The sequence below is a fragment of the Nipponia nippon genome, unplaced genomic scaffold (genome assembly GCF_047370975.1).
Source record: "Nipponia nippon isolate SJK-2023a ecotype South Korea unplaced genomic scaffold, ASM4737097v1 scaffold_6, whole genome shotgun sequence".
In the NCBI taxonomy this organism is placed as follows: Eukaryota; Metazoa; Chordata; class Aves; order Pelecaniformes; family Threskiornithidae; genus Nipponia; species Nipponia nippon.
Genome location: NW_028262380.1, coordinates 2600155 through 2826863, shown reverse-complemented (window position 1 = coordinate 2826863; position 226709 = coordinate 2600155). Strand labels below are relative to the sequence as shown.

At 44.6% G+C, this 226709-nt stretch overlaps 1 protein-coding gene and 1 long non-coding RNA gene across 5 annotated transcripts; both read left to right on the top strand.

Moving 5' to 3' along the window:
• The first annotated feature begins 59460 nt into the window (after positions 1-59460).
• On the top strand, positions 59461-60848 carry LOC148051321 (uncharacterized). Its single transcript, XR_015700081.1, has 3 exons — positions 59461-59659; positions 59743-59866; positions 60131-60848. It is a non-coding gene; the product is annotated as an uncharacterized LOC148051321 (long non-coding RNA).
• A 3185-nt stretch (positions 60849-64033) lies between these two features.
• Positions 64034-222183, top strand: ATRN (attractin). Of its 4 annotated transcripts, XM_087735760.1 has the most exons (29): positions 64034-64529; positions 98386-98469; positions 102425-102538; positions 111965-112093; positions 113878-114083; positions 115954-116122; positions 117458-117548; positions 119697-119940; positions 121450-121633; positions 123943-124097; positions 128632-128716; positions 130320-130540; positions 131691-131812; positions 132335-132473; positions 133893-134074; positions 136329-136545; positions 137813-137998; positions 139790-140023; positions 140759-140896; positions 146349-146442; positions 147343-147395; positions 149030-149124; positions 149654-149732; positions 150127-150284; positions 178030-178091; positions 189343-189421; positions 201658-201765; positions 215465-215579; positions 216665-222183. In XM_087735760.1, exons 1-29 carry the CDS (start codon positions 64159-64161, stop codon positions 216787-216789), a joined length of 4239 nt encoding a protein of 1412 aa, XP_087591886.1. In that variant the 5' UTR covers positions 64034-64158; the 3' UTR covers positions 216790-222183. The 4 variants fall into 4 exon arrangements, with proteins under 4 accessions (XP_087591886.1, XP_087591889.1, XP_087591888.1 ...); XM_087735763.1 differs by lacking the exons at positions 178030-178091; positions 189343-189421; positions 201658-201765; positions 215465-215579; positions 216665-222183 and adding an exon at positions 168510-172301; XM_087735762.1 differs by lacking the exons at positions 178030-178091; positions 189343-189421; positions 201658-201765; positions 215465-215579; positions 216665-222183 and adding an exon at positions 150769-154900.
• The last annotated feature ends 4526 nt before the right edge of the window (positions 222184-226709 follow it).

Here is a 226709-nt window from a genome sequence, read left to right as displayed (position 1 = left end):
CTCCTGCCTTCGCGCACACACCCCCGGCGCGGCCTTCGTTCTACCCCCCCCCCTCCGGCCGCTCATGGGCGCGTCCGACACCCACCACAGCCCCCCCCCCCCCCCCCGCCGTGGCGTGGGCTCGTCCGGAGCCCCGGGGGACGGGGGGACACGGAGCGACGCGGAGCCCCGGGGAATGGGGTGACACGGAGCCCGCGGAGCCCCTGGGCGCAGGGGGACACGGAGACCCACGGAGCCCCAGGGAATGGGGTGACACAGAGCCCACGGAGCCCCTGGGGACAGGGGGACACGGAGCCCCACAGAGTCCCGCGGGACGGGGGGACACAGAGCCCACGGAGCCCCATGGAGCCCTGGGGAATGGGATGACACGGAGCCCATGGAGCCCCATGGAGCCCCAGGGAATGGGGGACACGGAGCCCCTGGGGACAGGGTGCCACAGAGCCCCACGGAGCCCCGGGGAATGGGGTGACACAGAGCCCCTGGACCACCCTTCTGGAGCCCCGGGGAACGGGGTGACACGGACCCCCCTGGAGCCCTGTGAGGGCGATGTGCCCTGGCCTCCCCCGAAGCATTGCCTCCCCCAAATGCCATCCAGCACACGGAGATGCCCCAGCCCCCCATGCCCCCCCAGCATTGCATCCCCCCATGTAAACCCCAATTACCATTCCCCACACCGCCATGCCCCAAAACCACGGCAGCCCCGTCCGGGCACCCCTTCGGGGCGAGTCACCAGCACCCCCACTATCTCCCATGGTCTCTTGTTACGCCCCCCCAAAATACCCCCCCTTTCCAACCAGCACCCCTCCGCACATCACCCCGCTCTGTGCTGGCCGTGTCCTGGTAGCACAACCGCCCTCAGGGCCACCATTTATTTGCTTTGCACCAGAAATTCGGGGTGCGAGGAGAGTGGAGCCCCCAGCCCCTCCTGCAAACATGAGCCGAGCTTCGCCTCCTCCGTCCTGCCCTGTCCTGCTCAGCTCGGAGGTGCCAGCCTCGCCACGGGCTCTGGACTTCGACCCTTCCTTCCCCAGTCTTTCCCATTTTACTGTTACTGCGTCTTTCCGCCGTCCCCTTGGGCCTGTGTGTTGCATCATTGCAAAAAAAAGAAAAAAGAGCCAGCACACCCAGGTTCCAGCACGGTGATGCCGGAGCAGGGATTTTAGGTCCTGCACACAAACACCCCCAAGCACCCATAATTAAAGGAGAGGGGTCAACATGATGCGGGGAAGGATCTGAAGCCAGGGTTTAATAAACCGTGCAGGGGCGCATGGTTTGAAACCTATTAATCAGGTGTCCCCCGGCTGCGGAGAACACATCCTTCTCCTCTGGCATCCTCCTGCCTTGTCATCGTAGCCTGGCGGAAAGGAAGGCTGCCCCGGGCCATGACAAGCCGTTGAGTAAGCATTAAGGAAAAACCAAATTTGCCGTCACCGCTCTCATCCCGCCGTGTGGTGCTCTCCCCCCCCCCAGAAAGCCCAGCGTTAATCTGCGACTGCCGAGCTCTCCGCACTCCTCGCTGTCCCCGTTAATCACCCTGGCTCCTCATCTCTGGTGGAGAGCGAGATAAGACCACTTGTCTGCATCTGATTTTAATTACGCTAGTGTTTGCCGAGAGCAGCGTAAAGCCCTAAATCTGCAGCCTTTGGGTGCGATGGAGAAATGGGCTGCTAAGAGCAAACTCCTTTTTGCTTTGCAATGGACCCCGGTGCAAACGGGGGGCACGCAGGGAGGGATCAAGGGCTCTCACCCACACCTCGCTTTTAACTCGGTGCAGGCGAGAACACGTTCCAAAGTGTTATTTCCTTTTTTTCCCCCAAAACCAAACTGGACTTTGCTCACTGCTGCAGAGCAGAGAAGACAAGATAAATACGCTGGGCCATGACCCAGCTGCCCTGGGGCAACTGGGAAGCGTTTTAGCTGGCCTCACCGATAAACCTCAGATGGGTTCGATGTACAGATGTCCCTAAGCCATGGGTCACACCACCCAGCCCCGTCTCATGTGCTGACAGGGAGATGGCACCATCTCAATCCCAAGCTCTCCCTATTTTTTGAGCCCCTGGACATGCTTTGAAATGAGCTCGCTAAGGCAACATCAGCGGTGGGACCTGAAGCACCGAAAGGAAAAGCAGACACCTCTGGTATTCGTCAGCATGGCTAAAAACCCTTGGCTTCCCTCCACAAAGCCCCTGAAACGTGTCCCTCCTGCCTCTCTTGTTGTATGCTGAGCTCCTGCTGGTTGTCCCTGTCCTAGCCCATGGACCTCCAGCCTCCAAAAGCTTTTCCCAGGCTCCCTCTGCATCCAGCACTCATGTAGGGAAGGGGACACGTCCTAACAGTGTGTCCCTGCTGTCCTTTCCCTGCAACGAGCCCCGTTCTTAACATTTGGGTGCCGTGTTGGCTCCTTCCATCTTCTTAGCATGCAACCAAGACCCTGATGGCCATCATCCATCACCAGAGGGGTGTTCACATGCCTGCCCAGGGGTGTACAGAGCTCCAGAGCCCCAGAAACACAGCAAGACCATGGTGAGAAAGGAGAGGAGAGGGGACAGGGATCTTCTCAGGACAGGGGTTAGTGCAATTTTGCTCCCAAGGCTCTTCTTTCATCCAATGAGGGAAGACATTTTGCATTGCCCCAGGCTGCTATCTGCAGCCTCGCATTTCCCTGGGGTGCATGGCGATGCAAAAGCAGATCAACACCCTGGAAAACACCCAAGAGAGAGGTCAGAATTCCTGAAGGAGTGAAGGGAAAGGGAAGGGGTGTCTGGGAAGAAGGGGTGTCTGGCAGCACGGCTGGGAAAGGACACAACGTCAACCGTTGTTCCTGCTCCCGGCTTCCTGAGCTTCTCCGTCCCACTATTGTTCCACGTTTTGAAGGCTGCAAAAACCGAATGAAATCTGTAACAATTGCCAAAGAAAGAAAGAGGAAAGCAGAGTGCTTTGGAAAAGGGGGGAAGCTGCTGCTGGTGTTCTTTGGTGGGTCCTTCTGACCTAGATCTTGTCCAACAGTAAACCACCAAATCTGGGTTAAGTCTCTGTTCGCTTGACCTGACAGGGCTCTCTCTTGCTGTGCTTTCAGCCTGGGTACCTCAGCATTGGCATCTGCCTATGGAAACAGCTGCCTTCGCACCCTCTCCCGTGAATACCTTTTTATTTTTAGTAAATCCCTGCTGCACCGATGGAGAAAACAATAGTGGATACACAGAGGCCAAAAATAGCCATCGTTCGCCCCGAGACATGCACCTGGAGAGGTCTTCTGTTCCCCCTGCCATGAGGGACACCTAAACTTCTCACCCTGGGCTGACAACCGCTCGGGAGGCTGGAGGCTGCATTTTATTTCAAAATTAACCCATACAGCCCATGCTACTGGCACGTGCGCGACACTTCCCTGTGGAAGGCGTGGGCTGCTGGGTCTGTCGGCTGCGGGAAGGCTTTAATGTCCTGGTGCCTGCCAAGGAGCCATCCACAAACCATCTTGGAGGACTTTCCAGGATGGTCGAACCTCAGTTTACCAGCAGGAAGACCTGTCTCCATCCCTTGTGTTTGACCAGGCGGAGGCAAGCCCAGAAATAAAAGCAGAGGTCAGAGCTCCAGCTCGGGCTCTCCTGATGGTGCCAGGCACAGCCGAGAAGCAGCTGGTAACTGGGAAAAGTGACAGCACAAGAGCTACAAATAAAAATGAACAGAAAAGCTTTATGGCTTACAGAAATCTCGCTGTCAGCTTCCAGCTTCCTATGAACCAAAGATTCATCTTTTGGGGCTTTCAATTTTTTTTTTTTCTTATCCCTATATAGCATCAAGAATACAATGAGCTATTTTCCCACCATAACCGCACTTTTAAGGAAATAATTCAGACTTCTCAGAGAGAAAAAACGAAGCATGCCGTGCTTACATGGTAAACAAACCAGGTAGTCCCCTGCTGTGTTTCATAAGAATTGTTTTTCCTCCCTTCTGTTCAGATTTACGGGATCCCATTGCATTTATGGGATCCCATAAATGTGTCGGCAGAGTCCACCCTCCAGGCAGCGTCCTGAGAGCGGTGGATGTTTGTACTGAGAACAAACCTGCTGCCTACAGAGCTCTTCATGAAAAATTTATGAATAGCACCAGACAGGGATAAAACAAGACTGTTAACAAAAGTTTCCCACTTTTTACCTCAGGAGGGAAAAATGAATAATAAACTAGGATGGTGATAAAAACCTCCTACTCCATTTATCCAAGTTCTTCAGGCTAAAAGATCTTAGTTCTTCTCAAGCGCTATTTTGAGAGGAGAGAGATTAAAATTTCCTCTACCCTTATATTATTGTTGTATTCTCATTGCAAAAGGCAGCCCCCAAGTCAAAGAAAATAAAAAGGCGAGTTAGTTCTCCAGCAAGCTGAGGTCTGCATGTTTATACCACCGTGAATCTGGCACCGTGCGCCCACGAAAGACAGGGTGGAGATGCAGGAGATGATGGAGACATCAGAGACCGAGATCCTGCAAGCACAGGAAACGTATCACAAAAATAGCAGCGCTGACCCAGAGTTACCCGGACTTTTTTTCTTAAGGCCACTGCTCTTTTTAAATGAAGAGTTTGGCTAAGACAGAGATGCGGCTGAGGATGACTATGAAGTGGAAGGGGTTTATTAGATGTTCTCTTTGCAATAACCAACTCCGTGCAAGTAGGGAATTTGGTGCTGTTGGTGGTCATTGCTGAAGTTGCCTTTGACTTCTTCAGAGGTGGTTGGAGCAGAGAGGTGTTTGCTGCCCGATGGGGGAACCGCCGTCCCTGAGAATACTTTAGTGCCATGGCTTCTTAATCCCAACATGGCCTGGGACATCTCCAGGTGCTACGGTATGACACTCCCTGATGAAAAAAGAAATATTATTATTTTCTAAATTTCTGCCCAGCATCATTTCCACGCTGTTGCTCTGTCTGGCTCCATGCAGTAAAACGCAGATCTCATCTACCCACTCACCGTGTGACCCTGGAGGTTAAAGGCAGCATTTTCTCAAGTTGTTTGGCAATGTCAGATTTGCCAGTGTGATGTGCTGGGCATGTCCTCTCTCCTAACACCCTGGATGCACTGGAAAGGCTCTGCAAAGGTGGAACAGTCTGGATATGTCTTAGGATCATAGGATCACAGGGAAATTCAGGTTGGAAGGGACCTCAGGAGGTCTCTACTCCAACCTCCTGCTCAAAGCAGGGTCAGCCATGAGGTCAGGCCAGGTTGCTCAGGGCTGTATTCAGTCTGCTCTTGAAAACCTCCAAGGATGGAGACAGTGCAACCTCCCTGGGCCCCGTAGCCCAAACCTCGCAGATTGCCCTGGGACCTGCTCCTCTTCAAGTGCTTGCCCACAGCCACCACCTACCCACCCTCAGCACTACAGCTGTCCTCCCGTTGGGTGGCTACCAGCTCTTGGAGGCAACCAGCCCTACACCCATCTTTTTTCCCTCCCTTTGATATAGTCATTTCAGCCTCAGATGAACAGAGGAAGCCAAGACCTACAGCGCTTGCTGTGTGGCCTCCCCTGCGTCTCGTTATCTCCAGGAACAGCTTCCCACCTCTCCCATCCCGCTTCCTCCGGGGCTCAAATCCCTCCTCTCAGTGTGCTTCACCCTTCCAGGAGCCTCCTCTCAACGCTGCCTGGGGATACACTTCTTAAAACATGATTTAAGCCAACAGCATCTGATTTTACAACTTTCCAGCTCGCTCTCAAGTCTCTACCTGTTGGCCTCGACCATCAGGCTGGGGAAAGGCTGCAACTTCAGGCAATGCAACGTCTTCAAAGGCTGGATGTGTAAGCAAAGAGCATCCCTGAGCCTCTCCACGTTCAGCAGAGCCCGTCAGCCGGTGGTCCTGGAGAGCTCTGGGCTCCTCCTAAGGGGCCCACAGAAGAAAGCAAATTTGCCAGCATGCGTATATTCACTTTAACTCCATTGCATCGTACTGGAACATTTTTAGGGGCTCTATGAAGATATGAATGAGCCATGCTGCATTGGTGCACCTCTCCTCTCCGTTTTCCTCTCCTAAACAGGCACTCAGAAGCTGTTGCTCCCTCCCTGAGATCATTTCCCTCCATCTTTCGCCCAACACTTTTCCCAGAAAAGAGCCAGAATTTCTCCTTATCGGGAGTTTCGCACTCTGGGACTCCCTGTTTCCAGCTTGCAATGGTTTCTTGGTCAGAAAGGTTGTGAGCTGACAAGGCCAGGGATGTCAGGAAGGGAAAATCCACCTAAGCGTTTCATCTCCTTTTGCCAACGTTTCATTTAAGTGAGATATTCATGCCGCCAATGCCAACATCTTCAACGGCTTCCACCCACCTCCATGTTCAGTCCGGTGCTGCCCATCTCCTTTGCAAGAGGAGGGAACCACCAACGGTGCAGTGGGAATTGGGATCTACCTCCTCTGAACCCCTTTCTCTCCTTTTTCTCTGAAGAAGGACGTTTATATCCTCAGACTCCATCACTAATTTCCATCCCACAGAGTCACCGCTACCTTTCCATCTCCTTTTGAACCTCTTTTCTGGCAAAACGCAGCTCCTGACCAGGACCTCCTGCAGAGCCTCCCGGCTCTCCGGTGAAGCAGTACCTTGCTGACCACTTCGCCGTGCGCTCTGCTTCTTGGATCCAGGGGAAGGAAACAGCAATGAGATCATTTGGAAAGCTATTTTTTTTCTGATTTGGCTTGCCCAGCGGAAAGCCAGGAGTCTGATCAGCAAACAGCGAACGACAACGGCCTTCACTCTCTGTGATAAATTAAAGTTATTTTTGCTCATCTGTGAAAATTAAGATGATAATTAAAACCAGCAGCACTCCATCCTCCTCTTCCATCCTGCCTCGGTCATAGGGAGGAAGGCTGAGCTTGCGGCCGGTGGAGGGGCCGTGGGAACCGGCGGGGACCCGCGAGTGGGACAAAGCCAGCAGCCAAACCACCGCTCCGGGCTCAGCTCCCAGGTTTTGTTCAGTGATGGATGGGGACGAACGCATTGTCTCCCCCGAGCCGTTTATTCACGGATTTGATGTTCAGCACGGATCCTGGTGATCCACCGGGCGCGCGCCGCAGGCAGGCTGGGATGCGCTCAGCAAGCATCTCTGCGTGGCGGCATTCAGGGCTCACGAGCCGCCGCGTCCCTCTGTTACCAAGACAAATTAGAAGAATACGGTTTCATTTTATGGCTTGCTTTAACCGGGTCAGCTTTGAAGCCGCTAGCAAAAGGATCCTTTGCAAATCAAATACACAATTACGGGATTTGGAAGGGGACACGCAGGGAAAAATGTTGTATTTGGTCAATTCATTGCCCTTCGGCGTGAGGCATTTTCGCATCTGCAAGCGAGAAAAACAAAACTGCTCATTTACGAAACAAAAAACAGAGCCTAAAACCCAGCCTTGGGAAGGAAAACTGCTGAGAGCTTCCCCGTTCCCAATTATTCTTGTGAAATGCACAGCTTGGGAAAGCACACAGGCAGAACCAGCCGTAAATCTTGGTTTACCAATAAACGCTTCTCTCCCTACCTCTAGGACAGTTACGGCTGGAAAGTGAAATGCTACAGCCTGTTGCTTAACAGCTGGGGAAATCTCCACCGAAAATCAGAGCTGGCAGGCAGGCTTCAGAGAAACTCTATTCCAACGCCAGTGAGCAACCTTTATTGTGTTTCATGAGCTAAAGAGTCTTAAGAGACTTAAAGGAAAGCATCTAGAAGTCAGACCCAGCTGCAAAGAGCTTACGGGGAAGACACAGCATTGACGGTGCGCACAGCCAGCTGCTGAGGCTCCCTGTAAGCTGTGCTTTGGCCCCACGTCTTAAGAAATAACGGCCCCAAATCTGCTTTTTGGCTGGTCTCTGCTGCAGGGCTGAACGCCGAGTGCTGGAGAGGTTGGGCTTTGCTGGAGCTGACTTCTTCATGACTCAAGAAACTCCAGGTCTTGCATCACCCCAGCCTTGTTCAGCAGCTCCCATCGGTTTTCTTCCCAATTTACTGCAGGACAAGCGTGAAGCACTTGGGTGGAGGATTATTTCAGATTATTTCCCCTTTGCCAACATCACCGTGTTGTCACACACACCATGGGCCGAGGGAGATCAAAGATCAAACCTGCGTCTTTTACAAGAGAAAAATCCCGATTCGATAGGGACAGCAGCCCCGATTCCTCATCCCTGGGCACGGGCAGGAATTGTGTCGCTCCAACCCGGAGCACAAAAGCCTTTGTGGGCTCTTTATCCCTTGCTCTAAGCCCGCACCAGCCTCTACAAGACCATGATTTACAACTTTCTATCTACCCCGAGGGCTGTCCCAGCCAGCACGACAGCCATTTCAGCAGGAATGGCTTTCTCAGCAGGTATTTGTAAAGCGCTAGCTGCAACGGAGCAATATCTCAGTGGGGAATCCCATAGGCCTTAATTTATTGATTATCATTAGTAGCAATAATACTAATACAGCAGCAGAGAGCTTAAAATACCCGGTGCGCAGGCACAGAAACCTTCCCAGAGCTCGGTCAGCTGGCAACTGGCTAATGGGCTTGCTGGGAAGTGGTGCCACCAGTTCTTTAACCACACGGTGATGTCTTTTTGTATTTCACCCCGAAGACGGCATCCATCTCATCGCCCACATGCGATCCGAGAGGGGCGGTTAAATCCCACGGAGCACATACGCTCGTCGCTGTCACCTAAGGTCACTCGATTTGACGGGCGGCGTGGAAAGGAGGCGGCTGGTTTTCCCGTTCCCCGAGAAACGCAGCGCCGAGCCAGCTGGGCAGCCTCTTCCCAAGGGGTTTTCCCACCGCTTCGGTTCACACTTGCCAGCTTTCCTTCGGGAAGGGGCATTGTCAGCCCTTTCCTGGAAGTCATGCGTGACACCCGGTGGCAGCAGCTGGGTTATTTATGTAGCCCTGCTTGTCGGCTGGAAATACAATACACAAAATGGTCTCTAGTAGCTACTCGCACAGGGATGCAGGGCACACAAACAAAACTGAAATCGCAGCTCTCATTTAAGCAAAGGCTCTGCATTCCTCCAAATACCGGGAGAGAAAAAAAAAACTCTTTAAAAAAACACATGCTTTTCTTCCCAGCATCTTATGAGCCTCCTTCAATGGGAGAGTGCAGTGAGGCAACTGCAGCTATTATAATCTTTCCCCGTGTGGAAGCTTTCATGCCTGCAGATATTTTAAATGAAACTGCAAAATTAATCTACCGATCTTTTCCCCCGCCACCATCTGATGCAGCTGCAGCTGAGATGTAACACCAGCGTGTGTCCACCAGCTAAAAGTCCCCCAAAACACAGAATACAGCCTTTATTAGCTATTTCTGGCTTGGGGCTGCCTTTGCAAGTACTGAACATGTAGGGGAGATTTGTGGTGTCAAAGTACCTATTGAGCTCACCCTGCACCGACCCCGGGGGCAAAACCTGGCCAAGATTACGCGGACACATTAAAGTTGGGCTGGGAGGAGGCAGCCTGGGTGCCAGCTCGCAGATGCACCTCCAGGTAGGTCAGGAAGCAACAGCCGTCACCACAGGCTCAGGAGAGCACAGCGGGGCCGTGAGAGTCCCAATGCTCCTGTGCAAAAAGCTCTGGATGCTCAAGCAGAGGGGCTGGTAACAGATTTTAGGTGGAAAACAGCACTCTATATGCTACGTTACCCCACTGGACCTCTGTGGTTTGCTCCCATGAACCAAAATCCTCGAGTACCGTGTTCAGTGTTGGGCCCCTCACTACAAGAAGGACATCGAGGTGCTGGAGCATGTCCAGAGGAGGGGAACGAAGTTGGTGAAGGGTCTGGAGCACAAGTCTTATAAGGAGCGGCTGGGGGAGCTGGGGGTGCTCAGCCTGGAGAAGAGGAGGCTGAGGGGAGCCCTCATCGCTCTCTGCAACTGCCTGAAAGGAGGCTGGAGCCGGGGGGGTCGGTCTCTGCTCCCCAGGAACAAGCGATGGGATGAGAGGGAACGGCCTCAAGCTGCGCCAGGGCAGGTTTAGGTTGGATATTGGGAAAAACTTCTTCACCGAAAGGGTGGTCAAGCATTGGAACAGGCTGCCCAGGGAAGTGGTTGAGTCTCCATCCCTGGAGGTATTTAAAGAACGGATAGACATGGTGCTTGAGGACATGGTATAGATGGACTCGGCAGCGCTAGGTTAATGGTTGGACTCGATGATCTTAAGGGTCTTTTCCAACCTTGATGATTCTATGATTCTATGATAAAATTCGCAGCTCCCATCTTTCCAGGGGCAGTTCTGCTGCCAGTTCCTCCAGCAATGAAGCTTCCTGCCGATAGCCCTCAGCAGGCAGCGCAGAAGGGGTGTTTAGTCCACAATCCTGTTAAACATGTAATGAAATTTCTTAGTCTTACTGTTTTTCTCCTCTTTCACTCACAAGGGGTAGAGGACGAGCCCTTTGCGAATGTCTGTTGGCTCCCAGACCCACGGGGAGGTTGGCCAGCATCCGTAAGCCAACGCACAGAGCTATTAGCAAACGATGTCTCCGTTCCCTCCTCATCCTAAACTGGACTTCTTTGTTTTGACACTCACCACAAGACATGAATCACAGCCATGCAAACTGGCTGAGTCCCAGAGTTTTCGGAAGAGACGATAACCAAAGCAGCAGGCTCAGCCCCCTGCTCTACAAACAGCAACAGGGGAAATGTCCCGTGTTTGGCTTCCCCAAGAAACCAATTGCCCATCTTGGCTGTTACGGGCACCGTGGTGGCACCTAGAAGCCACAAGAGAGATGTGAGCCCCCGATGGATGGATAAATATCCGTGCACATCGCAGTCGGTGTGATGCTGCTGCTCCCCGTCTCCCCAGCAATGAGCACAACGATGGGGCTCAGCCAGGCTGGGATCTCCATTTTAAAGGCAGGAGCTGGGGGCCGCCCAGGAGAGCTGAGATGGAGCTGCAGCAGATGCCTGAAAAAGCAGCCAATTTTTGCACAAACTGACGTCCCAGGTCCCCGTCTCGCTTTATGTGAACCCCCCGTGCTTTGCTGTGAGCCACAGGCTGCGCAAAACATATGGGGACAGAAAGACAACCTCAAGTGTCATTAACTGGGAAAATAAATACACGCTAGGTGTCTCGCCACCGTTGTCCGGTTTTATATCTGGAACTAATTTTGTCGTCATTCTGATGAGTGACGAGATAATTGCTGCAGCTGGGCTATTCAGCCTACTCCAAAGAAACCCTTTTTTCATTAATTCAGGCAGTGATTACACACTCCCAGCCAAATTGCTTCTGCATGTAACCCCATTAAGGCAGCGCCTTTACCCTGGGGATGGGCTTAGCCCTCACTGTTTAAATAGCGCGTTCGCATTTCTTTGTTCTATGGGAGACAAAGGAAAAGCTTTTTTTCCTAAACAGAAAAAATTTAAGGAAATCTGATGTCTTCCTGCGCAAAACGGGACACTTAAGATGCAATCACAGATAATTAGAAATGATCCATTTTTGCCCCAGAGTCAGCGAAATGGCCAAAATACTGTCTTCAGAATACCTTCGAAATACTCTCTGTTTTCTAGAGAGCACTGAGCGAGGTTGAAGGAGGAGCGTGCCGCTCGCCTGGCACAGCAGAGATGCTGCGTTTGCGTGACAGATCTGGGGACAACGATCAGAAACTATTCCCCGACCAGCTGGGAGAGGTTTCGAGTCAAGGAACGCTTTATGCAGAGGAGGGGACTGCATAAAAGACAGATGAGAGCTAAAAAGGGAGGAGGGGGGAAAACCATCCGGGATAATCACTGCGATAGCATCTGTGGAAATGTCCACAAAACCCTTCGTGTTGATGCTCTGTGCTTTTATTCCACGCTCGGGAGCAAATAGCACGACGCTCCTCCATGCTGCGCTGGTAATATAATAAAAGGTCTGAGGTCCGGTGATATAAAATGAGATTATATTATTATATTATATAAAAAGAAATTTATTGCTGCACGTTTTCTTAACTGTAAATTAATAACGTGAGGAAACAGGGTTGGGTATTGAATAGGAAGTATCTGCAAAATGCAAGTGGGGTTTGTGTGAGTATAATCCCTATTTAGCCAGCACAATAACGTTCCCTGTTTACTAGCTAAAAGGAAGCTAAAATTAGGATATAAAACAGTGTCCTCCATGGAGAGCACAGAAATAAGCTTGTCCTATTGTCAAGAGAAGGGCGTGAGGAATCTCCCGTCTTTGACCTTGACTTTGACCTTGTCTGCCTTCTGTCTTGTGTTATCCTGAGCTTTTCATCTAGCCGGTTACCTTGCTTGATCTTTAAAAAGGGAACAATGGGAATCGAGCTGTCAAGTTAAATGGCAATTTATAGCTGTCGCCCACATCGGAAACAAAGGAGTTGGGCTTTTACACGCCGGCCTCCTGGCAACACTAATTTCAAGCGCAGCCCTTCAGCAAAGTGCTCTCTTGCAGCCCGTTAAATCACACCGTACCACTGATCTCATTAGCAAGGCACAGCCCTTCGCCTGCCGCCAGCTTTGGGCTGCTCTGAAGGCAAATGATACCAAATCTTCCAAAGGCCAAATAATACCATTATTTTTTTGTCAAAAGGGGTGTTTTTACAATCAGATGACTCATTGGAGATAGCTTTTATCATCACAGAGCTGTGTGGGGCGAGGAAGGGCAATGTTCACCCCACACTGATATTGCGTGCAGAGGTACCTGCCTCTGCCCTCTCTCTGTTGGGACCTCATGTCTGCTTTCGGTGCAAATCACAGCATTATCTTCCCTTCCATTAAAACCATGACAACTTCTTGGAAATCTGTGTTGAAATTCTAGCTCAGTACAAAACCCCAACAGCTCAAAACTTGCTATGAAACCGAAAGCCTGCAAAATGTACCTTCAGATAAGAGCTTGAGAAAAAGGACGTTTGTGGTGAAACTCATTTCATTTTTAACACATACCTTACATTTAGCCCTGCAGCATCTCCATGGCAGTAGGAGTGATCTATGTGTCATCCCAAGTCTCCTTGTGACAACTAGAGACAAGCAGGCTTTACTTCGACCGCATTGTAACTGACCTTCTCCATGAAGGAGAAGGCACAGTGTCCATGTCTCCATGAGAGCTTTAGGATGAACTAGTTATAGCAAGTCGGGTCACTTGGTGTAAAAACATCCACTGACTTAGAAAACCCTTCGAGTTTTTTAAAGCCTGGAGCTTTGCCTTTGCTGTGACATCCTGGAAGAAGCCTTTACCAGAGGTGGCCAAGATAACTTTGCTGTCATGGGTTTAAGAGATGAACCAGAAATATAAAATGAATGGTTTCATAGACTCATAGAATGGTTTGGGTTGGAAGGGACCTTCAAAGACCATCTAGTCCAACCCCCCTGCCATGAGCAGGGACATCTTCATTAGATCAGGTTGCTCAGAGCCCCATCCAACCTGACCTTGAATATTTCCAGGGATGGGGCATCCACCACCTCTCTGGGCAACCTGTGCCAGTGTTTTACCACCCTCATCGTAGAAGAATTCTTCCTTATATCTAGTCTTTCTGGTTTCATATTGGAAGATCTCACTGCTGTCGCTGAGCTCAGGCAGAAGAGCAGGGCCAAGGGGATGGGATTTAACTCCTAACATCTCGTTTCAGGGAAAAAAATCATGAAATCACCACACTTCGCTTATCCCATCAGAAAACGCAAAGAAGACACGTCAGCCTTTGTAAAGCTTTTGATGCAGATGAGTTAAAACTATCCAAGGGCACGTTGCTAGCACTGCAATTGCATTGTAAATCTTCCTGCAATCAAACAGCCACAAACAACATCCCCTAGTTCCGCCTGGTATTCAAAAGCAGTTAGAAAACTCTCCTTTAAAAAAAAAAGGAGGAAAAAATACGTAACACGTGTAAGAATTTTCTTAGGAAGAAGTCCCAAGAGAAAACCATGAACCATCTCCCAGCCACAGAGAGGGGATTACGGCAGTGAGAGGCGAGGACAACCCGGTGGCACGATGGGGCATTCGGGAGCAGACGCAGAGGATGCGCAGCAGCTTTCAGGAGCAGAGTACAACTGGCTGGCTGCTCCTCCACTTAGAATCATAGAATCACAGAATCGTTAAGGTTGGAAAAGACCCTTAAGATCATCGAGTCCAACCATTAACCTAGCGCTGCCGAGTCCACCACTAAACCATGTCCCTAAGCACCATGTCTACCCAGCTTTTAAAGCCCTCCAGGGGTGGGAACTCAGCCCTGCCCTGGGCAGCCTGGGCCAGGGCCTGACAGCCCTTTCGGGGAAGAAGTTTTTCCTAATATCCAACCCAAACCTTCCCTGGCGCAGCTTGAGGCCGTTCCCTCTCGTCCCATCGCTTGTTCCTGGGGAGAAGAGACCAACCCCCCCCGGCTCCAGCCTCCTTTCAGGCAGTTGCCGAGAGCGATGAGGGCTCCCCTCAGCCTCCTCTTCTCCAGGCTGAGCCCCCCCAGCTCCCCCAGCCGCTCCTCCCCAGCCTTGGGCTCCAGCCCCTGCCCCAGCCTCGCTGCCCTGCTCTGGCCACGCTCCAGCCCCTCCATGGCCGCCTTGGGGTGAGGGGCCCAGCGCTGAGCACAGCACTCGAGGGGCGGCCTCACCAGTGCCCAGTACAGGGGCACCATCACCTCCCTGCTCCTGCTGGCCACACTGTTCCTGATACAGGCGAGGATGCCATTGGCCCTCTTGGCCACCTGGGCACACTGCTGGCTCATGTTCAGGCAGGTGTCAGCCAACACCCCCAGGTCCTTTTCCACCAGACAGCTCTCCAGCCACTCCTCCCCACGCCTGTAGCGTTGCCTGGGGTTGTTGTGACCCAGGTGCAGGACCCGGCCCTGAGCCTTGTTGAATCTCATACAGTTGGCCCCAGCCCATCGACGCAGCCTGGCCAGGTCCCTCTGCAGGGCCTTCCTGCCCTCCAGCAGACCAACGCTCCCACCCAACTTGGTGTCATCTGCAAACTGACTGAGGGTGCCCTCAATCCCCTCGTCCAGATCAGCAATGAAGATATTGAACAGGACCGGCCCCAACACTGAGCCCTGGGGAACACCACTCGTGACAGGCCGCCAACGGGATTTGACTCCGTTAACCACACAGAAGGCAGGATTTCTTTTCTCGCTGAATTTATATTTTCCCTTCTGCAGTGCATTAAGTTTCTCTGTTAACGCTGCTGCAACACGACCCGACGAGTCAGCACCCATCCGCAGAGCGCAGACATAAATGTCAAGCACAAAAACCACACCGCTGGGGGATATGCCTTTTAAATATCAGGAATTTTGAAGCTGGTGACCGGTCATTTCTTGACCATGTTTATGATCTGAAGAAAATTCAGCCAAAGCATAGGAAAGGACAGATGACGAGTCAGCAGGACGCGACTCAAGTCCTCACTGTATGCGCAAAACCCTCACTTGAGCTGGGTATATTTTCTCCTTAGATGGGCTACAAAAAGCTTCTGGAATTAACATTCTTATTAACTTAAATAAATCACATTGTTATTAACTTAAATAAAACCTCAGAAATATTTACACACCTGAGAAAACTTTGCTCATATAGCAGATTCTCTGCGCTGGGAAGGTTTTTACCTCCCACTATCTGAATTTATAAAAAAATCCTTTCTCTGTAGGTGCACCTATATGTGCACAGGTGGGCAAGCTCCCGGTTTCTAACAGCATCAACAATGGAGGCTGGCCCAAATTTGCTGTCAAATAGCATAAAATATTTGCAGCTGAATGTGCCTTGGGTCGTGAGCTGATGTTTCCACATCTCCGGTGGCTTCGTGCCTCTCGCCTCTGCCGCAGTGGTGCCAGAAGTGCCTGCACAGAGCAGCGCGCAGCGAACTCCTTGCTTCGCAGGCACCAGGAGGCAGCAAATACACAACAAAGGTGCAAAGCCAAAGAGAAAATACATCCTGACAGTTGCTTTGCCTCCTATCGCTGTTGCTTAGCTGAGGAAGCAGCAAAATGTACGACCACGTTCCTGTTTTTAATTGCAGCAGCTTCTTCCTTCTGGGTCTGCAGAGTTTTGCTGGCTCACGCTGTCCCTTTCCTTTACCTCCAGGCAAAACCTGACATTTGCTTCTACCTGCACCATGAGATGCAGCTGGATCCCAAAAGGAGCCCTATGCCATGGTGCCAGGGCTGGAAACTCTGCAGGAAAGGAATTGCCCTCCTGGCTTCTGCATGGACACGGAGCTTGCTCCTGGGGGTAGCAAATAGAGTGGCTGTTGTGTCAGTGCCTTAAAATCTGGTAATTTGGTGTTAACGTGGGGTCTGTGATTTACTCCTAGGAATGCAAGAATGGCTGCACTGGACCAGGGGAGATCCCGTTAGCTGGTGCCCGTCTCTGCAATGGGCACACACCAAGTGCCCTTTCTCCAAAGCCTCCAGCGAGCAGGTGCTTGGAAACTGGCTGGAGAGCCCTTTCTGGACTAAGCAGGCAAATATCAATGCCAGCCTCAAAAATACCGGAGGGGGCAATCACAGATGAGAAGCTCCCAAATTAAGCCAAGGGATAAGGAGGCTGTGCGAAGGAATCACCATGGCCAGCAAAATACAGTTGCAGCGGGTCCCTGGGGCAAAATCACCCTCCCGTGATGGTTACATCCTCAAAGCAACGCAGTCATTTCTGGAGGACAGCGACACCGGGGCCTCGCATCAAAGTGTGAGCACTCAGTGATTAATTCTCTCTGCTACACACAAAACCCACTTTTTCTTCCTCCTCCCCACGCCAAAGAATCACCCAGTTATAGTGAAAAGCCAAAAGGGGGAGTCTAACCCCGGATGGCAAAACAGGATTCTTGAGAGATTGCCACAGAGAAGAGCACGTCCATCTACAGCAGAATGAATTCACTTACACCACCAGCTTATTTTCTTCAAAGCTTCATCTGAAGCGATATAAATTTTGGTACAGCAAGCATAGTCCCTGCAGAAATGCTGCAGTGGATTAGACGTATGAATTACCTGCACAGCAGATCTTTGATATTGCATAGCTCTTCCATATGCCAGAGAAAGACATAACCAACACCCGATAGTCAGAAGTTAATGAAGCAATATTTATATGGGAAATAAAAAGGGCTTTTAACATGTTTTTTAAATGGAAAAGGAGATTCTCTATCTGAACAGGTTGCTGAGGGGTGGGTGGGGATATTGTGGCACCGGTTCTGTTCATTGAGATGCTTCCAGCCATAGGTGCTCCGGTTCCACCATCGGTCTCTGCAGGTGGTAGAGGGCTGTCACCCCTGGCTCTGGTGCAGAAGGTCACTCAGACGTGCACTGTGCTTCCAGCCTTGCAGCCTCTTCCCTTGTTGTCCAAGAAAACCCACTGTGGATATTTTGCAGCTTGGCTGGATTTGAAAGCGAGGCAGCAAACCAGCTATGCCCCCTGAAACTTCACCATAAACCAGCTTATTGTGTTTTTATTGCTTCCCCAATGTCCCTGTATTGTGTCAGCCCTCTTGGGCAGACCTCAGAGGTGTCAGGGCTGACACGGCTGAGACAGATTGTCTAGGGCACTCCTCTGGCACACAGTTAGACTAAGTCCAAAAATTTGGTACTGGAATAGATAGCTATACCTAAGCCATTCCACTTGCACAGCAAAATTCAGCATCATGACGTGGTGACCGTCCTCTCCAGAAATGGTCACGGTGGCTTGATATCAGTGAGCAGACCATCTAGAGAAATGCAGACATATGCATTTCAGCTAAATGTCTAGAAACATGGAACTGGATGGACATGATCTGATGCTTTCCATATTTCTGGGTAGGAAACAGAATATTCTTTGTCATTGGTAAGGCAAAGAAACAAATGTGAAAGCCAAGTGACTGACCTCCCTAAATTTGTAGGCAGACATCACTGTAAGTTCGGGCTTGACTTTCAAGGTTGTTTCTGAACCACTGTTGAAATCTAGGACTTACAAAAGGAGGTGGCTACACTCAGTTTGGTTCTTGTATTTATTTTGAGGTGCATATTTAAGGAGGCTTCCTCTTCTGGAAGGGCTGACCGTGCAGCAGAAGGCATACAGCGATGCCTTGTGCCACGTGTTGCCTGCAACACGAACTCTGGTGCTTCAGGTCCAGGTGCTGGGCTGGGATCCCCGGGCTGGGATCCCTGGGCTGGGATCACGACATTTGTGACGGGGGTCTCCAGCTGCATGGAGAAAAGGCATTTCCAGCCAAGACGGGGAGTCACAAACCTGGAGGAGAAGCTGCAGGTGCAGTTTCTAATGAGAAGAAACCATCGTGGCCCGTGGGACCGCTCCTTCACATGGCTCTCAGTACCAACAGGCAGGTCTAAATAAATCACTGCTGATCCAAAGGGCATCAACCTGGTGGTTTCTTTTTCCTGCAGGAGGCCCTAGCTCAGGTCCTGGGGCGCCTCTCTGAAATGTTTACAGCAAATCCACACCTGAGATCTCTGGGTATTTACAGTTCATAGCGCTGGGAGGTTCGCTATGAGCAGAGGATCAAGCTCTCTCTCCATCTCTCTCTCTCGGGAGGTACCTTAACAGCTATCGACTCAGTAAAGCACAAAATGAACTAAACGGCAGTGCTGTGACATATTGCTTATTCCTCTATTTACTGTTTGGTCTCACTGTGGACCTTGAGCGATGCCAACTGCAAACAGCAGGATTGAAATAATGCTCGCTCACTCCCCTAAGCTCCCTGCAGCATGTGCAAAAGCCCTGAGGACCCGATACCATTTTTTTCCTAATTTATATTAGGAAAAAATTATATTTCTTCCTCCTCAGGAAAATTATTATCCTTCCAGCCAAGAGCTGAGCACGGCTCTAGGGATCCCATCAGGACGGCTGAGTCCGTGGCCAGAGTTAAATGGGATGGAAATGCGCAAACTCTTTAGGATTCTGCCCAAATTCTCCCACCGTGTAATTCAGCCTGTCGGCACAGGATAATATGAGTTTCACTAACTTGATGAATGTCTTAGATCATCTGCAGACTAAACAGATGCTGTGCTGAATAAATATACCTATAACTTATTCATTTTAGTGTGCTGAATGACATCCTTAGTGCAGCTAGGGAGGAGGAAAGTGGAGACGCTTACCATAACATGCTGCTTGAAGAGGACTGCCCTAATATTGATGCTGGATATTGCATCTAGGAAAAAAAGTTAATATGCACCTAAGCTTCTAGGCCCATTACTTTTTTTGAGTATTTCAGCCTTACTTCCAAAGCACAACACCCCGCTGGAATAAATGACTGCAGGAGGCAGAACAGAAAACTAAAGGTGAAGTGAAGAGCAACTGGTATTTGTGACTCTTTCTAATATGGCTGAGGTCCTTGCAATGCTCTGGATTTGTCTTCCCAACACAGATGTGGTAGAGATGCTGTCATCCCCACCTTACAGAGTTGGCTCAAAGGTGTTTGAAACAAACACCAAATTCATTTAAGCTTCAGTCTCTTATGGATTCCCTTAGAAATTTTGCACGCAAATGCTTTAAAGGATTAGCGCTGAGTGACCCGCTACAGCTGGGTGGGAACTGAGCCTTCATTGCTAGACTACTTGGAGGCTAAAATCATCTGTGCTGGAGCCATACCTCTGTAGGAGCTTTGCAGGGATTGAAAATCCAATTTCAAGTTATTCAGCCACTGTGAAGCCTTTAATGCTTGCAAAATTCAAGGTTAAAAAAGAAAAAAAAAAGAAAGAAAAACAAGAACAGCACACCATCAGCTTCTCTACTGGCGTGACAGGATAAACAAATCCAACAAGGTAAAGTAATCGGGTATGTGTCTGGCAGGCCACAGGGCACAGCATGTCAAAAAGACTCAGAAACTCACTTTTGGCATTGATCTCCTACAATTCCCTTGGGATTAGAGAAGCTTTTCCCCATCCTTGAATCACAAGCAGTGGCATAGACATGCTTGCATGGTGCAGAGGAGGGGGGAATGCATTTTGCTCCAGGGGAGAATAGCCCATGCTGTAAGACTGGACACGGATTTCAGTTTTGATGGGTAGATTTTCAGCTGCAGGAGCAAAGCAGAGCAGCAATGACTCATCGTGCCCAACAGCCACTGCGAACACCGTGGGCTGGGCCAGAAGGGACACGACCCAGGGGAGTCAGTTTGGGCTATCCAGCCGGTACGTGCTTGGGCTGGTTGGAAATATCATGGGCTTGCTTTTGAAAAATGCTGGTTCACCTGAACATTTTGTTCAGCTTTCCATCTGACACCCAATAGTGAGTCTACCTCAAGCTAAGGACCGCGTTTCTGCACAGCAAGACAAGGCTTTTTGGGAGAATTCATGAGCAGCTGCCAAGTCTAGGGGCTTCTAGATGACCTTTAAAGGTCCCTTCCATCCCAAAGCATTCTAGCTTTCCAGGGGAGAGGAAGGGGGAAGCGGTTTCTGGTTTGGAATGAAAACTCCAAAAAAAAAAAGTTCTCCACTTCCCAAAAAACATCCACATTGCAGCCAGCCCAACTAAACAACGTCTGGATTTTGGCTCTGCATGGACCTCCTTGCATTGAAATGGCTCCTCTGTTGCTGGATGACAGGCAGAGGGCAAAACCTGACCTCTGCATCTCTCCTTCTCTCTGCCAGGTTGGACTGGACCTCTGCGGTGGCTGGTCTGAGCTATCGTGGTGACTCCCACACATCCATCTCCAGACCAAATCAAGAGGGACACCATTCTCTTGAAACAGGAGAGTCTGGGCTGCATCCCTCCATGTGTGAATGCATTTCTGACGGGTTGCGCTGTACAGCAGACGGACAGTTGTTCTCCACCTCGGTTGATTCATATAGTTTGAAGACGATTCGTTATAGCTATTCCTGCAAAACAGCATGCAGGCGCCTTGTCCGTGCCCTCAGCTACCCAGCCAGGAGGGACAACCTGGCTGTGCCTTGTCCCACAGCATCCCACAGACCGCAATGAACCCTTTCGTTCCCACCAAAACATGCAAAGGCCTTGTACAGCCTGGAAAGATGGGTAAAATTCCTTTTTACATACAGGTTAAGGAATTCAGGATTTGGTTCTGAAGCTCTGCTTTTAACGGGACATTGGATTCTTGCCTCATTTGCACTGGAGTTAGCATTAGCATGGACAATTGAGAGTCCTGCTGTGTTGGCTGGTTGTCACGTCTACACATTTCTCACAGATGCTTTAATTTCTGCTCTAGCCCATTGCACTGTCTGGCTGTGAAAGGGGATGTTGGTTTTGGGTTCAAATCACCTGATCCTAAGGACACCCCAAGAGCTTGTAGTTTGAGGTTTATTCTTTCTCCTTGAGTTCAGCTCCTTTTGGGAACATCTTTCTGCAGAGATTTGCTGGCTCTGAGCCCTAAACTACCCTACAACGATGCTCCCTGGACTGATTGCAAAGGCTGGGATAATGTGGAGTGGCTCTGCCTTGAGCGGCCAAGTTCAGACCTGAGCTTCTGAGGTCGGGATCTGCTCCTGTCCCTGCTAACTGCACTAACCGAGACTTCGTCAGGAAGCATGAGCACCCGAGCAGCAAATGATCCACCACTGCGTGGCAAAATGATCAGCTGCGATCTTCAGTCTTATTGCAGATACCTGGAGGTAGAAACCAAAAACACCCTCAGCGCAACGCAATAGCCGTCAATCCCATCTCGCACCGCCGCAAGCCGGGTCCATGTCCCAACCTGCAAGTCTTTTTAGCCTCGTCATGGTGTTAACGAAGACAACCATCTTGGCTAGATTGCCTCTTGTACACTCCTCAGGCATCTCTGATTCCTATCTTACCACCTGGGTGCTTGACAAATCCTCATGTGCTCTTTGAAGTTTGATGGTAGGCTTGTGCAGAAATCTCAGCCGTATCTTCAGCTTCTGCTGGCGATACCTGGATCCTGAAGAAAGGTTTGGTCTCTGCTGGACCTGCAGAGAAGGGATTCACTGTAACCTTTTCCTCCTGCAGGCTCAGACAGCTTTTCTGCTTGGCTTTTGTCATCTGTCCATGCATCTCCCTTCTCCTCTGCTGCCAGGATCTGCACGCCAATTACACTCAGGCTGCTGTAAGCAGTGTTCATAACTGCCAAAACCAAAGCAGGCTTCCTCTAGGAAAACAAAAGTCATTAAAATTAATAATAACCTGCCAGGAACTCATGATACAGTGAATCAGCATTTAAACTCCGATCTCGCTAGGATCTCTGCAGCCTGGCCTCGTAGGGCTTGGAAGCTGGAAGAAACAAGTTTCAAATAATTGTGTGTTCATGCTTGGATTTTAATTATATCCACATGCAAACATCATTTGACATTTTATGAGCGTTTCTCTTAAAGGCATGAGTTTGGGATAACCACAAAATCCAAGGGAGGCAGTGAGTGAATTATACACTTTGCTCCAGCGAGGCATAATTACACCTATTTATTCCACATGCACATGCGTTTAATGCTCTTTGTCTGTCCGTCCGTCCATCCATCCATCCGTCCACCCACCTACCCAAGTATAAATTATGTCTGCATGTGATTTCAAGACCCTGTCTCTCTCTTTGTTAGAGACAGCTCACCCCAGCCTAGTAAATCCTGCGTAAAGGCAATGGGAGGAAAGCCAGCCCTGAACTGCAAGGTCTGTAACAAGCTCCCAGACATCTGCTCTGGAAACCAGGGGACTTGCGTGATCCTATAAATCATGACCCCGATTAGGGTCAGAGGCTGCACGTGCTACACAAAGCAATGCCCAGGACTGCTCGGATCGCTGGGCTCCCGTGGGAAGAAAGCCAGCCTTTCTCTCCACGGCAAATTGCAAATTACTGGGCTCTGTAAAGTCCTTGGCTCAGAGGAGTCCAGCACCAAACAAAATAAATCCTGGTCTTTTAGGGGTTCTGCTCTTACCTGATCTAGACGTCTGTCTCTAAAGGAGGAAGAAAAAGAGTTGCGTTGCCAGATCTAATATCTTATAATGGCTCCACTTGGAAGCTGCTCAGAACTTTGCGATATAACAAGCAATCCTGGTGGAGACACATTAGCAGTCAGAGTGCAAGTGAAGGGGGTCATCCATGCAAAAGAAAAGTAGTTTATCCACATTTCTGAGGCCCAATAACTACACAGAGCCATAAACTAGAATAGCTTCCACCCAAGGGTCTCAGCACACTTCACACGCAGCAAGTCACCAGCCCTTGCCTGTCAGATAAAAATCACTTGGTTCATTTGAAGCCAAGGAAATAGGAATACGACAAGATTAAACCAACTTCAGTCATGCTCTCACCTGCTCAGCAAAGAAACACGGCATCGCTTTCATGCCACTGTTTCTCCGTAAGGCACCAAACGCATCTGTGAACGTCGCCCATTGAAGGCGCAGGATGGGCGCCAGACACGGCCCAGGAGGACGCAGACAAGCAGGGATGCTGCTGTTCCAGCGGAGGAGGGAATATGCAGCGGGACTTGATTTATTTGCACAAACACGGAGCAGGCACAGCTGGCGCAGGTGTGTTTCTGGTTATACTCATCTGCGGGGTTATCCTTGGGCCAGGCTTCATAGGCTATACGGGAACCAGAAACGTGCTGCCTGTTTAATATCTTTACTTTCTTGTTTGTTCAACACTCTACCAGGAAGAGCTGAAACTCCCTACATTTAATGTTGGGCAGGCTACATCCTGCAGTGTAATTTCATTAGCTTCTCTGGGTACGTGGAGCATGAATTTGATCGGCTCAAAGCTGTACTGTGTTCACCGACCACATAAACAAGGAGGGAAAAATCGATCCATAAAGGTAGCAGCGAATTTGCTGCAGCTGAATGCAAACTGACACAAACAGCCTCTTAATTAGCTAGAGAGTGAATGAAATCAGTTGGTCACGGAAGCGTGCACACGTACAGACACAGACATATACACCAGTCCTCTGGGAAGGTCTACCCAGGGCCACCAGTGAAAAACATGGGGTATCTACACATCTGCTCTATAGGGGGATAATAATTTTGGAGGAAGGAAGATCCATAGGGGCCCCAGATGGAGTTTAACCCCTTCTAGTGCTTCCTAGGAGCAGTCACTGATGCTCTGATCTTTACTGAGCACATGAGACCAAGCCGGAGATTTGCACAGGACCTGAGAGCAGCAGGAACTTAATCCAGAGTATCAGGACCTGCCTTGCTTGCCTCCTACTCTCCCTCCTCAGGCTTTCATTTTTTCTGCTTATAGTTTAGGATCTGCAGCCTCATGAGAGAGTGCCGTATCCCTGCACATCTGAGCTGTAACCCAGTCGGTCCCATCTTGCCATCTGTCTCCTCTCCACCGCTCTCTCCCAGCCATGCCCATCTGGCAGCAGTGTAAGCTGTTAGCTGGTGGAGACAGCTCTGCCCCATACCCTCTAACCACTGCCTAGCAGCTTTTATATTGACATATATGACAATATATTTACATGTCAACTCTAAAATGAAAGCCGAAATCCCCTACAACTGCGTGGGTCAATCCCACAGGTCCAGCTTGCAGCCTTTTCACGCCCGACCCTTGTAAAACACTCCGCGACCCCAGCAGCGTGGCTCAGCGCAGCAGTGCACAAACAGCGCAGACGATGACCTGAGCAGATGCTTCGCTTCAGAAAAACTTTGCAAACCCAGTAGGCATCTTACACTGCTCCCCATCCGCTGGGCTGGGCTGGGAAGGGCTGGGCTGCTCCCTCTGGGGACGGGCACATCCCGCGCCCGGTCCTGCTCGCACAGAGGTTGTCCCGTAGCGATGCACAGCTCTTGGCTCTGCGTGTTGGGGGAAGCTGTTGAACCCTGCAAATACAATCAGAGTCCTGGAGAACAAGCAGAAATTCCTGATGTTTTGCCAGAGATGATATATTAACTTTCTGATTAAGGTGCTTAACCTTTCAATGCTTAATTGAAAAAGTGGACTCCGGGATGGATGTTTGCCTGGCAGATGAGAAGGCAGAGCAGAAGCAGTGGTAGGGATGTTATTCTTAATTTAACCTGTTGCATGAAGAGTTGCCACACATGACAACATAGTGGCATCAGAGAGCAATAATCTCTTGTGACAGACATTGCAGGGTGGTATATCGTGACATTAAGAAGGGACTGGCTGACTCAAGAGAAGAGACAATGGGGCTTTCAGCTCCATTTTGCCACTTCAGAGCTTGCTGGTAAGAAAATGAGAAAAGCCATGAATGAACACAGCTTGAAAAGCAGGGAAACGTCTAGCCAAGCTCATCACACCCCATAACTCCTGGGGGGGAACTCCTATCATAGCATCAAGCTTGTCCAGTTAGTCCATCACCTCCTGCGTAGCTCACCCTGCTCTGCTCTTCCCCATTTGAACGTCCTCTATAGGGGAGTGCGGTGGTGTGCTCCCCCTGCCCCCCGACCTGACCTTTTCCCGAAACTCTATCAAACGATAACGGCCAGCGGTGCCCACCATGGGTGCACCTGGTCTTGATGGCTGCAGCCGGCTCAAGGCTCAAGGTGGATTCAGGGGAGAGAGATAACAACACAACAGTCAAGGGCTAATTTATGGCAATGTGTCCACCTAACCACAGTGCTGATCCATGCCCGACTCAAGCCAGATTTGGAAGAAACTGGCATCTGCAGTCGGTATGCAAATATGACTATAAGTCTTACGCCCATAAATAGTGAGCAGCCCAAGAGCCCTTTGAGCTCTCCCACACGGCAGCGGGCTGCACGCCGGGATCTCCCCGTGAGCAGGGACGCCTCTCAGGGTTGCTCCTTGAGGGTGAGAGATGCCTTGTCGCAACAGATCCTCAGTCAGTGACTAACAGCATGCTAAACTTTGAAATCTTAGCTAAGTGATTTAAAGGATTGATTGCACATATATAATCCTTTAGACATAAACCGTTGACCAAGTCTGGGACTAGGATTGGATCCAGCCGCTCCTAGACTCCTCTGAGAAGGAGTTTAGAAGGCAAGGGGGTCCTCTCTCAACCTCATGACTCAACAGGAGGGTCTCCCCGACAGTCTTGTCTGACCCTGTCCTCTATGCAGTAAATAAACAAGTGTACCTTGCCATCGAATCTTGTGAAACCAGTCGAATTTGCTATCAAACTTTGTTATCAATAAACTTATTGCTGCTTCTCTCTTACGAGTGAAGTGCATCACTCTATCTGCGACAGGGAGTTAATATCGTCACACTTTTAATTTTCTGCTGCCGATCTCAAGAAACTCTTGATCTGGGTGCCAGTTCTTAGAGGACAATGAAGACTCCCCATTTATGATCACAATGAGCTCAGATGTTCCCAGCTGCAAGAGGACATCTGCCTATGGCCAGAAAAAATCAAGCAGTAGAAGAGCTGCTGCACCTGCCCAGGTCCATGGCTGTCACTGCCGGTACCTCTGTCAGGTGCTTCACAAGAAGGGACAAAGTGCTTCTGCCAGAAGGTTGGTTTGGTGGTAAGCCAGGAGTTTTTACATCATCTTCCTTCTTGCTCAGCTTTGTGGAGCACCTAATCATTGGCCGTCAATGGAAGGAAGACCAGATCCTGGAAGGAGAGATCAATGGTGATGACAAGCTGAGCCTAAGCAAAGCTCACTATTAAAAGCCCTTCTTGTCTTGAGGGACTTCAGCAATGCCCCTCATGGCATTTCACCAGAAGGGAATCCCAAAGCGTGGTAGAAATGACCGCTATATTGGAACCTGCTCCATCACCAGTATTTTCAAAACTGCCTCCCTAAATCATGAAAATGCAGCCTCCTCCTGGGAAAGGCAGAATTTGATAACCAGCCAAAAAACTGTTACGCAGTCATTCATGGTCACAATGATGAGTACTGTGTCCAAATGAAGCCACAGACGCCATTTATATCAAAGGTTTTCAGAATCTCAAGTCCAAATTTAACACTTAAATCAGTAAGTTGGAGTCCCTGTGGTTTTCCAGACTGAGATCTGATATTTCTCACCAACCTCAGCCAGACTCAGGTTATTCCAACATGGACGTTGCTAATCACGAGGGCTGCGTTGCAGGGGGTGAGAGGAGGAGGAAGGATGGTGGTACACAAACTGCTTCCCAGGAGGACGATGCATCACTCATTGCAAATGCCTCACTACAAACGTCGATAGCACAGCCAAGTGGATGGGTGGTTTTATAAGACGAGAATTGCATGACAGGAAAAAACAGCATAAACGAGCAATTTTGAAGAAGGAGGCTTTTAGCAGGGTTTGTGGATGAAGCAGGAGTGGGTACATGCACAATCTATATGTCCCAAGCAGAGAAAGGACACTGTGTGGTCCAGAACCCTTGGAGGTGGCCAGCTATTAAAAACATCAGTAGTCCCCAAGGTTTCAGGCGATGGGATGCCTTCAGATCCCTCTGCTATTACTCACAGCCCAGGTTTTGGTGTTGCACAGCTACTTGCTTCTTTAGGCAGAAAAGGAGCAAACTGTGATGGGCCACACTTCATCACTGCCAGTGGGAAGAGTCGTTAGATCTGATCTAACAGGGGATGAAGGAGAAGAACAGACGAGGGAGGGATTTTTGGAGGACCTGCCTCTTTGCCAAAAGCACCACAGGACCACAGAAGAAATAAAATGAATCAAATCTCCCTGCAAGGCTGGAGAAGTTTTTAAAACTTATTGTTTGGAGAAGGGAAAAAACATATATTGTTTGGTTTGACTCATGGCAGGACCATCTGGGATCTGAGCACACCACCCTGAACCACCACGCACTTCGCATCGCCAGTGCCTACGGCTGTGCGAGATGCTCTGGTAACTTTGGAGACAGGTTGTTCCCGTGAGGCGAAAAACACTGGTAAAGTGGGACGGCAGCTGAGCAGCCTGCACCTATGCTTCAGAGCAAAAAATAATCCGAAACAGGCACAGTCCTAACAGGGGATGAGAGAGGGAAATGAAGAGGAAAAATGGCTTTTCCAGGCACAGAAAGCAAATGGAGGTGGGCAGCACACTGCTTTCCCAAAGGATGCCCAAAAAAAGGTCTTGCATACGACACCTACTCTCCTGCAGGGTTATTTCTGATAAATTTAAAAGAAAAACTCCTCCCCAACACCTTTTTTTCCCCTTTGCTTCTTCCCATCCCTCAAAGCCCCTGTGCAATTTTGCTGGATTTGCAGCAGCTTGCTCACTGCGGTCCAAGGCGGTGCAAGTGAGTGCACAGTTCCTGGGCAGATTTAGTAAGGACCAGCTATTTATCATTCTCCTTGCTCTTAGGAAATGCAGGCAAATCCACCCTCCAGTCAGCTTTATTTGTGGTCTTTTATGTTGCATTTTGGAATGTGTCATTCTGTGTATTTTTGTAGGAACAAGAGCAATCTTAAAGAAGCATTAAATAATGAATTGCCTTAAGTAATAGCCCTGCTGATACTACTAATGACTAGAAATGCTGTCGTCTTTGGTTAAAAGTACAATAATGCATGGTTTACTTGTGGATATTTTAAGCATGCATCAGCAAAGCATCTGGAAGTTTAAGTTAGTGATTAAATAAACTGCTGTGTATCTTTTAGGGTGATAGTTTTAGAGAGTTACTGTTTTGGTAAATAACCCACAGACATAAAATAATGTTACATAAATAAACATACTTAATCTTTCATCTTCTGGTTTTTATGCCTCCTCACTAGCTGGCATAAAAAAAGCAAAAGTGGATTTTTTTATTCTCCCATTAATAACAGAGCATAAAACATAAAGGAAAAATAACTCCAGCAGCAGCTGGGTAGGGAGGGACTGATGCCAGTGTGGAATCTGGGTCGATTTACGTATACTGAGATTGTCAAGTGACAGATTAATTGGCTTGATAATAATTCACAGAAAGCAGGGAGAACTGGAGGTGTCACACCCCCCATACTCCTCCCTCTACACGTGAGAGCCAAAGGCTGTTCTGCTCGCTTTGCTCAGGTGCTTTCTGGGGTTGTCCCACCAGCTTTGGAGAAATGAGGGGTTTCACATCACCTTCTGAGCACACACTGCCTGGTTTCTCCCCAAGCCAGTTAGATCCAGGAGTGCTGGTGCCTTCAACAGCAAGCCCCCTTCCGAATTGCAGAGAATAAATGCTGGTTGCAATAATAAAAAGCAAAGAGCACAGGGAACCAGTGAAGGAACTGTGAAATGAAAGTCAGTCTTATATTTTTGATTTACATTTGCACAGGCCAAAAAAAATTGTGTCTGGTTAAGAACATGTAAGCAAAGATCCATCACAGAGCCACCATCATTAACTTGTGATGTTGAAATGCAGTTTGGATGATGACAGTAGCAAGATAAGTGGAACACAAATAATGATGTGCCCTATAAATAATCAGCAGGCAGGCCTGCTTCCCCACCTCCGCGGGAGCCGCAGAGAGATCTGCGCTGTCACCATTAGTCAAACCAAAGAACCAGGGAGACTGGTCTGGCTGGTGGAGACGTTGGCTTGTGGTCCAGCAGATGCCAACCCTGGCCATTGTCCAGCGGCAGATTTGGATGCAAGGTGGATTTGGGCAAGTAGGGCACGGACAGGAGGTACGGAGGTGAGGTCTACAGCCCTGGTGGCTCCTCTTCCCCATCCTGAGTAAATCACGGGGTGTCCCATATGGACAGCCTGGAGGCTCTTATGAAAAACAAGTGTTGACAACTTCCCAACATAGTGTGACTTGCAAGCACATCGATGGGGAACCACAGGAACAATGAAACAAATCAGGAGTCTCCGGACTTCCAAGCTGGTGTCTGGGATCTTCATGTAATTCAAGTGAAATGGGGTGGGTTTTTCTTCAGGTCTCTAGGTTTTGGCTGAGTGTCTGATTTCTTTTTATGGTAGAGCTCTACCATATTTCCCTTCTGCTTCCCCAAGGGTGCTGGAGGACAAGGGTGTGAGGACTGGTCCCAGTAGAGCAAGGAGATCCAAGGTGGGGAGGTAGAAAGGTGCACACAAGACACAGGGACTTCTCCTGCAATGACTGCAGATACTAGCCCTTAGGCACCACTCAGCTGAAAATTTCCAGTCTTTATTGCATCGCCTCCAATGTATTCATTCCTTACTGCATGGGGTCTTTTTGTCCACATGGAGCAACATCTTCTTCAATTCCTTTCCTTGACGTTTAGATACCAGAGATCCCCGACCACCCCCTCAGCCCCATTTCTGAGGTGCCTCCCCACAACTGATTTTCCCATGATCATCATGATGAAAGATCCCTGGCCGCCTTCCCCATGCAATCACGCCTCCAAAAAAATCAACCCGTCTTTTTAATTTCCTTTGGTGCCAGCTCCACAGATTTCGTTTTCTCCGAGAGATCAATATCCAAATGTCTGTGTGATTATTGCAGCTTCACGAGTCTACAGCTGGAGGTCACCTCCAGGCTTGTTCATAAATAAATCATAAAATGTTATTATTTATATAGTGTCAACAGTGTGATAAGTGCAACATAAGGCAAATTCACTGTGGCAGCCAACTTCCAATCTGTTTTCTTCCTGCAGATTTCTGATCCAGCTAAATGGAGTGCTCTCTGTGCAATTGCTCAGCTCCTCCGAGAAGTGAGATTTAACCCCCTTGCAGTCAGTGAGGTCTCGCCATTGATTTACAGCCCATCCGAGATTCACCCCTTGTGTCTCATCTCTCATGTGAATGGGCTGGGAGCACCTTTGCAATCTCGTTTTCCCCCCTTCAAGCATCCCACCCGAGTACTGATGTCTACGATCGTGGTATCGGCTGATGGTCAGTCCACCTGGCTCATAGACCACCACGCCGCAGCCTTGAGGATGCGTCAGTGATGGGAATGAGCGTTAGAAATAGCTTGAGACAGGGAGAGGTTTTCCATTTCTTGCCAATCTGCTAAGAAATGAAAGCTGCAGGCAGCTTCTTGCCTCTAGCATTGTATGGGAATGCCCAAACCCTCTGAGCCTGCATAGGCAATGGAGCAACCCTGGAGAGCCAGGGTTCAAAAGAGCATTTTGCTCCCACTGCATCACAAATGTCAGGGCAAATAGAGGCTCCAATTAGGCAGAGCCTCAGCTGGCCAATTAGACAGACACTTCCAAGGATTTCTTCCCACTGAATAAGTTATTTCCACTGCTGGGACAGTCTCCTGTGAGAGAGAACGGCAGCAGATTGGTTATTTTAATTGCTTCATTTAGTCTGTGTAAATATTATCAGGAAGTGACCTTTAGCATCTACCAGCATGGTACAAAATCCTTCCCTGCCCAAAGAACTTTTCCACAGAGCCTCTGAACCATTTACCTTATATTTAAATCACTCGGGAGGTATTTCACTCCGAAAGGGCAAACTGGGCACTTTGAAATAACTTGCAAGCAAGCGCACAGCTTAGCTGGAGAGCCGGCCGCGCTTCTCCTCCATGATGGGTCTGCACCAAGAAAGGATGAACCCAAACAGCGGCTGCAGCCCGCATTTCACGACTCCAGCATCTCCCATGAGCAGACTTGTTGAATAGCCCAGTGGACCACACGCTTCAAGTCCCAGTCGACTTAATATCAAGAGCTGTTCTTCCTCTGTGGCTGGTCACATGCAGCTCTGCTTCGCCCCTGACATTTGAAGGCAGCAAGCTCTGATCTGAAGGCACCGGGACTTGCAAGCTCCAGCAAGACGAGAGCATCTCTAGAGCAGAGCTTGCTTCGGTCCTCATGGCTTTGGAGGAAGGATGGGTCTGTGCAGAGAAACTCTGCCTGCAGCGGCCTTGCCCTCAAGTTGGAGGACCAAAAAAGCAGCCTATATCTGCAGGATACAAGGCAAATCCTTCAGATCCATATTTTCTACAGCTAGCAGTTCTTATTGGACCAGGTTGAAATATTTGCCGATGCAAATCAAAGAGGTGAGGTTCCCTGAGACTGAGCATTTAATTAAAACTCAGCTTGAAAAAACTATATAAATAGCTTACAAGTGTTTTAAAGGTATCAAAACAGAACATTTTACCATTCAAGAGTGAAGCCTTTTCATTTTCATTTCAGAAGGGCTTTTTATTTCAGTGGTTTACATACTGAAAAAAAGAGTCAAAATAGAAACAGAACATTTTGATTGACCAGAAGGTTTGGGGGATTTTCAGTGGTACTCTCCAGGAGAGGTTGCAATGTTTTTTCTGACTCAGAGCAAGAACCTGATTTGGAAGTGTGGCATTTTTTCCTGCTGAAATTGTGCCCTCCCTGTAACCCACCGGTGACGAGAGATGATTTACATACTGGGCTTGGGCGAAACACAGTGGAGGAACACCACCCAGTCATTTAGGGCAGGAAACAAAGAATATTTTATCTAATCGAGACAACGATGGGCTGGGAAGTGGGCTGGAAAATTGGGCTTCTCATCTCCAGCTTTGGAAACAACACGGAGATCTCTCAGCACTGTCAAGCCATGGAGCCCTCAGCTTCATCCAGAAGCATCCCACCACTTCCCCTAATGTGACACCGAAGCGATGGTCCTGTACAGGCTCAGGGGACACAGTGCAAAAAATCTGGGATCACAGCCTGGGTTAATGGGGACACGCCTGGAGCAACCAGTTTCCTCCTCTCTTCTCTCCCCAGACCTGCTCCTGGGGCTGTTGGCAGCCACAAGATGGTCCCTATGTATTTTCTTCCTCTAAGACTAAGCTGGAAATAAAAACAACTCTACAGCCTCAACATTTTTTTTTTTTTTGACAATCTCGATGCTACCTGCATTGCAGTTCTGCAAATTAATCTTGTGGATGCTCGCACACACACAGAGTCAGTACCGGTACAGTCTGCACATGAAAACAAACCCGCCGTGCAGGCGGCCTGAGTCACTGCTGGTAGGAAGGGAGGCTTGGGGGGGGGGGAATACAGCCAGGGAGATCGATAGGCTTGAGTCAGTGTATCAAAAGCACTGGAGAGAATCCCATCAATAAGATATAAATCAACCCACGAAACACCTTTACCTCCCTCCCTCCTCAAACATTTGATCAGTGAATATAAAAGTACAGAAAGGTCACGGGAAGAAAAGGAGCTGTAAAAGGTGGTTGGCATCTCTGTGTGGTTGTTAACAGGAAAGAGGAGAAGCAGAGAAAGCAGCAATGGGGGAAGAAAACAGGGATGTCAAAAGGCCCTTGGATAAAAGAGAACCTCGTCGGCATCCTTGATAACGAAGGACTACAGTTCACACTTGCAGGGACCTATACCTATGGATGTGAGCAGGCAGCTCCATCGCTTGTGCTTCAGCTTTGTGTCTCCTGTTCACCAGGGACACGATCTTTCCAAAATATGGGATGCCACAAGGGGGCCACAAACCTGGGGGTTGAGAAATGCAAGGAGGGCAGGGAAGGAAAAAGCAAGAGGTCTGTTTTCCGGGCTAAAGTAGAGTAAGTGAGCATTTTTGCAACCTCCTCATCTCGATCACCCAAGAGAGAACGGCTGCCTGTCGAATTTGCCCTGCCTACGGAGATGATCACAGCCAATACGAATTAAAATTCAATTGCTTTCCATTGTTGATGCTGCTCATCTGCTGCTTGGCACGTCGTTCAGCAGGGACAGCAAAAAGACACAAGAGCTTTTAAGCCTCGTTGCCTCTTCATCAGTGCTACCAGAAGGCTTTCAGCCATAGACATGACTGTTTAGATTAGGTTTTACGTGGAGGAGAGCCTTTGAACATCGCAAACAATATTTACATCCGCCGAGATTGGAGGAAGAATGATCTGAGGAGTAACAGGCAGCAAAGGAGTCCTGAAAGATTCAGTCCTGAAAGATGAGGAAGAAATATCAAAAGCGATAAACAAAGAAGCAAAAAGCTGACGAGCTGGGTGACGTATTTGGGTGAAAACCACAGCAACCATCCCTGTCTCTATGTCAGGCATCAGACACTCTCTAGGTGAGAAAAAAGGGATTGAAATGACATTTGAACCAAGTAATTGCACCTTTTATCTCCTCTTTTCAGTCTTGTTAGTTCAAAAAGAAAAAAACACCAAAAAGCAACAACAACCTCCTTTGTCTTACCGTGCTAAATATTTTGCCTTCCCAAATCAATGAAAATGAAATTCCTCTTTCTCCTTCAGTCCTCTACCAGCTATTTTGTCTCCTGTGCAAGAAAGGGCTGTGAATACATTAACATATAGATGCACCTGAGCACTGCCCGAGTTAAAGACAAGGAGCTTTCTCCGGCATAGACGGCACGGTGCAGCTGGAGCAATTATCACTTCACCAATCTTGAAGACAGTAAAATTGGTCTGGGGCATAAAAAATGGAGAAAGAAAAAAAGAGATTTCATGTCTTCAATTTAACTACGTGATGGCTCTCAATTAACACAGAATAAAGGTTTCTTGCGATTTCAGCTTTATCCTTCACACCTCTCCAATCCACAGAGTGAGCAGATCAGAAAAGAGAAATTCAAGACATACACTTGTTGTTGTTCAGCTGGTTTTTGTTCCTCTTCGATGCTTGGGACTGGGGTATTTTTTTACCCAGGTAGTTAAATGAAAACATCTCAGGTTTGGTTGCATTTTATACAAAGGTATCTTGTACCCGTGGCAGCTTGCTCTTTTCCCCACTGGACTGTCATGGTAGGACCACGGTTACATCAGCATCACAGATGCTACACTAAGAGGTATCGATGCTACGACTGTTTGGGCACTGCTCCGGCAGCTGGGCCCAGGGTTGGAGCCAGTAGCCCACAGAGCAGGTTTAATGAAGATCTAATGATCTCATATGCAAGGGAATGGACTTGGGCCACAAAGTCATGCGGACAGGAACGAAACCATCTTTGGCATCACCCCCTTGTGCATCCCGCCTGGACACTGAATGAGGACATTACCAGGTGGAATAGGTCTTTTTGCAAGACCCCTGTGCATTGTCTGTTTGGGTTTTTTTGTTTCCAGTGAATACGGGGAGTTGTACCAGGCGAAAAAAAACCACTGCCTTCTTGCAGCCCTTGATGTCTGCAGGCTGCACGGTTGCTTTAGCATGGGGGCAAGGCTTACCCCAGGTCTCTGGTCCATCCGAGGTGCTCCTCCCTAAGGCAGGCACCAGCCTGGCTTATAAAGGCAGCACAGATGAAGCGCCCTCCCTTCCCCTCTTTGGGGGAATTTGGCAGCCCGGGTGGGATGCTAACGGCAGTATCTGTCACTGACTCATTGTTTATATCGCTTAAAAGCCAATAAAGCTGCTACGCGGCGGGAAAGCCACCCCACGCACTCTCAGTGCCACGTGGCTCCTGAACCGCATCCAGAGCCACAGCTGATGGTGCATCCCTGCTGCTGGGGTTGGGGCCAGAGGAGCAGGGAGGCCATGGGGACCTCGTCCTGTCCCCCTGTCCCTGCTCCACCCCTTCCCCTCCTTGGACCAGGAGGGCTTTTTCCATAGCCAGTGGCCCCGAGATGCTCCAGCATCCTCCTCATGTCTTTGCTAGATGGGGGATTCAGCTTGTAGCCCACACTAGGGGTTTTCAGGAGAGGAAGATCAGGAAAACCATGAAAAGAAGCAAGCAACGGTGTTTTTGCCCTTCCTATACCAGCACAGTTAATGCTAAGGGAGTTTGCAGATCTGGGCAAAAAGAGAGAGGTTTAAAGAAAGACTGAGCAGGAACAACCTCTGTTTTAATGAAAAGGCTTCAGAGATGCTGCAAGATCGGACTAATTAATCAAATTAATTAAATGACTGCAAGATAGACTAGCAGCGTGGTGCGATGAAAGGAAGGGGAAAAGAAGAGACTAGAAATCGTGTGTCCTCTTTCTAGAAAGATGCTGAATTTAGTTTTCCATGCCTTGGTTCAGCCAGGCAGGTTTTAAATGCAATCTGCTCAGACCCAATCAGAAATCCTTGTTGTCGTATAGACACAGCAGCCTATCTTTATTTATCCAGGAATTTCTATAATACACAAGCTCTTTGGGCAAACCCTTCTTTAGGATTTAAGCTTTATTTTTAATGGGAGTTTGAATGCAGGCTGGAGAGATATCACCCTGACTTCTCCCTTCCCTTGTGGAAACAAGCAAGGCAGTGTGCCATCAATTAGTTCATTTTCCTTCACAAAAAGGACATTTACTATTAACTGTCCCTGTTAATATCTTGCACTGCCTGGTAATGAAATATTTAATGCCAAGGTCTTTATGCCGCCCTCCGACTTGCCAAGTGATGTGAATGAGAATATTAATTGCAGCAGAAGAAAGAAAAGGCCTGGAGAGGTCAGGGAAGCATCTCAGGAGGAGCCCAGGAGCAGCAATAGCAAAATATTTGTGATGAACACGTTATTTCCATGGAAATGAGGCAGCCCACTGGAACAGCGAGCAGTTTCATAGCCCGGCTTTACTGGCAAGCACTCGCCTTGCCAGGGAGGGGGAATGTGCTGAGATGTGGGGAGCCCGTCCGTCCCTGGGGGACGTGAGGGAGACACCTCCACAATCAGCTCAATGGCGCCAGTTGATGCTCGATAGCAATTTGGCCACTTTTTTTTCTCAAAATCCCTCTATGCGGCAGTGTGAGGCTCCAAGGCACATTTTCCTGGCTCTGAAGGAAGAGCAGCTAAGGAAGGGATGACCTCTCGGTCTTGCTCTGCCCCCAGTGCTTAGAGCATCAGCTAGGACAAGGCTACACTTCAATGGGGTTGATAGGTAGGTGCAGAGTCCAAGGATTACTCTTCCTATAGGTTTCTGCCCATGGAAGGAATGCTATTAATTTTTTTCCATTGATCTAATCCATCTGGTTTTCCCCTCAGTCAGCTGAGCTCATGAGTCACTTGTAACTCAGGAAAGGCAGTCATGGCAAGTCATGCCAACCCAAGCCCAGCTTCAAAACGAAGTCGACCTGACCCTCCTCCCAGAGACTTCAACCTCCCTTCATTAAGAGAAGCCTTGCTCTTTGCCTCTTCCCCTCTCAAGTGGGATTGGGGAAAAAAATCATCTTTTTTTCTCCCTCTGTGTCCTGTCTGGTTTCAGAAATTATTTGTATAATTTCTGGCTTCTCTGAGCTGAAGCAGGCTCAATTTACAGCAGTTATTATTCTCTGTGGGCCAGATCTTCAACAGATAAAAGAATGGTTCTTGTTGGCTTTATTCACAGATTTTCAGGCTGAAAGGGATCACCGTGTTTGTGTAGTTGGACCCCCAGAATAATTCAAGCCATGGGATTTGGCTGAATTAATTTGCATTTCAAACGTGGAGGTGTCAGAATGGAAGATCCTACAAATGGCCATAGTGGATCAACCTAAAGCTTCCCTCAGCCTGGATCCTGGCTGCCCCTGGCTAATAGCAGAGTATTACACCCAGCGCAGAGCGGTCCTTCCCTGGACAACCCCAGCCTGCAGCTCTCCATGGCTCAGTGGATGCCAGGGACAAACTGGATGGTCCTGTGCTTAACAGAGTTGGCCGATTGCTTTCTGAACCCATGGAAATTATTGGCTTCCACATCAACCTACAGAAACCAGTCGCACTGGTTGACCCTCCTCTGTGCTGGTTTTGAACCAGCCAACCTATAATCTCATTTGATGCCCCTAAACTGCTGCACCACAACGGCGTGGATGGCCATTTACCTCCTCCGTGTGCCTCTTCTCAGGAGCACAGCCTTTAGGAAAAAATGCCTGTCTTGACTTTGATCTTGGAGAAGTCATCACACCTACGTTAAGATACAGCTGGTGGTGAGAGGAGACAGGTTCTTCCTCTCAAATGCAAACCTTTTCATGAACCCACCTGCAGCCCCAACCCTGGAGCAGAGGGGTCCATCCTGCCCAAGGCTTGATGTGGTCTCCTCCTCACCCCGTGACTGGTCCTGCTCTGCTGCCTCCCTGAGTAGTCACCAGCACATCCGTGGGCTCCCCACCTTCTACCCCATTGGCAGTGAGAGGGGTCCCTGGTGCACCTTGTGTGTGCCAGCTGCCATTCCCCTCCCCACTGCCTCCAGAATGTCCCTTCCACAGCCCCTCTAGGCCAGGGGACCTCTTCACCCCTCAACTTTGATCAAATGGGACAAAATGTGGTGGTGGGACCTGAGGGTCAGCATGGAAACTGCTCCCATCTCCAAGAGTGGTGCTTAGCTTGGTCTTCCTCCAGTGCATTCACCGAGCCCTTGGCCTTCACACCCCTTCCCTTCCCATTAGTTTTAATTTCATTAATTTTCTCCTAAAAAGAGAAGGACAAAAGATCTCATTTCTCTGGCCAGCCCCGCTCTGCATCTGCTTCTCCTGTGGGCAATCACAGATGTTGAACAGGACTTCACCAAGCCACTGGTGCCCCAACAAAACCCCATCTGCAGATCCCCTGTACAATGAGCGTTGTTGCAGCATCACCAGCTAAGCCAGGATGACCGCTTAGCCCAGGCACATTTGGGCCAAATTGGTTTCTTCACAGCAATATCCAGCTCTCCACTTTAGAACCAGGACAATATTTTTGAAGGAAATGCCTCCAAATATAATAAAACCCAAAATGCAAATGGAAGGTGCTCTAGGATTGCTCGTAGGACACTTCTGTTTTTCTCCCCACCTTTTCAACCCAGTATCTTCCCCTTCCACTCCTCCATCCTTCTAGGAAAGCTTTTCTTGTCTTTTATGGCTGATCACCAGGTTTATGGCTGTAAGTGAACGGGATCATATTGAAGAAACCAAACGCCCCGTTGCAGGAATTGCCTGTAAGGCACGGACATCCAAAGGGGTAACCCCAGACAGATGTCCATCCTTCTCAGTGCCAAAGAAAAGTGGGGCTCTGTAGCAAAGGAGAGTCCTGCAGCATCGCACCGTGCAGCATTTTGGGCTCTATTTCAGGAAATCACTTAGGTACATGCTTAATTTTAAATACATGCTTAACTCCTTCCCCTGAGCAGGTTTTCTTTCCCCAGCGAGAGCCGAGGCAAACACTATCTTCGATTTCCAGGGTATTCATCTGGAATTTTTCATGAGCCCTGAACTCGGTAAAAGTGCTTTTAATTTCTTACCGGCAAACAAGTTTCTTTGGTTAATAAAATATGACTCCACCTAGACTGATTCAAGGCATCCTTTGATATGCGCTCCTTGAGCAGGAATCGAGCTGCCTTGAGTCGTCCTTGAAGAGGAGCAGTGGAAGGGGACTAAATAACTTTATACAGCTGCTGGCAATAAATTATTAAAACCTTTATGAATACAACATATTATCTGTCCCAGTGCCTTCAGGCATTTTCTGTTCCTTTTGTGCTTTCAAAACAATTAATCTCGCAACTGCTCATCGCTTTCAGAGCCAGTCTTACAAGTCTGGAGAATGTGTGAAAATCGAAGAAATTGCAGACGGCAAGCGACGGATGAGCTCAGGCGGCCGCCCTGCCCACCAGTGTGGGTTTGCAGGATGGGATCATCCTCAGCAGGATGTTTGCTGGGGTTGCACCTATGGGAAATTGCAAGTTCCCCATGCTGGGACTCTCATCCCTTTCTTGGAGAGCTGCTCCTGGCTGTTAGAAAATGCATCTTCCTCACCAGCCTGTTACTCCTTCTTATATTAATCACATTACTCCCAGCTCTCTCATCTGTGCGATCCCTGAATCACTTATTTCTTGTTGGCAGTCCTTGTCTACTTCCCAAGTGCCAAATAGAAAATTACGCTGTTTTTTTATTGCTTGTCATAACCCAAAAAATCAAAATCTTCATTTATTTCCACGCTTGTCAGGAATGTTTCACTTGACGTAAAACCACATGGGCCCCTATACAGCATGCAAAGAGCTCAATTCTTCATAGCCTCCCTGCTTATGCAGCATCTCCCGGTGGGAGACATGGACCAGGGTGCTGCTCTAGAGCCCTGGCCAGGGAGATCCCAGGCTCCCAGACAGAGGTCGCAGCTGAGGGATGCTCTTCTCCATCTCTCTGCTGACACTGGGCAATTTTGTGTGAGTAATGAAAGAGAAAAGAGAAGGATGCTTCAACTGTCTCTTTCCTGGGAGAATGTCAGGCACTATCAGCTAGAGCTGTTCCCAGCATCACCTTGGTGAATACTTAAGTGCTTCACACTCAGTTGAACAGCTCGATCAGGACAGATCGCGAGAGAGCCCTGATCCATGTCAAGATTCCAGCCAGCCTTGGTGTTACAGCAATGGAGAAGTGGTTTAAATTTAAGCACTGCTGCATGGATTGTAGGGACCCTAAGACTGCCCCATTCCACTGTAGCGTGGGGTTGAAGGCATCCTACAGACCCGCAGGGTCAGTCCCGGGGCAGGTTGGTGCAGCGACCGTTGACTTTACCAGTAAAACAGGGCTTCACCAGTCACTCCAGCAACGTCTGCCCAGATTCTGCAGGGGTTTTGCCTGCCAAAAATAATCTAGCTTGAATTTGTAAATAGTCTGAGATCCTAATTTTGGCAAATTTAACCTTGCTGAGAAAGCTTCTCCTGGCTACAGTACAGCTTGTGGAAGCTGGGCTTCTCCAAACGCTGTCATGGTGGGTTGCAAAGCCTCCTCCCAGCAGCACGGGAGGAGAGCCCACAGCTCGAGCAGGGCTTCTCACCACGGGGAGGTTGGAGACGTCAGCCAAATCCCCTGGAGAGCTGAAGGTCGGCTCAGCTGGAAGGTGCTACAGATCCAACCTGATGGGTGAAGTATGGGGTGATTATATCCAGCTCCGAAAGGAAGGTCAGAAGGGGATGATGAGATGGAGCCGCTCGGTTTGCAACAGGAGCGCATCCTGGGGAAACCCCTGGCAATGGGGATGTGATTCGACAGCTCTTCAGGAAAAGGCCAGGTTGCAAAGCATGGCTGCTTGGAGAAGTGTCCGGAAGGGAGCAGGCAAGGTGGTGGTGCAGCACCTGCCCGGCTGGTGCTGTCCTTGCTGGGAGCCAGACTGTGCAGAGCAGCAGGGCTGGGGGCAGCGGGGTTTGCAGAGCAGCCAGGAGATGGAGCCCACATACAAGGCACCAGGGATGGAGCCTGATCTCACCCCCACCAGACCAGGGTGAATGGAGACCAGCAGCCTGGTGTGGGGGTGCTCTGGTGAGAGGCACCCCTGGGCATCCTCACGTAAGGGGGCTTGTAGAATGGCTCATGCCACCTCCCCATCTTCTTGAGAGTCCCCAAGGTACAAGCGAAGAGCCATCGATGGCCTCTTCTTGTTGATGGTTTCAACACATGCATCAAAGGACCCAAATGGAGGCCCCTTGCATGGTGTCACAGGCACATGCCAGGTCATGGGTGGGCTCAGCCTGCATGTCCGAGCAAAACGAGAGATGTGCAGCTCTCGTGTGAAAACGGAGAGTCCCCCATTGTGTGGCCACATCCTACTCGTCTTGTGACAAGAGGGCTGGCACTGGGGTAGACCTTGCCACTAAACCAAGGGAAGGATGAGGAACACCACTCCCCAGAGCCCCTATGGGGTTTGTGGCCTCACCCTGCAGGGTTTGTGGTCCAGCACAGCTGGAAGGTTCCCCGCTGCTGCCATCTCTATCGAATATACCCAGGGTTGGCATTGGCCTGGTTTTTCTTCCTGGTAGCTAAGTAGAAGGAGTGTCTCTGCCTCTGCGCTGAGTCTGTCTGCAGCAGCAGCAGTCCTGGCTGTGGCTGCCACGTCAACCGACCTCCTCCTCCTGAAAGGCTTGTTTGTTCACACTGCTGACAAGGTGATACGTCCTTCTGGTGTGACAAGCACACGGACAGGATTTGGGAGCTTCTACGTCATTACCTCCTGGCTTAACGAGACACCCTGAGATAGGGAGACATAAAACCAGTCCTGATTTTTAGACCATCCTTCCCGAGGAAACCTGTAGATGCCTCTTGCCGTGGCTGGGTACGCAGCTGCCCTGTGTCAGCATCTCAAGGCTGGTCCTCCAGCCAGAGAGCCAACCGTGGGAGACCCCTCCAGTGGGAGACCACGTGTATAAGTCTGGAATGAAGCAATCTTTATTTTATTGTCTATAACACACTTATGCCTCCCTCCAGAGAGCAGTACTTCTTGGCTATTAGGCTTTACTCATGCTGTCAAGTGACCAAAAATAAGGAAAATCCTTTCCAGAGCCCAAGGACCTGATTTGGGGTTGGGGTACGATCACTAATATCCCATTAAGCAACAAACACAAGGTAGCCTTTTACCATTTTCACAGGAAAGCAGGATTTTCTTGGTCTGGGACACCTGACCAGCACTGCTCAGATGTTCTGCAGCAGAGCAGCTCAGGACTCAAACTCCTTCACCCCTATTTCAGCCATTACATGGTTATACTATGGTGGGTTTCAGTGAAGCTGTTCAAGTCGGATCGCACACATCAGTTTCTCAGCTTCACAAACAGCTTCTCTATTGACCGGGAGGATGCGCTGAGCAGGGACGTGGGAGCAATGGTCCCATCCCTGGCACATGGGAGCCTGGGTCCAGACCGGCTCCAGTATAAAACATCTCCTGGAGATTCCCGCTTCCCGCATCTCCCTCCAGGGAGGACTGCCTCGGCACATCCCGCCCGCCCATGGGGCCCCCGCTCATAATGCCCTTTTATAAGGCTTCACAAAGCCCTTCTTGGTTCATATCCAGGCTGCTAAGAAAGGTTGCCAAGGGTGTCTCTGCGAACAATAAGGGGCCTCTGTTTGTAAGGCGGCTGCGGTCACAAATGCTTTTTTTGTGACCTCCAAACGAAAATAGCTTCTTCTTTCCCAGCAGATCTCCTTCTCTGTGTCTTCAAGTCACATCTGATTGCTGAAGCACACAAGGGCCTTTCTGCTGGCAGTGTGGCAGCAATGACGCTGCTCGGGGGAAGCAAGCTCTCCCCCTTTGCTAACATCGTCGCCAGCTGAGTCCTTGCTGCAAGCTTTTTCATTGCTTACGGAGTCCAAGAGCCTCAAAGCACGGTTGGCATCACCTGGCAAAGCTCTTCGCGATGTAATTCTGTCAAGCGATTCAGCAAGCTAGATGAAAATCCTGCTGGATTCCTGCTGAGGTGGGTCCTCCTCAGGCATGCCACCAGACCAGGCTGCTTGTGTGCTAGGAGAGGTCCCAGTTAAAGGCTCTCAGAGAGGATTTACTATGCAAATGAACTGTAATTATATTCAATAAATGAAAGATTTACTATGAAATTCTTCACTATGAGTGTGATGAGACACTGGACCAGGTTGTCCAGAGAATGCCCCATCCCTGGCAGTGTTCAAGGTCAGGTTGGACGGGGCTTTGAGCAACCTGGTCTAGTGGAAGGTGTCCCTGCCCGTGGTAGGGGGGTCAGACTAGATGATCTTTTGAAGGTCCCTTCAAACCCAAACCATGCTATGTTTTTATGATTTCATGAGCTCTCTCTCCCCGAGGCCAGTAGAAAAAGGGTCTTATGAAAGTCACATTTCTCCTTCCAAGTCAAGCAGTTATGTGTGGAGCAAATTCTAAAAACTCACCATCGTTTATTTTTTTATCTTAAAAAGCCCAAAGACAATTTTGGGGTGGGGTAGGAGGAGACTTGGTGTTGGACTAGAATAAAAAGCCCTCACCAACACAGGCAGGCCACCTTAAGAGCACGGAGAGCCAGGGCGAAGCCTGCACAGACAGAGATTCCTCTCTAACCACAGCCTGCATGGAGACTCCTGTGCCTCATCACTGCCCTGCTTTGAAGGTGGTTGTTAGCATCTATTAAGCACCTTCATGAAAGCAGGTAGCTGAAACAATAGCTCTCTCCAAAGCTCGAAGCACACAGGCATGTGTCCCTTCGAAGTGAAGGTCTACATGTGTAGAGAAGAATTCGCTGGAGTGGTCTGGGGCAGGGGCAGGCAGAGGTACAAGGGGTATATGGCTCCATCGAGGAGCTGAAGGACATGAGGACAGTTTGTGTACCCCAACATGGTGTCAAGGCTATGCTAATGCCTGGTGAGTGTAACCCATCTCGTGCATCCTCGGGCTGGAGGGAGAAGGGCACGGAGCGGTCCAGGCAGAGCGTAGGCAGCTCATTCACACAAAGCATGCTCTGGCTTCCCAGACTTCCAGGATCCCAAATAAACCCACAGCCTGAAGGTGACAGAGCAGAGAAATGGGACTCAATACATAAAATGAATTTAAATAAAACAGTTGCAGGATGGTTGCTATAGAATAAAACAATCCCATCAAAGGCTAAATAGATGGAGGTCTACTCAGGACAAATTTGCTCCTCTTCTGTGCTACACCAGGAGCCAGCTAAGCTCTGCTCTTTCCCCAGTCATTCCTACATGGCCAGTGTATCAATTCCTTATTTTCAGATCTCCAGATTGAAGATGGGCTTAGGATAACAGTGATAGTTAAGAGATGCCTAGAACTGGCCATATACAAACAAATTTTAAAGGGATCCTGTAAAGCCTTCTACTATCTTGGCAGTAGGAAGAATGACAGAGAAGATGGAAAGACTAAGACAGACTTCCTAGAGATGCACAGCAAGGGAACAAGATGCAAGTCGCAGGAAGAGGAAATCCAACTGGATATAAGGAAGAAAAGATGCACCATGAGGGTGACTAAGCACAGGAACAGGAGCACAGCAAGGTGCAATCACCATCTTCATGCTCAAAACCTCAACCCTGAGCAAACTCATCTGACTTGGAAGTTGGCTCTGCTTTGAGCAGGGGCTGGACTGGAGACCTCAGAAGTACCTTCCAGCCTCAGTTATTTTATGAGTCTGTGTAATGAGGTGAAACCACCCATCAGTGGTTTCAAGGTAGGTGCATTGAAGGCTTGACCCACCCTAATCAATAGCTTGTCTTTAGTTGTTATTTGTACTGCCTAGGTGACCTGAATCTGACCATATTACAACCTGTCTGATCATCAGACCAGCAGATAAAAGCTTGACCAGTCTCTTTGCAGCCCTCTTGAAGCCACCTACAGCTAATGCAGCACTCTTCTTTAATTTGCTCAATGGTTCCCCGCAACGTCTCCAGATAAGGCTGTAATTTCCTGCCTGGTTGCAGAGGACCTTCCCATCGGGGTCTCTCTTTGTTGGCCTGTGGTCCCTCAGAGGCCATTTCAGAGGACAGCACCACAACCTCTGGTTCGTGGGGAAGCGTGGAGGTGGCAGATAATCCCCCGACCCCGACAGATGAATCATGCTGTCGAAATCCCAGCCCTGCAGCAAAGATGGGTTTCCTGGGACGAGGGAAGAGTTTCACCCTTGGGCTTTGAGGGAAGGGTATCGGAGCTGCTCAGACATGGAAAAGGTACCGCTTGGAGCAGGAACATGTGCAGCTATCTGTCACTCTGCAGCATCAACTTTCTGCCAGCACACGGACTCACGCGGTGGATTTGAGATAAACTCAGGCTTTGGTTTCCTCGGTTGAACTGCTAAAGCCCGGGAGAGTTGAGAACACCACTCTGCAGACAGAGAGATCTGGGGATGTAAAATTTATGAGCACATGTTGCTGCACACTTGTCTGACTGATCCTTCTCAACACGGTATGTGTTTTCCCCGTCTCGCTCCCTGAAGAGCAACATCATCTATTAATTAACCTAAATGGCTGAACACATGCTTTCCTCTTAGTGAACGATAAACAAAACCAGATGACCCGTGAATGAAAAATAAGGTGGTGACATGCTCTGGGCAACACTGTTCCATGATAAAGAGATACCGTCACGGCAGGATGGATTGTCCTACGATAAAAAATCAGGCCCAGGAGTGATGGACTTGGCTTGCAGACCTAGCTCTTGAGCAACCGTGATATGAGCTTAAATATATCACTGCAAGAAACCATCAGGGCTGACAACGGACCAGAATCCACAATGGCTGGGCAGCAACCAAGCATCATCCCCACCAGGTGACCATTAGCTTTGTGTGAGGAGTTTAGTGGCCTCCCTAGACTGGACAGGTTGCTTCAGTGAAGCTGTCGTGCGTAATTGTCTCCTTTCCTGGTAATATCAGGAGGATCTGGTGATAAAGACTGAACGCCTCTCTCCTCATAAAGCGCAGAGCCATGTTAGAAAGGCCAGGTGTGGGATGAACTGCTCGGACAGAGACTTGTTCCGCTGGCAAGTCCTTCAGGGACTCACCTATATATAATATAAGCTCATTTATATTGGGAATATTCCCTCCTGACTCACAGCAAGGGGTGACTGGTTTTCAGCACGGAGAAGAGCGCTGAGGCACAGCAGCCCGTGGCACTCCGTGCAAACTCTGGGAGCTCAGATGTGCCATAAATTCATAACCCTCTACTTCGAGCCGGTCTGGCATGGAGAACTTGCAGAGGAATCGGAAAGATTTGTCTTCAGATCACGCTGAATCCATCATTTTACTCCTATTACTTTGTTAATTGCTGTACCTGAAGATTGTAAAGGAAAAAGGAGTACCAGCGTCAGGAATTATACTCCAGCACTGCTTGCAGACATGCGAGCCCTTTCCTCTCTGCTCTCTGTAGTTACTTGAGATAGGAATCTTTTGCTCAGGGTTCATGGTATGTCTTTGATGGATAGTCAGCAGGAGAGAGACCGGGACAATGCCACTGCTGGTCCTAAACTTTGAGCCATCTCTGACCCAGGCTGTGAGGTCGTGGCTGACCACAGTACCCCAAAATGTGTAATTTGCCTTACCAGCCTCCGTGCGACAGCCCCATAGGGGGAACTGCCCTCTTCAGAGCGGCACAGCCAGCCTGTCCTCTGTGATTGCAGCCTCGGATGCCACTGCAAAGCCAGTTAATATTATTATTAATATTACTAATAACTAATGAGAGAGATCAAGCTGCCCTCACAGAGAGAAATATCTTCTTCCAGGGTAATTCTCCTCCTCCAGGGTAAATTACAACCATTTTCTTTCATGGCGATGGTCCCCTCTGGCCACCTTGCTAGCGGGGGGTGGTTTACGAACCCCCTGAAAATCTCAGCCCCTGACTGCTGTGTTATTCTTTGCAGCCATGTCCTAAATCTGGGCTCGTCAGCTAGAGCCCCGATGCTCTGTGCAGCTCAGCTGGGAGGCAGGATAAATACCCCATCATTTCTATCACATTTCAGAGCCTCCAGGGCTGAGACAACGCTTGGAGATAGGATTCAAGAGGAAGAATTGCTGCCTCAGGGAGATACAGAGAGTAATGAGGGAAAACAGCGATATGGCTGAGGCATCTGCAACACAGGGTCCTGCTGGCATTGTCAATCTAAACGTAGGCACAGATAACAGCCCTGCACACGCTGGAGATAAATCCCCATCTGTGGGCTGTGATATGGGACATAGGTGTAAGGGCAGAAGCCAGGAACTGTATCCTCTTAGCCGTGCCAGGACATTGGGCTAAACCCAATGTGCAAGAACATTTCCAGTGAAAGGTTACAGGAGGTCCCTCATCAGGACAATCCCTGGTATCATCTACCACCATCTGCTTTCAAACCAAAAGCCTGTTTTTTGTGCTTAGAAAGGTCTATCAATATTTGTTCCCAGACACCAGGACACAGCTCAGCCAGCCATAGCTGCCATCAACACTACGTGGGTCACCATCATGGGCCACTATGCGGAATCACCTTTGGACATTTCAGGTCCCAGCCACCACTGGTGGCCCCCACCAGGGACACCTTGACACTGCTCCTTGCACGACCTCCAGAACAACTGTGGGACACCCCATGGTAACAGCTGCTGCTCCATGGAGAAGACTCTGCCTGTGCTGTCGTTGGGACAAATATCCCAGAAACCCATGACATTCCTACCAGTTTTCTTTGGCCAAATGCAGGTGAAATACACTCAACCCTGATGGTCAAGGACGCCAAGAGTAGTGTGGGTGCCAGAGATGGGGAGAAGGATGGAGTCACCAGCACTTGCAGACACTCCGGGTTGGGAGAAACACATGAAGAAGATCTCCAAGACAAGGAATTAAAAAAATAAATGCACAGGTCTTGTATTAATCCTGCAGTTAAGCTTTGGAAATTCCTGACTCCAGGGTAGGAGAGGGTTATGAGAAAGCTCTGAGCCAGGCCTGTGCTCTCTGAATACATGGGATGCTCCAAAGGACAAGATGAAATCTCCCCGAAAGGCCTCCTACCCTCTTGGTCAGGCTGAAAAGAGAATGTCTCCCATCATTAAAGTCAATTCTTCCAGCATGGCAAGGAGGGGCATTTTCATGGCTGATTAGCTTTGTAAAGCTCAAGCCAATTCAGCTGTTACGGATGATATATTGTGCTCCTGCCTTGCAACAGCCAGCCCGTTTGCCGGAGCAAGCAATCAGCAGTGCTCAGTGCGATGCATGGAGCAGCAGCCACTGCACCAAAAATACTGCACTGGGGACTGAAAAATGTAACAAAACTTCAAAGCCAGATTTGAAACCCTGAAGTTTCTTATTTGTTGTCCTGGCTGTGATTGCATGTTAGATCTCTACGTTCAACAAAAGCTGAGGCCAGAGCTGGGCAAATGCTGAGAGTCGGGCAGAGAAGTGAGGTACTAAGATGCTGATGAACTATTATTTCAATAAGCTTTTCATTTTCATTCCCTTCTTTTCCTTTTCCTTCCGGCTATGCCAGAAGGGAACCAAACCCCACACGACAAATTTCCACCGGGCCTCCCCACAGCACCTCCCGTTGAGGAGCAGCTGAACTGTGCTTTGGGGGAGACAAGGGCTCTGCCAGATGCTGGGAGGCTGCGAGGACGGTGGGAGCCGATGCCTTCTCGAGGGCGTTTCCTGCTGCAAAATGTTTTGTTCCCAGTTACTCATGCGCTTGATTTAAACGCTGCACAAAAATCCCCTCCTCCGGCTGATGCAAAGAGAAACTGCTTGAACTTGTCTACAGCTGGGGTCAGCTGGGGAAGGTTAAGTGCAAGGCACAGAGGGAGTCTCCTGGCTGCAGAATGGGGGATTTCTGGCTACCTGAGATGCTGGAGAGGAGAGGCGGTCGCTGGGGCTGTAGGCAGCTGGTGCAAGCTGGAGTGGACTTCAGCGTGCTCCCGCTGGCATCAGGGAGCTGGGATGCATCGAGAGCAATCAGGGAGAGCGCAGGGCTTTATCCCGTCTCTGCAAGACCTCTTTCATCTTAGAGTCAGACACCAGGAGCAGATTTATAAGAAAAGTCATGGGACTGCTACAGGCAGGTGAGCTGTGGCATTCCTGGAAAAGCTACTTGTGGCATTGATCCAGGCACTCGGTACAGAAACAGAGCAATGCTGGTGGGATGGACAAGTCCCCTACAGAAGATGTGAGGGACAGAGAAGATGCCAGGGGGTCGTTTGTGAATGCTGGGTGCTGGCAGAGCCACTGAGATGCTCTCATGTACCTGCTCACAGGTAGCTTCGATTAACTCAGCAGTGAGAAGCTGGAAGGTAGAGAACTTCACAGGCCCATTTCTGGCCATCTACATGTTCTTGGTCCCAATTCTGTCACCCTGTAGTGGGAACAGGGCAAAGTGACGGTGACCTGAACTCTGTCTGGACTGAACTATCCCAACTGAGTGGCCTGTGTACAACGGCTTAAGGTAGCAAACACACAAGTCAGGGCATCCCAGGCTGAGGATCTCAAGACTCACATATGAGAAACAGGTCCTCTGCTCCAGTGCTGATTTGCAGACCTTGTGAGGAAGACCACAGGTGCTGTGGAGAGCTTTTCCAGTCCATACTTTGAGCCTTCCCAACAAGTGGTTGTCAGCCCTGAGCCTGGTCATCTCCCACGACATTACTTTGGTGGCTTCTCCACCCACCTGATATCAGAGCTTCATTATCCTGACCATGCCCTCAGAAATACTTCTCCACTGACTAACTCGAATCTCATTCGTTTCAGTTTAAGTCTGCATTTGTCCTGTTGACTGGGGCATGGAGGACGGCTTCTCTCTGGGGGCAGGGGGTGACCACTGATCCATGAAATCCCATGGCTTCTCACCCCAGGGACCTTGTCCACCACTGTCTCCTAAGTGGAGTTTGGGCTCTCACAACAGAACTAAGCCCTGGATGACAGAGGTTAAAATAAGTTCATTATCTCAGTGTCTATAAAGAGAGTTAATTTCCCTGAGAGCACCTGGCCTCCTGAGTCACCCTCACCCAACCTCCGGCCTTGCCCCTTTATCAGCCATCAGCACTTTCTGGGTAGACGGGTGACTTCTACAGCGTCATCTCACACAAGGCAAATCCTCTAAAAACAGCCAGCGGAGCATTTAATCGCCGTCTCCGAAGCCATACTCATCCGAACACAAGACGAGCTCACCTCCCTAAGCCTTTTTAATCCTTATGCCGCTAACGTGAGATACCAGGCTGAGGAAAATAACATCAGCAGTCTCAATTCTTGGATTAGGTGTCCCCCAACAGCTTCTGAAACTTTCCTAACCATCAGCCAGGAGTTTGTCATGCTCTGCGGGCTTGTGCAGAAGAAGGTATTTTCACACCAGGAGAAAAATAATATAGAAATGGGAACAATATATTAACGTCCTTCACAGAACAGCTCTTGCAGAAATATCCACTCTCCGGGGCAGAGGATTCCCTAAATTGAAGTCAGATACTCATTGATCATGGCATGGCACACGTGGGCAAATTAAGGAGTTTGGGGTGTTAAAGCTAATGGAAAAAGGTGTGGGAAAGAGGTTTGCACCTGGATATTTGCTGTAAAATACCTCCCCTTCACCTCTATTCTGACATTTTTTATAAGACAATGTAAAAATTTTTATATTCGACAATGCCATTTGCTGTTTATTTAAGTAATAACAATCGAGGTCGCAGGCATTTCCTGGAGATAACCTTCTGGCGAGGAGCTTTCGTGTTTTAACTGCTCGTTAATCCCCCCGTGAGTATCCCGGTTTGACACCATTATCGAGGCTGCTATATGATCACTGTTGAGACTATAATGTGATCACTTAATGGTAGGTTGTTATTTGTCAGCACTTAATTATAGTGAGGTGCTTGTTGTGTGTCGCTAAAATTACTGCAGCGTAAAAATCCCTGTTCTTAACCCCCCGTTCCCACTCATAACTCCCCGTGTCGCCAGCTGAGTTACTTCCCCCTCGCGCTCCTCACTGCTTAGCTTGAGATCTGTGTACAGGTGAATCATCTATTTTTTTGCTATTTTTGCCCCAAAGGTAATCCATTCATTTCTGAGCAAAGGGAGAGTGAAAAAGATAATAAAAATAAAAATAATTCATGGGCCTCGTTATGAAAAAGAGCCACTTTACATGGTCATGAGGTTTCTGTGCAAGCCAAAAGGATGAGAGCCGGCCTGAGGGGTAGGGTTATTTATGGCACCTCTCCGTGAGCATGTTGGGACTCCTCCATAAAGCATCGCTGCTGGGATCGTCTTCCCATCTCATCCCTCAAACGCATTGCCCTTGTGACTCCATCCTTCCACTGCCTCACAGTCCTCCGAGGCTGCACCAAACAACAGCTCCTTCTTTTCAACTTTAATTCCTTTCTCCGGGTAGCTGCAGCCTTTTGCAACCCCCAGAGTCTGACATTTTCATCTGCTTTTTCCTTAACTCTCTCCCCAGTCTTGCCTGGGGAGCTCCCCTCCAGCGCCTGGAAGGCCACCTCTTGCTGGAGTCTGCAAAACACAGGCTGAAAGTCACAGCTCAATTTGATGCTCATCATCCTGCTGACCTCCTTGGCTTGGCTCCTTCATTTGCCGAGTCCTGCTTGCCACTCAATTATGAGCTTTCTGCAGACGAGACGTTCTGCTTTGCCTAACGTCCCATGCACCAAACCTCTAAACCTCACCCCAGGTCCTGATGACACATACGTTACTTAATAATTGACACAGGCAAATAATGGAGATTTATAATCAAAATGGAAGTGAAGAAGAAGTAGTGTGAAAATTTTGAACTACCTGTATGGAAATATGGAAAAACCACCAGAAATTCAGCACATATTGCATCCTTGGTGCAGGGCACGCTGGAGCACAGGAGCATTTTGGCCACCAGGTGTATGCATAAATCATGCTTGATAATGGAAAACTGGAACACTCTGTTTACCAATACATTCCCACTAGAAACATGTTGATCTCTTCTAAAACTAATGCAATGTACATTTTCTCATTATGCGATGTCATTCAATACTATTTTAAAGAAAACAGGTGATCACTAGTCAAAGTTACACAGGACCATACGTCAGGCTGGCAGACCCTGGCAGGACACGTTCCTGCGTGGGGGCTTCAGGCCAGTTCCAGGACTGGTTATAAGCGTACGGAGCATGTGGTAGATTATAATATTCATGTACGTAAGTCCGGAACATGCTGAAGTGTGACTGTAGGCTCCAGGCCTGAGAGACTCACTACAAGAAGGACATCGAGGTGCTGGAGTGCGTCCAGAGGAGGGCAACGAAACTGGTGAAGGGTCTGGAGCACAAGTCTTATGAGGAGCGGCTGAGGGAGCTGGGGTTGTTTAGTCTGGAGAAGAGGAGGCTGAGGGGAGACCTTATTGCTCTCTACAACTGCCTGAAAGGAGGCTGTAGCAAGGTGGGGGTCGGTCTCTTCTCCCTAGTAACGAGTGATAGGACGAGAGGAAACGGCCTCAAGCTGCGCCAGGGCAGGTTTAGGTTGGATATTAGGAAAAACTTCTTCACCGAGGGTGGTCAAGCATTGGAACAGGCTGCCCAGGGAAGTGGTTGAGTCTCCATCCCTGGAGGTATTTAAAGAACGGATAGATACGGTGCTTGAAGACATGGTATAGATGAACTTGGCAGTGATAGGTTGACGGTTGGACTCGATGATCTTAAGGGTCTTTCCCAACCTTGACGATTCTATGATTCTATGATTCTATGACCACCACCACTGCATGCTGGCATGGCAGCTGTGGGGTCTCCCAGACCTTCTTCTCAGGAGCAGCAGCTGAGCCCCCTTCCCTAGCTCCACACGGGCACGTGCAAGCTATCACGAGCTACCTCTGGCTTCTGTATCACCAGTATGGGCTCACCTCCAGCTCGCAGAGCAGGCAATGTTTGCTCTCAGCGACCAGTAACTGAGCATACTGACGTGCCCCAGGTTTGTAACAGTGCAACAGCCTTGCCATGGGACAGGGGATGGGCCAGAGACCTCCCAAGGCCCCTTACAGCCATATAGTTTTAAGATTGCAGCCTGGAATTGCTTAGGAGCATGTGTAGATCTAGAGCAGTGATCATGCTATCTACCTATAAGGTAGAAACCTGTACTGGAGACAGCATGCTCAAGAAAGTCTTCCTCAGAGTCTCCTGTTGCACAGGCAGAAGTTCCCACCGCCGCAGTGGTGGGACATGGCACCGCTAAAGCATCTGAGCAACATAAGCTGAGCCCAAACCCACTGGAGTTAGCAGCGACTGATTTGGGGACAGCACAGAGCATGGTCGTCCAGTGAGGATGACTCGTTACCAGCAGCTGGAGGCATTGCAGTGCTCAGACCTGAATGAGGAGCTCTGGAGCTCGGGCTGTGCCATGGGTTAGAGGTAACAGGTTGCCCTCACATAGGAATGAGTGTTCCTGTATGGAAGCAAAACCCTGCCATGCTTCGGTCTGTAGATGACTGTGAGTGGGATCCAGGTATCTGCTGTGTTTAGACAGCCTTTACAGTCCTGGGAGAGAGTGCATGCCACAGGGCTGCAATGTAGACATCCATGTAAAGCAGCTCAAGAAAATCCCATGCTGAAATGTTCTGTGTACAGAGAAAACCTCTGGGACTAGCTCAGATGGAGACATCTGTGCTGTCAATGTCTCAGGCCAGCTGAGATGGCTCCCACCCTTTGAGACAGAGGCAGTGCTATTAAAAAAAATCAAATAACCTGGAGCCGATGCAGCACTTCTGGGCTCGAGCAAGGACGGCATTCATGGCTTCACAAAGGCCATCACCGCCTACTCAAGCGCTGGAACACAGTTCAGCCAAGAAATGCATTTTCTTGGCTCTCCCCGACTGTACAGGGCTTAACCACAACAGCTTCTTAATGCTGATCTCTGCACGCAAACGTGCTGGTCGTATCGACTGTCCGAGTCTCAAAGCTATTCCTTTGAGATGGGTATTATTCTATGTGCTTAAATAGCATATTTATCTCCCAGTACCAAATATAAGCTGACTCACAGATCCCCAGATAATGCCTCTATCCGATGTTGTTTCTAAAACACACAATACTGCTATAAAGACACCTCTTGGGAGTGCCTTGCTGAAGAGCCCGCTCTGTTTTCCATCTGCATTCTCAAGCACAAGCGCAGCAGCAGCTACCTTTGTGTGCGCGGAGCAGATCGCTACCTTTGTGTGCGCGGAGCAGACACTTTTAGCAAACAGTTGATGCACAAGACAGTTCCACTCCTTCCAAACCAACATTTCTTGCTTTGGCAGGTGTGTCTTCACCTCCCAACAGTCTTGAACCTGCATTTGCACATCTGGGGGAACATGGTGCTGCCTTTGCCAGCAGAGCATCCCTGCAGCATCCCTGCACAGGGATGTGCAACAGGTAACCTGCTGAATGAGGGCTGTTTTTTCCCCATTCCTCTGCCGCCTCTGCTCAGACTGGACGCTCCCGCAATAACGATGCCTAGAAAAGCTCACAGCAGTGAAAGAAAAGTTGAAAAGCCTTTTTATATTTCTTTTAGAAATCACAACACATTTTATGTTTTAGTAATATTAATTTAAATTGGAAAAAAAATGAAAGCAAACCCACCCCCCCCAGACCATTTTGGATTATAATGACACACTGTTTCCTCCCAAGAAGCCCAAGGGATTACATCACAATATTTTTCTTGAGCCAAACGTTACGGGTCCTTGAACAGCTGCACAGGGCTCAAATTGCAGTGGCCATCACCCCGAACTGTGCCACAGAGCTGAACTTTTACAGCAGACCTGGGAGCCCAGAGATGTGAGACCCTCGGGTGCTGCACATGGGGTGGGAATACAATTTGCGCCCCAGGCAGGGGCAACAGGATGGAGCCAAATAACCGAGGATGCAGGAAGCCAGCCTCGATGATCTAGTGGTCCCTCCTTGCCTCCGACTCCATGAACTGTATCCCATAAATCCCACACAAAACCCTGCGGTCCCATCTGTTTCCTTTTCTTTTCGCCTTCCTTCTCCCTTCCCGCACAACCCCTCTCCCCTGGCACCCCCGATTTCACAACAACTCATCCCACTGAGCAAAGGCAGCTGCGGGTCTGTTCCCAGCAGTTTATTCCTTCTCCCCGTGCCTCCCCAAAACCATGCCCTGCTGATACTCCTTTCGATGGAATTATACCAATTTAAACACGTGAGGAGCGAGCGTTCTTCCTTCCAAGTTTCTTTCACTCCTAAAATTGGCTTAATCCTTTGTTAAGCCCTATAATATGTAGGTATCTGTGGCTGTACTGGAGTTAAGTAGCATGAAACTATTAATCTTGCTTTAGTGGTCAGAGGTGTTGACTAGCCATTTATTTTCAAGCCCCAAATATTGCTCCGAGGTGGTTTGAGCTGCTCGGAGGAAGGGGGGAGGGTTGGACCAGGTGATTTCTTCCAACCGAAATTTTTCTGCGATTCCATGTTTCTGCTTGCTCCGTCCATAAGACAACACATCCTTGTGTTCTGTGTGTGCTCTGAATGTAATCCTGCATCCTCCTTTTTCAGGCATTTCCTACTCTCTAGTGCTGTTCATGCAACCTCTAGCAAAGTACCTGCTCCGATGCTGTTATTATCCTGGGCTTTATTATCCCAATTATACTTTGCCCAACTCTTTCGCACTGGGGTGCAAGAGGCATTTGGAGAACTGGTTTCAATTTAAAATCAGTAAGTCCTTACTGGTTTGGCCTGTCACGATAGGAGGAAACAAAACGTGTTGATGTAATCAAGAAACCAAGTTCCTTATGTGCTGTTTCAACAGGACACGGGCAAGCCCAGGGGGAAGTTTCACTCTCCTTAAGCTGCAGGCACAAGTTTAACGACACGTCCAGCCACTCCCACGGAAGCCAGCCCAACCATTCACCCTCTTAATTACAAGCCCATGTGTTAAAGTTTGGACAAAGGGTAGTTTATTAAACTTTGTATAAATGCTAGGCTCCAGATCCCAGAGGACCTATGTTTGCTGAAACCAAACGAGCCTGAGGTGGCTGGACAACAGAGTTTACATCTGTTTTGCAAACACAGACCCCAGCCAATTATTAAGTTGATTTAAACCAGCATAATTTCACCCAGGGCAGCCAGTAGCCTAGCCCACGTCATACGCAGCACTGAATGCCGCAGCCCCAGTTCTCTTTTTGTTTATGCTATGAAAAAGGAGCAGCTCTCCTATAGCTGATGGTGTTAGACTGGTGTGAAACTGGAGCTACCTTCAGGCAGGCTCTTCCAAAGCTGGGCAGGCAACGCTCCGAAGCCCGCAGCCTCGCCGGTGCCTGTGTGCTGTGCAGTTCGCAAGACATCTCAAGGATGAGACCTATGAAACCCAAGAGAACATAATTTCACACATCATTTAACTCCATTCCTCAGCCATGAACATAGAGGTTCAGTGCACTTCAACAACAGCCTCCAGTGTAAATCTGGCTGAGAGTAAGCAAGGGGCAAAAAACTTCAGGGGCATTACCACTAAGGGGGTGGTATTAAAAAAAGATAATAAGGCTTTGAGAAGAAAGGTGCTACTGATGGAGAAGAGCTGAAACGCTAGACCCATCCATTTCTCTTCTTATAAAAGTCAGGATGAGGGCATTTGTGCTTTCAGAGACTATTTTTTCAATGGTCTCTCTTTTCTCCGGCACGAAGCCAAGTTCGTCATAGCTACACTAGCCCTGCACGAGAGCTAACGGAGAGCTTGTGGGCCAGCAGCCCAGCATGGCACAGAAAGGTCACCGGACCAAGTGCGACAAAGCCGGAGATGTGGAGCCCCGGGGCTGTTTTTGTCAGGAATACCGAGGAGTCAGCTGCGGAAAGGACTTTGCACTGGCTGGCTTTTTAGCAGGGTGTTTTCGCGTACAGCCACATCAGGTCTTCAGCAGGAGTGGCTCTCCTGAGAGCTACTAACGAACCTGCCGGATCGTTAGCCTCAGCCACGGGGCAGGTGCCTAAACAACCGCAGCCAGCCATGCTCCGTCACCTGGGGAGCTCTGGCAGGTAGAAGCAAGCGTGCAAGAGGTGTACGCTCCAGCTGTGATTTTTGAGATTTTGGGGTCACCCAAAGAGCTCTGAAGCCCAAGGCGGGTGTCTCCTGCCACCGCTGCTTTCCTGGTCATAGCCGGGGAAGGTGGTTAAGGCTTCAAGCACCTGAGAACATGGAGATTAGCATCTTCTCCCAGATGGTGAATAACATAACGTCATCTTTCCCAAGAGCTAGAAGGAGTCAGCTTGATGTGTGAGCCAGAGGGAGAAAGAGGGAGACCTGGTAGCAGAGCTAAGACAGAAATAAAGCTAACTGGTGTCTACAGGTATGTTTATGCTTCAGTCCCTCAGTTAATTACTGCCCGTTGGTGGAACTGCACCCAGCAGAGGTTGGGCACTGCACAGGGTCTGCCTGTGCAGCAGCCAGAAACGCACCTGCATCCCTGGAGCGGTGCCTGACCTCCCTGTAATCCCTCTGATGGGGTGACTCCAGTTCCCGGGCGGTGAAAGCTGCCACGGGGACGGCGGTGCCAGGGGCTGATTAGGGAAGGTGTTTCCATCCCGGGTACGTGAGTCAGCCAGCGCCAGGCTGCATGTCAAGGGCAGCAGTCGCGTTTCCTTGTAGCAGCATTGACGAGGGTTGGGCCGCACCGTTCCGCTCCCTCCAGAAAGGGCAACGGCAAGGAAGCGGTGTGCTTGTGAGAGCCTCTGCAAACAAACTGGGGAAGAGGAGATGATGGGGAGGCACGAATGCAAGAGCATCTCCCTCCCTCCCCTCGCCCCCTCCTCTTCCTCGCCAATCTGATCTCTCTACAGGAGGCGAGACCTCCTCGAACGCACCCAGCACCGTCTGCCTCCCTGTCTGCCGACGCACCCTTGGGATGCTGTCGCTAGCGGGGCGAGAGTCTGGCACCCATCGTGGGGCTGCCAAGGCTCTCACTTTACCAAGCCATCACAGGCACCAGCTGCTCCCCCAGCCCCGACGTCGGAGGAGAGAGTCGCCGAGGTCAGACATAGCAGAGATGCTTCTCCGCGAGAAACGCGGAGCGTCTGGCGCAGCCCCTAACAATATACAGCCTGTCTTTGCCGTTTTGTTCCGTTTTTTGTTTTGAACATACAAAACCGCCTCGCCTCCCTTTATTCCTCCCAAGAATACCCCGCATAATCATGGCAGCTCCTCTCTTTTCAGCCCCTGCCCTCCAGCTGAACGTGTGGAGGGCCACATTGTACCGGGCTTCAGCGGCGGCTCTGAATGCCTTTCGTTATCCTCTGGCTGGGCTCCGTTTCGGAAGGAAGGAGGGAAGACAGAGCATCTAGGCTCTCCCCAGACTGCATCTAACTTGCTATTGTTGATCAATGATCTTTCAATTACTTGCTACACTCGGGACTTTGCTCTATTCTTGCAAAAAAAGGGCTGATGTATTCAATACGCTCTTTCCAAAGAGCAGGCTGGAATCGGACAATTAGGCTACGCAGAAGAGTTGCTTGCAGACAAAGCCTTTCTTTTTATAAATATCAGAGTTTGAAAGTGCAGTTGGCTTTTTTTCCTGCAGCACATTTACCATTCTGTGGCAGTTTTCAAAAAATATCTGTCAGAGATGGCATGCTGAAGTGATTTTTCCGTTCCCAAGAAGCGCAAGTTACTTTCTTTTGACTTTGTTTTTTCCTTTATCCTCCTTACTCTTTATACAATACCCTGATTTTCATTATGAAGCTGGAGGTTATCTCAAAATACGCCAGAATTTTAGAGGAGTGGCTTTACAGAGATTATGGCTCCGGGCTGGGAGCCACACTTTCCAGGTTTGGACCTAACTTTAGTCTCTGGTCTATACAAATGGACATTTTCCCAAACAGACACTCTGTTTTCATAGTTACCCAAACTGAGGCAATCAGATGTTGGTCGTCAGAGCCTGCGCATCTTCCCACTAAAATCAGATGGAGATACACGGGTCAAATAGTTCCGTAAAGCTCTTTCAAGACATGACCTGAAAATAGAAAATCTACAAGAAAAACAGAAGCAGAGGAGATATACTGCAACGGCCACTGCGTTGCTTTTTGCTGAGCCTGGCTCGATCCAGCAGCCTTTGCGGTGCTACAGAATTGTACAGCATGAAATATTGTTTCTTTTGAATTAGATATAGAACCAAGGTCTTAACATTTGTAATCACTAGAGCTCTTATAGGGCTCTGCACAGCGACCGGTCTTATAACCCAGGTCCACGTGGGGTTGTTAGCGTCTCACTAACCACCACTTCCACAACAGCTTTGGAAGGGTGCAGTCTTCTTCATTTTCTCTCCTAATTTCTGCCATTTCAGTAAAGTTTTATTACTAGCTTCCCCCTACCCTAAAAATGAAAGATCTAAAGCAACTGTGCAGATACAGGTATTTTTCAGCTGTTCATCATTACCGTGCCTGCAAATCTATCAGACCTTTGCTCCCGGCAGCACTTCGGTTACTATATTTCATTCCTTATTAAGCGTATTTTCGAAGGACCTTTGGTCATTACGTCCACATCTAAATGAAGGAAAAAGAGAGGTCAAACTAGACCGCTAGCAACCTCCGAGTTTACGCCTAAATGTGCTTAATAGTTGGATGTGTGTTGTCAGACATGCTCATGGCAGCAGTTCCAGGTGGGTGGGTAGAAAATGGAGGGTTTCTGCACTTACTGCTGCTGTTCTGACACTTTTATCAGCTGGGGACCTTCCGTGGAAAAGCTCCTTATTTGCATGAGAGAAGGGGGACTTGTGCCAGCGTGAGGTCTGGGACACGATTACAGAAACCAAAAGAAAACAAGGGTGAGTTGTTTGCAGGAAGTCTGAATTCTGGAGAGGAAAAAAAAAAAAACCCGAAGCAAGCCCTTCAAACGACCCAGGGTGTTTTGAAGGAAGATCACGTGGCAGTTGTTAAGTGTAGGGTTGGCCTATGCACCTCCCCAGACAGCGACCGAGCATATCAAGTGAATATATTTTGGTCTGGGCCTGATCCTGTTCAGACTCAGACTTCACCAGCACTGCAGAGGCGAAGCATCGAGGGAAGAGGAGCTTTGGGGAAAATGGGGTTTTGTTTTGAGTCATCTCAGTTGCTTGGCTTGCATTAAATGAGAAAGGCTTTAGTGCTGCGTGAGCTGCTTTTTGCAATAGCAGGAATTTCTTTCTTGCTGTTTTCTTCAGCCTGGGAAGGTGAGGAATGTCTGGTGGGGTGCAAGGGATGATCTCCGTGCTGGACAGCAGGATATCCCCTTCCTTTCTCCCGCTGTTTGTAGAGCAAGGAGGATGTTTTGGATAGCAAGCAAGGACATGCTGCTGGAGCCAGACTACTCCGTGTCATCTGGATACACGCAGGGCAGCTGGAAGGACCTTCGACAGAAGGGACAGGGCTGGGAGATGGTGAGGATTTGGGAACGTGGGCAGAGTGGAAACTGCAGGTCGGGTGAGGAACAGAAAAACTGGCGATGCCGGGTTATGAGCTAATTGGAAATAGCTGGTTTCAGGCCCTTGGGAAGGGAGTTATTTCTGGAGTTTAGGGCTCCTGTGAAACAGCTCATCTCAATGGAAGGAAAAAAGCATGTATAATGCAGCGTTATGGTTATGGCTTCACGTGTTTTTTGACCCCAGATATCACCATGACTTGATCCATTTTGTGTCGTGCAGATAAACAGACCGAGCAACCTGCTTCCCAGGGCAGCTCCATTGCTTACGCATCCGTGATACCCAGCTCAGCCGTGACTCAGCCATCAGCAATGATGTTCTGACCTTATTAATATCAATGGGAGTCTTCTTAACAAGGACATAATTTCACCCCAGAGGCCAATTCATTAATTAGCATCTCCGGCTATCCTGTCATTGGGCATATGAAGAGGGTAGCAACTTGACTTCTATACTGAGCAAATATGTGCTGAGTAAATATACATTCAATTGCACCTGTAATGACAACATACAGGGTCGTAAAAGTTTGGCAGCAAGAGCGAGAAGAGGTGAGTGTAGCTCCTCACTGCAAACGTAATTCGGTGCTAGTGGTACTTGCTCATTGTAGAATCTTGTCTAAAATCAATGTCCAAGGAAATGCTTGCTTAATTAGTTGTTGATCTCACGTGCTGCATGAAGTTGTGCAAGAGTCACTTAAGTGCTGCTCTGATGACATTTTTTTTTAGCCGTGATATCCAGGATTCTTCCATCCCTCGATGCAATACCCTCACTATGTGTCGTTTGCAAAAACACCATTGTCCTGCTGCGCCTGCTGCCAGGAAAGGGTGTTTTAATCATTCTAGTATGCCTATTATGAAATATTTCTGTTTTCCGAAATAAAAATAGCTTAGCCTGCACTCTGGGCTAACCTAACTCCTCCCCTTCCAAACTGTATTTTCATGTCAGAAAGCTGCCTGCTAATAAAAAAAAAAAAAAAAAAAAGCATTTTTGAACATTCTTTGCATGTTAAGACTGAACAGATTAAACTTAATTTAACAACAATGATCTCCCACGGTTAATGTTTCATGCAGACAGCAACAGGGCACAGTGTGATCACTAACAAGGTCAGGAGAGGATTTCTTCTATTGTGCAACATTCACGGATGTTAATCTTCTCTGAAGGATTCGAGATTGGCCGCTGGCAGCTGATGAATGCTCTATTAGCTGGCCTGTCGGCTTGTCCTGATGTCAGAACTCTCTCTCCCTGCTCTCATTTGCTGGATGATCTTTCTTAACTCTTCATTTAAGAGACAAAGTTTCCTTGATAAAAACCAACCAACCACTGCACAGATCTGATGATTTTAGTTATTTGGTAGAAAACCTTTCAATTTACCAATTTTAAGGAAAAACTATCAGAAGAAGGGTGGGGAGAGATATAAGGAGAGGTAGCATCTGGTGTTTTTCCACCTAGCTGGAAAAAAACCCCACACATTGTTGAGCACACAAGCGGTTCTTCAAGTCTGACACTGACGCAGAGGCGTTCAACTGAAGTCCAGGATGGGACCAATTCCTCCAAGTTTTTCTGCCCATGTTAACCAATGTTTTTACTTTCAGTCTCCTGTGCAACAACCAGCTCTGTCTGGCAAGAAATCGGGAGCAGGTGTTGCGAAAATATAAGTATTCTCTCTGATAACGGCAAGTCAATACAAACAGATGTGGGGAGAGACAAAGTGGAGGATGGAGGCGGTATTTGACAGCAGATGCCAACCCCAGGCCTGAGCTGGTAATATCTAACGAACGCACGCGGTGCAGAAGCCGTGCCAGAGAAGTTTTCACTGGTGGAAGCCCTTTGGCTCGAGTTGGCGGGAGCAAGTTGTGCTGGCAGCACCTGTGTGACACAGAGAGGACAATCCAGAGAGCAGCGTCATGCGCTGGCCATATCCTGAGCTGGGCGAGTCTCCGAGCCAGACTGGCTTTTCCTGGCAGCACCGTGGATAATGGCAGTGGATGGTATCGGAATCCGCAGACTCAAGGCATGCTGGCAGTCATTTGTGTTCCAGGAACTCATATGTATAGAGAAATACCGTCTCTGTGCCTCCACCTCTGTATAACCTAGAAGGTATTCGCACCCTGTTCCTCATCTCTCGCATCTTTTTGGTGTTATGTCTCCTTCGGATTGCAGGTCAGCCCAGCACAGCATTTTTAAAGAGATTTCATTCTCCTTCTTGGGGCCTCAAGCAGAAAAGGCAAAATATATGAACGATGGTTTTGTTAGACAGATGCTTCACTGACAAGAAGACACAAACTGGTGTTTAGACTGTTTTCTTTCCTCTCTGCTCAACACCCTTCATTATCCCTGGTAACTCACTTAGAAATCACCGAGGCTCCCACTGAAGAACCTCCTTCAGCTCAGACAGGTAACTAACATTTTGATTTCTGAATACAAATGAACTATTTAAATATGGTGAGCTGGCTGTTTCCATCCAGCCTGTTGTCTGTCTTTGCATTACTGTACCTAAACCCCGGTCACCCTTTTTTATAGGGAGAACATGAATAGTACCTTTTTTGCTTTTATTTAAAAAAAAAGATATTTCTCAGCTGTTGGCATCTTTCCGCATTTGAAACAAGGTATTAAATTAACTACTTGAAAAACTCCAGATACAATCAGATTAATGGAGACAGACCAAAGGCAACATTTACCCAACAACTCGTCAACTTTCTCACTCCTTCTTCACCCCACTGAAAATGAAAGGTCTGATAATTTCAAATAGCGCCTGTGTTTCTGCTCCACCCTTCCTGCCGCAAATGGCATCCTTGCTAGTGTGTAGAGACAAAGAGTCTGCTGCTTTGCCCATGAACTCAGGAGAGGACCAGAGATTTAACTGCTTTACTTCTTCTTCCCTCAGTCCTTTGCTGTTACGAATTAAGGCCTAAAAATCCTTGGAGAGCATTAGCTTAACTTGTTTTCCAGGGTAGGAAGGTGTCCCTTCTTGCAGATCCCCGTCTTCTTGCTTACACAATTAAGTAATAAGACAGATGCATCTTCCCAATTTTAAACAGGAGACCTTTACTACCAAGCGATGACAAACGTCCCACGCTGGTGCGCTTGGTTTTTTGTGCCACTGTGATTCTTGTATGAACAGCAGACCGCTTATTTTACTTAAGCCAGACCTGATGATGGTGGATCTCAGCACTAACCAAACTGTTCCTTGGAAAACCCCAAAGCACAACCTGAACACCAGCAACTCCAGCTGTAACTGCTCCCACTTCCACCCGTGTAACGCAGCATCCCTTCCCGACTGCCTGGATCTCTGCGGCAAACCAAGCCTTGCCATCCTGTAAATCATAGAATCATAGAACTGTTAAGGATGGAAAGGACCTCTGAGATCATCGAGCCCAACCTGTCAACCTAACTGCCAGGCCCACCTCTAAACATGGCCCCAAGCACCACATCCACACGTTTTTTGAACACTTCCAGGGACTGTGATTGTACCACTGCCCTAGGCAGCCTGTGCCAGGGCCCGACCACTTTCTCCGTGAAGAAATTTTTCCTAATATCTAATCTAAATCTCCCCTGGCGCAGCTTGAGGCCGTTTCCATTTGGCAGCCCCCCTCTCCACAAGGCAATGACCGCCTCAGTCCTGCGTGGAGATGACGGTACACACCTCTCCTCACCGAGACCCTCAGTGTGAGCAGCTGGTGGTGTGTCAGAGGGTGGAAGGGTGCCACGGGTGGAAGACCCTGCAGCTAACGAAGCAAGAGTGATGACTTAAAAACCACCAAAACTCGGGGTTTTTTTCCCCTCTTTTCCATCCCTTTCGGCCTCCAGGCCTCCCACACGCCTCACTGCCACCCTCACCGGGGCCTCCCCGCTCCCCACGGCTGCTTCAGGGGCAGGTTTTTGTGAGGTGGCGGGGGAAGCAGGCCCTTGGGGGGAGCTCAGCCCCACCGTGAGAGGCCTTTCCCCGGGCCGGGGCGGCGGGGGCGCGCGGAAACACCCCCAGCGGGGGTGGGAAACACCCCGCTCTATGCTCCCGCGGCGGTAGAGCTGCCCGACGCGGGGCCGCTCTATCCACCCCCCCCCCCGCCCCGCCGACAGGAGGAGGGCTGCCAGTGGCCGGCGTGCGGGTGACGTCATCGGCCGCGGCCCGGCGGCGCCGCCTGGCTGCTGCTGCGCCGTCCGTCCCGCCGCCGGCCCCCGCCACCTCGCGGCCACCGTAGCGGGAGCGGCGGAAGCCCCCTCGCCGGCCACCGTCCCGGGAGGCGCCGCGGCGGATGGTCCGCGTTGTCCCGCCGCCGCCGCCGCCTCCGCTCGCCCGCCCCTCCCGGAGTCGGCGTCGTCGTCGTCGTCGGCGGCGACAGATGGCGCGGGAGCGCACGGCGCGGCGGGGCCCGGGCTGGCGGGGAGGGAGGCCGCCGCCGCCGCCGCCGCGGCGGTTGCTGTTGGCGTTGTTGCTGTTGTTGATGCCGGCGCTGCCGGGGTTGGGGCCCGCCGCCGCCGCTGCTACTGCCGCCGAGGAGGCGGCGGCGAAGGAATGCGACAAGCCGTGCGCCAACGGCGGGCGGTGCCAGCCGGCCAGCGGGCAGTGCGAGTGCCAGCCCGGCTGGGTGGGCGACCAGTGCCAGCACTGCGGGGGCCGCTTCAGGTGAGTCCCCGGAGGGCGGGAGGGCTGTTGTGGGTGCCCCCGGTGGGGGACGCCTAGGGACAATATGGCCGTGGGTGTGAGGGGCAGGTGGGGGGTGTCTCCGGTTGCGGGTGGGGGGATGAGGGGCCGGTGTGGGCGGGAGCGGGTCTGGGGGCACCGAGGGGCGGCGGGGGCGGGAGGACGCGGGGGTGCGAGGGGGGACAACAGGGGCTTGGTGTTCAGGACGCTCGGGAGGTCGCTGTGAGAAGGTTTTGGGGTTCAGGGTGGGTTTGGGGCTTCAAAAGGAGGGCAGCCTCCGGGGGTGAGGGCGGCAGGCAGCCGTGGGTGCGAGGGGCGGATCCAGGCGACCCTGAGGGTGCAGGTGTAAGGGGCGGGTAGGAGCGCGTTGAGGGGACAAACAGGGGTTTGGGTGTCCCCGGTTGAGTTTGCGTGGGGATGGGTCTGAGGGGAACGGGGGTGTGGGTGTAAAGGGCTGGTGGGAGCCAGGCGGGGGGGCAAGAGGGGTTTGGGGGCAGAAGGGGAGGTCTGGGGGCAGTGGGTGTGCGGCGGTGAGGGGACAGGCTTGGGGGGTGGCAGGGGGTGACAGGAGCATAGGGGTGAGAGTGCACAAGGCCGGGTCTGGGGGTGTAAGGGGTTGGGGCTGGGTGGAGGTCTGGGGGTAATGGGACGTGGGTGGCTGCCCACCAAGCAGCGGTTGGGGAGTCCGGGGTGTTCATACCACAAAGAGGCGTCTCTGAGGGGATGGTATTTTGGGTGTTGGTTGCTGGGGTTGTTTAGGGGTAACTGGGGATCTGTTGTGAGTATAAGGGGCTGTGGCTGTGTGGGTGTAGGGCAGTGGGTAGGTGTGGGTCTGGGTGTAATGGACTGCTCAGGGCTGAGCCTGGGAGATGGTGGGGTGTGAATGTGAGTAACTGGGTTTACATTGTAATAGGTCTGGAGAGAAAGTAAAGCTGGGGGGGATTGGGTAGGGGGACATACTGGGGGCAGCAGGGGTAGGTTTGGGGGCCATCTAAGTAGAATCTGAAGGGTGGTGGGTGAATGAGGGCTGGTTTTGTGCGTGGAGGTGGCTGGTGTTGGAGGCAGGTGGGAGCAGTGAGGAGCGGGTGTCGGGGCTGGAGGACAGCATGGGTGTGGGGCCAGATCCTGGGCGGGGGCAGATACGGGAGAAAGACTGACAGGCAGATGGGGCACTGGATCTGGCTGGGAGCAGGTTGGAGTGGGAGAGGAAAGGTGTGCCAAGTGGGTGTTAGGGCTGGGTGGAGGCAATAGGGGTGTTTGGGGGGGTTAAGGAAGCTCATCTTGGCAGATAGCATAAGCAGGTGTTGGTTTTGGTTAAGGGTGAATTTGGGAAAGGTATGCACAGGGGAGAGGAGGAGTCTTAAAGCGGGCAGCTGGCACCTAGGGAGGCTCAGCTCTTGGGCCAGAGGAGTGTGTGCAGGAGTGGCACTGGCTCTTGGGGAGGGACAGTGGGAATAACAGCCTGGGGGAAGGAGTCTCCAGGGTTTGCTGGGGGACAAGGCCAGAGCTGGGCAGCTGGAGGGGATCAAACAGGACACGGGGTGGTGTGGGGGTCCTGCCTCTGGGCAGGGTCTTTTATTTTTGAGAAAAAAGGCTAAAGGGTGGTTCTGGGCAGGGGGATGGAGACGCCCTGGTTCTGCGCTTGTCCAGGCTATGTGCATATGCGTGTCTGCTGGGGTGAGGGGTGTCTGCACAGGAGGAAGGTGATCTTTGGGCTGTGTGATACTGGAAAGCACATTGCCTGCAGTACCGAGGCCAGTTCTGATGGAGACAGGATACTCAGTTGGGTGGTGTATCTAAAGTCTATCTCATGGGATGAGAAATGGGAAATCTTCATGGGAATAGGCTGGAAGTGTACCCTGGCTTCTCTATATAAACTTCGGTTTTCAGTGGAAGGGGTTTCTGTAAGATGGTTACCTGCTTTGGTTTTATCAGCTATGGCAGCGAGAGAGCCAGCGTGTGTGTCTGCATGCATTAGGTGAATTCCCTGGGCAGGGCTGATTCTTGGAAAAGAAGGAAATGAAAAAAGGATGATTATTCTAGGCAGCGATTGCTTTCTCGGGAAGCTCCTTACAGAAAGTACCAGCCACCCTTCAACGATGCTACCTGTAGATTTGGGGGAAGGGGAGCTGTCTGTATAAGCCGAACTCATGGAGGAAAAACACTTTGTGTGCTTTTGGAGTTGAGGTTTCTATTTTTGTTTATTTGTATTCTTTGACAGTCTGTAGATGAGTGTATGATGCAGCTAATTTGAAAGGGGTTTTGTGTGGCAACCATGCTAGGCTGGGGAAGCCCTGGAAGTCGAAAGCTTCCTTTTTAATGTTTTTTGCCACTGTCATGATAAGAATTTTCTTCCAGTTGAGGGAGAGCATTGTGTAGCCACCTGCCTGTTACTTGAGCGGTTCAGGATATTGGTCATTTTAAAGGGACTAGATTTGATGAAAGCCAGAGGTGGCTTTTCTGAATGGCAAAACTGGTGCTCCTGAGTAGCAAAACAATCAGTATATATCCACTGCTAACAGCTTACACCCTTCCCCCTTCCTCTTGTCTGTTTTGATAAAGCTTCTTGTTTCTTTTTCACATATAATTCCGGTCTAAAATTTTGACTAAAAATATAATGCATGTTTTTCTCTTTAGGTGTTTTATTTAGATGTTTATTTATTTATTAGTGAGTTGAAGTTTCTAGTAATGTTTTTAAACTTTGAGCTCTGAGAAGTGCAAACAAGTGGTTTTAGCAACATTAGAGCTTTGCAGTCACAACTTTCACATGGCTTGAGTTTCCTCCGTCTCCTGTCAGAAGTGGCACTGCAGGGTGGTTTGGTTTTTTTTTTTGGTGCGTGGTTGTCAAGAGCTTGGCTTTAAAAGACTTGACATGTTATTAGGTGCTGTAGGTACAAATGGGAAGTAGAAGGGCAGGTGAAAAGTATTTTGTAAGTAAGTGTGGTATATTCCACATGCTTATCCGCTTGACTGAGAGATGTAATTAAATTTGGCATGTTAATCTTCCTGTCCTTATCTAGATGTATATGATGACTATATTTGTGGCCTTGACTTTTTTGTTTACGTTGAGCACTGGGGTTGTCATCATACAACTTGTGCTTCACTGACCTACTGATCACTCACATCTTCCTGTGTTAGCAGCGAAGAACGAACGTTGTAGCTTCGTGTTGCAGTCTGCTAACATTCTACTTGTCTTCTTCATTGGGAAAGTCTGTTTATTTAGACCGCAGTTAGAAATACAAGCAACAAACCTGGGGTGGACCATTTTCTTTCTTGTTTCACCCAAACCGTGGAAGGGGAGATGATACGCAGTGTGTTACTGTTCTAATGTGGATGTGTGGGGATTTTTTAAGCATGTGTGGTGTGCTGTGACTTTTTGAAAAGGGCATAGTAAAAGTATACCTGCATGTGGTTTTGTTAGCGATCGTTCTTGGTTGTAGGAATGGCTTCTGAGAAAACACTGGCCGCTGCACAGATCAGTGATGCTCTTGTGGGGGTAGAAAATTGAGTTATGAAGGACCTCAGGTGACTTTCTTTTCTTTAAGATGTGGAACCAGCCTCTTGAGTTCTTGAACTTTAAAGATCTTGGTTTTAAAGGAAGCTGAAATAGAAAATATAGGACGTGCCTGATGCGCCTGTGTTTTCTATTTCTGTACAAACCTCCAGCGGGCTTCTGTGCTGGCTGGAGTCTGCTGCAGGCCACTGGCTCTGAGCTGCCGTAATCTGGGCAGGAGAGGACTACTGCTGTGAGGCTGTCTGCTGGGAGGGATGAGAAATCTCCCAGTCGCAGAGCTGCAGAAGCACACTGGAGATAATGTTTTTGAGCCATGGGAGCTCAGGAGCACCAAACTCAAGAGTGAACTTGCCAGCGTTGGGTGTTGTACAGTCGAAAGGATGCTGCAAGCTTTGAGACCACAGACTCTTCAAAGCGCTTTCCGTAGCTCAGTGACACAACCTCTTGTCCTGCTTGAATTGAATTGTTTCAGCCGGCTGCCTGATTAGCAGACAGACAAAGGCTGCCGAGGGAGGTAAAGCACAGGTTAAGAAATGAGCGCTACTTTACATAGATTTATTGGCCAGAGATTGTAGAGGATTGGATTAACAAATTCAGGATAGTGCTTGGCTTCTGGAACAGTACTGTATGTGGATTGTGTATATAGGCACACTGATGGGCGATTTGATGAATGACTGTAGCTGAAAATATGAACAGACTATATTTTTGACTATATAATGAAACACTAAATGATTCCAGAAAACTGGTTTTTGTGTGCAAAGGCACTGGTTCTCCTTTCATGGTAATACTTTTTTTTTTTTTTGAGGTGGGAGATGGAAAATGCTAAGCAGTGCTTAGCAATGCAACATGACAGTTGGAGGGGGAAAAAAAAGATTAGAGTGTATCTTTTAAACTACCTTTTTATTAATTTAATGGAGGCAGTTATGGGCTGCTGATTGAATGTTATTAAGGAGTCGCTGGTAATACAATGTCCTTGGCCAAAGAATATTACAGTGAGGGGAATTTTATCTCTAGCAGGTTTGGGTAAATCATAACATGAGAGAGTTGCTAGCTGGCAAAGAACTATCACAGTTCCCATTCTTAAAGAAATGGGAACTTTTGGTCAAAAGCTAGTACACAAAACCGTTGTCTTTGAAAAGCTACCTGATGCAGTTTAAAGCTGTAGGAAAGTCAGGAGACTACTTAATATATCTAAGGATGTTGGCAATTTGAATCAAATCAGTTTAAGTGCTCAAATTAGATTTGGGTGCTGCATTTGTGCCTGATCCCCATTCTGTTTCTCGCTTTTCATTAGTACATTATCGTGCTTTAAAATGATTTTCTCTTCCATGTTGCTGTGTGAAAGGCTCGCTCAAATGTTGTGCACTGGTAATAAAAGAATAAGCTATTCAATTAGGAAATACTTAGGCATTATCAATTTTAAAGAGTACGCTGGGGAAAAAAGAACCTTTATATGCTTTTATTTAGCTCTTGGAGGCATTATTTCCAACTCCGGATTTATAATTTTGCTAGGAGGTGTGTGTGTGTGTATCTGTCTACACATGGATATCTATATTTCTGTCTATATGTATTTAAATGGCCTGTTCGTTGAGAGAGAAGCTCATGGCTAACATTTCATCCTAATTCTCACTGTTTTATTGTTACTCTCACTGTTTTATTGGACAGCCTGATATTTTACTAGGGCTGTTTTAAGAAGAAAAATTCATCCGTGAAATAATTCAATATTTTTGAAATATCTGAGATGTTCTACACTTTTTGCCTTGCACTGAATGGCCAGCATAAATATTTGACTTGCGTGAGGTTTTGTTAATGTTTGCAATAAGCTCACTTCTTATCTTTTCAGTCTGCTTTATAACAAGGAGTCAATAGCGGAAAATTCAGAACAGTGAGACAACGCAGTGCACGCTAGATCCTTCCTGTCATCTCTGCTTCATGCACATCAAGTGTCTTCACCGTTGGAGCATTCGTTATTGGAATTATTGAACAGCTCATGGTTTCAACCTGTGAGAGAGAGGAGTAAGCAGCGTCCGGCTGCTGTCTTCCTGCTAAGCACGTCTGAGCGTTGAGACCTCCGGGAACGGTGCAGGTAGAGGATAATGTTCCTCTACCTGCCAATTCCAGGAACGTATCACTGCCTCAGACTTGACTGCAAATTCTTTCTTTTCTGCAGTGGTCAACAAGAAAGATGTTTCTCTTATGTCTGAATATCAGGCAATGGCTGCCTGAGTCACTTCAGCAGAAGTTGTCTGACACTGTGCTGGATTTTTCCACTATTTTTCCATTATTTCACAGTCATTATTTCACAGTTGCTTCTTTCATTATGGATCCAAAATAAGCTCATGTCCAGCCGGGTGTTCGTTACCATCTTAGTCAATTTACATTTAACATAAATGGCTTCTATTGAAATATCAACAAATGACTGAGGTTAGCACTGTTTTCACAGAAACGCCTTTTTTTTTTTTTTTTTTTTTTTTAAGTTTTCAAAAGAAATTAGGACCAGGATCGCTTTTATCATGTGTCCTGATAAAGTTAAATAACATTTGGAATGCATGTGATGGATTTCACTTTCCTGGCTTGTTCCTCTGAAGCTTTTGTGAGCTTTAAAACCATGAGCTTACTGTGCCTAACGTAAGTGTCTATGAAGATCCATGCTGGAAATCCTCTACATATAGAGATAATGCTGCTGCTGACCAAACTGCTTGTATAATTGCATTACTTTATGATACCCTTGGGTGCTCTTTTCTTAAACAGCCGGTTTCCTTGAAGAATTTTTTTCCCATTTGAAGTTCCAAGGACAGCACTTGGAGTTAGCTTCTTGATCTGGTAGAGCTTTGCTTTTTCCTCTGCACTCAAAATGTTCTCAGCCAGTAGTTCTTTAGGAGCTCTTAAATCTCATCTTCTAAAGCATAGTGAAAAGATATAGTAAAAAATGCAGAAGATGGGATTGAGAATTCTGTGATTTTGTAGGTAAAGTGGTTTTGGGGGAGGAGGAGTGAGCTGCTACAAACTGGAATTCACCCTAAGAAGGACCACAACAGTTTTGTTACAGTACTTTGTTCTTGTATGGCCACATGCTAACTTCTGCCCGTGTAACCACTGCAGTGTCTTGAAAGCAGGGCTGGAAATTTGATAATCAATTTTACAGCACGGAACAGAGATGATAATTTACTTTTGTGCGTGGCTTTGAATCAAATACTCATTTAGTCACTGAAACACTGAACCAGTAAGGATGTTTGCTTTTTGTTTCCTGCTTTTGTTCCCTTGCTTTGTTTGCGGCTGATCCACATGGAGTTCCTTTAGAGTCTACTTGAGACTGTCACTAATGCTCTTCCCTCCTTTGGCTTAAAATAAATGATCATTTGATAGAGACGCAGGTTGCTGCGAGGGTTTTGGTGGGTGTGCTGCATGCATATGATTTGGGACACGGTTTTGGCTTGTAGAACCTGAAGTCCTCGGGATTCTCAAAACGGAAGGGCTCTGTCCTGATTGCAGAGTTGTGAAATCGTTAGGTTTGGTAATTAACCTTAATTGCACACGGAACAGTCTTCATGTGAAAATCTGATAAGCTAAATTTGGTACATCAGAATAGTGGGGGGATTTTTAGAACAATGTTTTAAAGTAAATGGACTCAGTGTTTTGGGCTGATAATAGCCTTGGCGCATCTCGCATGACAAAGAAGAATTTAAATGTTTTACTGATAGGCTGAGCAATATTCCTGCTAAAGAAGGGCAGCTGATCTTTAAATCAGATTGTGTGAAATACTTCTAGGACACCCCAGGATCTAGTTAACATTCCTGGTACTGGTTGTGGCTTACTTTGGTAAAACAGGTTTCCTGCAGCGTCATCAGATTCAGAATTTTCAGCCCTCTGAAAATGCAGAAGCGGAATTAAGCAGGTGTAAGGAGATCATGGTAGCGGGAGGTGGGCTGGGCATTTGAACCAAGGGTTTTCCAATGTGTAAACTACTTTTTCTTTCCCTACCATGCCTGCTGAGCTCGTAGCTGCAGAAGAAATAGTTTTCCTGTTCACAACACTCATCTCAGACGTGCTTATTGCTTGTCACAAAAATTCAAATGGGGGTTGTTACTTCGTCTAGGTACAGAGCGTTACGTGTCCTGTTATGGGGGAAAATTATCTGTAATGTCTTTTACCATTAGCCAGTGCCACTCGGCTTTCTGTAGGGACTAATGCAGGATGTACGAACGCAGCTATGAAAATCCCAGTTTTTCTATTATTTGTCTTCTGTTTCCTGTATTTCAGAAACCTTGGTTTTTTCTTTGCTAGTTTCTCTAATCTGAAAGGACACACAATAAGGAAGGCTACGTTAGGAAAACACCCCTTTGAAGACTTTCTTATTAGTCAGTGTTTGTACTGCATGAAAATTTAATACCCGTCTCCAAGGTGGTGCTTGTCTACTCAAAGTATAAGAAGCACAGATGAATTAGCATTTTTTTGTAAACTCCTTTTATGAACTCAAATACAGAAGGTGAGAGCTGTTTTTCCATTCAGAAAATTTAGGTTGGATTTGATGTTATTTCATTGTGAAGTGAAAGAGCAACTATGTCTTCAGTTACTCTGCTTTTAAAGCTGCGGTAGTTTTCATCCCTGCTGTTTTTCAGTCATTAGTATTGCTATGAAAAAAAAAATGACACCTCCGGCGCATTTAACTTTGGCGAGTTGCTGCTGGTATAAGGTATAGCTGTGTATTGAGTGGTTTTTGCCTTTTTTTGTCCTGTGTCTTTGTGCATGTGTCGATATATCCTTCCTTTCACAGTTTTGTAATGCTCTAAGTGTTGGTATTGGGGCACTGTTGCCAGATATTTTGAATGTAGTTGCCTTATCTGGAGAAAATCTATGACTGAGTTTCACCCTGTGCCCAATTTTTGGATTTCATTGCTTGTTACGATCGAGAACGTGTTTGTGTTCTTCTAAAATAAACTTTTCAAGATGGCTTTGCGAAGGTTTTTTGTAGCAATGTGCAGCATGTTTCCTGCCGAAGTTGCACACTTTCCTGTTTAATGATTAATTTACACGACTGATACCCTGTTAATGCAGAGGGGAGAGTGTCACGTGAATTTTATAGCGATTTCAGAGCTTAGTATCTCCAATGTCTGCCTTTGTTACATACTTTGATCTTGTGTGGAATCAGCAAAGGTGATGCCAAGAAAAAAAATTTCTAGCCATTGCGAGACCTGAGATGCAAAGTAGTGTGGGCTGAAACGCTAACTGTGCAAGTCTGTTACAAGAAAAAATTCAGGGAAAACTCCTCTGTTATTTCCCAGCAAGGGCTTCTGTGCTGGTAGAAAAAAATATTCTACTGTATCCGAATTGTGAGCAGACATCGAAGTTGCTGGTCCGCTGGAGGAAAAGTATGGAGTTCCAAATAATGTGCTGGCAAATAATTACTTTTGAGGTCACTGATGGTTCTGTGATTTTTATTTTTTTCAAATAGAGATTAGGAACAGGCAGAATTGTAAGGTCAGTTGCCTTTATTTTTGTTGAAAAGTTTGGAACGAAATTTATTGTTATGCAAGATGCACTCTGTTTCCAGATGCATTTATTTATAGTTGCTGCCTGCTCGCTTGACAGTATGTTCGTGCACTTTTGTTAACTGATTGATTTATTGCATTCAAACACATAACAGGCAGATCTTTAAATTTGGGTCAGTCGATGTCTGTTTCTCACAAGCACAGGTTGCAGCGATTCTTTAAAGTCAGTGTTTTTCATTTCGGGAATGGTAATGGGTGTTTAAATATGCCCTCGTTCAACTTTTGGAGTATGAATCATTTTGAGGAGGTGTTGAAATGGTTCAAAGTCAAAAACAGATCTTGACTTCCCGCCTATGCACATTTTTTCTAAAACATCCATTCTAATGTTGCTGGAAATACATATTTTTTTTTTTCTCCTAGTGGATATCACCGATATTCTATTAACTCGTTTTATTTGAATTTATATGGTGAGCCCAAAGAAAACTGGGAGCTATGTAAAACGTAATAACGTCAAAATACTAATTCTTGGATCATTTGCGGCTATTCTCAGTAACCTGAACTGCTGAAGATTTCTGGGACACCATGCAAACATTGTCTCAATACGTGCATAATTCCCTAATATGAATGGGCATAATAATAATTTCTATGCAGGTTTGGTGTTTGAATGTGAAAGGATGGGGATTCAGATTTCTGGTGGAAAACAGGGATGTGTGATGTGGAAAAGCTGTAGTGACTTTATAGCCTGTAACTTTGCTAATGGCAGCTAAGAAAGAATAGAAGGGGGGTAAAGGGACTTCAATCCTGAGAAGGCGAAGGGAATAAATAAATGAAGAACTGCCCAAGGCTGGCATGCTGTTGGTTTTATAAAATGCGCAAGTCATCTCTTCTGAAACGTGTCTGAAGTTGAGACTGAAGCGGGTCGGTTTCTGTTCTCCAGCTCTGCTTTTGAGCCCCGTCGCTGGGTGGCTGCGCGCGTCCTCGGCCGGCAGGCGCAGCAGCGTCGGGTCTTAGGGTTTGAACCAGAGCTAAATGAGAGAGGGAGAGCTGTAACGGTGTGCTTGTGGCTTCCCCTTGCTTAATGCTGGCTGGAGAGGAGGTGCAATGTGTTCGGTAGCTTGGAGGTAGAAAGCAGCTATTCTTCTTTGTCCACATTTCCTGCTAATGTCTTTTTAAGCAAAGATACTCAGGTGTTGTATTGGTGTAGGTCGTGGGAGTGTCTCCTCTGAAAGAGAAGGATGGTATCACAGCCAGCGTTGCTTCCTCCCCCACCCCTCTTCAGTTCTGCTGAAATTCTAAGTACCATTGTACCAGTTTATCGGTCTTTTACTTTGAAAAAGCGTGGGGTGTAGCCTTCTTGTTCATAGGGCGTAATTCTCTTGAGAGTAAATGACCACGCGACTTTAGGAATCATAGAAGTACGGTTCATCATCTAGTCGTCTTGTTTCATAGGGAGACTAAACCAAGGACAAGTTATTTGTATGTTTTAAAGATGTTCTGACGATGACACTATTTACATGGGAATTTGGGGGTTTGGAAGCTGTACTTTAATGGCAGTTTTATCCAACTTGTCTATTCTGAGAATAATACTGTCCTACAGAAGAAATGTGGTTAATGTTACTATAAATATGCCTAAATCATCTTCACTGAGACTTATGAAAAAGGATGTTGTGTGTTAAAAGTGATGAAGTTTAAATGTGATCTTAATTTCTCTACTCAGTGGTAGAAATTTGTCATGTGGAATCAAAAGGAAAAAAAAATCATTGTGTGAAAATCCTTTTCTCTGATCAAAGCTGGCCAAGGCATCAGAATATCTTTTGTGCCTGAGGTTTACTTGTTTTCAACACAAGATGTGTATTTCTGAGAGTACACATGAGATGAGACATTGTGCTGAAGAAGACATCCTTTGCCGTATTCCCAGCCTCCTCTTTCACCCACCGATCTTTCAGCATCTCAAAGCAGCTAGGGCAGAAATATGGTGAAATGTGAGTGCAGACAGGAAGGTATAGTGGCAAGTATAAAATTGTATACCAGGCCTCCTCAAGCAGTGAACTGTGGTGGGCGGTATTTTACCATGAGGTTCACCAAAGCGGGTGAGATCTTACAGGAGGTGGACTGCTGGTGATGCTGGCCCACAGACCTGCTGCGGTGGAGAACAAGGAGCATCCTCCAGAGCAAGTCACTATGGCTGGGCTGGAGGCTCTCTCTGGGAGGCTGGAGCGAGGTTTTCCCTTTTTTTATGGTTGATGTAACTTCGTGCATCTTGTTCTGGGGTAAAAACATAGCTACTGGGCTAAAAACATAGGCTGTGCCATGGGATGCAAGGCATGCACAACTGCCGTGACCCAAATATTTCTACTGTTCCCATCTTCTTTTAACCTTTGTGTTCCTCCTCAGTCCCTAGATCTTTCTCTACGTGTAGGCTTTATGCAGCCTTCTAGGAAGCAACTGTGTTTCTGTGATGTCTTAAAGAAGGATTTGAGAGCTGCTCTTTACACCATGTGTGAGGAGGAGGGAAGGACATTCTGCCCTGTTGCTTTGCAGACCCACTGCAGTTTGGAAATGGTTGTATGGAGTGAGCTTCCCCCCCTCCTCTGTAGACCCTGATTCTGTAGCATTACCTGAAAAAGAGATTTATTTTTTCCTCTATTGAGGCTGGAGAACAGGAGAAGGCAGCTCTAGGAAAGGGATTCCTTGGATACCTGTGGATATCTGTGGATTTGAAGAAGGTGATTCCTTGGATACCTGTGGATTTGAAGAAGAAATTCTGTAGGAGAAAACTGTGTATGTGCCCATTGATTTCTGTTTACACTTTAATTTTTTTATACATTTCCTATCGATTTAAAGTTATGATGGAGTCACGGACATCAGCACATTTGCCAAAGCCTGAGCACTGCATGGCTAGGCTTCGTGCGGTCCTCTTTGGGCATCAAGGCTGTCTCGCTTTTCTGTAGCGAGGTCAGTAAATAGGTGAACTGCTGTCAGCCACTGAAGGAAATCTTACTGTTGAGGTTTAGGAGGACTTATAGGATGCTGTAGACACGACTGGAATTGCTGATTCTTGTAGCGTCTTGTAGCATAATGGTTTTGTGAATGGTGTGGCCAGAAGCAACAAATTCACACTGAAAAATTAAGAGTAGCTGGATGAAGGCCACTATCCACCGATACTGGAGGAGATAAACCACTGTGAATGATTTCTGTGGTATCTTTGACATACCTGAAGAAAAAAAGGCACTCATTTTGAGGCCAGAAGCTATTGTGGAGACTTAAGTTCTCCTAATGTACACACGTGATATGAGGAGTACAAGGTGCTGTGCCTAATGAACAGACTGAGCGTTGGAAGCCCTTTGGGAGTCTGGGCTGTTGATGGGCTTGTGATGGGCTGAAGATTTACAGCAGGTCAGGACTGTGACTTGGCACAAGCTGCTCTCCCTTTAATCTCCAATTAAATAAAAACCCCTTGATAGCTGTAATTTTAATGGGGTTAAATATATATGCATGCACGCATATATCTCTATCTATCTACAGTGACTGTCTGGCGTTTTGACAGAGGTTCTCCTTTCTGCTAATGACTTAGAGTGGAAATCACTCTGTAGCTAAGAGTCTTTTTGTAAGCTTTTTCCCTTGGTTGTACGTGTTCGTTATTAGCTCTTGGATATATTGACAAAGTCTTCAAAAACAAACTCTGGAAAAATTTGGCCCTAATTAATCCTGCGTTACTGTAACGTCTGCGTGGAGTGAAAATATTGGGAGTGGTAAGTTTCTAAATTTTCTTGTGGGATGTTCTTTTGGCAGTTACCTCTGTGCCTCTTGTGTCAAACACTTGTAGTGTAGGTAAAGCTGTACAATTACCCAGGTGTGGAATTATAATAATTATTGTGCAGGTCACTTGATGTTCCTTAATATATGATATCCTGTTTAAGTGATGGAGCTAAGGAGGAAAGAAGACCAGGTCAACAATGTGAAATAATTTGTCCAAAGTAGTTTTGATACATAATACACTTCACATTATATGTAGCGTCTCACCCTAATCTTGTTAGCAAAGGTCTTACAGATTATATAGTGAAATATCTAAAAGACACGTTTGCTGGCACTGGTATTGTTTCAGACGTTCACTTACATGTGCTGGAAATGAACCCCAAACTTTTTATGTGTGGTATTGTGAAATTAAACCTTGCTTGGGATCTAAAAATGTAAGTGAAACGTTGTGATGAGTTGCCTTTTGAGGAACGCTACCCATGGACTGTGTGGGAGATGACCACGCTAACGTGGGCACTGAGCCCTTTAGGTGAGGGAAGTTAGATCATGTCAGTATGCCACCTTCAGCCTTATTCCAGGTCAGATTCAGAAATATTTCTGCAGGAGCTTAGCACGTGCAGGTGAAGCCAAAGAAGCTTCTCTGCTGTCTTTGCTTCCCGATGGTATCCATGGGAAGCTCACGGGAGCAAATTGCAACAGGATTGAAAAGGGGGAATCCCAAAAATGTCCATCACGTGCTCTGTTTTGGCTTTTTGTGTGTGTGTGTGTGGTGGTTTTGTTTGTTTGTTTGTTTTTGTTTTACACAGTCGTGCTTTGTACCTTGACTTCTTCCCTGTGTTTGCAGTGACGTTTTGATTCAGGAGGGCGTAGCACACTTCCCTCTCCAAGTGAATTAATGCAGGATAGAATTACAGGATTGATTTATGAACTGGTTAACTGCTTTGATGTCTAATTGATGCAGTACAAGCAGGTACTTTGCAGCTCTTGTCGACTGAGGCTGGGGTGTTGTCAGACTTCTGATGCAAATCAGAGCCTTAGCTGTCAATCTAAAGCTGGTCTTAGCGAGCTGTTTCCCACACCAGGGTTTTGGAGCATGCAGTCCTTTCCCAAGCCGACTGTTAAACTGCAGAGCTCATCCCCAGTGCTGGAGAGGAGGACATGGTACATGAGGATACATATCGTATTACTTATTTGTACTGAGGGAGTATGTAGGAGTCCCAGTCATAACATTTGGATTGTGTTCCCCCTAAAATAGGCCATGTTGTACGTTGTCTTGATTATTTGTACCGATGGGATTCATGTTCGCTGGTTCAGATCAAATTTTCTGCCTTTTTCATTGCTGCTCTTTTTATCTTAATGCTTTGGTTAGATTTTCAGGAGTTGTGTTATATCCTCTATATCCTTAATTCACTTTAAAAATCTTTTCTCCATGTAATTATAATTGAATTTTGCCCTTGGGCAGGTGTACTCGTAATCTTTTAAGAGCAGTTTTAAAAATAGTGAGGGTGAAGAGCTGGTCATAGAAAGTAACATTAGTTGAGTCTTCGGACTGTGGAATAGTGATGTGCAGTGTCTATTTAAAAAAAAAAAAAAAGGTTGTGGGAAAGATGATTTGTGTATCCATAGACCCATCAATCTGACCTTGGGAGCAAAGGGGGCTTTAGAGCACGTTAAAGGAAAGAATGATTGGAGACAGACAGACGTTGCCAGGTAGGTTTGCCATTTGTAAAGGGTGCTATTTTAAACAAAATATATCGTTGGCAGGAGTCCTAATGATATATGTGTGGGGGGGATGCTTTTTAAGCATCGTTTAGGATGAAAGCATCTGTAACAGATAAATGCTATCTGGACTTTGGAAGCCTGTTTGATTCAATGTCACCTGGAGTATTACTGAAATAGAGAAGGTGGACGATAGTACGTGATGTAAGAAGAACTTTTCACCTTTGGTGTGGTGGCCAGGAAAACTGACAACCAAGTTTATCTTCCATTTTGTCATTTCTATTGACATGAAATTAATCAGGCTCCTTCTCGAATGATAGGTATTGCAAGGCAGCAGTTGATGAGGTGGTAAACGGGTGGAGTTTAAAAGGGGAGTATAATTTTGCGAAGAAGTTGGAGCTGGAACCTGATTTAATATTTTCATTGATGACCTGGGTAGAGAGCAGAGATGTGCACTGATTGCATCACTTCTGACATCACGGGGGAGCCTGGGTACAGAGAGCACGCTACCATCCTGGAAGAGCAGGGTGAATAAAATGACAGAACAGGGATGAAGCAGCATCGTGCAATGCGGCGTTACGCTCGCAGTGATTTCCAGATAAAGCCTGTTAAGATGAAGTTATCCAAAAAAGACCCAGAAACAGTAATTGGTCTTTGAATGGTTGTTATTTGTCAGCATGATGCAGTTCAAAAAACAAAGTAAAAAGGCAGCGAGGAGGAGGGGAAGATGATATTAAGGTTCAAAGCGCTGGGAAGAGCATCTCCTGGGTAATATCATCACCCTCTGATCAGGTGTTTTTTCTTTTAATCACCTGTTAGCAAAGAGGATTCTTCTGCTCTTAATTTTAGGGGGTCTGATTTGTCATTTATGCTTACGTTCTTTATGTCTATTGATTAGCAAATGCTCTTGCCTGCAGCTATTTCTTATCAGCATAGGGAACAGGTAGTATTCATTCAACAATGCTTCACGGCTGCTAAACATAAACTATTATTTCAATTACTGAAGGTGCACTTTGCCAAGCGTGTGGCTCCTCTTGTGATTTGGAAAAATGGAACAAATAATGTTTTTTTTTTTTTTTTTTTAAATTAAAGAAGTCCGGATGTTTAATCCAGCAAGTCCTGACATTTAATCCGGAGAGTCTGATGATTCACTTCGGCACGTGTCATTCGATGATGCCGTGCACCGCGCTCTGCACAACCCGGTGACGCTGCCATCTACTCAGACGCGATGCAAACTGGAAGCCAGTAATTGCAGAACCTTTGTCACGCAGTCTTCCCTTCTAAAACCTATTCAATTGTATTAGAAGTCTTTTTTTTTTTTTTTTTTTTAACATGTTGCTCTCCAGCTCACAGCTTAGACTGGACTGGAAGCAGATACAGATATTTTGTTTCGCAATCGTTACTATGTCAGTATTTTCCCAAATGGAAAAAATATTTTTATATTAAAATTTAATCACGTGAAAAGTTATATAAAGGCCTGTAACGCTCTTAATATAGAAGAACAGCGTCGAATGGAAACAATTAAAGCAAAATGATGTGTTTATGTTATCACTCAGCATGGTGAACTTCTGGCAGCGGAGCAGGCTGGGTGTTCTCACCCCGTGCTTTCCATCCGGAGCTGAAGTTAACCCCAAAGCCACTGTTGGAGGAAGCCTGACCTCTCGGGTGCCTCACGAGAGCTCTCGGGTGCTCTGCTGTATATAAAATTAATTTGCTGGAAGTCCGTTTTTTTCGTTGCATGCAATGTGGTAATGTTTGGTTTGGGGTGTTGTGGGTTTTTTGTGGTTGGTTGGTTTGTTTGTTTTGAAATGCAAGGTTTTGTGTTTCCAGCTTTCTGGAAATTGTGTTCTCCCAGGTTTGATGGCTTGCGTGACGGACCCAACAGTACGTGTAGTCACTGTTCATGTGATAAAGTTTATGTGCTTAAGTGCTCGTAGGTTTGAAACATGAATTTTGACCATTTTAGCTTTTAGTGATTTGGAAAATTCAAATAAAATCTCACATGGGAAGTTATGTTATTGGCGAGGAACGGGTGCAACAGTGATTATATATGTTATAGTTTTTATGTAAAATTTCAGTAAGGCATATTTGAAAATTACTATTTTTTTCCCTAGATTTATTTACGTAAATGATTTTTTCATTTGTGCAACCTTCCTCTTTGAGTCAAAAAGTGATTATTTTCAATACGATTCTGAAATGATATTGTTAGTAACCTTGCGATGGTTCTGCGCTAACACGTAATTTTAATGTAACGCTTCACTACTCTGAGACTTTCATAAAACGCTCCTCTTGGCAATGCACCCGTGTTGGGTAGATGTGGAAATGTGACTGGGTTAGGCAGGATACTAAATGCTCTTCAGCAAATTAGTGGCCAGACGAGGTTTTGGAGTATCAAGGCTCATTTGGCAGAGCAATATATGCTTGTTGACAAGTCACAGCACAGCTCATGTAGAAATAATTCTGTCTCCAGAGAAAAGAGGACGAAGAGCCATGGGAAAACATCTGCTTTTCAGTTCAACGTAGAGCGGTGAAGAGCACAGGCAAAGGACAGCTCTGAACCAAACCCGTAATAAATGAATCAGCCGTGACTTTTACTCTCTCTGTGCGTGAATTACTTATTGATTATTATGCCAACCAACATTAACAATATGAAATCCTCTGTCTCGCTGAGATAGTAAACCTGCCACGCAAATAGTAACTGAATTCATTTGGGTTTGGAAGCAACAGCAAACTCGGCTACGTTTAACTCACAAATTTTGTACAAACTCTGTAAAAACGTCCTGTTTGCTTTCTGATGTTAGAAGGGGCTGTTGTGAAAGGTCCCGGCCTGCGTCGGATGGGCTGGTTTAATGATTGTCTTTGGCCAGAGCCCTGTCTGCTTTCAAGGATTTTGTATGTTTGCTGTTCATGAAAGAAAGACTTTTGGATTCTGCGTTAAAACTGTTGACCACACGTAGCAGAAAACGGTGGCTCAAGTTAAGCTTTTAAATTAATGGCCCAGCTCTTAAAAATGCTCAGCATTCAATATTTGTCAGTCCTTGCTTTTTCTGTCTTTAAAATACCTGCCCTTTCAGACAGTCATTTGGGGGGGGGTGTGGGGGTGGGAGAAAATCATAATGTAATTTTTTTATGCAGTTGATGGCAAGGGTTTAAACCCCGCTGATCCTTACTGCTTTTGTGGTGGTAGTGCCCATTAACCTCACGTGAAACGGGTGGCGGTGCTGGTCCTCGGGCAGCTGCTGCTTTCTCACCTGTAATATTTAACTAATGGTCAGCAGTTAATGTGCTTTAATTTTACAGCTAAAATTTAAAGTGATTTATTTCCTGGGGAATGCCATTTCATGGTTCGAGAGTTGTTGGGTGCTTCAAACTCTGCTTGTTAAAGTTGCTGAGATGAGAAACACACGCCCAAAGTGAAGAGTTACGCAGCTGGAGAATCTCACTGAATACTTCCACTTTCTCTAAAATAAGGATTGTAATTAGTGGAACAATTTGACTACGAGCCAGTGTGAACAGCCTGGCTTAACCTAAATAAAACCCAAATGCTTTGAGCAAGTTTTGTCTCCCTTTTCCCAAATCAGGCTTTAATAAATAAATTAAATAATGAGATGCAAAAAGCTCAAAATAGTACCGCAGAGCTCTTGGCAAGCAAGAAAGCATCTGTTTCTGCAGGCGGGATGAAGGGGAAAAACAAGTTGGGTCTCCATCCTTGTCTTGCTTGGCCTTGCGGCGGTCTGCACCACCTTTCCCTCTGCTTTCCTGTGAATCGTGTTTGCTTTTTGAGATTGCAGCTCTGTGTATTCGAGTATAAAAGGGCTCTGGCATGACCACCCAGCGCTCAGTGGTCCTGGTACCGGGGATGCTCAGAGGGGCTCTGAAATTGGACGTGTGAGTTTTAAAACTTCTGAGGAAACGTTGTGCAGCCATCATTTTTATGGTTTTTTTTTTTTTTGTCTTTGAAACGACTGCATGCGACTCTTTTGAAGCTCATAGTTAAAAGAAATCTGTAGAGTCTGCTATGAAACTTCTCCGCTGTATCAGCAGTAATTGCAAGTACCAAGTCTATGAAATATGTCCGGCTGCCTTTAAACTTAAAAAGACACCAGCTGCCTGAGTTTTTTATTTATACCTTTGCACAGATAATTTTAGCATAAGAACAAAATGGTTCTTGAAAACTGTTACGTCCAGTGACCGATACCTTTGTATCTTTCATGTGTCAAAGAGGAATTTATTACCATGATTGCTTCACTTCTTATTCCTTGTTCTATAAATTATCCCTGACAGATTAATTTAAAGCACAGGAGATGAGAGGAAGTTACTGACCTTATGACGCATTGATGCGTCTGTGGTTAGGTCTGGAAAGCATTCAGCTTGAAATTTCCTCCTTTTAATAACCTGAAGTTTGGTGTTTGTTGTGTTAAATAGCAGAAATGAGTGCTAAGACACAAGGGTTACCCTCAATACTATGCCCGTGAGCATTCATCAGCCCGACAGCAGGGCAGAGAGCTGCTTTGGGCCAGGAATAAAAGTACAGTCAGGAGGAAAACAGCCTCGTAGACGCACAAGTCCCATCAACACCTTGAAATCCTTCCCCCAAACGCAGACCGCGGCCGGGCGGACAATGCAGCAGTGTTCAAGTGTGCCGGAGGGAAGCACTCGATGTGAAGTGGGTTATTGCTTTCTGCTCCGGAGGACTCGGCATAAGTGGTTCTCCTAATCCTTCCTGATAGGGTACATTGAAGTATTACGTCTTAGTTTCAGCAGTTTTAAGGCAGGAATAAGCTTTTTCTTACAGGGTTTAAGGGTGCTTACCGTAGGTGGTCAGTGTTGTTATAAATAATGTTTTAAGACATCTTGGTTATGAATAGAGGTAACTAAATGAAACTGCAAGAAGCTAATTGGGACACTGGAACCAGGCAAAATCTTTTCCTTTCCTGTTTTTCTTAATTTAAAAGAAGTGAACAGAGCAAAATTTTTTGCAAAATTCCTTGTGAGTGCAAACATGCTTTTCCTATGGATGTTATCTGAGAGAGGAAAGAACTCGTGATGACTAAATCCTAAATGAAGAGGTGAGATTATTTTTTTTTTTTTTTTAGAGCCTGTTAGTTGAGAGGTGGCCTGTAAATCATGCTCAGCTTGGTAGTGAAGTGAGGGGTTATTTTGAAACTTTGCATAAATAGTGTTGAGCCACCGATTTTGTTTATGTTGTTACAAATCTGTTGCGAGCAGATGGAATTTCATTTTTTCCCGCTACTGTCCAAGAATAACTCCTTTCTAAGTCATTTCAGAGGCGATGGGAAAGGTGCATATGGCAGACTTGGAGATGGAAGCAATGACTTCTGCAGCTACGCCTTCCATCGGGGAGTTTGGCTCTTGGCTGGATGGCTGCAAGCTCGGCAGACCTGCCCCGACTCCTGCGCTCAAAGGACGCCCACAATTGAGTTATTTTCTAGATTGACCCCAGTGTTCATTAAATAGTTCGTCTGTTGGATTTGTTTTGTGGGGTTTTTTTTGGCAGGGGGGGAGAGTTTCTTTGCTCGGTAGTGATTATCAAGAGAGCTGTATGTTAGATGCTGCCTTACTACAAGAAAAGAGGGGGAAAAAAAATGTATGCATATCCACCTCCGCAACTGAGAAATCAGTAGGCTGGTGGTTGTGACCTTCCCTGCGCCGCCGAGCTATTTCATAGACAAGCACTCAAGAGCTACTTATCGTATATAGAAATGCTAACAGATCTTGGATTATAAAGATCTTGTAGCGAGTCTGTTGCTAAGGCTGCATTGACACTAACCATAAATTCTGCATTATGTGCCAATGAGTGCGTTGTTTCCAAATTTTCAACATTTATTCCCAAAATAAATAGTCATTGCTTGATTAAAAAGTACTTAAGTCTATTCTTTGGAAGGATTTTTTTTTTTTTTTAAAGTGAGTTTTCTTGCTGTTTCTTTCATCCTGGTAAGGAATCAAGGCTTGGTGTTCTAATAGCCAAGAATCTGTCTTCGTGGATTAGGAAATATCTGATACGGATTGTAAAATTTATTGTGCAGACGCGTTTAATAAAGCGTAGCAGTTTATAGTGGCTAAAAACACCCCTTTTCCAAAGGGTTTTATACTCGCTGGTCACAGCGAGGTTGACAAACATGCTCCGGTATTTGAAAATCACTCCAACTCTTCGCCTCCTTGAGCTCAGAGCTGTTGCGTTACTGGATGTCTTTCACCTTTGGTTTATTTTCTCAGGCTCTTAAATAAACGTTGTGGTGGTTCGAGTGGTGTGGGTTTACTTCATTCTTGCAAGAAGTTGGTGGAAAAGCTTAGGCTTGCTCGTGGAGTAAGCTGAGTGTAGTTAAACCTATCGGTGCCAGCAATAGAGAGTTTTCATTTACACGATGAAGATGATTTAACCAAACCTACGTAAAATCTGACCTTTTCCCTGTTCGCTAAGCCAGGATACTGGCTCCGGATTTGGGTGTAAACTGGAGCGGGTGGCTTCCCATCTCATAGGTGTGAATAGTATCGTATCAAAAACTGTATTTCCTTACGGCAGCAACTAATTGAGGGATTCGTAGAGCATTCGTAGAGTTGATCAAACTTGTTGCCTCTTTCAGAGGAATTTTGCCAGCTATTTTACTTCCCCTAATGAACGTCTGCGCACCAGAGGGTTTGCATAAGTGGATTTTTAGGCTCGCTGAATGTGCGGCTGTATTGCGCTGACCTTCTTAAGCATCAGCATTTCTGGTGCTGAGTCGAACGTACAGGTTGGTGTTAATACAGAGGTGTGCTAGAGTTGCGTTTTGATAGCAAATTAATTCTTGAGGAGCCTTATGTTCAATAGACTTTTTTTTTTTTCTTCCCTCCCCTTGTTTACCGTCTTAATGCCAGGTTTTTTCATGTTGGTATGTAACCCATTTTGGCGGCAGTGTGACTGTTTGGGGGCGTATCGTGTCGATGAGCCCAGCATACTGCTGCAGCAGGAGCACAAGAGGAGTGAGAACACGTAGCTGTACGAGCGCTCGGTATTTGCATTTTTAGGATGTAAATGTAGTCCTGCCTAAATTTGAGTCATCGGGATTTTTCTTTGTTTTCGAGTTTCGTTCTACTTAACAAAGGGGAACTTCTGAAGGAAGCTAACTGTGTACATCTGCCTTGATGAAATACTCGAAGTATTCAATATTTAGCTCCTTTTTTTTCCTACTTGGTGTGAAATTGCTTTCATTAAAAACGAGTCATTTGGGGAAAATACCACTCATGCTTTTCTGCAAGGGATTCCAAATCCCTCTGTTTCTTGCTGTGATTAAGAATTTAGCACAACGGTCCATGGGACAGAGGAACAGCTGGCTTGAACTGGAAAATGTAAGGGAAGGGAAGAAGGACTGATATACTGAGTGTTTGTGGAAGGCGATTACAGTTCTCTGCCAATATGTACGTGGAGATGAGAAGTCCCTGTCAAAGCAGAAATTAGAAGAGAGCGCTTTTTGTTCCCATCTTTTTCTCCTGGATATTGGCAATCTTAAGTTAAATGTTGCTGCTTTATGTTAGGGAGGTAGGTGCTCATTTCCAGTTGCTTCTACAGGTGCTGAAAGATGTTCGGTGGGAGGGGAACAGAGCTGGAAACCAAACCTGATGCTGCGGTCCGGAGTCGGTGGTGAGCTGGGCTCACCTCCACGAGCCAGCGGTCATAGTCCCCAGTTGAATGACCGTTCATAATCTTTCAGGTGTATGTGCTGGAGGGGCTATTAGGAAAGAGAGCTCGTGTAGCCGGAGAGAATATGTCTGTGAGCAGAATTCACTGAAATGAGGTACAGAATTTTAATCAGATTTTAGAAGATTGTATTGATCAAAACCGTTGGGTTATTTTTATTATTGGTGCTCTGTGGACTTCTCCATTTCCCCTCAGTTAATTTCTTCTCTGTTCCCTCCTTAAGGCTAAACAATAGTTACACACGTTTCGTTCTTTAAGGTAATACACATGAGAAGAACATTTTTGGGGCAGACAGTATATCCTCGTATGATGTGAACATATACACTTTATTTCTGGGGACCACACTTGTCTTGTTCTCTCAAGTTTAATGTTCAAGGCTTACGAGGGCTCCTGTGGGTGTCGTATTATTCATACTAGTGTCAGCCTTGAGAACAGTTTCCTTATTAGCATGTTTATCAAGGGATAATTCGATTACGGTCTTATCTGGAAATCTGTTTCGTTAATAAATATAATATTTTCTTCCATGTTTGTTTTTGGATGCTTAGTTGTCAAAGGCTACATGGGTATGTCACTGGTGTCAAGAAGCAGAATAAAAACCTGTGGCACTTGCATTTTATTGGGTGTAGGAGCTCTTGTGCATATTCAGTAAAAACTGCTGGAGGAACAAATGGATGCAAACAAGCCCAGGCTGCCCCAAACACACGTTCCAGCCCAGACTCCTCTTTGAATATTGATTCCCTGCTCTTTGCATGACCTTCTCCGTGTCGCTTCAGCCAGAAACCTGCTTTAGAGATTGTCATTCTGTAGGTTCACAAAACCCCATCTTTGATCTTGGGACATACTTTATTATTTTAATGATGTACATGTGAGGATGTGCGTCAAAATCCTTTTTTCAGGTTGGGACCAAATGGAAGTTAACCTTCACACCAAGCTGTTTTCTAACTTCTTTTTTTTTTTTTTTTAGAGAACAATTTCCCCAGCAGGTAACAGTGATGTGTAGTAGCTTAGAAATTTTTGAATGTCAGGCAGGAAATAAAAGGAATTCTTTCTATCCCTGTTAGGAAAGTGGGTCAGGCTGTGATATTTATTTATAGGATGTCACAATATTTTCATTTTCCTTTTTTTGCTGCAAAGCTGACTGATCTTGGGCTTCAGCTTTTCTGTAAATGCTGCTAGCAGGTACCGCGCTCTGCATTTGGCCTAGGAATCAGCAGTGGTGGCGGAGGCCGGGTTTGCAGCTAAAACAGCCTTTGAACATGCTTCGTGAGGTTCGCGTGGGGTCTTCTGGGGTGCACTGGTTAGGAAGAATTGGGCAGCGGTTTCACGTGTGGCCTTGGAAAGGGGAAGGGATTGCTGCTGCTGATTTTACTTTTGTTGGAGAGGCTTGGGGTTTTGCATATGTCTTAGCGAAGTGCAGCAGGACGATGGTCCTCTGCTCCCTGGGGATGGCCTTAAACTCTATTTATTTCTGATTCCTGCTGGCTGGAAAGTTAAGTTGGCGGCTCAACCCCATTTCATCCACAATCCCGTCCCACCAGTGAATGCTTTTGCCTGGGTTTAAATGTAGGACTGGTAACTTGAAAGCTTCTCAAAGTAAAGTGCTCTTCAGCTGGAGGAGAATATTGACGTGTCTGTCAATTCTGAACATGTGCTTTAAAAACTTCAATTACGATGGCTTATTTACAAGGTACGCAGGTGTAGTGTACTGCAATTTAAATGCTTGTACATCTACTTAAGATAAATTTTTTTGACTAATTGAATGTTTCTAATTTTGGGAAAGTGCTGAAAAATCATCCGACAAACCTTGTGTGCTATTTGCAACTGAGTGTGAATCACAATTAACTTTTGAAACAGAAGGGAGGGCAGAACGAGTGAAAAGATGTTGACTGCTAGAAAAATGGATTCAAATTGGTAGAATCAGAAGTGCATCTTGAAATGGTCTAAAATAGCTCATTTATATTAAAAAAAAATATGTTTTTTGTTAGATTATTAAGCCTTTGAGCTAGCAAGATCTTGAAAAAATTTGGCTAGATACATGTTGAGTTGGTTTAAGTTTCTGCATAGACCAAATATGTGTGTAGACTTTTCTGTTAAAGTTACACTGATTGTATTTTACCCTAATGAGAGTTGGAAATCTTGCACGTATGAATACAGATGATACAAGCAGAAATTATTAAACTAGAATGTTGTGTAGAATTTGTTATATTTTTAGTTTCTAACCAGAATTTAAGTGGTGCAACGCTTTATTATATTTTTTAAAAAGGGTCTCTATGGCCCTCCAGAATGGGATGATCAATTTAAATTTGAGGACACGGTTTAGTGGTGGCCTTGGCAGTGCTGGGTTAGCGGTTGGACTCAATGATCTTAAGGGTCTTTTCCAACCTTAATGATTCTGTGATTCTATAAATAACAAAGGATTCTGCCCTTGCCCCCCTCTAGAAAAGTAAACAAAAACTTAATGACTGGAGCTAAAGCTTGATAAATGCCAACTGGAACCTGGACACAGATGAAGAAAACATAGATAAATGAGATTTTTTTTTTTAATGCTTCTGAGTATATTCAGAACCATTATTTTTTCTTAGAAGATACACTATAACCTATGCTTAAATAAAGTATATGTCATGTATTACCTGAAGTCAGGCTGGATCATCTAATGCAATGAATTTTTTTTTGATCTTCTAGTGGTAGGCCTTGATGGGACCTGTCTGGCTCTGGAGATCTTTCGTCATTAACCTTTGATGATTCTCTTTGACGATCGCAATAATGTGCTTTCTCCTTACTGTTGTCTTGCAGGGTGTTGAGTTTGGGCTGATGCCGAGGCAATTCGTGTGGGGTGAGACTGTTTGCAAGGGCTCTTGGCCAAAGGTTGTAAGGATTCATTGTGTGCAGGGGAAAGAGAGGGGTTGATATATTCCTTTTTCTGCTGCAGAGTTAGATGGTTTATCACGTGTGAGCTTTATTTGCTTCTGCTCTGCACTGTTGTCTCCTCCTACCTGGTGTGAAGCAGAGAACGTACTCCTAGAAACTCCAGGAGCGTTTTGGGCCCACCAGTGAAGGATGAGAGTCGAGTTTTTCTAGGCATTGCAAACACTTGCAGCTAAATTATCTTTATTTCAAAGAACTAGGCCAAGATCCAATAAATGGATTTGTGAACAGATGGGGAAAGCATAGTGCAACTGTTAGATCAGCTTAATAGACAACTGTTGTAGCGTTCACCATCTGTGTGGCTGTTGTCTCAGGTATGGGCGTTGAGTAAAGGTGGCCTTCAAGGGGACGTCATGAAGCGGCCTTTTGTCATGGTAACGTTTCTACACATAATACAGGCACGGGGGAGAGTGTTTTGAAGGAAAAAAAAAGACGACTGATAATCAAGGTTGGAGTTGTTGCGGTATGGAGGCAGAGATCAATGATAATATAGAGATAGTAGGGCAAAGCCACAGACATCTGCACTTACAAAATACCGCTTGTGTGAAGAAGACGCTCCTGCGGCATAATGATAATAATAATATCTTTTATTCTTTGTTTTCCCCAATAAATTTGCATGGGGGGAAGACTTTGCAGTAGTCAAGGTACATGTTAGTGTTGACATATACACTTCAGCTTGGATGTTTGGTTCGACAGAGATAAAGCTGAGGTTATGCAGCGAACAATGCTGTTTCGTGGTCTCTGAGATGGGGCTGGAAATAACGAAATAGGAGGATTGACAGGGATCTAAATTTGGAATATTTTCAGTTTGAATTTAATAGCTGGAGGAACCCAGAGGCAAGAACATCAGGTGGAGCTACAGCGTTTCTGGCACGTCCAAACCCAGATGTTGTTACAAGGCAGTGTCTCTAACCGGTGGTTGTGAAAGTGGTGAAATGCCGGTGTCTTTTGGGACCCAGCACGCTCCACCACCCCCGCAGCGTTTCTGACATGAGGAAACGGGGCTGGAGGAGGGAAATCAGCTTTTCCTTCATTGTTTCTGTTGTCTGAGTGTTGAGGTTGGGTAATTTGGGGTCTTGTCAAATGATTTCTCCCTGGATATAATTCGCTTACTACTTCTTATTATAAACTTTTGGCGTTGTAGGGTAAGAGAGAAAGCAAGCTTCTTCCATAAAGATGAGCTGAAGTGCATTTTTTTTTTTTTTTTTTTTTTTTTTTAGATTAAATGCCTTTGAAATTCCTCTCGTTTCCCAGCAGGAGAGCTGGCTGGGCAAGCGAAACTTTAAAGGCATAGCTAGACAACGGGGAGGAGCTCCAGGTGTGGCTCAGTTTGTTTAAGCCGAGGAGGGGACATGTTTCAAGATCGCTGCTGCTGCTGAAAGCAGCTGGCAGCTCCAGCGGGATAATGGCAGAGGCACCCGCCAGCCCCAAAAAAGATGACTTCGGTGGCATTCATTTTCGGTGACAGCGGAAGAGCAGGAGCTGGGACAGTGTGTCAAGGTCGGGAGCCCGATGGAGATACTGGTGGCCAACTGGAGAGGGGCGATATTTGAAAATACTTGGTTTCTAGCTTGTTGACTTAATGATTTTTAAGGCTGTAGCAGCATTTGTGCCTTCTGATCTCTCTCAGGCTGTCGACGGTCGTTCAGTCTTTGGAGCGCGGCAGCTTGTCGAATCGAGGCCTATCTTTCAGGAGCAAAGAGGGATTTAGCAGGTTTGCGAGCATCGGTGCTGCAGGTTGTGACTCAGGGAGGAGAGGCTGCGGTGATATGTTTTACCTGATGCAATTTCTCTGAGCATCCTTTCTCAGACCTCGCCGGGCTTTTCAGGCTCTGCCCTTATCTCTGATCAGCAGCCAGGAAATCACTTTCCATATTTTTACATATCTCACACAGAAGGGCAAAGCTAATCTCTTCCTTTGAAGAAACAATGTTTCCCGTCAAATTAACTGTGTCAGTCATTAATTTTTATTTTTTTTTCTGAAGCAAGGCATCTCTTTAGCATCAATTCAACTGTACCATGGAAAGTGGGATGGAAACAGAAGCTATTAAGCATAGAGGGTGATTGCCACTGCTCTCTGACCTCTTTGCCATGGTGAGATTGGCAGAGCGACCTTGAAATACTTGATTCTCTTTGAGAGGAAAACCCTGATGAAGGCAATGCAGAGGATGGTTTTGCAAGCACTGGAATAGTGGCGTGTTGCTATGAGAATGGTTGAAGATGCTCTTTGCTTGCAAAGCCATCAGATTTTCCAGGGGTTTCATGGCCGTCTGCCTCCCTGGTGTGCAGCATGGCAGTAAATGGCATTATTGTGGGTATTTTGAGCTCTCGCTTTCCAAATTGAGTGTTCAGATCAGCTGGGATTGTAGCAAACTACCCGGAGGTACCTTCACCTCCACATTGTGCAGCTCGTGGCTTGATGGGAATTGCTTGAGTGCTTTTTGCTGGAACTGTTAAGGAGTGTCCCTGTTGAGGTTGGGACCTTTCTTCAGATCATGTGTCAACCCACCGCCCCCCAGGGGAGGAGGACATGAGCTGGGTTTCTTCTTGAAGAGAGGGGTAGCACCGTCCAGAAGCTCTTACCCCGGAGTTTTGGAAGTCACAGAGGAGAGCTGTCTTCAAGCCGATGCAGTAACAAGCGCGATAGCACCGCGGAGCAGTAACTGAAATAGCATCGGGATGAACAAGCGGTGACTTTGCAGCCGTAGTTGTTGAGTTAAGGTGCTCAGATATGACACTTCTGGGATTACGGTGGCAGCAGCGACTTTCGCTTGAGTTTACTCATCTTGAGGACTCTCTTATCTCGGTTGCACGGGAGGCTTTGGACGTGGGAGGAGTGTCTCTGTACACCCAGAGCAGTTCAGAGTCTTTGGTTAGGTACCTGTTGCTGCATAGGTTAAATCCTCATCAAACTTGATTTTGCAGTAATGCCATTACCTTCATCTGTGTGAGACCTGGCATGTAATTGATTCTGTCTTCCCAGCTGTACCTGTGGTGTGGCACCTAGCTGGCAGAAGAGGGGATTTAGCTGTTCTGCATTAGAAATTAATGAAATACATGCATAGATGTTGTTTATCAGCCTCTCTCCTCCCCTATGTGGCTGATCACTATTCCATGCCTATAAATTAGGGCATTTGCTGACAGCAAACCCTCGAAGGATATATCCTTTAACGTCAGTGGTTTATTGAGAAAATGAACAAAGCTAAATTGTTAATCGATTTAGGCGAGAATGCCATTGTTCTGGCAATAGGCTGTAACAGCCCTTTCTTTATTGGCTTCAACTTCAGATTTACCCGCAACAATGGCTTTTAATTGTGGTGTGCTGGAGGCAGCAGCAAGGCTTGGGAAGGAAAGGGGAGAGAGGAGGAAAACTCAGTGTTTGCATTGGTCTCTCGATTTAGCAACTTCAAAATTAGGATGAACAATTGGGTTTGGGGTTTGTTTGGGGTTTTTTCCTTTTTTTTTTTTTTTTTTTTTTTAGTGGAAAGGCTGTGCTAAAACTCTCCAGACGATATGCCGATAGGTCTTCTCTGGTGTTATAAGTGTCACTGCAGTCTTACAGCAATACAAACCAATTTTGAGATCCACTCATGACCTCTTAGAGGTGAAGGTTTAATGTATTTTATAAACCAGACCGACCTGCTTACCTTTTCTGGTGAGTAATGAAGAAAAGGCAATCTGCATTTTCCCTTTTGTACTCCTGATGAAAATAAATATATTCAACACCTCGTTGCCAGCACATAGTGTGCCTTTAATAATACGATACTTTGGAAATAAGTGCCACAAAATTATTTAGTCCTAAGTTACAAGCTGCTCTCGAGTTTGTGACTTTTTGTACTCAGCTGTTAGCAAGAGGATTGCTTCGGATTTATTAGATGGTAATTAGATAACAGCTTTGAGTCTTCGCCTAGTTGTGCAGTTCATGTCTCCGTAGGAACTTTGTCAGTGTGTACTAATTTGTATTTGAAAAATACACGCTGCTAGTATTACTTGTGTTATTATTAAAAACACATGGATTTATCTGGTGTGCTCCAATACTCAGATCTGGCTTTTTACCCAGGAGATGCCATTGCTTGCTGTCTGGTTTTTCTTGTGTTGGCGTTGTGCTTTTCGGGAGCTCCCAGAACTAGAGGGGAGTAGCTAAATACACAGAATTCTTTTACATAGAAATATTTCTCTTTGAAGCAGGCTCTCTTTTGTGAGATCTTCGTCCTTTTCATTGCTTCCCTTTTGTCTTTGTCTTACAAAAAGCTGAAATAGGCAGCACTCAAAGTTGGAGCCTTTTGAATACCTGCGTTGCAGATTCAGCTCCCTAACTCCATTTTTCCCTTTGATTCTTAAATATTGCAGTCCACTTGAAAACCCGTGAAAAATTTACACCAGCTGTGCATGATCCTTGCCACCAGGTAGTGTCTGAAACAAGCTTTAAGTAGTGTGTACATTCACATGAGTATACATATATATTTTCAAATATCAGTTTTGTAAACAGATCCTTGCAATTGTTTTTCCACCCTGGAGGTTTTAAAGTCAATATTGCAGATTTGTAGGTGCTAAAAGGGTTACCTATGCTTTGTGTATGTTTTTCCACCTGCATGTAGGTGTGTTTATGCATCGCAGAGAATACTTGAGGGACCTTGCTTTTTTGTTTTCTTAGAGTATCACAACTGCTCCTTGCAGTTGTAATACAGTAGTAGATGTGTAGTACACTAGTAGATGTGCACCCAAGTAGTACAGAAGTGCTTCTTGTAGAGTAGCATCACGTACTGCCAAGTTAGGAAAGACAGATGGGAATCGATACCTTTCCATACTTTATGGAATCTGATTTTTGTATCTGAGTGATAAAATTATAAATATGCACAAAGCATTTAGGAGGGCAAAAGACCTCGGAGCCTGGTGGCGTTGGCAGCAGGTTATGCAGGGGGTACACTGTGAGAGTAGTTCTAACGCATAGCCTAGTGCATGTCATGAAAACAGAATTATAGAGTGGTTTGGGTTGGAAGGGACCTTCAAAGGTCATCTGGTTCCAACCCCCCTGCCATGGGCAGGGACACCTTCCACCAGACCAGGTTGCTCAAAGCCCTCAAAGTCCAGCCTGGCCTTGAACACTGCCAGGGATGGGGCATCCACAGCTTCTCTGGGCAACCTGTGCCAGTGCCTCACCACCCTCACAGTAAAGAATTTCTTTCCAATATCTAATATCTACCCTCTTTCAGTTTAAAACCGTTACCCGTCGCCTTGTCACTGCACTCCCTGATAAAGCATCCCTCCCCATCTATCCTGCAGGCCCACTTTAACTACTGGAAGGCTGCTATAAGGTCTCCCCAGAGCCTTCTCTTCTCTAGGCTAAGCAACCCCAACTCTCTCAGCCTGTCCTCATAGGGGAGTTACTGCGCTCCTGGAGTGTTTTTCCTCCTTGAGTTACTCATATACTCCCTTCTTGAGCCTTTGCTCACAGAAAAAGCCAAAACATTGTGTAGGACATGTCCTGGTTATCAGTGCCCACCAGTACCGAACGAGGCACCGTCACGTATGGTGCAAACAGGACCGAGTTGGAGAGGACAAGGGGGTTGGTTTGGTTTGGGTGTGTTTTTTTTTTTTTTGTTTGTTTGTTTTTTTTTTTTTAACTAGAGCTGGGAGATCCGTTTAGCTTTCTGTATTGAATGTAAAGATAAAATTCCAGCTTCAGTTTGCTTTTAGTGCTTAGTATTTATTTCTGTCTGCCTTGCAGCATGTCTCTGCGAGAGTGTTTACAGAGTAATGTGGATCTGCTAATGCCCTGCCTGTGCCAGGCAGTACGCGGGATAAGGACACAGTTCCTATTTCTTTTGCTTCCAGAGACTTCAACTCTTGATTATTTTAATATCCTGTATTTGTTCGTAATGTCAGCAGCTTCTAAAGCTTAGTAAGGAGTCTGAGTAACTTACAGATAAGTATTTAACTAGTAGCATATCAAGGAAATTTGACATTGGTTACTTTTTAAAACGAAATCCTGTGTTTTGTTTTTACGTTGCTGAAATATGATTCAATTATGTTGATGTCGAAATACACTTCCCCCCCCCGAGATGCGACATGGCTGGGGCTACATTACTAACAGGATTATTACTTTTGTTTTTCCCCATCACTCTTGATAGTGTTTTTGTGGTGAATGTAATTGTTTCCAGAGAAAATTGTTCAAAGAGTTTTCTGAGCAGAGGCTCTTTGAGAGCTTGGCAGATTGCATAAGGTTGTTTTTAGCTTGTGAGACTTGCTCAGGTTGCCAGAGTCTGTTTACTCTTGGTTGCATGCAAAGTGCTGTCAGCATTGAAGTGTCGATATAGTTTGATTCCTAGCTTTTCCACAGATACTATTTTCAAAAGGATGCATTTTTAGACAAAAAGTCTAGAAGTTATTGCCTACAACTTGGAATTTTCATCTGTTTTTGCAAATTCCTGGTCAGTAGATAAGTAATTTGAATTTTCAAAGATGTTGAAGCCTTAAAAAGTGTATATGTATATGTGTGTGTGTGTGTGTGTTTATTTATCTACATCTGCATCTACCTGTGTCTCCGTAGAAGGTATGGATGCTTACTGTGCTCCTGAAAATTGGAGTTGTTTCTTCACTTGCTTAAAGGTAGATCTCCTGCACAACTTCAGTAACTGGCTTTTAAAAACCTTAAGCTAAATTTCTGAGGTTGAAAAGTATTATGATAACTTAACATGGAGGAAGAGGAAGGTGGTTTTTGAAATCTCTGTTTTTTGCCTTTTTAATTTGAATCAGAGCGGAACCTTGAAAGTGTTCTGTGGAAAAGATTCTGGAAAACCATTTTGACTCAGTCAAAATATTTTAAAAAGATTAGATGATAACATTAACAGATCACTAGGAAAAGACACAACAAAAAGTTCCAAGTTAGCATTTTTGGGAACTTTTGGTCTTGCTTCCTCCTCTCTTCTGCCAAATGTGATTTTGCAGAGTGTTTTTGTTTTCCTGAAACTGTGTTTTAAGTAGGACGATTTAATTTTGCTCCCGCCACGTGCTGACGATGGAGTCTGTAACCTCCCCAGGCAGGAATCCTGTTTCAGGTGCCAGTGTGTGCTCTGCCCGAACCTGGGGTTTGGGCATCTTCAGGTGCTGCTTCCATTTGATGTCATCCTTCCCTGGTAATTTATTTTCAACTGTTTCTGCTGTACTGCAGCTATTTGTTAAAACCAATCTGGAATATTTTGACTAATGCATATGAGACGAGAGTGTGTATCCGAACAGTCTGGCTCTTGGTTTTGTCTTCTGCCCATGCGTGCTCCTCCCAGTCGCTGTGCTAAGGCAGAAGATGCAGAATCTCAGTGCCTGTTTTTTGGGAGCCTAAGCGATGGATCAGATCCCCTGCTCCAAAATCCTGCTAGATCCGTCTCCCTTAGCCTTGAAGAAGTGTCATTGCCTTCTCTGTTGTCCATGGTCTCTGAAGAAAGCATACCTCTTAAATCTATGGAAGGGAGAAGTTACAGCTGCAGCCAGTAGATTGCTACCTTCATTTTCTCTTACAATGCAGATGTGTTTGGTCGTCACATTTTGAGTAGGAGCAGTGGAAACGTGAAAGCAGGTTTTGCATGGTGCTGCTCACTCTTTCCAGTACCTGTATTCGTGCTGATTACAAGTAATAAGCATTACAAGTAATGAGCATGAATATCGATTTCCTTCGTACCACAACAAAGGGTTAAGCGTAGTTCTGAAATCTGTCGCGAACTTTTCATCAAAACACCCTTCTGAGCTCCAGACTGGGTTTGCTGCTCCTCGTTTGGACATCCCTGCAAGCAGTGTCTAGACAAATGCAGTTGTCCAGAATTTGCATTCTACAGTATTTTGCAGATGTTGACAAAGCCGAGTCCTTTGCTGGCTTTGTTCCCTTCTCTCTATCAGTGGCATCTTGAATTTTTAATGGTTTTAAGTGCTGGCGTTCATTGAGTGCCCTGGGATGAATGACTCCGACTGTACTGGCTGCTTTTTCATCCTTCTCCAGAGTCTCTTGCTCCGGCTGTCACCACCTATTTAAAGGTGCAAGGAGGATGTAGGGTAGTCCTGGCACGGTCCCAGCAGCGGGGACCACTTAGCTCTTTGGCTTCGATCACTTGACATGAGATGACATGGGGATGGGAACATGCTACCGACGGTGGGGGATGCCTGGAACTGCCGTGCTCCGGAGTTGTCCAGAGTTACGCAGCCCGGGGTGCGTGAGGAATTCAGGTCTTATTTTACACTAGAGGGTTACGGGGATCAGTCCTCCCTTCAGGAGGCCGTCAAGGAGTTTGTGAGGAGTCAAATACAGAACGGGTGAGAGGTTTCACCGTCGACTTCATCTGAATTTCTTGCAAGAATTGTGTAGTTTGTATAAATAAATAGTTTAGGAGTAACTTTAGCTTTTGTGTTAGGGAACTCCTTTTGCTGGCTGTTTGGTATTAGTCTGTGTATTAGTCTTTGTTTGTGGAGGAAGGTCTCTTCTTTTCCTAGGGTGCTGATTTGAAACAATACCATCAATTTGTTAGAGAAAACATCACTCTTAACCCTCGTTCTCTCAAGACAATCATCAGAAAGCATGTACAGAGAGTTTAACAGGAGAATCCCAACTGACCGATGGCTTTGTTGGTTTGTTTGTAGTGGCTCTTGAGTAAATAAAAATCTAATGATGGATCTTCTAAATTTAGGAAATGCTTTATGAATGTTTAATACCATTGGAGACTAATGCTTGTCTGTGTTTTTTATTTACAGGCTCACTGGACCCTCAGGGTATGTCACGGATGGGCCTGGAAATTACAAATACAAAACAAAATGCACCTGGCTCATTGAAGGAAGGTGAGTGTAGTAAACATCTTGGGTTTTAGTGCTGCTTATTGTGACTTTTAAGTGAGGTTTATCTGCATTGAGTATTTTTAGATCTCGTGATTCTTTTTTTGCTCTTCTTAAGGGCAGCACGTAGGTATTCTTGGTAAATAAGGTTTTTTATGCAACTGAGCCCTCCAAACTGACTTCTGAATTTGAAGTTTCCTGTGTGAAATACCCTTTCCATTGAAACCGCACGTGAAAAATGAGAATAAATTCATCTGTGTAAATAAATAAAGTACTAAAAATTATTTCACTTTTACCATAGCGGGCCATTCAGAAGCTTGGGATTCACTATGTATGGGAGTTTTTGGCAGTATGAAAAAAATAGAGCAAACTCTGTTAAAGCTCTTGTTCGTGAAGAACCAGCTTCTGTAATGATGCAGTTCAGATACTTATTTATTCACTAGGCCGTGAGGACTTCAGAGGGACTGTTGACATTTTTGCAAAGGTCTTCTAAACTGCAAGGAGTCCCTTAGACCTCTTCCCCTCGTTTCTCTACCCTTCCTGTATTTGATCTTGATATTGCTTAGGGTGATTTCTTGCAGAGATTTTAGGAGGAGCCTGTTTAGTTCGTATCCTCTGGCTGTCATCTGATTGATGGTGCAGCAGTTCAGAGCATCTGACTTGTTGAAATATGTTTTGCATAATACCAGGCTGACACCAGGACTGTAAAATCGATTTGTATAGTCTCTAAAACTTTGCATGGTCTGTTATGATGCTGTGAGTTAACAGCTTATGCGTTAAGTCACATTCCATACTGTTCCCTGAATCTGTAAGTAGAGAGGTTTGTGAATGGGAAGAAGTCATGTGAGAGCACGAATGATTTCGCTTGCCTTGAACGCCTGGAAGCTGAAGTCTTTGGCATCTTGGAGGATCAGAACTTACTAAAAGCCCAGGGTACACTTTTTTCTTTAGTCCTCTCTCTGTGTTTGGGAGTCTGATGAGTAGGGGGGAGTTGGTATTCACTTCATCTACTTCAGACGCTTATTTTGGATGAGTAACCTAAATACCTAAGCTCCCAGGATACTCAAAGGTAAGAGCTAAGCTGTTCTGGGGAGCCACCCAGAACACTGAATTTGGGAGCCTGCCACTCACTATTAACTATATAAGGAGCCCAGCTCTTTAATGTGGTTAAGATCAAAAGTTAGATGTTATAAGTGGCAACACCTCTTAATTTTTGTAGGTAATAAAAATACAACTGCAGACAGTTTGGAATTACAAATAATTAAAAAATGTTTTGCAAGAATGTTATTACAGACAAAAGAGCTTCAGCAATTCCAGTACAGCCAGCTTAACCCTCATAACTTCTTTTTCTAAAGGATTATGTGACTCATGTTTTTATCAGAAGCGAAATGCTGCTCATGGGTCCCTGATAATGTCACCATAATAGCTCCTTCAGCCTCTGTTTGCTAGTACGGAGAGGCTTCCTAGACAACTATCACTTCGTGGGGTTTGAAGCGAGATCTTACTTGCTGTAAAGAGGTGTACAAAAATGTTCCTTCTCCTTCTGTAGCCAGGCATTTATGTCGGTGTCCTTTTTCCACTTCTGATTGTTCGTACCCTGCTGTCAGAGGATGGTGGCAAACAGAAAGGAGATAATCATGCTGATTAAAACAGCTGAAATATGCACCCTTGTGAAAAGAGCCCGAGCTCTCTGCCAAATGTGAAATTCCCAGAGAGATCTGGACTTGGAAAACAGCATCTGCAAAGCCGTTAAATTCTGCTGAGTGCCCTCACCTCATTGCTAGCGTACCCGTATGTGGAGGGCTTTTGAGGTTAGCAAGTAAAGGTACAATCCAAGTGTGCAATTGAAGACGCTAGATAAATTCAGATGTAAAATAAGCCATGTGTTCCTTACTGTACTCATTTCCTTTTTGCACTGTTCCTGACTCTTCTTGGCTGGTGTCTGTGCTGTGTCCTCATCCCGGGGATGTGCTTTTAATGTTTCCCCAGGAGCACGAAGCAAGGCAGAGAAGATCTGGCCAGCCCGAGGATCCCATCTGAGGCAGAACCTGTAGCCATGTGCCTTGCGATTCTGCAAATGAGTGCTGTCTGTTAATGAGTCGTTAGCTGTAGCAAAGATAATCTCTTTCTTTTTGTTCTTGGTCTAAAGCTTTTATTGATTAAGTATTTCTTTCTGCTCTACAGCTGTCAGACCATTAAAATAGAAACAAACCCCCTACAATTTCATAGGCTGCTCAGGTTTGAAACGATGAGTACTCTTTGTACCTTTTCTTTAAGCAAGACATTATCCTTGAGACCTGCTGCTCTTTTTCCAAAGGCCTGGAGTAGATCATTGTGCTGTCAAAAAATATTCTTTTGCAGAATAACTCCCTAAAGAATACCCCTTCTGTGGGAAGGAAGGGCTCTGTGGCAAGCTGACATTTTATTAATTTATTTGATTAGGATGAATGAGGATTTAATCTGAACCCAAGGGCAATGCTGTTGAAGAGATCCTAATCACTTGCATCTATCCTTTCAACAGCTACAGCTGCGGGTAGGAAAAAGCAGTGCTGCTATAGATTCACTCTCTCTTTATCTCAGGGTCCAAGCACAATGTTAGTGCTGTTTTCACCCTCCTAGACTTGAGCCTTAAGTTAGATATCTGCTGTAGCTTCTGTGTAATTCTCTTTAGATGTATCTTTACGTATTAGCCATGAAACTAATGGTATTTAAATGTACATTACTTGGTTATGGCTTTGTAGGCATCTTTTGTGTATGGAGTGAAAGAAATGCTGGTGTGTTTTGGTGTCTGAACTACTGTTTCCATCCCCACATCAACTAAATAAAACCTTTTTCCTGCTGATACATCTCAGAAGATCAGGCCCCTTGATGGTCTTCTCTTGACTTAATAAGTCAACAGAGCAGGCTCTTGTTGACCGGTGGTGTTAACATCAGGGTGTGCTGGGCCCGCTGCATTTAGGTGGAAGGCAGCAAGTCTCTTCCCAGGACTTCCAGCTCATTCATTCTCAACCGGTCCCATTGTTTTTTGTAACGCATCTCCAGAAGAAAGTCAGGCAACCTGGTTAACATTTGTAAGGAATAAGGGGCAGTGAGTGGTTACTGCGTCTTGACAATCCACGTAATGACCAAAGACCTTCCTTTTGGCAAAAGCTAAAGCCCCAGGGCCTCCTGTCCTGTAGAAGATGGGTCTCCTCTCCATTCTCTTGACCTGTTTTCTCCAGCTCCCAGAAGGTGGAGAGCAAGACTGAGAATTTCTTTAGTTAGCACCCACTAAGGCTTATTTCCAATTTCCAGTTTGGTGGGGCTTCCCTCAGGGGGGCCATCTTGCAGTACTGCACAAGTCGTAAAGTAACTGAAGAAGGATTTCTCCCAGCTTCTGGGCAAGTAAATAATCTCAGGCCATCATAATCATATCGATCTGCAGAAAATCCCTTGAACAAGAAAAATAGCTCTGGTTAGTTCCCTGATGGTGGCTGTGATTCTTCATAGAATCGTTGAGGTTGGAAAAGGCCTTTAAGATCATCGAGTCCAACTGTAAACCTAACGCTGCCAAGTCCACCACTAAACCATGTCTCCAAGTGCCACATCTACATGTGAATGTATTGTCCGTGCAGATTTTCCATGCTTACCCCAGCAAAGCCCTGTCATTAGGGGAGTCAGTACTGGTGAAGAGCAGAGGGCTGGCAGTGCCTGCTCTTCAATTTCTGCCGTTGGTGGTGGGGAAAGGTTTAAGGACACAGTTTTTTCTGACCATAAAGAATCTGTTGCTTAATACCAGGGGAGCGTGCACACCAAAAAAGAAAGCCACAGCATGTTTGATGCATCTACAGTTACACTAAGTCATTCAGTTTTAGTCTTGTTTAGAGAGGAGCTTCATGCCGGAGGAGTTTGTTGGAGGGACTTTGCCATGTGTGTGGAGTAGCTAATTACAAATCTTTTATTTATTATTATTTTTTTACAGGCCAAACACAATCCTCAGGCTTCGATTCAATCACTTTGCCACAGAGTGCAGTTGGGACCATTTGTATGTGTATGACGGAGATTCAATTTACGCTCCCTTACTGGCAGCCTTTAGGTAAGTTCCCCTCGGTAAGAATCTAACTGTACGCAATGATATTTCTTTCACTTGGAGCCTGAATCAAATGTGGCTTCTAGCAGTATAAATATGTTCCACTAATCTAAATATATAATACTGCAAATACAGCACATAAGCAAGTGTCCTTTTGTGCAATCGTCGTCAGCATAAACAATTAAGGAGTTGTTTCTGCTTTTACAATGAACAAATCAGGTTACTACACTGTAGCCTGTAAGTATTATGTTTTCATTTCCAAATCCTGATTATTTGAGAGACAAAAAAAATCATTGTCATCTGGTTGAGCTTGAAATGATTTGGCATGCAGGCTCCTTCTAAAGTAGAAAACTGCCCCATTTACTAGGTTTCGACGTGACTTAAGCTTAACTCATGGTATGTCAATGCTGACAGAAGGCAAAAGCCAATTAATCAATGTTGCAGATATATAGGTCTCGTAGAACTATGTATATCCTTCTGTACCTTAAACTTCAAATTTTTAAACTCTTTGGAACATGCTCAGAAACAACAACGATGGGTCAGACAGCTTTGTAAAAATGTGTAAAAATATCTGTTCTTCTGATGGATGACTGGTATTTGGCTCATCTGTGGTGAGAGACCAATTTGTGGATGCTGGCTAACAGTCGACATTTCACGAAGAGACCTAAATATAACTTGTGCATTTATGTACTTCAGTCTTGCAGCAACAAGCACCACCTTATCTTTTCTATTCTTTTAGCTGAAATTAGAAAAATAATCCCAAGTTGTGTATGGAAAAACTAATGGTTCCCTTTGGACTCTGCTTGTTCCAAGTGGCTGATCGACTGTTTCCAGAATTAACCTTCTGCTGTGCTTCCTTTCATTTGTGAAATGAAGTTCTAAAAATACTTCATGTTTGTTGTAAAAAATCCTTGTAATCTCTATGAGAGAAGATCAGCATAGGAACAAAAAGTTGATAAAAAAAATTAAAAACACCACTTTTTTTTTTTTTTTGGTCTTCAGCTGAAAATGCAGAGTTGTTTTGTAGTGAAAGAATGCTTCCTGTAAACCTTCAGACTAACCTGAGGTCGAAACAGGGGACAGAAATGAATTATTATGTTATTCTCACCGTATCTGAAGAAGAAGAAACCTTCTCTCTCCTAAAAACCTCCAAAAACCTGGAGGTGCAACCTGGAAGCCCTCTCCCGGTATCATGCACTGAATTGATATGCAGAAGGAGGAAGAAATGTCATCTTGACTCATAGTCATTTTGCTCTAATCGAGCTAATTTTTAATACGCTGTTGAAAAGGTGAAATGATCATGATTTGTGCCTCCAGTTTCTTGTGTGTTTTCCAAAAATTAATAGGGTTTTTAAATTGAGGTTATAAGTAGTTCGCAGCATTAACAATTATGGTTCAGACTTTAAAGTCATCTGTAAATCACTAGGAAGTCTGTGCCTGAGGACAAGCAAGCGTGAGCTTAATACAATAACATTTTTGAGGTAGGAAAAAAATTCAATTATTTTTTTAATTGCTTCCTCAGGTGACATTTGAGTTTTGTCTTCATTAGCAGTGAGCTGTGTTGTTCAGGAAATAGCAGATGCTTCTAATTTTGATGAAGTGCAAAAAACATCCGTTGAAAAATACCTTTCTCTGATAGAAAAACAAATGCACTAGAATTTTTCATGAGCAGTGTTCATATTTTATCTCTTTGTCTTGGCTTACGTTACATTTTAATATTAACCATAACCATATTTCACTCTTCACTATTTTTGCACCGTGCCAGGGGATTTGCAAGATTGAGCTTTGTACAGTTGAACACTGTAAACTTTCAAGTTTGTTGATAATTCCTCCCTCTCTAAAGCTCAGTTTTTGCTACCTCCCTGGCTTTTCGCAGCAGTTGTCTGAGCCCTCGCTTCCTTCACTGCTCTGATCTTGTTTTCTTGACCTTCTGATGCTCGCTTATGTTTGTTCACAATATGGTATTTACCCTGAATATCATAAGATGATCTTGGAAATCCTCGACACTGCACTATGGAGAAACTTTAAATTGGTTTTATCAATTTTTAACTGTGATAAATATTTGCATAACGCAAACATTTACACAGTGCAAGTGTCTGCGTAAACTGTTTACTAAACTCCTCGTGGGCCGAGTGCCCCCAGGGCCGCCCGGTCCAGTACATTAAGCTTTTTTTCTATTAAGCTGGGTTAAAAATATCTTTGCTGGTTTATAGTTGTGATCATAGGCAACATGAGACTGTATAAATGTGCCGCTTCAAACATGCGATGAAAGAACATGGAGGAAATAGAAATCCAGCGTTTGTCTGCACAGAATGAAGAAATCTGAAGCAGATAAACTGCACTCGCCACCCGTGAACTTTGTTGGTTGTGTTTTTAACTTTACTCCGTGTTAAACATTTACTGGAGCTGCTTTTGCACCTTTATTTTCATTTTGCGCTGGTCGGCGGGGGTGTTTTCCTCTTCAGAAACAATCGTTCTTTTGCAAGACCTTTGGCCACGGCTCTGCGCTTGGCGCTGGGGGTGAGACCACTCAGAAGGGCCTCGCGGTCGCCAGCGGGTGCCCGATGGATGGTCGTGGTGGCAGCGGCCAGCCCACGGTTGCTGGCTGAGCTGGCTGCTCTGCGGTGCCTCCACGTGAGCTCTCGGACCCTCAGCAAACAGGAGCAGCTCACCTTCCTTTCATTACTTGAAGGTGAATTATGGCACTTGCACACCCAAATTTGAGTCTAGGCACAGAACGTGGGGTGAGTTGGGTTGGAAGGGACCCTGGTCTGATCCCTCACTCAAAGCAAGGCCAGCTTCAGAGTGGGACCAGGTCCTTGCTCAAGACCTTGCCCAGTCAAATTGTGAATTTCTCTTAAGGATAGAGATCTCATTGATCCTCTGGGCCAGTGGTCCAGCGCTTGATCATGGTCATGGTTAAGAAAAAAAAAATATATTAAAAACAAACAAACAAACCAACCATCATCTACTAATATCAAATCAGAACTTCCTTTGCTGCAGCTTGTGTCTGTCGCTTCATGTCCTTTGTGTCCTTTGTGTCCTTTGATGTCTGGTGCCATCTCCTCTGTAATCTCTCCTTAGGTGGTTGAAGGCACCAATTAGATTTCTCCCCATCGTCAGCTCTCTCTCCTCCAGGCTAAACAAACCTCACTCCTTCCACCACTCCTCATGCATCGTATGGTTGTCCCCTCTCTATTTTGTACTCCCTCAGTTCTTTGCCAGAAATTGTAGCCCACATTGCTGCCTTGGGCACACGCAAAGGCTGTCTTTCTTCTGCTTAGTCTTCAGTACCCTTCCGAACTAACCTGCAAACCCTGCTTACCCTTCCCCATCGACTTGTCTTACATTGCTTAGAGCAAATGATCAGCTGATATCAGCAGGGGGGTTACTAACAGGGATTAATTACACAGGGAAAGGTACAAACCACGGTGAGTCGGTGCTATTTGTGTTACGAGAGTATCCAGAGGAGCTAATCAACTTAGTGCTGATGTTATATAGACTTCTAGGAAGAAGCGGTCCTTGCCTCCGGCACATATAGGCAGAGAACGAACTGCGGGTGTACGTGCTCTGCGTAAAGGTTGCTCAGAGAGGTGGTGGATGCCCCATCCCTGGAAACGTTCAAGGCCAGGTTGGACGCGGCTCTGAGCAACCTGATCTGGTTGAAGGTGTCCCTGCTCATGGCAGGGGGGTTGGACTGGATGGCCTTTAAAGGTCCCTTCCAACCCAAACCGTGCTGTGACTCTATAAAGAAGACGAAGGGACAGTTTAATGCTTAAGTTGTATTGCTTTGTTTGCTTCAAAGCATGCGTTGGGTGACCTTCACTCGTGTGCGTAACCAGGTTTTTGCCTATCAATGTTCTCGCCCTCCTCTGATGGAGCTGGCACTCAGCACATCATCAACCATCACCTCCCAAATCAGTTTTTATTCTGCGGCCTGGTCGGCATGCACACACGCAGCTCATGGAGCAGTCCAGTTGACTTTTTGTTCTAGTGGCCTGTTGTCCAAATATTTATTATTTTGCTCTATTTGTTTTCTTTGGATCCACAATAACTTTTAGAGTATTGATTTAAAAAAAAAAAAAAAATCAGTATAAGGTGAGGAGCAAACGTATTTGGGATTTTGCTGGAAACGTACCTGCTGAATGATGTTCCCATGTTTACGTTGACTCGTGAGGTGTCAGCGAGCCGACCGATCCTTCGAATGCGCGAGAATTGGTTAATCAAAACGGCTTTGTGGTAGAAAGTCGGATTTCTTAGAGAAATGTAAATGCATGGTATCAAAATTGCTTGTGTTCGCTAAATCTGCAGTCCCCTCCAAAAACATCAAATCAATTTGACAAGATGGACGAAGAGTGTTTCCATTTTAGAGTTTTGAAAGGATAAATCCTCCGAGTTAAATCGAGGCCTATAAAGGAGGTTTAGAGCAGAAAGTTTCTTCAGTTCTTCCCTTTCTCAGTTCTTTTCTCTTAAACTGTTTCTGATGGACTGAAGAATAAGATTTTGGTGTGGTTTTTTTTTTTTTTTTTTTCTTTTCATGAATTCAAATATCCTGTACTGAGCTTCACAGGTATTAAACAGGCGGTAGACTTTAGGTTTTAAAAAATGGAAAGGCATTGGCACCATGGCCAGTAGCATGGGCTGTCTCTTCAAGACTAGACAGTAAAATAATTTTTTAACTTTTAAAGTTGTTCTTCACTGTAATGGCAAAAAAGGTGTTATTTCTTTTGAGGCTTTTCAGTCCGTGTTCTCTTGAAATAATGGCTTTTACAATCACACCGTGTGGTATAATCATTAAAAATTACTGAATGGCTCATGGGACACATTTTAATGTTTAATGTTTTAATATGTTTAGGGTTTCCGCTGGCTCTGGAAGGAAGAGGATCGGGTACGAACCAAGGAGGTTTTTGGGGCAACCCCCTTGGTCGGAGGGCTCCGCGGGCCGGCAGCCTGCCCTGTGCTGGTGCCGCAGCAGCTGGGTCTGTCTGTGCTGCAGCGAGGGACGAGGGCTGCAAGAAAAATTCTACTTTAGGGTGTTGCCAGCTCTCAATAATGAGTCTTTTTTTATTTTATTTTTATAAGTGTAATTGCCATTGCTTTGTTTCCTTGAAAGTCTGGGTTTGGGAGTCATCTTGCTGCACAAGAATCTTAGCTTTTCCTTTAAGAAAATCAGTTTGAGATGGCTCCTTATTTGCACCCCCCCTCCTGTGTTTTTTGGCCTTGATTTATTTTTAGTCTCTTGTAATTTCTATTTTTGGTTTGGGTTTTTTTTTTTGTTTATTTTTATTCTTGTAATTTCTATTTTTGGTTTGTTTGTTTTTTTATTTTTACTCTTGTAATTGTGAGTATGGTGATGGGCGCGGACCGTTTTTTAAGAAGGGAGAAATGGTGTCATTTTGTATACATGTGTGTCCAGATGGGTCAAAGTATTTAAAAATTAGGAGAAGAGAATGGTTTCTCTTTGCATTTCGGTAGATTGAGAATCCAATGTACTACCAATGTTTTGGTATCACCTTTATCCTTTTACTTCTCTGTGATCTGTACTCTGTATTTTCCCCCTTTCTTCCCGTGGCTCCCACCTCCTTGCTTTTTGACTCTTTTCTGCTCAGTAGCGCCTTACGCTTTTGATGTCTGCCACACTGACGGGTTGTGTCTCAGGAGAAAATGATGAATACCCCACCACCGTGACGCTTGCATAGCAAATCAAGGAAAAGTAATAGAGGAGATGGCCTTCGTTTTAAATAATTCCCGTTTTTCTGTGGTGCAGGGGGGGGAGCAAGGCAGGCGGTGTGTGCAGGGCGATAGAGAAGTCGGGTCTCCTGGACGTTGTTTTTCACTCTTGCCACTGACTCTGCAAATCCAGCGCGCAGAAAAGAGAAGTTGTTTCAGGGCAAAACAGAGGTTTTGCCTTTCAACACCTAAGAAATAGTGTCGTTGGACAGCTTAGCTGAGTAGGAGTATGTATTTGCTTTGGAGTAGTGATGATTACGAAATGTTTTGAAACCTTATAAAAAGAACTAGAAGCGGTACATTGTGAAATAGGCTAATCTTGGCCAGAGTCGAGTCTCTCAGAGATTCTGGGTTGTAGTTTAAAGGAAGTTTTGCATAATGCTTTATCATTCTGATTCTGCCTATTGGATTTTTCTTTTCATGGCAGATAATGGAAATTCTGTTTGTGCTGGTTTATTCCAAATGATGCTGTGCACACACCAATTTATTCACGGTTTTCGAGGTTCGACCTTTCAAGGCCGTTATCGTTGTGTTCTCTTCATGGCTTTTTCTGAACGAAATTACAATCTATTAAGTTTCATCAGACTGTTTTAAACATGTGTAGGTGGGATAACGTCCTCTTTAGTATATTTACATACGAGTCATCAGAAAAAGATGGAAAGGAGCAAGCGGGAGCTGTGGTGAGAGCATCTGCTATGGTGGTACCTGTGTTCTTCCCAAACAAATCCCAAAATAGACATTTCTAAGAGAAAACAAATAATTGCCCTGTGCCAGTCCTTTTATTAGGAGGGGTCACTGGGGAGGATTTTGTCTTCTCTCACTACCGCTATTCACTCTGCACTTTTTATTCTTTGCTGCCGTTGTTCTCCCCGTTCCAGGGCTTTCCAGTTAGATTGCCCTGTAATATCAGGGATAAGTGCTGCAAGAATAAGACTGGAGAAAAATAAATCAGAACAAAGGAATTTTCACCTGTCCCTGAGCTGTAGTTTGCCCTACCCTGAATTATATTCAGATGTCTGTTTTCTTGTGGCAGAGACATACCATCCTACAGTTTGCATTACAAAGGGAAATTACGAACCAAATAGCAAGGAGAAGTTTATTAGGCTATTTGTTCTTTGATTTTTCAGGAGACGGTCTTTTGGGAGAGATCATCTTCAGATCAGAAGTCTCGAATTTTAGAATGAGACAGGCACCTCTGACACACAAAGAAAAAGGCAGCGAATTTTGCCTTTTAATCCCATATCCTTGAGATCTGAAAGAAGAAAAAATAATTGGCTTTCTCACAAGGAAATATTTACCGAGCTGGATATCTGCAAATGTGCTGGAGTTGTTTAGCCAAAACACGGGGTCAGGTTACTGCATTTTTATGGCATGTTGGTAAAATGAAGGATATCTTTTTGTCCTCAATAAGAGTTGTTGCGCGGGAAGGGCTGTTGTACAGTTTGTGGATTTACTCCGCCATAGGTAACACGTTCATCTGCTACTCTTGGTGCAAACACCCCCAACATCTATAGCGAAAGCTTTTGGAAAGGATCACTGGGTGTCCGCGTTATTCTTCGAGCACACCATTGTATTGTATCGCGGGGACAGAAAAATTCAGGTCACAAAAAAGCGCTTTACAGGCGATGTGAATGGGTTGCTGTGGATAGCTGTGAGTGTTTTCCTCGGGTGCAGAAACTCATTTACCCTGTCCTGGGGAACTGTCTTCAAATGCATTTGCTTTCTGTTCCGAACAGATCTGAAAAGAGGAAAAGTAAGTTCTTTTCAGGGGGAAAAATTCTTTTCGTGGTTGCTTTTTAGTCAGTGGTGCCCTTGGATATTCAGAAGTCGCAGGGCACAAAACCAGGCTGGGCTGCTTTCCCAGGAGAGCTGCTGCCTGCCTGCAGCCCCGGAGCTGCCTTCGGATCCCTGCCCGACATGCTCCGCTCGGGGGTTTGGCGTCGCTGCTCGTCAAAAAGCTTTGACCTAGCCTTTGAAAATAGGACTGAGGCTCGGGGAAAGACGGTTCTCTACAAGAAAATAACAGCTGACTATGAATAGGTGGTGGTAGACAATGTGCTTTGTTTAGATAAAGGCTTTAAAAAAAAAATTCAATAGACTTCAAATTTATGCTTCCTCTTATGTCTTCTGTATGAGGGAGGAATTGACTTCTTTGTTTTGTTGTTGTCAGCCTTCTGTTAAAGAAGAATAAACTACTTTGTGCAATAGGTAAATAGGTAGTAGTTACTCCCTTCAAGAGACATTTAGCCTCCTTTCCAGCTTACTCCAGGTATTTTGGCAGATCATTATATAAATCTGTACTGTGTCCAATCTCAAATACTGTAAATAGTCTTGCCCACCATCCACCCTTCTCTCCACCACCCCTGGAAAACTAAAAGGCTGGAGGATCTAGCAGAACCTGGAACGGTGTAGAGAAACAGCCAGAGGCGACCAGAAGCGTGAAGCAATGAATGAGGTGGGAATAGCGAGCGGGATAGCCTTTTGGGACAGAAAAGACAACAAACGTGGATGTGATGAGTCGGACAGAACTTTATGAAAGAGCGGATGGCAGGAAGATGGTGAGTAAGGGTGATTGTACTCATTTCTCATAGAGGAAAAGCCCAAGAGGCATCGGCGGATGACCGGGCAGCAGATGGAAAGTAAGCGTAGGAGGTCCGTTCTCTACCATTGCAGAGTTAAATTGACCTCCCTGCTGCAGATTTTCCAGGTGAAAAGCGTATAAGCGGTTGAGAAAGGAATTAGATAGAAGCACGGATGAATGGTTTATTTAAAATGTGCTGTCTTGGGTGCATTCTCCAGGTCAAAGCGCCTGAACTGTGGGTTTCTGGAAGCTGGATAACACATCGCCAATATGCTCCGTCCTTGCTTTATTTGTCAGAGTCTTTCCCAAGCATTTGCTGTAGCCCCTAGTCAGGAGGAAATATGGGGCTCTGCAGGCCTTTAGTTTGGCTTGGTACAGCAGGTTTTGTGCTTTTGGGACACACTAATTTCCGTTTTCAAACATGCCACCTTGTTTTAAGAATGGGTCCTGTTTAAATGACGGCAGAAAAATAAGGGAGGGAAAGTAGGCTTTCAGTAAGAATAACTAGAATTCTAGGCAGCTTCGGGTTTACTCAGGTTAAACACTTTTAATATGCATTTATCCTTCAGAAGAGCCAAGTTGATTACTTCAGGGTTTTCTGTTTGCATTCCTTTCTGCAGCCATGCCTTCTTGTAGACCAAAGTTGTGCGCGTTGAGGGCAGCAGTAATGCTACTCTCGATAGCCTCAGTATCCCAGTTTGTCTGCACTCCTTGGTCAGTAACCTGGTCACCGTATTGCAGGTAATTAAGCCAAGCAAGAGCTTTAATAAGGGTTTGATAAACTGGTCCCTGAAGAATGTGGTTTTCTCTTTCTGAGAGAATCTTGAGGGTTCTTGCGCCTTTGAGAATGGGGTTGTTTTGAGGGTTGGTTGAATATGCATACTCACAATGTCAAGACGTTTTCTTTCGAATATTTAAGGAGTTCCGTTGAAGAAAAACAATCTGATAACACTGCGCTATGAGAATGATCGTTACTTTACACAAGTTCATTATACTGCAAATAGATTCAAATAAATACCTTGAGTTTCAATCGTTTTATTAACACTGATGCATTTACTATTGTTGTTTTGCTCTCTTTTATTTAACTGCTACCATTGTTGTTTTGTTTTTTTTTTTTTCAGTGGTCTTATTGTTCCTGAGAAAGATAGCAATGAAACAGTACCAGAAGTTGTAGCTACTTCTGGATATGCTCTTCTGCATTTCTTCAGTGATGCTGCCTATAACTTAACCGGGTTTAACATCACATACAAGTAAGTAGTACCACTCCAGAGTGATGTTGCAGGTTGAGCAAAAGGAGGTTTCCTCTTTTCTCAGCTTTGTCTTGAAATAAGCATTTGCTATTGAAGCATGTAATTATGAGTAGGTACTGGAATTTAGATTTTTATCTTTATTATACCCTTGCAACGGCTAATAACTGTAATGTGCTCAGCATTAACTTCAGTTGTCAATTGTAAGCGTGGGCAAATGTTTGCTCAAAAAGACATATTATTTATTTTATGTTGTTAGACTTATTTGATCATATTCAGTCAACCGGAATTGATGCATTTTGTGCATGTGTGCGCTCTTACGCGTTCTGCAGAGCTACTTCTGCACAAATGCGCTTTTGCATAAGCAGACACGTCTCACTCGGGACACTGGACTGTACCTACTCTTGAGGATCCTCAAGCAGTTTTCTTTGCGATGCTCTTTCTTATTCAGTCCTGGGATCAAGTTGCTTAATCTGGCTCCTTTTTAGTCTGGGATGGTTTCGTTATGTTCTTTGGTTCATATTTTAAATATTATATGTGGGTGCTTTCTGTGTAACTTGCAGAAGTTCTCATCTCTCTTTCAAAAAAATCAGCTGCAAAATCCCCAGTCCTGACTGACGTTTTGCAAAACTGAAAGTTTTCCTTAAAATGATGTGCTTAGTTTTTGAATACTAGTCTTGGTGCTTTCATCCTTATTGAGCACTTAAATATACAGTGGATTCTTTGAAAAATCGGGGGCATCCAGCACCCCTTGAAAGCTCTAGAGGAAAATGAGGAGCCTTTGCAAAGTTATGTGAAACAGCAGCTGAAGCAGTAGCATTTTCAGAGCTCTGGCTGATCCCATAAACCATCACACCATCTGCTGCCAGCTGTGGGTATTGCGCTATTGCAATACCACAGAGACCTTCTCGTGAAGAATAACCTGCCTTTTTTAAGTTCCTTGAAGATATTATAGTATTTCTTTAACTCTTCACTTTCTTGATCATTTCAAACAATTTTCAAGTGCTGTTTTTGTGTTTTGTTTCTTCTGTGTGTTCTGGTTGCTAGGTTTCCTCCTAACATTTTTGCAGAGAGTCGATAAAAGGGTGTATTTATTTCTTTTCAGTTTAACAGCCTTTATAGTTGCTGCTGGGGATAGGTACTCGACAAACACTTGTGAAATTATGGTCTTGGAGCCAGTGACTCCACCTGTCGCATGACAGTGAGAATATTGGGTGGTAATCCCCATCTGCCAGTTATCCTGGTTGATACACTGGCAAAAACTGGAATTTGGAAATGCGTAGGGTCTCTGAATTTGGGTCTTCACCAAGGATGTATCTAGTTTTGCCTCCGCTACATTGCAGATGATATAAAATCAGAAATGATTCAAAACAGGCACATCTTTGGCTTGCGAATCATCTCGAGCATGTTCCCTTGGTAAGCAGATCCCAGAATAGCACTTAATTGTGAGTAGTTTAAATATAAATTGCACAGACACCACAAAAGCCTTAAGCGCTGATTAAATTCTTTGCTTGCTGTTGGGCGTTTTAAGGCAATTCATTTGCATTACAAATGGCTAAAAACCATATTGATAATTTTTCAGAGGAGTTTGTAAGTTTATCTCATTAAGTGAGAACAAATCTCTGCAGGTCCATCACGTCAGGTCCTAGGTGAGCGGCTCTCCTTGGTTTGTGTGCTAACAGCTGTATTAACTTTTGTTCAACATCACTCTTGTATTCGCTAATAAGAGGTACGGGCCTGGGAGTCTGCTTCATTACTGACAAACCTTCTTTCCCTGATGTTCGCAGTTTCAATATGTGTCCCAATAATTGCTCCGGCCGAGGAGAGTGCAAGCTCAATAACAGCAGCAATGCTCTTGAATGCGAATGTGCCAAATACTGGAAGGGAGAAGCCTGTGATATTCCCTACTGCACAGATGATTGCGGGGCGCCCGAGAGAGGGTTTTGTAACTTTAATGATACCAAGGCATGTCTGTGCTCTGCAGGCTGGCAAGGTAAGTCTCCTGATGAATATGGAGAGGCTCTTGGATGCCTTCTCTATGTATGGCTCTTGCAGTTTAATTAGGAGTATTTGAGAAGGTTCTGCTTGAAAAGTATTAGCATTTTGAGTAGGAACAGAGTATCTAACTTTTCATATCAAAAGGTCACACTTCATTTGTAACTAATGCAACTGAAAGCAACTATGCTGCCATACAAAGCAGTACCAACCTGTTGTGTGCAGGCATCGGATGAAACCTTTAAACCTCGTCCCTGTGCACGTAAAGCAAATTTGAGCCTGCTGGCAGTAGTTAACCTGTTTGAACACACAAAATGCCTTGTTCTCATGTCCACGTAAGCTTGTCAGCTGTGTCAGTCTTAGCAACAGTTTGGACCAAATGCAAACGTTTCCTTTGCAAAGATACACTCATGTGGAAGAATTAGTCTTATGTGAAATGCAACCAGCTACAGCACTGGGGGCACCTGCTACCACCACTGAGCTATGCTGGAAGATCAGGCAGTGTGTTAGGTGCTGTGGAAAGAATCTGGGTTAGTAAAATGAGCATCCTAAGGAGAATGCGTCCAGCACAGAGGCTAGCATGTCTGCCTGTCGGGTATAAAACCAGCCACAGGTCATGTACGTCAGGGCTGGAAGACCACATCCCCTTATGCAGTGCAGTGCTTCCCTGGTGCTTTTCTGGAGTCTGGTTGTGCACTGACAGCAAAGGTGGGCTTCTGTTTGCTCAGTTTTTAGCCTACACCTCTTTTTTCCCTGTCTGTCATTTCTGTAGCAGGTTAGTGTAAAGGGGAAAAAAAAAAACCTAACCAAAACAACGCACCAAAAAACCCCAAAAGCCCCAGAACAAACCATAGCAGAATGAGATGCAAGCTGCTCTCCCCTTTCTTACTCTGAAGCTTTTTTACATCTGAAAATGGTCACTACCTCAGAAACCAGGAGTTTTTCAAGGGTGATAAACCAGACTCCGGTCTGCTTTCCTGAACTGGAGATTATTGCTGGTAGGAACTCGTCAAGAACGAGCAGATGCTGTCTCTTCCAGTCAAAACCATAACTCTGTGACACAGTGATTCACTTTTATGACTGCCTAACGGCTGTCCTGATAAAACTATTCCCTTTTCGAGGCTTGAGCCTCTTCAGCAGGTTCTGTGCTCTCTGTTGTCTGTGGTAACCCTGTGCGTGTGGATGGTCGCCACTGAGAAGAAGGGAGAGCATCCATGCGGCTTTTTTACTTTGCTGAGACCTTGCCGCTTGCTGTTCCTGTTCTGCCACACCATGGGGAACTGTGAAGGGAAGCCTGGCAGTGAAAAAGTTGGTTTAAGAGCAGCAGAAATAGAGGAAAAAAATAAGAAGTGAACAATTCACAAAAATGTGTTGCTGAGAAGGAGAGGAATGAAAAGAGGGAAAGATAGCCATAGACCCTTGGGGTTTTGTAGCCTGCTGCTGAGCAGGTCTCCTGAAGCTTTCACAGGTGGTGTTGGGGCTTCTGTGGGCACGTGGCGGCTAGGTCAGTGCTGGAAGGTTCCCTCTTGGTGTGGAGTGGGAAGGGGTCTGCGCTGTGACCCCTATAACCACAGTGGGGGAGAACGGAGCAGAGTGTCTGCTCTGCTGCATCACTAATTCATCCAGTCTGGAACTACTTTTTAGTTCTGGAAACGATTTTAAATTTGAAGTACGTGGTGTTACGGTTGGGAGATCGCACACCAGGTCCATCACAGATTGCTGGTGTGGGCAAGGAAACGAGGATCACAGCTTTCACCTCTTACCTGGCCGCGCACCATCTTTGTCAGCTGTGGTGCAGGACACTGACCTCTAGCTGAAACACAGGCTTTGGAAAAAACTCACTTAATTTTTAAACCTTATTTTCCCAGGTCCTGGCTGTTCAATTCCCGTTCCTGCAAACCAGTCGTTTTGGACCCGGGAGGAATACTCTCTTCCAAAACTTCCTAGAGCATCTCACAAAACCATAATCCATGACAATAAAATGTGGATTGTTGGAGGCTATGTCTTCAATCATTCTGACTCTCAGAAGGTTTTAGCGTGAGTATAAACCTGGATAATAAAGTCTAAGTAGAGGAACTTAGATTTGAGGATTATTTTTAGAAAATGCCATCTGACATGCTGTGCTTTGGCCTACGCTCCATCTCCAGGGGAAAACAGCAGTAATAAAAACTTAGACTCACATTGCAGATGTGGGAGAAAGCTGGTAAGGCGTGCTAATTTTGGAAAAGAAAAAGCGTAAGGTTCCTGATGTTCAGTGAAATTTTGATTCATCTGCTTCTGACAGCATTGAACTATTCACTATATATTTGTAGGCTAGCTTCTAAATTATATCTGGCCTCGTATTCAGAGAGGATAGTTTTGCTTCCCTGTTACTAGCCCTTCTTTATGTTATATCTGTGTGACTTCAGACTGTTGGGCTCCGTAATGAATGATTGCTGTGCGTGTTTGTGCACAGTGGATGGGATACCAAACAGGGAGTGGCATTTAGGATGATGACATTTAGTTGAGGAGATTTAACAGTAACTAAGATATCAAATAATAATTGTGTACCTGACGGAAATTCCCCGTAGAAAACATTTCAGGCTTCCTCTTGAGCTTCATAGTATTTAGGCAAAAGCTGGATTTTTTTCCATACCTTGCTTTCATGGACCTAAGCGAGAGCTGTGTGTTCTGCCCTCATGTCCGGAGGTAATAGTTCTTGTAGGGGAAGTTAAAGAAGAGCTGAAAATGCACACTTAATCATAGAATAGTTGCTGATTACTTCCACAATTTACTCTTTCAAAGTCGTGCCTGATTTTTCAACAGATACCCTATGGCTTCATTGAACGCTTTGTGAGATGATTTTATCTTACAAGGCTGCAAGCCCGGCGAGCATAGTTCATTCTTTTATCTGAAAAGTCACAGGCTGTTTTCAGGGCAACGAGTTTATCTTCTTTCAAGTTCACAGAAAAAGTACGCTTGAATGACAAAGACGTAATTAAAAAATGCCTTTTAAACACTGGCAGTTTTTTTTTTTATCAAGTAGTTGGAACTTATCTGAGCTTAGCGTAAAGTTTTTCTGCTCTTTTGAGTGGATCATGTGGTGTAAGTTGTCCTAGCTTAATAGACAAGGCATTAGCTCTTGGTTTTGCATGGGAAAGAAAACTCAGGGTAAAGCAAATCAGTACGTGGACGTTAAGTAACAGAGCAGGCTTGACTGGATTTTTTTTAATCCATAAGTAGTCTGTGCATGCTTTGTGCATGCTGAAATCTTGGTATCTAGGACTTTTGTTAAATAAAATAATTTCCCACAAATCCTGGAAAGGACGAGCAATAATTTTCTTAACTTTGATATCGACTTCTTGGGAAATTAATTCAATTTTTATTATACAGGTATGATCTTATTTCTGAACAGTGGCTTCCACTGGACAACACTGTGAACTCAGTAGAGATGAGATATGGTCATTCGTTGGCATTACATAAGGTAAGTTCAGTGCTGCAGCCTCACCTCCCTCTTCTCCCCCTACGCCCACCCCTTTCCACAGATCAGTCTTGCTTTGAGAGAAGCATTTCTCCTTCGAAGGCTTGTCCATGGATGTCCCTCTCTGTGTAATTGTACTCCAGGGAGTCCTTGGACTGGTGCCCTGGGAAGCCTGTAGTTCCTTTGCTTGTGTGTTCCTTCTTTGCCCTTTTCTCAGAGATTTTAGAGCTGACTGAGGTCAGCGAGTCCGTTATTTCCTTCTTACTGTCTGTGCTTGCAAGACATGCCCGACGGCTAGAGTTTGTTGGAGTTCAGCTGGTTCCCCAACTGCCTTTTGTGTAGACCACATATAATATTTGTATGAGCTCCGTTGTCCAAGGCGCCATACTAGAGCTAGGTAATTAGGGATTTTTGGAGCCTGCTCTGCTTCTGCAGTAGACCCGTGAATCTGTTCTTCCAATATCTGAAATGGCAGGTGGATTTGACTGTTTCTTACCTCATTTCTCACCTGCACGCCTTGCTGTGGGTGCAGGGCACGTGAGAGCAGAATGGCAAAGTCTTTGAAAAGGAAATGAGCTAATCCTTTACTGACCGTTGGTTTTGGAATGTTAATTAGCTTGTCACAATGCAAGCCTATATAAAGCATAGTTATAAACACTGGAAAAACTCCACACAGCACTATTGACAAACAGGACACTTGAAGAACCTGAGAAGGATGGAAATCCCTGCCTGCGAGGGCTCGATGCACATTCTGCAAATCACTGTTCAAAAGTAGGGTACGATCCAAAAGAGGGATCGCATCCAAAGAAGAGCAATGAAGCTGGTGAAGGGTCTAGAGCACAGGTCTTATGAGAAGCGGCTGAGGGAACTGGGGTTGTTTAGCCTGCAGAAAAGGAGGCTGAGGGGAGACCTTATCGCTCGCTAAGTGAGGTGGGGGTCGGTCTCTTCTCCCCAGTAACAAGTGATAGGATGAGAGGAAACGGCCTCAAGCTACACCAGGGCAGGTTTAGGTTGGATATTAGGAAAAATTTCTTCGCCAAAAGGGTTGTTGAGCATTGGACCAGGCTGCCCAGGGAAGGGTTGGGTCCCCATCCCTGGAGGTATTTAAAAGCCGGGTAGACGTGGTGCTTAGGGACATGGTTTAGTGGTGGCCTTGGCAGTGCTGGGTTAACGGTTGGACTCGATGATCTTAAGGGTCTTTTCCAACCTAAACGGTTCTATGGTTCTATAAGTGGGTTTACCATCCGTGATGGGCAGTGGTTCTTGGGAATTTCCCAAGAGGCACCAGCTATGGTAGAGAATTTCCCTTTCCAAGGTTACTGCCTTGTCAGTAGGGAAACAGGGCTCCACTACACACTTTGGTGGATTCATGACTGACTCCAAGATGCCTGGAGAAACCCACAAAGGAAACTGGATAGAGTTTTGGAACTTAGCTCTTACAGGATGATTAATAAAACGCTGTCTGACTATCCTGACTCCCTTCTTTCCAAAGGGTCCTTTGTCAGTGCATTAACTTGGAAGACAAAGCTTTTAGTGTACAGACACAGAGGAGTTTCCATCATAACTTCTGCCTTTCTTCCCGGCTATCTTCTGCTGTTTGCATTTGCAAGCTATGGGAGGGATTCAGTTTGATTATTAATTCACCTGACTTCAGGTGCCTAACTTTGGGTGCCTTGGGGAGCCTCTGAGCTCCATTTATAGTGAAAATAGACCTAGTCGGTACAGGTAGTGAAATCTGGAGAGCAAGTCAGCTCACCCAAACGTAGGTGCACCTTCCCTGCCTCTGATCAGTTGAATTATTCTCTAGGCTTCACTATATTTTATATATGTATTTAGACTCTCAGGTAGCATACAGGCACCTAAATTTTGATGTCTGTCATCTGAAGGTCAATCCTGCCTCATGCACCCCTTCCCGTCCGTACCCTGACGCAGGGTGAATTGTGTGTGTTGAAGGTATTCTGACATTACAGGCTTGGGTACAAACCCTGGCAGTCGTGGTTCATATCAAATGTGACTGGTGAAGGAGATACGTTTCTCCTTGAGAGAGGAGAAGAACTTAGGCTGAGAGAAGATAAAATATAATAACGTCATTACTTACATATTAGCTGTTTCCAAACTCATTGGCCTCATTTTAAATCTAACTTCTTTCAGGATGATATATACATGTATGGTGGAAAAATAGATGCGACGGGGAACGTGACCAGCCAGCTGTGGGTGTTCCACATTCCCACCCAAACCTGGGCTCAAGTGACGCCGAAAGCCAAGGAGCAGTATGCTGTTGTTGGCCACTCGGCACACATCGTCACCCTGCAAGACGGCAGTGCGGTCATGCTCGTCATCTTTGGGCACTGCCCTCTTTACGGGTATATCAGCAACGTCCAGGAATACAACCTGGGTGAGTGGGGCCCTACCTTCCATTGCCTTCAACTGTAACGGTTTGAAAATTATTTACGTGATCCATATTCAGATAGCAAAACAAAGACAGATACCTTCTTCTCCTTCTATTTGTATGGACGAGAATTTCAACCTAACTTCCGCTGTTCGTGTAACACAAACAGTGAGCAGGCAGCCATGTGTCTCCGGCTTTATACAGCTTGTTAGGTCCCAAAGACAAAAGGGAGGGACAAAGCAGGATAACTGTGGGACAATTTAAAATCATTTTCTTCTCTCCCTCTGACAAAGCAAACACTTCTGAAATTATTTTTTATATCCTGAGAGTACAAGAACGGCTGTGACAATTCAGACCAAGTATCCACCTAACCTGATACCCCTGTCTCCAGTAGTGGTGATTAACGAATGCTTCGGGGAACAGGGAGTGACTTTCTGGACTTGCATTTGCCCCATATCTCTGGGAATAGTCCAGACTCTGACTTGAAGATCCAGAGTTTTCCAGTATCGTCAGTGTGGAAGTGTAGGAAGCTCTCCAGTTGAACTGAACTGCTGCCTAACTTAAGCTGCTCTGAAGTGGCTCTCCGGAGGCACGTCCCATCCTCCACCGACCAGGTGGAGAACATAGTTAAGCACAGGAAGTTCACGATGTGAAATGTGCTGGTTATTGCCAGAAATAGTGGCCTTATCTGCACTTTTTGACCTGTTATCCTTGTCCTTCCGTCACCCTGATCCAGAAGATCTGCTGGAGTCTGCTCTGGTTTGCTGGCGTCCACATGAGCGAGCTTTCTTTCTCTAGGAGAAAGCTAGGGAAAACCAGGATGTGTGGGGCAGTGATTTGTTCTTCTGTTCTGGTTTTCCCATGTGGATCTTGCAGACTGTTCATTTCCTTTGCCTTTTGTGTGCCTGATCTGCCCTGGAGTTAGGAAGCTTGTGTAGGGTTTCTTTCTGCTCTTGCTACAGAGATTTGGTGTGTAATTTAGCATTTTTGTAATTTAGCAATTTTGTAATTTTAGCCATTATATTATGTCTAGAGTGCTTCAAACCAATGTTATTTTAGTGAGTGAGATATAGGACCATTAATCACGTATTAGTTTTTAACTGCAGTGTTCTTCACAGTCATACTTAACTTGGCTTCAGTGCTGTCTGGCTTTATACACATATGAAATAAAAGTGCTCTTGGGTACCGTTTCAAATCAAGCCATAGTGCTGGCATTTTCATGTCATTGAAATGCAGTATACTATGTCTGTACTTTTTATCTCATTTACTTAGCTTGTCTGCCAAACGTAATAAAGGACTGTAGGAGAGATGTTTCTGGTCTAATTAAAAAGACTTGACAATGCTTCTTGACAACAAACTCCTTGAAGGAGAATATTTTTGGATATGAAGCGAGAGAGACGGTGTCTAGGTCTGACTCAAGGGAAACCCAATTTGTTTCAGCACCAGACTTGTTGATAAGTTATTAATGGAGATAAATTTAACCATGTTTTGTCACTCACATTTTTCATTTCCCAGCCACAAATACGTGGAACATTTTACAGACGAGCGGAGCTTTGGTGCAAGGAGGGTATGGTCACAGTAGCGTTTACGATCCGAATACAAGATCAATTTATATCCATGGAGGTTACAAAGCATTCAGTGCCAACAAATACAGGCTAGCAGATGACCTGTACAAATATGAAGTTGATTCCCATATGTGGTAAGTAGTTCTTCCTCCTGTATACCACCCCGTCATTTTTGTTCGTAGAGGACAAAAGGATGGGGTATTTGATAAGGGTACAATAGTATGTAGTTACCTGCATTTAGGATAGATAGTGTGCTTTTGTATCTGTTATTTTTATGTCCCTTTATGAATAGAGAATCATATAATCGCATATAATCAAGGCTGTGAACGAGCCAAGAAATCCATTTTAATCTATTGTTGTATTAAAGCTGAAAAGAAAATTATTTGATGGGATTTTCTTGCCAGCAGTACAGACTGTGCATATGCGTGCAGTTGCTGCAGTCAAGTGAGTGATAATTCATTCCGCAGTTAAGACTGCAAAAGAATTTTCTATTATAACCCCATTTTCGTCTGGCTCTGTAACTGCTTGAAACGTTCATTTCTTAAGCTGAAATCTTCTGTGATTGTTTCTGCCCAAAGGTGAGTTTTATTTAAAAGCTATAGCAAAACTTCACAACTTTGAGCTACAGAGGCGAAATAAATTTTCTTCAATTTTGTGTTTTTCTGAAAGTTGTTTTTAAAGGCTCCTGGCAAAAAGGAGACTGTCTTTTGAATTAGCACATGTAAACTTGAGTCACCATATCACCTTTTTTTGAGAGTTTAAAATAGCTTGTATTTCTGCAACAACTGTTTGTGAGTCTACTCTGATGAGTACAGTAACTAGTGACTAATTTCCAAAACCCTTCCTTCCTCCTCCGTTGTACGTGCAGTAATGACCACCCTTCCTTTCTTGGTTCATTTGAACCTCTAGTTTAGCCGTGGAGCGGGCAAATCTGGCTGAATGGGCAGAAAATGTCACAAACGTGACAATATTCCTCCGAACTGCTGCAGCACCAGCTTCCTTTCATTGCGTTTCTTTTGTCAGTCTCAAGAGGATTGTCGGAGCGGGCGAGCCGTCGCCTCGCAGTGAGGCGCGTAGGAGTGTCTGCTCATCTTTATCCGTGCTTTTTTTGGTGCCATTGACTCCTCTTTTTTTGTTCTTCAGTGATTTAGGCCCTCTCTCCCTCTTGTGATTTCGTGGCAGGGCAAAAAAAGCAGTCCCCTGATCTTTATTTTGGCAAGTGTGTTTCTCCCCGTGTTCCCCGTATTTAGGACGAGAGGGAACGGCCTCAAGCTGCGCCAGGGCAGGTTTGGGTTGGATATTGGGAAAAACTTCTTCCCCGAAAGGGCTGTCAGGCCCTAGCACAGGCTGCCCAGGGCAGCGGTGGAGTCCCCATCCCTGGAGGGATTTAAAAGCCGGGTAGACGTGGTGCTCAAGGACATGGTTTAGTGGTGGGCTTGGCAGTGCTGGGTTAACGGTTGGACTCGATGATCTTAAGGGTCTTTTCCAACCTTAACGATCCTATGATTCCCTCTGGTGTTTCAACTGGCAGCTTCACAGTCTAATGCTGTAGCCCCGGCAGGGACAAAGTAATGCTCAGAAAGCCTTTGCGTGCTTTCTGAGTCCCTGGTCCAGGTCACTGATCTACCATTTGCTGAATATTTTATGGTGAAAGCCTGGGCTTCAGTGCACGCTGCGTTTGGGATGCTGCTGTTGCGCAGACCTGCTGTGACAGCCTGCAAACAGCGACACCGCTGCCTGCGGCAGGGATGTGGCCGCGCCAGGGTTTTCCTGCCATCCCACCCTCTCAAAATTGTAGGGAAATTCTCCGAAGGGTGACCCTGCGTGTGCAGTGCCGTTAATTGTGCTGATTAAAGGTGAGGTCAGTGGCGAGTATGATTAATGCTTCCCATGCTTTAGTCATGGATGAGGCGTTGAGTTTTGCAGGTATTGAGCTGCGGGGCTCCGTTATCCGCAGCTGCATAGATTTCCTCGAAATAGGTTTGTTAGTTTTGAGCAAGAGATGATGCCCAGTTCGAAAGAATTCTTTAGGTTACTATAAAATCAGAGTTACTATAAAATATAGGAGTCCTCCCAGGCAGTGTCCATATCGGCAGGTTTAGCTGACTAGGCCCAAAAGCCCAGTTAGTGTGAAAACTTGATAATCCCTAGGGAAGGAATTGATGATTTTAAGATCCATAGCTTTGGAAAGAGGCTTTCATGGATATATTTCTCCTATAAATTGGCAAGCAGATGGGAAGATGAGAGAATGAAATTACAGGCGGAGTTGAACAGTGTGGAAAGTAAGTTGCTAAATACCTCATTAGAAAAAGTAGTTAAATAATATCCTCCCTCCCCTCGTCCCTGCACCCCCGAAACCTTCTTCAGCTTGGGTTTTTGGATTGTTTTTGTCTTTGCCAGGCACTAATCGGTTTCATTAATACATATATTTTTACTTCTGAAGGACAATTCTTAAAGACAGTAGATTTTTTCGCTATTTGCACACGGCTGTGATAATGAGCGGAACCATGCTGGTGTTTGGAGGAAACACGCACAACGACACCTCCATGAGCCACGGCGCGAAGTGCTTTTCTTCAGATTTTATGGCGTATGATATTGGTAAGTTCTTGCAGAAATAATAGTAAAAAAATTCTTGGATATTCAAAAAGAGCTGTCTTCGAGAAGACTAATTTACATGCTGGGTATATTATACCAAATGCTACTAAGCATACTGCAGAAGAATGTGTAATCAGGAGAGGCTCATTTAGCTTGCTACACATTACCAAGCAAATGAGCTGGTGCAGTGATTTCTAGGCAAATACAGCAGCAGTTATTTGGTCAACAGTTTATACAGAAACTTGGGCATTAAAAATTACTTCTTAAACGGAAAGCGTATTGTTCTACCGTCTCAGCCATAAAGCTATCCGGATGTTTTGAGTGTGTTTTAATCTATGATTTATCAAAAATGCAGGCTGTTACGACAGTCGCAAGCAGTGGACGCTGCTGAAGCTCGATTTGTACATTGCACACTCCTTTTTTAACTGCGGGCTGGCTGACTCGTTTGGCTGTGCTGTTTGTAATGTCAGTTTGTTTAAATGTACGCTTTATAAGCATAAATATCCCCATAAGCACTATTTAACAATAAAGCCAAATGATTCGATTTTATTTGGAAAGATTGAGTTTTGATGAGGTTGAATAGCCAGAAGAGGGCAGCATTTATTTGTGAATTTGAAGTCCAGTGACGCATTTAAGAAGAAAAGAAGGAGAAATTACATAAAAGAAGGTGCATGCACATCCAGATAATTCATGCTGAAGGAAAACACCGTTCTGTGCTCGTATCACATTCTACCTTCTGCTCTCAGAATTCCTTAAATGTGGGCTCTCGTGATTGATTCCCTGAAATAAACATGTAAACCTGAATTCTCGGAGTGACCGTCCGCTGAGGTGTCACTCCTGGTTTGTGAAAGGAATATGCAAGCAAATGGATTGCTTTCAGGAGCAGGGTTTGGCATCCTTGTGCCATTCTGCTGTCTGTTACAGGGATCGTTCCCTTCTGCTTCCCGTGATTTCAAGTCATATCCCTGTGGAATTTATTGTGTGTGCCTCACTAGCTTTGTTTTGAGTTTTTTCTTGAAGAAGTAAAACGAGGTGTTTTGACAGTCATGGACAGAGTAATTTTTTTAAACTTTGATAGCAAAATTTAGCAAGAAAAATCTATCACTGTTGCTATCTTCCCTGACCCATTGAACTGTTAGGTGTAAAACACAAATTGCACTAATTTGGCAAAATATGCCAATAGTGATGTCCATTTTGATTCCGTTTAGTTAACAGGCAGCTTCCTGTTACGTGAAATAAGCGTTGTAGTCAGCTTGCCCAGTCCGTACCAGTTTGACACTGAGAATTAGAGCTGGCATTGATTGCGCTTCACATGACAGGTGATGAGAGGTGCACTGGTGCTCGAGTACCCTCATTCCTTAGGGCAGAGACTCTCAGGCTGGAAAGAACAGCTTTTCTTCTTCAGAAAAAAAAAAAAAAAGACGACGATTTTTTCTTTTCTTTTCATGGCAGGGCACCTTTCTTTATGTGATTTGCCTTATCCCATATGGACCAGGAGCACTACCCGGAATATGTTAGGGTGCTGGTTGATCATTAGTGGCACAGCAGAAACACCTACGTGATGGTTCTTCATGCACGATCTCTGCAGTAATTATACTGATCATGTTCATGTTGGTCTCCATGGGAATAAGCCCGTATACCGTGGGGAAGCATTGTACATATCAAAGACCGTTGTGGCATGCCACCACAGATGGATATGGCTATCACATCTTTAATATGAACATGCTTATGTGTTTGTTATCTATCCCTTGATGCTCCCAAGGCTCAAGCTACCCAGGAGAAAACCAAGCAGCAAGGTCAATTGATACTGAGTGCCTTCGGAGGAGAGGCTTAGGAGTTGGCTGTCTGAGCATACTATAAAAGTAGGGAGTATCTGGCTAATTTGCTCGTTTTTAACATCTTGTTGATGAAGGTAATATCTAAGTGATCATAGTGATGGTTGGAAGACTGGAGAAGACTGAAATTAAAATGCAGTCTAAAATAAAGGCTTCAAAAATAGGTCTTCCCTTTAACCTTCGCCATTAAAACTTATTTCTGCAGTAACTGGTTTTATTTACCTCATAAAATTTTTGGTTTCCTCTCTTCAAATTTCTAAGGAATCAGACCACACGCATTGAGTGTTGTGAGGACATATTATCTTCTTCTTTTTTGTGTGTAGGATGCAAACAGGTATCACTGAGATGTGTGCTGAGATTCTCTGGAGGTTTAGCAGATCAGGTAGATCTGAGAATGCATTAATGCTTCTCATCCTTTTATCCTCCACTTGACCAGGTTGGGCCATATTCAATCCAAATTGTCCAGGTAACGCCCAATTTTGGAAGGTTTCAGGATAGCAATCCAGCTGTCTGTGTGCATGTGCATTTCTTGTTGCTTCTCAGGACAAGCTTTTGGGTTGTGTTGGCGTTCAGGTTGGGTGAGCACTTGGGTAGAGCAGTCTCAGTATTTTTCCTACGTTCTAGGAACGTGCCATGACTAGTTAGCACTTCCTATCCCCCAAATTGGTCTCTCTGGCCTCTATGAAAGTGTTTCCTACTCTGCAGCAGTTTTGTCTCTGGGTGGACAAATGCCTCACTTGAGCCCTCTACCTCCTCCTCTCAACAATTCATAGCAGCGCAGGAGCCACGTGTGAGCTGCCGCCCTTCCATCGCTATATGTTCATCTCCAGGAGTGAAAAGGCAAGGGTTGTGCTTTCCGAAGGGTCGCGTCCCTCGCGTATGGGGTCTGTCTAAAACAAGAATAGAAACTTCTCAGGCAGATTGTCTCAAAATGCAGTTACTGTGGGTTAAGTAACCGTTCTTTTTCATTCCTAAATAAGTTTTAACTTTATGGGTTTTTTTAAGACTCAACATGAAATACTCATGTAAAGGCTATACACATATAATGATCTTTTCTCCCTACAGGAGAGAAATTAAAACTCTTATTTACCCCATCAAAAATTCAGTTCTGATGACAAACATAGAAAGAGACTGGATGTTTTCATAGCATGTGTGTTCTATTTGTATAGTATATTTAATAAATCTTGTTCATTGTAGGTTTTAGGCTTGGCTTAACTTGTAAGTCAGGAAGGAGAGGATTCTTTGTAGTTTCAGAATCATTCACTTTTTCCAACACTTGATCTTCAGCTAAAGATGGGAAAGAAGCTTAGAAAGCAAAACATTCCAGGCCTTCTATTAATCTAGAAAAATATGTTTCTTGGCCTCACATAACTCACAACTTGCTGCATAAAAAATTGCAAATTACTGTCCAATTTTGCTGAAGTCTCCTGTTGAAGATTGGAACCGTGCATGCTTGTCTCAGGAGTGATACTGGGCTAGGTTAAATTCTTTGAAAATTGAGCAAATGACGTTTAAACCTAAATTTCAGAATAGTGATTTATCAGAGTATTAAATCCAACCAACTGGGTCCTATGTCTTTTATTTATCAGCACTCTTGAACAAAAGTTTCTGCAGGATCAGTTGTTTTACCCAACAATTCTCCAACTACATTCGGTAAAGAACTAGTAAGGTTGTTTTCTTTGCCCTCGGTTTATCTATATACTAGTTTGGGTTCGTGGACTTCTCTTTTTCAGACGCTCAGTCCATGGCACAACAGTTTTAGTTTGTATTAAAGAATCTGTGAATATTTGAGGGCTTTGTAGATCTTAACAGCGGATTGACTTTTCTGTCTTAATTGCATAAATTGCATACAACTGCCTCTGGGACGTTAGCCCCCAAGGTGATCCCATTCACTTTGCAAAGTTTAAGTGATATGAATTGGAGTGACTTTTCTTGCTTTTGTTCCTTTGATTGCTCAGTGGGTTATATATTTCTTAGGTTGTTTTTTTCATGCTGCCTAAAGGAAGAAATTACCTGAGAAACCAAGTAAAAAATGAAGCAGAACTTATAAATGTTATGCTAATAGAAAAAGATGGAATAATCTCACGTTATATTAAAAAGAGAAAAACAACTGCAAATCCTTAAGCTATGATGAGTGAAAAATATTTTTAAAAACATGGATATCTACCCTCTAGGAACATAATTGCAATGGGGGGAAAAAAAAAGGAAGATAAGTCTCTGTTCTCAGTGATACTGGTTTGGGGCAAAACTGCAAATAATTCGCATATAAACAGATAAAAACGGAACTTGTTACGCAGTGAAAAATTCCACTAGTAAAGGAGGAAAAGCAACTCAAGCCACCGCCATTTAATTACACATGATTGCCAAAAAGCTAATAACCCCTTCAGCACAATGCCCTGAAACTTTCCTTTTTCATGAACTGTTCAGATGATGGAGCAGAGCCATTGCATCCTTCCTTTCCCTTTCTGTCATACCACGGCAGCCAGGGCGAAGACTAAGTCTTAAATCTTGCAAAAGAAGATAACGCAGCGCTTTCGTGAACTGCCCTGTTTCATTCGAGATTTGCATTTTGGTGGTGGGCAGAATGGTCTCTCTGTAGTTATTAAAGTACTTTGGGATCTTTCCAGAAGCAGTGTGCTACTTAAGTCGAATCATTAATTATACCGAGGAACTTTTCTGAAGTAAGCTTTCCTTAATCCTAGCTTGCGATCAGTGGTCCGTTCTTCCTCGCCCGGGTCTCCACCATGATGTGAACAGGTTTGGACATTCTGCCGTGCTGTACAACAGGTAAGGTTACAAACAAGCTGGGGGGTGCTGGCATTTTTCATACCTCAATAAGCGTGTACATGTAGATCAGTAACACTGAGACCAGAGGGTTGAGGATCTGTTGCAAACCTCTCAAAGTTCTCAGATCTTCACTCTTGTAATGTCTTCAGTATCCACCTGTCCCTATCAGCCCTTCTTCTTCACTGGACTAAACTGTCTCAGCTCACCTAGTTCTTTCAAAAATTTGATTTTTTCATATTTCTATTCCTTTTTCTTATTTATATATGTATTTCTATTTCTTATTTATTTCATAATTTCATTTATTTCATATTTCTGTTTCTTACTTAGCTGCGCTGACAACTCTTACCTCCAAATTGTACTTTCCCTTGTAGTTTCTAAATTTCTCCAGGATTCAGTTTACATAGCTTATCCTGCGTGGCTGCTCTTTACCAGTCACATGATGTGCAGTATTTAGGTGAAATCATGGGTGAGATTTCTGCTGTTAATCATTACATCACTGTAATAAATATCCGTGCTTTCAGGTGAACATCTGTTGCTGTATTTGAGTCTGTGGAACCAAGTTTGAGAAATGATATTTCTTAGGAGTCTTTCGTTCTGGTTCCTTTATCCTTTGAGGATACTTTCTGTAAATCAGTAACATTATTTAAAGCTCAGTTTAAGCCGGGCAGATAACTGTCACTGCCTTTAAAAGGAAGGTCTGCTTCTAAATACTCTTTTTTTTGTCTCTAAAATCTCACTCACTCTCTATTTGTTTCAGTGTATATTGATTTACCAGCTGTGCATTTGCTCCCATGAAGGGCAGTTAAGCCTATGCTTTAGTTCTTTCTTAAAATAGGATGAAAATCATATTAAAAAAACTTATTATTCAACCAAAACTTTTTTTATTCAGTTGCATTGACTCTTCTTCACTGTCTTTTTAAATGTACATTTACAAGCATGGATGCACAGGGTTTTTTGGGTGATGTTTTTGTGTAGCTAATGAAATTTGATGTTTTGCCTGAAGCAGTTGGGATACTAAAGAAGGTTTAAAAAAAAACCTCTTCCCCCCCCCCCCCCCCCCCCCCAATATTATTTTGTTTTGGGCTTTTTATGTTTTTTTTTAGTTGACACAATGACTCTTTGCTCGGTTGCTAACAGCCATGAAAATAACTGTGGTTTTGTCACAGCGGTGTAGCAAGATGTGACAACACTGAATTGTTTTGTCACAGTTTCTGGATGCTGGTTTAATGGTGTGATACCGTGTCCTCAGTTTTTAGCCTTCCTTCCTCTCTTGCCACTGTTCTTTACAGCAGGATCCCACGTTTCTGCAGCATTTCATGTATAGTCACGTTGATCAGGTGTCACCCAGAGTGTTGGGTGAAGGGGAAGGTCGGTCCATGACCTCGGAATGGTTTGACTGTCTCAACGCCCATGTGTTGAGATTCTCTGGCTTCTCTGAAACAGCGGAACTCAACTGACCTTTTCTTTAGTGCCTTCCTGGATTTATACGTGCTGGAATGTGATAAAACACCTTGCTCACACCTTGAATCACATTGACTTGCAACAGGGCATGGTCGATAAACACAGGCACAAATATTTATCTCTATACTTGCATTTTGTCTAGCACCATGTATGTATTTGGAGGCTTCAATAGCCTCCTCCTGAGTGACATACTGAAGTACACGCCCGAGAGATGTGAAGCTTTTGACAACGAAACGGCCTGCTTGCGAGCAGGTCCCGGCGTCAGATGCGTGTGGGCTGCCGCCGCTCCTCGCTGCGTCCCTTGGGAAATGGCGACGATAGCGCAGAAGCAAAAAGTCTTTGAAGACTGTCCTCCCAAGCCAGGTATGTGTCACGTTCTTTCCATTTACCTTTCCAAAAGGCGCGTAGGGTCTTTTCCAAATTCTGTCTTGCGTTAGTTGTATGCCATTACCAGATCAAGTTTAAGATGGCGGGGCTGTAGTTCTGCTTCTGTAAGTGCCTTGGGAGACCTTCCTCTGACCAAGTGGCTGCAGTGGCTTGGAGATGTTTCCACCTCTCCTTCCCCCTGAAGCTGCTTGCTCATCAGACTTCTTTCCTACCGTACTGCTTGTACTTATTTTCCTATCCCAAACAGACATCACCAATCAGGAATCAGGCCTGGACCATTGCTCTGTAGATGTTTGCTCCAAGAACCAGCCAGCAATTAGCTGATGAGCACCACGGAGCATGGGAAGGGGGGTCTGGGTCCTGCGGTGCTATCCTGTGCTCTTCAAGAGAGACAGCAGGAAGAGAGTTTTAAGAAAAGTTACTTTATTTCTCCTTCTACAGTATTGTATGGATAGGGGCGTACAAAAAGAACGTTTGTTTTAAGGTCTGATTCCTGTGTTCTCCCTTATGATAATTTTTAAACAACTTTTCAACGCTTTATCCTGATGCATTCATTGCTCTGAATTGAATTATATGAACCTTGATTCTGTAATAGATGGCAGCCTTTAATTATTTAAAAGAAATTGATGTAAAGGGACATTGCTTTGATGGGCTCTCAATGTACAATAAATTTTCACAAAACACAGGCGATAAGCAATTGGCAAGATGAAGTGGAAAGTTCAAGCTTTGCATGAAAATGCTCCGTGTAATTGAAGGCCAGGCTTGCAGCAAAACGGGCCTGCGGTGGGAGGTTGTTGCTGTCCTTGTGAAATGTCCTCTGGCGTCACTTGCTTGGGCGTTGACTGAATGTGCATGCCCGGTCTTAGTTCATGCGCTTCCATGTCTTGGTGCATTTTCTGGTGTTGTGTTTTACGGATCCTCGGGCACTAAAAATGATTGGTGGTGCAAATGAGCGCAATTTTCTATCGGTTCAATCACGTGAAAGTATCTGATTTACTAAGTAGTCGATAATGGAAAATCTACAGGCACTACTGTTTGGTTATATCTTTTGCTATATATAATCAAGTTCTTAGAGCTCTGTCAGGAAATGCCTGTTTTTGGTCATGCAGGTTTTTTTCTTTAATAGTTATAGACAATGAAAAATGTGATCAGATTACAGACTGCTATAGCTGTACAGCAAATACAAACAACTGTCAATGGTGCACTGACCAGTGTATCTCAATGCATAACAACTGCACAGAGGAACAGGTAAAGTCTCTCTAATACTTCTGTAGTTTAAATTTAGCCTTTGAAATATCAAATGTCCAGATGCCTTCATCTGTCAGCGTTATGACCCCTGTTGTTTCGTTATTTCCAGTGCTTGCGTAGCTCTGAGCTGCTAAAATGCTTGAATTTTTTCAAGCTGGTCCACGGGCTTTTCATGGGACTCTCTCTTAAGTTAGGAGGACAGCTAAGGGCAGGGGAAGAGGTGGTGTGGTTATTCGGTAAGGGACGTAGCCATTTGGGTTTGCTGTCAATAGAGCCTTCCTTAGGGGAAAAAAAAAAAGAAAAACTAACCCTTTTGTAAAAGCTCTAGTAAGGAAAATGTGTCAGATGGTGGCCTGGGGAAATATCTTGAATAGACAGTACAGGCTATGTCCAGTGTCGCAGCTTTTGAATATATAGGTTGCTTTGTAGGTCTGAACTGTGAAGTTTAGTGTGGTAGTCATGGCTGTTATAAACCGACATTGGTCGGATAGGAAAAAGCCTCATCTGTGCTATTTATTTTAGGTTCCTATTACTCTATATGACAATTGTCCTAAGGATAACCCTGCCTATTACTGTAACAAAAAGACAAGTTGTAAAAGCTGTGCCACGGATCAAAACTGCCAGTGGGAACCTAGGAATCAGGAGTGCATCGCTTTACCAGGTAGGTATTGGTTGGATTTGTGTAAGAAAAAACCCCAAATTCACCCAGTCCAAAAATTGCTTTTGTTTTAACCCCATTGTCTGTGATCTTTTAGTGCTAAGCTGGAGTAAATAATGTTGTTTAATCATTCCAGCTTTGGTATGAAACTTTATTTCTAGTAAATTCAGAAAGTCTGATGGACTATTTTTCAGTCCCAGTTGTCTGAAGAGGAGTATGATCATTTGTATAATTATTAGGCTGTATTTCATCTCTCTCTTTTCATTTGATAAAAGCAGTACTGTTGATATAATAGGCCTTCTGGAAGGTATTAGATTTAATAATGCATGCTATTTAATTTTAGAAACTAAAATTGTGCAAAAGCGTAATGGCACATACTGGACGAATTAGGCAAATAACACCTAAAGTGTATAACGAAAATTCTCTTATTAGAGTGTTTCCAGTGGGAGCTCATGGGAGTTGATTATTAGTCCCCCTGTAGTAATGGTTTTTTTTTCCCAGTGACTGGGCGAGAAATATAGCATCTTCAGTGACTGACATTTGCAGTTAATAAAATACAGAGAAAGGGAAAAAACCAACACAGACAGGACCTTTTAATGAGCATGGAAAACCTTCCCCTAGTAACTCTGATAGGTCTGGACGTGTCCAGGTCTGGTGTTTGCTAGTCTGGAAGAGAGAAAAAAATGAAGAGACTTTGGAGAAGAGCCATGAGAGCGAGAAAAACATCTTTTAATGAGATAGATGAAGAGCTTGGTCTGGTTAATTTGTTGTAGAAAAGGGGGTGACTTGATCATATGTGTAAAAAGCCCATCTGAAAAACTGACACTTGAGAGCTTTTCAATCTGTTAGATAAATCTAAACCAAGACTTGGGAGCTAGACATCAGCTCTACAATTCACACTGAAAATGTCCGTCAGGTTTTTTTGTAAGGGTGGTTATGAGTGAGGGAAATAATTAACCGCAAAGTAGAAGGAGTTCTTCAGCGGTTGGCATGGCTGTGCTCAAGATGAAACAGGGATTAAGGCTGGAAATTTGGTCCTGTGGATAGGATTAGCACAACCGCCCTCTTCTGTTGAAAGGTATCCTAACAACTGTGGTTGAGTAAGTGGCTTTAAGCCATCAGCAAGATACTCATTTCCTTTCCTTTACTCTTTCTTCTACAATGATTTTACTATTCGACGTTGTAAGAAGTGCTTTGACTACCTACTGCAGAGAACTAAATGGTAACATCACACTTCAGCTCCCCCAAACAGCTTTCCTTTTCCTCCGGTATTATTATACATAGATGCTTCTGAGCGTGCCGATAAGTCGTGCTGGTTTGGGATGGGGCTGTAGGTTTTATTTTGGCGAAAGAGCTCTTTCGCTACTTTGAACATTGTGAAGGTCACTTCCATCTCTGGTTTTACTTTCTTTCCCCCCCCAGAAAATATCTGTGGAACAAACTGGCATTTGGTTGGCAACTCCTGCTTGAAAATTACAAACGCGAAGGAGAACTATGATCATGCCAAACTGTCCTGCAGATCCAACGGTGCTTTGCTGGCTTCTCTCACGACCCAGAAAAAGGTAGAATTTGTTCTAAAGGAGCTGCAGAAGATGCAGTCTTTGGTGAGTGCTTCTCTTTTATGTCCCCTGAGCAATTAAGCTCTGACTGTGGAAAAGTCCTTGCTGTAGTATTGTATGCTCTGTACAGAATAGGCATGCCTCTTAACGAGAAAGGACTGATTTTTCTTTTGAAATTCAACATACCCTATGGGTGCTTTTGAACTGAAATTGTAGAGAATGTAAATGGGAAAGATAAATATAAACATACACGGTGCCTCAAAGGTATCACTTTCTGTAATGAAATCACACGCGCATTTCTCTTGTGGGATACATGACTGCAGCAGGAGTCCTCTCGTGACTTGTACACAATATTTTATAAATAAAGGTCCCTTTGGGGCACCAGAGGTGTTTAGTGTAAAGCATTTAAAGTTATTTATTCTGCTCAGAAAAGCAGCTGTTTAAAATGTCGGCTTCTTACTCCATAGAGCTGCTTGGCTTATTTGGAGTTATTTATGTTTGATTTAGTGGCAGGTGCTTCTCTGTCGGAGATGGTGAGAAGTGAATTGGAATCTGTCCCTCTTCGTACATCAATAAAATAATTATTTTTTTTTTTTTTCCCCCCAGTCCCTGGCAGAAGCGTGGAGGTATTCAGGGCAGGTTGTGTAGGTGGTGCTAAAGCCCTAGCAAAGACCGATGCTGTGCAGCTTTGCTGAAATCCTGGTTTAGGCTGCAGAGCTGCTGCGGCTGGCGGCGCATCAGGGTAGCTCCTCTTGGTTCCCTGTGGGCAGGGCTGGCAATCGGGAAGAGTTTCATATAGGAAAAATGAGACTGGAGGCAGTAGGATTGCTGCTTTTCAGAGGAGAACATACTTCAATACTAAAGAGAAATACTCCCCTGTTGAAACGAGAACCTTCCCTGCTTTGATTCCCTTTGTAATTTTAAAGTGGCATTTCAACAATTACTAGGTTTTAGAGGGGATTGAATTTAGCCAAGAGAAGGTAAGGTGCAATTTAGACGAGATTGTTTGTTAAATCTTCTGTAAAGAGAGGAAGCCGAGCCTGGGATATTGTAAAAGTACGTGGTTCGAACAGCTCCAGGTGTTTCTGGATATCCCAGTCGTTAAGTGTAGTGTAAATTCCTAAAGACACGTGGCAACCCTTCCCTAATAGTGTTTGAACCCTTACACTGGGGAGAAAAAAATTGTTAATTTATGGTTGGTTTTGTTGGCTTTTTTAATCTACAGTATCATTTTGAAAGTGAGCCTTAGAAATCTAAAGAGCCTATTAGCCCTTTTTAGTTGATATTAGTATTGAGTGCTTGTACTGTGGGAAAATGCCTTTGCTAAAAAGCCAACCTATATCTGGTACTTGAATTTTTGCCATTCCATGGCATGCTACTGCTGGGCTGGAGGAGGCTCTACTTTGCAGTTACTCCTTTTTTAAGTAAGCTGTGTATAGATGTTTTGTAATAATAATAAGCAAACGTGTTGGTGTTGGCACACAGTGCTGTGTAACTCTGTTGCTGTTAGAAGTTGCAGCTCTAAGGTTTTAGAGTGTGTGAAATCAGTTTGAAGTAGGTGATGGTTATATACAGCAGTAAGGGAAGACGTATGGGCTAAAGCTTTCCTAGGACAGCTGTGCCACCAAAGCGGTTTGATGGAAAAAGATTTTAGCAGTAAAATAACATATTGTACCAATACAGTTAAAGTGCCTCTCCCCAAAATAAAAGTGTGCCAAAAAATAAATTGCCGGTAGAAATAGTTGTGTAATGGGTTCTTCATATTGAGAATTTTATTGCCAGCAGCAGTAATTTAGATTTGACCTGCTCTGTCTCTCTACCCCACCATATATACACACTCTTAAACAGCAGAGGTCGTCTAGCCAGACTGTAGAGTCGGCAGATTGTATCATTTAAGTCGTACAGGGAACTGCTAGTTTTCTTCCTCATGTCAAACTGTAGCTCCAGAATTTTTTTCCCCTGTGTCTAGCCATTTATAGGAGTCACAAACATATAAAGAGCAACTTCCAGCTAATTTCATACTCAGCCAGTGTTAATGTTTGACTTGCTTTCCTCCTGGTTTGGATAAGTAGAAATGCAGTTTGGAGGGGGAAAAAAAAAAGGTGTTTCCTGACAGATTTCTCTGTCTCTGTGCCATTTAATTCTGATAGCACTGAGAAACAAATATTTCCCTTATTACATTTTTGCAACACCTAACCTGGCAAAGTTGTTAGGAACATTATGTGATGACGTCTATTTTCTTTTAATACCTAAGGTAATAAAACTGGATATTAAATCTACCATTTTCCTTTATTTCTAGCCCAAAACTTTGACTCCATGGGTTGGACTGAGGAAAATCAACGTGTCGTATTGGTGCTGGGAAGACATGTCTCCCTTCACCAACACCCTGCTCCAGTGGCTCCCCGATGAACCAAGCGATGCTGGATTTTGCGGTTATTTAGCCGAGCCTTTCCAGCAGGGACTGAAGGCAGCCACGTGTATCAATGAAGTCAACGGCAGCGTCTGCGAAAGGCCAGGTAACAGTGTCGAACTTGCGTGTCTCGTGGGGAGCAGGTTGACTAATAAGTATTTATATTTCCTAGAGAGTAAAGAGGATCCCATTCATGACATTTAAAACTAGCTGCATCATGACTTTGCCAACAAAAAGTGGTTCTGACAAAGTGTCTTGTGTAGGTATTGCATACAGGAATTGGAGATTTTAAAAATAGCTCTACATTTGCGCTGTTAACTGTAGAATGCCCGAAGTACATGATAGTTTAATTATTTTTCTCTAAACTGCATACCTGAATGTGACATTTAGGTTAATTATGGTGTGGAGCAACAAAAAATAAAAAAAGCTCCTTTCCAATGGAACTCCCCTTTCCCTCCTCCCCTGCTCCATAGCCGGGGGAGGGTTTTATCAAAGTTTGAAATTAATTGGGCAAGAGACTTTGGAGATATGAGAACTTTGAAAAAGAAGCTGTTTGCTTTTGGGAAAACTCTTCTAGCTTTGTTGGACCTGCATACCTTTTAAAGTGGCTTGGTCTATTAACTCTCCATTGTAGCTGATTATTTCTGAATACCAATTAGTGCCTCTTTAAGTTTTAATAAAAGTTGCTTGATTACATAAAATTTCTGAGTAAGCTCCACCACCTTAAATCGTTCTTTGTGGAAGTGCAGGATACAGATCCTGAATGTGGAACCTGAACTCAAAATTTTGTATATTTTAACTTGCAGCGCTTTGGATTGGTTTAAGCTCTAACTTGTTTTTTATGGCCTGAGAATAGTCACTTGAAGGAGACGATAAAGCACTGGCTCACACCAGAAACTCACGAGTTAGTTCTGCTTTCAGCACTCATTTTATGTGTGGAACTGATCAAATAACTTAAAACACATCCCTGTGTGCTCACATAAAGCGTGGGGTTTCTTGCCAACGCTTCGGTTGGGAGAGTGGCTAAGGAACACACCAACAGACCTGCAGAGAGATAAAGACAACATTCATAACGCTATTTAAATCGGTTTTAAGGTGGATACCTTAAAAAAGCGTGCACACTCATGAAGGATACATAATAAGAGAAATGATTTTACGGTACTCACTGCATTTCTCGTATTCGCTGTGATGTAAGATATCTCCAGCTCCATCCAGCAACACCGCACCACAAATGAAGTGTTTCAAGTCTGTGATACTGAACTATTTTTCAGCCTGAATGACAGACAGGGCTTTTTATCTTCTGTCTTTCTATCTCGGGGCTCGTTACCTGTTTCTTTCTGGAAGAAAGCTGACTCTTGTCCTCCCGCCCGCAGCTAACCACAGCGCCAAGCAGTGCCGCACGCCCTGCGCCCTGCGGACGATGTGCGGGGAGTGCACGAGCGGCAGCTCCGAGTGCATGTGGTGCAGCAACATGAAGCAGTGCGTGGACTCCAACGCTTACGTGGCCTCTTTCCCCTACGGGCAGTGCATGGAGTGGTACACCATGAGCAGTTGTCCGCGTGAGTAATTGCTTCTGCGTCTTGCCGGGTGGGCTGGAGCCTTGTATTTGCTGACATTTGCTAGCAAAAGTCATCAAAGCCTGCATGTTGGTCGTGCGGTCCCGGGGATTTTCAAAAATAAGAAGCGCCTGACCCCAGGAGCTTAGTGTGTGCAGCTCCTTCCTGCGGTATGCTCTGCATCGTGTAAAGCGTTAAACAGAATTAGGTCCGAGTTACGGGAACTATCAATTAAACTAAGTGGCGGATAGTCAAGGCTTTCAAGTGAGATGATGAAATCTCCGCTTTTTTTTTCAGAGAGAAGCGCTTGTTTCATTATTTGAATTCCTACCCTTCAAATTAATTGTTATATAATTTTATGTGATTAACTTCTTTTTGTATCTCTTCCATATCTCTTCTATTCACATATGGAGCCATGTAATTTAATGTTAGACTATCAAATCCAAATCAGGGTTTACACCAGTGTTTTATTCGGAAGTATTGTCTACTATAGCCCACAGCAGGAATTTCTAACTTACTTTAAATAAATTATTTATTCCCCCCACCCTTTCAGGTAGATGTGAGCAAACTGCAAAAGATTTCTGGTGCTTTGGAATATTGCTTTTTGTTTTCAAGCTGGGGTGAAATGGTCTAGAAATTTAAAAAGTGGTCGAACAGTTTTAGAAATTATTTTTATTTATGTTAAATTCTTTAGGAGCTAAGTGTGGGCAGGGGAGTCAGGAAAGCCAAGGCTCTCGGGGTAGCAGAGGGAGAGGAATGCCTGTGTTCCCCAGGAGGAAAGTTGGGCAGTTTGAGTTGCTGCAGTTGCTCCAGGAACTTTTGGAAGCTGATGAGAATAAGCCTGAGTAGCTCAAAGGGTTGCAGAATAAGAGATGGAGAAAATTAGTTTCAGATAGCAGTCAAACATGAGAGTGTGAACTTCCCATATTGCCAGAGGTCCAAAGTTGGAGGAAGCAGCAGGCAGATGAGTAGCCTGAAATAATGGAAAAGTGTTTTTCTACTACTTTTTTTTTTTTTAAAGGCAAATATTGTCAATTTAAACATAAAAATAGAAAGTCTGCTCATCTTGGAACACCAAGAATCTACAAAATACTTTTTAAGATGGTATGGGGAAAGGAATAGAAAAACTTTTCTGTATGTAAAGAGTTTGTCACCCCTGCAATACAATGCCATTGGAGAAAGGAACAATTAAAGGATGGCGATGGTTTTTCCCTGGTTTAGTTGATTGCTGGACCCAAGGGATCTGCATGCGGCACTCTGAGCATGCTAAGAAGCCAAATTCTGTTCTGTATTTGTATTCTATGCTTTTTGACTCCGATAAATACTTGAAATAGTAGTGTGTGATACTGAAATGTGTGGTAAGAAGAGACTCAAAGCAAGTAAGCAAACTGGTTTTTAGCCTTTGCTTCCGGATGGCTCGCTTTATCATCCGATCCGTTGTAAATCAATCTGAGATCTTTTGTAGCTGGGAACGTTAACCTCTGGTTTTAGTGGGTGGTGTTTCATGGTTAGAAAAACCTTACGCGTGTATTGCGTTGTTTCATAACTCGCTCACTGATTAATGCAACCTTTGTTAATAGTTATCTTAGATGCTACAATAAATACTCTGATAGGAATGAATATATACATGTGTTACTGTGAATATCAGAATATATTCAGTAAATATTTACAGATGTGGGGAGATAAATGCTTAAGGTCACAAAAGACATGCAAGGGTTTCTGTGTCCGTTGCTGCCTGTGTTTTGGGACAGTGATTTATGCCACAATTTGATGTTTGTTTGGTTTTTTTTACAGCCGAAAACTGTTCAGGCTACTGCACGTGTGCTCACTGTTTGGAGCAGCCCGGCTGCGGCTGGTGCACCGATCCGAGCAACACCGGCAAGGGGAAATGCATTGAAGGCTCCTATAGAGGCCCGGTCAAGATGCCAACCCCGTCTGCAACAGGGAAACAGAGCTTGGAGCCCGTCCTTAATGTCAGCATGTGTCCTGTGGAGAACAACTACAACTGGTCCTTTATTCAGTGTCCAGGTAAATGAGCAGCGTTTAATTGTTCAACCCTTTCAGCAGTAGCAACAGTTCAATGCAAGGGAAGAGACTTTTTAAGGCTGTAGTGATGTCTGTGTTCCCTCCTGTTAATGGAGGGGTGAAATGAGCTTGGAAGAGAAACAAAAAATAAGACATTTTGAGATGGAAGGGGTTCTGCGGGTATCTGTAAGTGAGCTGCAGAGATTTGCTGCGTGAAGACTTATCTATGCATTACTCTAGAGAAATTTTTCCTTTCCCTACAAACCTTTACTGACTTTTAAACTTTTGTTTATTTACTTTTGTTTATTTATTCATTTTAGGGTTGTTTGAAAGAAAGGCAGTTCTTTCTTTGAAGGTTGATTTAACTGTTTAGGAATGCTCAGGGTGATTCTGAAATAATGTTTTTGACACCAAACATATAGAATAAAATGACCTGGACTGCTGCTAAATCCTTTCTTCCCCATTCCTCCTTGTAAATATGTCCCAGCAGCTGCTTCCAGTCCCGTCTCTCCAATATGCACGCAATGTTTTGGAGTTCAGTTTTCTGTGTGTTGCTTTAAAGTTCAGGTTTTCAGTACGCTTCTCTTTGAGTTCCTGTATCGCTAGCAAGACTGCAAGAACCTTTTTGGAAGGGGCGTGAAATGGTTTCATTCAGCCTCTGCAGATCACAGACTTCTGAGGTGCTATGTGGGGTGCTATAGTTGAGCGCAAAAACTCATTCTTTTCTGTTTTCTTCAGCCTGCCAGTGTAACGGGCACAGTAAGTGTGTAAATGAAAGCATCTGTGAGAAGTGTGAAAACCTGACGACTGGCAAACACTGTGAAACTTGTATCTCAGGCTACTACGGTGATCCTACTAATGGAGGAACATGTCAGCGTAAGTGATGCCTTAAATCTTCCTGCGCCGAAATCTTGGATGTTTTTTGCTCTATGTTCATTCCTCTATCCTAACCGAAATTATATCCCAATCATACATTTCTTCTTTTCTGCAAGCAAGGCACAATCCTTGTTTCTTCAAATCAAAGATACGGAAACTGCTTGATGAAATTCTTTGACTTTCATTGCACAAGATAAAGACGATTTCTTACCCTCCTTTGTACACTTTAAATGACCACAGTGAAAAATGCGTCCGTTTTAGTGTTTGATGATCCTGATTTGAAAAGAAACGGTGTTAATCCCAATGTCTTGAACAAATTTCTGCTTATCTAAATTCCACCCTCTATTACATTTGGTTAATGTGTGGTGCGTTTATTGTTACAATTGTCTGCTTCATGAAAGGCTTGCCATATTTCACTGAGGAGTTGGCTGGATTTCAGCTGAGGATTAGGTGATCCCCGTTAAAATTGCATTTTAAGTTTGTAAAGTGCTTTGGGACTCTTTGGCACAAAGAACATTTTTTCAGTTGTGCAAGATCCAGTTAACAAACTGGGAAAAAAAATAATCTTTCTTGAAGGACCGATACAGGCAATACTGAGAAATGAACATGTAAGATTTGAAGTTTTGACCTTGAACGTTATTCTGAATTACTGCGAATTTTGTAGTGTAGCACGGGGAGACCTGTTGTAAACCAGAATCCAGCCGTGATAGGTGAAATGCAGATGTAAGGGAAGGAGCTTTTTGCTCTGAAGAGCTTTGGTGCAATATATTTAGGTGGGGTGATATCATTAGATACCGTGATGGAAACGGTCGAACGGAAATAACATTGGTTTGGTGTCAGAGTAGTATCAGTACTTCCATGAAATGAGTGTGTGTGGTTTGTAGGCATCCCGGAAGAAATAAGTGAAGGTGATTAATGAGCGGACGTTGGAGACTTTGAGTTGCTCTTTCCAAGTATGGAGAAATATACTTGGGAATTCACTTAGTATGTTTACTGGAAGTAACATCGACCTTTTGGATGAAGATGAGAGTCAGTAGCTGGCGCATGAATGTCCTGTTCCCTAAAGCAAGAGCAAGTAGGTGATGTTTGAGGCTATGACGAACCTCCCAGCGAACAGATTCAAGGAAGGGGGTGAAGAGATCCCAGACAGGGGTGAGGCTGCCTGACGCAGGGAAAAGGGTGCTGCAGTAGCTGGGATATGAATTTATGACAGACGGCACAACGGCACAGGTACAAAGGAAAAGGTGCGTCTCTGGCGCTTTATTTCACAACATTATCTGCGAGATTAAATACCACTGATATTCTTAAACTCATTTCCTATGAAGATCATTTGAAGTGCAGGAATGAATAAATTGAGACTGAGTTGGCCTGAGAAAATATATAATTCTACTCTGAGCATTCAGGTTTAATCATTGGATCACAATGTGCCTTTTGATACTTGTTGCTTTTCTGTGCGTGTGGAAATTGAGAGTAAGTTACTTTGGACTCTTTCGCATGAGGATTGTCCAAAAATAGTTTGTTGCTGAGATAACGAATGATAGACCAAAGTCATCCAGATGCCTGAAAAAGAAATTAGAAAATGTGTTGAGAGATTGTAGAACAGCATTCATTTCTTATCTGGTGAAACTAGTAGCTCATGTCAAAAGTGCTTTGCTCTCAAGTGCTTTGGGCCCAGGTTTTTAATTTGCTGTGATTTAACGCTATTTACTGTGAAGGCGAAAGGATGAGGGAAGCAGGAAGCTGAGCAGAAAGACCGAGGTGGATCGGAAGAGGGAAAGCGAGGGGAGGTCATCCTATCTGATGCAGCCAGAGTCACTGCTGGCCATTCATAATTTTTGCTCTGTGAGAAGGTTTCCAGAGGGGAATTCTTCAGATGAGGATCAGCTGATGGGCAACAGAGCCAACTCCTGCTTTTTCCCTGCCCTGAGCCACGTTCCCTCCTTCCTTTCCCATTACCGATGTGCTGATTCCACTCTTTGTGCGTTTATGTGCAATGTTGTGTGCTGCTCCGTTTTTAGAGCCCACGGTCACATCCGTGCTGGAGGTGGTTATTGGTACAACTCCATCCTGATGCACAAGCATCCGTGTGTTTGCACACTTAGTGCCTAGTGTGAGTCCTGGTACTTTGATGTGCAGATCGGTAGTGTTAGCCCCGTGGCCCCGGCAGCATGGGAACCATAAATATCCTCAAAATGGCAAATATGCAGTGCTGGAAAAAGTGTTAGTGTTTGGTATTTTCCATTCTGCTGAGCCATCAGGAGCTTGAGCGACATTGTTGGGATAGAGTAGCCTTTCAAACAGGTAAGGCTATGCAGAGCTGGAAGTGGTAGCGATGGGGTTCAAAAGCCAGGGAGGAATAAAAAGAGCGGATGGAATAAGATGCCTTTTCCAGCTGCTCTGTGCCACCAGGGCAGCTGAACGTTGCTATATTGCTTGTGTTCAAAAATTTTTAACAAACCGCAGTTACGTCTCCGAAAGAATAGTTTGCATATCATCATAGGCATTGGAGTTTGTGGAGCTGGGCAGATAATAACTAAATGGTAGGTAAATCACTCCTCAGCGGCTGCTTTTAGGAAGTGTCCACCGTAGGGAAGTGTTAATCAGGAAGGGCAGGAAACGCAGCACATCACATGTAAAAATAGCTGCAAGGCGCTTTCTCTGCATTCAGGATTTTTTGAATTTTCTGATTAAAGTTTCACGTGAAAATATGCTAGCAGTAGATAAGAAAGCTATTTGCAAGAGAACGGACGCTGCTATTATACCTGAAATCAGATTGCTGCTGCGGCAGCGCTTCTGAACGCCTCTGTGGAGTGCTTGCTGGTGGCCCGCGACCAGCTGCTGGTGCCGAGGTCCTGCCTGCTCCCCGCTCCCAGGGCCCCACAGGGACCTTGGAGGATGGCTAAAGCGCTTGGCATGGAAAAATGGTGTTGGGCAGGTGGGTGATGCAGTTGCCGTTGGGAAGCTAGACCGTCATAAATGTAGGAAGAGGAGCAGAGAACCCCATGACCTTCTCTGAATGAGTCTGTGACCCATGGTCTGTGAAGAAGGTGGAAGGAGACTTGCTGCGAGGTGGTTCATCGTCAGACTGTTACTGTGCTTCGCAGTCAAAACGTCATTTCCAATAATTTTGGCTTTCTGCTCTAGCGTCAGACTTGGGAGGGAAATTTTCATTTTTAGACTCCAGCGAGGGTGTCTAGTACATTGTGTCAATAGTTTGTTTCCAAACTTCATACGTGTTTGAAAAGCCATGAGAAAATTTCTCTTTGTGGATATTCCAGTCCTTTAGTGAATAAACTCCAGTTACAGGGCTCATAGGAAAACAGATAAATAGACAGACTCTGTTGTTTTAAACAGAGATATTTGAGTGTTCAGTCGTCTTGATAAGCGAGTCGCTGAAGAGCAGGGAGAGGAAGCATCAACGTTAGCGCTCGAGGTACAGCGATCTGCATCTAAACAACATGAAATTTGAAATTTCTCCTGAATTTTATGTGCGGTTGTGTTGAATATTGATCGAATTTCACTTTGTTTACCTTTTGCAAAGCATGAGGAAGGCAGTACAAGGCATTCTCCATAGTATTAAGAATTATTTTTTTTAAAGTGCCACTAATGAGAAGTGTGTTTGCTTCACAGAATACAATTACTTTGTCAAATCTTCATTCAGGTTACTTGTTCCCACAACAGGCCTTTATGCTTCTTTATGTTTTGTTCCGTGTTGCTGCTAGGAAACCACTCATCCACATCTGAGATGCACAATTAAGTGTCCCCGATACAATGTAGCTTCCATTACATGCCAATATAAAGGAGACATCAAAAGGATTCATAAAGTAAGGTCCAAGGTTGGCAAGGATACTCAGGGTGGGGGCTTCATGTCTAAGAATCTGCTGGTACGTTGAGTGGCACATGTCGTCTTAACGAGGAGGCAACAGCCTTTAAAGCATACTGTTTCCAGCAAGCTCAGGGACCGCAAGTGGGGGATCTTCTCTTTGTGTACTTTTTCCCTTCTTATATTGTACGCTTTCCCATGCACAGCTCCAGAGGAATGCATCTCCCAGTTTGTTGGCAGAACAGCTTCTAAAAGGCATCTGCCTTCTGGGAAAAATTATTATATCCGTTCTGCTAGCAGCGAGGCTGGGGCAGGGGCTGGAGCACAAGTCTTTCGAGATGTGGCTGGGGGAGCTGGGGGGGCTCAGCCTGGGGAAGAGGAGGCTGAGGGGAGCCCTCATCGCTCTCTGCAACTGCCTGAAAGGAGGCTGGAGCCGGGGGGGTCGGTCTCTGCTCCCCAGGAACAAGCGATGGGACGAGAGGGAATGGCCTCAAGCTGCACCAGGGCGGTCTAGATTGGATACTGGGAAAAATTTCTTCCCCGAAAGGGCTGTCAGGCCCTGGCCCAGGCTGCCCAGGGCAGGGGCTGAGTCCCCATCCCTGGAGGTATTTAAAAGCCGGGTGGATGTGGTGCTTAGGGACATGGTTTAGTGGTGGCCTTGGCAGTGCTGGGTTAACGGTTGGACTTGATGATCTTAGAGATCTTTTTCCGAGCGATTCTTTGATTATATCAAAGACAAGTGCTTGTGTTGGTTTTGTTGTTGTTTCTTGTTTTGATTTGGGCTTTTTTTTGCATGTACCTCCTCTGCTTCTTTATGAATAAGTCTCAAAGTGTGTCAACATTAGCATTTTCATTTGAATCAGGAGCATTCTTTTGAAGCAAATCTCACATACGTCCCTGCCGTCATACCTTGGTTTGCGTCTCGAGCAGGCTCAGAGTATATGAGCTGGTCTCTTTTGAGCGTACCACAAACCTGATGTAGTCTAGGGGCATGCTGATTTGCTTCAGCCACGACTCGGTGGCATTCAGCTCCTGAGACCAGGCCAAAGGCATTCTGAAAGATATTGGGGCACGCACCCCAAACCACTTACAGCGTGGGCGTCATATTCTTAGCAGCAGCCATTTTACACTGGAGATACATTGACGTTGATAACGACATTATTTTCTCAAAGGCCTATTTATTTCTAGAAAAAGCCCTAAAAGCACCATGAGCTTTGCTTTATTTGCAAAAATAGTCTTCTTTCAGCAGTTTTGAGTTTGACTGAAATGTGTGAGCAAGCCCAAAACTATTCCAAATAGCGTCTTTTTCTTACCAGTTATTATATCCTTAGTGCTATCTGACAACAAGAGAGGAAGTTAAATAAATTTTTGAGGCGAAAAAGCACAGTCTGATCATGATTTCATACAAAACATCAGTCCTGGAGCCTGCACTCACTCCATTTTGACACACGGTTCTATTTTTGGCTGCCTTCTGTATCACAAAGAAACCAAGGAATACCAAATGGGTTTTCACGTGCACTTTAATTGTTGATGTATCTCAGTTTGGCAACTAAAGGACTTAATTGCTATCGAATCAGTTTCTCTTGCTTCATTCAACACTGCATCCTTTTTCCCCCCTCTGCTCAACAGCTTGCAAGTGCAACGGCCACGCGTCTGTCTGCAACACAAATACGGGGAAATGTTTCTGCACCACCAAGGGCATAAAAGGAGACGAGTGTCAACTGTGAGTTCATTTCACTTTGTTATTTGAAATCAAAGGGCCGTGCACATACCGGCATGGAACCCCTACGTTTCTTAATGATTGTATTTATGCTGTCTCTGCTCCTCTCTTCCTGCTGACAGTTGACTAACTTCATTGACGGTGCAGCCAGCCGTGCTTGCCCTGGGGGGATAACATGAACAAAACGGTTTCCTGAAGATTTCCATTTTTAAGAACATTTCAGCTGGGAATGTCATGCAGAAGGGACGGGGTGAAAAAATAATGCCCCCACCTCCCAAACTATACATACCACTTTGCTTTATCCCTCAATAGTTTCTTTTTAATTGGTAGATTTTTACTGTCTGTGCACTCTGATGCTGTTCTGGGGCGAGTGTAAATATATCTGAAATAAGACTTTGACATTCAAGCATTTTAATGGAGCAGTTTCAGAGCAACGAATTTGCTGGAGGTTTCTCTGTAATGTAACAGAAATGCTTTTAGCGTAATGTTAGTGGAAATAATTTCCTTCCGAATAATTTCATTGCCAGGTTTATTTTTAAAGTGTTGCTCACATGAGTAAACGTTTATAGGACTAGATCCTGGGATAGCTGTAAATGTAAATGGAAACTTTAGTTTTTGACTGTAGTAATCCAGTTCCATGCATTGCGAAGAGCTAATAAATACATTCCAAGTGGATGCAAAGGTTAATATCCAGAATTTTGTATTTCATTTTTACTGCATACTAGTTTGACTTGCAGGGATCGTGGAATTTCTTCAGCAGCCCAGTATAGCTCAGACATGCATCTTTTATTTTTGATTGTGTACCGTTACCGGCACAGGCGGTGTTTTCTGATTTTTAGTGGCTCGGAATAAGTAGAACTAAAAAAAAAATTCCATTTATTAAAAAATATGTATTCTTTTTAGGTGTGAAGTCGAAAATAGGTATCAGGGAAATCCACTTAAAGGAACGTGTTACTGTAAGTACTCTTGGGCTTTTGTTTGGAGATAAAAAATGTGTTTGAAGTTTAAAATATATTATTTAAAACTAGTTTTAGTTGCCTCAGCATCTGTTTAAAATACAGGGGATTAAGGGAAAGGCTAAAAATAGTTTTAAAAAACTTCAGTTTTCACAGAAGTATTGTTTAAAGAGAATGAAAATACTCTTCTCGATAAGGTCTGTGTGATGGTTGGATCTTTCAGAACAAACGTGAATGTTTTTTACGTGACTTTGAAATGAAATCTGGTTTTCTGGAGAATATATACCTAATAAGTCAAAATCAAAGCATGCCTTTAGAATTTTTGTAAGTGCAAAATACTATTTTTTTTTTTTAAATTCTGTTCCGTGTTAGAATGGGTAAGGTTTCAAAACTGCCACGTTTTCTCTGAAATGAACAGTTGGATTCCCGTGCAATTTGAGAAGATACTTTGCCAGGCTTCAGATTACTTAATGGAAACTCTCCAGCTTCTATTTGCAAATATTAGCAATCAGCACGCTGGCAGGCATGGATAGATGTAATCTTAAATTACATAAAGATGCAAGTCTCAAATAGTATTTCTGTGCAACAAACAGAAATTATCAGCATCCTGTATTTAGCAAATTTGAATTCTGCTTGTGTAGCCAAACAAGGGCACTGATGGCTTCTCGTGACAGTCTCTGCGAGGATCACCTAATTCATTGCTGCTAAGGGCAGGGGTGGTAAAGTGGGCAAAAAGGGGAAAAACCAGAACTTCACAACTCTTACAGGAACAGCCTTGTGCTGTCCAGATTCCATCTCACTTGGTTTTCTTCCTTGAAAGTTTCTGTCTTAGTGCTTCATAGGAGTTGTGGGTAGACATCAGAAGGTTGTCTAGCTTGTGCCTATCCAACAAGTGGTGTCCAGGAGGCAATAAGAGAAAAATAACACCTGGTGTATAGCTTTGTATTTATTATCGCTTGGAATATCTCTGCGTGGGTCCGGGAACACGTACGAGTTGTAATACTGCGTTTTAATAAAAAGATACGGAGACTGGTGGATGTATCCCCAAAACTGGCTGTGCGCTGTCGATAGCCCAGCCCTGGGCAGACACGAGCATAGGAGGGCACACAGGTAGGCCAAAAACTGGTCCTGGTGTGCCTGGACATGATGTGACCCAGAGTAGGGTGGCAGCTGGGTCCGTTAACAAGTGGCTGCTCTGTAGAATCCTCCCTGTACAGTCCACTGATGCACAGGAACTTATCAGGCACGGAGCTCAGTCCCCTCCCAAGTGGGGGTTATACGCTGTTTTATTTTGCTCGCATTCCCTTAGCACATGGAGGTATTGCAGTATGGAAAAAGTAAATGTCTTGGTGTGTTTTTTACAACTGTAGGTATGAACAGTCATTTAGATTAAGGCTGGAGACTGTTGCCTGGAAAACGTAAGCAGAATCTTTTTCCCCTCTAGACTCAACCTAAAAAGAGGTTTTTGTCCCTTTTGTGTGGGATCATACATAGGCTGGAGTCATTTGTAACAGCGTGCTGGTGCCTAGTTATGCTCTCAGTGCAAGAAACACTTCAGCAACATCATGCCTTGCTTTGCAGGAGTTTGTTTTATCCCAAGACACGGGATAACTTTCTCCATGCATTCCTCACAGATACTCTTCTCATTGACTATCAGTTCACCTTCAGCCTTTCTCAAGAGGATGATCGCTATTACACAGCAATCAACTTTGTAGCAACACCCGAAGAGGTAAATTTTCTACCTTCCCTTTCAACTTCATCCTTCGGGTATATGTTTGTGGTCTCTTGGCCATGGAGGCGATGAGCTGTTACAGTTCTGCGAGTCTCCAGATGTAGTCTCTTAACATGGCACCTATGTCCAGCTCCACAAAGCAACCAGAACTTGTTGAGCTTGGCTTGGCCGTGCAGTTTCAAATCTTCACGGTAAAATTTCATAAGGAACTACGGTTGATTCTTTACGGTTGTTTGAACAACTGCTGAGCAACTCTGGTTTTGCTTGTTGTTCACCAAATACGTCGTCTCTCTATTCTTCCTGTTTTATTCTGTGCGTGTGACTTGCTTTGCTCTTTATTATGCTTTCCTTGGGGAGGAGAGTACTGCTTTCAGAAAATGTAAATAGCTTTTTGCTTGATGTATTTGCTTTATGTAAATAACAAATTCCAAGATTTTATTTTTTTTTCAGTGAAGATTTACTAGGAAAAAGTACAGTAAAACTGTAATCCTAAAGATGGGTTTTCTCTTTTTTATTTTCCCCCAAGCAAAACAGAGACCTGGACATGTTTATCAATGCATCTAAAAACTTCAACCTCAACATTACTTGGTCCACAAGTTTTGCAGGTAAAATGAGCATGATCTAAGTTTCTTGGTAGCTTGTTTCAATTAGCGGTTTTCAACAAATGCAAATTTAATTGGGGAATTTTTTTTTTTAACCTATGAACTTGTTTTGTAATGATTTTAAATGTTAGGCCTGGGGGGCAGAAGTAAAATCTTAAAACGCACTATGTTTTTCTATCTTAATAGTGTATTTTGGAAACATCAAAGGTGCGAATTTGATTTTTAGTAATGCAGTATTTTGGCATACCGAGATTATTTTGATAATGCAATGCAGCTTGAAATAGATGAATAGTTACTTTTATAACATTAAAATTCAGGATGCTTTGCCCTTTTTGTTTGCCGCTTAAAATGTGCATTGAAACATCTTTTCTTGCTACTTTTTAACATTTGAAAACAGCTGGCACGCAGGCTGGAGAGGAAATTCCAGTTGTTTCCAGAACCAATATAAAAGAATACAAGGACAGTTTCTCTAATGAGAAATTTGATTTCCGCAACAATCCAAACATCACTTTCTTCGTTTACGTCAGCAATTTCACCTGGCCGATAAAAATACAGGTAGGAGCTGTTAACGTGTCTATAATTATTTAAAAGTACTTTTTTGTTTCTCTGAAGTGATGTGGCAGTTCAGTGTGCTTTGTGTTGTCCAAGCTGAAGCAGCTCTCGGTGTAATCCTGCAGCAGACAAAGGGTTTGATGTTCCTGATTAAGAGCACAAAGGTGCGTCATCTTCTGATGTTGCCTCAACCCAGTGGATCTAAAAATGTGCTGTGAAACAAAGTGGGATGCTTGCTTATTAACAGGGCTATGTTCTAATGAGGTCTTTGACTTTAAATGTGTAGATATTGATGTTGAAGAAAACAAAGACTCACATAGTGAAAAACCAAGCCCGGAATGAGAAAACGGAGGGAATGTTCTTAGTGTCTCTTTTTAATGTCTTGTTCTCAAAAGGCACAGCTCGAGGGCCATCCCCCTTTCTCCTCGTGCTGCCCAAGACTGGAGGTACCTGCAGAATAAGATGAAGCTCATTCTTTCCCTTTCAGTGCAGTCCGTTAAGACACACACTGCCTCAGGTGTCAGACTGACTGCGATGATAAGGCTGAAGAAGCAGTGGATGAGGCTTGGTGGATCATGAAAACACTCATAGATCACAGCCTGCAATCACAGAGAGACTGCAACTGCTGCGGCAGCTAATAATTCAGAGAAACCTTGGCCACGTTCTTGCTCTGGGCTAAGTCAAGTATCAACCTGCAGCGTACTCAGAGCAATATGGGTGCCCTTTGAAGGAAAAAAGGACTTTCAGGTCTGGAACAGAGATCTCAAATGAGGCTCTGCATATTTGAATTCTGCCTTTTTAAGCTTGGACAAATGTGGGAACCCGAATTCTTCCATCTTCACCCTTATTCAACCAATTATTATGTGAAAGCTGACAACTTCACATTAACTTACTTGATATTTCAGACATAGCAGTTACACCTCATAAACTCACCATGGCGGTCATTTCCAACAAAGACAATGCACCTGATAATATTGAGCAAGGAAATGAGGTCCACGTGGAAGAAGGGTCCTTACGCTATAGTGATTTTTTTTTTTTCAAGGTATTTCCTGAACTTTTGAAAAAATAGTAGGAATAGTTGTGAAACGTCTGCATCACCTTCTGGTATAGACTGTGGGTTTTAAGTGGAACTTTGTCTTGTTGATTGCGGACTGGTAGACTTGATAGGCTGACTTTGGGCTGCATTTTGGTTCTTTTTAATATCACCTACAATATTGGTAATCATTTTCCAGCCAGGGAGCTTTTACTTTACAAATTGGTAAAGTCTTAGTTCATTGTCAAGTCCAAATTTTTAGATATGGAGGAGTTTGCAAGAGCTGCAAGCTAAAACCTTTATGTCATTGGATAACTCAAGCAGCAAGTACTAAGCCTCATTGTTTTCATTTAAGTTAAGTACTGCTTTCAGTAGAGAAAGTAACGTCCTGCGTACAAAGGTGGGCACTTGTGTAATGATTAATTTAAATATTCAGGCTTATCTTTTATCAAATTGGTAATCACAGGAGTCAGGAAAAAAAATTGTATTTTACTTAATTTACAGGTTATGTTGGCGGATAGTTTACTTTCCGTAATCAGGGCTGGGCTGTACCTTACCCTGATTTATTTATTTGCTATTTCTTGATGCAGAACTGTGTGTTAGGGCTTTGTAGATGTTTAACAACAGTGCTGTCTCCTGTCCCTTAAGCTCTCTTGTGTTTACTCCAGTCTCTACCCTACCTGTACTTACGGTGAATTTCTGCTAGCTCTTCCTATGCCAGTGTTGTCATTGAGCTTAAATGTCTCCTCCATCTTCTTGTTTGGCAGCTGGGTCTCCCACTTTCCCCCGGATGACTTGGAACAGGTCATATTCTCTCTGAGCCTTTCGTGTTTGTTTGTTGACTTAAGCAAGACAAACCCTCATCATCTTGTCCCGTGAAACAGGTTATTCAGGTTCAGTTGCCTCATTTTTTTTTTCTCTGCGCTCGCTTGTATTAATCTCGCTTGTACGGTTTTGGTCAGCCACGTGTAAGGTCATGGAGATCAGGTCTCACCATTGCTTTGTACAGCAGTATCGCTAGGTTCTTTATGAACCTTTCTAGGTCCTTTTATGGCAGTATTTTGCTTTGTTCCTTCTCGTGGCTGCAGCAATTAATAGTCCGTATTCATTTTCATATGGACTAATACGCCCTGTTCTTTCACATCCTTGGTTTCCAACTGATGAGCTCCCAGTCTTGATAGCGAACATTCTTCTCGGTCCCTAATAGCATCCTAAAATGTTATCCCGCTGCTGTTATTGGGCAATATTGCCAGTCCTGAAGATCATCTAGCTGCCGTTCTGTGTTGTTGTTTTCCGTATTTTTATTAATGATCTCCTTCAGCTTTGTCAGCAGATTGTGCAGTTGGGACGCTTTCTTTTTGGGTCTGCGTCATTAATGAAGATATCAGTCAAAGCATGTCCAAACGCCGGCCTTGAACTAACTTCTGTCCCCCTTAACCACTATGATTCTTGAAATAATCTTCACCGTCTGTATCTCGCCCAGGAATTTCCAATGTATCGACAGCTGTAATGAAATTTGGATTAGCTCAGCTGTACTTCCAAGGTCTGTACAAGTAATTTTTTTTACAGGCAGAAAATAGTGGGCTGGCATAGCACAGTTTACCGCTGTCAGCTCTGTTGCTGGTTGAATTCAGTTTTTCATTTACTACTTCAGCTCTTTTATTCAAAACTTGTCCTGAAACTTTGCATACTGTCGAGGTCTAGGGAGCATGAGCATCTAGATTCTTCCTCCTCCTCTAAATGCAAGTTTTAAATTTTTCCTAGTGCCATGCTTGGCTGGTGGATTGCTTTAACAGCCTCGCTACCAGAGGCGCTGTTTCGTGTGCCATTTCTTGTGGAGCGCTGGGATGCGTGCCGTCTGCTTCCACTGGCTTTGAACACACCAAAACATTTGAGTTTTTTCTCGAGCTTGGTTGTGTATCTTTTTATAACCTTGTTCCCATTAGACACTTTGCCTTGCACCTAAGTGCAGTGTCCTTGTCCTTAATGAAAACTCTAATTTAGTTTTAGGGATATAGCTGTTTGGTTTTAATCTCTTGCCTATCCTTACAGCGTACCCTCTTCCATTGCCCTTTCTGGTCTCCTTTACTTGTAAGGCTGAAACATCTCTTGCTATTTTGTTTGTCATTTGCTGAGGTCTAGCACAGCTTGACATTTGGCAGTTCTTATTTTATCTCCGTACTACTTGCTGGCTTCTTGCTAATGAATCCTTTCCTTTCCATAATACGTAGACTCTTTAATTGTTCCTAATGTCCTTTTTGAGGTTAGTTCTGCGGATACAGCTTTCAAATAGTTTTGCATCTTTGACCTGAGAGAAATACTTAGATGCCTCCTATTCCTTATCTCCTTAGCCAACTTGATTTTACTGTCTTATTTAATTTCTCATAGTTAAAAGGAGTGAACTTTGATTCTCTTGTAACACTTACCTTGTTTTATCCTTAATTTAATATGGATTTGTTTGTGTGCACTCAATCCAAGGTAATTTTATATCACCAGCTCTTCTTAATGTCCTTGTTACTTGCCAAAACAAAGTCTAAAATAGCATCAACTCCTATTGGTTGAGAGACCCTTTTTGTGAAGAAATCTGGCAGCGATATCGCATCCAGAAGTATGTGGTCCTTACGATTTCTATTAGCTTGCTCTTCAGTTCATAGCCGAGAAACTTTGTTCCCCAAATTGATGTTTTTCTGTCATCTTTCTCTGAATACCTATTGGTGTTGACTGTCTCAGTCCTTTCTCATGTTTGCAATAGCAGTTCTTCGTTACTTTGCTATGGCTTTGTCGTCCTTCTCCAGGAAGCCCACCTGCACCTCCTTTCGCTGGAGATCTCATCATAGCTCAACACAGCATTCCTCCCTCCTTTCCTGCAGCAACCCAGCAGCATTGCTTGTTTGAGTGTGAGATAAAACCCATTTTCTTCTGCATCCTTGAACAACCATTTGAGACTCAAGTCTGCATTTGGCATTCCTAAATCTGACAAAGAGCACAATCTTCTTCACAGAATCCCAGAGTGGTTGAGGTGGGAAGGAACCTCTGGAGGTCATCTGGTCCAACCTCCTGCTCACACAGGGCCACCTAGGGCAAGTAGCCCAGGACCGTGTCCAGGCAGCTTTTGAGTATCTCCAAGAATGAAGATTCCACAGCCCCCCTGGGCAGCCTGTGCCAGTGCTTGGTCAACCTCACAGTCAAAAAGTGTTTCCTGACGTTCAGAGGGACCCTCCTGTGCCTCCGTTTGTGCTCACTGCCCCTTGTCCTGTCACTGGGCACCACTGGAGAGAGCCTGGCTCCGTCATCTTTGCACCCTCCCCTCAGGTATTTATAGACATTGATGAGACCCCCTGAGCCTTCTCCAGGCTGAACAGCCCCAGCTCTCTCAGCCTTTCCTCGCAGCAGAGGTGCTCCAGGCCCTTCATCATCTTCGTGGCCCTTTGTTGGACACTGGCCTGTATCTCCATGTCTCTCTTGTACTGGGGAGCCAAGAACTGGACCCAGTACTCCAGGTGTGGCCTTGCCAGTGCTGAGTAGATGGGAAGGATCCCCTCCCTCGACCTGCTGGCAATGCTCTGTCTTATGCAGCCGTTGCATGGTAAGCAAATACGGTTGGCCTTCTTTGCGGCAAGGGCGCGTTGCTCGTTCATGTTCAATTTGATGTCCCCCAGGACCCCCAGGTCCTCTCCTGCCAAGCTGCTTCCCAGCTGGGTGGCCCCCAGCACGTGCTGGTGCCTGGAGTTGTTCCTCCCCAGGGGCAGGACTTTGCACTTGTCCTTGTTGAACTTCATGAGGTCCCTGTTGGCCCATTTCTCCAGCCTGATGAGGTCCCTCTGGACGGCAGCACGACCCTCTGGACTATCAGCCACTCCTCCCAGTTTGGTGTTGCCTGCAAACTTGCTGGGGGTACACTCTGCTGCATCATCTAGATCATTAATGAAGGTGTTAAATAGGATCAGACCCAATATTGACCCCTGGGGTACACCGCTAGTTACTGGCCCCCAACTAGATGTTGTGCCACTGGTCACCACCCCCTGGGCCCAACCATTCGGCCAGTTTTCAATCCACCTCACTATCTCCTCATCTTAGCCCGTATTTGCTGGGTCTGCTCTCATGAGGGTTGTCACGTTGTCTTCACAAAGAGCCTATAGCATATAGATCTGCTTTTGGCTTTACTTTCAGTCCGTTCTCCATCTGGTGTAACTGTGCTGTCAGATTTGATGCCACGTGAAAGCTTTTCCACACTGGATGCTAAGACACTCTACACTTTGACACTACGCTTCTCACACCACCCGGGGCACTGCTTTACTCTAACTAATTTCTTTTGCCTCCTCACCGTCCTGATAATTTTTTTCAGAGCAGTTGATGGGTAGGAGATGGTATTATGAAATGTAATGGTTCCATAGAGGAAAAACTAGAGAAAAGTTAGTAAAGAAAATGTGATTTGTCTTCAGGACTCACTGTGTCCTTGCAGGTCTTGTGCAATCTTCCATGGTGGATTGAGCTGCCCTCAATTGCCCTTAATTGCAATCTGCGTTCCTGCCTGTCCTTTCTGTACCTCCTTCCTATGTGCTTTCCCTATTTTTCCCTTTTTTTGTAAAGTCTTGGCTCTCTGTAGAAGTTTATCTTCGATAAGATAAAATAGAAGATAACGCAAGGTATGGATTTTTGGGACAAAGACTTCCTAGCAGTCGATCCTTCACTGGGGTTCACTACAAGATTTAAAACAGAGCCATGGGGTGACTTCTCACTTCTTAACCTCTCTGCTTTCCTGACTGCGCCTTCAGCACTCATCCATGCTCCTTTCTTCCCAGGAATAGCTTTCACTCACACCTTTCCCATACTCCCTCTCTTATTTCTTTTTCTAAGTGGTCCTCCCTTATTTCACTGCGTAAAAGTTCCTTTGCCGTTGGGTTTAGTCCTTCAGGGCAAGCTGACTCGTTAATTAAAACTACACGTTGCGGTGTGGCCAGGATGCAAACTGTTTTTCTTATCTGAGAGACTGTCTCCTGCAGTTCTGCTCATTGCAGATATGCTATTAAACTTTTTGCAGCTACAGAACATGTTTCAATTTCCCTTTTGAAATTAGAGTGGTTTTAATATAAGAAGTATGATGAAGTCAGTGAAACTCTGCTACTGCCAGACTGCTGGAAAATATTCCCTCCTTGTGTGTGCGTCCCCTTGCAGCTTACACATGGGTTTGGTCTGTTCCTATGCAGCATGTCCAACGGGTATTTGGGGGTTTTTTATTTGTTTATTTGTTTGAATAACATAATAAATAGTCATTGTATGTACACTCTCTTATCCTGGCTTATTTTCAATTTACAGTAGATGTATCTAAACAGAACTGTTTATGTATATGCAAAATCTTGCAATGGAGAACTTCAGAGCGATTAATCTACAATCCACATTCTTTTGTTTTAAATATTAGAAACTTTATTCTGAAGTCCTTGATTGAAATCTGTCTCTCTTTCCCTCTCTTTGCCTGTTAAAATCGGGACTTGGAGAGCATAAATGCTCTTTTGTGTTAGAGATAGCTGTGTCCCTGCCAATGCTGAATTCTGGCTTTTTTTTCCTTCTTGCTCCACCTCTCTTCAAAACCACTTCAGTTCGGGGTTTTTTTTATTAAGTATATTGGTTTAGGATGTCTTTCCCTGCCTGCTTTAATGACTTGAAATGATTATTTTGTAAAAGAACTAAAGCTGCAAAATGCAGAAAGCCTTCAAAATACAGCAATCTGCTTCCTAATGCCTCCTGTCCGAGTGGTTTCCGAGCATGAAAGCTGCGTTGCGGAGTTCACTTAAAACTTTAGCTTGCCCAGCTTTCTTGAAAACCCAGGTAAGGTCTTGTCGAAAACATCTGGATATTTCCATTCTCTCTGCTTTGCAGCTCCTCTCTACTAACAAACTTTGTCTGGCACAGCCGCGGTGACTTTATAAGCGTTGTGCAAACCCCAGCTGTTCACCTTTCTCTCTTTTGCTTGGAAAACACTGCCCTAAATATTCCTTATCCTCCACCGAACTGAGAGCGCACCCTTTAGACAAAGACGGTAGTGGATGTTGTTAGGGTTGATGTTTTTCTGTAGTCGTGTAAATGTAATGTGATCTTTTTCCCCTTTACTTCTTCTGTCTTCTTAATCTTTGTCATAAGTTTGCTTTCTTATTCATTCAAAATATATCTCAGATTAGAAGAGAGCTATAGAATACATAGAATCAGTTGTACGATATTCAATAAGAAGCAAGGAAATTCAATGCAGAAACTTTCAGAGGACTTCTCTTCATGGGTTTCAATCCAGACAAAAGTCAGCTCACTCAGAGGTGAAACTTTAGTTCTGGAGCTGACAAGTAGTTAATGGTGCGAATTTGAAACTCTCTTTGATACTTGCGTAAATGTCAGCAGTTTTTAACAGCGTTTAAACTAGCATGTATTTACCTGGCGCAGGTTCCACTAAGTGAGTCTCTCGGCTGAGCGCACAGGGGGTGAAAATTAGAGTTGCTAATAGAGCTAACTTCAGCCCCTTTTTAATGGCTGTAAGCTTTCTGCTCCATTACAGTTTACTGTTGGCGGTGTTCTCTACCACTCACTAAATATAAACTTGTGTTCTTGTCTTGTTTCATACCCAAACTATTGTTTTCATTAACCTTCTGTCCCATTTGATTTCAGATTATTTTTCTCCCAGATATAGAGCCCTTGCCAAGAAGTCTTTTGCATTGATCTCTACTTTCTGAGTATATGTAAGATGCCTAGGAGCTGATTAAGGAAAAAACACAGTTTGTAATTGTATCATTAACTGGCAATTGCCTCCTCTCTTTCCCTCGTGTTGGTTGAAGTATTTTAATTTGAATGCGCTTAAACGTTAATTATGAGCCAAATGCTTCAAGGAACAAAAAGAGGCGAATGGATTTTGCAGCCTCTTGCACGCAAAAAAAAAATATACCATTTGCAAAATCTGGCTTAGATATTCACTGTATATTGTTTGCTCGGCAATTCATCGTCATGTTGGGCTTCAAGAAAGTGCCGCCGTGCCCGCGTAGCGTCCCTGCGCGTGCTGCTTGGTGGAGTGCTGCAACAGCATTAGGCGGCTTACGCTGTTGGGGGACTGGAAGTATTTGATAACCGGTAGGAAATTTTCAAGTCACTTAAATTGCTGCCTTCCACTCTGATTCCATAAAGGCTATAGTGGAAAAATAGCTACAATTGCCTCTGCTGTCTACCTTTTTTAGTTTCTCAAACTTCTGCATGGGCTGTTGCAGCTTTTTTCTGGGTTCCTCCAGTTGATTTATTTCAGGACCGTGGGTCTGGGTAGTAAAGCTTTATTCCTTCTACACAAAAAGTTAATGCAGTGTGGATAGCTTAATTTGGTGGCATAATGTGTTGTCATAATTATTCTAGATATTTCAAAAGACACTGTTTACTGTGATAAGAAAATATTTGTGAACCCACTCAAAATGTTGAATTGCTGTCTAGTTCATCTGCTGGAATTGTGAACGGTGAACCGAAAGGTGGAAACGATTCATCTCCCTTAAATTGACCGCTGCTTTCCGAGGAGCGGCCAAAAGTTCAAGCGCAGAAACTGTAACAAATGGGAGACCTGAAAATTGAGGACAGCCTCACACGTGCTGTAATTAAATCAGCCTTTCGTTTGCGGCGCTTTCTTTCGGTGATGGGCCGGGTGACTGTCGCTAACCTGTGCGTATCCACTCGCTCGTCCGTGGGTTACACGGCATGCCTGCTGCTGTCTGTACAGAAACCACGGCGTGCGCTGTCCCGGGGAATGAAATGTAAGCTGTGAGGTGCAAACCTCTTAGATGATGTACTTTTTAATGAACTAATGTCCTTTGGGGCCCTCCCGTCACTGCCGTGTGTTGCTTTTGTTAACTTACCGTCGGCGCAGACGTTGCCAGGATGACTGCGTCCAAGTTTTGAAGCAAAATACACATTTTAGTGCTCCAGAGCTGCACTGCTGCGATTGGAAGAAGGTCTCACATAGATGTGGGAGTATGATTCCGCTCTGAAAAAGCTTTCAGAAACGACGCTTTCTTGGATTCGAGTGCTTTGTATGTTAGACCTGTGACTGCTAATTTTGATACATTTTTATGACCTTTTTTCTTCCCTTAGTTGTTAGTCTAAGGGAACAGCCTAAGCTCTGTTTATTCCCATGCATCAAAAGATATCTGCTCTGTCTCTCACTGCAACCGAAGGGTTTGCTCTGGGACTGTACTATTTTCACTAATGGCCTCCTTTGACCTGTAAAACAGTTCCCACTGGTTTACAATGATATGCTGAAAACGTATGTAGGAATGCGAGAGAGCAGATTCTCTTCACATCTATTTGGCTTTGCAGAGCTGGCAATAACGTTCTAAATGTCTTTTTCTTAAGCCAGTAGATATTTCCTGTGTTGGTATGTAGGGAAAGTTCACGTGGAGCCATATGCTGCTGGTGTCAGCTGGATTTCAAAGCAGAGATGAATTATAAACTAGACTGAGATTCTCCTAAAGACTGGCGCTCTGGCTGATTAAAGCAGGCTCATTTTCTCTTACGCTGAACGTGGCTATTTAAGTGGGACGTAGTAGCCCATATTCTATAAAGCGCCAGGAATTACATTCCTAAAAAGTCTTCACAATCCTCAGACAAAGCTCTTACTCTGATCTTTATCATCATTATTTTAATGTTTCATGGGTTTTGTGTCCAGCAGCATGCAAATACTTCTTCCCAAGTTCTCATTTTTCAAAGGAAATCTCCTTCATTAAAGCGGTTTTGGATTAAATTTCTTCTTCTGATACTCTTTCCCCATCCCGCTATTTTTATTGGCAATGTTACCCATAAAACAGGTGGTCTCCATTAGCATGAATCTTAATACCATTTTCAATTAAGCTTTAATTTTACTTGCCATTCGGCGTTTAACACGGTTTGGGAAGCATTTGTTTTCTTGCAGAGCTAAGTGATGGATGACGCTTCACTGCAGCCAAGGAAAGCTTTGGGGTACCCTTAGCTCCTGCCAGGTGAAGAAGACAGTACCCCTCTGCTTAAAAACGGAGATGGAGGAATGCCAGATCCCACGTTTCCACCTTCCTTTTATTTTAGGCTTTCAACCTCTTTAAGGTGACATGAGTATTACCAGCAGTGATGCTCTCTAGGGTTACCTCTTTGAGGTTTACAGCCTAACTAAAAGGCTTTGATAACGCACGTAATAAGATAGAGCGAAGAAACCGTACCGCGGTTAAAAAGCGGGGTCTGTAACTGACTCTAATACCCTGATTTGTCTCTGGAGGCAACATTAGGCATTTGATACAGGGCATAAATATCCCTGAGGACTGGCCACGGCCCTTGGAGGTTTCCAGCTTTTCTCTAAATTAATGTCGTTCTGTAATCAAAAGCCACAGGCTAATTGAATGAAAGCTCTCAGTAAGGGTAAAGGGAAAGAAAAAATGTCTTTGTTGTTGGCTAAAGAGAATAAAATACATATAGATAGATAGTGATTGCTTTGATAAAATAATTATGTAGCCTTGAAACCGTACTGAGGGTGGTGATCTTGATCGCTTTCCTGCCAGGTCCTCAGTGTGCCTCATACACCTTTGATTAGGAATAGATGTAGGTGTGGAGATATAATCATCCTTAGCTCTCCGGGACCCTTCTGTTCCAAACCCGTGCTTTTTCTTTTGCTTCTGAAAGCACTGGAATGCCAAAGTTGTTTGCTAATGATGTCCCTTGCCTTTATTTAGATATAACTGCAGGTGCTTTTGAGCGTCTTAACTGCATCTCTCTCGCTGTGGTAAGAGGCTTGCTTTAAACCGAACAATGAAACGTAAATCAATTTGTTAATCTGATGAAATTTGCTGTTGAATGTAATTACTTTTGGAGACATGCAATTACATGCTGATTTTTCAGAACAGGCAAACTGACATCTTCTGCTGGGGACGGAAAGATTTAAAACAGAACAGTTAAATGATACTTTAAAACATGAAACAGCTGCTTCCTTTTTATCTGCTCCTGCCTTCTTATTTTTGGCATAAACCGATGACATTTTTCTCCTTTTAGAAGTCGTTCCTTTTCATATTAAGTAGTATTTTTGTTAGCAGCTTCTTAAATTCTTAAAAACTGGGGTTTCTCTCAAAGGCAGTTAACCCTTGTTAGGATATGTTGCAACTTCAGTACCTTTCTTCTGGAGGTGGTGGCTTCAGCAAGCTCGAAAATCGCTCGCGCTAAATTTTCCCTTGATTTTTATCCTTTTACCCAACCATTGAAATCTTGGGGGTTTATATCTACAACTTGAGCTGTACTTGGGATCAACTGTAGTAACTCCCATATCTTTGTTGGCGAGGTTTATTGTAATGTCTTCCTGTAGCACTGGAAGTCTGCTTGTGTGGCTGGTGCAAAACTTTAGCTGCGTAAATAACAAAAGTTATAGGAGAACGGAGAGACATAGACTGAGATTCAGATTTAATAATACCAGGAGGATTTCTTAGGATGAGGGGTTTTTCGGATATGAGAGTAAGATATGTATGGATTGCCTTACTTTTAAGGAAGCTGGTCTTTTTTTTTTTTTTTTTTTTTTTTTTTTTTCCTTTTAAGATGCAGGGCTGGAAAGCATAATATCAAAGAAAATGCAGAATTAATTTTCTATGGAAGCCAGGTCCTCATTAGGCAATTAATTTCTCCTGGGTGAAGCCCAGGGTGATGATGTGCTGGTTGCTTGCAGTTGCTGTACTTCTGTGCTGAATAGCTCTTGAAAATACAGTATGCCACCGCTGAATGTAAATGCAAACCTCAAGTTCAAATATATTTCAGAAAACGAGCGGTATGGGCCATTGCTGGGAAGCTTTTACAGCTACCAAAAGAGCTAGATATATTTACTTATACGAAAGCTTATTTAAAGAGTCAAAGAATAGTAAGCAGAGTTAATGAAGAGGAGAAAAGTGCACTGCCAATAAAATATAAGAAGCCAGCATACTCAAGTGCAACAATAGATACAGCCTGGCTAAGCCGCGGGGGAAAAATATATCCTGTGCTAACACAGGGTAACAAAACCAAAAAGCCTCCGGCTTGTTTAGCTCTCAGACACGAAGACAGAGCCACCAGTGCTCCAGTAACAGCTCTCAGATGGCTCCGCGGGTCTGCTTTTGTTAAAAACAAACCCTTCCTGGAATGTCGCTAAAACTTCTTTTTCTCTCACTTAAGTTCCTGACTTCATATTATTACGGGTTTTTTCTACCCTATTGGCAAATCTTGCTCACAGCAGTGTTGGCAAGCAGCGTGCAGAGTTTTGGGGCCAGGGCAGTGTAGTGCTGTCCCAGCCCTGTGTTGTAATAATTTTCTGGGACGATTGGGGGTTTTGTTGTGTTTTGGATTTTTTTTTTTTCCCTCCCCTAAATTGTTTTTTCTCCTCTCCTCTCCTCTCCTCTCCTCTCCTCTCCTCTCCTCTCCTCTCCTCTCCTCTCCTCTCCTCTCCTCTCCTCTCCTCTCCTCTCCTCTCCTCTCCTCTCCTCTCCTCTCCTCTCCTCTCCTCTCCTCTCCTCTCCTCTCCTCTCCTCTCCTCTCCTCTCCTCTCCTCTCCTCTCCTCTCCTCTCCTCTCCTCTCCTCTCCTCTCCTCTCCCTAATCTACTTTTTTCTTCTCTTCTCTCCTTCCTTAATTATGACCGTCATGTGTAGTTATTTCTTAAAACAGTCTGTTTTTCATGCAAGACTAGCACCATCCTGGTTCCTACACCTGAACCCAAAGTATCTTTAAAGTACGTGAATATTTTGACCACGGGGATTGAAATAAATCATGATAGATTGATTTGTCAGTTCAGTTTTTTACTGGGAAGTTCTTCACAACAAAATGGTGAAATACATGTTCTAGAAAGCCTTTAGCGATAGATAGTAACTACCTGTCCTTTTTTAATGCTAATATATGAGCTCATGTATAGGTTGCACGTTTTTCCCTCTCCAGCAGTGTTATTTTTTCATGTGTTAAAATTTCTTTAACACAAACTCATAGCCGAGGCTCTCAACAAATAAAACCTTGGACTTGGGGGTGCTGATAGACGAAAAGCTGGACGTGAGCTGGCAATGTGCGCTCGCAGCCCAGAAAGCCAAGCATCTCCTGGGCCGCATCCCCTGCAGCGTGGGCAGCGGGGCGAGGGAGGGGATTCTGCCCCTCTGCTCCGCTCTGGGGAGACCCCCCTGGAGCCCTGCGTCCAGCTCGGGGGTCCTCAGCACGGGAAGGACATGGAGCTGTTGGAGCGGGGCCAGAGGAGGCCATGAAGGTGCTCCGAGGGTGGCACAGCTCTGCTGTGAGGACAGGCTGAGAGCTGGGGGGGTTCAGCCTGGAGAGGAGGAGGCTGCGGGGAGACCTTAGTGCGGCCTTGCCGTGCTTAAAGGGGGCTTGTAAGAAAGTTGGAGAGGGACTATTTACAAGGGCATGTAGTGATCGGACAAGGGGTAACTGTTTTAAACTAAAATAGGATAGATTCCGACTAGATATAAGGAAGAAATTTTTTACAATGAGGGTGGTGAAACATGGGAACGAGTTGCCCAGAGAGGTGATGGATGCCCCATCCCTGGAAACACTCAAGGCCAGGTTGGACGGGGCTCTGAGCAACCTGATCCAGTTGAAGATGCTCATTGTAGAGGGGTTGGACGAGATGACCTTTAAAGGTCCCTTCCATCCCAGACCATTCTGTGAGGAGTCTATGAATAAATCAGCCCAGCCTATGATTTCTGACTTCACAGCTTTCAGAACTGGTGCCGGTACTGCGTAGCGAGGCAGCGCTTTGATCGGCCCTTACAGCGGCTCGCGTACGCTGTGCTCCACAGCATAAAGTTTCCTTCCAAAGTACTTGATGTTTTTCCCCTGTTTTTCTGTTGGAAACCCAGATCCAGCTGCCGGTTCTCCATCTCATGGGTGTCCAGTGGAGAAAAATACATTTGGTAACACTCCCAGCATTTTTTTCATAACTACGCGAGTGCGTCTTTTAAAAATCCTAAAATGGATTGAACTTGCAATTATTGCATGAATCTTTGGTTCTTCTATCTTCTTTTTTTTTTTCCTCCCTGCAAATAGGTAGTTTGTTGAAAGTAAGTTTGTTTGTTTTTTATTATTGTAGTAGTAATGTGACACCAGGTTTGGAACAGCTGTGGCTTCGGTATTGTGTAATAGTGTGAGAAATGTTGTGACTAAAAGGTATTTTTGTTTGGTTATTTATATAAATATATCCTTATTTTACTTTGAACTACGTATACAATTTATATATATGTAATATATAAATATATATACTTATTTTACTACTTTATTTTATTAAGGATATAAAATCCTTAGAATTGCTGTAGAGGCTTCTGCGGCTGGCATATTGCAAACCTTTTGTGATACAGATTGATAAATGTTTTAAATCTTTCATCCCGTGTGATCCTTGGAAATCACGGCTCCTTCGGAGAGGGAGACAGAGCTTTTTTCCCACTAATACCACTGCAACACCGAGCTCCGCCTTGCATATATTTCCAGCGTCTGGTCAGAAATGATGCAAGACATAAGGTTTTGCCCATTTCCATCTGTCAGCTATTTTGCAGCCTAAAAAAGAAAAATTGCTAATATATATTTAGCTGCTTTACTCTTCTTTCTGTTCTTGATTCCCTCTTGTGTACTTACTTTGCAAGCTCTTTAGGAAAACAACTTTTATGCCTTTTAAGCTTTTGGCACACAAGTGGTTGTAGACTGTAAAGCTCCTCTCTTTGCTGGACTTTGAGGGCCTGAGAGAGTGTTTGAGCTGTTATGTGCTAAAGTTTTAATTTTTTCCATGCTGAAACTCTCCGTAAATAGTCGGTATGCCGATGAACCGAACTTATCCTGCACGCAGATGGTGTCAGATCTCTGCTCGGCACGAAGCCAAGGAACGGGATCCTTCGCAAATGCATCCGCACAGCAGCATCTGATACTGGAGGGAGGTTCTTGAGGACTTGCAACTGGGAAGAATGGAGCGTTTGAATGCTAGTGGCTCACTTTCTGTGTCTAGCTTTGACATTTTTATTTTCAACGGCTTTTTTCAAAGTAGCTCAAAACTGCCTTGTCTCCAGAATAATTGTTGCAGTCGCGTATAAATCCAAATCCATTTAAAATAAGGAATACATCAGCGTTTTTCTCTTAGAAGACTCGTAGGGTGGCAAGAACGCTCACTCTGTAACCAAAATGTTATTCTCGGGTGCAGATTACAACCTCTTTTCTTCTTTCCGGGGCATGAGCAAACTGCTCAGTGCTTTGTGAGTGCGCCGAGCTTTGCTGCTGGGCCTTGCCCCGGGGCGCGCGGCTGGGCCAGCGGCACCCGCTCCCCGGCCAGCCGCCTGCCAGCGCTCCGGCTACCGCGACTCCTGTATCCCTGCTGCCAAGTTCAAGATAACTCGAAACAGCTTTGCAGCATAAACACATCTGAGGTCCAATATAAGAGTTGATATTTTATATAGGTTTTCAAGTCGTCTCCTATTTTTGAACTTGTTGCTTTTAAACTGAGCAGTGGAAAATGTGCTTTTTTTTTTTTTTTTTTTAAATGAGACATTTTATTGCATTGCTTTTCTCAGCCGAATTCCTCTTAAAGGAGTGAATTCTTTACCTGCATTTCATTTAATAAGCGAGACCTTTTAGCAAAAAAGTTTTTTTCCTCTAGTTAAACATTTAAAGTAGTAATGGCGTGAAGTTTCTGTGCGGTGCCTGCGAAGGTACTGTTGCTTGGAGGCTGTAGAATGAAAACAGGCAACATGTAGGACTGCTCCAAGAAGTCCTTTTCAGGTGACTTCTACCAAACCTGTAGGTCAGTCTTCAAGGTTAGGTGTAAACAAGAAATCCCTTCTTGGACAAAAAGCAGCACATTGGAAGTGATTTGTTTGGGGGTAGAAGCAATGTGACATCTCTTTTCTATACTTTTTTTTTTCCCCTTTTCCTTTTGAATTCCAAGCATAAAATTTGCATTCAAAGGTATTCAGCTGGACACCTTACCAATACCTAGATTTTGAGAGGCCAACCGTAAGTAAAGATTTTTGTTTGCAAGCAGTAGGCAAGGTTGGGAGAGTCTTCACTGTTCGATTCTGTTTCCAAACCCTTAAACCCTTTCTTTTCTATAACCAAAGTCTGTGGTGCTGTTTACTGCTAGAAGTGACTAACGTTGTTAGTCTTTGTCTCCAGCTGATGATAGTAATTTGCCTGAACTTAGTTGCCGTTATCATGAAATACCCTATTTTTAACTTCAATCTTAAGAGTGAGTTAGTACGTAAAAATTCACCAGAATTCAACAAGTTGAAACCACTGAGCAACCAGTTCAGTTGTTTGCAAGAACCCAAATGAGGCAGAATTATTTGTGTGCTGTACTCTCTGCTTTGGGGAGGGTTTGCATTTATTTTTTAGGTTTGCATTTATTTTTTAGGTTTGCATTTATTTTTTAGGTTTGTGGTTTGTTTTTTTTTCTCTCCTGCAAAATTGCTACAATAGCCTCGAGTTACCTTCCCACCCTTCTCTTGCATGACCATCGCCACCTTCAGTGTGCAGACAGGATAGAGAGTGGATGCAGCAGAGGTCTATGGGAATGGATGGTCTTTAGTTTTAAGGTATTTGCCTGACATTCAGAAGAGCTGAGGTTTTTCTGGCCCTGCCTCAGGTTTCTTGTGGCATTTGGGAGCGCGTTACTGTAGTGAGTAGGTGTGTAGGGTCTGATCTGAGATTGCTGTTCCAATTATGGGACTTTCCAGAACATTGTTTGCTAGTACGCTTTAAATTCAGATGAGCATCACGATTCAACACCTGGCTGTTTATTGAACAAATACTTCCCGTTTGTCAGATTTGTGTGGTAATTTTTCTGATTCAGAGAAATGGGGGACTAAATCTTAAGCACTGTTTTTAATTTAGAGGCAGCCATGCCCGCGTTTGCTCTGCACAGCAATCTGAGAGCTCGCATGGGGTGACAAAGCATATATAATTGGCATCTCGGAGCCAACTGCTGACTGCAGCCAATTAGCTGAAAAGTGACAATTTGTGACTACTGCAGTAAGGTGGCACAATATTAGAATATAAATCGATTTCCATCCTGGTATAAGTTCAGAAGTGAACTAGTTTTTATATTTGCACAGTATCAAGTGTTTGCGCCGTAAAGCTCAATGGCTTAGTTAGTACTGCAGCAAGTGAGGAGTAAGTCATTTATCTCTTTCATTGATCCTCCACACAGGAGCAACGTGGCTCGTAGTAGTAGGTGTGAAAATCAAATTTTAGTGGAGATTTTATTTTTACTTCTTGTAGAATGTAAATCTGAGCATGTGAATCTCTTCAGCTGCACCGAGTTGGCCAGAAGATTTTCTTCTACAAAATATAACGCAGCAGTCTGTTGAGTGTGCTTGGATGCAAATTGGGTTTTGAGCTTCTGATGAGCAATGAGTAATTTTTTTTAATGTAAGCAGGAACAGATCAATCTGGACTTATGTCTGGGACTTCTCTGCTTTCTGTGATCCACCTCTCCTGGACTTTTAGCTGTCAGATCAGCTGGCGTTGCAGCTGAGGATGGTGATCCCCTACTCAAATTTGTCAGCTTTCAAGTGAGCATCACAGCTCCTCCTTCTGACATCCACACCTACACCATCAGGTGTATTACAAACTCTCTGGGATCTCCCACCTCCGAATCATGTTCCACTTTAACTTGTTGTGTGTCAGAGTTTTTCAAGTTACAATTAATTGCCGTGAGACCCTTCCTTCTCTCAGACTTAATGGTTTAACTTTTCTGTCTAGAGAAATCTTCACCTGTGGAGCGAGTTGTTCTTGCAGCTTTTGAAGACTTACAGGGGTCAAGTCAGCTTAAATTTTATTCCGAACCTCAACATTTGGGACGTAGTTTTGCTGTTCATTTAAAATAGATCCATGGTGCCTCTAAAATGGGAATGTCCTGCTGCCTCCGTGGTGGGGCAGCACATTGCCCGTTGGCGCCGTGACTGACCAGGGTATGAATCCACCTGAAAGCTGGCTCAGCAAAGATCAGTTTTCAGCTGCAGTGGGTTGTGTGATCTGGTTTACTATACAGCTGCAAATACACTGTACACTCTTGCCGGGTGACGGGAAACATGGGAACAAGTGGTTAAAGGGACACTTGGGCACCAGCAGCGCTTATGGAAGGGTTAAAATGTTGGTATAGTCATGGTCTATAACAAGCTTTGCTTCGTTCCCTTAAAGATGTAAATATCTTTTGTTTTTTCATTGTAGGTGTCTTGTTCTGCATTTAACTGAACATTAACCCTGCACAGAGGCAAGAAGTTGTAATGCTTCTCTTCCCTTTTGGAGATTCAACATCTACATTTCGCTGTCAAATATCTGCATTGACTGAAATTTGTATTCCATTATCTATTTGTTAAATTGCCAGACTGTACTTGGTACATCTGAATGCAAATAGTTTGGGTCTTGACTGAGACAGAGCATAATGCTAATCACCCCTTTTCCAGGTGATGGTGTACTGAGGGCAACTGATCCCCTTGCATCCAAAAAGAAACTGTCTTTTATGATGGTGTGACATAAGGCTCCCGAAATAAAGCTGGTGCATGTTCTTCTTGGGCACCCACAATTCGAACAGGATTTGTTAGGTTGTTTTAAGAAGATCATGGTTTCTCTCAGCAATCGGTCATCCTGCTGCATTTGCCTATTGCCTCTTATACCTGGGTTGCAAGTATAATTCATGTACTTTTAATGTTTTTGTTCTCTCACATTTTGTGAGGCGTTAGCCCATGTTTGTTGTCCCCAAGATCTACCATAACGCAAAGAAGTAAAGAAAGAGCAGATATTAATGAGTTTATTCTTTCCAGGTGTGATACACAATGTTAACACAGAGGACAGGTAGTCTTGACTTAGCCTGCTCTTCTGTACTTTGTGGTTTACTCCATGGCCTGATCTGAAAGGTAGAAATAATTATAATAACGAAGCATTCCTTCTGTACGTATATCCTAATGTTGGCACATGTTGGTCAGGTCTCTTGACTGGATTTAATTGCCTTTCAAGGCTCCTACAGCCTGAATTCATCTGATCCGTCTAGTCAAGTTTGTGGATTTGTATTTTGGGGTGGGAAGAACAGGGATGCAGGGTGTTTAACCTGCTTATCAGGCTTATAGCGTCAGCTGTTCCTACGTTTTGCCACTCTGGATCAGACTTCTGAAAATTAAGGTCTACTTTTAAGCTTACCACCACATCAAAGAGTTTTGCAAGAGAGAGGCAAAGTGGTTCTTGTAAGCTCAAATCCCAGCTTTGAGTTTCTTCTTCCGTTCAGTGAAGTTCCTCTTCCGTCATTGTCATTGAATCATCTAAGCTTTTAACACTGGGGCGTGCTGACCCAGCTTCCCGTCTCTGTGCTTCTTGACACCAAAAGCAGATTTAATAAATCCGGTCCAATGTCTGTGTGCCTTACCACAAACAGCTGCATGCAGTCCAGCAGTGTGGTGTGATACTCAACGCCTAAACATGGGCACATAGTGCCAAGAGGATGGCAGATAGGACATGGGACCTATCAGAAGCCCATGCCCTTCTGGAGCAGCAGCTGGAGGCCAGGTGAGATGTCTTAGGGCCAGGTGAATGGCAATAGGTTACCCCTACCTAGGCAATGAATGGAGCTTCCAGTGCGTCCATGAAACCAAGGGCAAGGAAGGCTGTGGCAATTTAAACCATCCTAAATGTAGGGGTCTACACATAGATGTCTTCATGTGCCTTAGGTGTTTAAGGTCCCATGATAGATGGAGACTTAGATCTGGAACTGTTCAGGTCAACCTGTCATAGACACCTACCTTGGCCAACTGAATCACAGATGATGTTTCCATGGAGTGTAAAGGGATGATAGGCACATACCTCTCTATTCCTGTATTTAGATGTCTTAATCTGTGTCTGAATCCCATAAATCTCATCTGCAGAGGTGAACGGAGGCTTCCTTCTGAAAAGTTGTCCTGGAAGCTGACGTCGCTGAGGCAGTTTGAGAGCCACCCGCCCAAAAAGGGTCATCTTGCCCTGCTCCTGCCTTGGGTTGCTCCTGAGTTTGCCTCATCCCTCGGTGAGCTGGGTCAGCTCAGAAATACCAGCAAAAAGCCCTGCATTCCTACGGTTGGCTCTCTGCTGGCTTAACAACTTGCCTTGGCTCACTAAAGATGTTCACATGTGGCAGAGCCAGGACCACCTTTTAGGTGGTGGAGCTGGATTGTTAAATTGGCTCATTTTTTCCCGAAACCTCACCACCGAGGCTGTTGGAGTTGGCTCACTGCTTCTGTTGAGCGGAGAGCACCAAGAGCAATATAATACGCATTTTCTGCCATGTGTTTCACTAGGGCACATTGTATTTGTGTTTAAAGGAGAACTGCAACAAGGAACGATGTTTCTCTTGAGCAGAAGAGCACTCTTTCCCCCCATCACTATCAGAGGGCAGAATGAATGTTTTGATGACTTTGGCATTGCTCAAGAATACTTAAGAACCATTTGTTTTTCAGCAGATCCTTTGACAGAAGCGCAGGCACTCAGCATTCAGGCCACGGCATCCTGTTGCTGTTGTCTGTATTCTCCAAGGTCAGATTGAATCCTTGCCTCTAACCATAAAAAAAAGCGGAGGTGCTGCGAAAGAGAGGAAGATGTACATAAATGTGATCTGCAGCTTGTTTGGCTGTTGGCTTTATCTCTTTGGAAGCCCTTGGAGCTCCCAGCCTTTCAGTCTTATGTGCTGCTTTTTTGTTCGTTAACTTTGGCGCTGGGACTATATATTTAAATAAAAAGCAAAGCCGCCTGCAATCTCTGAATTTCCATGGTTTTCAGTGCTGTGTGGTCCTGTAGACTTTCAAAACATGAGTGCTGTAGCGTTCTCCCACCTGCTAGGTGAGGTTAATGGATCTAGCAGTAGGGACCCTTTTGATATCTTCTGAATTCACAGCAAGCACCAAACTCCAGTAGCCTGCTTCACGTTGCGCCTTCTCTGTTGTACTTCTCCGGTTTCATATGTTAATTAGACTTTTATTTTTCTCTCTTTTATAGTTCTATTCTAGGAGTGTGTCCCGTTCAAAATATCATTTCCAATTTCACTTTTTCTCATCCCTAATATGAAAGAGGGTTGAAAAGGAAGGCAGCACTGATGTGAATTGAGTCACTTTATACAATAGTGAAGAAAGGCAAAAATACAGCATGTAGATAATCCGGAATTGTTAGCAGAGAGAGAAAAGTTGTAAAGACAAAGTTTTCTGTGTTTGTTCATGTTTTCTCAAGCATTTAGATACCCCAAATGCTCCAAATTCTTTTATGAAAATGCCATACTTGAAATATTCTTTAGCAGTTAACAAGCTTAGATTAGAAGTACTAACATTATGTATAATACTGGAAATTATTTGGGTTTGGAGAGAGATTTGCCCCATCCCCATTGTGGCTAATAGTTTGGCTTCTGTTTCTTGAAAATAACAGTAATGTCCAGTACAAGTGGAAGGAGTTATGTTGTGATGATTTATCTGTAATTCTGTTTATTACAAGTAAGCGAGAGGAGTTACTCAAATTTGTTTCTTGCTATATTTAACAAAAAAAAATATTTCTGCAGAATTTCTCATTGGCTTGGTGATATTAATTTTTCTTGGTTGTATCTGAAATTCGAGTACTTTTTAATGAGTTCAAAGCAGTTGTTAATGAAAAGAATGGAGGCTTAAATAGCTTTAGGTATGGTTGCACTTACAGGTTTAAGGTGAACTTCAAAAATATGAAGTTCAGTGGGACACATTTTTTCACAAAATTATTCTCTTGAAATTATTCTCAAGTTTCTTTTCTCTTGGAGCACAACCTTGGGTCCTAATGCAAACCAATTCCTGGTATGTAATCATCCCAATTTGTTTGTCAAAACTTATATCAGTCACAGGCTGTAGTTTAACTCCAGAGGTGCTTTGAGATTGTAATACCAACTGTTACTGAAATGTCAATCAGAGGTTCAAATTGCTTTTCCGTTACACAAAATATTTTGTGGCCAAGTACTTTGCCGTTAACTCCTTTGAAATGTGTGTGTGCTAATTTCAAAACTAGCGCACTTTTTAGATGTTGTCGGATAGTTAGAGGTAGCCAAATTTTCTTCTTGGCTTAATATTTTATGCTAATCCAATGACAAAGAAAGTAAAGCTCTTAATTACACATTTTTATCACTCCATATAGCCAGCTATTTTTATTCATCTGGAAAGCAGCCACATTTTTTTGATACTTCAAATGATGTGGCATTAGAAAAAGTGTGATAGGCTGGTATGCTCTTTCAGGTACCTTTTCAGATCAGATAAACACAAGCTTTATAATATTCTCTGGAATTAACGTAATTAATTTTTGGATCTGTTTTGATCTTAACTACTTAAGGATTCTGCATTATTCCTAAGAATCATGGAATCACAGAATCGTTAAGGTTGGAAAGGACCTCTGAGATCATCGAGCCCAACCTGTTAACCTAACTGCCTGGTCCACCTCTAAACCATGGCCCCAAGCACCACATCCACACGTGTTTTGAATACTTCCAGGGACCGTGATTGCACCACTTCCCTGGGCAGTCTGGGCCAGGGCCTGACCACTCTCTCCATGAAGAAATTTTTCCTAAAATCCAACCTAACCCTGCCCTGGCGCAGCTTGAGGCCGTTCCCTCTCGTCCCATCGCTTGTTCCTGGGGAGAAGAGACCGACCTCCCCCCCCCCGGCTCCAGCCTCCTTTCAGGCAGTTGCCAAGAGCGATGAGGGCTCCCCTCAGCCTCCTCTTCTCCAGGCTGAGCCCCCCCAGCTCCCCCAGCCGCTCCTCCCCAGCCTTGGGCTCCAGCCCCTGCCCCAGCCTCGCTGCCCTGCTCTGGCCACGCTCCAGCCCCTCCATGGCCGCCTTGGGGTGAGGGGCCCAGCGCTGAGCACAGCACTCGAGGGGCGGCCTCACCAGTGCCCAGTACAGGGGCACCATCACCTCCCTGCTCCTGCTGGCCACACCGTTCCTGATACAGGCGAGGATGCCATTGGCCCTCTTGGCCACCTGGGCACACTGCTGGCTCATGTTCAGGCAGGTGTCAGCCAACACCCCCAGGTCCTTTTCCACCAGACAGCTCTCCAGCCACTCCTCCCCAAGGCTGTAGCGTTGCCTGGGGTTGTTGTGACCCAGGTGCAGGACCCGGCCCTGAGCCTTGTTGAATCTCATACAGTTGGCCCCAGCCCATCGACGCAGCCTGGCCAGGTCCCTCTGCAGGGCCTTCCTGCCCTCCAGCAGACCAACGCTCCCACCCAACTTGGTGTCATCTGCAAACTGACTGAGGGTGCCCTCAATCCCCTCGTCCAGATCATCAATGAAGATATTGAACAGGACTGGCCCCAGCACTGAGCCCTGGGGAACACCACTCGTGACAGGCCGCCAACGGGATTTGACTCCATTCACCACCACTCTCTGGGCTCGGCCATCCAGCCAGTTTTTAACCCAGCGCAGAGTGCACTGATCCAAGCCACGAGTAGCCAGTTTCTGCAGGAGAATGCTGTGGGAGACAGTGTCAAAGGCCTTACTAAAGTCCAGGTAGACAACATCCACCGCCTTCCCCTCGTCCACTAAGCAGGTCACCTTGTCATAGAAGGAGACCAGGTTAGTGAAACAGGATCTCACTTTCATAAACCCATGCTGGCTGAGCCTGATCCCCCAGTTGTCCCACATGTGCCATGTAATGGCACTCAAGATGATCTGTTCCATGACCTTTCCCGGCACCGAGGTCAGGCTGACAGGCCTGTAGTTCCCCAGATCTTCCTTCCAACCGTTCTTGTAGAGGGGCATCACATTTGCTAACTTCCAGTCATCTGGGACCTCCCCGATTGACCAGGACTGCTGATAGATGATGGAGAGTGGCTTGGTGAGCTCCTCTGCCATCTCCCTCAGTATCCTAAGGTGGATCCCATCTGGCCCCATAGACTTGTGAGCATTGAGGTGGAGGAGCAGGTTGCTGACTGTTACCTCTTCGACAACCGGGGCTTCATTCTGCATCCTAACTCCATCTCCCAGCTCAGGGACCTGAAAGCCCCGAGGATGACCAGTCTGACTATTAAAGGGAAAGAAGGCATTAAGTACCTCGGTCTTCTCCTCATCCTTTGTGGCGATGTTTCCCTTCGCATCCAACAAAGGAGGGAGATTCTCCCTTGCCCTCCTTTTGTTGCTGATACATTTGTAAAAACATTTTTTGTTATCCTTCACTGCAGTGGCCAGTTTAAGTTCTAGCTGGGCCTTCGCCTTTCTGATTTTCTCCCTGCATAACCTCATGACATCCTTGTAGTCCTCCTGAGTCACCTGCCCCTTCTTCCAAAGGTGGTAGGCTCTCCTTTTTTTCCTGAGTTCCAGCCAAAGCTCTCTGTCCAGCCAGGCCGGTCTTCTCCCCTGCTTGCTCGACTTGTGGCACATGGGGACGGCCTGCTCCTGCGCCTTTGAGATGTCCTCCTTGAATAACATCCACCCTTCCTGGGCTCCTTTGCCCTTCAGGACTGCTTCCCAAGGGACTCTGTTCACCAGACTCCTAAACAATCCAAAGTCTGCCCTTCTAAAGTTCAGGGTAGTGGTTTTGCTGCCCCCCTTCCTTACTTCTCCAAGAATTGAAAGCTCTATCACGTCATGGTCGCTGAGCCCAAGACAGCCTCCAACCACCACATCGCCCACCAGGCCGCCTCTCTTCGCAAACAGCAGGTCCAGCGGGGCACCTCCCCTGGTCGGCTCGCTTACCAGCTGCGTCAGGCAGTTATCCTCCACACACTCCAGGAACCTCTGAGACTGCTTTCTCTCTGCTGTGTTGTATTTCCAGCAGAGATCTGGTAAGTTGAAGTCTCCCACAAGAACAAGGGCTAGGGATTGTGAGACTTCAGCCGGCTGCTTGCAGAATACTTCATCTGTTTCCTCATCCTGGTTGGGTGGTCTAGAACAGACTCCCACCAGGATATCTGCCTTGTTGGCCTTCCCCCGATCTTTACCCATAAGCACTCAACCTTATCATTACTGTTGTTGAGCTCTAGACAATCAAAACGCTCTCTAACGTACAAGGCTACCCCACCGCCTCTCCTTCCTTGCCTGTCCCTTCTAAAGAGCTTGTAGCCATCCATTGCAGCGCTCCAGTTGTGCGAGTCATCCCACCGTGTTTCCGTGATGGCGACCACATCATAGTTTTCCTGCCACGCAGTGGCTTCCAGCTCCTCCTGTTTATTGCCCGTGCTGCGTGGATTGGTGTAAATGCACTTCAGTTGGGCGATAGATCTCCTCTCCAACGCAGGCATGCCACCCCTAGGCTCATCCCTAGCACTGATAACATAGTATAAAACATCTTTGAAGGACACGTATGTTATGAAAGCGGCAATTTGATTTTGTAGCTGATCTGAAGTTCTGCTCAGTACCTGAAGGAGGCTCTCCCAATCCCCGGTGCGAGATACACGGTGTTTTCCTGCAGTTACACTGCTTATTCCTTTGGTACAAAATTAGTTTTTTGAGAATGGATAAATGAATCTTCTACTGTCATTTAAACTTAATTAAAAATCCATACCGCTAAGAAATTTGTGCCATATTTTCCCTATGTTCAGAATGAACAGTCTACTTTTAACATCTATTTCTAACCAAACTTCCTATGTACCTGAATTAATTAAGTCCTAGGAACAGAGTATATTAGGGGAAATTAAGCTCTAAGTAAGCAAACCATTAACAATTATGATACTAAATTGCCTGTGACACAGATTGGTCAGGTTTAATAGCATAAAGTGTTTTCAGCTTGTGAGAAGTAAATTGCAGAAACCAACCTAGGCTTTTTTTTTAATCATCTGTGTATGAGGTACAGATCCTCAGTTGGTCTTTGCAAGAGAAGAGCTCCAACAGGTAGGCAAAGGAACCACCACTGGTGAAGCATTCATAGTGCTTCTGTGGGAAACAAACCCAGATTTTCCTTCTCTATTTTATTTCCTGCACTTCTATTATCAAAAAATGAGAAGCGCTTCTCCTGTAACAGTTCAGAGATGAGTTCGCAGTCTCAGTAATCTTCCGTAGCATCTGTCCTTATATAAAATTAGCAAATACTAGTTTCCTCTTCACGTTCAAATTGGAGCAAGCTTTGGTTTCCATCACAGAAACTGGTCCTGATGATTGTCTGCAGAGGCCTGACCCATTGCTGATTTCTTTGTGCTTTTCATTTTCTTTTTCTACAAAAGGATTTTTAAATATAAGCTGTTGATACATAATAAGGTCTTTGTTTTGAAACGCGTCTTTCATAGTCGGTCAGCACCGTAGTTATTCTCAGACCGTATTTCTATATGCTGAATATATTACATGTTTGTATTTTGGGATGTGATATTTTAGTAAGAAAATTCCTTGCCTTAGAGAGCTGCCAGAATATTTACAGAAATATAAAACCACCTCAGTTACTATGCGCTGAGTTTTAAAATAAAAAGTGAAATCATGCTCGCTCTCTTTTTCTCATCAGAAAGCTATTGGGAAGCACTTTATAAGGAAAAAACCAGCACGGAGCTATGTGTTTTCTTGTCTTTTGTAGGCAGTAATATTGAGGTCACAAGCATCTGGTCTGCAGGTTTCGAGTTCGCTTTCCAGCGAAACAGAAGCTATGCACCGTAAAGGAGCTTTCAACTTAAGAGCATTTCAATATATTCGTAAGAAAATTATTTTGGTCGGCTTCTATACCAAGTTACAATGGATATTTAAAGCAAATATGATAATAGAAGGTGTTCTTGAGCAACAGAAATCCAAGCAATAACTCATTTTGCATATATTCAGGATTTTTGGAATGTGACTTGCTGGGAGAAGAGATTTGTATTTATGCAACGGTACCGTAACATGTAGTTTTTATATTAAAGAGGACAACAAATGACGTCTTAAGTGAATTGAATATCCATGGAAAGCTTTTGTAACAGAAGTGCAGGTTTCAGTTTAGTTTTGAAATCCATTCCGTTACCTCATGAAAGAGTTAATATCCTGTTGTGTTGCCGAGATTGATAGTCGGAGGAAATAGGAGGTACCTGGAAAGAACTTCGGATTCTGATACTGCAGCAGTTGCCTTTCTGTTGGCTTGCCTCCCCTCGGCTCTGTTATTTTTAACCAGGCTCCCGAATCTTTCCTCTGACCACCTCCCAATTTCCTCTTCGCTTCTTCCCTCTGTTTTTTGTCCAAAACATTCCCTTGTTTTTCACTTCTCTTTGCAGTGTGAGTGGATTGCAGGAAAGTGAGTTAAGATGAATGCCATAGCTGTTTTTACAGTATCTGTTACCTTCTGTGTTTCATGCCTTTTTGCTGCTCTTGGTGTAAGTTACTTATTCAAGCAGATTTTGATGTAGGAATATTGTTTGAATAGGAGCATGCGTTTCTGAACTTTCTCATGTTGTACTTGGGGTTGCTGTGTGTGCAATAATTAAAAATGTTCTACTTCAGCTCTTTAAAACATCTGTGTTGTAAGTTTTTGAACTAGTGTTTTCTCCAAAGTAGTTAATGTGCACTGAAGATATTCCTTGAACATTGCTGGGAGAGACAATTATTACTTGTTTAGGCTCATTTTTTGGATATGTGACATCAAAATAATGTGAAGTTATAGTTTGTTTTCTTTTTCCCTCAGAATATTTCAGTGCTTTTTCAAAACAGCGTTCAAAAATGTTAATTGACTTAAGTAAAGGTGTATATCGTTGTAGTTTTTTGATCCCAGCAACAATGCATCTTAAATACGAATTTTCTTTTCAGTAAGTAATAGAAAGCATTTCCTTTTCTTTTGCAGATTGCATTCTCACAACACAGCAACTTTATGGACCTGGTACAGTTCTTTGTGACATTTTTCAGGTACTTTTCATTTAAGACAGCTAAATGTTTCTTCTTTAGGAAAGGTATTTGTTTTTTGTTTTTCAGTATAGTGTTTGGGTTTTTTGTTGTTGTTGTTTTTTTTAATTAAACATATCACAGCCTAGCAAATGGAAATCCCTACTACGTTTAAAGTATTTAATTAGGAAATATGTTAAAAAAAATTGTCTACCCATCTTTGCAGCTGCATCTTGTCCTGTGCATGCAGGGAAAGGGAGGTTAGAGGAGGGGGTGGAGGCTTTTTGAAATGGAGAAGTTGCTCTTGAAGTGGTGTAGAAGACATCTTTTGAGTTACCACATCGTACAAATAATGTATGACTGAGAGAAGCTGCAGATATTCACACGTCGTCAGACACAAATCATAAATTAAGGAAGTGATTTTGCAAAGAGTTAAGCATGGACTAATTTCAAACTCTTTAGCTGGCACCTTTTGATTTTAAACTGAACTTTTGATTTTAAAATGAACTTTGAAAATATGTCGAATGAAATACAAACATTCAACACAATTGAAGCCAAATACCCTTCTGTCCTTCATGAGCTACTTGGTACAGTTCATTTCCCACTGTGAAGCAAACTGATGATTCCCTAGGAGTTGGAGCCAACAGAAGCAATTCCAATATCTGTTTCTTCTTCCATCCTCCAAAAAAGTATAGCCCTAACAAAGAGGTTCAATGTCTCCCCAAGCATAGCAGGCCATCTCTTTATGGTTTCAAAATCTAATGTGGTAGCCTCTGGTTTAGGAACTGTTAATACTGCACAAATATAAACCAATACTTGATCAATAAGGAGAACTCCCTCAGGAGGGATGTTCATGGAGTAAACAGTACTCCAGATCTTACAACCTGTTTTAAAGTAGGCAATATTATGCCCATTTTAAAATAAGCAGTGGGAATAATATCTTGCTTTAGATTCCATGCGAAATTTAATTAAAGCAAGGAGCTCCAGATGGGTCCTTCAAACAAGTGGTTTATATCTTTTATTTTTTTTTTTTTTTTAGTATGTAGCTTTTACAGAGTGGAGTGTGCTTAATACAATCCCAGGTAAACAGCAGGCTTGAACCGCCACCTTGTTTCCATTGATATGAAGTGTTTACTCTTGGAGCAGACTTAAGCATTTGTTCTGCTGAATCCATTACAGTCAAGGACTTCCCTAAAAATCTTTGTGGCAGGGTAATTACTTATAAGGAGAATGAATAGGGAAGCAATTGGTTCTTTTAATGGCATGAGATCAACCCACACTTCAAAAACTATCCATTAGTTCTTTATAGACCCGGATCCGCCTGCATATGAGAGTTTGAAACTCTTCAACTCCTGTTGAACTCCTCTAGTTCCATTATTGGAAGAGAATCACAGTTTGAAGCAGAAGATGCGTGCATTATATATCTCAATGAACCCATGCAGCTGAAAATATGTGTCCAAAAGTTAGGGAGATTGAAGATAGTCAACAGTGGTTTTCCTTCCCTCCCTCGCTGCTATCCCATGGATCTCCTTGAGAAGTGATGTTGCAATATTATTTCGCATCCTAACATGCCGGCGGAATAAGAACGTGTGTATTTGGGAGAAGACAGTTCACTGGTGTTTTCCAACCAAGCATTTATAATGCATTAAAAATTCTTTGATTCTTTAATTGTAACTACTGCTAAGTTCCTCCCCCAGTGTTTTATTTTACAGTCACTATAACTCACTAAATAACCAGTATATTAGAACAGCGTGATTCAGCTTTGCTGTTTGTAGGAGAAACTATTGACACACTTGCATTTTTAGTGCTCTAGGGTGCATTTCATCATTACAGTTGAATCCAAGTTAGGCTGTAAATAAGTAATATCTGATAGCCCTCTGTGATGTTAATGAGATGGAGTTGGCTGAAAATTTGCACACTAAGGAGAGGCAATGCAAATGCTTTCTGCAAAGCCTAAAAACGACTTTTGAGATATAGGCCACCTCCAAGTCAAACACGGAGGTACATCTCAATCCTTTGAGTGTAATGGACACAAAAAGAGACTTTGTTCTGGAAAATGGTTGTTTACAATGACTTTCTCTTATCAGATTCAAGGGTCTTGCTTCATTTTGCCTTTCTGTGGGAAATTTTGGAAAATTTTCTGCGCTGGTGGTGATGTAGCACATCGCCATCTTCTAGAAGTTACTCTTTCCACTTTGTTGTAACCTCATCCTAAACACGCTCTTCTGCCGTGCTACTGGACGAAACAGCTGTGCCTTGAGCTGCATGGGGGACCATACAGGGAAGCAGAGAGTTTAGACTCTTAGTTTCATTGCTGACGTTTGTGATGATTTAGGTCACGTAAGTCCCTCCAACGGGCACTGGAGTGCAAGCTGGATTGCCAAACTCCAGTGCTGCTTCATTTATGGAGTATCACAGGCCCTGGCTGGACTGATCCTCTGTGAGGCACACAAAGCTACAGAGAGGCCAGGAACCCGGCCGTGCATTTAAACAACATCAGACACTGTGGAACAGGACAAAATGTGACTGCTGGGTTTGATTTCCATTTCATTTAAGAGCTGGTCTACTTTGGGTGAGAGGGGCTGTGCCTCACATTTAGAGGTGCTGTTAGACTCTTGGAGCTCCTTCTAGAGTCAATGTTCAGCACAAAGTCAGCTGTCTGGCTGTGTGTTACCATTATTCTATTTGTTAATGTTTTATTTTAAGCCAAGAAAATGTCAGTGGATAAAGGTTGGGTAGAACGGTAAAGTTACGGGGCCTTTAATATTGCATTATAATTGGAGCCGCAGGAGAAATGAGATTCTAACCGTTGTTAACCTTTGCAAAGCTAAATGAATTGCAAGCAAACTGTGTTTTTTCCGTTTCCTCCTCTGCTTTTCATAACATAGCTCTTTAATTTACAAATCTTGCTGTTGTCTTTCAGCGGCTAGTTTGAGCTATTTTGACAGTCTCTAGTAAACCTTTTTATTAGTATCCATGCTTCCTTGTCTTCCAAAAAATCTGTGTATGCCACCACACCTATCTGTAACATATATTTCTCACCAGGGTATTTTTGCATATAGAAGATGTGAAAATACTTATTATTTTGAATATTTGGCCTTCTAAACTCATATTGCTCACCAATGATCCTTTTTCTTCCTCTTACTTAAAAAAAAAAAATGCATCTGTATTTCTTCTGTGGTTCTCTGCTTTATTGTCCAGTTCTGTAGAGATTTCTAAGAGGAGTATTAAGAACGGTGTGAATGAAATAAGGATGTGTAAGCACCAGAAGAAACAGCAGAACAAGAGTTGAAAGCATGGCTTGTATTCTAACTGGTGACATAGTTGGCAGTAAAGTAGCCGAGGGTCATGCTGGGAACCCTGCAGCTTGTCACGAGGAGACCTCTTGCTCCAAAACTAGGAGGGTGGGAGCAAGGTGACAGCGCGTCGCCGCTGCCATTCCTTTTCCTAGTGTAGCATCCCTTAGAAACTCAAAATGAGGAGGTGGAGGTGTTGACCAACAGATTTGCCTAAAAGATCAGAAGTGTGAAGTGAACAAAACTGAAGCCAGAGGGTTCTGCCAAAGAAGCTGTTGAGCCCTACAGGGTATAAAAGACCTATAAACCCTATAAACCAGGTTTGCTGTCTCCAGGAAAGAAGCCAGGAGATGTGGTGAGGACGTGGCAGCCAGCATCCCTTGTCCTGTCTGTGGGACATGTTGGCCAGACCAGCTGGCCATTACATTTGGCATTTGTGGGTGTGAGAGTGTGAATGGGTATAATTGATTTTTCTCTCAGGTTTTGTTAAATATAATCATCTTCAGCCTGGAGAAGAGAAGGCTCTGAGGAGACTTTATTGTGGCCTTTCAGTACTTAAAGGGGGCTTGTAAGAAAGATAGGGACAGACTTTTTAGCAGGGCCTGTTGCGATAGGACAAGGGGGAATGGTTTTCAACTAAAAGAGGGGAGATTCAGACTAGATATAAGGAAGAAAGTTTTTACAGTGAGGGTGGTGAAACCCTGGCCCAGGTTGCCCAGAGAGGTGGTAGATGCCCCATCCCTGGAAACATTCAAGGTCAGGTTGGACGGGGCTCTGAGCAACCTGGTCTGGTTGAAGATGTCCCTGCTCATTGCAGGGGGGTTGGATGAAATGACCTTTAAAGGTCCCTTCCAACCCAAACTATTCTGATTCTGTTGTGATCTCATCCTGAGCTTTGTTACATTGATTTACCACAGACTCTGATGTCTTCTACTGCACTTCTGTTCTGTGTCCTCATGTGCACAGTTCACCCCATTTCTTGGCTGCTCTGTGTCTCATCTTTTATATCTGCCCTTGAAACAACTTTCTAGGGGTGTTCAACGTTGACTCTCTAGTCCCATCATAGTCTTACAATGATTATTAGAGAAATGGGTGTACTTCACAAATGCAACAGAAGTTGAAAGTTTTGTGTTTTCGTGGTGGTACATGAAACCTCCTGTGCCTCTGCCTAAGGTCTGAATATCAAATAGCCTAATTTTACTTTGGTGCAAATAATTAGACTTGTTCCTCAGAAAAACTTCAGAGGGAGCGGTATTTGTCTCTGTACAACAGTCAGGCAGATGGTTTAATGTGCTGTATATTGCTTTTCCTGGCTGTAGACTTTGCCCAGTGTTTTCAATAAGTGGGAATGCCCTGTTGCAATAATTCAAATCTGGAGTTGTGTTGCAGATATTTTATTTACTCTTTTTGCTTATTAAATAATTTCTTACTGCAGCAGAAATGGCATTGCTAAATATGTGCCTAAAATACAGTCTGAATCACTTCCCCCCCCCCCCCCCCCCCAAGGAAAAGGAAGAGCTTGGGAATATCTTTACATAAACTTCTTCATCTTGTTAGAAATAAGCAGTTCAGCATCCATGACTTCCTTCTTTCCATGTTGTCCTCATCACTCTTTACTTTGTCCTCCACAATTGTCACATGTGGACCAGAGCAGTGAGGCCATTTGGTCTCTCCTCCATTAATTAGTCCCATCATTGTCAGTGCCCGTGTATGGTTTTGGCCTCTAAAGTCTCCTGTGACAATGTAGTAGCTTGGGGTGTGATATAAGCACTTTGGGGTTTTAAACCTTTATTGAGTGGGATTTAGTTTATAGCTTTGACACCTTAATTTAGTTTTCTGTCTGTGTTGTGTCAAAGCTCATCTTTTAGTCAGTGCAGGTGATGGACACCAAGGAGCAGTTCAGTTACCAGACATAGGTGTCCACTTTAGGGTGAGCCACATAGCTCTCCACGGGCCACTGACTGTAATTCATTTGGGTATTTCTCATGAGTTGAGTTGACAAGATGACCAGGTTAGCGCAGAGACTACAGAAGAGGAGAACTGAGAATGGAAGGAGTCTACAGGGCCAACGCCATGCTTGGTCCACAGCCCCACTCGTAGCTACAGCCTGCTGAGACATCCCGGCCCTTGGAGTAGCTTGTTCTCATGCCTGAAAATAGTATGAAGGAAAAACCTTCAAAACACAGGTCAAAATAACACTGATTTCCATTCCAGTTTCATGATGTGTCCCGTGTTTTTTGGTGTGTTTACTTAAAGCTCTATCTTCTAGATGTGCAAGATGACTTTTTCCCTTTATTTAATGTTATGCCCTTTGCGGTAGCATAAAAGACTTGCAAATCTGAACCCTAAAAAGCAAAACAAAAACAAATAAAAAAACCCAAACCAAACAAACCAAAACCCAGACAAATATATTAATACCTGCTTTCCCCAAAGACCTCAAACCTTTAGTTAGACTGATCCTGTGCTTATGGAAGCAGCCACGATTTTACAGGGCATCAGATTGGTTGTGCTAGCAAATAAGTAGATTTTTAAAACGGCCACAAATGAAAAATAGTATCACCTGCCACAAATAAGGTGGGTTGTGGCTTGTTAAACCTTGGTGCCGTCTTCAGTGGAAAGATAAGGTCATTAATCTGTAGATCAGATCTGTTGGTGTGCTGTTGGCTGCAGATAGCTGTTTGGCAAAGGCCAACTGTGCAAACCATGTGCACTCCTTCTGCGTTATGTACTTGTTCCAATTATTTCGAGGTTTAATGCATCGAGTACTTAAAAATGTGTCCCATAACTCTCCAGCATACTAAAATTTACTTTTAAATAGCACTTAAATAGCTTCCAATTCATCAAAATAATTTGGGATGTGTTTCTAGTAATCATTGCAGTGCTTTCTGAAATTATTAAGTGACCTATATATGTTAAAGCATATTAGTATTGAAGCTGCTGTATATTTTGGCATTTAAAACTGCCATTTTTTACTAGCAATTCTGATGTTGATAAACATTGTAGGAGAGTTTAATAATTGGGCCCTAATACGCCAGATGGATTTTCTTCTCTCCTCATGAGAATGCATTGTACCAAAGTGCTGAGGAAATTTTCCAGCCATTTAAAAATGAAAGTGGACTTGTTTGAAGAGCTTTAAGGATACCTGGAGCGGAGAGAATATCCTGTCTGCTATGAAAAGGAGCTTAGAGTACAGAATAAAACCAGACAGGACGTTTTAAGTTCAGATTTTTGTGTCAGGGTGGGAACACCCTGTCGTATACTGAGCGCTGAAGGCTTATCAACAAATGATTAATGCATGTGTTGAGGCCAACTGAGAGGAGATTACTTATAACCATGTAGCTCATTTACTGTGCTTAAATAATCTAATAAATAATTAAGAATTACTTAATTGAGCTATTTATCAAATAGAGTATTGTCCATAAAATGTAATTGTAACTTCTCCTTGTATTGCAAATTTATGCTGCATAAGCATAAACTTTTATAACTTGTATAGGCCAATGAAAGACGTATTCGGTAGAACCTGACCCAAATGAGGAGTCATGTTCAAATTCCCATGGGATGAAAAACTCTCCAAGGGTGTTAGATGTCTCTAGATGGCTCTTTTTCCTTCCAGTCTGGTTTCACACCTGAGTTTGCTGGTTTCCTCTTTTTCTATTGGAAAAATGGAACTGCTCTCAAACTGGACTCATTACTGGCCTCAGGAAAACAGAAATCCAACAGCTGATAGTTCAGGTACAGCTATTGGATGTGCTCCTTCGCCTGTACGTGACATTTGCAGGACTCCGTACAAACCATGCTGGGATGTTACGAGCCCAAGAACATTTCTGTCCCCTTTCCCTTCTTTGCAGAGAGACGGATGAGGAGAAGCAATAGAAAAGTGTTGTTTGAGATGAGAGGAGGTGTAGAGAGAAGACTTGAATGAACAGTGGATTTCGGGGACGAAGGCGGCTTTGGGTAGGCTATTAGTTTTGGAGGAGAAAGAAACAGAAGGAGAAGGTAAAGCAAGTCCTGCAGCGAAGGTTTATTTTTAAAGCCATTTGGAAATGGGTGGATATTCGTAGCTGGCAGAGCGAGTGCTGAGGCTGTTCAGGAGAAAGCGGGGCAGAGCACGACGTTTGACTAGGGCTCTGCCAACCGTGGACTTTCACTGCAAATCATTTTCCAACACAGCTTTTGCTCCACACAGCTGTTTCTTTCCGCTGCTTCCATATTTACACAGTTCCTTTCCAAGAGAAAGTATGGGGAAAAAAAAGCTTCTTTAAAGCTACTGACATGAAGACAGGTCTTTTTAACTTATTTCTGGATGGTTTAGGCTGAGTAAACCCAGCAGATAAATCCTGACTTAGCTGTATCCCCGGGGCTCTTCCAGCAAGTGATGGACTGCAGCCCAGCAAGCAGGCGCTGCCTTTTATTCCTCCCCAAGTGCTGCCAAGGGGAGGTAGTGCAAGGGGGAAAATAGATTTCCTTAGCGGCTTTATAGCTTTTGTGGGTGTTTGCTGCCTCCTTGTGACGGTACAAAGATGGATGGTGCTGTTCCTTTGAAATACAGGGTACTGTGGTGAGCGTTTTAGAAAGAGATTTTATTAGTCTTTAATTGTTAATTCCTCTCTATGCCTTCTTCAGAAAGTCTTGGCTGTGGTGCCAGAAGCGAGGCAGGAAAGAGAAACCTGTGAAAGACTCTGGCACGTACAATCTTGTGCAATGTTGCATTTCGGAAAGGGGATTTGATATAAGGTGATGCTTTTATTCTTCTCCAAAGGAGTAAATGAGTATGTAGGGAGACGCCATGTTCAAATCAACCAAAAATAAGTCCATATCTGACGTTTACAACTCGCTGAGGTCACATTTTTCCGAAGAAGCAGCCACCCTCATAGGAGTTCAGCGTGTTTTGATGTGTCTCTTCAGTTCGCTGTGTATGTTCCTGGCGCTGTTTGATAGGTGCATGGGAATGGGAGCACATACGTCTTGTAAGGGTCACCTACAGAATGGTGGAGATCTCATTCATTTTGTTGGTTGTGCACAGCACAAAGCAGCTTCATCTGCATGCTTGACCTCTCGAGAAACTCCTCCTAAAGGAAAATCTCTCTGAAATGTGTCTTTATAACACAGAGGTGCTGGAGAACGATGAAGCATCTGGCCTTTTCCCTCTGCCCTTTGGACTTCCATCTCCTTTCCTCAGAGAAAGGGGTGTGGAGGAGGTAGACTCGGATAAGCCATGGCAGTAGCTGTTGCCCGTAAGCTGCGTCTGAAATGCTTTATCCTGAGATGAAACTTCTCACTGGAGTCACGACGTGATCGCCTGGCAGGCGTTGAGCTTTGGCAGCCTGTCCTGGGGACTCCTGCAGATGTTTTGAATGTTGTTGTTTTCGTGGTCAAATTAGATGTGGAGCCAGGAACAGTTTTTCCCTGCTGCCTTGAAAATTTTGTTTTATTTCCACCTTCCATTTGTACGTTGATGTCAAAATGCTACTGAAAACAAAGCAGACCAAAGATTTAGCTCATGATCTTAGCTGTGCTGGTTTTGCTTGGGTACATTTTGGATTTTCACTCTTCAGGGAGCACTGCCCTCTTTGGGCCTCAGAGGTAAACCAAACATTGCACTTTAGAAAGACTTGAGGTTTCTTTGAGGAAAAGGGAGCTTAAAAGAAGAAAAAAAGCTTACCAAAGCCCTTGAGTAAGCGTGGTGGCATTCATGCCGTGGGGAGCTAACAGGAGTCCCAAGACAAATGCCGGCACTCAAAAATTTTGCTAGTCCATCATTCACTTGTGCCTGTTCAAGTGTGGCAAAAGTGAAAATCCATCTAGTCCAAACGTGACCTGGTCTGGGAGATAAATACTGTTTCCAGGTGGTACGGATAGTCTGCTGCGGCGCTTAATACCATGGCAGGGAGCTTCGGGAAAGCTGAAGGTATGAAATCCTCAGTCATCAATAATGCATGTTAGCTTCTTTACCAAAATAGCAATTAAAGATTTAATGAATACACTTTACTAGTTAATGGGGGTACATTGTTTTTTACTGCAAAAGTCAGTAGTAATCCAGTACCTCTCAAAAAGGAAAATAAAATAGCCATTAAAAGTGCTTGTCTAAATTGTTTGCATTCGCAGAAAAATGGCCAGGCTTTTACACTGAAATAATGCTGGATTTTAATATTTAGAGAAAATGCGGGGGAAGTGATTGGAATACATACCTCTTAAAATAAAAAGGGCCAAACAAATCTCTCCATGATCCTGCTTAAATTTATAAAGAAATAGGCACCGTAGGAGTCTTTAAAAGCCGTGCAGACGTTTTAATGCTGAGGTCACACAAGTGCTAATTTTTTAGTATCATATACTACAGACAGTAAAACATACTCCTGTGCATATCTAAGCCTGAAAAATATAATTATGTTGCCTCCTGGCTGCCCCTCGAGTGTTCGGTGCCCGATCGCATACAGTTTTCATAATGTATAGGCTATGGAGAGCAATATGTAATCAGGAACGGGCCCTCCTCCTTCTGCATCTCAGGGAATGGTTCCTGCTGTCTGTCCTTTTTTAATGATAAATATTGCCAACTCTTTGCCCTAGTCTCTGCTAAAGAATTTGCCGTTGTAGAGTAGGCCTCCCAGTTGCTGAAGTAGTGCTTGAAGGACAAAATGCGCAGTCCCTCGCAGGCAAACGGCACGGCATTTATGAAGAGAGGGGACCACAGGGAACTGATGGGATAAGATACCATCCGTCATCCTAAACTATGTTTTTTTGGTCAGCAGTGCAACAGCGGCTTCACATCCAAGTAGAAGAAGCCATCGGGGTCATGGACATTTGTATGAGTAGGGTGGGAGAGCACAGTGGAACCCACAGCGTTGTTGGGAGATGGGAGGTTTGGGGATCTGCAAAGAGGATTGGTTTTTGGAAGCAGAGCTGAGTTTGGTTTTGAAGGCAGGGAGTATTGAGCAGTCACGGTCTTTCTCCCACCGTAGTCTTTCCTACGTGGCTGTGGGTCTCCAGTGGGAGCCCCGGAATGATGAGAACCGAGCCGTGCCCAGAGGCAGGGAGAGGGGCACGCCGGTTCCTCCCTCAGCAGAAAACCCTGTTCAATCATACAGAGCACAGCGGTGGGCATAAATAGTGCACTTTAGGAAATAAGTCATCTATTCTGGTTAATCTTCCTTTAAGCACTCTCTGTAAATATACGCTAGAGTGTGGGGAAGGAGGTTTGGAGACATTTTCTCTTCCCTACCAGTGTGGTACTTGAGAAGAGAGGCATTTGCTGGGGTTCGGGTATACAAAAGGGAAAATTTTAATCTTGGAAAGCTTGTGTGCCTTGAAGTTGCTCATTAAGTATTCAGTGTGATAAGATCATAACTGTCAATAAAGTTGGCTTTTATTATTCTCATTATAATGGCTTTTTGTTATATCTGCTTCTTTGCGTTTTCCCTAGAAGTTGATAAATGTATTCATCCTGTTCTCCTCTTTAGATTTAAGAAAAGCAATATAGATTTGGGGAAATCAAGAAATGCCTATAGTTCTGCAACAGCCAGTTAAAAAGAATTCAACTACTATACACTTTATCTTATTTTTGGATTTTGGGGGTGGGGGGAATCAATTTTCTCTGCTTCCTTCAAGGCTTTTCTTATTTGGGTTATCCTCTCACTTTAAATATCGCCAAAGATAGTCAATGCTGGCTTTTCCACTTTGATTAAATCTTTTGGCCTTGCTGGTCTGATTTCCTGGTGAAAATTGGTGGATGTCCTATAAGGAGGTCAAATAGGTAACTTGGGAACAACAGTTTTCTCTGAAAATAGATGTTCATCATTCCTCACCGGGTGTCATGAGCACTGAACTGTGCAAAACATTTTGCGCTGCTGTATTATCTTTCATCAAAGTACCTCGAAGTATTTTACGAACTTTTAGGCTAGTTTTTTGGACTTGCTAGAGTTTTTCAGCTGCCGTTATGTTATGAACAAGGACAATGAGATATTTTTATTTTCTTTCCTTTGCAGTTGTTTCCTGTCTTTGCTCCTGGTGGCAGCTGTGGTTTGGAAGATTAAACAAAGTTGCTGGGCATCGCGACGAAGAGAGGTTGAAATGACAAAATTGAATGCTGTCTCTTAAATGACTTTTTTATAGTTGTTCTCTCTTGTATTTATTCACATATGCATAGCATTAACCTTCAGTTAAGGATAAGCTCCACTAATCTATAAATGCTTGTTTGGGGATTTACAGTGATGTACTTCCGATTACAGTTTCAGTGACAAATGATGCTATTTTAGTATCCTGATGCCGCAGTTTCTGTGAAGCACAAAAAACCAGCGGCGAGTGTCCTGCGTTCCCAGAACTCGGGTTCTAGACAGCGTAAATACAAACCCACTGCAAATTAGGAGATTTTTTACATCCGTTTTGAAAGAGGAAGTTTCTGCGCGGAAGCTCTGAACCACATTAGTTCCCACTTTAATCTGTTAAAAAAAAAGGCTAATCCCCATTTTCAAATTAAAAGCTTATCTCAGTGTTTTGGGGTTGTGTTTTTTGTTGGTTTGTTTTGTGGTTTTTTTTTTTTTTTTTTAATTCCCTGGAACATAGTAGCATAAGAGAAAAGTGGGAGAAGACACCCACGATTTGGAAAGCTGTAGTGTACTACTTAGAAAGGCAACTTTTAGTACCAGCTTTCTCCTCCTCATCTAGCCACGAGCCGTACCAGCTTCACAACTTTTTCTTGTTTGGAGCATGTAAAAAAAATTGTGTACTTTACACCCCCCAAAATATGATTCCTCCTTGTTTATCCCTGATGCATTTGGTGATTTTATTTTTTTTTTCCCCACCACTATTTTTTCCTACTTCTCAATTGAAGCTAATTTCATGTTGCACCCTAAGCACACAGGATGACCGAGATAGGATGGCCAATATGTTGTCACTCAGTAACATAAAGAATGTGTCCTTATTTCTAATTTTTAAGTATAAATGCAGAAAAGTATAGTAAAGCTGTGTAGAGACGGAAGTCCTGTGTGCTGTGAGGCAGACGACCACGGGTTCCTGGGGTTTTCTTGCTGTGGTAAGCGCTAAAACCGTGGAAGCCAGAGCCCTGTGTAATGTACAGATAGAGCAGAGGTTATGCTGGGCTGCGCCTGGGATGATTTTTAGGAGCTTTGTCTTGTGCAATCTGTTTTCTTGTATGCAAAATGAGAGAAGGCAGACTTTATTCAAGAGAGTCCATGTGCTCTTTCTATATGTGAGTTGTCTATACATGGTCACCCAAGAGCAGGTATCTTTCCCTAAGGAGTGTGGGGTGTTTCTCCCCTGCTTTTGGATGTTAGGGTGAAATCTGCCCATTCCCATAGATTTTCCTCCCAGCTGTCCTGCTGGGATGAAGCTCTTGGCAGCTGCAGGCACGCAGCCGTGTAACTGTTCTATCCAAGGGTGTTTTATTCGTACTTAGTAGTTGATCAAGAGTATTCTGAGGATTAATTTTTACAGTGCTGAAATTCTGTGCAAGTGCCCGTTTCTTGCCTGTCTTCAAAAATCTGCATCTGGTCGTACTTTCCAGTGCAGTAGTGGGAACTGTATAAATTTATTCCATCTGAGGATCTCCTTTCTTAGAATAAAGCAGGATGATGTCTGATAACTCTCTTCCTCTCCTTCCTCTTTCTCTTTCAGATGTTTTTGCTCTTACTAGTGAGCTCCAATGCATAATATAATCAGTGGTTTTCAAACAGATAACCCTTAATCTTTGAAATAATTCGTCTTTGAGGTTTTCTGTATTCTCAGAAGGTAGATAAATTTTGACTAGGGCGGCTGGTTTTTTCCTTCTCGCTTTCTTGGCAAGAAACTAAGCTGGAGTCAGCATAACGTTCCCTGTTGGCTCCTGAGGTTAAATGTTATCTAGGAATGTATAAGGAATATAGACTGAGAAGTAAACACTGTGCTTTGGAGCTCAGTTAAAATATTTTAGCAGTGGCCTAAATGAAAAAAACCTCTATAAATTAAGGTACTTTCAGACTGATGCATGTTTTAAGGAAAAAAGCTGGAGTACTAGCAATATATTGGCATGTTTTAGTCTTAAATTCAGTTTACATGTGTGGCTATTTGACGGGCAGTTCATCGGTGCGTTCTTTTCCTGGCAGATTCCTGTCTTTTGCTGTTATTTGTCTTGCTGCTCCTTCGCATCCAGTGACTCTATCTTGTAGTTCACAGATCTCTGCTATTCCATTCCTCTTTTGTTAGAAAAACTTGTAAAACTTGAGGAAACTGTTTTAAATCTTTGCCGTGCTGTTATTAGACATATTAATGAAGACTGTCTCCAGAAACAAAAGTCTGCCCAAAAATTCTTTGACTTTTTGATATTATCTAAGATGATTTCATAGTTTGCAGGGTCTTTTTTATACGGACTCTCAATAAATCCTAGCAAGGCTCTCTTTAAACATGAGCAGTTAAAATAATGCTCAATAGCCATTTGCTACACTGCAAGTTTTAAGTGTACACAAGTTTACCCCTCCGTTCTGAGGATGTTTCTGAAGCGTGTGATTTTTAGATTTGCCATTCTTCTTTCCTTTGGAGGTGGATGCTCTCTTTAGTTTTCTCCATTACCCTTACAGGAGTCTTGGGTTACAGAGTTTGCAGGCTGGACTGGGAAAAACAGATTTTGTTTTATCACTTATTTTTTCCTCTATAAACTGCTGACACAGTTGATGGAGACCACCTCCTCCACTTCCTCCCACCATGTTACAATTTGGAGGCAGGGTGAAGGGAAAGGTGATTAAGCAGCAGTGGCAGGACACCCGATTCAGACAGCATATTGTAAACTTTAAGTTAATATATGCTGCAGCCCTGGAGGAAGATATTTCTCTGGTTTGAGCTATATTTTTAGAAGCAAGTCGTGTTACAGTCGCCTGTCTCCCATGGGTTGTGCCGTAGTAATTCTGCACGTGTTCTCTAATCTTAACCCAAAAGTAAGAAAGATATAATGCAATCTGCAGGTAATTCCCAGCTATCAATCACTTCTGCTTCCAGTATAAGCATTGCAAGCGCCTAACTTCTTATCGCAGCGCGGAATGAAAAGTAGATAGCTGAAGCTTCATCTGAGATATGTATAGGACAGAAAAGGGAGTGTGTTGAAAGGTCTAGTAGTCAAAATTATTCAGGCAGTACTGCTTGGAAAATGTGCTGGGAGAAGTTGTACAGCTGTGCTTGGCGTATGAGGTTAATGGAACAGAGCATCATCATTTGGTTGAAACTAAATTTGCATTAATCCTTCCTGAGAAAGCAGTGTACTACAAATCGAGAATCTACATCAGGATCTTGTAAAATATATAAGATTGCCTTGACTTCTTTCTTTTTCCTTTCTGCAGCTAATCCTCTTTGACCAGCTGCTTGCACGTGTCAGTGCTGATGTTCCTCAGCCTTAAGGCTAAAGGGCCTTTTGGGTGTGCAAACACGACGTATCCAATGTATAGTTGTAGGAAAATGAGTTTGGAGCACTGAGCAAAAGTTCAGGCCTTGCAGAGTATAAAACTTGACCTGAAGTGAAAATGGGAACAATTTGTGTCATATCAGGCATGGAGGAGATGGGATTGTAAATTGTGTGTTTATTCCCTCTCCAGTGAGCACCAAGTTTAAGTATCTTCAGACATCTCAAAGAGGGAAAATGGAAATAAAAAGGCAGCTTTTATAGGAGGCTTAGGATGAGGTGAATGACATTAGCAAATAGGGATAGGAAACCTTTCTATCTTGTCTCTAGAAAATGACCCGTTAAATGTAGCAAGGTGGTAATAGAGAATAATGCACAAAATACGAGAGCAGCATTAGAAATTTAATATGCCCATCTGCTGTCGTGAATTTTCTGTCCTATTGTTTTATTTTAGCATCCAAATCCAATTCTCTTCACCCTCAGTCTGCTGCTTCTCCTCCACTTTGAGCAAGAAATAGCTCCTCTTAACATTTCCAGCAAATGGAGCGTGGATAGTGGTCTGGCCGACCCAGTGTACCTGTCTGCGTGCGGGTCAGCCAGATCGCTCTCCGTGCCCTACTGGGATGTGCTGGGAGCATCAGCACCAAACACGTACGGAGGTAACTAAATTTGGGTGTCTAGAGCTCACTTGCACCCTTAACATACATAAAATTGTCTACATTTCACCTCCTTTCTTGCCAAGGCTATCCAGGACTGAACGTTTTTACTCTGTACACTGCCCAGCTTATTCAGGATGGGTTTTGTGTATTGATTTACTGCAGGGATTATCCTTCTCCTTCCTGACCTCATTGCTGAAACCTTCCTCCCTCCCAGGTGTATTCAAAAGGTAGCAGCACTTCTTTTTTCACTGGCATCCTCCACTGTAACATCCGTGAACACCGAATACCATTTAGGCAGGCAGTTTTCTGTATTCATTTTTACAGCAATGACTTTCCAAGGGATGTGTGCTGTGTATTATTTATTGCCCTGCCTTCCTTTTCTTCCCCTTCCTGCTCTCACCTGTTAGTATTTCGTTCATCTCTTCTATCTTCCCTCTTAGACTGTGATTTAGGGTTTCCTTTGCCAAAGAAAAGGATTCAGGATTGGAATATTTTCAAACTGTAATTGTCAATCAGGATCTTCATCGCTGCCTAGAGTTCCCAGTGGTGTCTTGGAAGGACCTGGTATTGGCCCTATGTAAGAACATTAAAAGGTCAGCCCACAAGTGTCCCTAAGTTTTGGCAGTCACAGGTGCTTTGGAGGGCTCCTAAGAAATAAGATGTGCTGCTGCCAAACTTTGCTGCTGCATTCTCCAAGCTCCCAGCCGTCATTTGGCATGTGGACCTTCTTGTTCGATAGCACTGACAGTGCTGTTCGGCGTCTGTCAGCTGAGAAGAAAATACTAACTTGTCGTTGGTGTAGAGGAGACACAAATTGGAGGAGTGAGAAATCATGGCAAGCAGGTAACTTCTATGGAGGTCTAGATTATGTGGTCAGCACACTCGGTTGTCTCATCAGGGTGAAACGTAAGCCTGTGTATGTATTTTTATAAACAGTTAGGCTGGGTTTTTCTTCCCAGAATACTTGTTCCCTGGAAAATAGACTGAAACGATAGTGCCTGTGGTGAATTAATAACTGTACGTAAATTCCCGGTTCCTGCATTTGTAAGTAGAGTAATAAACTCAGAGCATAGTGTTAGTATTGTGTGTAACCGGTTATTGGAGCACTGTGTCCACTCTGGTCTCAGCAGTGTCTTGGGTGTTGCAGATGGTACAGAACAACACTGCAAGAGTAATCTGTTATCTGGAAGATAAGCGAGAGACTAAAGCATCGCAAATTACTCATTTTATCCAAGGAAGAACATTTTGAGATTTGATGGTGTGAGTCAGTGTCTGTGAAAAGGAATCATAGAAGATTCATGATGGGATGAGGGTCTTCTAAACGATCAGCCAAAGGCATAACACCCAGTGTCTGCAACTGGGGGTCAAAAAGACAAAAGCTGTTGTGTTTTTCTTCTCTTTTTAATGGTGAGAGTAGCAATGCCAACAATTGGGTTTTTTTTTAGAAACACGGCTCTGGGATCAGAATTTGAGCGCTTTTGGAAGGATCTTTTCTAGGTCAATCCAAGTCACATGCTTGTGGAAATCACGTGGTGCACTTAGGTGGCTCGTACTATGTAGGAGGTCGGATCAAATAATCGTAACTTTTTCCACTACCCCTAAATTTAAAATCTGCGAATGGGAACCAACTCATAGCGCCTGTAGGCTTTTTCCAAAATACAAATGCTGCGTGCTCTCTGCAGTGATCTATGTGGCTTTGGTCACCAACTGAAGGAAATTATAGCAGAAATAAGAGATGCCCTGAAGAGGAAAAACATCCCAAAATATTAATGTTGACAAGAGATTCCAGCTCACAGGGAAATTGGTGGTCCGTTTTTGTTTGAACATGCTGCTGTCGCTTCTGTGCCTAATTGAGCTCATCTCTGGTTGAACTTGCAGATGGCCAGTTAGAGCTGACCGTTTGTAGCTTTGATATGTCCACGCAGGACACCATCATATCAGGTTGGCAATCACATACGCAGTGTTGGCATCCAACCGAGCTCTTCTCACGTAGTCTTTAGTGGTGTTGCCGCTAGAGAATTAAGCTGGGTTTAGTACATCCCAAAAAAGAACCGTTGGCAGTATTGGCGATGATGGAGCTAGGCTATCAAGTCTAGCTCTAGGAGGGTTCAGCCTCGTTTATAAAAACCCACAACTGTGTGTATATTGAAGCTGTTGTCATTTCAGACTCCTAGGTCTCTCTCTGATGATAGGTATCAGTGCTACAGGTATCTAATTTAGCTATTTGGAAAAATCAGGGAGAGAAGCAGTGTTGTGTAATTATGCTAGAAGAGCTCTAGTCAATCAAAGGTGCGCTCTGCTATTGTGTAATTATCTGGTATTGGTATATATTTTATTCTGCCTGGACTATATACTTCTGGTCTTTTAAAAAGAAATGATATCTTATTCTTCTTATTAAAGGTCAGGTTTTCTGTGCCCTCCTACTGGGCATGATTATGATGAATAACTTATCTTAATCAGCCCTGAATTAAATATCTTCTGTCAATTCAGCATGAGGCAACTTCCCAGCAGCTTTGCTTTCTGGTTTGTTATAGTTTTGAAGTGTGGAAATGCCTGTTGAGAAGCATTTGAACATTAATTCTCTCCTCCTCTCTCTTTCAACATAGCCTGCAAAGTCAGTTACAAAACTAATTAGCTAACATCAATATGTGCACTGCTCTAGGGGCTTAAAAACTTAATTTTCAGTGATGATGGAAGTGTCAGGGAAAATTGTTTGTTTGTTGACTTACATGGTAGTTAATGTAATTGTAGCTAAATGCTTTAAATCACTTATTTCTGAGACAATGTGGCTCATCTTCGTGGAATATTTGTATCTTATATGTTTGTTTCTTTGCTGATGCCCCTTTTTATTTTGGAGTAGGTAATTCCATTGACTTCTCCCCTTTCCCCCAAGGTCGCCAAGTAACTACAACGTAAAGCAAAGGTTCCCACCCCAGGATGTATGTGTTACTTCAAAGTAATGCGCAGTGATGCCTGAGCACCTGTCACTGCTGGCCACGTAGACGTGCAGCTCCACCTAGCTGCTGTGGCCACCGCCACCGGGAAGGACACCTTCTCCAAAGACCCCAGGAGGGTGATATCCCCTTCCCACGTTGGCTGTCAGGAGCCTGCGAGCTGCAGTTTTGTCATTACAGGAGAGCTCTGGGACAAGTTCTCTAGACAAGGTTTTCTAAGTTAGTCGTGCCTGGAAATAGGTAGTTGATATTTTATGTGCATACGAAAATATGTATTTGTGCACAAATGGGACAAGCCACCTTCTGAATTCAAATGAAGCTCTTACAGCAATCCAAGATGTGCAGGAATAAGCTCTAACTGCCTGTCTACCAGCACAACCGCTCTACCCAGTACATTTTGGAAGGACGGGAGTGCTCTCTGACCTCAGCAAAATCGCTGTGACTTCAGTTAGCAAGTGGCCAAGTCAGAGCTAATAAGCCTTGCTGGAAGAATTTTGTTAGCCTTCGCTCAGTGTATGCAGCCAGACCTTTAGCTATTTGGATTGTGTGTTCTATACGTCGTGCAGAGCCTTGGAGGGAACACGTAGGAGGACCGACACACTTTGAATAACTTTGCAGAATTGATGCTGTTTCAAAGACTGGTCAGGAAGAAGGAGACAACTTTGTTCTCTTTCCTTATCTCCCTCTGTTTAGCTTCGGCTGGGGGGGACAAGCAGCAACTGGAGTTGCTGAATCCATGTTGGAGAATAACGTCTTTACGCTCTGCGTGGTAGAGCTCCACGCTTCAGCTTCATACAGGAAAATCCCAAATATTCTGTTCTGCCCCAAAATCTTTTTTTTTTTTTTCCTAAATGTCGTAAGCAACAAGAGTACAAATGAGTTTGTTGCCTTATCTTCTTTATCTTTCTTCTTTTACCATGGCACTGGAGCTGTTACTTTCTTTAGACTCGCTGTTGTTCGTGAGGTCTCTGAGTTTTGGCCCATTGGACCAGGTTATCTTTGCAACACAGACAGGGCAGTGGTTCAAAACACAGGTGATTTTGGAGTATCCTGGTTTTTCAAGTTGGCTGTGGACAGCGTGGGGAACACGGCTGGTGATTTTGCTTGTTTGTAAAAGAGTGGAGCTTGATTTTTCCATGGTGGTACAGAAATACGGCAGTAGTGACCCCGTTCAGCGGGAGGCTGATCATAGCCTTAGCTTGGCAGCACCAGCCCAAATTCTTTGCAGCCTCGAAGGCTGTAATATGAATCCTCAAAGGATGGCCTTTAATTGCACTTGTCTCCTCAAAGGAAAGGAACACGTAGCTTACTCTGTTGAAATACCTTCAGCAAAAGTTCCTCTAAAAGCAAAAAATTATCTCCGGAGGATGTCCCCTTCTAAAAACAACAAGCTGTGAGTCCAGAAAGATCTGAATTTCAGAAATACCTTGAAGGATTAGATCTACAAATTTCCTGGAGAAAATAAAACCTGTTGAGAAGACTATTGCTCTTTTCTGGCTCCTCTTTTTAAAGTTCACCTCCTTCGACCACAGACTGGTGTAATGGTACCAGACATTCCTGCTGATACCCTGCTTGAATACCTCCTGTCTGCTGGAAATAACTTTGCTCCCTTTCCTCTGGGGCCCTGCTTGCTTCTCTTTTCCTCTGCCTTAAAATGAAAGCTCATCCGTGCCCGTTGTTCGCTTAGCACACCCATGGCTTTTTCCTCCTTGAGTTTCTACTTTTTTTCCTTCTCATTTCTGTTGAAAATTGAGATGAAATACTCGTGTAAAATCTTGAGTTCATTACAAGTTCTAGGTAGCTGTTTTGCTTAGCTATTTTTTTTTTAAAGCCGTTCTTGATAAGGAGCAAATAAAATGCAAAACGTGTGGCTTTCTTCTGGAAAAACCGGCATCCTTTCATGGCTGAAAATATCAGAGCCCGAGCCCGAAAGGTACTGTAGCCCTGTGCTCATAAAAGAGACTCTGCAGGGGGCAGTTGCTGAGACGGATGGTAGCAGGGTGGTTATACAGAGACCAGTGACTGCTTTATTATCATGAATAAAATGTTCGGGCTTTTCTTGTCAGAAAACACAGCATAGGTTATATTAGTCAATTAACCTGGTAACCTGAAGAGCTGTTTTTCTTTTGTGTGAGAGCCTGTGCTACTGCATGAAAAGGTTTTCCTGAATTCCTCTGGCGGTTTTTTTCCCATCAGTAACACACTATTCATTTTGGATTATCCATTACTCAACATGTATGAATTTAAAGGCTCACTGGTATGAAACCCTGCATTTCTGCACCGTTTGCTCCTGGATCCGTACCTCTATTCTGGGTGCTCTGAGATGAGTAACCTTGGTGGTCTCCCATCCTCCCTCCTGTTTTTCTCTTCCACCATAGACCGTCTGTGGAGTATTTTCTGTTGTCAGGTTCTGGTAGTCTCTGGTTGCACCAAAACCTTCGGGTGTTGTTTCGACATTTCCCATTCTGCGATGGCTTTAACTTGTGATTTTTTTTTTTTGGAAGGAGTTTTTCTGCTGATAGTGAAAAGAAAAAAGAAAATCAATGCAAATGAAAGTTGTGCAGGTTCTCACAGTTTGCGGTTACTTCAATATTAAAGGCCAGTGGTGTGTTCCCGTACATGCTTTTTGATGTGTTTTTATTGTAAGCCTGTCAAAATGTTTTGCCTTTAAGGTCCTCTTCAGACCTAAGTGATTTAAAATATTCCCAGGTTGTCCTATTAATTTTGTGATCTAGAAACCAAAGGTTTGCTTGAAAGAGTATTGAGGCTCATTATTTTAAATCTCAGAAAGCCAGTCATTAGGAGTGAGGGTGAGCCAGGTTCTGGGCTATCTTGATGTTAACTGCTGATGATTTCTAATGACGTGCTCAACATCTTGGCTAGGGAAACACCACAATTTCTCCCTTACAACATAATAAAATCTTTTAATTAAAATTTTGACACACCAAACAAATATCGAAGGATATATACGTGCACAGGTTAAACATGCACAGTGCATGCCTTGGGGGTAAGAGTGACATTCTGGGTACAGAGCAATTATTTCTCAAATTTATTCTTAATTTTGGGGGGGAATTTTGTAATGTGACTTGTGCTACACCAGAAGCTGGTGTTAGGAAAAGGATGTTCTCCCTTAGGCATTTGCTGCTTTGGTTGCAGCGTGGACCTTCGGTTTTACCTGGTTTGGCCGCAGTTACGCTGAGAGTCGGCTGGCTTTGGGACAACCCCGACAGCGATGGCTTTCCTTGGCCGCTTCGGAAAACGAAGGCAATAACGTTGCTGTCAGCATCACTTTTCCCACTGCTCGTGTCGTAGCACATCTCTGCCTTCGCAGCGCTGCTCGGGGTTTTATTTCTTGAAGCTACTATTGACTTCAGTAGGAGTCATGTTGCCAAATTGCACATTTTCTGTAGTAAACTAAACTTCCCTCAAAGAACTAATAGCTTTTAGTTCGTAAGTCTCTTGGACATCTTCATCAGGACAGCTTGTTCTTTGATTTTATAGCCATTAAACAAAGCGCTTTATGATAGCTGAAGGGGACAATTGCAGGAACAACAACCCAGCAATCTGTTTCACACTTGCTTTAGTCTGCAATCTGCTGGTGTGCTTTAAATATTCGAAAACTCCTCGCGTTCTTTTACCCAAGTGTGAGTTACGCACAAGTTTGCTTGCAAATGCTTAGTACAGCTCCGTTTGTGTGAATTCGTTGGGTTTTTTTGCTTTGTGACAGTATCTACAATCTGCTCCAAATTTTTTTTCGTTTTTTGCCCCCCCGCTTCAGAAAGTAAGCAAAACTTTGCCACTTGCCTTTTACGACAGTGAAATTTTATATTTTTTTTATTAGACTGAGAACCATAGGGGTTTGTATACCCTCTCAAGCTTAGTTGCATCAATCCCATCGTGCCTTCCTGCCACCGTGCCTGAACCCCAAGCTTACAGAGACAGTCTTCCAGTTTCCTACACAAACCCCAAAACTAAAAGATGGCTTGGCAAAGAAAAGACCACAGAAGGTTTAGGAGTTCAAGCAAATGGGGATGTGATTAGTTTTGTCCAAACGAGTTGCACGCTGGATAGCAGCATCTTCCTTTCGCCTGCGTGCTGTGTCCTCTTCTGCTGTGCTGGACGTGGGCAATATATCTTCCTGGGTTGTTTGGGGTACGATGCAGTTTGTGGTGATTTCTTTAGCGCTTTTTGAGCGCTGTAAATGATCAGTTAGGGTTTGGAGTGTCAAATTGCCCAGAATTAATGGGGAAATGTGGGTGGTGATGGTGGGAAGTATAGAGGGCATTTGGTAGTGGCTCGGTCTTGCTTAAAAACAGAGTATAACTAGTATTGCTGCTGCTAAGTGGTAATGCAAAAATGTGTAAAGCTGCATACAACAGGTGGTTTAAGGGTCAGACTGCTGGTTTTTTACATGCTCTACAAAATCTACGCCTCTTCCCTTATTATATAGGGGCACCGAGTCATGTCAGACCCATTGCTTCTGGGAATTAGGGCTATGGCTTCTGCATCCACGTGGAGGTGGTGTGTCTTGCTGTTAGTGTTGGAGATCAGCCGCTGAAGCCAAAAAGAAGCATGTCCACAGCTCAGCTAAAATTGAAATGCTGTTTCCAGCCCAGCCGTATAGGAAGCATCGTTTTTTGTGTTAAAAAAGGGAGCTGCATTGTAATGCTTAAAAGTGCTTAAGAGTACAATAAAAAGATGTTGTGTGCCATGAAGGGTTGCAGAGATTTACCCAGGAAAAGGATTTCTATTTTAATAAAACATATTGCAACAAGGACATGCTTGCCATTTGATACATGTGCTGCATTCAGAAAGGAAACAAACAATAAAAAAAGTGATTATTCAATAAACGGCTGACAGCATTTTGCTAGTGCAGTTATAAAAAAAATATCAAATTCTTTCTTACAGTAGTTACATACTGCTGCTAGTTTAATTTTTAAATGGTTCCCACAAATCCTATGGAGTCCTGTCATGCTCCAGGCACGTGATGACAAACAACTGGGGTATCACGGCTTAAAAAGTAAATAACTGCTTTATGGAGCTATAAGCAGATGCATTTTCGCTCACAAACGAGTCAGGCTAAGACCGTGGATGTAGCTTTACTTGCAATAACCTGTTAAGTTGTAGTAATGGGAATATTTACAATTCTCTGTCTGTACCCTTAAGCCCGTTAAAACACCAGGAGATTATTTGTCCATATTCATTGAGATCCCTTCGTATTGGGTAAAACCTCTCAGATACATGTTTTTTTCATCTTTGTGTTGGAACAATATGATAATAATATTTTTCTGTTTATTAAATTAGCAACTACTCCGTGAGATGCAACAGATGGCAAGTCGCCCCTTCGCCTCCATCAACGTTGCCTTAGAAACAGATGAAGAGCCGCCAGATCTCATTGGGGGAAGCATAAAGGTGAGAGCTGATGCTTTAGGATGGTCCTTACCACAGTTAATCATGGATGTTTGTTTTAAACTGTGGTTAACGCAATAATCCCCAATTCTCGATTTGTTCTATACCTGCAAGAATCCGTAAGTCCAGGAGGGCCAACAGATACTGGTTTTATTTGCTTTTATCCCTTCAGGTATGCATTTCCAACTTTTGGGCTGGTTTAGAGAGAAGTTACGCTGTTTGTAGGGTATGAGATTTTGCGTTTGCCTTGTTAGTTTTTATGCCTTGAAACAGAGGAGAATGCAGCTTTACGCACTAGAACATTTGGCTAGAAATAGCTATAGGTGCTGCAAATAGAAACCATTTTTCTGTGATATCTCAAAGCAAACAGGAATATAATCGTGTGTATGTACTGTAATAGTGTTAACATATTTCTGATTATAAATATATGTTCAAATACATCCTGTGCTGCGCAAATAGGAGTGTGTAGAAATCACTGTCTTACACCGAGCTGGCACGTTCATAGGCACAACACATTGTATTTTTAGGAAAAGCATATTTAAAAGGAGACTAATGAATTAAAAGTTCTTTTTAATGTGATGCTTTGACTAACAGACTTGTATACAAAAAGAAAAAAATGAGAACCCGAGAATACTGATTATTTTTGTTTCCTGTCTAAGGTAGCTGTTCTGTTTTATTTAGACTTCAGTTTTTTGGAAGTCTTTCTCATCAGGTCCAGACACAAAGTTTCTCACCTTGTGTTACTGTGACAAGTGAGCAAGTTCTGCTTTTCTATAAAAAACTGTGTGTATTTTAATTATTATAAAGCACATGAAAACGATCTGACCCAAGAACTTCTGCTTGGTGAGTAATAATATTTAAGTCTTGGCCTTACTGTCAGGAGATGCCACAATTAAGGTTGCCTGTATAGCCTTAGCTATTCCTTATTTATCTGTGAATATAGGCTTTTATGGCAGTTGTAACACTTTTTTCACCTGAATCGTGTCCTGCAGCATCTTCTGGGTGAACACTGCATAGAAGCTTTTCAATATCTTGTCTTAGTTTCATTATTTGTTCTGGTTATTTACTGCGTTCCATCCAAACCTTTAGTCCCAAGCTTGAATGATTGCCCCACACTTGAGTGCTTCATGAATGAATTGTTACCTTTCTCTGAAGTCAGGGATTATTGTCCCTGTTTTGCAGAGATGAACCTTGGAGCGTAGTGAAAATAAAGTAAAATTTTCAAAGGTACTCAGTAATTTGGGGTAATTGAGTGACAGGGCAGCTAAGCTGACCTGTCTCTGGGACCTCTCCTTGGAGGCTCTGAGTTGTTCTGCTCCCCATTGACTTTCATTTGACTCCAGATCATTCAGTTTTTCTGAGTTTTTATAATTTCTCTACTTCTGTTACAAGAAGGGTAGGCACTGGAAGTCATTAGCCGCTAATAGCTCACCAAGACTTTGAAATACATGCTCGTAAAATTGGATTGTCACTCAACAAATTAGAATGAGCCTTTTTTTCATTGCTTCACTGAAGAAGCCGGGGGATGTGTATGGATGTTCCCATCAGGCTGGAGGTGGAGTTGTGAGGCTGTAGCCTGACTGCTGATGTTTTTGGGTTGCAGTCTGTCCGTCTGGGGGCAGTTCCCTTCCCCTCTTTCCATTTTCTGGAAATAAGCTAACTAAAAGCACCTCTCTGTAGGATCAGGCTGGAACAAAGCTGTCCCAAACTTTTTAATCTCTCTATCAAGTTTGTCTACACTCATAAACTACAGAGAAGGTAGTAAACTTTGGATCTCTTATGTTCTGATTAGTGTGTTATTTCTTCTCTTGTTCAGCTGGCAGTGCTTTTACCTTTTCATTTGGGCTTTGTTGTTCGCTTTCTCCTCCGCACCTCTCTGCTTTTTGTTTTCTTCTCAGTTTCTTCTTTGATTATAGGAATGTCGAACTCTTCTCTTTTGAAGTGCTTCCATAGACAGCACCACAGACAGGATTTCGTCTTTCTCTCGCTTGCAGCTAAGCCTCCTTGCTTTCCCATGTCAGCCGTCATTTTCCATATCTCACTTGTCTGACCTCCTTGGGTTACTCGAGAATGGATGGAGAAGCCGGTTTTAAGCATAATAAGTAAGACTGTGGACAGATGTCCTTTTTCAGATGCAGAAAACTGCTAATTGCCCTCAGTGCTGATAACTCATACAAATGTTTCTTAATCCACTTTGAGCATAAATGAGACGGTCTGATTCAGGCAAATAGCACAAACCTTGTACAGTAACCTGGAGCCAAGTAGGGAACGTGGGCATGGACGGGTGTGCCAGCAGGTAACTTCATCTGCTGGAAGATCTGGGTGCAGAACGAGGATGCTTTTCCATGACAATGAGAGTCGCTAAATTTTGGGGAGGGTTTATTTAGGTTTTTATCATCTTGGAGAATTTGGATAGGGGATAAAAGTATGTATAACAGCCTGGAGTGTTTCAGCAAAGTCGAAATCACATGCAGAGGAGAGGAGGCTCAGGAAGCTTGTGGGTTGTGAGCAACTTGGGGAATGACGCCTTGGAGGTAGTCTGGCCTGTTGGATGCTGCATACAAAGTAATTTAAATAGAAGTGAAAAAGCAGTCTCAGTAGCTGTGGGGTCAGCTTCGGGTTTTCTCTTCATCCCTTTTGCACCTGCATGGGAAAAAAGCTCTTAGCAGGAGGGAGGTGCAGGAAGATGGGCTGGGACGATACAGAAATGTAGAATTGCATTTTTCTTTGTGTTTTGTCTGTTGTTTAATTATTAGCCAAGAAAAGAGTGAAGAGAAATGTTGCTACGTGGTTGGACTGTAAGCCGTTCTCCAGTTACTCTGCCATTCGCTGTGTCAAAATTTGTGAGCCTTCGTTTCAGTGCAAGAAATCCAGACTGGCGTTATCATAAATGCATTGATGTTTTTCTTTCCCCACGTGAATCAAAGCCTTTGGTTAATAACGAGTTTATTTGAGTGTTACAGAGGAGAAGTGGAAAATGGGACGTCTTGTCTGCAAGAGATTAATTTCCTTTTCCATTGTGCATAGCCAATTGGCAGCCAGTGTCAAGCCAGTTCCATCCTAAGCTAATGTTTTCCAGCTGGACAGTATTAGAACCATGTTTTCAATTAGTATTTTTCCTGGGGTACTTAGAAGTAATAGAAAGTGATTTACCTGCAGGGAAACTATTCATATTACAGTCTGCAGCTAGGCAACACGTAACTAGCTGCTTTGGTTTATTTTCCACTCAACAAATACTCAGTGGATCACAAATCTACCACTAAATTTGCTTAGTTATTACAAAATCCATTGCCTTTTCTCGGCAGCTTTTTGTGCATTCTGAGGTGCTGCCTATCGCAATTTTTTTTTTTTTTTTCTAAGAGTATTTAACGTTCCTGGGTATCTGGGACTCATCCAAGTGTCTGAACTGGTATTACTGTAACTCAGGCTTTTTTAGGTCTTGTTATCTAATTAATCTAAGTTTTGTAGGTCTCTGCAGTGATTTTTAGAAGATACTTTCCTGAAAGAATTCGGGAAGTTTATAAATTTGACATTGATTTCCAGGTATGTTGAAGCTGGTAAAGGCATGAAGTTAACGCTTGTAGATTCTTGGGAAAAGCACATACACAGCATAGCAAGGAGGCACGTAGCTTGAGCAAAACACCTACAGGATCAACAAGAAAACTGTTGCATTAGAAAAATGTATCCTGAAGTCAGAAAAAAATTGTCTTGGAAGCTTTTGGAGGATTTGAAAAACACTCTTGTAGAACGGAGCGTTTGCCTAGTAGAGCTGGTCCGTAGAGCAGCCTTTGCTGGGCTGTGTTCGGGATCCAACGTGCAAAGCCCGTGCTGAGGCGATTATTTTTGCGTCCGTGATCGACGGGCTGTCCACATCTATAGTTGTCTAAATGGGGTAAGAGAAGTATTTGGTGAGCAAAAGCCTTGTCAAGTTCATTTAGCCTGTTCTGTACCTTCATGCCGTCGTGCATTTAATTCTGCTGTGTTGGGCTTCCGAGGGCGAAATAGCTTCACTGCAAATCCTTAATCAGACATCAGCTCACCAAGCTGGCCGAGTCCTTAAAAATAGCAGAAAAATTGATGGAAAATAGCATCTTACTCTAGTAATTAGTTTGCTTTGTTATGGAAGAAAGTGCTGTTGAGTGGTTTAAAGACTGCCAGAAGGTCCCATCTGTTCAAGACGTACAGAGATGAAGTGGTGGGCTGATATAGGAGTGGGCAAGGGATACCACGGATTTATATTTTCAGTCTACTTGTATTTCGCAATTTTTTTCGCAAAATTTGTATTAAGACTTCATCTTAATTTTTACAGGTATTTCTGTGTTGGGCTGTTTCATGCAATGAGAGAAGTGAAGAACAACTAAGGGTCAAGGAACTGATGGTTTTTGGGGCTTTTATCCTGTTCTGGTTGTCACTCTCAGTGACTCATTTCCCCCTTAGTTCACATGTTATCGACCCATTATCAGTCCATCAGATTTGCTGCTGGACCCCCTTCTGTGACCCCCTCCCAACCCGCTTCACTTAAAACGAGCCAGGTTAGCATAACCACGAAGTCTCCCGCTTCACCGTGCCACCGACCCGAGACTGGGGGTCCTCATGCAAGCAGGCAGAGTTGGAAGGATGGTAGGCTTGAGCTGCGATATATAAAAGCAGTCTTAAGTAGAAATGGCCAGGCTATCGAGCTGCATTGGAGGGGGACAGAGCAGGTTGGGGTTTTTCAAGGGTGCTCTAAATAAGCTGAAAGGGAGAATCGTTCATTATCCTCAAAAGGATAATAGTTGGAAGAAGGGGATGAAATTGAGGGGGGGAAACATAAACTGAATAATCTTAATCTGATGTGGCAGTTGCTGGAGATGGTTCACGCTCAGCCTTTGAGGCCAGAAAGGCTGGTTTTATTTCACCTGACCTGTCTAAGGCAGGCTGCTCGGGCTTGTTAGCTTGCCTTTTGAAATGCAATTTAATTTCTAATGTATTATTTCTGGGTTTTCTAGCATTTGCTGGTTCTAGGAGCTTTTCCCTGCATTAAAACGAAGGCGTTCAAAGCGTGTCGGTGCGTAGCTGTCGTCTTGTCTTTGGCAAAAGCGCTTCCACTCGTTAGACTCGGTCCGTGTGCGCGAGCGGATGGCAGGAGCCCTCCCGTCGCATCGGGGTGACGAGGGACGTACAACAAGAAGCGACATCCCAGCTTGTACTTTATATTTGGTGTTAATTCCGCTTATGCTGGCCCACTTTCTAATTCATGAAGAAGTGTATGATTGCCTTTGAAGGAGTGCCATGCTAGATGGAGTTGCCAGTGGTAAGAAAGGAAGCGTTATCTGGGCAGCCGAGGTGTGTAAAACGGATTAGCTGTGCTAGAATTGCATGTAGTCTGGATGTGATCCGTACTGCGAAAGCAACAACAAAAACACCTGATAAAACCTTCACCTAATGAATTATTTCCAGTTAACTAGGGCCGGGTATCTTGTTTTGATTTCTGTTGCGAAATTAGGGACTGGGGGGGGAGGACGGGACGACTTCTGCCACTTCTATAATATAATATGGAATATAAATATTTGGAAGGGAGCTATCGTGAGATCAACAGAGACATCTCTTAAGCCTGCCTTGTATTTAGGGAATATTTGGCTGATAATTGAGATTTAACTAGTTTTGGATGTAAAGACTGTAAATTTTTCAGCAGGATGGCCCCTGATTTTAGCTGATAAGGAGGAATTTGCTGGAGGGAGAGGAAGGAGCACGAAGCTTCCCACAGGAGAGGGTTCTTCTAAGCTCTTTTTTCCCTCTGGTGCAAACGAGTGTCTCTTCTGATTGAAGTACTAATAACACCAGCAGCTTCTCAAAAACGTTATCAGGGACCTGTTTGCATTCCTTTATGCCAAATAGTTGTTTTGTGTCTCTTGTGTTTGCAGTCTTCATCCAACTGTCTTATTTCATTGGGTTTTTTACTTGCACTTTTCCATGAGCAAAAACCAGCCAAGTGGTCAAAAAGAATCAGAAAAATCCTGCTTCTTCACCCATATAAAATCAAAATAAATATCCACTGTTGACCATATGTATTTTGCCCAGAATTGATACCCATGGCCTCGTCCATCCCATCCCCTCCTGGGGGCATCAGCAGGGAATTGAAAAAGAAGGGCGAGCATTGGCTTACGTGAGTGGCGATGCTCCAAGCTGTGACATGAGATTGTGTCATTTCAGGGTGACTGCTTTTGAAACACAAACTTGCCTAGCGAAATCCTTTCCTTCACCGAGAGCTTGTGTCTGTGTTTTGCTGGATTGACAATGTGCACTTTAAAATAGAAAGCAGTTGTTAAATGCAGTGGGAGCGAACTCGGTGCCCCGTGAGGCTGGTTTGCGTGTATGCTCCAGTTATTGGTAACTCGGGGTGCTCGGATCTGTATTTTCAATTTCAGACTGTTAGCATTCATCTAAGGGTTTGAATATGATTTTTATTTCGTTCCTCACATTCAGGAACCCAGTGTTGGGGACGAGTTGTGAGCAATTCATTCCCCAGCCCCTGTGTCAGTTCCAAGGTAGATATCAGGGACAAGGTAAATGTAAATTTTTAATCTAGACTCATTTACTGCAAATTATTGCTGGAAGTTCATTCATCTCTATCTTGGAGGACATACATATTACCCTGAGAATATGATTTTTAAAACTTAATACTCTATTTTTTATAGAAAATTGCTTGTAACTTATTTTACAAATGTTCAGTCAGCTTTTAATGGCACAATTTAAAAACTTGCAAATGGAATTTGACCCTTTTTCTACAGAGTGAAATCATCTGAAGAAGTGGAATCAAATAATAAAGTTGAACTGTTTCAGTAATGTTCCTCTTCTCTTCCCCCACCATAAGATTTTTCCTTTATTTTAATTTCCTTACTGGAAATTGAAAACCATGTAAGAGTTATTTGATCAAACCACAGAAATATGTTTTCTTGTTAAGGAAAAAAAAATTCTCTACGGTATTTTTTTATACATTTTGAAAAGCAATATGCTGGTAGTGTATTACGGAACCTAAATAAAATTGATGCTGTGTTTTTTAAATCACACAGAATATTTATTGTTCTAGCCATTAGTTTTATGTGACACATTATTAACCTTTCGAATTTGTCGAATATAAGCAGCGTAAATAGAAATAATGAGATGAAATAAAAAGAAATGTTTAGGTTGAGCATCATGCAATTCAACTTGATTGCAGAAAGCATTTGACTGTGAAATTGTCTCCCAAGGGAGCTGGTGGTGCACTCCACACCTGGGTCACCTAGAAGGAGCCCACACAAAGCCCTGGAAAATGCCCCATCTGTGTAGAAAATCCTGCTGGAGAAGCTGGACTAATTAGATGACCTAATAGGTCTCTTACTGCTTTTAACTCCTATAATTGTTTGAGCTTGACACATATTAAGTACATATCACAACTCGTAAACAACTGAAATTACTTGACTTTTTAGTGCTGGTTTTGGCCAGTAAAGCCTTCTGTGGATAACAGCCGAGAACAGATTTCGCTGCCTCCAGGAACAATGGAGTTGTGTCACCGCTTAGTAAAATACCGTTAACTTTATATTTTCATCCAAAAAAGGGTACTCGCTGTTTCCAAGCGCTGCCTAACACAAAACGCATGATAGCGCATCCCGGTTAAAAACGAAACGCTGCAGCACACCTTCCTGACGGTGCACGTTGCCCAGTAAAGCATCTTTAAATCTGTGCGCCAGGCTGCGAGGTCTTTGATGGGTTTTTTGGTCTTTGTTTCACATTTGCACTATCCTGATTCCTCGTTGTTGGGTTTTTTCCCCACCGTTGCCATTGATCGCAGCTTTGCTGGTGGGGAGGAACAGTCAAAGTCCATTGCAGGAGAAAATTTCAGGCTATTTGTGGCCAGCAGGGCAAGGGAGGGGATTCTGCCCCTCTGCTCCGCTCTGGGGAGACCCCCCTGGAGCCCTGCGTCCAGCTCGGGGGTCCTCAGCACGGGAAGGACATGGAGCTGTTGGAGCGGGGCCAGAGGAGGCCATGAAGATGCTCAGAGGGTGGCACAGCTCTGCTGTGAGGACAGGCTGAGAGCTGGGGGTGTTCAGCCTGGAGAAGAGAAGGCTCTGGGGAGACCTGATTGCAGCCTTGCCGTGCTTAAAGGGGGCTTGTAAGAAAGATGGGGACAGACTTTTTAGCAGGGCCTGTTGCGATAGGACAAGGGGGAATGGTTTTCAACTAAAAGAGGGGAGATTCGGACTAGATACAAGGAAGAAATTTTTTACAGTGAGGGTGGTGAAACCCTGGCCCAGGTTGCCCAGAGAGGTGGTAGATGCCCCATCCCTGGAAACATTCAAGGCCAGGCTGGACGGGGCTCTGAGCAACCTGGTCTGGTTGAAGATGTCCCTGCTCGTTGCAGAGGGGTGGGACTGGATGGCCTGGAAAGGTCCCTTCCAACCCAAAGCATTCTGTGATTCTATGATTAGCTGCATGACATTGTCAGTCCAGCGCACTCACAATATTTCTTTGAGGACAAGGAGTAGCTTTAGGGAAGGGTGCCTGACGGGTAGACCGGCTGCAGTTGTCTGTTCATGGAACAGATACATCCCGGGCAGCACAGCATCCCCTTCGCTGACCTCCGTCCTGGTTGCAACCAGAAGTCTTCTGGCTACACATTTTTTACTGCTTCTGTGCCTGTTGGCAGGATGCAAGCATGCTCTGTGTTCCGTGAGTCAAGGGCATGGCTCCTTTCTGATGGGCTGTTGGATGGCAATTTGGCTCGTATGCATTGACCCACCACCAAAGGTGAGATCCTTTTGTCCTATTAACTGGTCTTCATCCACATGCTCCAGCAGCTGGGCTCCCCTCTCCCCTCTGTGCCCTCCTGGTGTGGGCCTCTGCTGTTCAGGCACCACACAAAGCAGTCATCGTGTGCCAAGTGTCTGAGGGATGCACCTTATTTGCATAGATTTGAATAATGTCTACTTTATTGTGCCATTAAGCCTTCAATAAAAAGGAATTGCTTCTATAATTCAACAATGGGTTTATCAAAACACTCTAAATGAAAGTCTCTGGCAGAGGCTGGTTTTAACCATCTGATGAAAGGTGTTACAAAGTTTGAAGACCTACGTATTTTATTTTTTTTTTTAAGTGGGCCATTAAAAGCCAACTGTCAGACTGAAGCGCAAGCATTTATAATGACCTGATCTCTGGTTCCTGAGTCCACTCCAAACCTTCTTGCAGAAAAGCAGCTTGGATCTGCAACAAGAGCATTCAGAAACCACGCAGGAGGCAGATGTGCTGCAGAGGTGGGGAAGGAAAGGAGATGTGGGCTCTTCTTAGGTCACCCCACTAATATTCAGCCTGATGAAGCCGGCCAGCTTCTCCTTAGCTGCTTTGCAGCATGGTAGCACCTACATAGGTCATGTCAAAATACAAGCAGGCTCACGGCAAGGCCAGCTCTGGGTGAGATCCACAATCGAGATAGCCATTAAGTTGCTGGTTGAATTACCCACGTGTTTTCCTCCCTGCCTGCAGAATACGGTCCCCGGGCTCCACCGCCGGGTTGCTCTGTGTCTCGCAGAGGGCACAGTGTGCCCTTCGCTCCCGGCTGACCTCTTGCTTGCATCAAATTCATCGTTCCCGTCACTCGGCGTGTGAGTCATTTCATTGGGCTGCGCTTTGTCTCTTGGCCTGGTGAGCGCACGCTTGGAGATGAGATGCAGTATGAGTCACAGTTCAAAAAGCAGGTGCCTGAACTGGTGCTGTCAAAAATACAAATTTATAGGACTCGATTCTTTATGCTGGTTTTTGCTGTTACTAACTGCAGCTTGTCTCAGGAAAATGGCTGGGTTTGATGGACGCTAGACCGTTTTTTCCCCTTTTAGATGTAAGATCGAGATTAGCTGCAGCAGGATGATCTTGTGCTTAGTGTATTCCTTCCAAATGAGCTTGCAACTGCCTGACAGATTTTGGATGCGTCATTATAGAAAGTATACTTCCTTGCTTTGCGTGGTTAATAGAAACAAAGTTCCCCATGCGGTGAAATAGTAACAAATTTTTACTAACACTCAGCTTTTCTGAGCAGATCGACAAGAGAAGGAAGGATGCTCAGAGGTATGTCCTCTGCCCTCAACTATCTGTGGTACATCAGATAGATTAAAAATTCACTGCAGGATGAGGGTGAGACTCATCCCCATGAAGTAACACTGAATTTTAGGTGTTGGCGTGGCCGGGGTCTGGTGTGGCTCACTGGGGGACAGCACTGGCTGCCTGTTTGGGGCTCTTTCAGCACCAGTGACACCTGCGTAGGAGCTCCTCATGGTTCAAAGTGGGTTCAGGAGAACAGAGAGGAGGAAGACATTATGACCTTAAGGAACAAAATAAAAATCCCATGGAAAGGGAAAGATAGTGCCCACAGGGACTCATAATGAGAGTTTCTGCTGCACGCTCAGGGTTCATTAGCTGGAAAGGGCAGAGGAGGAGAAAGAGTCCTGCTTGGGGCTGAGAGAGGAGCTAATTACCCTCAAAGTCCCTTCAGCTCTGTGACTGAGAGCTGTATAATGAACTTCTGTTCCTTACCATTTTATAATGTGCAGGAGAATCAGGGTAGTTTTGATACCATTACAGAGGTCCTGTGAAAGCCTGAAACACCTCTCAGGTCACCCGTGGTCCAGAGCAGCAGACAAGGTGCAGACAGGGACTGTTGGGAGAGCTGGAGAAGGGAGTGTTTGTCCGCAGAGAAGAAATTCAGTGTGGTGTTTGTTCAGATGAGCCAAACGAAGGCTGAGATGTAAAGGAGGGTAAAGCCCAGGGTGAAGGCACAAGAGAACGTCAGATGGATGAATAAATTTAGGTGGGAAAGAATTGAGGTCAGAAGAAAGTTTCTGGTGTCAGAGCAGTGAGATCCAGGAGCAGGGAGCCTCTGGAAAGGTCTCACAGAGCTGATGGCACAGGCTGTGAAGGGGTAACTACTGTTAAAGCAGAGCATTGCACTCTTAGGTGCAGTCACCTACATTAGTGAAGGGCTGGATTCAGTGACCGTGAGAAGTATTTTCCAGTTTCTGCGTATTGGCTGGAGGATGGTGAGCGTGCTGCTGAGCATCCCCATGACCTTGCAAGGCATATTGGAGTAGAGTTGCACTGAACAGTTTATGTTGGGGAAGGAACGGAGTTGCAGAACTGTTTTGGTTAGAATCAGAATCACAGAATGGTTCGGGTTGGAAAGGACCTTTAAAGATCGTCTAATCCAACCTCCCTGCAATGAGCAGGGACATCTTCAACTAAATAAGGTTGCTCAAACCCCATCTAACCTGACCTTGAATGTTTCCAGGGATGGGGCATCCACAACTTCTCTGGGCAACCTGTGCCAGTGTCTCACCACCCTCTTTGTAAAAAAATGTATTCCTTATATCTAGTCTGAATGTACCCTCTTTTAGTTTAAAACCATTCCCCCTTATCCTATCACAACAGGCCCTACTAAAAAGTCTGTCCCCATCCTTCTTATAGGCCTCCTTTAAGTACTGAAAAGCCACAGTAAGGTCTCCGTGGAGCCTTTTCTTCTCCAGGGTGAACACCCCCAGCTCTCTCAGCCTTTCCTCATAGCAGAGGTGTTCCAGCCCTCTGAGCATTTTTGCGGCCATTAATCCAGTAGGAGTTAAAAGCAAATATGTCAAAAAGGTGTTAGAAAAGGTAATCTCTTCTTGGCTTGTTCAGTTCTTGCTCCTTGATCCTTCTCTTCCCCCCACTACTTCTTCTCTGCTTGGTCTTTGCTGCTCGCTCTGCTCAGCGCTGAGGATGAGTGTGAGTGCTTGCTGTTAAACCCAACCACCGTGCTCCAACCTCTGGGATTCAGCAGGACTGTTTTACTGACAGTGGAATAACTAAGGTACTTGGCTCTCTCCAAAAGAAAATAAACTTTGTGCTCGGTGCACGCTCCCCCTCGTATGCCAGCAGTCCGTGGGCTGTATTTCTGCAGTTGCCTTCTCTGTGCTCTCTCCATTACCTCTGGTAATTGAGTCGCCTGTGGGATATAGCACCAGGGTATGCTTGGTTGCTTTGTGGGAAAAGCATTATTTTGAGTTTGATCCCTTTGCTGGGGGTGGGGAGAAGATGAAAAAATCTGCAGTCATAAGGCAGGCAGACGGCAGCTTACGTCGTTACAGCCTGTAGAATACGTATTTATCTACCTTGCACAGACTAACAAATTGTTGTTGCAATCATTACAGTAAATATGAGATATGAAAACAGTTTTAAGTTTCATTTTGCTTGGTGTCATCTCTTTTTTTTTCTTTTTTATTGAGCAGCAGTAATTTAATAGCATTGTTTGACTCCTGTTCGGTTTTTTCAGTGTCTTGCATTGTATTGAGTTTCTGTTGAACATTTAAGTACAGTAGTACAATTTTATGCCTAATGGAAAAAGCAATAATTATTTCATTAATACTAGGCTAGAATTTGTCCATACTAAACAAGAAATCAGAAAGCATTGAGCATATCAGGTAAAATAGCATTTCTCAGCTTTTCTTGCTTATGTGGAACAAAAGAAGGCACCCTCTTGTAAATGTACTCATAGGCGTAGACTTGCATCCTCACCTCACTGGTGTGCCATCCCACAATAATGCTGATCGCCTGTAATTATGTGTGGGATCGGGGCCTGGCTCAGGTAAGAACATATTTTAGTTTCTGGGCCGTGCTGTTGCATTTTGTCTCTCTAATGACATCCTGAAATCAGCCATTGATCATTCAAAGAAAATCTTTACAGGAGTACAGTGGGAGGGTGAAGTTCGAAGACACTGAGGGTCAGCGAGGGACCTGTTCCCCTGCTCTCTAGGGTGGGCGAAAGCTGGCTGCCCGTTATATCTTCATAGTTATCAATCCACATTTTACCTGAAAACTTTATTTCACGTCCATGTTTCTAATATAAGTGTGAAACATTAGTATTCAAAGTAAATAGGCTTCGGTAAAGTACGTTAAGAGTAGTCCATCCTAGGATACGACAGGTCACTGGAACCGGATCCAGAGCCAGGATCACAAACCTCTGCTCTACTGAATCCTCTGCTTTTCAGTTGAAAAAAGGACAGTACAACCCAGTAGAGCTTCCACAGCACTTTCAGCTCCCAGAACAACCAGCTACCTAAGACCATAGTCCAGAGCGGTCTAGAAGACCACTGCAAAAAACAAACATAACCCCTTCGGAAAGAACAGACATGAAAGACAAAATTGGGGGAACACAGCTTAAAGCAAACAACAATGAAATAGAGAGGGGTTTGGGGGTAAATATTCTTTGCCATGTTAATGCACACAGTGCTGCGAAGGTCGTCACGTGGAGTTAAACTCTGGAAATGGAAGTTGAACCGCCAAATCGCAGTGGTCAGACGTGCTGATATTTGTGATATGCTGCTGATGGGTTCGAAGGGAAAAAAAAAACCCTAAATCTTGTTTTTTAGCATAAGCTGCTCCTTTGTTACTGAATTTAGGGAGAAATACAAGCCTTGCGCTGTGCTTGACTTCTTAATAGCTAGATTCTTATTAAGTAAATGTGTTTTTTGCGATGACTAGGGGTTTTGCTTGTTGCTAACATTGGTTTTAGCTTTGCTAGCTACGTGCTGGAAATTTGCCAAGCGCAGAAACACGGTTCGTGCCCTGAAGCTTGTACAATCTGAGAAAGACAACGCTGGGGTAAGAGGGAGGGTGTTACACGCTGTATAACATTTGTTTTCTCCTCTTCCTTCCCTCGCTGCAGACTGTACCAAAGCCAATAGCGCTGGAGCCCTGCTTTGGGAACAAAGCAGCCGTTCTCTCTGTATTCGTGAGGTTGCCTCGAGGACTTGGGGGTATACCACCACCCGGACAGTCAGGTGAGGAATATCGTTGTCTCCGCTGGCTTGGTATTAATTAACTCTGTGCTCCTTCCCCAGCCTTACAGATTCACCTTACAGTTTCAGACTTGATCCCGCAGTAATTGCTGTACCCACACCACAGCTGAGGATGTGCTCGGGTTATTTTAATGCTAGAGAGCTTGGGCCCTGCTAGCTGCTGACCTGAGGTTTGATTCAATTTCTTGGGTCAGTTGGTGCATGATTTTTGGATTTTGGACGTTTGATATTTGGATTACACTTTAATTTATGGCTGGGGAAAAAGGGGGATCTGGTAGAGACAGGTTTGGAGTAGTTACTTATGAAAGTAACTTGTCTCCCAGCCTATTCCCTCCATTCCCAGCTCCATTTGTAAAGAGACGTCAAGTCCTTTCAAGGCATCTGTGCCCTCCTCTTAGCAGCTCTGGACGGAGAAGTTTTCTCCATCCAGCTTAAGGTTTCCTTGTTCCCAGCCCCTTCTCACTTAAACCTGCCTGCAGGGCACCGAGACATAATCTCCTGGGCAGTTTGTGCTTTAACTGGGGTTTCTCCAGTGCCCGGTGAGCACGGTGAAGCAGAGGATCTTAAAAGAGTATTAGCTGGGTTTGAGATGGGATGGTTTGGTTGTGAGCTGTATTGAACTAAATCCCGGATGGCCAACGGTGGTTTGTCGATGGATCTGCCAAGAGGAGGTTGCAGAGATGGCAGATGTCTGGGAAGGGCAGTGGGACCTCCATGCACACGTGCTTTCAGGATTTATTCGAACACATCTAGGAGACGTGTCATCTATGAGAAAGACAGCTCTCTAATATTACGGGTTTCACATCCCTTAATACCCACACTTCTTACTTCGAGCTTTTTCTACTGCAGTTGCTTTCAATAAAACATGCAGTATTTAAAAGCTTATTTCAGAATACCTGCTAGAGTTTAATCTCTTAAGCCAAAATGCTTTTCTAGTTTGCTTTTTTTTAACAACAGCTCAAAAAATGATACTCATTTTGTGGCTTGGAGGGTTTTTCTCAGCTGTGGCGGAAGGATTTGTTTCTGTGACTATTTTGTTCCGTGACTCTTTCGTTTTGTTGCCTCAGGTCTTGCAGTGGCCAGTGCACTGGTGGACATTTCACAACAGATGCCAGTTGCCTACAAAGAGAAATCGGGTGCAATACGAAATCGGAAACAGCAGCCCCCTGCACAGCCAGGAACCTGTATTTGATGCATGGACATCAGAAACTGTATAAGGTTTTAAACAAAACGGAAAAGTAATACCTAGGAGGAGAAAGATTTCCAAGTTGTGTCACAAGAGACCTAGAAGCACTCAGAAAAACACAGCTTCCTTGAACTCAACTTTTTCTCTCATCTACGTGATAGTTGGCTTTATTTGACAACTGCTCCACTTAAGTTTTACTGACACGTGGCTTCAGATTGCTCCTTTGTTTTCTTCGAGTTTAAAGTAAAATAATTTTATTGCAGGTCCAGTAACATCCGATCGCCGCCGTTCATGGTCAGTGTAAATAGAACAGTAGTCCAATATGAATGACACTCAGGTTTATACATGGGAAGTGCTTTGTAGTTCATGTATTTATCAAACTGTACAAAAAGAAAAAGATGCAGTGTTTACAGGTGTCAGCTCTCAACACATAAACACTACTATTAATCTTCAAAGCATCTTCATCCTTTGTTTTCATTTAATATGTTTATTCCCTCGTTATTTAAGTGGAACTCTCTTCCGGATACAGCATTCTTGTAGTCGTCATGGTCCAGAACATCAGGAACGCAAAAGCTGGGATGGTTTAAAGGTTGACGTCACGTGTTGCTCAGACCGCATGCAATACCTGGAGAAGCCGAATGTTGCTTTTGAAGGACTCAGTGTTTACATAGTCTTAACCTGCTTGGAGTACACCACACACAAGTGCCTAGACTTGAACAGATCTAGGGAGTGAGGAGACTGCTACACACATTTCTTTTTAACATAATTATATTCCTTTTAAATATATGTATACACACACATATATATAGTCACCCAAGGCAATCTGTGTTCTTTGTAATATATCACATGCAGTCAGGGGAAAATGGCGTTTTCCTGACCGACAAACTACTCAACCAGATGGAAATGTCTGGAGGGAAAGTAGAGTTTCAGTATCTCATAAGAAAACTCCTGGTTTCACCAGCGCTTTTAATAGAAGCAGTTTGTGTTCCAGGTCAGATAGATTATATTTCTTCTGATTTTTCTCTGCCCATTTGGCCTCTTTCCTTCCCCCTTCCCTCTTGTCCTTCTTCTGGACGAGAGCTGAGCTGTGCCTGGGCTCAGAGGCATCGCTCCTCAGCAGGAAGATTTGCTCCATCTCCTTACAGGGTGTAAAAAGCAACACTCCAGGTGCCAGATCATTTGAGGATGAAGTAAAATAGAACTTCAAATAAAAAGCAAGGAGAGCAGCTTTGGCCACAGGTTTGCGTTTTACATGATCAGTTACTGATATTTCCCATTTGGGTTGAACTCTCTTAGATGCTGAAGAAGGTGGCTTGTTGGTGAAAGGAAGGGACTTGCAAGCAGCAGAGAGAAAGGCTTGGCTTTTGGGGGATGTATCAAACCAGCTGAAGTACTCTGACTAGTTGGGATTACGTTTTGAGGTTCTAGGTCGGACTTAACCCATCAGTCTGTGCATGCTGGTGCCCAACGTCTCCCTTGATTCTGCAGCGTGGCGCAGTGCCGGGGCCGCGCAAAGTTGTGATGTGGAAGCCGGTAGGAAGATGTTACGTGAAGGTGCCAAACGAGACGTGTAATTGTTGCTTAATCGCAGTAAGTGTGGTTTCATTCAGGTCACCGAGTCGCGGGTTTCTGATGAGGACATCCTAGTATTTATGAAATGGAAGTAACAAATCAAGAGGAATGAAGGAAAGTGCTCTTGAACCTTCTGGCCAGGTAGCACCCTTTTCCAAAATGAAACCCAAGTAACGGCATCTTTTTTTGTGCATGTTTTGATGATCAATCACCTATCAGGCACTTGCTCTTTTTTTTTTTTTTTTTTTTTTTTAAAAACTATTTGGAAGCAGCTCTTTGGAGCACATCAGCATCGCAATAAAGACGTGTATTGCTGTGCGTGTCTGGACAGCAGTGATGGGGGGAGGGCCTGCTGGTTTAAAGACCGTGGTGGATTATAATTCTGATTTAATGTGCTGTTTAACAAATACAACAGAACTGCAGAAAAAATATTGGGAGAAAAATGCATTTTATATATTTATATATATATATTTATATATATAATGCATCTGTTTCTAAACTAGAAATTTAAATGCCCTCTGGGGAAAAGAAATCACGGGCGGGAAAGGGGTGAGCTATGTCTTTTAGAATGAAGGGGTTTAGGCAATTTAAGTTTTAACTGATGCACAGATTACCTCAGACAGATTCATCTCCTGAAAATATCTTCTAATTTCCTATGCGCATAGGGCTAACTTGAACTAGAGAAATTATACTGGACTCAGATCCCTCCCCTGTTATTACTTTGCTTAATTTCAGTCGTGATGCACATCCCCATGCTCAGAGATGTCGTCTTCTTGCTTACCCGACACTTTTTTGGGGAGGAAAACTGCCAACCCAAACTGAGAAAGCTCTTGTGCTCAAGTCTCCGTAGTCAGGACAGCGCTTAAGCAGGTGCTTCAAGTTGTTGCTTAGGTTTTCCTGAACAGAAACAGCTTTCAGAACAATAGGCCTGGAGGGGTGATATATTTTTACATTAACAAAAAGACACAAATGTTTTGGGGTTTTTATTCCCCCCGGAGAGCTGGGTTGTCTGGTCTCAAAAGCTTATGGTGGAGCGTGCCCAGAAGCATAGCCACAAAGTTAGGTATCAGATAGTGGAAAGACGAGCAAAAATGATCAAACTTTTGAGATTTAGCAGAACCAAAAAAATGTAAATAGAGGAATGAGACTTATTAATATAAATAAAATGAAACAGCTCCTTTAGGATGTAGCTCTGCTCTGCATCTTATCTCCATACTGATGAGGGAAAAAGAGAACTCTCATACATATCTCTGCTGCCAACAGTTTCATCCCCATTTAAAGGTAAAATAGAGACAAAGGTGGGAATGGATGGGGGGAAGAAGAATGCCGGTGGTTTATCACCAGGCCAATATCTAAAGTGAATGATTTGTGGGTTTATTTCTTTTGGAGGTGAGAGGGGGGGAAAAGAGCAACCTTATTTCATGGGAGAATCTGTAAAAAAAATGAAAAATAACACACCGATTTTGCACTTGTACATAAACTATACAGTAGCGTGCAGAACATTGAAAGATTTAAAGTGTATATAAACCAGAAAAATATTGAATGTATTTTTGATGCATTTTAAATGATGTATGAGTTTTGTCTTAATAACTTCTTCATATGATGAGTATTAGATAACTTTCCAGAGCTTTAAAGAAACATCAAATTATATTTGTGGTATTTTGCAGGATAAAGCAGGGAGGCATAACTTGACTTTTATGTATTCAAATGCATTTCACTTAAAGGTATAAGCTAAGTAAAATACGACTCTTCCATTTGAAAGGGGAACAAACCAACGCTCGAAGACAGGTAATAAATGTACTTAAAGCAGTCATTACTTGGAGGATTAAGTCAGCAGTTTAAGCCTCTACCATTAAGATTGTGCCAGTGATTTCCATTCAAAATCACTATTTGCAAGCGTTTATAACTGGCTGAAATTCAACGTTCAAGGTCTCAACCCTCAAAACATTTTTATTCTTTGAGAGTAGCCTTTAAAAAAGTTTTTAAAAAATCAGAAATGTTGTAGCCCTTTTATTCCAGAAAGCAACAGTGCCATTGAATCTCCAAATAACATACATTTCTTTGGTTCACCGTTTTCCATTCTTTTTAGCCCAGAATTTTCTTTGGACTGTTGCAGCACGAGTGACAGGAGACCCTGCCGTGGTGTGGGTCAATATGTTGAATACAGGAAGATTTATGGGACAAAACTTTTGAGTTATTGCCACTCTCCCTGGGCTTAAAATGCGCTGTATTGAAATTGCCAAAATAAAGCTATACGTGATGGGATAATGCCTGTGATTAGCATAACGTCATAGTGTGTAATTTACCAAAATTTGATGGTATAGTACCATGAAAGCATGACGGCCCCTGTTGGCAGATACACGCTTCCTTAGGGGTAGTTTGTATACTAAATATTGCTCAGAAACATCATTTTCTCTGCGGTAAACATTTACCAAAATACATAGTCACTGGGTTCATAGTATGGTTTTAAAACAGCAGCTCAGCTTGCTTGGCCCTAAGTTGAAAGGAGCTTTTGATGAAACACCCTCGCTCAAGGGGCTGAAATAAAACTTCAGGCTTTTCCCATAACCTGCTGAAAATCCAGTGCTGCAAAGATGAGGCTGATTCTCCATCCGTAACCGCTTCCGATGTTAGCAGCTGCTTTTTCTTTTCCCCAAGACCCTGAGTTAGGGACAGAGCATGAGCTGCATCTCTCAACCTGTAAAACCCTTTTCCCTGCAAACAGGGATTTGCTGGCACTGAGTTTGCGAGAAAGCAAAGAACAGCCCCTACATGCCAGGAGCGACTTTTAAACCCATCCATCCAACTTCGAGTAAGCTGCGGACGTCTCTTCTTTTCCCATTTTCTTTTTATCTTCGTTTGGGAATACCATAGGGGAAGGGGAGGGAGGGGGGGATTGGGTTTTCGGAGCCTCCTGAGCTAAGCTGCAAGAGCAGGTTGGGAGAGGGAGCCGTGCGTGTGTTAAATGGAAGAGTGCCAGCAGAAGATGCGCGAGCGTCTGGGGAGGCGGGAGCAAAGGGAAGGGAGGGGTAGGTGTGCGTTGCTCGTTTTCGGACGTATTGTTGGCAATTTTAGTTAAATTCACACTCTTTCTGTTGATAGCTGCTTAAATTAGTTTAGCTCCCCATGCTAGGAATACTACAATAATGTGTATATGCTGGGCTTTTCTGCTTCTGCATCAGGGCAGGTTTCGTTGAGCTTATTACTTTGTTCTAACACTACACACGGACTATTTTTGTGCGTCTTCCAGGTACTATAGTTCTTTAGACATTTCCTCTACATTTATCATTGACTCCACAAACCTCACCAGAAGAAAGAAGAAACAACAAATTGTGGAGGAGTGTAACATATGTCAGTCCATTATTATTTTTTTTAAAAAAAAAAGCAAAAAGAAAATAAAAATAGAGTTTTATATTACTCTGAAATTTGTGCACAATAAATGTTCTTTACACTAGGATCCTTGAATTAATTGTATTCTGGATTTTTTTTTCTGTTCTGTAATTATTTACGATTCTTATCTGTGTTCAGACTTGAGCTTAGTTTGTTAATATGTATAATTTAGCATTTATTGCATTCATATGTAAATATGAGCAAGTATTGTAAACTATTTCATTGCCGGGGATTGTGGGTGTTATACATACACACATTTAGGACTGCAGGTTTTGGTATAATTTTTTGTATTGTAAAATAACAGCTAATTTAAAGCAGGAATGAGAAAATTATTGGGAGATCTGTGCATTTTAAATACAAATGTGAAGTACATGTATATAAATAAAAGTAAATAATGCAAATCTTTCCTCTGAAATAAAAAGTAGATGATCTGGTTAACGTTTTTTCTTCTTCCTTTTCTCCCCCCTTTCTTAAAATAGGGGGAAGCAATAACTCGAGATGCTTTTAAAGATTCCTGGCTGGGGTGAGGGTGAGTTTCTACCATGGCGGTGGGTCTCAAGGCGCTCGTGTCTCCCTGCGCAGGCTGTGTTCACCCTGTGCCAGGTACTGAATCTGGGAGGAGGAAGAAGACGACCTGTCCTCCACCAAAGCCCGGGGGTAGGCTGCTGGGTCTGCACAATCCCCCGATTTTGCCGTCCCCCAAAACCATCACCCTCATCTCCATCTCCACCTGGGAGGGAAGGTGCCTTAGGGAAGCTCTTGGTCCCTGATCTTCCCTACAGCTGTCTCTGAAGGGTGGTGGTCGGGAGGAGCATCCTAAAGCGGTGGCAGTGTCTTCATCGTAGAGAAAAAGGGGCTCGTCCTCCACTCAGGTCACCTGGGACGGTCAGGGCTGAAGAGGGACTTGATTTGCTCCAACCTCCTCAACGCTGGGGTCATGAGTCCTTGCTGTCGTCGCACAGCTGGTCTTCATTTGGTTCTGCGACTGTGTTCCTGTCCCAAAGCTCAGGGCTTCTGCATTCAGGGTTTAAATAAGCCCAACAGAAACAGAACATCTCAGCCTCTTCCCTTTCTTACTCTCACCGCTAATTTTCCCACTAAACCCCTCCTTCCTTTGAATCGGAAGAGAAAAATCAAACATCCCTGGAGACCGTATCATGCAAAGAGTTTTGCTAATAATTTTGCAACCTTATCAAATGTTGGTGCCAGCTGGAGCTTCTGATGCACACAAAAGCTAGGAGAGCAAAGTCGGAGGTGACCTCTCCTCTCCCACCCCTTGGAAGCCCACGTGAAGCACCCCCGGTATCCAGAAACAGATTCCTGCCGAGACGCAATCTGTTGTTCTCCATTTATTTTTATGTCGCTCTTCAGCTTTGAAATTAAGCACTGCTGAGATGAAGCAGAGTTGAACCTGACATTTATGAGCCATGAAGGTTTCAGTCACCGCCATCACCGCTGCTACTTCATCCCATGGCATTAAACTTGGATGCCGAAGCCCAATTCTCAGCAATTGCTGCCGAGCTGAGCGGAGGATGCCAGTCTGAAAGCACAGCATGGTGTGTCCAGACTTGAAATGAAGTGGGCAGGGGGTCGTGGTTTTAAAGCTAGTTTAAGCTCATTTTGGACAGCAGGATAAAACGTAGAGGTATGGGGCCATGTTTTATCTCTGCTCCGATTTTTCTTCTTGTGTTGTAGCAAAGAAAAGAGGTTTGCAGGGAAGGAATGGAAGAGAGCGTGGAGGCTCTCCAAGGCTCCGCGTACATCCACGATTGCTCTTTGCTGTGTCCCTATCATTTATGAACGCAGTTAGGTAAAGAAGCGATTTTAAGTCTTTTTACAAAGCAACTAATTTAACTCAACCACCCTACAGAAAGCTTGGACTTTGGGTTGGATTGGGTGTTGCTTCTCCTTACCCAGTTTAAAGTGGGGTTTTGGGGCAACACTTGGATGGGTTACACATCACTGGTTGGTAGTAAAATCCTCTGTTGGTATGGTGGAAGCACGACCACTTGCTTTTTTTCCCCATTAATGGAAAAGAGAGGTGTACCAATGAGCCAGAGCTCCACAGCTAGCACAGCTTACCATTTTGGAAAAACCAGTTTGCAGAATTTTTTGTATTTCTCCTTGAGGGTTTTGGGTTCTGAACTAAGTAGCGACAAGGCAGGGGACTGAGTGACAAAATGAAAACTCAGACATTTTCAGAGGCATAAGGTAAAGTAGGTGGGGGGATCTTTTAATAAGATGGCTGATGGGACCTGCTGATGAGTTTACAGGCTGGTGGTGGTGCTTCAGGACCCTTTCTTCACCGAAAGGGCTGTCAGGCCCTGGCCCAGGCTGCCCAGGGCAGGGGTGGAGTCCCCATCCCTGGAGGGATTTAAAAGCCGGGGAGATGTGGTGCTCGAGGACATGGTTTAGTGGTGGACTTGGCAGTGCTGGGTTAACGGTTGGACTTCATGATCTTAAAGGTCTTTTCCAACCTAAAAGATTGTATGATTCTAGGTGTCACCATCAGTTAGAGGTGGGCTGAGCTCCTGGTGTTGCCCATTGCAGGGGTGGCCAGGAATAGCAACACCTCCCCCAGCACCCTCGCTCGCGTGACTCTGCGACACTGATCATCGCCCTGCGGCCAGCACCAAGGGCAGGTCCGTGATGCCCGGGAGGGCTGTTTTCTCCTCGGTGACTCCAGAGACCCAGTGACGAGCTCTACACTAGGGCTGTCTTAGGGGAAGTAAGATCCGCTCCCAAACAAAGAGCAAGATCCGACATTGAGACGCACGATCAAACCCTTCCGTCCCCATTCTGCTTCTCTGTGTTCCTGGGTCCCCACGCAGACCTTCTCGTGCATCCCCCAGCAGCCACATCTGCAGGGAACTGAGCCAAAAAACGCTGCCAAAAGTGCTTCTGGCCTCTCTGGCTCTAACAGGGAGGATAAAAACCCGCTCCTCTTTATTGCCCTGGCGAGAAGCTGGGGCACAGCTCCACGAGCCCGCGGCCTGCAGGACCAGGGGCTGTTTCTGATCTCACCCCACCGGCAGCAATCAGCAGTGCCGCTGGAGGATGGGATTTAATCTCTGCTGATCCCCACGCCGGCCCCTGAATCTACTTTGGAAGCAGAGGTTTAGCGGGGAGGTGTGGATTGTGACAGCTGGTCACGAAGCATCGTCATGACGAGGACTGAAAGCATGGAGATAACTCTGGTGTCCGCATTTCCCCATCCGTCCCACCAGCAGCTCGCTGACTGTTTTATCCGATCTCTTTTCCAGTCTGCAGCCACAATGTGCCTCCGACAGCGTGACTGGCAGTATTTCCATTGACACGTTCCCTGGGATCCCTGCTCCCACCAGAAATCATTTCCACTTCTCCTTAGGAAAAAAAAAAAATAAAAAGCACTTTGAACATTTTTCATGTCAGAGCTAATTCTGCAGCACTTCCCCTTGGCTAACATCCGCCGTTGCCGCGCTCGGCGCAGGAAGACAACGCTTTAATAACCAAAGCGAGATGCATCCACCCCATCAGCACATTAGCGCCGTTTGCATGGAGATAACGGATGGTAAATTGTTCTTTCTGCTTTAAACGTCCCCTCGCAGCGGTTGTACATCAGCTGCAGGATTTTGCTTCTGCTGCGTCTGCAGTTGCAGCGCGACGGGGATCGTTGGTCCCCATCGGGTCCTGCCTGCCAGTCTCTCCTCCGAACCTCCCGAGATGCCCCGGGCTCCTCTCTGTCCTGGGGGCTCCAGAGGTTGTAGGACCTTTTCTCTTGGAATTGGGGAAAGTCATTTCACCTGCTCTTGCTTCAGCATTTGTCCCCGTCTGATGTCCCTGGTTGGAGGAGGGAGTGGGCTCAGTTATGTTGTGGTAGTGCCCCAAAAACCATAGCCAGGCCCTGAGATGTGATAGAAATGAGGGTCAGGCAAAGCCCCCTCTAGCTATTAGTGGTGCTCCTGCTCCAAAATCTCTTCACCCTAAATTTAGGGTGATTCCCAGGCTTGCTTGAAGCCAGTTGCTGTAACCCAGAGCAGGGATGCCCTAACCAGCCCCGTGCTTTGCCCCGTACCGATCAAACCAGCGCGCGCTGTCCCGGTGCGCAGCCTGCAGGAGCAAGGACCAATCCTGCAGCCATGGGAGGTTTCCTTCAAGGCCAGGTACCCCTAAAACCCGGCGGCTGCTGGCACCCCCCCCATCGCCGTCTGGCCCTGCACCCTCCCCTGCCAGCTTTTTGGGTGCTGACCTTGGGCGAGCGGCCGCCTGCCAAGAAGCAGGGAAAATACATCAGACCTGCACCATTTTCACAGCACATTTCAGGTTCAACCACCTGGAACTTTCCCAGGAAATTTTCTTTGTGTCGGCAAAACCCCAACCGCCGAAAGAGCCCGCGCGTTGCGGGGAAGGAAAGGGCTTTGCCGAGAGTCCCCAGACTGGCCCTGACCCTCAGCTTTGCTCCCCCTCTTCATCCTCAGCTGCTTCGTGCATGCGTGAAGACAAACATGGGTTTGGGGAGGAAAAAGTGCAACGTTTCTGGGTTCGACCTTGAACTCACTTTGTGTTTAGGAACTGACTTGAATTTCACTCGCTATTTTTATATAAATTTTATATACATTTGTTTTCTAGAATTTTTTTTTCCACCCAGAATTGGCAAGAAAACATTCAATTTGCCTCTAATCAATTTTCCTGTGATTTCTTTTTTTCTTTCTTTTTTTTTAAGTTGCCAGAAATAACTCACAGATGTTCGTGGCATGAACAGAAGTCTCCCTGGCTGGCATGAACCGCCACCCTCCCTCCTCCTCCATCTCCCCTCCTCCTGCGCCCTGTGGGATGGTGCAGCACCAGCCGCCCCCAGTTATTTCCACCCTCCCTCCCCGGGTGACGCGGTGACATCTCAGCGTCAGTGGCTCCACGTGCCACTAACTGTGAGTGCAATTATTCCCATCCCTGCTACGTCTTGCGATGCCTCCCTCCTCCTGCGC

Coding starts and splice junctions, on each gene's coding strand:
- ATRN (XM_087735760.1), top strand. CDS start 64,159: ATGGTCCGCGTTGTCCCGCCGCCGCCGCCGCCTCCGCTCGCCCGCCCC. Junction 146,443..147,342: donor AAAGGAGACGAGTGTCAACT/GTGAGTTCATTT, acceptor TATTCTTTTTAG/GTGTGAAGTCGAAAATAGGT. Junction 150,285..178,029: donor CCTGGCCGATAAAAATACAG/GTAGGAGCTGTT, acceptor TTTCTTTTGCAG/ATTGCATTCTCACAACACAG.